At 44.9% G+C, this 282867-nt stretch overlaps 8 protein-coding genes and 1 pseudogene across 10 annotated transcripts; 4 read left to right on the forward strand and 5 right to left on the reverse strand.

The window, feature by feature from the left end:
• Positions 1-966: 966 nt before the first annotated feature.
• LOC311493250 (E3 ubiquitin-protein ligase TRIM35-like) lies at positions 967-15049 on the reverse strand (annotated as a pseudogene). The gene is made up of 2 exons: positions 13658-15049; positions 967-1621 (listed from the first exon to the last, which is right to left on the reverse strand). The product of its transcript is annotated as an E3 ubiquitin-protein ligase TRIM35-like (transcript).
• Positions 15050-16917: 1868 nt separating this feature from the next.
• On the reverse strand, positions 16918-18441 carry LOC311493251 (nuclear factor 7, ovary-like; the record flags this gene model as incomplete). Its single annotated transcript, XM_084551810.1, has 1 exon — positions 16918-18441. The coding sequence occupies one exon, from the start codon at positions 18439-18441 to the stop codon at positions 16918-16920; it is 1524 nt and encodes a 507-aa protein (XP_084407936.1).
• Positions 18442-20379: 1938 nt separating this feature from the next.
• LOC311492388 (nuclear factor 7, brain-like) lies at positions 20380-22396 on the reverse strand. Its single transcript, XM_084550652.1, has one exon. It carries the CDS (start codon positions 22210-22212, stop codon positions 20776-20778), a length of 1437 nt encoding a protein of 478 aa, XP_084406778.1. The 5' UTR covers positions 22213-22396; the 3' UTR covers positions 20380-20775.
• A 572-nt stretch (positions 22397-22968) lies between these two features.
• Positions 22969-25331, reverse strand: LOC311493122 (retinol dehydrogenase 14). Its single transcript, XM_084551674.1, has 4 exons — positions 25194-25331; positions 24771-25013; positions 24044-24346; positions 22969-23541 (listed from the first exon to the last, which is right to left on the reverse strand). Exons 1-4 carry the CDS (start codon positions 25312-25314, stop codon positions 23282-23284), a joined length of 927 nt encoding a protein of 308 aa, XP_084407800.1. The 5' UTR covers positions 25315-25331; the 3' UTR covers positions 22969-23281.
• A 506-nt stretch (positions 25332-25837) lies between these two features.
• On the forward strand, positions 25838-50028 carry susd2 (sushi domain containing 2). Its single transcript, XM_084551673.1, has 14 exons — positions 25838-25951; positions 26087-26285; positions 27012-27160; positions 27846-28167; positions 28556-28757; positions 28939-29024; positions 29105-29373; positions 30663-30806; positions 31900-32052; positions 33097-33348; positions 33889-34167; positions 35095-35271; positions 42445-42541; positions 49255-50028. The coding sequence occupies exons 1-14, from the start codon at positions 25885-25887 to the stop codon at positions 49304-49306; spliced, it is 2448 nt and encodes an 815-aa protein (XP_084407799.1). The 5' UTR covers positions 25838-25884; the 3' UTR covers positions 49307-50028.
• A 17480-nt stretch (positions 50029-67508) lies between these two features.
• kremen1 (kringle containing transmembrane protein 1) lies at positions 67509-131207 on the forward strand. 2 transcript variants are annotated; one of them, XM_084551459.1, is made up of 9 exons: positions 67509-67865; positions 89845-90007; positions 98572-98663; positions 116839-116963; positions 119115-119268; positions 121489-121821; positions 127113-127358; positions 127941-128025; positions 129184-131207. In XM_084551459.1, exons 1-9 carry the CDS (start codon positions 67787-67789, stop codon positions 129341-129343), a joined length of 1437 nt encoding a protein of 478 aa, XP_084407585.1. In that variant the 5' UTR covers positions 67509-67786; the 3' UTR covers positions 129344-131207. The 2 variants fall into 2 exon arrangements, with proteins under 2 accessions (XP_084407585.1, XP_084407586.1); XM_084551460.1 differs by having other exon boundaries at positions 127113-127316.
• A 5403-nt stretch (positions 131208-136610) lies between these two features.
• Positions 136611-141365, forward strand: coq5 (coenzyme Q5, methyltransferase; the record flags this gene model as incomplete). Its single annotated transcript, XM_084552139.1, has 7 exons — positions 136611-136809; positions 138326-138475; positions 138582-138800; positions 139465-139571; positions 140246-140334; positions 140873-140984; positions 141214-141365. The coding sequence occupies 7 exons, from the start codon at positions 136611-136613 to the stop codon at positions 141313-141315; spliced, it is 978 nt and encodes a 325-aa protein (XP_084408265.1). The 3' UTR covers positions 141316-141365.
• An 899-nt stretch (positions 141366-142264) lies between these two features.
• Positions 142265-213865, reverse strand: znrf3 (zinc and ring finger 3). The gene is made up of 8 exons (XM_084551675.1): positions 213430-213865; positions 176433-176555; positions 151767-151841; positions 149263-149394; positions 148481-148591; positions 147360-147527; positions 145945-146047; positions 142265-145827 (listed from the first exon to the last, which is right to left on the reverse strand). The coding sequence occupies exons 1-8, from the start codon at positions 213661-213663 to the stop codon at positions 144083-144085; spliced, it is 2691 nt and encodes an 896-aa protein (XP_084407801.1). The 5' UTR covers positions 213664-213865; the 3' UTR covers positions 142265-144082.
• Positions 213866-231631: 17766 nt separating this feature from the next.
• xbp1 (X-box binding protein 1) lies at positions 231632-234843 on the forward strand. The gene is given in 6 exon segments (XM_084551829.1): positions 231632-231992; positions 232574-232670; positions 233227-233343; positions 233452-233618; positions 233737-233797; positions 233800-234843. Coding segments are annotated over 6 exon segments (1215 nt in total). The 5' UTR covers positions 231632-231747; the 3' UTR covers positions 234328-234843.
• Positions 234844-282867: the final 48024 nt, after the last annotated feature.

Consider the following 282867-nt stretch of genomic DNA (forward strand, 5'->3'; position numbering starts at 1 on the left):
GATTCATGTCTGAGATGGAACTCAGATGGCTCGGGGGTCACTCTGTGGCCGAATACGGCTTTTCTTCCCAAGGTTCTGTCATCGTCGAACCTTAACCGACCTATCCACCTGGCACAGTTTATTCCCCCTGCAGGGGAGGACGGGTTAGGACTGTTGTGCCCTGTGCGGGCTCTGAGAGTCTATGTAACTTTGACCGCAAGCATGAGACGGTCAGAACAGCTGTTCCTTTGTCATGGTGGTCCTAGGAAAGGCTGCGCTCTCTCCAAACAGCGATTGTCGCACTGGGTTGTGGATGTCATTACCCAGGCATATAGACACAGTGGTCGCCCCCCGCCATCTGGGGTGAGGTGCCACTCTACTAGGGCTGTCTCTACATCATGGGCGGCACTGAGAGGCGTGCCCCTGCAGGACATCTGTGATGCAGCATCGTGGGCATCACCAACTACCTTCTCCAGATTCTATCGGGTGAATGTGGCCACTCCCCATCCGCTGGGTGTGGCCCTGTTGCCCACCTCTACTGCCTCCTCTCATTGAGGTATGTATTGGCATTCCTCGTGACTTTGTCGTTATGGGTCATCCAGTGCTGAAGCACCGCCTCTGGCGGTCAGTAAGGATGAAATAGAACGAGAGTTACGTATGTAACTACGGTTCTATGAATCCTGGATGACCGCCAGAGCGTTCTGTCACTCAGAATCCTTGTGGTTTCGCGAGAAGATTCTGCAGGAACAGATCCTCTGATGTCACCGGAAGATATAGGTTAGCCGGTGTCATCGGGGGTCACAGGTGACTCTGTTGGTATAAACACTCGACCTGCGCATGCGCGAGATGGAGACATTCAGTGCTGAAGCACCGCTTCTGGCGGTCATCCAGGATTCATAGAACCGTAGTTACATACGTAACTCTCGTTTGACGTTTTAACTAGGATTTTCGTAAAGCTGATAAAATAACGATTATAATAATAGTCACCTAGGTCTCAGCAGACACTCTGATCTCAGTTTGACAGATTGTGATGTTGGAGGTTTTGGCATCAACAGCAACTCCGATACCAATATATGGGAAGAGTTTCTCAATGAAGGTGTCTCTGTGGGTGTAGATCTCAGTCTTGTCTTCAGAGTTGTAGAAGGACACCTGTCCACTCTCATAGTCCAGCTGGACTCTGATCCTCTGGAGACTCCTCTTCACTGTGACAGACTTGCCATCACCATTAGTGTATTTTCCATCACTATGCACTAAACGGTGGAATCGGCTGATTCTTGTCAACTGTCTCTTTGGTTAAACCTATAATCCATTCAGGATGATCTCCTACCTCCACCTCCCAGCTGTGTTTCCCTGAGCTGAAGCCCTCAGAGCCCAGAACATCAGTATACTTAGTTAATCTTTCTGGATTATCAGGGAGATCCTGCTTTGTGTCTCCACGTCTCACACTGGCCAGATCATCAGACAGATAGAGCCATGGGTTTGCAGTGTTTAGTTCCAGCATGACAGGACTGTAGTGGACCTTCTCCTTCATCTTCTCCCAGACTCTGAAGGAGAGGTTGCCCAGGTGTTTGGCCACATCTGTCAGGACTCCTGAGACCAGCTGTCTATCTGGCAGTGACCACTGGGCTCCGGCTCTGGTCTTCTGGATTTGGAGGCCAGGTCAACACCTTGTGCTGTTCTTCATGTTTTTTTTTAGTTGTTCCTAAAGTGTTTTTGTGTGTGTCCCTGTGTCAGGCTGCATCCTGCTGGGTATGGCTGCTGCCATCAAGGAGTGTCATTGCTATGGGGTGGGGGTGCCTGGTCTGGTCTAGGTGGGTGCTACATGTCTAAATAACATCCACACCAATGAATGCCAGGTCCAAAAGTTTCCCTACAAAAACATTGAATTGTCACAAGATGGTCAATGCTATTCACTTGTCCTGTCAGTGGTCTTAATGTTGTGGCTGATCGGTGTATAAACCACATTGTTTAGTCATTATACAGAAATCTTTCTGAAACTACAGAGACAGAAATATAAAATCATATTAATCTTTACTTCCAAAAACAGATTTTGTCTCTTCTTTTAACAGACTGATAGTTTTTTGGCAGGAAAGATCTGTCTGAGCCTTTTAGAGGAGGTGCTCCACTGTCCGTGTAGTATCTAGTGGTGAATGAAAATAAGTGAAGATTATTGTTTATCATGAGACTGTCCAAAATACTGTTCCTTCACCTTAATTTTCAGGGAATCTAGGTTTCTTTTTGGTGGAGCCGGTTGAAATTAAGCTGACATTTGAGTAAGTCTCCACTAGATGGTGGTGTTTAGTTTGAACAGAATTTGTGGTTGCAGCTCAGAGACGTGTAACGACTTCTGTAACTTTCAACCAGAGACATCTTTTGCCATGTCTCCTAATATTTGAATGTTCAGTATTCAATGTAGACTGATTAAAATACTAGAAACTGTTGAAAACAATGAGTCTAATTTAAAATGTGCTTTTACATATTTGAGTCAACACAGCAGCAAAACAGGGAAATTCCCATAAACATAGAATAACGTATTCTTTCAGGAAATCAGGACACGCTGTAAAGTGTTTTATTTATACATGGGAAAATGATAATCCACAAAAATTATGTTATGTTAATAAATTCAGATATTTTCAAATAAAATTCACGCAAAAGCACAAAAAATAGGAATCTTTAAATTTTCATTTTACACATCCGATGTAAACATGAAGACCAGAGAGTTTACCGTCTCTCTCTCCATCTCTGTGTGTTTACAGACGGGTAAACAATCAACAAGGAAAACCTTTCACTTACATTTACCTGTGTTATGGGTGGAGCTGATTTCATTGTAATAAAACAGTAAAACTTATTTTTGAGAGTGTCCCCACTAGATGGTGCTGTTTCTTTGTTATAAATCTTTAAGGAATTCTCCATAAACCTTTGTCGTGACTGTCAATTTGGGATCTAGTGAATTTGGTGACCAGGTCAACATCTTGTGCTGTTCTTCATGTTTTTTTTGTAGTTGTTCCTAAAGTGTTTTTATGTGTGTGCCTGTGTCAGACTGCATCCTGCTGGGGATGGCTGGTACCATCAAGGAGTGCCATTGGTATGGGGTAGGGGTTCCTGGTCTGGTCTAGATGGGTGCTACATGTCTGAGTAACATCCACATCAATGGAATGAATGAATGAATTAATGAAACCTTTATTGATCCCGCAATGGGGAAATTACAATAAGGGGGGGAAGAAAAAGGGAAGAAAAACAAGAGGATAGGGGAGGAGAAAAAAAAGCAGCTCCCAGACTACACTCCTCCGGGGGAGTATAGTGTGGGACAGAGAAAAAAAACCTCAGCAACATAAGCACATATGAGCACACTTTACCACATAAAAACTCAAAACAACTTGCACCAGGGGACTGGGGAAAGGGGGGTTTAGGTGTTCCAGTGCAGACAGGCATCCCTGGCCACAGCCAACTACGGCGCCGCCTTCGGACCCCGCCTGTCGCACTGGGGGGTGTAAGCGGCGAAGGCGTGGGATTGGGGGTTAAGGAGGTATATTGCATATGTGCATGTGTGTGAGTGTCCGTGGGTGCGTGTGTGTACATAAGCCGGGAGAGTAGCTTCGTCTAGCCTCCCAATCAGTGCCTCAGTTCGCAGGATGTCATCGCGATAACACAGCCGGTTGCCATGGAGACGTCCCAGACGGAGTCAACCATCAACAGGTGTCCGTGAAGGAGGGGAGGGAGGAATAGGACAGAGCGTCTCACTGCAGTGATCTCCTGGTGGGTTGTTCCAGCAGCGGCCTTGGCCAAGGCCGGTGCTGCTGAGGGCTGGAATGCAGATTAGAATATGATTGTTTGGGTTAGGCACGTTCAATAGACACGTCTTACTCTATTTGTCCATTCTGGTCTTCAAATCCATCCATTCACCTTGCAAAGCTGAAAGCTTCTCCAAGATGTTCTCCATGTTGCGGTTAATGACCACAGTCTGAGCACAACGGCTCTGTCCAAGATGTTTTCCATGTTGCGGTTTATACCCACAGTCTGAGCGCTAACAGCTCTGCTCACTCCATCAATCATGTCGGGCAGCTTCATGGGGCTTTGGACTGCTGACACCGTCTTCCTAATTTTCCGATACACCAGGGCAATGCATAATCGAATCAGCAGATAGCCTGTTATCATGGTTCCAAATATGTAAAGAGCCTCGATGTCCTCGACTGAAAGAATCGCCAGGCATACGACCCTCCACTTCTCCCAGGAGTCCATCATGTATCCAGCGGCAAACGTTCCGTCAGGGCAGACAGGTTCCCCCGAACCCGAGCTTCTCCTCGAGAAGATTCTGTCAATTGCGTTGAGAGACCAGTTGATTTTAAATTTGGAGAGCAATGCGGAGAAAGGCTCCTAAAGTTTGAGACAAGACAGGAGGAGACGTGAGAAGCAAAGCAGGGAAGATAAGGGAGAGGGGAGAGACAGAGAGATGCGTCCGCCTTTGCTGAGTGCCAGGGAAGAAAGTGTGGTCAATGTTATTCACATCTCCTATCAGTGGTCTTAATGTTGTGGCTGATCGGTGTGTAATCCACATTGTTTAGTCATTATACAGCTGATGTTTCAGCAGAAATCTTTTTGAAACTACAAAGACAGAAACGTAAACTCATATTTATCTTTCCTTCCAAAAACAGATTATCTCTTCTTTTAACAGCCTGATAGTTTGTGGCAGGAAAGATCTGTCTGAGCCTTTTAGAGGAGGTGCTCCACTGACCGTGTAGTATCTGGTGTTGAATGAAAATAAGTGAAGATTATTGTTCGTTACGAAACTGTCCAAAATACTTTTCCTTCACCTTAATTTTCAGGGATTCCATTTTTTTTCTTTTTGGTGGAGCAGGTTGAAGTTAAGCTGACATTTGAGTAAATCTCCACTAGATGGTGCTGTTTAGTTTGAACAGAATTTGTGGTTGCAGCTCAGAGACATTTAACTACTTCTGTAACTTTCAACCAGAGACATCTTTAGCCATGTCCCCAAATATTTGAATGTTCAGTATTCAATGTAGACTGATTAAAATACTCCAAACTGTTGAAAACAATGAGTCTAATTTAAAATGTGCTTTTACATATTTGAGTCAACACAGCAGCAGTACAGGGAAATTCCCATAAACATAGAATAACGTATTCTTTCAGGAAATCAACACACGCTGTAAAGTGTTTTATTTATACATGGGAAAATGATAATCCACAAAAATTATGTTATGTTAATAAAAGAAAATACTTTCTAATAAAATTCACACAAATGCACAAAAAATAGGAATCTTTAAATTTGCATTTTACACAACAGATGTAAACAAGAAGACCAGAAAGTTTACCGTCTCTCTCTCCATCTCTCTGTGTGTGTTTACAGATGGATAAAACTCCTTAGATTGGCTTTGATTCTTTTTATTGACAGAGATCATCCAAGATACGTATGAAACGCTCGACATCTGACTGTTAGCTAGAGTCAATCCTGAAGTGCTGTTGGACAGGAAGAGTTTAAATAAAGACACGGGAGCAAACAGCAGCTCCAAATGTTGAATAAAGACACACAGCCACTAAAACAGACGTCCACAATTCACAGACATCATTGTTGTCAATCATTGGGGTCATTAATAAAACGAGAATCCTAAACATTTTCTCATGTGTGAGCTGATTCTGTCCCTGACATTTTACTAAAACTAGAAAAGTAAAAATATAACTGAAACATCTCAATCAACACAGTCATCAGGCTGTAATTTGGACTGAACCATGAAGAGAAATATTAATTGTGTCTAACATCATTATAAAAAACTATTAAAGATCAAGTTCGCGTGGATAAAACCGAATGAACGTAAAGAATTGAACTAAAGTCAATGTTAAATCTCAAATTTAAAACAGTGGGACACTGCTCTTCTGTGATTATATGATTTAACATGAAATTCCTTCTTGTTAGAAATCATTCAGTGGTCCTGGTCTCATCAGCCTGTCAAGTCTTCATGGCCTGCAGTTGTCCACTCCCACCTCAATGCATCATGCATCTATGATACGTCTTTTATTCAGTCATGTAACATGCATCAACTATATCTCATATACCTGGCCAGGCCTCAAGCAGATTGGTTCCCTCTATGATGAGCTTGAGGTTCTGCTGAAGGTTTCTTGTTTTTCTTTCTCTTGCCACCGTCGCCTTCGTGCTCACTTTCAGGCCTGGTTCTGAATTTAAACTTGTCGTTTTGTTTTGTGCTTTACTGTCAAGCTACAAAAGAGGTAATCATGTAAGTTTGATGTTTTAACTATGATTTTCTTAAAGCTGGTAAATTACCGATTATAATAATAGTCACCTAGGCCTCAGCAGACACCCTGATCTCAGTTGGACACATTCTGTTGTCAGAGGTTTTGGCATCAACAGAGCATAAAGTGCTTGTGCCAGCGGTGGAGGGTTGAACCAGAACTGAACCGGGATTGAATAAGGACTGAATCGGGACTGAACGGATGGACATCGCAGCACTGAAAACTGATTTGGCGGGAGTTCACTTTGCGATCAGCTGTGCCGCTGTACTTTGCTCGTCCACCATTGGCTGCCTTCACATTTGTCTCGCCCCCCCCGTCGGTCAGACCAAGATGTTAAGAGTGTGACCTTTTGACCTTTGTTAAAGGGGAACTACTGTTTTTTTTACAACCTGAACCTTATTTCTAGCATAAAATATGACCGTCTACTCACCCATATAACTTTTGCGTCATTTGCACTTGTTCAAGAGATTATTTGATTATTTTAATATTCTGCGTCTCGGTGCCCCATTCACTCCCACTATATGGATATACGCTGATCTAATCATCTCCTGAACGAGTGCAAATGACACAAAAGTTATATGGCTGAGTAGACGGTCGTATTTTATGCTAGAAATAAGGTCCAGGTTGTAAAAAAAACAGTAGTTCCCCTTTAACAAAGGTCAAAAGGTCACAAACATGACCCCAGCTCTGCCCCTTACACAAAAAAAGGAGAAATAGCAGCATGTACAGTACAAAGGTGTCGTTCTTATGTTCTTCTTAGTGTGTTAATAGCCTTGAAAATCACTATAATAAGATTCACATATTTAAAACGAGGGAGTACACAGTATTACACACCTGCAACTAACTAGCATCGTAGCTGGCCTTTTTTATTTTATTTTATTTTATTTATTTTGTTTTGCATGACAGTTAACAGGAGACTTGTTCTTTTTTTTTTTGGTGTTTTTATTTGGGTTCTCATTTTCTACTGAATGCTGGTATACTCCACCTTTCTCTATTTTTCTCAGCTTTTTAAGTGCTATAACTATTTTTGTCTCCAGATGATATAATGAAGATGATTATAATGATAAAGTTTATTATATTAATGACTGTGGTACTGAGGACGACTGTGAGGAAGTCGACAGTGATGATGATGATGACAATTATTTCGCATGATTTTCTATGGCGGCTCTGTGTTGTCAGTGCAGGACGGCCGCCTTGCGTGCACAGCTGAGGGGGATGCGCGATGGGGGGGGGATCTGTCCCCGCAGACAGATTAGAGGCGGTTCAAAGAGCGAATGAGCACAAAAGTAAAGCACGCACATGGATGGCAGGCTGATGCTCCTAATGTAGCTGCACGAGCGGGTTGACCTTAGCGTCGCGTCAGCTCATTGTTCTCCAGCTTCCACTAAGATTAACGATCAGGCCTGCAAAAATGACGCCGCTAAATCATCAGATGTACCTGGCGGCGCAGCTCTGCTTCTAAGCTGCATAAAGTGTCCTCCTCTGGTCTCTCGGGGTCAGTGCGAGGTCTGCTGCCTTCCTGCCAAGCTGTTTAGTCAGACGAAGCGTCACTGAGAGAAACCGTAGCCGCCGCGTTCGCTCTGAACTTCTGCCATCTTCTTTCTCCAGCCGCTGAGCTGCACTGAAAACACTGAGCAAGCTTCTATGTGTCGGCTCTCTTTCACTCTTTCCACCACCCCCCACACCCTCTCCCTCTGTTTCCCGGCTTCTTCGATCATTTCTCTGCAGCTGACTCTTTCTAGTTTGTCCCTTTTTGTCAGTTTGGGTTTTACTTCTGTATAATAATATTAATCCTCTAGTTCTCGGATTCTTCTTCGGATTATTGCTCTGTTCTCTCACGTGAACATGTGTTAAGGTGTTAACAATAAAAAAACGTTTAAATAGAAAGTTTACCGTCTCTCCATCTCTCTGTGTGTTTACAGACGGATAAAACTCCTTAGATTGGCTTTGATTCTTTTTATTGACAGAGATCATCCAAGGTACGTATGAAACGCTCGACATCTGACTGTTAGCTAGAGTCAGTTCTGAAGTGCTGTTGGACAGGAAGAGTTTAAATAAAGACACGGGAGCAAACAGCAGCTCCAAATGTTGAATAAAGACACACAGCTACTAAAACAGACGTCCACAATTCACAGACATTCACAAAGATGAATCATTGTGGTCATTAATAAAACGAGAATCCCAAACATTTTCTCATGTGTGAGCTGATTCTGTCTCTGACATTTTACTAAAACTAGAAAACTAAAAATATAACTGAAACATCTCAATCAACACAATTGATCCGCCACTTGAAAGCTTCTTAAGTCGTATTCTTGAGTACTGATCCCTTTTCCACCCGATTAACAATGAAATCCTTTCACTTACATTTAGCTGATTTCATTTTAATGAAACACCAAAAACTTCTTTTTGAGAGTGTTCCCACTAGATGGTGCTGTTTCTTTGTTATAAATCTTGAAGGAATTCTCCATAAACCTTTGTTGCAACTGTCAAACCCTCTCAGCTCCTATGCTTGAGAGACGTACATGCGGGAAAAGTAATGAAACATACGTAGACAACTCATTGAACGACTATTTATATTAGAGTTTGTCACATTGGTAAGCTGTTTCCCTGCTGAAAGTAAGATGTAAAGTATCTGAGCCCATTAAGCTGCAGCACAGAACCAGTCAGAAACTTTAGTGGAGTATACATTGATCAGGCATAACATTATGACCACCTTCCTAATATTGTGTAGGTCTCCCTTGTTAAGTAAAAAATCATTTTGAACTGTTGCAGGTAGTTTGAACAGAATTGGTGGTTGCAGCTCAGAGACATTTAACTACTTCTGTAACTTTCAACCAGAGCCATATTTAGTCATGTCCCCTAATATCTGAATGTTCAGTATTCAATGTAGACTGATTAAAATACTAGAACCTGTTGAAAACAATTAGTCTAATTTAAAATGTGCTTTGACATATTTGAGTCAACACAGCAGCAGTACAGGGAAATTCCCATAAACGTAGAATAACGTATCCTTTCAGGAAATCAGTAGACGCTGTAAAGTGTTTAATTAATACATGGTGAGATGATAATCCACAAAAATTATGTTATGTTAATAAATTCAAATATTTTCACATAAAATTCACACAAAAGCACAAAAAATACAAATCTTTAAATTAACATTTTACACAATCGATGTCAACATGAAGACCAGAAAGTATACCGTCTCTCTCTCCATCTCTCTGTGTGTTTACAGACGGATAAAACTCCTTTGATTGGCTTTGATTCTTTTTATTGACAGAGATCATCCAAGATACGTATGAAACGCTCGACATCTGACTGTTAGCTGGAGTCAATCCTGAAGTGCTGTTAGACAGGAAGAGTTTAAACTAGACAATTCCCCTGCGGGAAATCGCGAGAGTGATGCAGTGGCCGCAGCAGTCTGCGATACCATGCTATATTGCTGTGATAGTACGATGCTACGATGCTATGATGATGCTACTATGCCAAGATGCTACTACAATGCTATGATGCTAAGATACTAAGATGCTATGATACTAAGATGCTACAAAGCTAAGATACTATGTTGCTACGGTGCTAAGATGCTACAATGCAATTATACTAAGATGCTATGATGCTAAGATACTACAATGCATCATAGCAATGTAGCATCATTAAAGCATCATAGCATGGTAGCATCATTAAAGCATCTTAGCATCATAGCATTGTAGCATCTTAGCATCATAGCATTCAAATAGTCATTTAAGGCCTGGTTCCTACTGACTGGATGGGTGTGAGTTTGATGTCATGCAGGGTACAACAAACCAAACAGGATGAGGAGGATGCAGTAGGCCTGGCTGAGAGAGAGAGACACTGAGAAGGGTCGTCCTTTATGCTTCGCCTTCTACAAACTGAAGGGCAGGTACAGGCAGCAGACCCCTCCCAGCTCCACCTGAAAGCCAGCATCAAATAAGGAAGAGAGTGGGAGGGATCGTCACACCCCCACCTTTAAGAGGGCTGTCCTCACTAGGATCCCCAGACAAAGAACGAGCAAATCGTAACAATTGATCGTTAATCATAATAATTTTAACAATAAAACTCATTACTCCTACCTGAGCAATAGTTTAACAGTTTACGGCACAGTCTTACAGTTAGAAAAACATCAATATTAAACTTAACACATCCAGGCTGTAACAAGGAATCAGCGATGAAGTGAAGACCTTCAAATTGTCCTGTGAGTCCAGCTCTTTGTCTCATGTTGGACGTCACTGCAGTCTGTCTGGATCAGCTGGAGGAAAACTATACACAGACAAATAGACATGTCAAATAATGTTATGTAACATACTTAATATAACTCTTATGAGTGTTCAACAGCTCATTATTTATTTAATTAAAAACATCATATTATATTAAATTACTCCAATTATATATATATACTGTCATTAATGTTGTTACAAGCCATAAATGTTTCCTACTTTATGTGGTGGAATAATATATTTTTCAGTTTGACACAGTTTTAGTGGCTAACCCCACTAGCCTCCGCGTTAGCTCGCGGCTAACTCCCGCGGGTCCGCGGTTAAATCCCGGTTAGCTCGCGGTTAAGTCCCGGTTAGCTCGCGGTTAAATCCCGGTTAGCTTGCGGTTAGCTCGAGGCTAGCTCGCGGTTAGCTCGAGGCTAACTCCGCGGTTTAGTCCGCGGCGGTTAGCTAGCTGCTAGCTCCGCTAGCTCGCTAACATACATGAGCTATGTTGGAAGGCTAGCCTAAGGCTAAAACATTGGGCGGCGAGTAGTTAACTTCTATTAACAGTTCAGCTATGTTGGGCACAAACACTTAACATATAAATAATTCTAGAAATTCACTTACCTAATAAAGTGATAGCACCAACAGAGGAGGGAGGGAGAGAGAGAGGAGGAAGGAGAAGGAGAGGAGGGGGGGGGGGGTCATGGAGTGTTCTGTCTCCCCATTGTAACAGTCTGAGAGTCCCTAATGTTTTGTCAGTCTGTGTCTGTAATGCTATAGTGGGAGGGGAGGTGGGGGGGTTGGAGTGGGGGGGGTCATAGTGTCAGGTTCTGGCCCCCTACAGTACTGCCTGTAATGGGTTAAGTGGTCATAATGTTTTGGCAGTCTCTTACTGTAATGGTTAAATGGAGTGGGGGGGGGGGGGGGGGGGGGGGGGGGGGGGGGGTCATAGTGTCGGATTCTGGCTCCCAACTATAGTCCTGTAATGGGTTAAGTGGTCATAATGTTTTGGCAGTCTCTTACTGTAATGGTTAAATGGAGTGGGGGGGGGGGTCATAGTGTCAGATTCTGCCACCCTACTATAGTCCTGTAATGGGTTGAGGGGTCATAATGTTTTGGCAGTCTGTGTCTGTAATGCTATAGTGGGAGGGGGGTGGGGGGGTTGGAGTGGGGGGGTCATAATGTCAGGTTCTGGCCCCCTACAGTACTGCAGTAATGGTTTGAGGGGTTTTAATGTTTTGGCAGATACTGTTATCCACTGAGAACTGTTTTCCCGCCTCGGGTCTGGTTGTCATGGCTACCAGGGTCAACTGCTGCTCCTTCTCCTTCTCCCTCTCACCTCTGCCTGAGTCAGAGGGAAAGTGCAGACAAGGATTTGCCCTCCGAACAAATGCTTGTATCTCAAAAACTACAAGTGCTATCGAGAAAACAAACACATCGTGAGCGTCAGCCAAGGGTTTTCTACAATTTAGTGTTGTTGCCACGCGCGTACTGCCAAAATTGTGGCCGTAGTCGTTTTGGAAAGAAAGTATGCGACACGAAAATCGTCGAGAAATCCCTCTCGATTTCCACATACACACACATGGGGGAAAAATTCGAAAGCTGTCGCCGCACTCCTCGCTCATAGGAGCCTCCAGTCCAAACCGTACGTCCCACACAAATTAAACCAACACCATCTTAAAGCCAACAAAAATCCCTACGTTTTTATGTATTTTTTATCTCTGTACCTCAAAAACTGTGGCCACCACGTGAGATTGAACCTTTTTTTTTCAGAATATCACCGAAACTGTGAAGTTAGAGTGTCGGTCAGAGGGAGCCCATTTTAATTTTTTTCCCCAAATTTCCCCAAAACGTAAACTGCGACCCTGACCAAACCGTAAAAGGTATCGATACGCCGTTTTCAGGAAGAGAAAGCTACACTTCCCGTGCCTCGTACAAACTTCCAAGCAAGTTTCTACTACAAAGCATGGCCGAGTAATCACTCGAAAAAGCCAAGCTGTAAATTTTGGAATGTTGCCGCTTTTTTCGGGCTTCTCCATTCATTTCAATGGGAAATTTATCGCGGTTTTTTCGCGACTATGTCGCGAAAAAATCTTGTTTGAAAAAACTGTATAGAAGCACACCGAGTCCGATCGAGACGCACGTTTTGATGTATTTTGTGTCTGTGTGCGACGAACGGTATTTGAGTTGAAAGGTTTCGAAAATGCGTAGGAAAAAGTTTAATAATAAGAAGAAAAAACGTAGTGAAGAACAATACTTTGCAGTGCGAAGCACTGCAAAGTATTGACTCCCATAGCTTTGCTATGAGGGTCAATAGTTTGCATTGCGTAGCACTGCATCACTAATAAAGACACGGGAGCAAACAGCAGCTCCAAATGTTGAATAAAGACACACAGCCACTAAAACAGACGTCCACAATTCACAGACATTCATGAAGATCAATCATTGCGCTCATTCATAAAATGAGAATCCCAGACATTTTCTCATGTGTGAGCTGATTCTGTCTCTGACATTTTACTAAAACTAGAAAACTAAAAATATAACTGAAACATCTCAATCAACACAGTCATCAGGCTGTAATTTGAACTGAACCGTGAGGAGAAATATTAATAGTGTCTAACATCATTTTAAAAAAAACTATTAAAGATCAAGTTTGCATGGATAAAACTGAATGAACGTAAATAATTGAACTAAAGTCAATGTTAAATGTCAAAATTAAACAGTGGGACACTGCTCTTCTGTGATTATATGATTTAACTTGAAATTCCTTCTTGTTAGAAATCATTCAGTGGTCCTGGTCTCATCAACCTGTCCAGTCTTCATGGCCTGCAGTTGTCCACTCCCACCTCAATGCGTCATGCATCTATGATACGTCTTTTATTCAATCATGTAACATGCATCAGCTATATCTCATGTACCTGGCCGGGCCTCAAGCAGATTGGTTCCCTCTATGATGAGCTTGAGGTTCTGCTTAAGGTTTCTAGTTTTTTTTTCTTCCCACCGTCGCCTTCATGCTCCCTCTGGGGGTTTCAGACCTGGTTCTGCATTTACTCTAAACTTGTCATTTTGTTTTGTGCTTTACTGTCAAGCAACAAAAGAGTGAGTCCCATCATATAAGTTTGCCGTTTTAACTAGGATTTTCATAAAACTGATAAATTAACGATTATAATAATAGTCACCTAGGTCTCAGCAGACACCCTGATCTCATTTGGACAGATTTTGATGTCACAGGTTTTGGCATCAACAGCAACTCCAATAAAAAAATATGGGAAGAGTTTCTCAGTGAAGGTGTCTCTGTAGGTGTAGATCTTAGTCTTGTCTTCAGAGTTGTAGAAGGACATCTGTCCACTCTTATAGTCCAGCTGGACCCTGATCCTCTGGAGACTCTTCATCACTGTGACAGTCTCGTCATCACCATCAGTGTATTTTCCATCACGATACTGTAAACACCAGTATCCGGATTCTGGTGAAGCCATCAGTTGATTCTTGTCAACTGTCTCTTTGGTTAAACCTATAAGCCAGTTAGGATGATCTCCTACCTCCACCTCCCAGCTGTGTTTCCCTGAGCTGAAGCCCTCAGAGCCCAGAACTTCAGTATACTTGGTGGATCTTTCTGGATTGTCAGGGAGATCCTGCTTTGTGTCTCTATTCCTAACACTGGTCAGATCATCAGACAGATAGAGACAGGGGTGTGCAGTGTTTGGATCCAGAATGACAGGACTGTAGTGGACCTTCTCCTTCATCTTCTCCCAGACTCTGAAGGACAGGTTCCCCAGGTGTTTGGCCACATCTATCAGGACTCCTGAGACCAGCTGTGGATCTGGCAGTGACCACTGGGCTCTGGCTCTGGTCTGAGTGGGTTTATAACTGTTGAGGAACGGCACGTTGGCTTTCTTCAGCTCTTGTTCAACAGCAGAGATGCTGACTGACAGAGAGGAGATCTGCTCCTGAATCTTCTTCATCTCTCTGCTGATAATCTCCCCTTTCTGCTCCTCTTCCTTCTTCAGAGCTGCCAGTCTGGACTCCTCTTCTTCTTTCAGGAACTGGTGAAGCTTGTTGAACTCAGCTTTGATCTGCTTCTCTGTGAACAGCTGCTGGTTCTTGGAGTGTTGAATCATCTTATTGTAAGTTTTCTCCACTTGTTCGTATTTGTTCCTCTTGTCCTGCAGAGGCTTTAAGTCAGATTTCAGCTGCTCCTTTAAGTCACTCACTGCTTGTTCTAGAGGAACCACTTTGTGACTCCGATGGGGAAAAAACTCACAGACAGGACAAACAGCTTTCTGCTCATCCTCACAGAACCAGTAAGGCACTTCTCTCTAAGTCTCCTTTACTTTTTCAATCATGGCTGAACTTTGACCTTGCCTCTTGGCAAAGGAGTCAGCCAGTTCCTTCAGGGTAAAATTCACTTCGGGTTTGTCTTTTGAGGATTTTCTTTTACAAATAGGACAGTTTTTGTTTCCAGCTTGTTCCCAGAATTTGTGCAGGCAGCTTGAACAGAAGCTGTGGTTGCAGCTCAGAGACACGGGGTCTCTGAGAGTCTCTGAACACACATGGCAGCTCAGGAAATTTTCAAAAAGTTTCTCAGCCATTTCTGTTGATTGATTCCAGATTTAGAGACTCACCATACTTTAAGCTCTGCCACTTGAAATCCTCTGAAGTCGTGCTCTTGAATACTGATCCCGTCTCCACTCGATCAACAACGAAATGCTTTCACTTTCATTTACCTGTGTTATGGGTGGAGCGTATTTCATTGCAATGCAACCGTAAAACTTCTTTTTGAGTGTGTCCCCACTAGATGTTGCTGTTTCTTTGTTATAAATCTTTAAGAATTCTCCATAAACCTTTGTTGTGACTGTCAAACCCTGTCAGCTCCTATGCTTGAGAGACGTGCATGTGGAAAAGTCCTGAAACACACGTAGACGACTCATTGAACGACTATTTATATTCGTGTTTGTCACATTGGTAAGCTGTTTACCTGCTGAAAGTAAGATGTAAAGTATTTGAGCCCATTAAGGTGCAGCACAGAACCAGTCAGAAACTTTAGTGGAGTATACACTGATCAGGCATAACATTATGACCACCGTCCTAATATTGTGTCGGTCTCCCTTGTTAAGTAAAAAATCATTTTGAACTGTTGCAGGTAGTTTGAACAGAATTTGTGGTTGCAGCTCAGAGACATTTAACTACTTCTGTAACTTTCAACCAGACCCATTTTTAGCCATGTCCCCTAATATTTGAATGTTCCGTATTGAATGTAGACTGATTAAAATACTGGAAACGGTTGTAAACAATGAGTCTAATTTAAAATGTGCTTTTACATATTTGAATCAACACAGCAGCAGTACAGGGAAATTTCCATAAACATAGAATAACGTATTCTTTCAGGAAATCAAGACTCGTAAAGTGTTTTATTTATACATGGGAAAATGATGATCCACAGAAATTATGTCATGATGATAAATCAAAAATATTTTCTCATAATATTCACACAAAAGCACAAAAAATAGGAATCTTTAAATTTGCATTTTACACAACTGATGTAAACATGAAGACCAGAAAATTTACCGTCTCTCTCTCCATCTCTCTGTGTGTTTACAGACGGATAAAACTCCTTTGATTCTTTTTATTGACAGAAATCATCCAAGATACGTATGGAATGCTCGACATCTGACTGTTAGCTAGAGTCAATCCTGCAGTGCTGTTGGACAGGAAGAGTTTAAATAAAGACACGGGAGCAAACAGCAGCTCCAAATGTTGAATAAAGACACACAGCCACTAAAACAGACGTCCACAATTCAGACATTCACAAAGATCAGTCATTGTTGTCATTAATAAAACGAGAATCCCAAACATTTTCTCATGTGTGAGCTGATTCTGTCTCTGACATTTTACTAAAAGTAGAAAACTAAAAATATAACTGAAACATCTCAATCAACACAGTCATCAGGCTGTAATTTGGACTGAACCATGAAGAGAAATATTAATAGTGTCTAACATCATTTAAAAAAACTATTAAAGATCAAGTTTGCGTGAATAAAACTGAATGAACGTAAAGAATTGAACTAAAATCAATCTTAAACGTCAAACTTAAAACAGTGGGACACTCCTCTTCTGTGATTATATGATTTATCATGAAATTTCTTCTTGTTAAAAATCATTCAGTGGTCCTGGTCTCATCAACCTGTCAAATCTTCATGGCCTGCAGTTGTCCACTCCCACCTCAATGTGTCATGCATCTATGATACGTCTTTTGTTCAGTCATGTAACATGCATCAGCTATATCTCATATACCTGGCCGGGCCTCAAGCAGATTGGTTCCCTTTATGATGAGCTTGAGGTTCTGCTGAAAGTTTCTTGTTTTTTTCTCTTGCCACCATTGCCTTCGTACTCGCTCTGGGGGTTTCAGGCCTGGTTCTGAAATTCCTCTAAACTTAAAGTTTTGTTTTGTGCTTTAATGTCAAGCTACAAAAGAGGGTGTCCCATCATGTAAGTTTGCAGTTTTAACTGATTTTCTTGAAACTGATAAAATAACGATTATAATAATAGTCACCTCGGCCTCAGCAGACACCCTGATCTCAGTTGGACAGATTTTGATGTCAGAGGTTTTGGCATCAACAGCATCTCCGATATCAAAATATGGGAAGAGTTTCTCAGTGAAGGTGTCTCTGTAGGTGTAGATCTTAGTCTTGTCTTCAGAGTTGTAGAAGGACACCTGTCCACTCTTATAGTCCAGCTGGACCCTGATCCTCTGGAGACTCTTCTTCATTGTAACAGTCTTGCCATCACCATCAGTGTATTCTCCATCATCATGCTTTAAACACCACTGTCCGTATTTTGGTGAAAACATCGGTTGATTCTTGTCAACGGTCTCTTTGCTTAAACCTATAATCCATTTAGGATGATCTCCCACCTCCACCTCCCAGCTGTGTTTCCCTGAGCTGAAGCCCTCAGAGCCCAGAACTTCAGGATACACAGGGAATCTTTCTGGATTGTCAGGGAGATCCTGCTTTGTGTCTCCACATCTCACACTGGTCAGATCATCAGACAGATAGAGACGGGGGTTTGCAGTGTTTGGGTCCAGAATTACAGGACTGTAGTGGACCTTCTCCTTCATCTTCTCCCAGACTCTGAAGGACAGGTTGCCCAGGTGTTTGGCCACATCTATCAGGACTCCTGAGACCAGCTGTGGATCTGGCAGTGACCACTGGGCTCTGGCTCTGGTCTGAGTGGGTTTATAACTGTTGAGGAACGGCACGTTGGTTTTCTTCAGCTCTTGTTCAACAGCAGAGATGCTGACTGACAGAGAGGAGATCTGCTCCTGAATCTTCTTCATCTCTCTGCTAATAGTCTCCCCTTTCTGCTCCTCTTCCTTCTTCAGAGCTGCCAGTCTGGACTCCTCTTCCTCTTTCAGGAACTGGTGAAGCTTGTTGAACTCAGCTTTGATCTGCTTCTCTGTGAAAAGCTGCTGGTTCTTGGAGTGTTGAATCATCTTATTGTAAGTTTTCTCCACTTGTTCGTATGTGTCCCTCTTGTCCTGCAGAGACGTTAAGTCAGATTTCAGCTGCTCCTTCAAGTCACTCACTGCTTGTTCTAGAGGAACCACTTTGTGACTCTGGTGGAGAGACAACTCACAGACGGGACAAACAGCTTTCTGCTCATCCTCACAGAACCAGTAAGGCACTTCTGAGTGTTCAGCACACACCACTTCCTCCTTCTCTGTCTCCTTTTCTTTTTCAATCATGGCTGAACTTTGACTCTGCCTCTTGGCAAAGGAGTCAGCCAGTTCACTAAATTCAGTATGATATTTTCTTTTGAGGATTTTCTTTTTACAAATAGCACAGTTTTTGTTTTCAGCTTGTTCCCAGAATTTCTGCAGGCAGCTTGAACAGAAGCTGTGGTTGCAGCTCAGAGACACGGGGTCTCTGAAAGTCTCTGAACACACATGGCAGCTCAGGTAATTTTCCAAAAGTTTTTCAGCCATTTCTGTTGATTGATTCCAGATTTAGAGACTCACCAAACTTTAAGCTCTGCCACTTGAAATCCTCTTAAATAGTGTTCTTGAGTACTGAGCCGTCTCCACCCGATCAACAACGAAAACCTTTCACTTACATTTACCTATGTTATGGGTGGAGCTGAATTCATTGTAATAAAACAGTCAAACTTCTTTTTGAGTGTGTCCCCACTAGATGGTGCTGTTTCTTTGTTAAAAATCTTTAACGAATTCTCCATAAACCTTTGTTGTGACTGTCAAACCCTGTCAGCTCCTATGCTTGAGAGACGTGCATGTGGAAAAGTCCTGAAACACACGTAGACGACTCATTGAACGACTATTTATATTCGTGTTTGTCACATTGGTAAGCTGTTTACCTGCTGAAAGTAAGATGTAAAGTATTTGAGCCCATTAAGCTGCAGCACAGAACCAGTCAGAACTTTAGTGGAGTATACACTGATCAGGCATAACATTATGACCACACAGAAGCGTTTTTGTGTGTGTGTCTGTGTCAGGCTGCATCCTGCTGGGGATGGCTGCTGCCATCAAGGAGTGTCATTGCTATGGGGTGGGGGTGCCTGGTCTGGTCTAGGTGGGTGCTACATGTCTAAGTAACATCCACACCAATGAATGCCAGGTCCGAAAGTTTCCCACCAGAGCACCGAATTGTCACAAGATGCTCAATGCTATGTACTTCTCCTGTCAGTGGTTTTAATTTTGTGGCTGATCAATGTATAAACCACGTTTTTTGACCATTATACAACAGCTGATGCTCATTCAGCAGAAATCTTTTTGAAACTACAGCGACAGAAATATAAAATCATGTTAATCATTTCTTCCAAAAACAGATTTTGTCTCTTCTTTTAACAGACTGATAGTTTGTGGCAGGAAAGATCTGTCTGAGCCTTTTAGAGGAGGTGCTCCACTGTCCGTGTATCTGGTTGTGAATGAAAATAAGTGAAGCTTATTGTTCATCATGAGACTGTCCAAACTACTGTTCCTTCACCTTAATTTTCAGGGATTCCAGGTTTCTTCTTGGTGGAGCCGGTTGAAATTAAGCTGACATTTGAGTAAGTCTCCACTAGATGGTGGTGTTTAGTTTGAACAGAATTTGTGGTTGCAGCTCAGAGACATTTATCTTCTTCTGCAACTTTCAAGCAGAGTCATTTTTAGCCATGTCCCCTAATATTTGAATGTTCCGTATTCAGTGTAGACTGATTAAAATAAGAGAAATTGCTGAAAACAATGAGTCTAATTTAAAATGTGCTTTGACATATTTGAGTCAACACAGCAGCAGTACAGGGAAATTCCCATAAACATAGAATAACGTATTCTTTCAGGAAATCAAGACACGCTGTAAAGTGTTTTATTTATCCATGGGAAAATGATAATCCACAAAAATTATGTTATGTTAATGAATGAAAATATTTTCTCTTAATATTCACACAAAAGCACAAAAATTAGAAATCTTTAAATTTGCATTTTACACAACCGATGTAAACATGAAGACCAGAAAGTTTACCGTCTCTCTCTCCATCTCTCTGTGTGTTTACAGACGGATAAAACTCCTTTGATTGGCTTTGATTCTTTTTATTGACAGAGATCATCCAAGGTACGTATGAAACGCTCCACATCGGACTGTTAGCTCGAGTCAATCCTGAAGTGCTGTTCGACAGGAAGAGTTTAAATAAAGACACAGGAGCAAACAGCAGCTCCAAATGTTGAGTAAAGACACACAGCCACTAAAACAGACGTCCACAATTCACAGACATTCACAAAGATCAATCATTGGGGTCATTAATAAAACGAGAATCCCAAACATTTTCTCATGTGTGAGCTGATTCTGTCTCTGACATTGTAGTAAAACTAGAAACGTAAAAATATAACTGAAACATCTCAATCAACACAGTCATAAGGCTGTAATTTGGACTGAACCATGAAGAGAAATATTAATAGTGTCTAACATCATTTAAAAAAAAAAAACTTTACACATACAATTGAACGTAAAGAATTGAACTGAAGTTAATGTTAAATATAAAAAATAAAACAGTGGGACACTGCTCAGCTATATCTCATATACCTGGCCTCAAGCAGATTGGTTCCCTCCATGGTGAGCTTGAGGTTCTGCTTAAGGTCTCTCTTCCCACCGTCACCTTCGTGCTTGCTCTGGCTGTTTCAGGCCTGGTTCTGAATTTACTCTAAACTTATCGTTTTGTTTTGTGCTTTATTGTCAAGCTACAAAAGAGGGTGTCCCATCATGTAAGTTTGACGTTTTAACTAGGATTTTCTTAAAGCTGATAAAATAACGATTATAATAATAGTCATCTAGGCCTCAGCAGACACCCTGATCTCAGTTGGACAGATTTTGATGTCACAGGTTTTTGCGTCAACAGTATCTCCGATTTCAAAATATGGGAAGAGTTTCTCAGTGAAGGTGTCTCTGTGGGTATAGATCTCAGTCTTGTCTTCAGAGTTGTAGAAGGACACCTGTCCTCTCTCATAGTCCAGCTGGACCCTGATCCTCTGGAGACTCTTCTTAACTTCGAAAGTCTCGTCACAACCATTAGTGTATTTTCCATCGCCATTGTTTACACACCAGAATCCATATTCTGGTGAAAACATCGGTTGATTCTTGTCAACTGTCTCTTTGGCTAAACCTATAATCCAGTCAGGATGATCTCCCACCTCCACCTCCCAGCTGTGTTTCCCTGAGCTGAAGCCCTCAGAGCCTAGAACATCTGTATACTCAATTAATCTTTCTGGATTGTCAGGGAGATCCTGCTTTGTGTCTCCCCATCTCACACTGGTCAGATCATCAGACAGATAGAGCCAGGGGTGTGCAGTGTTTGGGTCCAGAATGACAGGACTGTAGTGGACCTTCTCCTTCATCTTCTCCCAGACTCTGAAGGACAGGTTGCCCAGGTGTTTGGCCACATCTGTCAGGACTCCTGAGACCAGCTGTGGATCTGGCAGTGACCACTGGGCTCTGGCTCTGGTCTGAGTGGGTTTATAACTGTTGAGGAACGGCACGTTGGCTTTCTTCAGCTCTTGTTCAACAGCAGAGATGCTGACTGACAGAGAGGAGATCTGCTCCTGAATCTTCTTCAACTCTCTGCTGATGATCTCCCCTTTCTGCTCCTCTTCCTTCTTCAGAGCTGCCAGTCTGGACTCCTCTTCCTCTTTCAGGAACTGGCGAAGCTTGTTGAACTCATCTTTGATCTGCTTCTCTGTGGACAGTCGCTGGTTCTTGGAGTGTTGAATCATCTTATTGTAAGTGTTCTCCACTTGTTCATATTCGTCCCTCTTGTCCTGCAGAGACTTTAAGTCAGATTTCAGCTGCTCCTTCAAGTCATTCACTGCTTGTTCTAGAGGAACCACTTCGTGACTCTGGTGGAGAGAAAACTCACAGACGGGACAAACAGCTTTCTGCTCATCCTCACAGAACCAGTAAGGCACTTCTGAGTGTTCAGCACACACCACTTCCTCCTTCTCTGTCTCCTTTTCTTTTTCAATCATGGCTGAACTTTGACCCTGCCTCTTGGCAAAGGAGTCAGCCAGTTCCTTTAGGGTAAAATTCACCATGAGATTGTCTTTTGAGGATTTTCTTTTACAAATAGGACAGTTTTTGTTTCCAGCTTGTTCCCAGAATTTCTGCAGGCAGCTTGAACAGAAGCTGTGGTTGCAGCTCAGAGACACGGGGTCTCTGAAAGTCTCTGAACACACATGGCAGCTCAGGTAATTTTCAACAAGTTTTTCAGCCATTTCCGTTGATTGATTCAAGATTTAGAGACTCACCAAACTTTAAGCTCTGCCACTTGAAATCCTCTTAAGTCGTGTTCTTGAGTACTGATCCCGTCTCCACACGATCAACAACGAAAAGCTTTCACTTTCATTTACCTGTGTTATGGGTGGAGCTGATTTCATCGAAACAAAAGAGTGAAACTTCTTTTTGAGTGTGTCCCCACTAGATGGTGCTGTTTCTTTGTCATAAATCTTTAAGGAATTCTCCATAAACCTTTGTCATGACTGTCAAACCCTGTCAGCTCCTATGATTGAGAGACGTGCATGTGAAAAAGTCCTGAAACACACGTAGACGACTCATTGAACGACTATTTATATTAGTGTTTGTCACATTGGTAAGCTGTTTACCTGCTGAAAGTAAGATGTAAAGTATCTGAGCCCATTAAGCTGCACCACAGAACCAGTCAGAAACTTTAGTGGAGTATACACTGATCAGGCATAACATTATGACCACCTTCCTAATATTGTGTAGGTCTTCCTTGTTAAGTAAAAAATAATTTTGAACTGTTTCAGCTAAGTTAAACAGAATTTCTGGTTGCAGCTCAGAGACATATAACTACTTCTGTAACTTTCACCCAGAGCCATTTTTAGCCATGTCCCCTAATATCTGAATGTTCAGTATTCAATGTAGACTGATTCAAATACTCCAAACTGTTGAAAACAATGAGTCTAATTTAAAATGTGCTTTTACATATTTGAGTCAACACAGCAGCAGTACAGGGAAATACCCATAAACGTAGAATAACGTATTCTTTCAGGAAATCAAGACACGCTGTAAAGTGTTTTATTTATATATGCGAAAATGATAATCCACAAAAATTATGTTATGTTAATAAATGAAAATATTTTCTCATAAGATTCACACAAAAGCACAAAAAAAGGAATCTTGCATTGAATTTGCATTTTACGCAACCGATGTAAACATGAAGACCAGAACAAAAATATCCATAAATACGAATATTAAAAACCAGAGGAGTCATTGGAACAGATTACCCATGAACCCATTTCCTCAACTACCACCATCCCACCATTAAGCCAGCTTCACCAGTCTCTCACTGGCCTCCCACAGTTTTTTTGCCACACCGGCGTCTCTCGCAAACGGACGCAGAGCGGCAGGCTGGCAGTCTGCGAAGTATCCCCCGCTGTGTTTGGCGGCCTCGTCCGACACAGCGCAGTAGACGAGAGTCTGAGCCCCGACCTCGCTCGACACGTAAAACATCCACATGACCACCTGCATCAGCATCCGGTACAGCAACGAGTAGTGGCTCGTCCAGTTGCTTTGCACAAAACCTGGAGTCGGACAGAGACATCAGGGTCAATATGAAGCTGTAAAAAAATATATATATACAGTATATACTGTACCGCATGTTAGGGCTTGTTAAAATCTCTGAGTTTGATATGGTTATTTTTATAATAACCTAAATTGTGGTATACTGTCAATTTGTAAATTAAACTGGGAAACAATTTACATATGAAATAAAAAGTAGGAAAAGAGCCTGTATTATATTATCCCTAGTATGCCCTCATATGTCCTGGGTGGCTGCTAAAAGCATTTCTTTGAATAACACGGATTGTCATTTGAGGCTTTAGAAGCAAGTGGTGACGTGCACAAACTGTACAAACCCAGGTGGTTACAGGTGCTGCACAAAAGCAGTAGACAGTGATGCTGCCAGTATACTAAAAGTGATTTGTCACACATACCAATTCCTCAGAGGTTAAGACATTACATCATAGATATATACAGCAATTTTAGTCTTTACTTTCGGTGTAACCGATTTCACAAATTCGTTACCAGGGTGCACAGCATAGGTGGTCACTCCTTTCCCTTTAGTGATGCGGGCCAGTTCATGACTGAAGTAGATGTTGGCCAGCTTGCTGCGGCAGTAGGTGAAGAAGGGCAGCAGGTTGTAGTTGAGGTCCTGGAAGTCCAGTTTCTGGTACTGGTAGCTGGAGCACGTGACGGTCACCACCCGGCTGGGCGCGCATTCCTTCAGGCGAGGCAGGAGCAGATTGGTGAGAAGGAAGTGACCCAAGTGGTTGACTCCGAAACACATGCTGAAGCCGTCGTCCGTCCAGTCGAGGACGCTGGGCATGCCTGGAGAAACAAAAAACAAAACAAGTGTGGGCGGAAAGATGTCAGAGGCGATGGGATGGAGAAAGAGGGATCATTATTTTTGATTCTCTACACAAGAACAGTGACAATGATTCACCTTCATGATCAGATGTGGTTTATGTTCAGAGCGTGTGTGCAGATGTTTACCTTGAACTCTCACCGATCACAGGTAAACAGTCTTAACTAATGGCAGAGTTAGACTTCTGACTAATGACCACCTGACTGAGAGCAATCTGATGTCACTCCAGATGTTTCTATGGAGACATTTTAATGAATAATTCTTAATACCATTTCTCAATCTCTACCCTTTAATTCATACACTGAAAAACAAACCTATACATCCCTTCGGTGATATTTGTTTCATGAATCAAGAGGCCTGAATGTGACTCGTCAAGGCCTCCCTCACCTGCGTTGTTGATCAGGATGTCGAGCCTCTTCTCTCTCTGCAGAAAGCTCTTACAGAACTCCCTGACAGAGCGCAGGTTGGCCAGGTCCAGCTTCATGTGAAGCACATTGAGACTGTGACTCTTGAACTTGATCTCCCTCACGGCCTTCTCGGCCTTTTCCGGGTCCCTACACGCGATGATGACACGGGCGCCTCTCGTTGCCAGGGCAACCGCTGCCTCCTTGCCAATGCCAGAATTCCCACCTGGGAAAAAAATAATAATAATAAAAATAAATTATTAGTGCTCGTGTAGGAATTATAGCTTGAGGACAAGATGTTAGGTGCAAATTTCATTAAAACATGCTTCAACCTTCCTATAATAAAACTATGTCAACAGAAAGGGGACGTACAGCTGCTGAAACATATACGTATGTATATATTTACCTGTAATGAGAACAGTTTTGCCATCAAGTCTTTTCACGTCGGTGAAATGCCTCCTCCTTTTCATGTATTTCAAAATGAAGAAAAACAATAAAGATGCGATAGTCGTGTAGAGAAAATACATTTCCCTGTGATACTCCTGGCTATGCTAGCTGTTAGCTTGCTAGCTAGAGGAAGTAACGTTTCCCCCCCTCACCTATTGTTCCGACTATTATTCTGATTCTTGTCGCGATAATCGTGATGGAGCGGAGAGTATCCAGAACGCATTGAATTGTTCTTTTTTTCGTTTGTTTGTTTTCATACAACGACTATTTACAATTCATTTCCAGTCATTCTGCAGAGAGATGCATAGTGATACTACGTGCGCATGCGCCAGATGCTGAGATACCGTAAAGTCTCGCGAGAATGTAAACTAGCGTTAAAGCTTAAAGTACAAAACAAATCCGAGCTCAAATTAGTTGAGAATGAAATTAGAAACAGTGTGCGTAGTTTTAAAAACTACATTTTATTTGCCTCTCCGCACCGAGGAAATAAATAACTATCGAAAGTGACGTCTGTTAATTTCTAACTATTAATTCATAACATGGAGTAGTTAAACGTGTTTTTGTTTAGTTGAACCTTGATCCACCACTCAGGAAGTCACGCAGTCCAACATGAGTGTGAGCGCAGTGTTAGTTTGCACACTGAGGTAAACATGAGAGCAAACCTGAGCGAGACCATTTTTGTCTGTGGAATTCTCATTTTGTTATCTAAAACATCTGGTAAGTCACTTTAAGGTACACTCTGCGCACTGAAGATGGCACTGTGCATGCATCAGACAAGTGGTCATTTATTGTTTTGAGACCACTAAATAGACCTGTCAAGCGTGATTGATTAGTTATTGTTTTTTTTATTAGGTCAAACGTGCAGGGAAGAGTGTGGAGATGCACCAGAAGAATGCTCCTGCTGTGCAACCTGCGTGTCTCTGCAGGGCTGCTGTGCAGACTACAACCGGTCCTGTTTCCAGGTGACACCTCACTCCAGCTCCATGCTGGGTGGCAGAGCTCTGAGGATCCTCGGTTTGGTCCTCCATCCTGGTGAAACACCTCTCTGCAGGTTTGTGTCTGCACATTACAAAAGGAGCACACCATGAAGGGATTACAGTATATTACAATATAGTCCACAGGGCTGAAAGTTGTTAGCACTTTGCCGAGGTGTGTGAAGTTTGCATGTACTCCCTGTGGGTAGTTTGGTACCTCGGCCACTCAGATGGTGTAGGAAAATACACTCCCTGTCCACTCTGTTTGATAGATGCATTCATACTTAATTCCCATCTACCACAAATTCTGCATTTAGCATGATCGTAATGTTCTGTTTCTGTTAACACTCTCAAACAGGTGTTAGTCATTCATAGTCAATGTTTATTATTGCGCTTGCGATCAAATGAAATCTGAAAAGAACTTGAATCCAAAATTATAAGATAACCAAAAAGTAGAAAAAATAAAATTGCAAAATATTTGAAAGCTAAAGTCAAGACAACAGTTTAAATAGCAGAATTGTGCAACGTAACAAGTGAATATGCTCCCTCCTCGAGCACTTCCCCAGGATTGCAGTGTCGATATTGTTTTTAATATAAACAATTGTTAATAGCTTTTCTTCCCAAATCTATTATCTTATGATATGTTAAAAGGATTAACTCCCATAAATCTTATTTCCCTGACGGTGTACTTGTACACGTGTACATGTGAGATAATGTATATTAAGCAGCAGCAGTGTATCAAGAACAAAGTGTTAGTGTGTCTAGATGAACGTCTAATAAAACGATATCTGTCTTTGTCGCAGGTTCAAAGGTGAGCTCGAGCGTGAAGGATTCATTGATGCTGAAGGCCAGGCGTACTGCGTCTCTCCTTTACTGTATGAGACGGGTTGGATACCACTTGATGTTTCAACAGATGGACTTAATTTTAACAGATCTGGCGAGTACTTGTCAGGTGAGTTTTCTATGCTGCTCAAATTGTCACTCCCTCAACCTGTGTTGTCGTTGGTTTGGTTTAGAAACGTGAAAGACCTGAAAGTACTTTACGAGATCCAGAAAATGCAAAATGACGCCACAGTGTAAAGCTTAACAATTAATGCTACGTACATAACAACACATACTTTGCATCTGTTTGATGTCTTCAGTGTGGCCTTTCTTGCTGCAGTTATTTTCTATAATGTCAACTTTTGATTAAGACTATTTTATTGTCATTACACGGTACACTACCTATAATGGTGCTTAAGTACGAAAGAAGAAAGAAAATACACATCTAGCAGACACACGTTGAGATAATATGGCACAGGCAGAATAATAAATAGCTAGTGGTATTGGTGTGTGTATAAAGTGATGGATTTCAGTGTAGAATTCAGTGTTGTGATGGCTTGGGGGTAAAAACTAGCAAACAGTCTTGTGGTCGGTCTCCTAATGGATTCGTGTTTCTTCCCTGAGGGGAGCACTTCAAACAGTTTGTGTGCTGGGAGGTAGTTGTCCTTTAAAATGCTGGATACCTTCCACAGGCATCGGGGCATGAAGAGGTCATCCGGGCTAGGCAGCTGTGTGTCGGTGGTTTTGGTTGCACAAAACTACATTTATTTTCTTTGACCGTGTCGCTTTGATATTTGTTGTTTTCACTTCGTTAGTCCATCCCAGTAAAGCAGACCGTGCTTTGGAAGTCACCCTGGTGAATGCGACCCAGTGGCAGTGGTACGGCACAGCGGACACGACTGGACGCCTCGGGATGACGTGGAACAGCTCTTTGATCGGAGCAGAGGAGGTCAACGTGGAGCTGTGGGGCTACAGAGAGGTCAACAGGAACGCCGAGCTGAGTTACCTGTACTCTCTCGCCAGGGATCTGCCCAACACTGGGGCCTTCAGCTTTATCCCTGAGCCCAAAGAGGAGTTCTCTGACTGGGTGCTGGGGAACATCCGCATCACAGCTGGGGCTAAAGCAGAAGGAGCAAGGTATCCGTGATAAATCTGAGCATCTCATTATGTATGAACAGTAGGGATGCACCGGAAATTTATGCCGAAACAACACGGCCGAAACAGGATGTTGTGATGATGCAAGCAACAACCGCAGCAGTTTTCAGTCAAAAATGGCCCAAAAGTGCATTTTTGGTTTTTCGGCCAAAAAGTTTTGGTGCATCCCTAATGAACAGTGTTTCAGACATGTTTGTGAAACTGCAGATTTGTCGTACTCCTGTTAACAGCGTCTGAAATGTGAGGATTTTCTAGTTTTCTCTACTGTTGGTTGTGTCGAATCAGTCATACTCAGATAAATGATAGTTTCACCCAGTTCAAACTTAAAAAATTCCATTTCAAACTAACAGCGGTAATTGTTAACACGCAGGGATGTACAAGCTCTGTGGAGCAGAGGTCACGTCCTAGCCTGGCACCTGGAGCAGGCTTTCAGAGACAACTCTTCGGCCTGGGCACAGGGCAAGTGTCTGCAGTGGGACACCCTGGAGAAGGACCTTCCCAGCTTCCTCGATGAGCTCATTGATTGTCCTTGCACTCTGGCGCAGGCCCGAGCAGATACAGGCAGGTTTCACGTGAGTACACCCACCACAATGAATCCACCGTTTATTTATAGGGTTTATGTTCTCAGGTCAGATCGGTGTGGTAAAAATTTAATCCAGATATGAGGATTGTTTTGTTTTGACTTGTGGTTAGAGCGTCAAGCTAATGGCTTCATTAATTAGGAACCTTTTTATCTTCATTTGGATTTTTCAGACTGATTATAGTTGTGACATCGAGAGGGGCAGTGTGTGCGCCTATCACCCCGGCTGTGTCCACTGCGTCAGAGCAGTTCAGGCCAGGTAGGAGTGACAAGAGGACACATGTTTTTTTTTTACTGTATCCCTTTTTTATTGATGCGGGTATCCTCTTATCTTTTCAGTCCTCTGCATGGATCGGGGCAGCAGTGCTGCTACGACAGCACGGGTGCTCTGGTGCTGACGGGGGACTCGATGGGTGGCAGCACCCCGGACAGGGCTCACGACTGGGGCTCACCTCCGTACGGGGAGCCCCCGCGTGTGCCCGGGTACTCCCACTGGCTTTACGACGTCATGAGCTTCTACTACTGCTGCCTGTGGTCGGACCTGTGCCAGATCTACTTAAACCGTCGACCTTCAAGCGGATGTCGCAGCTACCAGCCGCCAAGAGCAGGTCAGGACAAATGTATTTACAGATTTCTTTCAACACAACATTAAAAGCTCAATATTGACGTACGGTGATAACTATGTCCTATTTACCCCAGAGGGTCCAATCTGTCATCTGCGTGATAAATTTGCAAGGTGCGAAAATTACATTAATGTTTTGTAGCTGCTTGTCATCGAGATGGTCGTGGGGGAGCTGGAGCCTGTCCCTGGACCAGGACGGCTCTTTTAGCTTTATCTGTCCACTGGAGGGCGCAATGTTTTAGTAAGAGTTGCGGACGCAACACGACGCTGAGACCCAGAGCTAAACTGCGGTGGCCCTGAAGGTCAAAACACAACAATTCAGAAAAAACACAACGACATTTCAGATTACGGGAAATGTAGAGACAACACTTCTTGTTTCTCTGGTCAGCTATGCGGAAGTGTAGACACTGCGATGCTCTTTGAAAACAGACAACATGTACTGTCCGCGTTGTGGAAAGAAGTATGAGTCCTTGCCAAATTTCTGCCTGTCTTGCGGAAAGACATTGGCATTATTTAAAGAGGCATGATGAGGACGTAGTTGCCCCGTCTCCTCAGTCCTAACTCCTTCACCCGTGCTTTCAGAGTTCCGAGGGACATGTTAATGTCATGATGGGTTGAAAGCATATCAAGAATGACGTTATATGTGTGTCCTATTAATGCCATCTCGTCCTCCGTTCTTTCCAACATGATTTAAAACTTGTGCACGGACAGTTACACTGTCGGGTTTTGTCCAATCAGAAACAAGAAGTGTTGTCCCTACACTTTCCGTAATCTGAAATGTCGTTGTGTTTTGACCTTCAGGGCCACCGTACGAAACAGAACATGAGCCGAAATTACACTTATTTTCACACATTTCAGGTTGTTCATAAAATGATTTGTTAAAGGGCAAACTTTATTGCTATTAAGTTATTGGTCCGGCCCCCTTTAGATCAAATTGAGCTGCATGTGGCCCCTGAATGTAAATGAGTTTAGGTATGCATCCAAGGGAGTTAAAGCAAGGCACCTGGGGAGCAGTTTGGTGGTTAGTTGCTTGTTCAAGTGACCTCAGCCATGAACATGCGACCCAAGTAATCCCAGATTAGTTTGAAGGAGAAGTAAATGAATTACAGACTGCACCAGAGAGTTATAGATTTATTAGAGCACGCAACGGACTACAACAAACAAGCTGCATACTTATATCAGAAACCCTGCGAGAGATCAGAAATAATTGTGTTTGTGCCAAAATGCGTATTAGATTTAAAGGTACGAACGCTTTTGTTCCTCAATGCCTCACAGGTGTCGTCCTTGGGGACCCACATTTCATAACGTTTGACGGCCTCAGATACACTTTCAACGGCAAAGGGGAGTATCACCTCGTGTCTGCACCAGACAGAGGGCTGAGTGTTCAGGCCAGAACAGAGCAAGTGAAACTTAAGAACGGTGAGTCCAGATTTGATGTGAATGCCCTGCCTGTTATCCCCTCTTTCATTCCCATGGTAGTACGCTGCCTGTTTTTTTTTTTTTTTTTTAAGCCCAGAGCTTTGTTTGGATGAGGATGAACTTAGACTTTATTCATCCACAAGGGACATTACTTGTTCACAGTAGTTCAGATGCACGTAGAAAACACTCTTGAGGGTCATAAATAAAAAGAAAAATAGGTGAAGATAATTGGTTTAAAAAATATTATAATAAAATAAAATAACTATAAATAAATAAATAAAATAAAATAAATAAAACATTAAAATTAAAAATAATAAAATAACTAGCAAAATAAAATAAATAAAAAATAAAATAATATAACAAAAATAAAATTGAAAAATTAAAATAAAATAAAAAAATAAAATAAATAAAAATAAAATAACTAGCAAAATAAAAAAAATGAAAATAAAATAACTAGCAAAATAAAATAAAAAAACCCAAAATAAATAAAAATAAAATAACTACAAAAATAAAATAAAATAAAAATCTAAGTAAAAATCTGGTAAAATAAAATAGCATAATCAAAAAATGTACAAAATTTGCATATAAACAAAAGTACAAGAAATCGAAACAGAGAGAACAGAGAAAACTTGTTCCAGAAGTTCTTCAGAGGGACTTGTTTCATCATTTGACGTTTTAATTATTTTTTCTCCACTCGATTTTTCTGCTGAACTTTTGTTTAAGAAGCATTTAACGCCCACCTCGTAAGTCTTACACCCCTCTGAGGGAGAGCGTAATGTCAGGCCCTGGTTTGGGTGAAACATGTTCATTCCCTTGTCTTTTTTTTTTTTGCTCGGGGTCAGATGCGGTGAAGAAGAACAGATGTGAACTTAATTGGTTAGAATTTCCTCCAAGCCATTACACAACAGCCGCGGACCGAGTGACTGTAGATGGCCAGATGTCATTAATAATCCCTTTTGTTAGATCAGAGAGGGCAAACATCTGGATTATTTGAAATTGTGCAGACTTGAACGGTGATAAAACAAAACAAAAAAAAAAAAACGTAGTTGACTCCATGAATACATGAATATGATCCATCTTATTTACTTATAAGGTTCCTTGGCCGGAGCCACACGGTTGTCATCAGTGGCTATGAAGCAGAACTCCTCAGATGTCATCGAGGTGCGTCTAGCTGAAGACCATCTTCAGGTGTTGAGGAACAAGAAGATCCTACTTTTCACTGAGCAGAGGTGGATGGACCTAAGTGGTGAGACGCTTTAAACTCTCCTGACTAGACAGATATCTGTTTATAAAAAGGTAATTGAATTAAATCGTCTGTGATAAATATGGCAATGGGGAGGAAGATCACTTTTGATTCACCACTTTGTGTGCTTCGATTTGTCATTAGTGACTTTAACATACATTTTAATTGTGTCACGAGGATAAACTTTTGTTTGCGTATTATTTAGCCGTATATTACCCTGTAAATCCTCCACGCTACAGTCCGAAAGTCTCCAGTTATCATCTGAACGATAAGCGGAGCGCCGTTTTCTTCCTCGTATCTTTTAAAAACAATGATAAGGAGCCAACCCCCCTCCCCAAAAGCCCAGTCAGCTCTAATTTGTCAGCTCCCATGGCCTGAGCATGCACCGCCCATACGAGCTTGAGCTGAGAGCCAAAGGCGACGGTGCTGCTGCCGGTGGAGAGGGGACGCAGAGGGAGGGAAAGCCTTTCACAGGACACAAAATTAGTAAATGCAGGGTGGGCGGGATGAATCATCAACATTTTTAAGTTGTTTTCCGGGAAAAGGGAATTGTCATTTGACGTATACATCAATCAGGCACAACATTATGACCACGTTCCTAATATTGTGTAGGTCTCCGCGTAGGTGACTCTTCAGAGAATGGACATGGGCCTTTGGGAGATCATCCCACAGATACTTGATCAGTTTGGGATCTAGTGAATTTGGAGGCCAGGTCAACACTTTGTGCTGTTCTTCATGTGTTTTTGCTATGGGGTGGGGGTGCCTGGTCTGGTCTAGGTGGGTGCTACATGTCTAAGTAACATCCACGCCAGGTCCAGAAGTTTCCCAGCAGAACAATGAACTGTCACGAGATGGTTTAAATGTTATTTACTTCTCCTGTTAGTGGTCATAATGTTGTGGCAGATCGGTGTAGGCAACATATAGTGCAAGACAGACCACTGAAAAGCAGAACATTGAATGTGATTTCATTAGGACTTTAACTGTCCTGATATATTTATTATGAAACCATGAGGCTTTAGAAACTCAAACCAAATCTTTATTTCGCAGGAGTGTTCGTGTTCGCCCCCGGTCCACACAACGTGACAGTAATATTTAACTCTGGTGTTGGCGTGGAGCTACGTGTGTACGAAGGAGCCATGGCGGCGACTGTCCTGCTTCCGGAAGAGTTTTCCAGCAGCACCCAGGGTCTCCTTGGCCTGATGAACTCTGACCCATCAGACGACCTTAAAACCCGCCTCGGAGAGGTCGTCTCCTCATCTGACGCCACGTTGGAGGAAATCTTTACGTTTGGAGCTGGCTGTGAGTTTAAAGGAACTTGTGAGCTCTCTGCCAAATGTTGCGTTAATATTAAGCCTTATTAGTCATTTTAAATTTCACGAGGATTCATTTCTTGTAAGTTCAGAAAGGCAAACGCTAACTAGGAATTCCATGATTTATAATAATTCCTTCTCATTGTGCCTTTATGAATGTTTTACAAATCTGGCCAGAACTTTGACAACTGTTTTAAGAGAGCACACGAAGAAAAATGGGACACATGTTTAGAGTTTGCACAGATTTAAAATATTATAGAGAGCAGTATCGGGGACTGTGATCACACAGAGCAAGCATAAGCTCGTCTCTCACCACCGATGTCTCAGCTATCATTACAACACATATCCCTCAAAGCCGACAAGCGGCTAACTTAACATGTACGTGATGATGGACGTTCTTGTGTGCATGAGTCAAATTGTGTCGTAACCGTCTCTACATTAATTTCGATTTGTTTTTCTAAGCATAAGTCTGCTATTGTTGTTCTAGTTGACTGGTGTTGTGTGCGCGTGTCTTTCTTTCCGTCCGCAGGGAACATTTCCAACGCATCTTCCCTTTTCACGTACGACTCACAGTACCTGATAGACACGTACTGTTTGCAGCCGAGGCACGACCCCGCTTTCGTTCCTGCCTTTTCTCTGCCTGAGAGACCCGATGACCCTTTGGTGGCAGACGCGTTGACGATGTGCTCTGGGGAGGGGGCGCAGTTCTGTAAATATGACACCCTGACCACTCGGAGCCTCGCGGCGGGGAACGCAACGCTCAGGGCCTTCCACAATCACCAGGCCCTAATGGAAGCCCTGATACCAGGTACCGCAGGAAACAAAACAGAACGTCTTTAGATTTATTAGTCTTTTCTAGTTGGCAGAGTTGTGTCTGTCGGGTTTGTGATTGTTCCTCAGGTAAACTGCATACTTTTAGGGCAGTTTCATCCTCATTGTTATTTATTTTATCCTTGAATAAAGTATGAAAAAATGCATTAAAGTGGAGACATTAGGCTTAGACTTTATTTATCCACAAGGGAAATTGCTTGGTCACAGTAGCACATGAAAAGCACTCTTGAGAACCATAAATAGAAAGAACAGGTGAAGATAGTTAGTTAAAAAATAAAATAAAATAATTATAAAAATAAAATAAAATAATTATAAAAATAAAAAAATAATAAAGAAAATAATTAGAAAAATAAAAATAAAATAATATAATAAAAAAAAAAATAATAATAAAGAAAATGAATAAAATAATTAGAAAAATAAGAATAATGTAATAGAATTAAAAATAATACATAAAAATAAATAAAATAAAATAATAAGAAAAATAAAATAATATAAGTTAAAAAATAAAAAATAATAAAGAAAATAAAGAAAATAATTAGAAAAATAAGAATAATGTAATAGAATTAAAAATAATAATAATAAAAATAAATGAAATAAAATGATTAAAAAATAAATAAAAATAAAATATAAGTAAAAATCTAGTAAAATAAAATAGTATAAGCAAAAAATTTTTACAAAATTTGCCTATGAACAAATGTACAAGAAATAGAGACAGAAGTAAATATATGTTATATACATTACATACATACATACTTATGTCCTTATTAACAAGGTGCATTAAAATAAGCCATTATTAATAAGCCAGCACTACATATCCATCCATCTTCATGTCTTTCAGAAACATTTTATTAGGCTAGACCACACTGTGGTTTTTAATATTAATCTGTGTTATTTTTTTCCTCAGTGGTGTCTTGTGGCTTGCTTCCCGCACCCAGAAATGGGAAAAAGAACGGGACACGTTACCTGGAAGGGGACACTCTGAGCTTCAGCTGCAATGAAGGCTACGTACTGTACGGTTCAACGGAGCGCACTTGTCTGCACGATGGGACCTGGACAGGAGAGCAGCCCTGCTGTATAACAGGTCGGTTGGTAAATGAAACAAAACTGGATTCAGTAAAATGAACTCGACTGCGATGCGTGTAAGAAAATCGCATATGGTCGTGTTTTCTGTAAATATGAACTCAATTCTCTCTCTCAAAAAAAAAATACTAAATAAAAAATCCTGTCTGCATTTACTGATGGATCAAAGACGGCTGCAGCGTAGCACTGTGTTTTGGAAAATCGAACCCAGAGGACAAACAAATCTGTAGCACATATGGCTGCTGTGAAAATGATCATATGCGTTTGATCAAATTTATGTGTCCTCAAACACAAACAGCGCCTGTGGCAACACAATTACCACATGTCAAAAAAATATTTGCGTAAATAACCAGTTTTTCCTCGTGATTCTCTGTCAAATGCTGTGTACAGTAACTCTAAGCCTTGTAGTAAATGGATTATAAACCCGGTGGTTGCATGGAGGGTAAGAAGCCATTGTACGCTGTCAGTGACACAAGAAGAACTAATTCAAATCAGGTTAAAACGTGTAAAACGTTCTTTTTTTTTTTTTTTTTGGTCCTATTTTTGTTGCATGTGTGACACTTTGTCATACTCATTCGTCTGTTTTATATTCACTACAATTGACACCATGCTTCGTTTGAAACTGAGCGACTTTGTGAATCCTTTGTCTCGCATGCAGTCCCTTTGAACGCGAAGATTAAATGGCTCAGTTGGTCATGCAGACCATTAGCAACAAAGCCATAAACTTCTGAACCTGGACCGGCTCAGCTTTGTGTTCGCAAATTGGAGCCACCTGGGTCCCTGTAATGGTTCCTCGCAGCCCCCCAACCATGAACTCACCCTCAGTGTAGTTGTAGTTGCCCGTCGTTGCCAGGGAGCGGCAGCATTTCCCTCCGAATGCCAAGAGGGTGTTTTGGGGGTTTGTGACAGAGCAGGTTATCCCTCCTTTTGGTGAGATATAGGCCAGTTTTTAGACTTCAGTAAAGAAAAGAAATGTATTAAGTCTAACTTCATCCAATCTCTTGAATTTGAGTTTGAAACGAGGAAGCGGAGAAATGAAGCTGTTTGACTTGTAATCTGCTCTCTTTCCTCCGTTCGTGGCTTCACCCCAAACCTCCATCCTCTCCTCGTTAGAGATGCAAACGGAGACTTCCCCTTGATAGTGATCGGAGCAGAACGAACTTCCAATAGATCAGATTTCGACTCCAGTTTTAATAACCGGGCCTCGTCACAGCTGGACGAAAACAAAACAATCCTAAAGCCGACGCTTGGCAAATAAATTAGTTTCATATTAGTATTATATCCATCGTAGAAATGTTTTGCAGAGACGTTATGACCGATGATGTTTTTATTAGTTTTTTCTTTTGTCATTTATCATCTTGCTATCTCTCTGTCTTGCAGAGGCTGTAGCTGAACTATCACTGTAATATGCGATGCATTACTGTAGTGATGTACACCAATCAGCCTTAACATTATGACCACCTTCCTAATATTGTGCAGGTCTCCCTTGTGGGGACTCGTCAGAGAATGGACATGGGCCTTCTGAGGGTGTCCTGTGGTGTCTGGCAACAGAATGTTGCTAGTGGGGGGGGGGGGGGCTTTCAGGGGAGGGGCCTCTGTGGATCATCCCACAGATACTTGATCAGTTTGGGATCTAGTGAATTTGGAGGCCAGGTCAACACCTTGTGCTGTTCTTCATGTTTTTTTTTTAGTTGTTCCTAAAGTGTTTTTGTGTGTGTTCCTGTGTCAGGCTGCATCCTGCTGGGGATGGCTGCTGCCATCAAGGAGTGTCATTGCTATGGGGTGGGGGTGCCTGGTCTGGTCTAGGTGTGTGCTACATGCTACATGCTACACACGAATGAATGCCAGGTGTAAAAGTTTCCCAGCAGAACAATAAATTGTCACAAGATTGTCAGGGTTATTCACTTCTCCTGTCAGTGGTCATAATGTTGTGGCTGATAGGTGCATGTTAAGTCAGTCTGAAAGTTTAGAAAGTATCTTAAAAGGTGACTGGAGAAATACAGTCTCACTGACATATTCAGTGCATGCACGAATAGATGAACACACAGCCGTACGTCTACAAACACACAACGCCGGGCCTTTTTTATCCGTGCCACGGTGATTACACTCGCTCCGACACTCTCATTACACAAATCAGAGCTAACAACCGTCAACGTGGCCCGAGGTGCTCAATGGCAGGTGTTGCATGAGCTGTTACCTCCGCCGTTCAAATGTGACCTCTAGCCAAGTAAACAATACTAAATACAGACCGAGCGGAAGACGCCCCGGCGCTTCCCTCCTCCCCCCCATCGTACGAATCGCTGCGGCGTGATGCATATATACCCTGCACTGCCGCGGAGCTGAAGTCACAGCTGAGATGAAAGGCAGCGCCGCCGCCACATCCAGTCTGACTTCTTCTCTGAGTCACTTTAATGAACCGCCATTGGAATTGGCTGCCTGTCAGCAGAGGTGACAGTAAGTCCCTTCCGTCAAAAGTGCATTTTTCTGTGAATTTCCTCACCGGTAAAAGCCCCACGTATTTGAGACGGGACGCCAAACTTGTCAGTGTGCTTTAGATAGCGCTGCAGCGTGTGGTGATCTCAGCGTTAATATCTTCTATTGGAAAAGATGGAAGTGTTGACGAGGCGAGGGTGGGGTTTGCACAGAAAGAGTGTTTTTCATCTGAGGCCGGTCCACGGGAAAACCTCCAAGGTTACAGAGATCGACTTCTCGGCTGTGCTTTGTCACGGTCTCCTGGAAAACAATATCCCCGGCTGAGTATCGGATGCATACCAAATAACAGGTTCACCCCACCTTAATGGCCTTGTATTATTAATAGAGTTCCTAGCGCAGAGGAGAAGAAAGTGATTAAAGGAAAGGTGACAGCTGCCAGAAAGGGATAGAGAGAGCAATTTACACGGAAGGAAAAAAAAAATCAAAAGTGACGTGGGTTGCAAGACAAAGACTCACTCAATTTTCTGCCTGTGGTTCTCTTCTCAGATTCCCCTGAGATAGAGGCAGTGAGAGGCCTGAGAGGCAGACAGAAGTGCTTGATAAATGCGGGGTGCATGCATGGAAAGATTTTTAAAATGTCAAGCAGGGGCAGCCCGAGACCGTAAGACCAGTCATGTTTCTCACATTTCAGTGTCCGTGGCCGTTTTCTGTCAGTGAACACAGGTCTCTGATCCACTCAAACAGGCTTTTCTGCCTATATTCCCACCTCCTGTTGCTCCTTTACTCTCTTCCTATTCTTTCTTTTCTTCTCTTCTTCAGCTACTTAAAAGCTAATATGTGAGAGTGAGGTGTGAACAGCTGCGTCCAAGTTACAGTTTCTACAAAGGTGAAGAGCCACGTGAATACCTTTCCTCTGAGTTTGTCCCGGACCGCGGTGAGGTCCTCGGTTGCCGCCAAGATCTGCGGCCAGTACTGGGGTAGACGCTGCCCTTTTTGATTCTGGCCTGTTAAGATCTTGAGAAATCCGATCTCGTCTTTAAGTTTAATAAACGAAGGAGCGAGTACAAACTGGAGAACACGATAAAATCACTTCTAACGTAGTTATCTTTTCTGGCATAGTTAAAAAAACAAAAAAACAAAACAAAAGGCATGTAGCAGTATTTCCTTTCTACAAGAAAAAAAAAGTCCACTGGACCGACCTGCCAGACGACGTCCTGTCTGTTCCTAGTTTAGCCGTCGCCTCATTGTCCTCGTGTGTGACTCTTTTCTCCTCCCTGCTCTTATTGTATTATCAGGATACTTTTTAATAACGAACAAAGTGAAGTGCGCAACTTCTAAATTATTTCTGAAGATCGCTGGATTAGGTGGACAGGGTCAAAGCCATTTCAAGCACCGTGGGTGCTAATTTTAGGAGACAGCGCCATCATTGCGTACACCGATCAGGCATAACATTACGATCACCTTCCTCTCCCTTGTGGTGACTCATCAGAGAATGGTCATGGGCCTTCTGAGGGTGTCCTGTGTTGTTAGTGGGGACCTTTGAGGGGAGGGGCCTCTGTGGATCATCCCACAGATACTTGATCAGTTTGGGATCTAATGAATTTGGAGGCCAGGTCAACACCTTGTGCTGTTCTTCATGTTTTTTTTGTTCCTGAAGTGTTTTTGTGTACTGCTGCCATCAAGGAGTGTCATTGCCATGGAGTGGGGGTCGCCTGGTCTGGTCTAGTTGGGTGCTACATGTCTAAGTAACATCCACACCAATGAATGCCAGGTCCAGAAGTTTCCCAGCAGAACATTGAATTGTCACAAGATGGTTGATGTTATTTACGTCTCCTCTGGTCATAATGATGTGGCTGTTTGGTATATGAAAGAACAAACCACTGATAAGCAGCATTGATGTCTAACATTGCATGACCAGACTGAGCTATGTACAGTACGATGGATAGAAAACCCATGCCCTTCGGGTCAGAGACCTCAGGAAAGGTTAAAGTTGATAACTCCTTCCAGATCTTCTACTGCTCCTCCATAATCCAAGACCAGTTGGAAATCTTGGCCCGAGGTGCCAAGGCCAAGTTCAGGTGAAGCGACAAGTAGTGTTTTAACTGGCTGCTACCTGGCTTTGTGCTTGATCGGTGTGTTTACCCAAGCGGGGGCCTTTTAGGTTCGTACGTGGAGCGTTTCATGACTGAAGTCTGGACCCGACAGATGTTTGAGATTCCAGGAATACTTTCACACATCACACGAAGTCAGCCCGGGCGAAGATACACACTTCAGATGGCAACACTAGCTCTGAGCGGAGACGCAGGAATTATTTTAAGATGATATCAGCCCCGTCAAACGAAACCTGATCTCTATCTCAAGAAATGGTTTACGTGATAAGAATGATGCTTGTGGGTGTCTGTGCGTGGTAGCGTTATGAAAACAGTCCTTCTGATTTGTAATTTCTCCGGGAGATAAACACTGGAAGCTGTATTTATATCAGCCTGAACAGGGATCAAGAATGTCTGTAGCGTGGAAATTATTCATCTTTGATTATTTTTTTTTTGTTCTATGTTCACTTGAACCTTATCAGTCCAGCTCCATGATGCTTGTCATGTATTAGTTGACTGTCGCTGGCTCCACAGCGAGTGCTGTTGCTCCGTAGAGCTTTGATCAGCGCTTCAGCGGAGTAATCAGATAGCTTTGGGCTTTGCCAGCAGCGGGGTGAACGTTTACACTGATTGAGTTCCAGTCCTCCTCACGCACACACTGCGCTTACACTCTGGGCCGCTTTGTCACATTGCTGCTGAAGGCTCCAGCTTCCAGCAGTTTGACACCAGCGCTGCCACTTTCAAGGCCTGACCATTTATAGCAAAGATAATTGGTTTAGAAGCTTCTGGGAGTTTGTGCATGTTGGTGTGTATCTCAGTTCCTGTGGGTTTCTTTCTTTTTTTTTTTTTTGGTTTTCTGGAGCTTCATAGGTGTTGACAGACGTTGTATACAACGATCAGGCATAACATTATGACCACCTTCCTGATATTGTGTAGGTCTCCCTTGTGGTGACTCATCAGGGAATGGACATGGTCCTTCTGAGGGTGTCCTGTGTTGTTAGTGGGGAGGGGACCTCTGTGGATCATCCCACAGATACATGTTAGCCACTGACAGATCAGGCATAACATTATGACCACCTTCCTAATATTGCGTAGGTCTCCCTTGTGCCTCCTAAACAGTTGGGACTCATCAGAGAATGGACATGGGCCTTCTGACGGTGTCCTGTGGTGTCTGGCAACAAAATCTTGGTCTTTGAGGGGAGGGGCCTCTGTGGATCATCCCACAGATACTTGATCAGTTTGGGATCTAGTGAATTTGGAGGCCAGGTCAACACCTTGTGCTGTTCTTCATGTTTTTTTTTAGTTGTCCCTGAACTGTTTTTATGGTTGCATCCTGCTGGGGATGGCTGCTGCCATCAAGGAGTGACATCCACACTGCTGTTGTTTAGGCCAGGTTCCTGATGTCTTTATGTTGCTTGGTAGCTATGGTTAGCTGCTGAGCGGGCCATACAAGCCAGCAGCGTTAGGTTAGCTAATATTTCACAATGTTTGAATTATCCTCTGCTGCTCTGTGGGCCTACAAGCCAGCAGCATTTACTTAGTTTATTTAGATTGTAGGTTAAGCTAGCCAGCAGCATTTGGTTAGCTTATATTTCACAAGGTTTGAGTTAGCGTCTGCTGCTGAGCGGGCCATACAAGCCAGCAGCATTTACTTAGTTCATTTAGATTGTAGGTTAAGCGTCATATCACATGACTATAGGTTTGTTAGGGTTTCTCAGTTGAACAGGGCCTGGGATCTTGGCACAAGGGATTGTAACATCTAATCCTGTGTATTAATGAATGCACACCAATGAATGCCAGGTCCAAAAGTTTCCCAGCAGAACACTGAATTATCACAAGATGGTCAATGTCATTCACTTCTCCTGTCAGTGGTCGTAATGTTGTGGCTGATTCGTGTATATAAACCTATTTAACCCTGTATAAATATTTGTACTGCTGCCCGTCTCGGCCAGGACAGTCATGTCAAATGGATTTTCAATCTCAATGTCACTTTTACAGTGAATACTTTGAAGGAATCGAATAAAAAATTATTTTGCAGAACATTATGACCGCTCCGTGAAGTTGACCTTTGATCTTATGAGTATAAAATCTTATGTGCAAAGTTTGAAGAAATTCCCTCAAGGCGTTCACTAGAATGGGACGGACGGGCAACTCGCAAAAACAACAAGGGAGTGGCAGCTCAACATAGTCCTGAGTGATTAAGTGAAATTAAATGAATTTTCAGTCTGTTTATTAGGCTGCTTGAGCACAAGGGACATGATAGAATCTATGACTTTGATGAATTTATATTATAATTGGTCCTCTTATTAAGCTAACAAGCCTACAGGATGATTTAATAAGGATTCACATGAATACAAGTGTTATTAAAGCTAATCTGTGCTTTGTTCAATCATGTTGGTGCACACCGTTTATCCTCCATACACCTACTGGGACCTGAATGGAATATCTCAGCCACTCTGAGATAAAAGCTCAAACTGATATACATCTTTCTTCTTCAATTTCCCATCATGCTTTATTTTTTGTTTTCAGCGCTCCCCTCGTTGCCTTCACATCGATCCGCGTATGAAACGACGCGGAGAGTATGCGAATCGTTCTGACGGATCGTTGGCACGGCGCGGCGAGAGTAACGCTGTGATGTTGTTTCTCCACAGATAACACCGTGGGGTTTGTACTCGGCGCCATCGGTTTCCTCTCATCGCTGGTCACAATGGGAGTAATGATCCGGCTGCACAACAGGAAACAACACAGGTGGGTTTTAACGTGAGTCTCACACCACAGAATAGTCAAATCCTTTGCGCTCGGGCCTCGAAAAGCAATATAGGAAACGAGAAGTGTGAAAGAAGCAAATACAAGATCAGTGTTATTTATTTATTTCCCAGCAATTAATACTTAATGGCTGCTAGGGTCATTATAAATCTTTATTTATTTTTATCCCCTCGCCTCTTTTGGGCTGTAGAGTTCCTGGTAACCTGAGAAGTATATGGTTTAAATCCTGCAAGAAGTTTCAGCAAGTTTTATAAGCACAGAACACTGTCGGATTACATTTGTATTTATATTTTAGAGTTTTTATTTGGAACTTGTTTTGCACGTACAACACAGCCTCTTTTTTTCCAACAAGTTCCTGTTTTTCTATGAAGAAAATAAAGTACCATAACATAAATTAAAGCACAACGAAGTGCAGTAGAATACAAAATAATAAAAATATACGATATTATTTGATTTTAATCATATATTTTGTATAACACCGGACGAAGGATGGAAAATTTATCTCACTGAGAAGTTAGACGTGTACAGCTTCTCATCTAACATATTATTATTCTTATTCTTATTATTAAGAGTATTATGAATTTACATATTGTCCAGTTTTTCCCACAAGATTTTGCGAGACCCTGGCGTTTTTTTGTTTTTTGGGGGTGGGGATACTATCCTAGCTATTAAAAACAATTCATACAGTATATGAAATGTCTGCAGGTAGAATAAGATCTGGAGTTTTCTTTTCAGGCCGTCATTAAATTACCGTAATGACGCTAATGTTGGATTTAGCAGCAGTTAGCAGCAGCCCGTGCATGAATACTAAACATGATGCTTTTGAGACGTGGCTTTCTATGGACAAATGTATGTAAGATTAAATAAAGTCTTATCGAATTTAACTGTACGACTAAGCTCTTATAAAGATAAGCTAGTTCACGTTACGTCTGTAGTCGTTTCCTCCAGGTGGAGGGAGGGAGAGATGCCTTCGGGAGCAATAGGACAAAAACAACGCAAGCACAACATTGTCTGAGACGTGCAGAAATATTTCCGAGTCATTATGAGACCGCGGGCGGAGTAAATTAGACCCTGGCGAGTCTAATTGTATGGCAAACACTGGCTGTCATGTTTTTTTTTTCATGCTTTTTTTGATAAATAAACTCGGTTAGCAGGAACATCGTTTCCTGTCACAGTCCCCTTACAAACCACAATAACAGATTACACACGTATGTGTTATTTCCTGCAACATATTGTCGGTGTTAATGCCATAAATTAAATAAATAAATAAAACCTGCATGGGGAGAGAAAATACTTATGGTGGGAAGCCTTGAACACCTTCAAGTACAAACCTGTGTGAAAACACTGAGGTGGAAAAATAAACTAGTTCACCATCACTTTCCATTGACTGAACTGATGATCCCCAAAGGATTAGAAAAAAAAAAAAAAAAGGACACGGCAACTGAACCGAAGCTTAAATCCATAATTTTGAAGGTAAGACCCGATGCACGGAAGACCTGCTCCGGAGTATGCAGCTGACACCGATGTTAGTGCTGCCACTGGTGTCGAACAAATCCACTGGCTTGTGCAAACATTAAAGGTTAACTAGCATTATGTGGTTTTATCATAGTTAGTGCAGTAACTGACAGTAGAAAAACAAGCGGGCGTGTTTGTCTTGTCAGACACAGACAATTCTCACTGCTAAAGTGTTTGGAACACACCTCTGTGTTGTATGTACACTCCATGAGCAATACACAGAAATATATTGAGCATGAAACAAAAGCATGTTACCGGCTGAACAAAAGCATTTTTTGAAGTTTTAATTAGTTTAATATTGATTTGATTACATCCGGGGTAAATACAAGATGTGCACTGACATTACAGCTTTCATATCTCATCATATCCCTGGTCCATTGCCTTTTCAGTTGCTCCTCAGACGGGAAGCGCTGATAACAGTTTGTCAGATTTCTTATGTTTATACACCGATCAGACGTATAACATTATGACCACCTTCCTAATATTGTGTAGGTCTCCCTTGTGACTCATCAGAGAATGGGGGCCTTTGAGGGGAGGGGCCTCTGTGGATCATCCCACAGATACTTGATCAGTTTGGGATCTAGTGAATTTGGAGGCCAGGTCAACACCTTGTGCTGTTCTTCATGTTTTTTTTTTAGTTGTTCCTGAAGCTATGGAAGATGGTCGATGTTATTCACTTCTCCTGGCAGTGGTCATAATGTTGTGGCTGATCGGTGTATTCTTGCCTACATTATAAATGAATAATATTACAGCAAAACTACTAATAACATGTTGAGTATTCTAGGAAAAGTCAGAACTACTATTAAAACGATTATGACAGTTAACTGAAAACATGCCACAGAGAACCAGAAACACATAAAGATTCTTTTATTACAGGTCTTGGTTTTTATGTTGGGGTTTAAATCTGGTCTAGGTGGGTGCTACATATCTAAGTAACATCCACGCCAATGAATGCCAGGTCCAAACGTTTCCCAGCAGAACACTGAATTGTACGAGATGTTATTCACTTCTCCTGTCAGTGGTTATAATTTTGTGGCTGATGTGTGTGACTTATTGCAAAGTGGAACAACAGGAGTTTCCCACCCTAAGAACAATGGCCGCCAACTCCACCAACAAGGAAACCAATTGCAGTGGCATTTATTCATCTATTATCTCATGTACAGTTTATAACTTCAAGGTGAATCTCAACTAAATCCAGCGCTTTCTGTCTCCATCTCTTTGTCTCTCTCTCTCTGAACATCCCACCAAGTTCCCCACAGGTCAAGCCAGCACTGAAATAAGACACAAATGCCTCCAGCCACAGCCACCCCTTATATCTTTCATGCTTGTTCGCAATCTGAGGTGCTTTATTATCTCGTGAAAACGGGTACGTAGCTGGAGGTCTCCTTCTCCTCCCACCTCCTCCCAAGTCCCCTCAGTGCTGCGCTAGCCGAGACACATAAATGCAATGGATCCCACCTGCTCGTTTGATATCCAGCATACCCCGGCCTCCTAAAAGTTACTCATAAAATTTCCCTTCTGATCCGATCAAACCAGATAGACCCGTACGCCCCGTGGGTTCATATTCACGACTGCAGTCCGGAGAAACGAGGGGCTAATGTTAGCTCTAGCTCCTGGGCATATGCAGACAAATTAAAGGCCTGTTTTATGGGCTCATAGGCTTCATGTGGGCTTTCCCCCAGCACAACTCCAGCGGGAGAGGGGGGAGGAATAAAGAGGGATGTTAGTAAGTCAAGAGCCTCCCATCTCCCATCGCCCGGCAGCACTTGGATCAGGCGCTCCGCGAAGCGCACCTGCCCTCTCCTGAAGCCTTGATCAGAGGGGGTGGGGGACCAGGTGTAAAAAAGAGACGGAGGGTGTCAAAAGGTCCTGCAGATGTGAGGGAGGTGATCTCACACGTGCAGCATTCCCAGGCTAGCATCGGAGACCCGGGATGCACATGCATGCGGTAGCCTAAATATGTAAAGAGACACCTTACGCGTTCGCCGAGTGAGCGGTCACGGCGACACGCATGAACACACGCTCTCCCTCCCGGCAAGTGGAGACACATTGATTCCTCTCCGACATCACAAGCGTAGCAGGATGTTAGTAGCGGGGGTCTTACTGTATTTCAGATCACGTCTGGGTTGCGTGTCTGGAGGAAAGAATCAGTGATACCAAACAACAGATAGATAATGAAGGCCTCCTGTGCCTCTGCTCCGTGTGTCCCAGACGTGCAGGGGTACTTTCCACATCTAGGGTTACTGTGCAGGTTTCAACAGGTCGACTGGCAGCTCACCACAGGAGTAAGAAAGTCATTACAACACGAGATGTGTGTGCGTGCGTGCGTGCGTGTGTGCGTGTGTGTGTGTGTGTACCATCATGTCTCTTCCACTTCTGCCTTATGACACATCAGGAAGGTGGAGGGGGGGGGGGGGGGGGTGCGGGCTTTGTCTGAACGTGAAAAGAGGGTCCAGGATGGATTGAAAGAATTAGGCTGGAAGCACATTTAGAACTGTTTCAGCGCCAAACACTTGGAAATTCAGCCTCTATGTCTCACTCATCTGAACAAATACGCTGTCTGGGAAAACAAAAAAAAAGGTCACACACTCTAATATTTCACCTTTATCTTTGATTACAGCACACATTCTCTGTGGCATTGTTTCAATAATCTTCTCCAACGTCACCAGATTTATTTTCATCCAGTGTTGCATTCATTTTTTTACCAAGATCTTGTATTGATGATGGGAGAGTCTGACCACTGCACAAAGCCTTCTCCAGCACATCCCAAAGATTCTCAATGGGGTTAAGGTCTGGACTCTGTGGTGGCCAATCCATGTGTGAAAATGATGTCTCATGCTCCCTGAACCACTCTTTACCAATCTGAGCCCCATGAATCCTGGCATTGTCATCTTGGAATATGCCCGTGAACATCAGGGAAGAAAAAATCCATTGATGGAATAACCTGGTCATTCAGTATATTCAGGTAGTCAGCTGACCTCATTCTTTGGGCAACATAATGTTGCTGAACCTAGACCTGAGCAACTGCAGCAACCCCAGATCATAGCACTGCCCCCACAGGCTTGTACAGTAGACACTAGGCATTAGGGTTGCAAAATTCCGGGAATTTTCAAAGTTGGAAACTTTCCATGGGAATTAACGGGAATATATGGGAATTAATGGGAATTAACGGGAATTAACGGGAATATATGGGAATAAATAAGAAATTTACAAAATTGAAGGTTGGCCCTTAACAGGGAACTTAAATATAGTTGGGGGGAATATATTGTAGCATAGTCTTGGCTAAAACAACCAGATTTAATGCAAGTACACTCCTCAATCACATGCACACAGCACACTGCTTACTGCAGGGCTATTGAGGCCACGCCCCCTACATGAAGCCTGGAGGCCACACTTTTGAGCTCAAAGCACAAGACTATTGAAGCCACACATTTGAGCCCGCGGACTATATAAAGTCAAGTAAGTTTTGATAATATCATGGGATAAATATATTTGATCTATAACGTTATTAATTTTTAACTTGCAAATATTAAATAAAAATGTATTAATACAGTAGCTAACTATCTGGTAAGTTAGGTGCTAAATGAAAGCTATTTTTGAAATGTCATGTTTTTGTATTATTTTGCATGGATGTCTGCTTATGACAAAAAATATTTACATTTATGTTTGGATATGATACAGTTTGTTTAAATTACCCCCAATTTCCAGTTAATTCCCATAAATTCCCCATAATTCCCATGGAAAGTTTCTAATTTGGAATATTTCCAAAATTCCCCAGTTTAACTTCCCATGGAAAGTTTCTGGAAATTTACCGGAAATTATCCACCCCTTTGCAACCCTACTAGGCATGATGGGTGCATCACTTCATCTGCCTCTCTTCTTACCCTGATGCCCCCATCACTCTGGAACAGGGTAAATCTGGACTCATCAGACCACATGACCTTCTTCCATTGCTCCAGAGTCCAATCTTTATGCTCCCTAGCAAACTGAAGCCTTTTTTCCAGTTAGCCTCGCTGATTAGTGGTTTTCTTAAGGCTACACAGCTGTTCAGTCCCAATCCCTTGAGTTCCCTTCACATTGTGAGTCTTGTCACTATTTTTATTATTTTTATTATTATTATTATTATTTACCTGATAATCATGTTGCTGTAAATGTCTGTATTTCTGAATGTCAGACTCTATTTCTAACATTTGAAACATAATGTAAAATGCTGTCTAACAATGATGGTGTAAAAGATCTCATCTGAATAAGGTGTACACCAATCAGGCATAACATTATGACCACTGACCAACGAGGATAAGTAAATAACATTGACCATCTTGTGACAATTCAGTGTTCTGCTGGGAAACTTTTAGACCTGGTATTCATTGGTGTGGATGTTACTTAGACATGTAGCACCCACCTAGACCAGACCAGGCACCCCCACCCCATAGCAATGACACTCCTTGATGGCAGCAGCCATCCCCAGCAGGATGCAGCCTGACACGGACACACACACAAAAGCACTTTAGGAACAACTAAAAAAAAAAAAAACATGAAGAACAGCACAAGGTGTTGACCTGGCCTCCAAATTCACTAGATCCCAAACTGATCAGGCCCATGTCCATTCTCTGATGAGTCACAACTGTTTTAGAGGCACAAGGGAGACCTACACAATATCAGGAAGGTGGTCGTAATGTTATGCCTGATCTATGTATGTTTTTGAAAGTTGTTCTCATAACTGCTCCTGTTCAAGTCTTTTGTCAGTGCAAGGTTCCTTCTGTGTGGGATGACCTGATCATGTTCACTCCTCCGTCATCTTCACTGTAACGCATAAAAGCCAGCAAACACATCGTCAGTTCAGATAGGGTGGCTCAGTTCGTCATTTTATTTCGCTGCTTTGCAAGTTTTATAGCCGCTGTTAATAAAACACCGTTAGTAAGCGCTGTTTATTAAAAGCCCAGTTGAAAAACAATCCCAGCCTCGCTGCAAGGTCACCAGACGGCTTTGGATTAAACAAATGTTCTCGATTACTTCACTTATTCAGCTCTCATGAAGAATGTCTTTGGGAACTGCAGCGACGACGTGCAACAACAGGAGTCGTGGCTGTAAATACGGCCTTTCTCTTGTTAGTCCTTTTCTTTGTACATTTCACTTCTTGATTTAGGTTTTAGTGTCTCTTCTTTCATTTGTATTTTCAGAAAGAGAAAAGTGAAACCAGACCAGATGGTGACCGAAGAACAGGCTTGCTAAACCATCAAAGTTGTTTTGGACGGTGGATCGACTCTGCGTGGCCCGAGGCCTCAGATATGTTTAGCGCTGAGCATTTGGAACTCATATGCAGTCATGTTGCCCATTAGGACGGTGGTCCTCTCCTGACCTGCTGACCTTATCAGGAAAACCTCAGGCGTAAGTCTTTCAGCGTGTTGTTTGCCCTTGTTTTTTTTACTCCTGTTTAGTTTGGAAAACCTCCAGGTTGTGGTAAATGGCGCATGGGGTGACGATTGAGGGAACTGAAGTAAAGGAAAAATGCCATGCTTGTTTTTATATCCCCGTTTTGCACGACTGAACATCTGATCTTCGCTAGAAAGAGAATTGTATAAATACTACATGGAGATATCATCATTACAATCAACACTCGCTTCTCGCGTCGGGTTTTAAAATAGGACCAGATGTGTTCGCGTTCATGTCGAATGTGAAGCGAACCTGATCATTTTTTTGGTTGAAAAACTCTGAACTCGTACATAGCTTACGTGTGGGCTCGCCGCCTTCAGTCAAACGAAGGGTTGCGCTGAGTGACTGAGCCTGAGAAATCCACAAATGTTACACAGAGGTCAACGTTTTGCACTTTACGAAACTTAGCGCCGCCTTCGAAAACAATGATTGTGTGACGGCGCCTGTGAATGCGCCCTTTTGTGAAAATCAATAAACTATTTTGTGCCTGTGCAGCCGTGTGCTCTTGTTTGTCCACACCGCCGTTTAGAGCTGTGAAATGAAAAGAATCGTAAAAGAATAATCTCCTCTTCGGCCCAGCAGGCTTTCATCGTCTGACGCAGCGGCATGCCGCATCGGGACGGGCCGTCATCTCGTGTTTCCCCCCTCGGTCTTCTCCCCTACTTTGAACCTGACTCGCTCCTCCTTTTCCAAAACAAAGCACAAGGTCGGGAGGGGTAAAGGGAAACAGGGTGACAGGGCCCCGTGTGGCTGATCCCTGGGAGTGATGGGTTGGGGGTCCAGCTGGGGAAAGAAGAAGGGCTCTTGTTGGAGACTAATTGAAATAACCTGGCTAGCTGCACATGGAAGGCTTTGAAGTTTCCCCTGCATGTGCACGCTGTTCCTCAACTTGTGCAACGCTGTATCTAGATCCTGCAGCTCTGTCATGCCTCAAGGATAGTTTTTCACATTAAACCCCGCTGTGTTTTCCCGCAAGCGTAAATAAGTATGCGTGCATTTACCTCCGTTTCGTTGTTACCTGGTAATGAAACGTGTCCCGATCCCCCCCCACAAAAGGCTCGTAAGCCTCCCTCCGCGTCGGTGCCTGAGGTCTTTCTGCAGCATCGGCTCAGATTTGACTCACTTGCTGTTGTAATCTCCCAACTGGGTGCAAATCCCCCCGCCCTCTTTCATGTGTCAGTTAGTGCTTACCAGAGAGGCAATGGAGCAAGCTGCTGCGTCTGTTTGCAGAGTCGGATGCTGATTAATTGCGTATGGATGAAAGTGGAGGGGTTTTCATCTCCGTGGGGGCCTGTTCCAACCCCGAATGTTTACGCTCGCTTAACATCTCAACAGCCCGGCGTAATTAGTTCAATCGCGCTCAGACACAAGTCAATACTAATGCGCTCTGTGGAAACCTGCTGCTTTCACGCGGGACTTTTCCCCTCATTTCTCAGATCTGCTCTACGTCCCTGGATTACGAAGAAAGGCTTCTGAAGTGGCTTTTGGATGAGGCCTTTGTTTTGGGTGTGCTTTTTTTTTTGTTTCATGTCAACTCCGGCGTTGCAGGTGTGCTTTGTCCCTCACCTCCTAATAGCTCATGGGTGAGCAGCTCCTTCTGATGTTGCTAATTTAAAGGCGTAGGTCGAAATGAAGATTGATCGTGAGATTAGGGCGTATGCCCAAACACACAGACAGAGTTTTGTTTCTGGCAACGTGAGCGCTCGTCATTGGGGTGAAGATTTGAGCAAACTCAACTGATCCTAAAGCAGATAAAAACTTTTATTTATTTATTTTTACTAAAACTGTAGTTTTACTTTTATGTGTAAATGGCACAATCCTGAAACAAATATGCAATTAAAAATCATTGTACACAGCCAGCAGTTCTCTCGCTGTAAAGTCAAAAAAATCCTTTCAAAAGACAGACACAAAGCCTCTTGCGTTAATATACACCAATGAGGCATAACATTATGACCACCTTCCCAATATTGTGGAGGTCTCCCTTGTTCCTCCAAAACAGTTGTGACTGAGCCTTCTGAGGGTGTCCTGTGGTGTCTGGCAAGTGGCAACACAATGTTGTCAGTGGGGGGCCTTTGAGGGGAGGGGCCTCTGTGGATCATCCCACAGATACTTGATCAGTTTGGGATCTAGTGAATCTGGAGGCCAGGTCAACACCTTGTGCTGTTCTTCATGTTTTTTTTTTTAGTTGTTCCTAAAGTGTTTTTGTGTGTGTGTACCTGAGTCAGGCTGCATCCTGCTGGGGATGGCTGCTGCCATCAAGGAGTGTCATTACTATGGGGTGGGGGTGCCTGGTCTGGTCTAGGTGGGTGCTACATGTCTAAGTAACATCCACACCAATGAATGCCAGGTCCAGAAGTTTCCCAGCAGAACACTGAATTGTCGCAAGATGTTATTTACTTCTCCTGTCAGTGGTCGTAATGTTGTGGCTGATTGGTGTGTAGTATAGATTTACACATAAATTCACTCATACTGCACCATTACAATAAAGAAACCTGGAAAAACAAGTTACATGTGATGTTTATCTGACGTTTTAAAGATAAAAGAAACCGAATATTTTTATATAATTACTCATTATGGAAAATCCCCATAATTGTATTTTTCAACTAATTTCCAATTTCCTGTAATTTGCTTCCAAAGGTTTTAAATAAATATTCTCAAGCGTAACTGGTTTTTAAGCAGTGTTGTCAGTGTCAAGCAGAATAACAACCCAAAGCTGAACTTCATCCTCCGTCTGGACTCGTGGAAGTGACTCCTCAAACACAAACTGCTCTTGACGTTAACACTCAGTATAAGTTTATCACTCACCGGCCAACTATTATTGTTCCCCCTTCTCAGTCATCGACATCAGAGGCTCAAACTTCAGTCCCCGGGGGCGCTGTAATCCACTCAGCGACCGGCGGCTGTTAGGGCCCACGGTTCACTTTTCATTGCAGTCAGTTCTTTTTATAATGAAGCACGTCATTCTCGGAGGCCACAGAAAAGGCAGATACCTCACTTTACTACACCGCAGATGAGCGTAGCAGAGCAAAACAGACCCGGCGTGCCCGGTCCGCCCTTACAGATGTTCGTCGTAGGCCATGCCCAACACAGGAAGCCATTAAAGAGCAAATCAATCAGCCTGCACTGTGGAAAGTGGGGGGGACAAACCTCCATGGAAAGCTTGTGGAGGGGCACGTTGCCAAGGGAGTGAGATGCATCAAATATAAATTCACTGCAGGCGCTTGGAAACTTGTGTTTTCATAAACACCAGAACTTTGGGGGAAGTGATTTCCTGGTTTGGAGAGATTCAAATGCAAAACAGTGGAGGGCACTGACAAGAGAAGTGAGAAGGAACAAATAAATAAAGAATTCTGGGTCTCAGCCTTTTATTCGCCCGGAGGGGAAATATTTTCATCATTTTTAGCGGTGACAATCCTCAAACAACGTTCCTAACATTTTCACAATAAACCGTTATGCGCGGATCCGCCGTTCTCATGAATAAAGATGTGCCACTCCGGCACTTACGCCGCATTCAAAGTTGTTCTCTGCCTTGGTTTGTTTGCCCCCCCCCCAATCCCTCTTTGAATGAGTTCATGCCTCACAGATATGAACCAGCTCCACTGCTTTCCCTATCTCCATTCAGTAAGGTTGAAAGGCAGCGTGCAGCCCTTGTGATTTGTTTCCATCTGTTTTGATTAGATTCCATTTACACTGTGTGGTCTTATGTTTACCCCGGACTGAACTGGCGCAGGCATTGGGTTCGCTGTCGGGTTTTTAAAAAAAAAATAAATAAATAAATGCGAAAGGATCTTTTCGAATGTAACGGATGTTCTAATTAATCGGTTAGCATCTGTCTGAGGGAAAGAACAGGCGTGTTAATGACAGCTCAGGTCATTTAAGTGCACCATTAAGTCGTGAATGCACAAAAGCCTCACGTTATGTCCTGGATTCTGATGCATACAAGAGATATAGACTTTTTGCATGTCTGGGGTCAGTCTGAAGAATAATTTCAGGTCCATTCTGACTCTGACCTAGCACCAATGTGTGACAGAAAACTGTACATACCAGGCGGTTGTAAAGACTCGTCGGCTTTAATGCTGTACCGTGGCGCTTTAAGCAGGAAGTCGACTAGTCACCGATCACGTGACAACAACAACATGGACGCCTCCGAGAAGGCAGGTGAGGATTCCAGTGAGTTGTTGCAGCAAACAAGTGTGAGGAAACACTTCACTAAAGATGAAGCCTGCTGAGAATGGACGTGGGCCTGCTTCTTGCGCGTTTTATTGCAGTAATCCACATCTGCCGTCTTGTGGGATTTTTGGGAATCCTATAAAATGATTTCCCCTTTGCTCATCCCCGACTATTCTGGTGTCCTGGAGCGCAACAGCTGTCGACCATTTCTGGATGCAACTGGTACAAGGACGAGTTAGTTAGCTGCTCGCAGTTGTCAACCGATTAGTAATCCGAAAAGCACGCTTTCCTGCCAATCAATGTGGCGGTGTTGCGATTGTCGGTGCAGGATGACGTCAGCTAACGGAGCTCTATTGACGGTGCTATGCATATCTGCAGCGCACAGTATTGATAAGCTCATGTGTTTATGTTCAGGTCTATTAGTTGACATAGTTGCTGTGGTTGTAGAGTGTTTTTTTTTTTTTGCCTGTTGAGAGCCTAAGTGTCAGACTGACAGTGCTTATGGTGTTGACGTGGTCTACAGCCGAGAATAGTTTGTGGTCAAGCTTCAGTGAACTTGCAGAAAAGCCTCCGTAGCTTCTTTTGTGTGAGACGCAACGATGTGTATTCAGGTCAAGAACACAGATTTCATTACTTTCTGCTGTGTTTTTATTGGTGACATCTTCAACTAGCCGACGTCGGCTTTCTGAAAATCCGGAGTCATTCAACCCCTTGTACATACCAGAATTATTTTTACTTCCCTTTTCTTTGAGGACTATTTCAAAGTCGTTCTCTTCTTGTCACATGTCACGGCCAGACGTTAAAATACTGGCGTCAGCCCGGGGGAGAACCTTCAGTCTCTAGATATAATCTGTCAAAGGACAACTTTATCCCCGTTTATATACCTTAAACCTCAGTATGTAAAGCTCAGTTTGTAATTCCCTGACTGCAGATTTATGATAGCACCTGTCTGTTAGCGCAGATCAAAATCGTTCAAAGTAAACTGTTCCAGCAGGCATGGGAATTCCCATCAAATCCAGCGCCAGAATCCCCCAGATCATTCAGAACTTTGTTCTTGCCATCAGAGATAAAGCTTCGCAATCCTCACCAGCCATTACACTTAATGATCTGCTTTACTGGGCGCGTTACGCCAAAGCTGCTTCCAAGAAAAAAGACAACTTCAAAAGGCACATGTTCCTCCACGCTTGGTTTCTGCCCCCCCCCCCCCCCCCCCCCAACCACCCACCCACCCTCCTTCTCTTCTCCTTATCGTGCACCATGGAACGTGTACGATGCACAGATATGACAGAGAAAGAATTGAATCTGGCCTCTGTGTACGTGGAGAAGGATTTGTGTGTGTGTGTGTGTGTGTGTGTGTGTAGCAGAGCAGAGGCACCGCACACAAATCCAAATGAAACCACATCAGCTGATACTTGCACAGACTTGCCTCCGTCTCATCCTTGACATTTACCGACATCAGCGCCTTAATTAAGAGCGCATTAATATTCAGTAACAGCTTCTCCGCCGTTATTAAAGCGATTTAACTTGATCAAGCTCTTAGTCTGTAACACAGATACGAGTGAGCGCACGGTGTGTGACGGTGGTTTATGTAGACGCTTGCTCGCTTTCTAGACTCAGCCCACATTCTCTGAGCCAGATATTGTTTACTGGCTAGAGGCGCTCGCTAGCAGCGTCTCAGGGTGTTCCTCTCTGTTTGTGTCTGTGCACATACCTGCTTATGAATGTGTGATTAATATCGCCGGGGCGTTGGAGGTCCTTTATTTCCCCCTCCCTGTCTCGTTATGAATTCGGCGATTTATTGTTTGTTCTCTCCTCCTCGGCGCCTCCGAACCCCCTCAAGGTCAGATATCTCTTAAGTATTCCTGTCCCTGCTGTCCTCACTCGGCCCTGCAATAACGGAGGCACATAAGCAGCCCGAGCATCGCCGGTTTAATTTCTCAGATGTGCAGGAAGGAAAATGTTGTTTGGTTGAACGACTGCACACTTGATATTTCTTGCAACACACGTACTTTACATTTAATATGCAGATTTTATTTGCTCACCCACGGAAAGGTTGTCTTTCATTCATTCATTCATTCATTTTTTGTAACCGCTCCCGCCCCCCCAACCCTACCCCAGCTGGGCGAGAGGCGGGGTACACCCTGGACAGGTCACAGAGAGACAGACAGCCATTCACACTCACACCTACGGCCAATTTAGAATCACCAATGAACCTAACCAGCATGTCTTTGGACGGTGGGTGGAAGCTGGAGAACCTGGAGAGAACCCAGAACCTCCTTGCTGTGAGGCGCTAGTGTCATTCATTCATGTGGATGTTACTTAGATATGTAGCATCCACCGAGACCAGACCATTCACCCCTCACCCCATAGCAATGACACAGACACACACACAAAAACGCTTTAGGAACAACTAAAAAACATGAAGAACAGCACAAGGTGTTGACCTGGCCTCCAAATTCACTCGATCCCAAACTGATCAAGTGTCTGTGGGATGATCCTCCCCTCAACTTGTAGGACCGTAGGACCATAACACCACAGGACACCCTTAGAAGGTCCATGTCCATTCTCTGATGAGTCACCACAAGGGAGACCAACACAACATTAGGACATAATGTTATGCCTGATATGTGTATATGCGCAGGACTGTGGCTCTGTGCGCTGCATCTGGCGACAGATTTAGTTTCTTTTCCTTCAGTTTCACAGTGACTTGCTGGCACGGATTTGTTTTGCTTTATGAATCAAGCGTTTGAAGATCCCGCTGAGGGCACGGCTTCCTCCGACTAGTTTCACTTCAGACTGGGAGATCGGCCAAACATCAGCACGACGTGGCGTATTAGCGTCGGCCTGTGCAGAGGACGGCCTCAATCGCAGCTTGAAACCATAAAACCTGCAAACATCCATTTTTCTTCTGGACCCCGTGGCCTCTGAGTGGGTTTACGGATTGTGTCACTACGGATATATATACGACAGGCCTGTTTTCACTTGTCCGCAAAATGTTTAGCCGCTGAAATACATGTGACGTCAACGCCCTTGCCGTCGTTCTGTTTGTCTCTTGTAAACACACAAGCGGCGCGGCCATATCAAAGTTTGCATCCTCCGAGTATGTTTCCCATCAGCAGTTTACGTTTTACATATGGCCGAGTGCGGTTCCCTCGTTGCTTCGGTGAAATGAAAAAGGGCACCCATCCCGGGATGTTTTCGGTGTCGTCAAGTCTGACATGTGAGGGAAAACAAGTCTGGCCTCGATAGAGCCCACAAACCTAAACCCCCTGAAGTTGTTTGTGCTCAAAAGGTCATTTGAATTGTGGTCGATTCAGTGTGGTGACCACTTTCTGCAATGCACTGAAGACATCTTGACAGCTCTGAAAAGCAAACGCACCACATCCAAATGTGCACGATTGTATTGTTCTATTTCAGAAAAACAACATGTCCTCCTAATATGTCTATGGGGAACACTTGTATTACTGTTGTTTATGGTCTTAATTCTGCGCCTCATGTTATTCTCCAAGCAGATATGAGACATCACGGACGCATAGTCAGCATTAACGCCTGCTCCTGAGTCAGACGTGCAGTCACCGAAAGCCCACAACAAAGATTCATCAAACTCGGTGATGGGAAGACTTATGGCTCTTTTCCTGGTCTGTGATGAGTTAGGAGAATAATTGTGACGGTGACCACGATGCTCCTAGTGTCAGCGCTCACGGAGACAAGCGGATGTGAGTAGATGATGTGTTTTTCGAAGCCGTGATCACCAAGGAAACGCCGTCATGATCCTCAGCCTCAGATCCACGTTGGATAAACTGTCAGTCGGCGATTTCTTCAATTCATTTGGTATTAACTCTGTCCCTGCATAATCCAGTCTCCTGCGATAAACATGCCTAGCTGTTTAGGAATGCTCGCATCTTCACCACTGACAGATCAGGCATAACATTATGACCACCTTCCTAATATTGCTCCCTTGTGCCTCCAAAACAGTTGGGGCTCCTCAGAGAATGGACATGGGCCTTCTTAGGGTGTCCTGTGGTGTCTGGCAGCACAGTGTTGTTAGTGAGGGCTTCTGAGGGGAGGGGCCTCTGTGGATCATCCCACAGATACTAGATCAGTTTGGGATCTAGCGAATTTGGAGGCCAGGTACCTTGTGCTGTTCTTCATGTTTTTTTTTAGTTGTTCCTAAAGCGTTTTTGTGGCTACATCCTGCTGGGGATGGCTGCTGCCATCAAGGAGTGTCATTGCTATGGGGTGGGGGTGCCTGGTCTGGTCTAGGTGGGTGCTACATGTCTAAGTAACATCCACACCAATGAATGCCAGGTCCAAAAGTTTCCCAGGAGAACGTTGAATTGTCACAAGATGGTCAATGTTATTCACTTCTCCTGTCAGTGGTCATAATGTTGTGGCTGATTGGGGTATAGGATTGTACTAAAAATTCTCTGCAGGAGATTTATCCTTCGAGACGACATCCTGCAGGAGTTGGTGTGATTTGCATTGGGTTTGTTTGTTTGGTTTGATTGGAGGAAGCTGAGCTCAGGATGAAGCCATCTCTTCGACCGCAGTGAAAACCAGCCGCTCATGTTTCTTGCACCTTGTCCATCAGTCTCAAAGGGCGAACACGCTGCAGGCCCTTAAAACGTTTCACAACCAAACCAAAAACCAAACCTAAAGCGCTCCAGCCGTCGTAAACCAGAGCCTGGCCCCCGTGCAAGTGATCATTCCATTTTTTTTCTTCTTCTTCTTTTTCAGGAAATCCTATAAAAGTGATGGATTTACAGGGTGATGCAATGTGATTAACTTGGAGAAGGTAGGCCACGGTAGCTGTAGGGCAGGGAAACTGTAAGGAAAAAGGGATTATAAAAACATGAGAAAAGAGCATTATTTATTGTTTGTGATTAATCAGTTAGATTTCATTTTTAAATCTCTAAAGCCCTACGCTGTAATCCTCTACAAAGCCACCAGTCTCTATGCCATGCAGCCTCTTAATCCTCAAAATATAATGGACATGAAAGATATTATCCAACAGAACAATGATCTCTAATGCATGTTAGACACATTTTCTAAATCTTATCCATTTTGGAACGATATCTTCATAGAGGATTTGTTAAATATCTAAGTATCTAAGTTTTGAGCAGCATTCATTGGTTTTAATTTATTTATTTTCTGAAGAAAATCCATATAACAATAAATATTTCCCTGTTTACAACCAGAAAGCAAATGACATTTGTCCAGTATTTGTTCCCTTGTTAGTTTCTTGACTCCTGAAAGAAACATGTAGCTCCTTAGACATTAAACTGTCCAGTACACCTATCAGCCACAACATTATGACCACTGACAGTAGAAGTGAATAATATTGACCATCTTGTGACAATTCAACGTTCTGCTGGGAAACTTTTAGAACTGGCATCCATTGGTGTGGATGTTACTTAGACATGTAGCACCCACCTAGACCAGACCAGGCACCCCCACCCCATAGCAATGACACTGGTACACACACAAAAACGCTTTAGGAACAGTTAAAAAAGAAAAAAAACATGAAGAACAGCACAAGGTCTGTGAAGGTTCTCAGTCATCCAGGTCATGGTATATCCAACAAAGGTTCAAAAAGGGCAACTGGACTTGTAGAGTTTTTTGAGAAGACGTTTCACCACTCATCCGAGTAGCTTCTTCAGTTCTAAGAAGCTACTCTTTGTTGGATAAACAGCACAAGGTGTTGACCTGGCCTCCAAATTCACTAGATCCCAAACTGATCAAGTGTCTGTGGGATGATCCACAGAAGCCCCTCCCCTAAAAGGCCAAGATTGTGTTGCCAGACACCACAGGACACCCACAGAAGGCCCATGTCCATTCTCTGATGAGTCCCAACTGTTTTGGAGGCACAAGGGAGACCTACACAATATTAGGGTTAGGGTTAGGGTTATCTGTGGGATGATCCACAGAGGCCCCCTCATCTCAAAGCCCCCCACTAACAACATCCTGTTGCCAGAAACCACAGGACACCCTCAGAAGGCCCATGTTCATTATCTGATGAGGCACCACAAGGGAGACCTATACAATATTAAAAAGGTCATAATGTTATGCCTGATCGGTGTATGTAATAATGAGATTGTAAAACGAACTGTGACCTGAAAAGAAACACGAGGACGGACAGATTGTACACATCCATCTTGGTTATAGACAGACTTCCTGGTTCAGATTTGACCTGTCAACATGATTGCCATAAAGATAAACTACATTGTTGTTCTCCTTGTGTTTCTTTTCCATCATTGTAGAGATGTCAGCGTGTCCTCAAATCTTACTTCAATTCATATAACCATCAGGACTGTCTAGTTGTATTCGATTAAACTGATTTAATCCTGATGAATATCTCAGCTCGTTCTCCGATTCTGTGTCTGTTTTCCATTATGCCTCCTCCTCCTCTTTTTGTCTTTCTTTTGAAGGAGATAAAGCCGAGTGATGTTACAATAAACATTCCAGAGGGTGTCACCCGCAAGGGGCCTAATTAGAGACCCGGGAGGCCCGAGCTGGATGGATGACTGCTGTGTGTGTGTGTGTCAGCCGAGGCGGAGGAGGGGCTGCAGCGGCCGATGCAGGTGGCTGGATGTGAAACGTTGGCTTTTATCTTGGCTTTGAACACAGGTAAGCTCAGGGTCCTGCACAGGTGTTGGTGTGTGTGTTTGTGTGTGTGTGTGTGCAGGGGATGAGACCTGAGAGGAGGCGGCGGGCCAGAGGCAGCCATTTGTCAAGGGGAGCCCACTTCGCCGTAGCTTTGCCGGGGTCAGAGGGTGACACGGTAATGTGCGCTCTGTTGTGTGCGCCGCCACTAATGACGTGGATCATATAGACACTGATGTGGCCGCGTTTGGGGGGCGGGAGGGGGCTGGGGTGGGGGGGGCTTTTGGCCGGTTCGCACAGGCTTCAAACAACAACCAGATGCTTTGGTTGAGTAATGGGATTGACTCACTGTGTGTATGCCCCCCCCCCCCCCCCCCCCTCCCTCCCACACACACACACACAGGAGCAGACACAAGATGTTGTGCGTCACTGTGTGTGCCAGCGTGTTTTGTCTTTAATTAATGCAATGAGCCAAGTGATGGCGGATGATCCAAACAGTAAAAGTGACTAAGAGTGGAACACACAATCATTCTTCTTATTGTCACAGTGCTGCCCTGAAACTGAAGCAGGATTCACTTCCCTATTCCACTCAACATTTAGAATTCTGCCAGTTATTTTCTTGGTTTATTGAATAAGTATTTAGTCTGTAAAACTGATTATTATTATCAAAGTTTTTATTCTGAACTAGTTTTATACATGCAATTCAGCCTCTTTTTCCAACATGTTCCTATTTTCCAGTTGTGAAGAAGAAACGCAAAGTCCAATAATAGTAATAATTATAATGTTAATAATATTATAAAACTAAATTAAATATCAGGATAATAAGAAAGGAAGGAGCGTATGGTAGCCCACCCTCTCTACCTCAGAATTACATCTTCAGTTCTCATAAATAAATAAACAAATAAATGATAAAAAGATATATACGCACACACTGATCAGGCATAACATTATGACCACCTTCCCAATATTGTGGAGGTCTCCCTTGTGCCTCCAAAACAGTTCATCAGAGAATGGACATGGGCCTTCTGAGGGCGCCCTGTTGTGTCCTGCAACACGATCTTGGCCTTTGAGGGGAGGGGCCTCTGTGGATCATCCCACAGATACTTGATCAGTTTGGGATCTAGTGAATTTGGAGGCCAGGTCAACACCTTGTGCTGTTCTTCATGTTTTTTTTCAGTTGTTCCTAAAGTGTTTTTGTGTCTGTGTCTGTGCCTGTGTCAGGCTGCATCCTGCTGGGGATGGCTGCTGCCATCAAGGAGTGTCATTGCTATGGGGTGGGGGGGGGGGGGGGGGTGTCTGGTCTGGTCTAGGTGGGTGCTACATGTCTAAGTAACATCCACACCAATGAATGGCAAGCTCCAAAAGTTTCCCAGCAGAACACTGAAATGTCACAAGATGATTAATGTTATTTACTTCTCCTGGCAGTGGTCATAATGTTGTGGCTGATAGGTGCACTGGACAGTTTAATGCCTAAGGAGCTACATGTTTCTTTCAGGAGTCAGGAAACTAACAAGGGAATTAATATTGTACTGTCATTCATCGGGTAGGAAGAAAAATGGTTCAATTTAAATTCTAATGTCATTTGCTTTCTGGTGGTAAACAGTGTCAAGAGTGTCATTGCTATGGGGTGGGGGTGCCTGGTCTGGTCTAGGTGGGTGCTACATGTCTAAGTAACATCCACATGAATGAATGCCAGGTCCAAAAGTTTCCCAGCAGAACATTGAATTGTCAAAAGATGGTCAATATTATTTACTTCTCCTGTCTGTGGTCATAATGTTGTGGCTGATCACCTTCATTGTACCAAAGTTTTAGCAGAAATGTCAGTTTCAGAAAAGAGGTGGAATAATTAGCACAAAGCCAACAATTATGACATGATGCCAGTAAAGTAATTGTTTTAGCATTATTTCTAATGATAAGCGGTTTGAGACTATAAGGTATTATATAACACTGTGTTGCCAAGAACAAAAAAGCTTAGGAGGAGAAATAGTTTCAGCTACGGGGGAGAGAAATGTGGCATTAAGATTCAGGGCTCGGCGCTCATGTTTACTCAAGAGAGAACAAGGACATGACACAGTCTTGGCTCCTGAATTTGTGAATTCAAAGCATGTGGGCCAACTTCTAATTCCGCTGCGCATAACTTCCCGTTGACAGGCAGGTCGGGGATGCTGAAGTACCTCCTATAATACGTCTCAGTGGATTATTCTTGCCGCGACCTCCAGCCTTCATCTTGCATAACTCAACCGGCGGGACGCGCTGGCGGGGCGATGGGCTCTGCGGCCGCGGCCACCCATGCTAACGGCGTACGGGAAACTTTTATTGTAGTTAATAATGGGGCTAAAGAAAAACAAACTTTCCAAAAGGCTACATGTAAACAAAAATAAAGAAGAAGAAGAAGAAGAAGTGTGAATGTTATGTGTGGATCTGGAAAGAGGAAAAAAAAAAAAACAACAGCATTACAGTAACTCCAGCAGACCACAAGGAATGTGGCCAGGCGGCGGCGTGTACAGACAGGCCCAGCATGTGATCAGACACACACAACACACACACACACACACACACACATGCAGACACAAAGAAGACAAAGAGAGCCTTGCTACCAAAACTGCTCCGGCATCGCAGGTAGATAGCCGGGGACACGGGAGGTGTGATGACAGGACTCCAGGTTCAGGCTCATTTTCATATCGGCGCACGGGACGTTTCTGTTCTGCTTTGAGGGAGGACGTGCGCACAGTACGCCACGTTCTGATAGCAGAATATGAAATGCGTTTTTTATGTTGTTTTTAAGTACTAGAAAAGAGAAGTGGCGTGGTGGTTAGGTTCTGGGTCCGACTGGGGCCTTTCTGTGTGGAGTTTCCATGTTCTCCCTGTGTCTGCGTGGGTTCTCTCCAGGTACTCCAGCTTCCTCCCACCGTCCAAAGACATGCTCATTAGGTTAATTTGTGATTCTAAATTGGCCGTAGGTGTGCATGTGAGTGTGAATGGTTGTCTGTCTCTCTGTGTTAGCCCTGAGATAGACTGGAGACCTGTCCAGGGTGTACCCCGCCGCCTCTCGCCCAATCACAGCCGGGATAGGCTCCAGCCCCCCCTGCGACCCTTCACAGGACAAGCAGCTACAGAACATGAATGAATGAGTATAGGTGTTGGTTGCTTTGATTGCAGATTCTATCCTGAACGGACTGAATAAAGTTTATTTAACACATTTTTTATAGCTAATAATCAGTTCCATAATTATCCTACCCGAACAGCTTTCGAGCTTCGCCCCCCGCAATCACGTACAGCATCATCACAATTTAGTATAGCATCCAGAGGTTCCAAGATATGGAATTCACTTCCTCCTCACATGACTAAACTTCCTCCAAGGTCATTTAAAAATTCTGTCAAAAACTTACTTCTCTATGAATAATCATCACCATTATTTTATACAATTTTTTTTTTCTCTTTTCTCTTTTCTCATCTTTTTTTTTTCCTCTTTCTGTTAGTTATTGTTTTGTCGCCTGTTCTATGTTTGACTGCTTTTCTTTAATTAAAATTTGAATGTTCTTTTGGGGAACCCTCCTATACAAGCCCCTTGAGGGTTTTTGGGGTTTCCCTGGCATGCCTTTATGCTCTTACCTTCTTCAATTACGTATTGTTAATGTATTTTGTATTGTTGTTGTACTTTTATTGTATTTTATGTGCCAAATAAAATGAAATGAAATGAAAAGCTTCTTAAACGTGATGTTTTTAATGTTTTCCTCGTCTTCTACGGCAGTTAGGGATGTGCGATATTTCATCGTTTACGATATATCGTCAAAAACATTCCCCACGGTAAGAATATGTCACCCCACGATAAAAACGATAAATTCCCATAGATGACGTATATATGTGCGCGACACACTCGCAGCCCAACACGTATGGCATATTGACAAATTGACAATGGCGGAAGACGGAGCAGATACGCCGGGCAGCGAGGAGCTTGTTCCTAAACGAGGCTCCACCTCCATTATCTGGTTCGGTTTTAACGCCCGAATTGATTTTTCAATTATATAAAGAAATGAAATATTTGTATTTTTGCCTACCACTCCGGCCGGTCCTACGAGAAACTCGTGCTTGCAAAAGGTTCCTAGGAATTTTTTGAATGTGCACAAACCGCCATTGGAGTATCACATGCGTTATTTCGGCTGCAGTCTGATCAGAAACTGTGCGTCGCAAATTCGCGACACTAGGCATGAAGGGGTTAAAAAGTCTGATGCGGAGCAGCAAATTACAACATGCAAGGTTTGCAAACATAAAAAGGACAGTAACACCACTAATTTGTTCCACCACCTCAAACACAAGCACAAACCAGAATATGAAGAAAGCCAGAAAATGCGCAAGGATGCAGAAGCAGCGTCGACTTCATCCAAAGAGTCCGGTAAAAAAAAAAAAAAAAAAAACTCAGATAAAACTTGCCGATGGATTATAGTAAAAAAGATTAGGCTGAATTGGTGTTTATTTGTCGTCATTTTTATCGTTACCGTGGTAAATACCAGAAATTATCGGGATAAATTTTTTAGTCCATATCGCCCATCCCTAATGGCAGTAAAATGTTTACAACAAGCATAGACTCTTTATTGCTAAAGAATATGATACTGGCACCCCCCCATCCCTTCCCCAAGTGTTATTCCCAAATGCACTTCAAGTATACTCGTAAAACCATATGCATCGTGCTTTATTACGTATGATGCACAAATGTTTGAGCTGCTGTTTTCACAAGCGCCGAACGCTTGCGCAGAGGAACTGTAAAGAAGACGGTAAAGTCAAGCAAATGTGAGACTGGCAGGATATTTAACAGCAGATAATGTCAGAGAGATTGAAAACACGCTGGGATGAAGCAATTCCATTCAGAAAAGATTAGATCTCCAGAGATCTCGGGCGTAATCACAGCAAACTGCCAGCGTGGTTAAATCCTTCAGCCGTTAATACAAGAGAAGCTTTAACCAGCCACTATCACAAAGCCGCGCAGATACATTTCTCAAAAGGGCACACGTCGTGCTGGATTACTTCCCCAGCGCACCCCCATCTCAACCCCGACGTTTTTGGCAAAATACACGCTGGGGCTTTTTTTTTTTTTTCTTCCTCTTCTTCCAGAGTGGTGAGATCATAGCGCCTTTTTTTATTTTTGGGGGGGCTGAGAGGCTGCTTTTGGCTTGGATACCTTACACACGGTGCTGGAGGTGAAACACGGGAGGGTGCTGTTTCGCACCAAACATCAGGCTGCTGGGGTGAGGTGCACCCAGAGGAGGCCTGCACACTCACTGCACCTGTTTCTGTGCGGCCAATAAGATGAGCTTCAGTGGGGAGTCGAGCAAACAAACAACCAGTTTAAAGACGAATGCCTGAAATTTAGACATAAGCATTCATTTTCTGTAACCGCTTGTCCCGTGAAGGGTCGCGGGGGCCTATCCCAGCTGTCATCGGGGATAGGTCGCCAGTCTGTCGCTAACCTAAATTAGATGCATCTAACGACCAAATGGACAAACCGGCTCGTTCCCGTGCAGTCAAGAAACACGAGTGGACCGCATTTTCACCGCGGCTGCTGGGCGGAGGCGCGAGCCGACGGTTTCACCTCGAGCTCGGCTTCCTCTGATCAAACAAAACAAACAAACCCAATGCAAATGTGCTAATCCAACTCCTGCAGGGTGTCGTCTCTCTCGCGGTGCAATTTCAATACCCCTGTACGTGCAACAATGAAATCACACGCACACATAGCAGCCAAAAAACACAAAGAGATTCAAACCGAAAAAAATAAAAAGAAGAAATGTGACTGGACGAGAAACACAGGGACAGACACGTCGTGCACATCCATCTTGCTCCCAGACAGACTTCCTGGTTTACCTGTGAGCATGCTCACCATAAAGACTGAGAGACAAATGAGCTTAAACTTTCACTTTAACTACCAAGAAATCGTTTGGGGGGGATGGGAAACCACATTGTTGCTTGTGTTTCTTTTCCGTTATTGCCGAGATGCCGCCTCTGTGTTCAGCATTCTAATTGGTGGGTTTTCTGCAGGACGAGCATTTATACAAACACACCACCGGCTCTAAAATTGAATGCATGGAATTTAGAGAGGATCTTCCATTTTCTTTTTGTGACATTTAAACTGATTTCTCTAAATCAGAAACATCTAATGACTAAATCAGCTAAACAGCTTCGATGGGGGACTACAGTACATTTTAAGTGCTGCTCTGCTGGGACCGTGTGCAAATCTCTCTCCCCCCCGCTTTCCCCCCCTTTTCTAGCCTCTGCTGTTATTAAAACCTTTGAGTGCAGTTTAGTACGTTGAGTCACGTGACATGGCCCCGGGGGTTTTCAAACATAATACATCCTTAATTAGATTTAGGCCCCGACATAAAAACCGAAACAATACGCCGTAAGAAAAGACTGGTTATGTGTTTCTGGTTCTCTGAGGCATGTTTTCAGTTCGCTGTTTTCTTAATAGTAGTATTTCCTAGAATACTCAACATGTGATATCCATTCTCGTGTTATGCTGTAATATTATACGCCGGAAATCAGCCACAATATCAGAACCACTGACAGGAGAAGTAAATAACGTCGACCATCTTGTGACAATTCAGTGTTCTGCTGGGAAACTTTTGGACCTGGCACTCATTGGTGTGGATGTTACTTAGACATGGAGCACCCACCTAGACCGGACCAGGCACCCCCACCCCATAGCAATGACACTCCTTGATGGCAGCAGCCATCCCCAGCAGGATGCAGCCTGACACAGACACACACACAAAAACACTTAAGGAACAACTAAAAAAAAAACATGAAGAACAGCACAAGGTGTTGACCTGGCCTCCAAATTCACTAGATCCCAAACTGATCAAGTATCTGTGGGATGATCCACAGAGGCCCCTCCCCTCAAAGGCCCCCATCACTAACAACATTCTGTTACCAGACACCACAGGACACCTTCAGAAGGCCCATGTCCATTCTCTGATGAGTCCCAACTGTTTTGGAGGCAACAAGGGAGACCTACACAATATTAGGAAGGTGGTCATAATGTTATGCCTGATCGGTGTGTGCTTTAAATCTATATTTTCTACTTGACAGACTCTGCAGTTCTTCGGTCCACCTTCCAAACCCCAGCGCCACCCTCCCCTCTTCCTCCTCCTCCTCCTCCTCCTCTGTTTTTTTTTCCCTTGCTTGCTGCTTCCCCAGCGCTGCTGCAGGTTGAATCCATTGCTCCTATTTCCTGTCACATGGTTTTGGAAATCGGATCCCTGCTTTCTACTATCTGGTCTCGTCTCTGTGGTGTCAGTGTGGAAGTGGCTATAGGACCTGCCTTGAAGTTCAGGGACTTTTAACGCCGGCCAAACCTCCGAGTCCTGCACAGACTCAGACAGCCAGTCAACCAGCCAGTTAGTCAGACAGACAGACAGTCACACAGCCAGTCAGTCCACCAGCCCGCCGGTCTGCGCATCCGTCCGTCAGGCTGCGCTTCACCTGAGAAGCCAGTTCGGACTCTTCGGTCACACCATGGATTCCTGGACCGTCACCTCGGCTCTTCTTCTCGCTGGGCTTATTTCCACCGCGGCTTTTGGTCATTTTGACACCGGTAAGTTAAACTTTCCCTCTCGCCTTTTTTTTTTTTTTTTCTCAAGAGGAGATCCAACAAAAGCGTGCTGCCGATTGCGTCTTCAAAGTTCCTCTTTTCTTTTTTTGTTTTGCGCGCAGGAGAAACTCTAATTCTGTTTTATTAGAAAGCGCACAACACACACTAGAAAGTACGTTTATCCTAATGTTATGGTGCTGTTTTCTTATTCGGTTACATCGACCATGCCACTGATTGCAGCCTCAGTAACTTCATTCATAGTCAGTCGTCTTGGTCCGAATCCCACCACCGCTTCTACTACTACTACGGGTGTATTATTACTAAACTGCAGGAGTAAACTATTTATTTGGGAGCTTTTACAAATCACAGGTCGCCTCTCTTATTCAGTTTGCACCGTGAGCGGAGCAACTGGTCCGATCGGACGCGCCGCCGCCTCCTCCACACCTATACGGTTAAAGTCTTGCGGTCCACACCGAGGGCTGTCCAAACGCGTCCCCGAGCCCCCAGCGACCAAAAATCATCCCACCACAGGGTTTGCTCGCGTTAAACGGATCATTACAGATCGTATGGGGATCTCGGTCGTTTCGGTTTTTGTCACGGGGTAGAAGGGAGGGAGAGGTGGGGGGGAAACTCGGTTCTTTTGAGCCAAACCAGCAGCTTTTACGCACTCGAGTCTCCAAACGCACCCCGCGCTTGCTCGCTTGCTCGCTTGCTTCTCATCCCGTGTTTACCTTTCCTGCAGCCGCCTGTGGCTGAACGTTATGGCCTGTTGAGTTTATTGCATTTCAACTCCCATGCCAGAGTCGTGGCGTTTTGTTTTACTTCCATCACTTTGTGTTGCTTTAATCGAACCATTCCGGCATCTATTCCTCCCAACTTTGATTGCACTTGAAACCCTCTGCCCGGTCATCTGATATCATCCATTTGCCATCCTGTTCAGATGAATACGCAAGGGTATGCCTGCGTCTATCTGCAAGAAGTTAAAGCTCTAAAGATCCCCGGTCCAAAAAAAAAAAAAATGCCTCTGCAGGAGAATATTTAGTTTTAATGTGAATATCTAATAATGATGACCACACAGACCAGGCTTCTCCTCGCTGTAATTTGCGCCGCGTTTCATGTCGAAGCAGCAAATCCTCATGCTTTCCTTTTTAATTTTTTTGTCTCTTAATTATACCCTTGGATCTCAAATTAGAGGGTCCACCATCTGGGCTAGTGCGTAAGTGCTCCCATGTGTACCTATGTATTAACAAAGTATTTAAAGCAATGGTATTCCCCCTCATAACACTGTGGAGGAAAAAGAAAAAAAGGAAAAAGGAGGGGGGCCAAGTTTATGTTTAGTATAAATCAGCTAGTACAGTAAAACAATAATTTCAAGTGTCTACAAGTAGTCGGGCTCTTGTTGGAAATGTGGAAATGTGCGGGGTGACTCATGCTGTCTTAGCCGGATCACGGGTAGACACGCTTAATATGTTTGGACTGTACAGTTAAAAGGTCAAACTGGATGTGAAACCCTAGAGAACGCACCGTGGAACCCTTCTCTCATTGTTATTGGGGCTTCTTCTATTACAACACCGCAGCTTGTTGCTGCTAAACGTCTGCCCCAGAGTTTAGTAGCAGAAAACTGCTCGTATATATGTTAAATGCAAGTGGTGGGCTTTCTCAGGACGGTCTATCGAAGCAGATGGCACAGCAGAAACAGGCAGAGGGGGCTATGTACTCGACTGGGCTGATGTGTCCGGTTTTGCGTGAGAAAGAGACAAAGGGGAACATCCGCGATGCTAACGAGCAATACAAATCTGATCCTGTGCAAATATGAGTTCTCCAACTGAGCGGAGTTGTCCCTTAACCGCCGGGACACGCAGCAGCTTTATTAATGTTCCTCCAGAAAGCCAGCTGCCGTTGCCTTTGTGACAGAGCGTCTAAAACAATTACCCCGTGGTGCTCTGACTGTCCTGGTGGGCTGCAGCTTTGCATCAAGTGTGTTTACAGCAGAGGCGTTTTTCATGCAGAGACATCGTTACGCGTGCACACGAGAGAGGAGGGATGTGAGGTTTGGAGACGGCTGTAGGAGGCCGGGGAGCAGTTTAAGTGCCTTTATGCAACCTGTAACACGAGAACTGCACTCCCAGTATGGAGCGGTGGTTCACAGCTGTCTCTTACCTGTAATTCGCGGGTCCTCCCCGGCTTTATAAAGAAACTCGTTCAGACTCCCACATGCTGTTGTGTCTGCCTGCGGCCCGCTGTTGCTCTCTTGGCAGCCGCTCAGGCCCTTCACACAACTGCACACACACAAGCGGAAGCTAAATCCCGTCAGAGCTGTCAAGATGAGGCGTAATTGAGTCGGTTTATAAGCCGGTAATGATGTAGCTCACGGTACTGGTGTCCTGAACAAGCGTGTGAGCTGCTCAATCAGGAGGGAATTATTTTGGATCCGGATGCTTCTGGTGGTCCGTGACCGGTCTCGCTGACGGGTTTATTACAGGGCGGCGGTGAAACTGAGAGTGACCACGCGTGTGTTTTTGAACCGTGCATCAACCCTAGTGTCGATCCCTTGAAACGCTCAGAGGCAGGGTGGGTGAGATGCGTGATCCGTGCAGGTGTGACCCCGTAATCTGTTTCCCCTCTTGGTGTCAAGGACAGATTAAATGAGTAGTTTAACATTCTGGGAAATGCACTTATTTATTTTTTTATTTTGTTGCTGACAGTTACAGTTTAGCCGAGATTGATGCCAGTGTCATATCTGCCTATGAAGCAACAGTCAGCACTTGCCAAGTTGCTGATTCATTTCGTTTTTTAATGGATTAAACAAAGAAAATCTAACAGTTGTTCAGAGTTTATGGCTTTTTGGTGGTTTTGTTTTACCCTCAGACGGAGTCCGGCTACATTTTAGCAGGGAACAAGGGACTTAAAAAAAGCATTTCTTTGATTTAAAGGGTAGTATCAAAAAAAGGTTAACAACAACTCTGCTCCCCGATGCCACATTTTTTTTTTTTTTTGCAGTCAGGCGTAAAAGCAAGGCGTCCAACAAGACCACATAAAGCGAGCGGAGTTACAACCTGCATCTCGCTCTCGGTCTTTTTTTTTTCTCCTTGTACTTTTAAAGGAAAACGGTTCCGGTTGTGTCAAGCTGAGGCTGGAAAAGGGCAGGCTGTGACATTCTGACATTATGGTATGTGTGAATCAGAAAAAAACATCAGGTCAGCATCAGGCTGCGCACGACCAGCTGAATCTTGGACGGATTAGAGAGGTGCAGTTTGGGTTTTTCTGTTTATCTGCAGTCTTTACTGAACTACACTTGTGTGAAATAACGTGCAGGGTGACACTGGGAGGGTTTGCAAAGGCCAATGTTTTTGTACACCGATCAGGCATAACATTATGACCACCTTGTGCCTCCAAAACAGTCGTGACCCATCAGAGAATGGACATGGTCCTTCTGAGGGTGTCCTGTGGTGTCTTGCAACACAATGTTGTTAGTGGGTGGGGGCTTTGAGGGGAGGGGCCTCTGTGGATCATCCCACAGATACTTGATCAGTTTGGGATCTAGTGAATTTGGAGGCCAGGTCAACACCTTGTGCTGTTCTTCATGTTTTTTTTTTTTTAGTTGTTCCTAAAGCGTTTTAGTGTGTGTGTCTGTGTCAGGCTGCATCCTGCTGGGGATGGCTGCTGCCATCAAGGAGTGTCATTGCTATGGGGTGGGGGTGCCTGGTCTGGTCTAGGTGGGTGCTCCATGTCTAAGTAACATCCACATGAATGAATGCCAGGTCCAAAAGTTTCCCAGCAGAACACTGAATTGTCACAAGATGGTCAATGTTATTCACTCCTCTATTCACTATTCATAATGTTGTGGCTGATCGGTGTGTAGATTATCAAACAAACGAGACATTTCCGCTTTTTCCTTTCACTCACTCAACACTGGCACTGAAGCACTGTAGCCGCCGAATCGTTTGACATGTGGATGACTGACATGAGTCGCGTGTTGTGATTTCCTGCTGCAGAAACTGGCAGCGTCCTGTGGCGCCCGTCAACCCGCCTGCTTTCTGACTGACTTCCGATTCCGTCCGTCAGGGCGCGGCGGCGGTGGCCTGGACTCCGCCAAAGGAGCGCGGCGCTCGACCCGAGGTCTGAGCGGCGCTGTCGTCACAGTCGACAACGTGTTTTGAGACGCCGTGTAAACTCCTGAACTCTGGCAGCTCCGTCGAGTTTGTAGCTTTTCAGCGCTGGCAACAGTTTTGCAGCTTCTGTGTTCACTGGGTTGATTGGTGATTGATAGGAGCCTTTAGCACAAGGCTCATTTTCAGAAGCTTGGCTCGACGTCGAGCCAGAGTCCAATGCTTGTGTGTGGAAAAGAGAGCGAGGCTCGTTTCAACATTTCCGTTCAGGCAAGTCCATTCATAGTGTGTTTATATTTGCTCTAATCAATGAAAAAATGACTGAAAACTGCTGAAATGTATCTGTTGCAACGAATGCAAGCACGTAAAACTCCCCAGTCTTTCGGATCTCCTCAAGAACTTCTTTTATCGGGCCTCCTTGGGGCTCCGATCTGATTATCGAGTCTGCGAAATGTAAAACAAGAGCTGTCCGGCGAGCCCGAGGCGACGTCTTCATTCGGTTTACAACGATGTAAATCAGAGCAAAGCGGCAGATCCCCGCAATTAATACGACCTAATCTCTGTATGTGCGAGCGCGTTCAAATGCGAGGCAGCTGCGGCCGTCTGGAGTCTCTATAAATTTCCAGAGTTCCTGCACGAGGTTTTAAAGGGGCCATGTCAAGTGTCAAACCGAGAGGTCTCACATCTGCCTCTCGTATATCCCTCACACACACACACACACACACACACACAGTTAACCACACACATACTGTATAGAGCACACACCACTGTCTGTCTCCCAGTCACCGTAATCCCCTCTCTCTCTCGTCTGAGTCTTCTCTCGGCTTGTAAATGCAGCCCATACACTGAAGTTTATGACTCGGCTCTATCAACCTCTGCAACCCCTGAGTCAGAGGGATCTTTGTGAGAGAGAGGGAGAGAGAGAGAGAGAGAGAGATCATCTGCTCTGGAAAGATAATAACAGACCATCCTCAGACGCTTGAAGGAACACGAGCTTGTGTTGGCAGAGGTGGTCGCGTCAGAGGGCCGGTTTTTGAGGGGAGACGACGGCGGCGGCGGTGGAGGCGGCGGCCGGGCTGCTGAAGACTTTAACATGAGGGCTTCTCGGTGTGCCTCTGTGCCTAGTGTGGGGAGAGTCAGAGGGCATTATGGGAAGTGGGCGCATGGGGTCTGGGTCTCAGATGTGGGCGCTGTGGTCCCACCCCCACCCCCCCCACCCCTCCCACCCCTCACACACACACACACACACACACACACTTTTCCGGTTCAGAGATGGAAACCTCTACTTCCCTGGTGAGCTTCTGTGCAGCAGACAAACCACTTGCGTAGATGTGTGTGTGCTGTGCAGTTCATGTGTGTGTGCTGTGCAGTTCATGTGTAAAAACCAGTGGGAGTTTTAGACTTCATCCAGGACTTTAGTATTTAAGTAAGTGTTAATTCAATGAGAATAATAAGAGGATCTGAGTCAACGGAAAGAGGCGAGTATTATTTAAAACTACAAAGCCTGCGTTAATCTAATCTACACAGACGATTGGATCACATGGAAGGGTTTGTGCGCAGCGACAAGCTGACGGAGAATTATCATCCGGTTCTCTTCTCCCCTTCGCACAGTTTCAGCATCATTTAGCCCATTGTTTTGGTTTCTGCAGCCCTCAACTCCATTGTTTCGGTTCACCCACATTCACATCGGGACATGAATCATCGGACCACCGACACACACTTTTAAAATCAAGTGTAAACGAGTTCCGAGGCTACTGGTTGCATAAATAGGCAAACGTTTCCCAACACGTTTGATGGTCATAATACACCGATCAGGCATAACATTATGACCACCTTCCTTAAAATTGTGTAGATGTCTACCTTGTGCCTCCAAAACAGTTGGGACTCATCAGAGAATGGACATGGGCCTTCTGAGGGTGTCCTGTGGTGTCTGGTAACAGAATGTTGTTGTGGGGGGCTTTGAGAGGAGGGGCCTCTGTGGATCATCCCACAGATACTTTATCAGTTTGGGATCTAGTGAATTTGGAGGCCAGGTCAACACCTTGTGCTGTTCTTCATGTTTTTTTTTTAGTTGTTCCTAAAGTGTTTTTGTGTGTGTGTCTGTGTCAGGCTGCATCCTGCTGGGGATGGCTGCTGCCATCAAGGAGTGTCATTGCTATGGGGTGGGGGTACCTGGTCTGGTCTAGGTGGGTGCTACATGTCTAAGTTTCCCAGCAGAACACTGACTTGTCCCAAGATGGTCAATGTTTTTACTTCTCCTGTCAGTGATCATAATGTTGTGGCTGATTGGCGTCGCTTATCAAACAAACGCTGCACAACCGTATAGAGATGTTTCTGCTTTTTGCTGTCACTCAAAACTGGCACTGAAGCAGTGTAGCCGCCAAATCGATTGATTTTCTCCCCCTAGTGGTGAAAAACTAAACTTAAACTCCTTTAATTGATATATTCGTCCCCAGTGCAATCTGTTTATTATTTTCTGTGTGCTTTGTATGAATTTTGCCAAAATGCTGTTCTTGAAATGACTGATCCTGACTTAAATGCACCAACTGTACTGACCGTAATCCTCCCACTACTCAAATCTAACGGCGTTCATTCCCAGCGTAAAGAACAGCGAAGAGGTGTCGCTTAATTTGAAGATCATCACATGTACCATCATCTAGTTATTTGGAAAAGATGAGCATCTTTTCAGAACAATGTGCCATCTTTTAAAATGTAGGGGTGGGCCCACATCATGTGGCATTTATTATCATTGTGCTAGTTTGGGACCTGGCCAGTGTTTTCATTCTTCAGCATGTCACGCTATCTGTAAAGCTATCTGGATGAGTGGATGAGACTCTCTCTAAGAGGAAACACAAGTTTAGGAGCTGTTGCTCTGGCGTTTGAAGTAAGTCCCCTTCCTTTCACTCAAGGGCATGCAAACGTGTCTGCATCCATCACGGGACGGAACAATCAACCAGGAAGACGTGAGGTTGCTTTTTTCGGAGTGCACTCTCTCATCAGTCATGAGAGAGGAGCGACGCGGCTGACAGATCGACTATCTCCCTAAAACTTTCCTGCGCTTCCTAAAACTTTAAATGTCCTGTAGGTCGCGCACGGGTCCAGTCGGTGACAGTAAACACCGGGCCCTCTGTCCGAGCTTTGTGTTGCGTCCATGCGTAATGAGTCACACACCAGCCCATATGGAGCCCTCATAAATCTTCAGTGGAACGCACCGAGAGGTTTAGCGGGACGACAAAAGACACGAACAAAGCCCCTGCTACACATGCTGACTTGAGCTGCAGCAGCCGTTAAGGGAAATGCTAAAATGCTAGCTTGCACTATGCTCTATACTGAAGTGGGTACTACTCCGTCCCAAAACAGATTTACAAAGATCAAAGCAGTTCCTTTAAATATGATGGTGTATGTATGGTTTTTAACAATAAGGTAGATTAGAAAGCAGTTGTGTCTGATTATTTAAACCTGCGCGTGGTGGTTTAGTGAAGGCCGCAGTGACGGTGGAGATAGATGAGGAAAAAAAAGAGGCATTAATGTTCATTGAGAAGCCAGACAAAGAGAGAGCAGAAAGTTTGAAATGGGAAAAAATGGAGCTCAGTATTACCCTTTTTGCCTATTGCAACAACAATCCTGATACCCAGCGTGTCTTGACATGTGAAGGCAGGCCGTAGATTTGAAGTATTCCCTCATTTGCTTGCCTGAAAGGAAGTTGAATTTGGCTCATATTTTAAGGAACAGAGGAAGAGAGAGGGGAAAAAAATAAATAAATAAAAGAGAGACATGAATGCTTCTGTGTCTGCTGCCCTGTTCACTTCCTGTTGACCTCTGGGTGGTGCCCCGCGTAGGTCAAGCTGTGGGCGACGCCCTCGTTCTCCGATGCCAAGGGACCGGACCGCCCATAAAACCACCAACCGCTAAGACGCAGAAACCGACCTTGTTATTATAAACACAATCATGCTTATTACCGTTCCACTCTGATTCTCGTCCTGTCGTGTTCAAAGGCTTACATTCGTTTGATTGAAGTGCCTCTTTTGCAACTTCCGCTCGCTGCAACCCTTTCATTTTTCCTCACACCTTGTGCAAATCACCACCTGCTCGGGCGGTTAGTCGAGGCGTCCCGGCATGCAAATACGCCCGGGCCGCTTCCAGATCGAGGAGTTACGACTGCGATGGCGGCGGCGGCCCCCCTCGCAGGTGACGAGGTGCGACAGATGTGATGTAAAGCACGTCCCCAAATGAGGCTGGATGTGTCACGCCGGTTCCTGATCCGCGGAGGCGGCCCCCGTTTAGACAACATGGAATTAAGCTGTCAGGCTGTTGCCGGCTGTACACAACTGTCAGCCTCGAAAGAGATAAACAATGTTTAGGTGGGAGAGTGCACTCATGTGGTCTGAAGGGTTGGTTTGTGAGGTTTGCTGGCTCAAAGGTCAGCCGGCGACCGCTCGGACATGTCGGTTTTGGACGGAGGAAAAGTAATAGTCTCGTCATCCCTAACTATCTAGACTCTTCTCCAAGTTTCCCTCCTCCCTCTGCTGCAACTAATTCATGTTTCTCCTCATTTTAATACTATTATGCATGAGCTGTGTTCCCTAGCCTCCCCGCGTACCTTGACATTTGCGTATGCATGAGGAGACCCACTCCAGTCAATGCCGAATGACATTCTTCCTAAGCTTTCGCCGGCGCTCTTTGCAGCAGCCCGAGCCCATCGGCTGGAACACGCTCCAGGGGAGAACAGTAATGAAATACCATAGAGCCTCATGTTCTCCTATGAATCCTATTAACTCTCCAACAAACAATTGTTTTCATTATCAAAACTCAATTTAATTCACAGAGAATGGAATTTTAAAGGAGGCTTTAAGGTCCCAGGGAGGAGGTGGCTGGCTGACGCATGAAAACATTACACAAACTATAACTATTTCTGCCTCAGAGTTGGATTTATATAATGACGTGAAGTGAGCGTTATCAGCTCTGGCTGTGCTGATAAAAGGGTCTGCAGCGGTGCTATTCTCCAGCGGCGTTCCCAGGCTGATGTATTGTTTCTGCATTTCAAGGAGGAACGGGACAAAAAAAATGTAAAAAATAATAACGATTCGACTTTAGCTTGATTTGTTTTGGTACAGAGACAGGAACCGCTCCGGTTTCCAGAGACAGGAACCACTCTCGGTTCCTGTCTCCCTTTTTGAACACACTATTAATAAATCTTTCAACAGGGCACGATTGAGGTAAATTAGCTGTTATTCTTTCTTTGATTCAACATGTTCCAAACATCTCACCAGGGACTGGTTTCCTTTTTGCAAAAAGCGGACTTTCAAAGCAACCATGTATTTTTGTGGTGTCACATTCAATTCAAGAGTTTTGAGAAGCGAAACCAACAACATAACGGGAGGATATTGAATTGCTACTGTGTGAGACATGACCTGTCCGGCGAACTTTAGTTCTTTTTATACTGCAGTTATGCTTGGGCCGGGGCCACTGAGGTCTGAGCTCCACTGCGGTGCAGTGATGGCAACCACTTTAAATAAATGGAGAGTAATTTTGCTGCTGAGCCTCGGGTTCTGGTCTGTGTCCAGCTGCAGCAGTTTGTGGCCGAAGAGGCAAATTGTCGCCTTTCCTCCGTCGCAACGGAAACGCCCACAGGCGGCACTGATTTGACGAGGCCCGAAGCAAGTGGACATGGTTAAGTGGACAGAGCAAACATTTGGACAAGTGAAGGGAGCAGCTAAGTGGACAGCAAGCAAGGGAACAAAGCCAGCAGTGGACAGAGCTAAGAAGCCGTGACAGGGAAATGTGCAGCGGTTCAGAGAGGTTGGGCACCGTGTTTCGGTGTGGTCGTTTAGCGAAAGAATATGGATGTGTACGTCCATTAGCTGGAGCTGTGGTGCTCTGGAAATAGTTGGAGCTTAACTCTACAAGTGCAGAGGAACATCTCAGTCAACCGTTGTCACAAACAGCCATTGTCCCTGAAGCCGTGGAGCCGGTCATATCCCATTGCAATGCGAGGCCCTTTGAAAGAGGCTTGAAGTCAAAAGGGATGTAACCCAAGTCGCCAAGAGGCCCTGATTTAGTTGTCTGTCCTGCGTCGAAGGTGAATACGGCGCTCAGAGGTGAATACAAAACGGGTCGGGTCTCCAGCAGCCTACGTGGCACCAGCCCACGACCCACGCCAACCGAGGGGTGGTCACACTCGGCCGATGCCATGAAACAGAATCCATGGCCCTCAATAGATCCCCCGTAATGGATCCTCTTCTCAGGGAGGCCACTGGGATGCCCCCTGTCTTTTACCAGAGCCATCTGGTTCCCAGTATTACTGCTCTTCCCACAAAAAAAAAAAAGGATCGCTTTCACAGTCAAGATCAGGAACCGGAGACGTGGCTGTTTAAAAGGGGTCTGATGCTGAACGCCGTGGTCCCCTCCGTACTGGCTCATTGTGCTTTTGTTATTGTGTCCTTGAAAGTGCGCTCAGTTGCAGTTCATCTGACAACCTTTTTGTGATTTCATACGGGAGAAATGTGCTCGGTTTGTTCTCCGACCTGGTCAGATCAGATCACCAAAAGAGAGCGACTCAAACACGTTGGGCAAAAACAGGAGTCCAGCTACAAATTTAAAATGAACGTGCACTTTGATAGCGATCACAGATTGTCGTAAAGCCGACAACAGGCAGTAAGGGACTCAGCGGGGCGAAGGATGAAGGTGAAATCTGTTCTCGTAGCTCAGCAGAGGACAGTTCCTCCACGATGGACGACGCATCGAAAGTGTAAAGAAAATCCAAACATGCCACAGAATGCCGAGGGAACAGACCAATGCCTCCATGTGTAGTTTACTAAGACAGACAAAACAAACACGCTGGGGCCTTTTTTCTGATGTATTTACCACTCTCTCCAAACGAGCGCGCCGGAGAGTCATTGGATGCAGATGGGTGCATGTTTGCGCTCCACACATGGAGCCTGTTAATTCACCACTGCAAGCTACAAGTAAAAGTTGCTCAAACCTCAGCCTTCAATATACATTGTTGCCATGTTTGGCAATGTCAGAGGAGCAAACAACCTCCTCGCTGTGATTTAAATTATCCTAAAGCTAGAATGAATTGCTGTGTTTCGCTCGGACGCTTGATGAACTTAAGCCCAATATCCAGTAACCAGGCGCTTCCATTTCTTACGGGAAATACCGAAAAGGGGCCTCAAAGCTGCCAATAAAGCTCAGTATCCTCAGACTGACATGGTACCTGGCCTCAGTTGTCGGATTAGAGAATACCAAGACAGACGGAAAGACGACTCGTTTTGCTTTAGCTAGCTACATCTGTTCAGTACGGTTGCTAATTTTTAAACGGGTGTTCGGGATTTTCTCAGTTTCATATCAGTAGGATACCTTAGACTTGGGGAATGTGTCATGGGCATTTTTCACCACATTCCGACATAGAGACTTGAATAGTCCAATATCTGAGCAATGACCTTTTGCAAGCACTAGTTTCTCGTAGGACCAGTCGGAGTGGGAACTACATCTGGTTAATGGAAGCTAACGAATAGGACGTTCATTTGTAAATTATTTTTTAAAGTTTAGAAGTCCTAAATGAAAAGCTTTAGCTCTGTTTCAAATTGGATTATAATAGTTGGTATTATAGTGTATAGCGTGCAATTTGAATTTGTAATGTATTTGTACATATCTAAAATTGCGTCATACCTAAAACTATATCTATACTATAATTCAGAGCACCTCTTGATCAGTGTTAAAGGGGAACTACTGTTTTTTTTTTTTTTTACAACCTGGACCTTATTTCTGGCATAAAATACGATTGTTTACTCACCCATATAACTTTTGTTATCAGGAGATATTTAGATCTGCGTATATCCATGTAGTGGGAGTGAATGGGGCACCGAAACGCAGCCTCTAAATAACGCATTATCTGCCGCGAAACTCGTTCATTTCACCAATATGTTGTTATCGTATGCTAGTGCTATTCCCCGTTGAGTCTGGAGTTGGCTGTTATCATCATCCGGGGTCTGTATATCAATCTACAGACCCCGGCGTTTCGGTGCCCCAGTCACTCCCACTATATGGATATACGCTGATCTAATTATCTCCTGAAGGAATACAAATTACACAAAAGTTATATGGGTGAGTAAACGATCGTATTTTATGCCAGAAATAAGGTCCAGGTTGTAAAAAACTGCAGTTCCCCTTTAAGTCTAAGACAGAGCTAAAACTGATATCTGATAAAATGTGTGCCTTCTTCAGTTAACGAGACTGTTTGCCATTTGCCTGATCTGATCTCAGGCAGTTAACGGTAGCCTACCAAAACCAGAAGGCTGCCACGAGCCCTGTGGCTACATAACAGGTGGAAGAATACGACATTTGAAGGCGCATCACCCTGACATTTATGCAGCCTCTGATACGGCATGTAATCTAACCATGAAGCTAAATAAGTCTCATCTAAGTACTTGCTTAAGATGGACTTGCTTTTTTGCGCGACATGAAATTATTGCCTTCTGACGTTTTACTGACACGTATTTAAGCAGTGTAGAGTAGAGTGTATAATAGATTGGCATTTAGCAAACTAGAATTGTCCATAAATGTAGTTCCTGAAATGAATCCTTCTTGTGTATAAGTCCCAATACAGGGCACGCACATTATGTGATTTGACCCTCGGCCCGACCCGTAGTTTGGGAAATCAGGAACTTTGGCTGGCAAGCAGAAACAAGCTTTCCCCCGAGCAGAAGCCGATAAACAAATCTCGGCTCCAAAGCCCCGCCAGATGGCTCTCCCGACGACAACAGAGCCACCTGCATTCGCTGTCGACCCGAACCGAGCCGCCGCCAGACCACTCTAATCCCAAACACCACCCGCTGGGACGCAGCTGATGCAGAGACCGCTCACAGGCAGAAAACACCAGTGTAGACGTAGCATCATTTTGGAGCATGCAGTGCCTTTGAGGTTATTCTGGACAGTATTTGTCATTGTGTTGCAATAATAATAACATATATTTGCATTAATAAATATGAATTTCTCCACTGACAAGATGATAAATATTCCTAAACTTAGGTTCAGAAAAGATTTATAAAAAGTGCGTTTGTGTTAATGTATAGAAATCATACAATTAATCGCGATAAAAATGTTAATCGCGATTAATCGCTCTATTATATAAAGCTACTGCAAGCAGGAGGTTAATTATTCTGAACCTGGAGGTGAAGCAGATATGAGTTTACTCACCCCCAGCTGACACTTATTTATTCAATCAGTTCAAGATTAAATGTTGTTTTCTTGTGTCAGTGCTGCCAAGAAAAATCTCCACAACAGGAAATAACTAATCAAAACAGCAGAGAATAAATAAAATAACTACTAAAACTCTCATGCAAGCAGAAGCAAACGTGTGTTCTGTCGGGAGAAAGCAATAAAGGATTCTCAGCAACTTCTGCACCCCGGCAGGCGACTGATTCAAATGCAAGGGGCGTGCAGTTGATAGTTCCCGAAACTGATTTACTTTGAAAATCAGATTTTCAATCTTTCTTCTCTAGAGGGGCTGCAGGCTCTTTTGTCTCTTGTTATGATTCATTCATTCAAAAAGGGATGCATCACTGTTCTGTTTTAATATTAGAGTTTCGATGGGCTATACCCACAGATGCTCCAATTTAAATCCCAACTCTTTTAAATCCCAACTCTTTTAAACCTGAAGAAGTTGCTTATATTTTTATTTTTATTTTTGTTTTTTCAACAATAGTTTTTATTTTATTTTATTTATTTTAATTTAAAATTTAGTTTTTATTATTTTTTTATTTTTCAGCAATATTCTTTTATTTATTTTATTTATTTTATTTTATTTTTTATTTTTCAACACTTTTATTTTTATTTTATTTTATTTTATTTTGATTTTTTAACAATCCTTTATTTTTATTTTACTTATTTTTATTGTTTTTATTTTTATTATCCAACAATTATTTTTTTTTATTTTTATTTTATTTTATTTTTATTTTTACTAGCGGTTTTCAACAGTATTGGTTTTTTTTTATGTGCCACTGAGCAACTGTGACCAAGTAATTTCCCTTGTGGATCAATAAAGTCCAGAAAAAGTCTAAGAAACATCTTTATGAAACTACAAATCCAGTTGCCCTTGTTTACCATCTTGTATATTGGACGTACCCTGACCTGGGTGACTGAGAAACTTCACAGACTTATGTGTGGGTGTTTGTTTTGGTTTGGTTTTTGCATTAGCAGGGCAGGTTACATCAACCTCTCCCCTAAAACGGAGACCTTTATTTATCCCTGTCAGACCTCGTCTTCCCTAGACCCTGTAATCACACAGGATCTCTAACTGTGTGTGTGTGTGTTGAGTGGGGGGTCTCTAATGGCTGCGCACAATCCTCTGCAACAGCACCGACAGAACTTCAGCTCAAACCACATATAATTTACATTCCTCGGATACCAGCTAACCTGAGCACAAACAGGACGATCGAAAACAGGTGTGTTCAGCGGGAACCCTTATGCTTCTCTTTCATGGTTCACCTTCCTTTGAGGTGGCTCTCACTTTGGCTCAAGGTGATTTAACTTGCAGGGCAAAGGGCATAAATGCGAGGTGCATGCACGCCGTGTTTAAATCACAGCGCTGTAACGTAGGAGCCGCACGGAAAACATAAAAAGAACAAAATGCTGAGGGCAGGCGGGCGGGCAGGCAGGCAGGAGATGAGGCGAAGCCGTGGCGGCCGCACAGCTTACATAGCGCCGCCGCAAATTGATTAGGGCCTTCGGAAGATTGGTGTGTTGTCAGGAGAGGAGTTAAGCAATTGACGGACATGCACACTTAAACGCGCAAACATGCTCGCTCCAACACACACATCCTCAGTGGGCGACATCTAGAAGTAAAGTGATGAGTGGGTGAGAATGGCATTACCGAGATGACACTGGCCCCGCCACTGTGGAAACAAAGGAGCCTGTGTGCATGTGTGTGCGAGTGAGTGTTTGCGAGTGTGTGTGTGTGTGTGCGTGCGTGCCCCTCCTTCCCTCCACATCAGATCCATCTTAAAATACTGTGGCTGCTCTTGCTGATGAAAATTGCCCCCTTTCATTCTTACTGTAAGTGCAGCTATGGGCATGAGGGGTGGGAGGAGAGAGAAGAAAAAGAAAACAGATCTGGAATGATGTGGGCTGGAGTGCAGATTAATGCATGTTTTCGCCGCTGCATATGTTTGTCGGGGCCCTTTGACGGCGCGCCGAGAGATCGTTTTACCATCCATTTACAGGCAAAACAAAAGGGGAGAGAGAGAGAGAGCGGCCTTAAAAACACCCCCATGTGAGCCGTGCATGGCCATTAGCAAGAGTGAGCCATCATGACCGCTGTCACAAGCCGTAGATCCTCTTTTTTTATCAAAGGCGGCTTGCGATGAGGAGCCCATATGGGGATGTGTTATTTTCCCCCACAGAAGACACGCATCAGCGGGACATATTTTCTCTCCCTTAAGCCCTGATTCAGTTGTTTGTTTGCTGGTGCTGGGCCCCGGCGCGCAGCTGCGCCACAGAGCTCCTCTGGAATGAGATTTGTTACCTTCGTGCTCGGGACCTCTGGCGTTGGGGGTCTGTGTTTGCTATTAATTTTACGGGCCTGGTGTGCGCCGGGGCCTGTCTGCAACGTGCAACGCCGGGAAATATGAAACAAACCAAGTGCTCACTTCACTGGTGCTGTGCACAAGAAGGAGAAAATCCGGGTTAACAATCTGCGGTGTCATAAAAACGGTCTTTGTCCCACCCTGGCTCGCTCTCTGTTTTCCTGTCCTATTTCCTTCTCTGCCTAATTTTGCTTCCCCGGCCATCACTCTTGTCTTTCACAATCCTTCCTCTGGTCTCAATGCACTGCCCTCATTTGCAGTTCAATTTAAGACGGATCGATCCCAGACACCCTAATTGCGCACCCTGGAAAGATCTGAACTCTCAGTCCGTCTTAGCGTCTCTGTCCTTTCGTTATAATCCTCCCTTTTTCCCAGCTGCACAATTTGCAGTAGCAGGTTTAGCGCAGGTTCAGTGGCGTGTGTTGAATTAACCGGAGATTGTGTGCGGTAAACTACGGGAATCAAGGACAGTGTTAAAGGTAGCAGTAGTAGTAGCTTTTACCATTAGGAAAGATGGCTTCTTCTTCTTTTTTTGGCACATGTCCCGCTTGACATGGAAGAAGGAAATGTTAAGCCACAGGGAGGTGACTGAACAAACCCCCCCCCGATCCGAACATCCTGTCAGGATGGCCGACGGGTCCCTGATGTCCATATTTTGCCAGCGGCTTTTTCCCTGGATGTCCTTTACGTCACTGTCAGACTCTGCAGCTCATCAGTCACTGCCTGAACGTCTGCCAAGCGAAACTAAAAAAAAAGGAAAAAAAAAAGTGTCCCTCCTCGTTCCATCATTGTCCAGCCAAAACTAACCTTGCCCATCTGCGCTGCGGTTTTGTCAGAAGTCCTCTCTGCGGGGCTGCGGGGGGGAAATCCTGCAAAGGTGGACGATGTTTTATCTGCCTCGGTGTGCTTTGCTTTCACAAAATCACCCGAGACCCAACGCTTCGGGGCCAGCAGGCAGCCTGTGGCAACAAAAAAAAATAAAAAATGTTAAAAACTTTTCCATTTTTGCAACAAGCAACTTCAAACAGAGGAGATTTTTGGCAGCGCGTTTAGCCCACCACTGGCTCCGGCAGATTAGACTCTTTCCATGGCGGTGCTAAATAATAGGGGCCGCGCAAAAAAAAAAAAAAAAAAAGAGATGGGGCCATGTTTTATAGGTGCAACCCGGCAACTTTGGCAGGGAGTCCTGTGGGTCTGTGGCTACTGTGGCAGTGAACTCGGGGTAAGGGGGAGGGAAAGTATGGCGGTGATGGAGGCTATTTTGGGACTGAACGAGGCCGGGGGTTTATGGCCTGGTTATCTGGGGCTGCAACCTCCGACAAAAGCCTGAAACGAGAAGCAAGGACTGTAAAACACCATTGAGGAGGCATTGTCTGCAGATTTGTGTAGTTTAAGGCCTCTGTCCTCATCACTTGGGAGGCACTCATCCTTTTTTTTTTTTTTTCTCTTTGCACTTTCATTGACCCTCTTGCTCGAGGGCGCTTTTAAAAACCCTCTTATAGTAGAGGGGGGGAACAGGGAGGTGAGGTGCGGTCCATTAACTGCCGAGCCACTAACTTCTTCTTCTTCTGCGTTAAAAGAGCCGTGTGACTATCTGTGAAACCTGGACAATAAACGCGAAGCAGTCTTGCTGCTGTCCTCTGAAGTCTGATGTGGTTTTGATGTGGAAATGGTTGCTGCTGGGGTGGGGCGGGCCGGGCCGGGCCGGGCCGGGTGGTGGGGAAGGGGAACCAGATTTTGCGTTGCAGCCAGCTGTGCCCCCCCCCGGTCAGAAAAAGAACTCCGTAACCTGCCACATCTGGCCTTGTTTGGCCCGGCCCTGGCCTCTGTTTCTTACTACGCTGACAACGGTAATGGCTACCAGCGCGCTCTGGAGGGGAAGCACATTGTGTATTAATAATCTGCCGTTTCTGTCATCTTTGTTTGTGGACTTTGGAAAGTATGGCTTCGGCGTGCGGCTTCCAGTTCGGTCGTGTTACCGCCTAAACAAAGTAGTTCTTGTGCGTAGTCCTGTACATGCATGCGTCTATCATAAACTAATTTTGTGTAATTTTATTACAGTGGAAATATTGCTCATGCTCTAAGCCTGTTTTGCTGTCCCCAGAACCCAAAGCATATAATAAAGATGGAAGGAAGCTCTTTATGTCAGCCCTCTGCGAGGAAGCAGTTGTCTGTAATTATCGCTGCTTTTCATCCCTCGTGGTAAACACAACAAATAAGTGCTCTTGTGTGACCTGGCAATGTGTTTCAGAAGAAACAGTTTGTAAGCTTGTTTGTTTGTGTTCTTGAGATCACGTGACCGAAGCCCCCCTACTCTTTTCTTTCTCTCTCTCTCGCCCGCCCCTCCTTTCTCAGAGCATTTTGAAGTCGCAATGTGGAAGTCATTAGCCGCAAATCCCAACAAATATAATAACAGGGCGATTAGCTCTCTCTCTCTCTCTCTCTCTCAGCAATCCTCTGCTGTTTCTGTCTTTTTTCTCTCGCTTTCTCATTGCTGGGGTGGTGCTGTATTCTGTGAGCGCAGGGCTTGGTCAAGGGCGAGTCCTCCTCTTCCCCTTCCCGGACTTTTTCTATTTGTGGATCTGCTTGTATTTTATAGGAGGCTTTTTTCCCCCACTTCTCTCTCTCTCTGTCTTTCATGCGGTGGTGGTTCTGTTTCCCATCAGGGCCTATGATGAAACCACAAGAAAGCCCGGGGCCCATGTGACAAGAGCTCAACGGTTTCTTGGTGACAAGGAAAGGGGTGTGAGGAGGGAGGCGTGGACGCGTTTGGAGGGGAGTGGTGACGGTCCAATCAGTGGATGCGCTCTTAATTTCCTCCAGGACAAGGATGTCAGTGTAAAACTGGCCTTTTTTTTTTCCTTCGACTTGATAGATGTGTGGATATCCGCAATGGTCCATTCATCTTTACGATGGCCTCACTTATCTCCGAGTCCTTGCAGATCTGCTACTTCCCATTCCCACCACAAGCAAATGGCGTCTTGAAACCACATGGAACACCCCCCTCAATTCCCTAACGGTGGCAAAACGCTGCCATATTTACCATCTCATCCTGGAAAGCCAACTTGGCCGCAGCAGGGCGGGACGCCTGCCAGCTGCAACCCCGTTCCAAGCGGACCATGTGCAGACAAGCCATGCCTCATCCTGAAACTCTAGTGTAAAGTTTCCCGGAGGAGGGGAAGAGAGAGAGAGAGAGGAGACATTCACAAAGTCATCCGGCTCTTTCTTTTTGATACAGCGCATTGAGCAGCGATGCGTGCAGCCAAGTTCCGTCATTTTAATACCTGCTCTTTTTGGGGAGAAGTTGTTTGAAGGACGTGAGCTCATTTGGGATGCGGTCGGTTGCCCTGCCCCTGCCTGATGTTATCCTCTTTGACTGGGGCAGTAACAGTCGTGATTGCTTTTGGGGAGCAGTGAATCATAATTGTGCCTGTGCTGCTGCCAAACTCTCCATAGTTTCCTTTTTTTTTTCTCTCTCTCTCTCTCTGTTGCCGTGGTTGCCAGGATGCATAAAAATGTAAATACAACAAAAATTCAAGACATCTTCGTGAAATATTACTCTACACGATACATATGCATTCATGCTCATACTGGGGGCTGCGCGAGTTTAGATTTTTAAAGTCGACTATTACGTGATGAAAGTCAAGTCAAGACACGGACTAGTCTCTGATGACGTCTCTACTGAAAACACAGTAGAAAGTAATGAAATCTATATTCTTGACCTGAATACATACTGTATGCTGAGAACAGACAGCTCGTGTGCTACATACTGTGAGCTGCAGATATGTATAGCCTGTATAAAAACAGGCAGCACCTCGGCACCATCAGTAGCATTTAATAGTACTCCACAGGGTGTTGTCAGATGGGATAGTGTAGCAGGTATTTCTCAGAACCACAGGACGTTTGGTGAAGTTGTTAACTGACTGCTGTCCAGAGGATTTGGACCGTTCCTCTGCTAGCGTTAGCGTTAGCCTTTTCAGATGCGTTGCAGTAGTACTTTAGTTGTATTTCAGGACTGACGTCACGGTAGTATGGGCGTCATCTTTAGTGAAGTATTTCCACACACTTGATGAACCGCTGCTAGTTTGGACTGGACTCCTCACCTGTCTTCTAGGAGGCGTCCATGTTGTTATTGTCATGTGATCAGTGACTAGTTGACATGATGCTTAAAGCGCCATGGCACATGTACAAGCTGATAACAAAACAAATCCCTTATGTACGAAGTCTTCTACAGGTTATATACGCTGCTGTCTGAGTATCTGCCTCCTGCTATTGAGACCTGAGAAGGGGAGATTTATTTAACATGCCTTTCTTGTCCTCTGGGTATCAGGCCAATCATAACTGGTTATGTGTCCTCCACCCCTCTCATCACTCCATCATGTTAAGGTGCCGAGAGCATGACCCCTGCCGTAGCACCATTAAGGCTGTTTTTCTAACCTCAACAGTTCTGCCTCAGTTGCTCTCAGGTGGATTTACGACCTGTTGTCTGATGTCCTCGCATGCCAAGGCAGCATTAATTTGCTAAGAGAGAGCGGGAGCCATTCGCAGACAATGGAGTGGCATCATAATTGCAGGAACCTGACACCCTGCAGCTCCTTGCTGCTGCTGAACTCCTGTCAGCCTGACGATGGATGGCGGATAAGCTTGACTGAACAACACAGCCCGAAACAACTTTAATTAAGAGCAACTTTTGGCTGACACGCTGAGAACAGCCGGGGCCTCTGATTTACTCTGAAATTGAGTGTTAGCAGTATTTCTGCGGTGGATGCGAGGGGCTGGAATGCCTGTGTGCGTGCAAGCTAACTGCTGTAAACATCGCGCAGCATGCTCCGAAGTATTGGCAGCTAATTACTCAAATGCATTAAACTTTAAAAAATAAAATAAAAACATTTGTTTGTCGTGTGAGCAATATAATTCTGGATTTGCTTTCATCTTCCAATAGCACACCCATGTTCTGCTCAGCGATCTCTTGCAAAGAAAGGAACTGTCAGAAGTTATAGACTCATGATGTGAAACAGCCACAAAGGACAAGCTAAGAATGAGCTTGGCAAGATACTACAGAAGCTGTGTTACAAGGCTGTGAGGCTAAAGGATCCCCATTTTTTATTTAAATATCAGCTGAAATGAGATGAAAGACAGTTGAGAGGGTGATAAGACGCGAGAGGAAGTTGGGAAACCTTGGCTTCGACGGAGAATAAGAAAGAGCCTTTGGAGCACAGCTGGATCACCAAGGGGTATAATGACTGTCATATTGCAATGCATTAGCTCATACTCAGCCCAGACAGCTTGACTTGATAAAAGGGGCCGGTCATTGGCTAACCACATACATAGCAACAAGACCCCGTGGAGACCAGCCAAACAAGCAACCATTGTTTTTACTCTTCTTTATTAATGTGCGATTGACAGGCATGACGTTAGGTGGTTGTAATAGCGCCGCGTGCTCTTGCTCGACATCGTAAAATGCATCTGACTCGGGGAAAGTGAGAACAAATGCGTTTACGGTTTGCTAAGAACTCCAACACAGGACAGAGGACGACGAGAAGCCCGCGCTGGTTACACCGAACGGGATATCCTTCCATGCTGTCGGTCGCAGCAATTACAAGCACCTGCAGAACGAGTAATGATAGCAGTCGCATGCTAAATGAACATTTTCCACTGTAATTGCAATCAAAATAGGACTTTGGTTGTAGCTGCTAAAGCTCTCTTGACGTGAGCTCCCTCGAGGCGATCGCTAGCAATTGCTCATCATCCTTCCATCAGCCATTGTTTATTTGAAATCCCTGCGTGAGGGAAGAAAAGCCTTCCACCAGCCATTGTTTTGCCTTGGGAACCCGGCTCTCTCTCTTTCTCACTCTCTTTCTCTGACTCGCCCATATGGTTGTTATACACTTCCTGGAAATCCAAGCCATATTTGCTTTTGCTGTATATCTGTGCCCCCTCCCCCGCCTTTGTGCTCGTGTGCGTGCATTAATTGAAACAATGCTGTCATTGATCTTGTTTTGGCCAGAACTTAAAAATGCACGGTGCCTGGGCAAAGAGTACAGTTGTTCCAAGCCCGTCGTCTACAATCACTCCAAACACATTAAAACATTTTAATAGCGCAAGAATCCAGATTCTCAATAAAGAATCACATGTGTGGCTGCCTTTTACGCGCCTGTTTAAAAGCTTTCTCCCAGCTTTTGATTTCCATCTTTATACACAGTGTGTCTAATCCCTCACTGCAAACACTAGGTTGTGATTTATGTATTTCTTTTTTTCCTTTTCACCATTGAATCTCTCTCTTTCCAGAGTGTTACACCGCCAATGGAGAGGACTACAGGGGCTTCCAGAACCAGACCAGCCTGCACGGTGGTAAACCCTGCCTCTTCTGGAATGAGACTTTCCAGCACCCGTACAACACCCTCAAATACCCCAATGGAGAAGGAGGCCTGGGCAGCCACAACTACTGCAGGTGGGTTTCCTTTTTTTTTTTCTAATCTGGAAGTTCACTGAGTGTGATTAAATGATGGTTCAATGAAAAATACCCTCGTCTGTCACAGGACGGTTAACATTGGAAAGCAGGCAAGCTAAATCATGTTCAAATCCTCTGAGAGCTTTTTTGTAACGTGATCCCTTATTGTTAAGTTGCAAAAGTCTTTGAGGCCTCGAGAAAAACACAATTTTCTGTTAAGGCAAAGATAAGAAACAAGTATGCTAGCAATGTCCAAAAACAACAAACTTTACCTACTGGCACTTCTAAAGGTTACTTACTGTAATTTTATCTATTTCACTCTATCAAAACCACACATACACACACAAAAACACTTTAGGAACAACTTGAAAAAACATGAAGAACCGCACAAGGTGTTGACCTGGCCTCTAAATTCACTAGATCCCAAACTGATCAAGTATCTGTGGGATGATCCACAGAGACCCCTCCCCTCAAAGGCCCCCCCACTAACAACATTGTGTTGCCAGACACCACAGGACACCCTCAGAAGGCCCATGTCCATTCTCGGATGAGTCACAACTGTTTTGGAGGCACAAGGGAGACCTACACAATATTAGGAAGGTGGTCATAATGTTATGCCTGATCGGTGTATGTTATAATACCAAGAAGTAGCATCTCAAAACTTGCCTTTCTAAGACAGACTGGGGTTTTGAGCCTTGAACTTTCGAGGCAAAGCATTTGACTGAATGATTTAGAACCAGGTCGAACACGAGGGGACCTGCTCAGACATTTGCCTCTGAATATTTTACCGGTGTACCCAAAGAGAACGTTTAGCTCTGTCATCACAAGGACGCAAACATGTTTGAAGGGTTTGTGTGTTTCCAAATCTCCATCGCTCATCCCCGGAATGTGGAGGGACACGGTGGCTTTTGGGTTTCCTGAAAGCCTTTTCTATCCATCAGTCACACTCCCAAGTACAACTGTCAGCGTTGCATTCACAACTGTCATATTTGTGCATTTCCAGCGAGCCGCACTCTTTCGTGAGCCTGTTCAAATTCACCAAGACGTCCAGAACAGTGGCTTGGCCCAGATCGCCAAGCCATAAGAAACAGAACACCCCTGCGCTTTGGCCCAAAACCTCTGAAGCATTTCTCTAAGTCATGGTTGTAAACTCATAACGCAGCGATGCTTTGAAGTGGCACCGGACAGATTTGTTTTTACTTGAACTGGACGGGAATTCGGAAGATTTATGAGCAGGATACATGCGGCGGATCGAGGAAGGCTTTCCCTGCACATTAGAGGCATATTATGTCCAACAAGTGATTGAAAGTGGACATCTTCATTGTTTAGATGTGGCTGTTTTCTAGGCCTTTGATGCAGTTAGCAGCTTTTCCCCCTCACTGGGGCTTTGCTTCTTTCCAGACCGAGGGGTTTGTGCTACTTAGAGCTGTAGCTTCAGCTATTCTCAGACTTTTCCACCCGTCGCCCATGAACAGCGCTGCAAGAACGTGAAAGCGGCCGCTTCATTGTGAAAAGACGAGGGATGGCATTCATGGCATGTCTGCACAAGGTCAAGTATTTGTGCACGCGTTGTGGACATGAATGTCACCCACAGAAAGATGGATTAATCCCACTGTAAAGGAAGATGTGTAATGTTTGACTAGTTCGATGACAGGACGCTGGCACAAGAGTCCCAGTCTCGTATGTTGTTGCCCAATTTGGATTGCAAATCTCCTTATTTACATGAGGTGCATCTTGCAAGTCAAATCGTTTCCCATATTTCTTTAACCCCCTTTATCAAACCTTGTCTCAAGTTCCTCCCTCTCATCTGATGCTTAGATTTGTGTCTGGTACTGCTGGTAATCCTTAGACAGGGGGATAGCCAGGACGCTTTTGGGAAGTCTGAGCCAGAGACTCAACTGTGGTTTTCAGAAATGAGATCTCGGCACAGGTGGATAATGCAAAGTCGGGAATCTGAGCACACATGTTGAGAAGCTGAAACACTTGACTTTTATTCCCATCCCTGGTGTTTATCTGGTGGCGACTAAGTCGAGAGGGCACCACAGTTGTGCTGAAAGAAAGAGCCCTAACAGCCCCTCACATTTCATCTTTACGGCCTGCTGTAAAATACCCCGGCGAAAAAACAGGGAGAAGCTGGGCAGCGGTGAAATGCCACATTATTCCCCCTGCAAAGAAAGGAGCACAAAAGCCGCAGGAAAAGGACAAGAGCTCTCGTGTTTAAGCAGAGACTTGGCGAGGATAATTTGAATGCAGTGAATATCGCGTTACTGCAAAATGTTCCTATCATGAGGTCGAGGTAACCGATCTACTTCTAGGGCTCAGATGCTGCTTTGCAATCATTCTGCACGTTAGCAAGACGCTCTTATTAGTCCTTAAGTACGTGTTTGACCTTTTCTGAACGCTTCACTGCATTCATAAGAAGAGCGTGACAAAAAAAAAGTTTATTGTTCCTACCAACATAGTGCATGGTCCTCCAGGCTGATATTGGACATTCGCCCTGGTGCATTAGTATGAGGGTGTGATGGTTCAGTGGGTGGTTGAATAGCTTTGATGGCTATTTATATGCAGGTGTGTGTGTGTGTACAGTAGTATTTATGAGTGTTCCCAGTGGCTTCTAATGCTTCCCCCTTCCATAGATGAGATAATGGAAATGCCAGAGCGAATAGTGTTCCTCAAGTCGATTGCAATTGAATCGCCGCGATGTCAGGTGCAAATCTGAGGTCAGGCGAACCGAAGCCAAGTCGTCCACTAGTTGTGTGGCTGTGTTATGATCCCAGGGTGGTGCTTTGTTAAATTGAGAGTTAATTTAAGTGTACCACGGGGGCATGTACAGTAATGCCCGGGTGCGAAAACGTACCCTGGATCAGAAAAGAATGTTCATTTGGAGAAAAGAAACCATTAAAAGTTCACAAATCAGTTGTTTCCACGGCCTTTCGCTCCAGGAGGAGGAAGCACTTTTAATCCGTTGTTTGGTTTCATTGTAAAACATTTGGAATAATGTTTTATTGATATCGTACTTGGAGCGGTTCATGTGAAATTCTGCCAATTGGATTGTTAAGCTGATTATATAATATTCTTTGTCGTCTAAAGTCGGGCCAAACTATAATTTTTTTTATTGTACAAAGTTGCAGTCAGTGTTATCATAAATAAATCTGCTCAGTCTCTTGCGAGGTTCTTTGGTGTGGTTGCAGATTTAGAACAAGTGAAGAATGGTTTCTTAGTTAAAAGAACAATTTACATCAATATTCTTATTCAGTTGATTTAGATAATGGTTTGACAGGTTGTAGGATTTCTGTGTAAGATTTCTCTCACTTTACTGGTCAAAACATATTTATATTTATATGGTAGAGGCCAAACGTGTTCTCATTGAAATGGTCTCTCCAGGTACTCCAGCTTCCTCCCACCGTCCAAAGACATGCTCATTAGGTTAAGTGGTGATTCTAAATTGGCCGTAGGTGTGAGTGTGAATGGTTGTCTGTCTCTCTGTGTTAGCCCTGTGATAGACTGGAGACCTGTCCAGGGTGTACCCCACCTCTCGCCCAATGACAGCTGGGATAGGCTCCAGGACCCTGCGACCTTCCAGAGGACGAGTGGTTACAGAAAATGAATGAATGAGTTACCAAATGGGGTTAAAGATGTTGTTCCAGTAAGTAACTACATAGTGAATAGTGACTTTATCATCTGTTGGTGTGTGGAGAGTTTATGCCATCACCTAGCTCCAGTCTGGTCCACATTCTCTGGTCTATACTTTAGAAGTTATTAGAACCTAATAGTCAACGTTTGATCTGATAATTTCTTTGTGGTTGGAATGAATCCAAACTTTCTGAGCATGTTTCTTGTACATTTCTGAAGCCATGATAGCATTAACCCGGCATAGTCAGTTCTTTTCAGAATAGGATTCCTTTGGATCAACCAATCAAAGCCATTTAGTTGTAAACAAATTCATCTGTCCATCATTTGATTCGCCCTTTTCCCAGGGTATAATCAGTTCCCAACAGAGCGATTCCACACCAACTTTCCGTCACAAACATTTGTTCGCATGGAAGTTGTTTGGCTCCAGTTTGTCCAAAATTCTCATGAGTCACGAGTTACTGGTTGACATTTTTGCTACAACAATCAAGTGGGGGGTCATGTAATGTGCCCCCCGGGGTAATGTAGTTTAAATGTCATTATGAATAGAGGATAATGACCGCCTGTGAGAACTCCCGGTTTGACGGGAAAAGTTGCCACTGTGCTTTGTTGTTGCAGTTGCAGCGGACAAAAAAATATGGTGCCTTCATTGCTCGATGAATCCAAATACTGATCCAGAATCCAAAAGCAAAATGACTGAAGCTACATAAAGTAATGTTTCAAACCATAATAGTTAGCTGTGGCATGCCAACACCACTTCTCATCACAGAATGTTCTGATCTTGTGAGTGTGTGCACCTTGGAAGAAGTTGTACATCCAAGTTTTTATGTACAGTACACAAACTTCTGTGTACTATACATACTGCTGTTTTCCAAAGAAAACACATTTTCTGATGTAAATCTCCGGATGATTTATTAGGATTTCTTTTACCAATCAAAGTTGTAGACGTGCTCCACTCTCAATCACCCTGTCTTTGGGACAAATTAATCCAGTTTATTTTATATAAAAATGAAAATTCCACTCAACTTGTACCGTGGTGGAGGCAGAAATCTCAGAAACAGATAGCTTTAAATATAAATAAACAAAAAAAGATCTTCTGATTTAGCTGAATTGATTCTTTGAAGACATAAATCGAGGAACACGGCGTCTTGTTTACCAGCAACACGTGATGCAAGGACATCATAACCATAATTTAGCACGAGCAGACTGTCTGACAACAACAATAGACAGTAGACTATACATATCAGCCCACAGCCCGACAAGCCCTCTTCTTCAATGCATGCTTTCATTCGGCGCAGCAGCAGGCAGCAGTTTGCATGCTAAATCATCCAAGTCAATTAAAGAGTCTTCTCTCAGGCAGTAAATTGCCAGACTCTGATCTGATGTTGACCTCGAATCCCAACCCAGACAAGCCTCTCACCACCGCTTTGCAATCAGCACTTCTCCTCTCTTCAATTCTGCAAAGTGAGGCAAGTTCAGCTTTAATCTTTTTTTTTTTCATGTCTACCAGTTCAACTAAACAAAAAATCCATCTACAATCTCGCTTTAAGTTTATCTGATTGCGTGTTATTCCCAGAATTTCAGAATTTGCACATACCAGTTAGATGTGCTATACGCTGCCAGGCATTTTAAATAAGAAAACAAATTTCCTGATTATCGTAAAGGAAATCTTTTGAGCAGCAGCAGCAGCCACCTAAGCACAGCTGTGTTCAGATCTGAGCCATTCTTGCCTTCAAATGCGGGACCGCAGTGCCTTTGAGGCAAAATGCAGTGTGGCTATAATTGGCTCTGCACCGGAGTGTGTGGCTCACTCCGAGCGAAATGAGTCAATCAGCGTAATTGTGCCAATTAAGTGTCCAAACATCTTCTGTGATCTACCTCTGGGTATGGGAGTGTTTGAACAAGCTCTTCCTCTCTGAGCCAAGCGGGCCTTCTCTGACGCATATGGAAGTGAATGCAAAGCCTCCAAAAACTCCCTAACACACACACACACACAGTATGTGTACACTATATACATATATATATATATATACACATAAAGATTGGCAGCGACTTTTATCGCCACAAGCACCAAAGAGCTAGTCTGTCCTTCAGAGTTAAGCGAAATGATTCCCATCAGTTGGGGTCTGCTCTTATCTCCACCGTGGCACCTCGGCTAATCCGAGTCTGTCTACTTTCCACCTTCTGTTCCACCCTTCTTCCCCTCTACACACACACACACACACACAAACATGCACATTGGCACCTAGGGGCAGGTTTGATTGCGTTTCTCTGTCATGTGGGCTTGCCTGTTCACTTTAGCCCTGTGGATGAGGTTCCCATGCTTCTGCTAAAAGGGTGTGTGCAGGTGTGTGTGTGAAAGCGAGATGAAACGCTGTTTGGGCATCAAGGTTTGGGAAAAAAGTTCAGACGGGAGGAGGATGTTGTCGGGTCAGGCATGGGATGGGTGGTCTGCTGCGGATGTTTCTTTCTTTTCTTTTTAATGGTTGTAATTCATGTCTACCTCCTTAAGGGGGTGATTAAGAAAGGGCAGTAAATTACATAAGTGGCTATAGCGTCTTATAGGGGTCCTTGGGGGTCTTATTTCAAATAGGGCTATTATGAGTTGACGGGCTTGAAAGAGAAGAGTGAGAAATGCTGCACAGTCCGGTGTTGTGATGGCTGGACCTAGTTTTTCGCCGTTTTCCTACATTTCAGCTGTAGCCTCGGGCTAAACAAACAGGTGTCTGCCTCTGATCTGGGCGCGGCAACAAACCGATATAGGCCAATGATCCAAATTTACGAGGAAACTAACTAGGCGGGACGTGTTCAGGCTGAGAGTTGTTTTGCGATGCTCATGTATAGATGATAGATGATTAAAAAGAGAGCATTGATATTCAGAGTAAAAGCTCTAAGGCTTTCAAACTTGAGTCGCATCCACATCTTTCTCAATACCTCATTCTGAGTGTGAAAAGAGAGGAGGAAGCTCAGGATAGTGTTTTTGATAGGAGAAGAAAAGAAATGGAAACGCCCTTCACAACTTTGCACACAAAAGGTGAAACAGGAGAGCGGAGGGCCGCAGGGGTTTTTCAGGATGCTACAATGAGGTGTGTCAAAAGAGAAGAGAAAAGGTCTCTGGCAATCACAGGAAAAAAAAATAAAACAGCGGTGTCATCTTAGACGGCTTCTTTAGTCCTTTTTATACAGTCCACAGTAAGCCTGAAACAGAGCTTAAAGAGCTGAAGCAGCACCGACCGGGATGAGCTTCCACGAACTGCGCTGGTTTATCAGTTTAGCAGTTTAGAAGTTGCCATGAGGGTCATGATTTACAAAGAAGGATGATTACCCTGGAGATATGGAGCCTGCACAAAGCTTTTAGGTATTTCCATCTTCAGTTCCACTTCTCATCGCTTTTGTAAGTGAAACTGAAAAGGAAAAGCACCGAGGGGCCTGTCAGACTTATTATGACGGGCTAAAAGTGCCTTGAGGAGGTTCAAAAGAGTCCGCGGCCTCAGACAAAAGCGTGGCCCCATCACCCATTCCCTTTTTCTGGTCTGTGTCTGGGCCAGAACAAAGAGACTCCCCCCCCGCCCCGACAACCTCCAACCAGACCAATTGGTCGGGCCTTTGACTGACATGCATGACCAGGCCTCCAGAGTGCAGAGTAAGGGGCTAAACCGACGAGCACCAAGAGATGCTAGAAGACTGACACAGCCGGGATAATCTCCCTCTGAAACATTGTTGAGTATTCAGCACTCTGCTGAGGGGTTTCCACTTGATAGTCTCGTGTTTTTGACCTGATAACCCTGCTATCATCATCTCTTCTTCCCCTGCCTTCATGACCTCTTCTTTCTTTTTAAACTTCATTACCTGCAGCATCTGCACAAGATCTCCTCTTTATTAAACTGTGCATCACAGAAAACTATTGATTTCATGAACATGTTGTTGTCACATATGTTGCATTCATAAGAGCAGTGAAAATACATGTTATTATTAAAGAAATTCTGGTGATGGACATGGTCCTTCTGAGGGTGTCCTGTGGTGTCTGGCAACAGAATGTTGTTAGTGGGGGGCCTTTGAAGAGAGGGGCCTCCGTCCCTCTGTCCTCCCTCTGGCAACAGAATTGTAGATAGATAGATAGATAAATAAATGGATTTAAAGTAGTATCATCAATGACCACACCAGTTGGTTCCTCACAGGGAGGCGTTGTAGAGTCTTTTGTCCTGAGGGACAAACCACCTCCCCAACCTGTCTATGCAGCAGGATAGAGACAGCAGCCTGTCACTGAACGAGCTTCTCTGCCTGACTATGGTGTCATGTAGAGGGTGGTGGACATTGTTCATGATGGACCGGAGTTTGTTCAAGGTCCTTTTATCTGCCACCGATGTCAGGGACTCCCCCACCAGCTCTGCCCCTACCACAGGGCCCTCCTTCTGTATCAGCTTGTCTAGTCTTTGAGTCCTATGGGTTGATGGGGAGGGGCCTCTGTGGATCATCCCACAGATACTTGATCAGTTTGGGATCTAGTGAATTTGAAGGCCAGGTCAACACCTTGTGCTGTTCTTCATGTTTTTTTTAGCTGTTCCTAAAGTGTTTTTGTGGCTGCATCCTGCTGGGGATGGCTGCTGCCATCAAGGAGTGTCATTGCTATGGGGTGGGGGTGCCTGGTCTGGTCTAGGTGGGTGCTACATGTCTAAGTAACATCCACAAGAATGAATGTCAGGTCCAGAAGTGTCCTAGCAGAACATTGGATTGTCACAAGATGGTCAGTGTTACTCACTTCTCCTGTCAGTGGTCATAATGTTGTGGCTGATCGGTTTACTATGACGTATCCAGATATAAGACAAACTTTAAATCCTAAGAATTTAAGAAGAAGCAGCAATTATTTTATATATTTCTTGAACGGCGATCGTTCCACTAACCTCTCCTCAACCTTTATCCCTCTGCATCTGCAGAAACCCTGATGGCGACGTGCAGCCGTGGTGCTACATTGCAGATCACGAAGATGGGATCTACTGGAGATACTGTGACATCCCTACGTGCCAGAGTAAGCCGCTGCCACTTCTTTTCCTATCTCTACCCTGCTCTGCCCTGGGGGCCGTATCATGGAGCCCGCGGGACCAGGCGCTTTCATTGCTTTGCTCATATCCTCGCCTGCTTTGAGGAGCCTTTATGGACTGGATGCCTTGTACACAGCTATTATCATCTGAAAAATGTCTCTAATTGCCTCCCATCACCCCTCCTCCTACCGTGCCTGGGCCTGCCTTTTCTTTAATGCAAGCTGTCAGTCACTGCCTGTATGTGTGTGTGTGTGTTGTATGTGTGTTCCCAAGTTTCCCCTTTGGCTTTGTAGCTTGTTTTGACACGCTTTTTGATGTGAGTGACTATGTGCATCTACTCGTTTGTAGATGTATTTGTGTGCGTTGCTCAAATGTGAGCGTCCCTGTTTAGTCGTTCACGGATGAATCTGTGTGCGATCAGAGTTTGTGCTCCTGTGGTTCCTCTCCACCAGTCTGGCACACACTTACAAAGAGCTGCCAGCCTTTAATCAAATTACTTTCCCTCCACCTTTCTAATCAGGTAGAAAACAGACTTGAGTGGATCAACCTACACAGTTTGTTTTTTTTTCACGCCGAAGATCAGAATTCCTGCAGAGGAGGCTCAGATACGGAGATTTGCTGCAAGCTCGTAGCTGTCACACATGCTGAATTTAAAATATTTCATCTATTCTTCACTTGTGTGTTTGCATAAAAGTGCAAGACAGGTTAGGTCAGAAGGTTTTTTTTTTATCAACTGAAAGAATTCGATAACTAAATGTGCAAGATAAAGAGCACAATTCTATCCAAGCAGAACTATTTTATTTACCTTAAATAAATATTTCGCTTGGCTCTTCGCGTTCTATTTTCTGATGCAGTTAACCTCTAGGTTACAGATTCCTGTCTTTATCTGCATTCAGTTCAATTTCTTTTATCACTGCCTCGTATGCATGCAGCATTCAGTGGTTAGCGTTCTGGATTCAAAGGTTCTGGAAAGCTGCAGGTCTTTTTTTCATTCTGTTTGCAGCCACCGTGCTCTCCCCGTCCTTACGCGAGCCCTCTCCGGGTGCTTTTTGCTTCCTCCCACGAGGCTCCTTGCAGGACAGGTTGATTGGCGACTCTAAATTGCGTGTAATTGTGAATCTGATTGCGAACGGCTGTCTGCTTCCATGTGTCAGCTCGGCGACTGACCCTGCCTCTCACTCCGTATCAGCTGAGATTGCCCTCGGCCTTCCGGCGTCCATCAGAAAAGGATAACCGATGCATGGAGGGATGGATGGGTGGATGGAATTTAGCTCTAATGCTCCTCTTGAAATCGCAACAGATAAAAGTTTGAGACCAGAACTGAGCTAAAGGGGGGAAGAAGAAAAACATGCGGCGTGTGTTTGAACTTGAGGTAGACTGGGTAACAAGACAGTAAAGATGAAACTTGGAGAAGTCTTTTCATTATAGTAGGTACCACCAGGCCTCGAGAACCTCCCAGGCCCTCGAGCTACCCCACTATTATCCCGTCTGAGTAGCATGCTTGACTGAAGCCTGCTGTTTGAATGGCTCTGGACCCATTAGCCCGTCTAATAATGCCTGTTGGCTGCATCGCATGTGTGTACACATGTTTCTATCTATTGCAGTTACTGCATTTTTATATGTATAGGAGTCTTTTTGTGTATCCCATTAAGAGTTTTGACTGACCTGTTTCAGACAACTGTGCATTTAGCTCAGCGTGCCTCGGCGGGTATCTCAAACCTTTGTGGATTTGGAGGAAATAGTGGCGAGCAGCCCGCGCTGTCTCTGTTCAGGGCTGGTCCCTTATCTTTGGTGAAATTAGGCCAGCTTTTGTTCCAGATGGGTTTGCCATGTGCTGGTTCAGCCTTGTTTTTGTCAAGGATCCAGTACTGTCCAGCGTGTAACCCATCCCCGCAAACGTGTGTTCCATTTCTAACGGCTGAGAACTTTGCCCGTATCAAATGCCGCCTTGCACGATTGTTCCTCTTTTACCGCTCGGGTGTTAGAAGTTAGACGGCACGCCGTAACGTAAGAAAAGGGGACGAGGTTTGCCGCGAGCCAGGAATTGAGTGTCAGGAAAACACGCTCGCTCAGTGGAGACGGCTTCTCCCTGTCCCTGCAGGGGTACCGGGAAGCTTTCAGAGATGAACGCTCATCTATCTCATCTATTGTGAAACCGCCGTCGCCACGTGGTGCCGCACCTTCTGGCGCTGCCTGTTCTCAATCTGCTGCGATTGAAAACGCTGGTGCTCGCTCATTGTCACGGCTTTCAGTCTGCGGCTGGCGACAATAGCCTCAAAAACACCGTAGTGTGCCAAAGGAAGGGCAACAGTGGTCTTTGTTTTCATTTTGTCTGACTTTTTGTTTTGTCTGCTGCTTCGTTTTGTCTACCTTTTTCTTTCTTTTTCTTTTTTTTTGCTTATGTTTGATGTTGGTTGGTAATTGGTCACCGCTCACTGAGGCACCTGCTGCCGCCTGCCAACACCTCATCTGTTATCCAGCTGTGCTCCCTGTCATCTAGGGTCATGCCACCCTGGCGACACACCCTGGTAGACCGCACGCTGCCAGGCAGGTCACACAAGGCCAGGAACGCGTAGTCATAGACAGTGTGGATTACAGCGTAGGTCGCTGCATTTGTTGATCCTAGTAATCCCTCATGGCAGCAAGTCATCATGCGGTGCATTTGTCTAAACATTTCAAAAAAAGGCACGCTGTCAGTGCAAATGATCTGCTGCAGCTAAGTGACATTTGAGCGTTGTCCTGCAGCGTCGAAGTCCTTCTCGTTCCCAGACCGCGAAATGCTCGGCTAAGCATGTTCCTTTCATGTCATTGTTTAACGAAGTCCAGCTTTGTTTCGCATAGCATTTCTCAAATCTAATTTGACTAATTGTATTTTAAGTAATGTGACCCATTCATTGATGAAATTCACTTTTCTCCATAGTGTAAGACAGTCACGTTTTAGTCAGGCCTTTGTCTGGAGGGCAGAAAGTACTCACTGTTTGTAATGAGGTGGAAGGACTGTACCAGGTAATCTTCCGGTGGTCAAACCAGTTCGTTCGCCAAACACGCACTAACACGCACAGCTGAAGAATCCATTAGTTAAGTCTGACGATTCCCGGAAGGAAGGTCTTTTTTGGTTACGTGTGTTGATGTGGGTTTTGCACAGTTTGAAAGTACAACGATCAGGCTGGTACTAGTAAGACTTCCAGTCTCCAGCAATCACCTCTCCCAAAACCAGGATCATTTGGAAACTGTAGGCGTCATAAAGCTTGACAAGTCCAACAGGGCGCAAAGTTACAAGTTCTGTGGTGGACTTATCTTCCGGAGCCGATGTCTGCAGAGTTTTCTTCTAGAAAGTTGAAGTTGGATCATCCCACAGATACTTGACCAGTTTGAGATCTAGTGAATTTGGAGGCCAGGTCAACACCTTGTTCTGTTCTTCATGTTTTTTTTAGTTGTTCCTAAAGCGTTTTTGGCTGCTGCCATCAAGGAGTGTCATTGCTATGGGGTGGGGGTGTCTGGTCTGGACTAGGTGGGTGCTACATGTCTAAGTAACATCACAGTAGCTGCTCACATGCACAGAAATAAAGTTTTCTGAATCAGAATCTTGAGTAAAGGATTTCTTTTTGAGATGCTAAAGAGCCCTGCTGTGTCTTTCTGCGTTGTGATGTTCTCTGATCGTTGACAACGCCACGGTTCCCTCCCCAGAGCGTTCCATACTGGAAAGACATTTTGTTTTGGTGTGGCTACTTGAAGCTGACATGCATTTGCTTGATATGCCCTGCCTGAATTTGACTGACAGAGTGAAACTGTCAGGGAGAAGTCCTCGAGCGTCTGCCAAGACTGCGACGCTTTGATCTGCACATTGGATGCTCATCTCTCAACAGCACGCAACCAAGACAAACTTGTTATGCCACTGTGCTCTCCTGCAGAACGGGGACGTGCAGCAGCGATGTCGGTACACTGCAGGGCCGGGTTTTTACAGCGAGCCAGCAGTGGAGGGAACAGACAGCGTAGCAAATATAATATAGGACAGTGAAGTCTCTGCTTTTTACAGTTTTAATGGTGAATATCAAAAGATTACAGCAGGATTAATAAACTTTTACCTGCCCAGTTAAGATTTATGACGTTCCCTTCATTAGTAGTATTATTTAAATAAACATTTACCTTTAATTACATGCATTTTTGTTTAATAGGCTGTCACAGTAATGTTTACAGTCTGTTTTTATTGCAGACATTGTCTCTGTGGCTGACAAAACCTGCTGGGCTGGGTAACGAGTCTCATTATCTGTATTCCATTGAGCTTAGAGATATTTTATGATGTGTCTTTGTCATCTGGCCGTCAAAGTGTTTACGCCTGAACGTTCAGTCAACCTGATGCATGAATAACTCACTCACTGTAGGATAGGCTTTCATCCGTCTGAACAATTGAGTGGGTGTCTGATTAACCCCGTCTGTCATCGTGGAACAATAGTCTCAATACCGGCGTCACCACCTCCACCTGGCAAGCCAACCACACCTTGAAGGCATTAAAACAAAGTAGTTGGGTGTTTTTTTTTTTTTTTATTGCTGAACGTTGAGGAAAATATGCGGTGATGAGATATTGCCTTCATTAAGACTGGTTTATGAAGCCGCTATATGGCACTTTGAAGTTCCACCGCAGTCAGCCTTGACGTGCTCGCGAATGAATGTGACCAGATACCTGCAGCGTGTCCGCATTCACCTGGCTCAACACTTTGGAACTAAAGTGACGTTTTGTTTTTTTTAGCTTAGTCACCTCAGTTGACGTAAATGTCCTTCTCTGTTCAGGTGTTTGTAGTCTTTTGCTGGAGAAGAGGGTGAAACCATACATTTCCTGAATTTTGAAGTTGTTGCCATCTTTGCCAGTTACTTTTAATTAAAAATTGTCCCAAAAGGTGGAGCGTGAGTGGACATGAGGTGGCCAGGTGAAGCCAAGGCAGACCGCTAGCTACCTGAGATTTAACTATCTCTCCAAGGAACCACGACTTTAAATATGCATAACTTTAAACCTTGATATAATTTAAACAATTGAGTTTAAAAGAATAAAACATACTGTTGTCAAGAATAGAATAATTAACTATTAAATGTAAACATGTTTATTTCTGCTGTAAAGTACGACATCTTTTACATTAAAGGTCTACGGGGATTGACTCACTTTAAGAGCCGGCCTCTGGTGGTCATTTGAGGAACTGCAGTTATTTGCCACTTCTGCTTTAACTTCAAATTTTAGCAACGTTTTCCAGTCTGCATTAATGTCAGTGCTTCCTGGTGCAGTGACATTCAGGTCACAGTTTTCACTTACGCAGAGAAATGTCAACATGTACCGAATTGTCTGGAGATGCAAGGCATTCATGGTTGCATGAGGACAGACTGAATTACCAATTAACCTAGCACAGTTAATGAGAAGACGTCTTTCAGGCTACACGGTAGGCCTGAAAAGGGCCAAAATAAACATGCTTGTGCCAAGTTCATGCCCAAAGCCATTTAGCTTGATGTCACTTATTCGTAGGCTGCAGTGATTTATTGTCATTCGTTTTTCCTTTTATTGTCTCAGTTGATTTAGTTTCCGGCGCAGTGGTGTGGTGGTTAGCACTGATGCCTCGCAGCAAGAAGGTTTGAATCCAGGCCGACTGGGGCCTTCCTGTGTGGAGTTTGCATGTTCTTCCTGTGTCTGCGTGGGTCCTCTCCGGGTACTCCGGCTTCCTGCCACTGTCCATGCCCGCTAGGTTCATTGGTGATTCAGGAGACCTGTCCATGGTGTACTCCACCTCTCGCTCTATGCCAGCTATGATAGGCTCCAGCCCCCCGGCGACCCTTCACAGTAAGAGCGGTTACAGAAGATGAATGAATGATTTAATTTCCGTGCTAGAACCATTAGCCAAGTCTAAATAAGGATCAAGCCTATTGGGGTCGTGCACAAGGACCGGTGTACCTGTCTGGCACCAACCAATACCACAAATAGCTACTTAATTTAAGAATCTTTGAAGATTTTAATGAAAAAAAAACAAAATGTCAGAACGAACGAGTGAGACAGGAACAAGTGCTAATCAAAATAAGCAAGAGGTCGAGACAAGTCGGACATGTGGTTTGGAATCCAAGCCCAGACTGAAGTGCCGCAGCCCTGCCTCGTGGCTGTTGTGGTTGCCTGAAACAGGGATGCTTTCAGGTTCTGTTACTGCAGTATTTATCTCTGTCTCTCTGTCATTGTTTTCAAAGGCGAAGTATTTCCCCTAGGTGGTCTTATACAAGCTTTCACCACAACCAACGCTCCCAAACCAGCATACTGAGGCAGGTTCAGGCATCACTGTGTGGAGAAGGATGTTTGTCAGACTCTGTACTTTTGACTGTGCAAAATCTGGTCAGATATTTAGACTCAAGAGTGTAGACATTTATTTATTTATTTATTTTTTGTGAGGTGAGCTAATTCCGGCTGCTTTAGATTAATGTTGTGAGAAGTGTAGCAGGGTGGTGAGGTCAGTCATGTGATGATGGTTAAGCTTTGAGAGCTCACTGGTTGTTTTTTGTTTTGTAGATATTAAAAATGGAAATGATTATCCGCCAGACCTAAAAAAAAAAAAAAAAGGCTGAGAGGCTCATCATGTGGCTCCTCTTCAAAGAATTACATGGAGGCTCCTCTGGTGAGAATTAAAATACTGTAACGTCTGTCTTGCGCACCCACTTGCAACCAGACTGTTTCTCCCCAATGAGCCGGGTATCAAGATTATCTCTCATGCCCTGTTAGGAACAAAAGTCTCCATTGCCAGTTTTTGTTTTTAGTGTGTATTTTGTCACTTCAAACACAAATCCCGTAATAGTCTATCTTTACACCGTGTAACCTAAATTGGGAACAAAAGTGCCATAAAAACGCCTCCACTTTTTTTATTACATATCTTTTAATCAACTAAAAACCAAATGTTTGATTAATTTAATTTGTCCATTTTAACCCTTTATATGCCCGTGTTTGTGATGGCGTTACAATTCATTTTTAATATTTTCGACAGTCTGGATGCAAAGTGCATTTTTCTTTCATTATTGCAGTCTTGGACATGTCAGTGATTAGTGACAACATTGATTTCAATGGAAAAAATCCACTTTGCATTCGGATTATTGAAAATATTTCAAATTGTTCTGTGTTTTTTTAAAGAAAAATGTGTGACGCCATCATAAAAACATTCTCCATGGACATTTTAGATAGTTAAGACATTTATGGCATGGTAACTCGTATATACTTTGTATTTTGTTGTAACTTTGTTTTTTTGCTCCTTAAAGGGGAACTACTGTTTTTTACAACCTGCACCTTATTTCTAGCATAAAATACGATCGTTTACTCACCCATATAACTTTGGTGTCATTTGTTCAGGAGCTATTTAGATTGTCGTATATCCATATAGTGGGAGTGAATGGGGCACCGAAACGCAGCCTCTAAATAACACATTATCTGCCGTGAAACTCGTTCATTTCACCAATATTTTGTTATGATACACTAGTGCTAATCCCCATTGAGTCCAGAGTTACCTGTTATCATCATCCAGGGTCTGTGGATTCACCTACAGACCCCAGATGATGTCTTGATGTCTTGTTTACCTGTAATTTGCTACTGCTATGGTTCGTCCACAACCTCAGAATCTGAAAAATATTCAGCCATGTTGCAAAAAACTAGCAGCAAAGTTATATTTTATGCTAGAAACAAGGTCCAGGTTGTAAAAAACAGTAGTTCCCCTTTAAAATTATGCACATTATGCTGCTCACCTGTGCCTTAAATTGTCCCTTGGGGACAAATGAAGTTTTCTGAATCTGAATATAAAGAGTTAAAACTTTGAAATGAATCAAACATTAGGTATTTATGATGAGGACTGAAGTTCATTAAAAGATGCATGTAATAAAAAAGTAGGAATAAATATTAATGTGCAGTTTTTATGGCGTTTTTGAAGAGGGCACTTTTGTCCCTCAATTTAGAGGTTTTATTTTTACACGGTGTAAAGATTACAGAAGAGTAGTATGGGATTTGTGTTTGAAATATGAAAATTTGTTAAAAAATAGAAAATATCATAGCAAAAACTATACCCACAGCTAAGTTATGGAGAAAAAATAACATTTATCCCTCTATACATCATTTACTGGTAGATAATAATCTTGATATATCCCTTTAATGAATAAGTAACTAATAATAATAAGTAATAAGTAACTCTTTTAAAACATGGTTTGAGGTTAAACTCATACAATCCCCAAATCTGGAGCCAGAGTTGTGTTTCACTCCAGGACAATCAATCAGAAAACAAAAGACAAAAGTTGTTTTTGATGAAGCCCTTTCACCTGCATTAGGCCTGTCCTTACCTGGCGAGGTGGGCGGAGGAGCCTTGAGCATTTTCTTTCTTTTCCTACTACTCTGACCTCTGGCCTCCTCGCGGCTCCGCCCACACCTGCCCTCGGGGCAAATACCTGCCCGCGGTTGCTATGTGGAAACTCTCAGACAGAAACTAGAGAGCAGAGACTTTCACAAAAACAAGCCACGGGGACATCAGGTAGATTTCGCCTCTCTCTCTCTCTTTCCCTGTTCTCCTTCCCCCTGCCGTCGTCCTGGCCGGGGTAAAACCAGGCAGGGCCATTAGGGAATTAAAGGTATTGATTACGAGGCGAGCCGGTTGTGTAGAATGTTTGCTAATGAGAACACGTACATGGCTGTTGTTTAGGGCTCGTCTTGGGGAAAGAAGAGGAGATTAATGGCAGGTCAAACCACTTTAGGGCTCACGAAGGAGGGCTCGTAGCCAAATGTGGATTAGCATTACTCTGCTCAGGTATAATAGATGGAATTTTTCATTGGATTGGCTGCACAGCGAGACTTATGCAATCTCTTGTACATGCACATGCTTTGTTTGCCATTGTGTCCATTTTGGGGTAAATTTGATCAAAAGTAAGAATGATGAAACAAAGTCTGCAGAGTAGCTGCTCTATGAGCCTGTGCTACTGTTCAGTGTATGCGGGCAAGTGACGCAAAAGAGCAGCATCCATATCCCCAAGATATTTGAGATATACACCGATCAGCCACAACATTATGACCACTGACAGGAGAAGTAAATAACATTGAGCATCTTGTGACAATTCAGTGTTCTGCTGGGAAACTTTTGGACCTGGCATTCATTGGTGTGGATGTTACTTAGACATGTAGCACCCACCTAGACCAGACCAGGCACCCCCACCCCATAGCAATGACACTCCTTGATGGCAGCAGCCATCCCCAGCAGGATGCAGCTTGATACAGACACAGACACAGACACAAAAACGCTTTAGGAACAACTAAAAAAAAACACGAAGAACAGCACAAGGTGTTGACCTGGCCTCCAAATTCACTAGATCCCAAACTGATCAAGTATCTGTGGGATGATCAACAGAGGCCCCTCCCCTCAAAGGCCCCCCCACTAAAAACATTCTGTTGCCAGATACCACAGGACACCCTCAGAAGGCCCATGTCCATTCTCTGATGAGTCCCAACTGTTTTTGGCACAAAGGAGACCTGCACAATATTAGGAAGGTGGTCATAATGTTATGCCTGATCGGCGTAGGTGCACTAATGAAAACAAATGCAGCCTTATGTAACAGTCCTGCCCCAAATCCTCCTTCCTAACTGTTCTAATGTTCCGTTTATGTTGAAACGGAGTCAGAAGGGTCTGATCGTTCTGGAGGACGTCGTCTGTGGTTCCGTTGAACTGGATCGAATTAAACTCTAAAGTGTTTCTGTTATTTAGCCGAGCCAGTGTCAGCTCAACACAATCCAGTTTTAATAGTTCTACAAACCACAGCCTCCAGAACGAAAACACAGTTGAATCAACATCTCTCTCGGTTATTTGGAACTAACGCTCGATACCAGAACCTCCGTGAAGATAGGATTTAAAGCAGGACTGTCACATTCAAATGCAGTCATGCACAGACGATACATGGATGTGTATTGATTGGGTTCTCGTTGTCTGTACTGTCGGGGCTTGTGTGTATTGAGTCACCTTTATGCAGAAATGTAGAATGTGCAACTACTTTTAACATATATATATATATATATAAATATATATACAGTTTACGGTGCAGTATTTAATTATCTAATGGAGAATTTTTTTTGGAGCACATTAATACAGCTCCTTTAATCCTTTGATTAACGACTGCATGACTTTCTTTCTTTCTTGCTTCATCCTCAGAAACTTAAAACTTAAACTTTAGTTTCAAGACTCGTTGACCTTTAAGTACATAATTGTTGAAACGATTGCTGCAGCTTCAAGTGGCCATCAATGCGTGGTACCCAGACAAGACGTTTTTCCTCTCTGTGTCTTAAGTGGAGTTTATACCTCTGCGGAAGATAGATGTCGTAACGTACGTACGTAGCCTACGCCGGTGCGAGTCATTTATACTTGTGCACTCGTCAGTCCGGCTCGCTGTGTAACAACACCACCCAAACACTAGGTTTTTGTTAATTTTTGTTTCCACTTCCTGCTTCACTTTCAACAATGGCAACTGAAACTTTGTCCGAAATTTTGCAGAAGACGAGTCGAACAAATGTTTGTATCTCCGAACCTCCCCAGTAAACCTTCCCTCAATGTGTTCCATCTTTATTGATCCATAACAATCAATTCGAAAATTGCGGAGATGGAGAAGCAGCCAGAAATACTAAAGCAGAAACACGCAACAACCAAGTGGACCAATCACAGCTCTTGTGGTCTGCGTCGCTGTGATGCGTAGTTACATTTCTGGGGAGGTGTACGTCAGTTACGGTGCTAGGGTCTGCGTAGGGGCTTACGTTGTCGCCGTAGCCTCTGCAGAAGTATAAACCGCCTACTAGTGTCCTAAGTAAATTTAAAGTTATGTTTCAACAATCCAGTCGACAGTCGCATGGCTTTCAATGAATAAATATGGATTCTAATGGGAATCTAAATCTGAATAACATCAAAATAAGATGATTTCTCTTACGCTGATTAGTGCACATCGTGTCACATGTCCCACGTTTGTGCAGACCTCGCCGCTCGGCGTCCAGAAGTCAAACGAGACAAACGAGAAGCCGATCTCCTTGGAAGGTGACTGGTGATAAACGGCTAATCCACCACCTGAGGTGGTCACAAAGTGTCTGCTGAATCTTTTCATCTCCCGGCCGCTGCGGTGTCAGGTCTCCCTTCGCTCCTCGGGACACGAGCTGTTTGGTTTGTCAGCGGAGCCGGTGTTGCGGCAAGGTGGTTGTATTTCATCTCTACACTGCATTGTTCATTCGAGAGTCTGAGAAGCCACTAATTATTCATTTAAAGCTCCGGCTCTTCCTTCTTCCTTCTAATTAGACGGTTAGTCGCTGTCCCAGGGCCCAGGGCTGGGGCATTGATCTCCTTTATCTCAATCTTGTTGTAACACAGCCTCTACCACACTCACACACACACACACATAGGGATTAAAGACGACATAAACATGTACAACATACAGTGGAGGCTCTGCGTCTGCATCTCTCTCTGTCTCATGTTTTGAACATCCAGTCTGTTAAATACAAACGCTTCTCTCATTCTGTCCAATAATAAGCCCATTATTGTCTAACTGTAATCTGTTCCCAGTTACAGGCCGCTGGATTTATGACCTCCATAGAAAAACAAAGCATAAAACCAACAGAAACACACAACGGCTACTCCCATCTCCTTCCAAACAATACAGAGTTTCCAGAAATGCTTGTCTTGGGGGGGTTTGTGGCGTATTTCTGGGATCCTCTCGCGGGCTGCGGCGCAGTCGACACGACTAATCGCAGTGTGATGAAATGCAGCAGCTGTATTTGTTTGTGCGTTATATATTGTGCTACAGAAAGAGGTTGGGTGCTGGGGAGGGGGGGGTAATAAATGGAGCCGAGACGGAGCGAGGAGTGAAGGCAGGGAGACAGAACGGGATGGAAACTAAAAAAACATAAACACAAAGTGTGATAAGTGCCGTTTCCTTGCTTGGTGCACGCGCTTCAGGAGGCGTGTGCGTTAGAGATTTAACCTGCTGCTGCTGGATTGATGGGAGGCGTCGACATACCTGTGTTTTAAATGACTCGCGTTGAGCCTTTCAGCACTCGAGGAATGCGCCTTTAAAGTCTCACCTCTTTCCTAATGTCTAATGACTTTATTTTTTGGCCTGGTTCTTGTGTGATTAGTTTCTCCTTGAAGGATCCTTTTTCCACGGTTCCTTTTCCTCCAGTGATTCTTTCTTAATAAATACTTCTTTCTCCGTTCTGTAACCAGAGATGCTTATCAGAGATTTTGTTTTGTCTGCACGCAATTCACTTTACTTTTACTATCGAGTGATATCAAAACTCGATCTCTGAGACGTCAAACCTTAACAAACAAAACAACAAATAAAGTGTCGCACAAAAAAAATAAAAGTTTCACTGGTAAAGACTGATAAGACTGATTAAAAAAAAAAAAAGGTTTACGCGTGATGTGCTAGATACTGGAGAAAAATAGAAACAGTGAAAGCAGAGTCTGTTTTTATTCATTCATTCATCTTCTGTAACCGCTTGTCCTCTGGAAGGGGGAGGGCTGGAGCCTATCCCAGCTGTCTTTGGCCGAGAGATGTAGCTCATGTGGTGTAATAGATGCAACTAGTTTATGACTTATGTGCTAATTATATTTACCATTTCGTTTGGTAGCTTTTTTAATTCAACTAACAGCCCAGAAACCCAAAGATACTCAGTTTACTACCATACATGGTGAACAATCCTCTCATTCCAAAATGAGAGGATTGAGATTCCCAAAATATTCTCTTTAAAAATATATTCTTCTGTTAGTCTGTTAGTAGACAGACACAAATCAGCTTATATACTGTACAACGATCAGTCATAACATTATAATCCTTGTTATTGTGTAGATCTCCCTTGTTGCCTCCAAAACAGTTGGGACTCATCAGAGAATGGACATGGGCCTTCTGAGGGTGTCCTGTGGTGTCTTGGGGCCCTTAGAGGGGAGGGGGGCCTCTGTGGATCATCCCACAGATACTTGATCAGTTTGGGATCTAGTGAATTTGGAGGCCAGGTCAACACCTTGTGCTGTTCTTCATGTTTTGTTTTTTTTTGAGTTGTTCCTACAGCGTTTTTGGCTGCTGCCATCAAGGAGTGTCATTGCTATGGGGTGGGGTTGCCTGGTCTGGTCTAGGTGGGAGATACATGTCTAAGTAACATCCACACCAATGAAAGCCAGGTCTAAAAGTTTCCCAGCAGAACATCGAATTGTCACAAGATGGTCATTTCTTCTCCTGTTGGTGGTCATAATGTTGTGGCTGATCGGTGCATCTACATTGAGTATAAAATAATTAAATTGTGTGCCGTTGCATCTTCTGGTTAGTTTGTCGTTATATGGTGGTTATTCCATATTTTTTATCTGAAATGTGTGTTGCATGTTATTCTTAAAATAAAGGTACAAATGCCCTTATATGATTTACAACATAAGAGATATTTATTTCATTAAAGCCTGCAGATTTAAGAGGAGTTTAGACTTTTTATATGCGTCGTAAAACGTAAAAGAACCCGATTCGCGGCGCAACGGAGAGGGTATTCTGGAAATGTGGCATAAATTTCACCACCGCTGCGATCCCTCATTACAGAAACCAGGCCGTCACCCACGCAGTGAAACCGCAGGGCGTTATCAGCCGTGATCGGCGTGGGCGCTCGCTGCGTCCCTGTGAAATGACCTTTCTTCTTGTCCCCCCCACGTTCAGAATTCTTGAGGCAGTAACTCACGGCACGTCCCAGTATTTCCTCACTGCAAATCTGCAAAATAAAAGCAGCGAGTCAGCTGACAGGAATCAGTTAAGCAGCCCCCACAATGACTCTAAATGAATTCTGGATGAATATGGTTTAATTGTGTTATTTCAGACTCTTGGGTCAACGTATTCCTCCTCGTAATCGTGTTTACTTATTCTCTTTCATTATGCACCGTGAGAGTAGCTTTTATACAGAAATCTGCAGATGTTTTAAAGGTTCCTCTTTCTTTAATTTGATGTTCTCTCTTGTTTACGCGAGCATTCATTCATCATCTGTGACCGCTTGTCCTGGGAAGGGTCGCATGGGAGGGGGGAGAGGGGCTGGAGCCTGTCCCAGGCTGTCATCGGGGCGAGAGGCGGGGTACACCCTGGACGGGATGCCAGTCGATCGCAGCAGGGCTAACACAGAGAGACAGACGACCATTCACACTCGCACCTACGGCCAATTTAGAATCACCAATGAACCTAACCAGCACGTCTTTGGACGGTGGGAGGAAGCTGGAGTAGCTGGAGAGTTGACCCTAACCCACGCAGACACAGAGAGAACATGCAAACTTGGCCCGGATTGCGAGCAAACATAGCATTTCCAGATTCCCATTACAAGCAAAGCACGTCCCTCCAACTCTCTCTCTCGCCCTCTTTATAGCTCCGCTTTTTTTCTCTTCCTCTTCTTCTTCTGCTCTTTACCCTCCAGATGTCATCGAAATTTATAACTGTAATTATGTTTCCCTAATAACATGTTTGTCCCCCCAGCTCATCAGCCTACTTGTACGCGCTTCCCTGCCAAGTGCACTTGCCAAAGCCTGCTGTACATGTTTGATGTTGTTAGCTCAACCCCTCTGTGTCGTTCTTTTCTCTTTCTCTCTAATGTGTTGTTGTTGTTGTTGTTGTTGTGTCTGCAGCAGTGACAGAGTTGTCTCCTCTTCCCTGCAAGACAGACACCCCGTGCACTTTGTTGTTCTGCCCCCCCACCCGTTCCCCCCTCCCCGTCTGCAGTGCATTGTGGGAAGGCTGCTCTTTTTCTGAGCGTTGCATGGCAGCGGGCCGCCGGGTTGTGATGAGTGTGGCTGCAGTCAAGCCGCGCTCAGATCTGTTTTTCTCTTCTTTTCTTTCTTTCTTTTTTTCCCCCCTAACTCTGTGGGAGTCGCCCCCCTCCCTGCTGCGACCTCCTAAGGTTTTCAGCGGTCTGGTCTGGGCTGACTGGAGCATTTATGCACCTTGTGTTTCCTCCGTGTTTCTCCCCTCTGGCTCATTAAAGTCTAAATTCCACCAACAGCTTTGAAGTGCTCAATGTGTTTGTGTGTGTTTAGTTTTTTTTTCTTTTTATTCTACGTGGAGATATTTGCACTTGTTGCGCCTGCAAAGCAGATGTTTTTGGGAGACGCTGAGAACAAGAGCAGTCCTACGTCGCTGCGTTGCCCTGAACGCTGCGAAACGCATGAAGGTGCATTTCAATCCTGCCTTCTCTGCACTCGCTTCTGTGCAAACCTCTGACGCTCTGGTGTGATGCAGACCCGCCACCTGCTGCTCCCCAGCCCCAGACTCAGAGCCTCTGGGATGACAAGAGGACAGAGAATGATAAATTGACTGTAGTCTGCAATTTTCTTGTCAAAGCAATGTGAAAAAAGAACGCTGCTGCCTTTAATCTGGCTGCCGAGCCCTGCAGTAGGATTTTTTATTTTTTTTCCTCTGCTTTTCTAAAGCTCCATTGAAGTGTTACCTGCCTGCCTTGCTCAGAGGGAGGTTGCTGGTTTCCAACCAGATGTTGATCTCTATTCTCTTCTGTGCTCAACCTCTTGCAAACCGGTGTGCATTTCTGCATTCAACAGCGTCTCACCGTGAAAATATCAGTCGGTCATGTCGTACCGTCACGTCAGGCCCTTAACTCAGCAAGTGAGCATGGTAGAATCATAGTAAACAGTCATATTAATCCACTTTATAAAGCTTTGGGGTGAATTGAATCACATTGCAAATGATTTATTGCCGGTCTGAGAGTTTGTGTCGTCTGTCAAACACAGTTCCAAACGGCAGCGAGTCACGGCTGCAGCCAAAAGCTCGACGGTCACTTTACGGTCAGCAAACCCAAGGAGCAGCCCCCCCTCCTCTCTCCTTCTCTATCCTCCTCTCTCTATCTCTCTCTCTCTATCTCTGCCACCCTGCCTGACTCATGTCCTTGCCCTCTCTACCCTCCTTCCCTTCCCAGACAATCTTGTGCACAACAATTTTTCGTGGAATCTAAAATATGTCACACTTTTCTTCCCCCCCAACAGCATTCGCTGCTAAACAGAAAGAATCTGCAGAATCCGTTGTGCACGTCTAAGGGGCTTTTTTTTTGTGCCAGCCAGAAACTCAACACTGACAACCGCTGACGTCTCAGCTCGTGCGGCCTTCATTAAGATCACATCATTTTGAGTGATGCCCCTCCGCAGCGATCTTACATAAATACTCAAACTGAGTTGCACGCTAATCCATACCCCGTTCGGTTTTGTTTGGAGAACACAAACATATTCCAAAGCTAAATCAGAACAGGCTTGCAAAGACGCTTGAACTGTTTTTCTTTTTGTTACTGCCAGCAACTGGGTGCCAGTTGGCCTCTGGTGGAACTCGCTGTCATCAGACGAGCTCGGCCTGCCCGTCCGCTGACAGGTAAAGCTCCGGAGGCTCTCGGTTCTAGGACGGAGTCGGTGTGCAGCGCTGTCGTGGGACGGAGCGCTCCGCAGCCTCTCAGCATTGTTGTCAGACTTTTGGGGCGAAGCAAAAACACAAATAGTCGCACGAATAGACAGGACTCGTGTGTAATATCTAACTTCTGAGAGAAAAATAAATAAATAAACTGTCTAGCTTCCTCTAGCTTGCCTGATCTCTCTGCATTTGCATATTGCCGTGTTCCAAAATCAAAATATGTAGTTTCTTTTTGTGTCTGCGCATAACTGGAATATCTGATTTGACCCGTTTCCAGTGGTTTGATTTCAATTTTCCGTTCGATTCCAATCAGAAAACGTCCGTCACTCTTTGAGCTCTGCACCAAAGACGGATCAGAACTTCAAATTGCCGATGCTTGATACTGAGCAAGGATGCTTTGTCACATGCTTTTTATTTTTGCATCCTCGTTGCATCTCAAAGCATCGCTGGCGGCTATTTTGGACACAGTCTTTGCCCTTGTCTCTTCCCGATCAGCTCTTTAGCAGCACTCCAAATTAGACCGTAGAGCTATTTTGCGAAAATTACTCTGAGGTCGTCCGTTTAGATCTGTTTGTCAACTTCATTTCACCTCAGAACGCCGAAATAGACGCGAGGAAAACAAATCACAAGACTGTCCGAGGCGTTATTGGCACTTCCCGAGCCGTTACGCTGAACGGCGCGTTTAATCAGCGCGCCGGATTAGGAAGGGATCGCGTAATGCTTGATTAATAAACCGCGGATTAAGAGAGGCAGGCCGATTCATTTGATGGAATATGATCTGCAAAGGTGTCAACATCCATCTCCCAACATCTTTGTGTCTGCTCAGTGATCCATCTGCACAAAACCTGACCTGCAGACCCAGGAACAAGTTCAGCGAGACGGTTATAACCAATAAATGTCAAATTGAGGCGTATGTGTTGGCGCAACTTTCCGTTTATGAAATCTCAGCCAAAGTATGTCTGTGATTAGAGTCTGGAACCAAAAAAACACTGCACATTCATTTGTAATAATAACATAAATAATGTTCTAATAAAAATTACCTTTCTGCCATTAAGGATTTAAATGAATCTTAGGAAACTAATTTAATCTAGACCGTGTTGTTGGACTTGGCCTCCGTCCAGTTGCTATTTTTCAAGCGCTGTCTGGAAAGACGCATTAGAATTATTATTTTGTTTGTTCTTGGCACGTCAGACTGGGACAATTTGAACCGTCATGTGTGCAGAAACTATTATATCCCTAATCTGATGCAACTTGCTCTCACATCTGACAGGGTACATTTTCTAGATTCCACTTTTCTCTGTTGCTGTGACTCAAACATCCCTGTCCCCTTCACCCCACTTCCCTCCTCCTCGTTCCCTCGTCGCCTCCTCCTCCTCCTCCTCCTCTACTCTTTTCTTCAGAAGCCAAATAGTTGACTTGCCTCTTGGCAATTCACGTCGACTCTATCCGACAGAGGCCTGAATACTTCTCGAGTGTGTCATGGTAGATTGTTCTTTTGGGTGCGTCTGTGAGGTGAAGCGTTAATCGCAAGCATCGTGATTAGAAGTAAAAACCGTGATGGTTCAAAGCGCGTTTCGTCAAATGCAAACCCGGTGTGTATGAGTAAAAGGTTGGCCTGTGCTGTACCTGCTGGCTTGCTCGTGTAAACCTGCACACGCCCTTATTGCTGCACTGTATTCAATCAAGACACGCGCAGAGTCTAAATGTTATCTCCTTCCTGTCTCCTTACAGTGCCTGGGAACCTAGGCTGCTTCAGGGACAGCGGAGACCCCCCGACTCTGTCCGGCACCAGTGAGACCTCCAACAAGCTCACAATCCAGAACTGCATCAGCTTCTGCAGGAAGCAGAGATACAAGGTGAGTTTTGAAACTGAATTAGGAATGTATAAGTTAAAAAAGTTTGATTCAATTTAATCTGACGGAACGTGTAGGAAAGTTAGTCTGGAGTCACTCCGTTGGGAACTGATCGTCGGTTGACGAAGATCTGAAAGGCCAGTCAGATTGTTTGGGGCGGGTAATGGGCTGAAGAGTAAAAGCAATGGAAATCGATTTGTTTGCCAATCGGTTGTAGGACTGTATCAGCTGAAACACGTCCCGTGACGAAATCTAAATGGCTCTGGCTATGCCGGGTTAAATGCTACATACCAGAAAAGTAGGAGGTCGGAAATTTCAGACGTCCTACTAGGAAAAGTGCTCTGGAATGCCACTTGAAGCCGGAGGTCCTACTAGCGAAGTCACGGCAAATCGATCTAACCCGACTTCGCTGAGATGCAGCAGCCTGACGTCACAGAACAATGGCGGCGCCCATGGAGATGCACACCGTGAATGAATGTTAAAACATCATTAACTAGACTTTAAAATGCATTTATCTGTTTTTTTTTGGTCATACTAGATATCATCATATTACACAGCATGACACAGTGTGAGGATGTGTCGCTATAATCTCTCTGCATAAAGTTATTAGATGAAGTGTAGCCAACGAACGAGTCTGACAAAAAGAGAGGAGGTTTGTTGAGCGTCTACCGTTAGCTTTCAGCACAGAGAGAAGTATATTACCTACTGCTGGTGGAAAAACTTTGGGAGACCTCAATGTCGATCATTGTGGAACGCTTTGAAGTGGCATCTAGTACACTCCCAAGTGGGATAAATCCGACATCCCAGCTTTCTGGAATGCAGCATAAATGATATAAATGAGCACGAGCTACAATAGTCAACCCTTTATGTGGATCATGTTCATTTACAGGCAGTTTCCTGACACTTATCACCACAGTGCTGTCTTTATTCAGCCGTCAAACTTCCTGTTCGAGGGATCATCACAGAAATCAGGGCTGACAGCTGGAAATGAACGGTTATTAGCCCAGTGGGCACCTCCCCTTCAGTTGCGTCTATCTCCTCTCCCGTGCCCGGCTTTGCCATTGTCCCAGTTAAACACACTGCCAGGTGTTCATTTTCTGTCTCGGCGGATCCGGTTCAGCTCCGTCTGCACTGACAGATCCTGACAGGTCCCCCCTCCTCTTCTCTCGGTTTGGCAGATGTTGCAGGAAACGGCGACAGATTGGCATCGTCTGCCTACCCTTGGACTGTCGCGGCCCTGGGTGCAGAATCGGAGCGTCGGTGCTCGGAAGTACGGATCCCGCGTGACTTTTTGACAAAGAGCATGCCTGATGAGTGAGACAGCGATGCGTCGCTTGTTTGCTCTGCCAAACGTGTTGGCGTTCGCACGCGCCACTGCTGCATCAGATAGAATAATGCAGCGGGGACGCAGCTCGGCGAGGGCAGAGAATTCTTATTCCATGAGGGGAGACGCAGAGTGGGAAGTGATGCAGTACCTTCAGTTGCACGAACTCATTTAGGGCCTGAGTATTGAACAATGGTGTCCTTTGCAGCGAAGGACAAAAGCCCTTTTGAGAGCGGCGGCCGGTGGCAGCGAGGTCAATATGTGTGAAGGTTTTTTGACGTTCCACATTCCTGCTCCAACACTTTCGGAAAGAGTTTACTCACTGTGAAAGTCAGATAGGTGCATATTCTTTACAGTTTATTCTCTGCACCGTGTGTGCAGCTGTGTGTTTAAAAGGAGTCTTTCTAATCAGCTGGGAGCTCGTGGGCATATAGAATCAGATTGCAGCACCTTTGTAATCATGAGAAAGAGCAATTGGAGTCTTGAGTCAGGTTTTAAAGAGAGAAGGATGCAGATAACTGCACGTTAAACACCAGCACAAGAAACATATAAATCTCCTTGTTTTTGAATGTGTCATGTATTTGCAAAGTGGTTATGTAATCATGCATAATTTTATGGAAAACATTCATGTTGAATATTTTCACAAAACAGCCTAAATCTTTGTGTTTCCTCCTCTAAATGTGTGTTGTCACTCAGCACAGTGGGCCCTTCAGTGTTTTCCCTTTGTGGCGGCCATGTCAAATGGATTTATAATGAATGGCTTTGCCCAAAGTTTGTTTTGAATATGTGACGCAGCGAGTTGCACAACTCCCCCTCTTTGTGTTCCGCAGCTCGCCGGCATGGAGTCAGGATACGCCTGTTTCTGCGGCAACGAAGTGGACCTGCGTGACCACGGCGAGTCGCCCGGCATGGAGTGTAACCATGTTTGCTTCGGCGACCACACGCAGCCTTGCGGCGGAGACGGCTGGGTCATCATCTTTGACAGTGAGTGCTGACTGATGTTCAGAGTCTTTGGTCCTTTCCTGTCTGCGCTGTGTTCCGGGGTCAGCGGTTGGTCCCTACAATTTTTGAAGTGTTTTCATGGTAATAATGTCCATCAATAAGTTAACCATTTAACAACTAAGCCACAAAATGTCCATCTGGACTTTAAACTATAGAAAGGTCAGAAAATATCCCGTGAGTTGGAGCTTTCGCCCCATTTCTCCAGAATACCTTACTTATTTCCGATTTACTGCACGTTTTAAGAGTGTAATAACCTTCCAGGAGAGGCGCAAGAGAAAATAGAGAGAGAAGTTAGCACTGATGCCTCACAGCAAGAAGGTTCGAATCCATGGGTCGACTGGGGCCTGGAGTCTGCATGTTCTCCCTGTGTATGCGTGGGTTCTCTCCAGGTACTCCAGCTTCCTCCCACCATCCAAAGACATGCTGGTTAGGTTCATTGGTGATTCTAAATTGGCCGTAGGTGTGAGTGTGAATAGTTGTCAGTCTCTGTGTTAGCCCTGAGATAGACTGGAGACCGGTCCAGGGTGTACCCCGCCTCTCGCCCCAATGACAGCTGGGGTAGGCTCTAGCCGCCACCCCCCCTTTCTCGCGACCCTTCACAGGACAGGCGGCTACAGAAGATGAATGAATGAATGACATCACATTGGCTGTAAACCACAACAACATCTTGGAACTTTTTCCGATTGCGCGTTTCAAACCGTGACGTAATTGCGGTAATCCAAAGTGCGCTTCGTTCCCCCTGCCGACGCACTCGGGTCAATCGGTTCACCTACGCAAGCATGGATGGGGCACGCAGACCTCCACACTGCTACGCATTAACAGTTAGCTTTAAAGTTTACGGTATCAGATGCGTGTTGGTCTTAGAGCTTCGCCAATATCTGAGTGAAGGTTTGAGAGAACTCTTTTTTTTTTCACTCTTCCGATTGATTTTGAGGGTTTTCTACTTTGGGTTATTTTCTAGCTTGGACCGTACACAAACGTCCTCGCCCACAATGTTTTTGTGGGCGACGTAGTTGGTGATTATGCTCGGGGCAAAGATCTGCCGGGCCAAGTCAAGTCATTTGGGCGGTCTTTATGTGGTGATGGACAGAAGAGTAACAATCATCTGGGCTCCGTGGAGTTGAATTTGTTTACAACAAAATGTCTCTGATTGGTCGGAGGACTATCCAATTGCACGCAGAGGCTTTTTTTTTTTTTTTCGCTGTATACGCTAAAAAAACTGCCGATAATGAAATCCAAATGGAGAATACTAGAATATATATTTTATTAAATTAAATTAAATTTAAAAACTATGTACTTAACTTAACATGAGGTCAGTCATTGTTGTGTCCAGCTGTGACCAAATGAATGGAACTGATAGAGGGAACAGTGAAATAAATGATAATGCTTGTTAAAGGGGAATTACCGTTTTTTACAACCTGGACCTCATTTCGAGCATAAAATACGATCGTTTACTCACCCATATAACTTTGGTGTCATTTGGAGTCGTTCGGACGATATTTAGATCTGCGTATATCCATATAATGGGAGTGAATGGGGCACCGAAACACAGCCTCTAAATAACGCATTATCTGCCACGAAACTTGTTCATTTCACCAATATTTTGTTATGATACGCTAGTGCTATTCCCCGTTGAGTCCAGAGTTACCTGTTATCTATTCGCGGACGTGCAGCGGTTTGTTGTTCTTTGGCCAGCTGTTCCTCTCTCTGCCTCCGCATCCTCCTTTCAACAAGCTCCTCACCTGTATACTCTGACTCAAAAAAATATTCAGCCATGTTGCAAAAAACTAGCAGTAGCAAATTACAGGTAAACAAGGCTCTCAGAGATGACATCATCCAGGTCAGAGGTTAGTAGGTCAATCTACAGACCCTGGATGATGACAACAAGTAACTCCGGACTCAACGGGAAATAGCACTAGCGTATCACAACAAAATATTGGTGAAATAAACGAGTTTCGCGGCAGATAATGTGTTATTTAGAGGCTGCGTTTCGGTGCCCCAGTCACTCCCACTATATGGATATACGCGGATCTAAATATCGCCTGAACGACTCCAAATGACACCAAAGTTATATGGGTGAGTAAATGATCATATTTTATGCCAGAAATAAGGTCCAGGTTGTAAAAAACAGTAATTGCCCTTTAAGAATCTCCATAGCTTCTAACCCAAAGCCAAACATCACACATCTTCTCTGTCTTTCAGCTCGAGTGGGCGCCTGCGGCGGCAACTATTCGTCTCCATCGGGGGTCATCTACTCCCCCGACTTCCCCGACAAGTACGCGCCCGGCCGCGTTTGCTACTGGACGATCCAGGTCCCCGGATCCTCCGCCATCCTCTTCAACTTCACCTTCTTCGACATCTCCGACCAGACGGACATGGTGGAGCTGCTGGACGGCTACACCAACCAAGTGGTGGCCCGCTTCGACTGGCGCAGCCCGCCGAGGGAGCTGGTGAACGTCACGGGCGACTTCGTCATACTGTACTTCTACTCGGACCGCACCAACCAGGCCCAGGGCTTTGCTCTTCTTTACCAAGGTAAGGTTGACCCTGGGTTTCACTGCGACTAGTGTCCACCTGATTTAACTACAGATCCCTCCAAGCCCACCGAGGACAGTATTTGCATGATCAGGTGTGCAGGCTCCCGGGCTCCACGACGCAGCTTTGCATGCTCGGTTCAGGGAACTAGCGCCTGTTGGTTCTGTCGAGGCTGTTGTCACGCCACCGGCAGGGCCTTTTCTCTTTTCATTTGTTAGTCAATGCCTCACAGCCCCAAGTGATGCCGCGTATTTAAATAATGTTTTGTTTTTCTAGGACCTCGCTCTCTTATCAAGCTGTGGCAGACTGCTTCGCTTCTCCAGAGTTCGCTCCACGGCAACGTTTTACGCCGTCTACATACAAAACGCTCTCATTCTACGCATCGCACGTTCAGATTTTTCGATTTCACCGCGTAGTCGAGCCGAGAACCTCACAGCGGACTAGTTTATTTCTTTTTTTTTGGTCCAGCTAATATGAAAAATGTTTAATTTGGAAGTTGTTTTCACATTTCACTCTGTCCTCTCATAAATAGTCTGAACGTGCCAAGAAAAATGATTTAACGGTTTAATTTCTGGGGCAATGAACAAAGCACGCCCCGGCGTAATTCAATGCAGGTGACATTCGAGCTCGCAGGCCGCCACGGCGAGAGGCAATCTGTCCCCGCTCCTCCCTCTCTCTGCCTCCATTTGTAATCCCGTGTCATTTTTCTCGCCTGGTGGTGTTACAGTAAAAACAATATCACAGGGTCGACATCCAGTGACCTCCCGACAACAGGCGCGATCCTTTCTCCTGACATCGCCGATCTTGTTTTGCGGGAGGCACCGTGCCGCCCAGGAATGGAATCTGAGACACGGAATGAGAAAAGGTCACCTCCTCCGAGTAATAGGTTTTTCTTTTTACAGATACACAGAAACGCCTGGGACGGAGAGAAAGAGAAAGACAATAGTATTTATAGTATATTCAATATCTCCTCGGTGGCAGGCTGAGCGGCCGAGGCTGCAATTTCAGGGTAATCGCTCTCAGATGACGATGGCAGCTGGGTTTGGAGTGGCGGTATTTTGTTTGCAAATGGGGAACATGTGGGACGTTCTGGGAACATCACGTCAGGTTGAGCGTTTTTTTTATGAAAAGCAGAGAATGTCCCACGCTGCTTTTCCATGTCCAGCCGCCGCTTACGGGAAAGCGGAACAGGCCTGGATCAAACGGTATCAAGAAGAAGTGTTTCTCCACGGTTGGTTGAGAGCAGCTCGCCAAGCGACCTGGAAGAAGTTTTACCGAAGATCAGAGAGAGCAAGGAACAAGGCCGGGGCTGAGGTTGATGTGAAACAATATATATAAATCAGCCACAACATTATGACCACTGACAGGAGAAGCTGAGGGAGGACAAGGAAAGGAAAAGGCTCAATCCCCCATGGTTCTAACAAAAAAATAAAATAAAATAAATAGTTTAAGCACTTTTGGACCTGGCATTCATTGGTGTGGATGTTACTTAGACATGTAGCACCCACCTAGACCAGACCAGGCACCCCCACCCCATAGCAATGACACTCCTTGATGGCAGCAGACATCCCCTAAACTAAAACTAAAAAAAAAACATGAAGAACAGCACAAGGTGTTGACCTGGCCTCCAAATTCACTAGATCCCAAACTGTTTAAGTATCTGTGGGATGGTCCACAGAGGCCCCTCCCCTCAAAGGGCCCCCTTCTGTTGTCAGACCCCACAGGACACCCTCAGAAGGCCCATGTCCATTCTCTGATGAGTCACAATGGTTTTGGACGCCCAAGGTGGTCATAATGTTATGTTTGATCGGTGTATAATATATGGCATCAAATTCAGACACACAGTGTTCAAGCAGTGTTGAGCTGTGTGACCCTTCAGCTCCTCCGTTATCGATAATTATTGATTTGTTGTTGAGCTGACTGGACCTCCAACAACTCACCCGGCTGTGAGACATGCATTTAAACATTTGCTGTTTTCTTGGAGTTTCTTCTGACTCGCCCAGTTCTAGGTTCTACTTTTAGCCTGAGGATGTTTTGCAAAACTGGGCCCCCAAAGCTCAGAGCTCGTGAGATGTGCTTGTCACAGATTAATGATTGGTTCCTGCCTCCAAACCTTGTTTACGCAAATTAAAATGTATGAAAACAAAACAAAAAAAAAGAAACGAAAGGGCAGAGTGACCGTCACAAACAGCGGCCTGCTTCGTGTCACAGCTCTCAGAAGCCGACGGTTCAGCGGACGGACGAGAAAATTTTTAAACTCACACGCTTGATTTTAAATAAATCACATCTACGCTATGTTTGGGAGAAGTAAATGAAAGGCAGAGGAGATCTCATTTAGGATATTGCCTTCCTCCTCCGGGAACACGTAAATGAGTCGAAATAGTCCGCGCACTCTGCCGCTGTTGTTTTATGAAGCCAACTCTGTCCATCTGGCGCTGTAAGCAGGTTAAAGCAAACGGAATTTATTGCAAACACTTTTTGATTCATGTCTGGAGCGGTAAAAAAAAAAAAGGGGGGGGGAGAGAAGCTCTCCGCACCACATGTTTACAGCACGTTTGAGTGTTTTTGCAGAGTCAATCGGTTTCTTAACAAACGCAGTTAGTATTGAGCGTTCACTCGTGCCCCTGCTGCGTACGTTTTCAACAACATGACCAGCGTGGTGGATCCTATTACGGCGTGCACGCTGCGACGGCCCGGCTCACACACAGGAGTAATTAAAGGGCCGCTAAGTGATCTATGTCCTCGACTTAAAAATACAACCCACCCCCCTCCTGTGTCCCAGCCTCAGGACACTCCACTTTGCTCGTCTCGAGAAAATACAGCCCATTTTGCCCACTGCAGGGATCTGTAGCGCTGTGGCAAAATGTCTGAAAGCAAGTGATATTAGGTAGGTAGGTGGGTAGGTGGGTAGGTCAGTCGGTAGGTAGGCAGGTGGGTAGGTAGGTAGGTAGGTCGGTAGGTATGTAGGTGGGTAGGTGGGTACGTGGGTGGGTAGGTAGGTAGGTAGGTAGGTAGGTAGGTAGGTAGGTAGGTAGGTAGGTGGGTAGGTAGGTATTTCCAGAGGGAAATTCAGCTGTCCAGTAGCTTCATCACACAGGAACACATATGAAAGATATTTAAGTTATATAATACTACAAATATTTTATAGTATCAGCAGTTGTTTCTTCACAGGGAGGCGTTGTAGAGGGACAAACGTCCTCCTCAACCTGTCCGTGGAGCAGGACAGAGACAGCAGACTGTCAGTGAACAAGCTTCTCTGCCTGACTATGGTGTCCTGTAGAGGGTGGTGGACATTGTTCACGATGGACCGGAGTTTCTTCAAGGTCCTTCCGTCTGCCACTGATGTCACCTCCTGAAGAAACAGAGACGGCTCTGACCTTTTTTTGTATACTGAGTCTATGTTGGCCGACCCAGTCCAGTTTGTGATCCAGATGTAGACTCAGGTACTTATAGGCAGTGGTGTCTTTTCATTGTTATCTGTCCCTACACAAAATAAGACAGACTGGTTAGACCTCAGTATTATGTTGGGTCGAATCTTAAACTATTTGTCTCCATTCTTGTACTTTAACTTACTTTAAAATCAACTACCAGCCTAGCTATTATAAACTTAATAGCTAGGCTCAGTCAGTCAGGTGAAGTAACTCGGCTAACGTTATACTTTTAGACCTTTACAATAACAAACAAGCTTCATGGACATTGATAAAATCTCTGGGCATTTATCACAGTTTCATCTAACGTTACAGTCTAGTATGAAATTCTTATGAACTGGGTTGATTATACACTTACTGAAAACCAACAATGAAATTGCCCCCACCCCCCAATAGCTCCAGGCTAACATAACATTTGTCTTTCATAACTGTAGCCTACTTGCATCAAATCTCTTCTCTAAATGTGCAGTCGTTTTGCGAGTAGTTTAAAACAATGACTCATCTGGAACTTCAAAACTTACCTCAAAATTACTTGGAAGACACTGCATTGGAATCGCGCATCTTTCAACGGGACGTGCAGTGACCTGTCAATCAACTGGAGGCACCTGAGGTGTCCAATCAGGTTCCAGAGGCGGTCAGCGCATCCCCCGCCCTACTCTGCCTCTGACTGTCTCATTAGTCCTCGTGCCTAAAGTTAACCAGGTCAATCAGTGAAGTCCCTGGCGGCGAGTACTAGCCGCATCAGGGGGGGATTTAGAAGTGGGTATACGCAAGGCTGACTGAAAAATAAGTACTAGGTACCTGCGTACCCTGGACTACACCAGTGCTTATAGGTCTGAATCACCTCTACACACTCCCCGTTGATGGTTACGGGCTGCAGGCGGCTAAGGAGATGGAAAGACCGACATCATTACCGAGGCCGAGCCATGATTTATGCATTTCAGGACGGACGAAAATAAATAATAGATTTACTTAAATAATGGAAGTGGCAGCTGCTTCGCCCCTTCCATCTTCTCTTAACCTATTTCCAAACTTTTCTCAGTGCTGCTCAAATATATATATATATATATTCAAGGGTAAAGAAGTAGAGTGATGTAGGCAGATGTAATAGTGTTTTGTTGCTTTTTGCATTTCAGCCGTGTGTGTTACATCAGAGAATTACTCAACAAGAATGAGCCATGTTAGCAGCCCGATCATACACCAATCAGCCACAACATTATGACCACTGGCAGGAGAAGTGAATGACATCAACCATCTTGTGACAATTCAGTGTTCTGCTGGGAAATTTTTAGACCTGGCATTCATTGGTGTGGATGTTACTTAGACATGTAGCACCCACCTAGACCAGACCAGGCACCCCCACCCCATACCAATGACACTCCTTGATGGCAGCAGCCATCCCCAGCAGGATGGACTGGTACCTGGCACCTGATAAACTCCTATTTTGCTCCATAACTCCATCAGCTTGTGTATGTAAGTCACTTAGGTTTGTGAAAGTATTGGTTTTAAAAGGGTCAGATGCGGTCTACATCTCCAACTGATAGCTATCTTTGAATCTGTCTATAATAATAACTTTAAAATCTTCAATTTTCTGCAGACAAAGTTAATAAAATAACAATTATAACTCAATTAAAACCAGTAAAGGCTGTCTGATAGAAGTCTGTTTTTAGTAGAGGTTTAAAGGTGATCACAGAGTCAGCTGACCTGACTTCCTCAGGCAGATCATTCCACAGCCGTGGGCCCCTGACCGCGAACGCCCTGTCACCTTTTATTTTCAGCCGGGTCCTTGGCTACACACAGCAGACCTCGAGGTTTGTGCAGGCCTGTAAGTTGCTAAATCATTTGTTATTCTCGTTTCCCCAGCGATCAGAGGCCAAGACACCAGAACGACTGATGCCGACGCAGAGGACGAGGACGGCGGCGAGGATGTGCCCAGCACGGCGGGGCCCCGGCCGGCCGGCGCCGCCGCCGTCACCGAGAGATCCAACAGCACGTCTAACGGACGCTCCTCCCAGATCCTCTATGTGATCACGTCCAGCCCCGGTAAACCGGAGCACAACATGCCAGGTCAGTGGGCTGGACGCGGCGAGACCACCGGCCACAGCGCTAGTATGTCAACACCCACTGCTTCTACTTGCACCTCTCTTCACCTAAATGCTGTGGGACGTTCGTCAGCTAGAACTCCCATTTACCATGACCTGGTTTCTCTGAAAGTATTGCAGTCGTCTCAGTTCGCTGAGATGCTCTGGGAAGCTGCGGCTTCTATGATCAGACGTGGAAGTAATGCTACGTGACGCTTGTTTTTTCCTGTCAGTGACTCAGAAGTTAAAGTAACTTTGGGTCTCCCCGCTGATCGCAATCAGCCGTCGCCTCAAAGGCTACGCAGGCTGGACTGACGCGTCCTGACGATTTTTCCACTTCCGTTAAAAATGTTATTCTTTCCGAACCCCAAAAGCTCTGCCTCAAAAGTTCTGTCTGACGTACTTCTCAGCCGGAGGAGAACAGATGTGCACTGATAATGCATCATCGTTTCTTGACAATTTGCTGGCTGAGCACTGCTAACAGGTGTGCCAGCGGCGCTTGAATAATTGTTTGCTTGCTAATCTTTTCAGTCTGCTTCAGTTTGTTTTCATTACGGCGGTAGGAGATGTGATGTCTTGATGCTGTGTTTCTCCCTGTGTGTGTGCGCAGTGTGGACCATCTACGCGCTGGCTGCTCTCCTCATACTGACCGTCATAGCCATGGTGGCAAAGCTGCTGCTGCACGTCACAGTCAAGTAAGTATGAGGACGTTAGAGGCGTCCGTGACCAAGAATCACATTCATTACAAAGCATTTACTTGTAGTTTGCCTAACCCTAACCCTAACCCGCCTAAAGATGACATTCACACATTTGACGTGTCAGCGTGGAGGATTATTGTGATGCGTCCTTTGTGTTTACCTGCATTGCAATTGGCAGCTATTCCTCACTGCCACAGTTTTTTTTTTATTTATTTATTTATTTTTTAATATGACTAGCTGAAAGCCGGAAGATCTACTCAGGGGAAATTCAGATTCTGCTCATTTCAGCAACACCGGCAGGCAGTGCAGGAGAATAAACTGGTCTATGAATACCAAGTTTCCCTTTTCTTTTTTTTTCTTTTTTTTTCTTTGTTCCCCCTGAAAATGTAAATTAGAAAATAGTTCATGTTAGTTGCGGTGCAAGGCAAGCGCTTTTCTGTCCAAACTTTAAGCACAGCTTCCCCAAATGGGCCACTACGAAATGCTTTTGCACGATTTCAGTGGAATCATTTAAAACGGTGTTAAATTTTTGGTTAAGGCGTTGCTTTGAGTCAATAGTGGTGGATTGAGGGCAATGATAATCGTATTAAAGGGAAAGAAAAGCCTGAAATGAAGCAGATATATGCATTGATGCAAAGTTTAGAAGGTAGTGTCAGCTTCTTTCTTCCACCCCTGCAATTAACAGTGTGCACTGATGCTGTGAGTTGGAGCTTTGACCCCATTTCTCCAGAATACCATACTTATTTACGATTTACTGCATGTTTTAAGAGTGTAATAACCTTCCAGGAGAGGCGCAAGAGAAATTAGAGAGAGAAGTTAGCACTGATGCCTCACAGCAATAAGGTTCTGGGTTCTAATCCGTCGGCCGACTGGGGTCATTCCGTGTGGAGTTTGCATGTTCTCCCTGTGTCTCCATACTCCGTCTTCCTCCCACCGTCCAAAGACATGCTGGTTAGGTTCATTGGTGATTCTAAATTGGCCATACCCTGCCTCTCGCCCAATGACAGCTGGGATAGGCTCCACCCTCCTCACGACCCTCCAGAGGACAAGCGGTTACAGACGATGAATGAATGAATGAATAAACTTTATTCTCTTTCCCCTGTTTCCCTCTCTCTCTCTGTCTATTTTCCTATACTGTTTATTTTTTCCTCTCAGGTCCCCGAACATCCCGACTGTCAGCGGTTCAGACAGCTGCAGCCAGAGCACGGCGTCCTCCGAGCCTTGGATCATCCTGTACCGGCCCTCCACCATCTCCCTCTTCAAGAAGAAGCTAAAGAACCACCACGGGGACCTCAGCCCTCTGGTGGGCAACTAGGGCCCCTGCCGTGCCGCACCGTTAACCGTTAACGCCTACTACCGCCAACCCTCAACCACTCTGCACAAGGGCCCCGTCGGATGCCAGGCCCTCAGACAATGCATGAAACTCTACGAGGCGCTACGCTAACACGCCAACAAGTGAGCGGCTAATGACAACTGACTGAGAGACTGCTGCTGAATGGTCCAAAGTGGCAAAGCCCTCCCGTCCTGCTCAGGAGGGGAAGAAGGGAGGGGGGTGTTCAGGCAGGGCTGGTCAGTGACCGCAGCGTCGGGGGGAGGAGAGGAAAAGATTGGACGGAGGAAGAGCTGCAGCTTTAACAGAGACACTTTTAACACGCGGAAAGCCATTTCCATTAACCACGGATGTCCCCACCAATCAGCATACCTCCAAAAACCCCTCCAGACTGCAGGCTCACCAACACAGCCGTCGGCTAAACAACTGTTCAGTCCAGTGCTAACCAAACCTTCATCGAGGAGACGGTGAAGAAGTCTTTGACACACATCCACAAACGCTTAACAGTAGTCTAACTCTTACTACTAACTGCCTCGTACGGATGACGAACGCAAAAGCCAGAGTCCTCCCATCCAAAGAGTTGTATATGTATTTGTGTTTTCAAAGCTGTATGCAAAGTGCTTACATTTCCTTTCTGTTTTTCTTTTTTCGTTTGGACGTCTTTTACGTGACAACTAGCTTTTCTGAGGAGAGGGAAACAGGACACGGAGGAAGGTAGATATCACAGCAAATTAGGGATGAATCACTCGCCGCAAAACGGAAAGATCACAGAGACCGAGAGCGCCCACTCAGTCTCTCAGCGCTCAGCGGATTCGGGCGGAAAGAAGAAGACTCCTCGTTTACTGGAGGGTTAGAGCGGGTGGGGGTGGGGGAGGGGTGGGGGGAAGCGAGCGGTGCAGTTTTTCTGCAGACAAACTGCCATTTAGAGAGGCCTGGGCAGATCTGAGGGCTTTTTTCTGCTCGGCCGTGGGTGGGAGTCTTTCCGGTTTGATGGTGTTCAAGTGCCTTAAGGATCTCCTCTCCCCTTGTCTCAGATTCCTCACATCTGTTTCTGTCACAAAGCAGACGCGGGGTCCGTCTCAAAAGTCTGCACTTCCTTAGACTCAATGTACATATGAGGAGTTTCATTCCAAAAGAGGATTGTAAATGTAAAAAGAAAATAAATAATAATAATAATAATAAACTCTTCGTTCCAGCTAATCCAGGCGGGATCCTTTATATTTTTGTTACGCGATGAACATTAGATGATCTTATTTTCCAGAATGAACACGTAGTCCCTTTTTGGAATCGAACTCTTCGTGTAATGGCGGACGAGGCTTTAAAAGATACGCTTGTTTCTTACTTGGTGTGCTCTTATGTGTAGTCTTGGACATTTACTGAACATATTGTTCGCATTAAGTTGTCTTTTGATTACAAGGGGTGGGTGAATATTGTTGTATATTATGTAATTCAGTGTGGGACTGATATTTATGACCGCTCTTTGATTTTTGTTTTTTCTCGGCAAAGCATTTGAGAGACTTGTCAGAGACTTTTTTTTAATTTTTGCTCAGCCCAAAGGTGGAATTTGCTCAGCACAGACGAGAGAAAAAATTGTCTAGATTCTACATGGCACTGCAGACTCTTGTCACACAGATTTCAGTTGAGGCCAAAAGGTTGAAAACGAACAGCACGCCCAGGCGATGGATACGGCGCTCAGAAGGTGCCGCCCACAAGCTGACAGCAGGTTTGCAGCTGGAACGGTTTTCTGTGCATTGCTGTGACATTTTTACTGCTTGTGAAAGGTCAGAATCTCCTAGTGCACCATCGGCATGGTAATTGGCCTTTCCTGTTGTGTGTGTGCGTGTGGGGGGGGGGGGGGGGCTTGCAAAGCTCTGCAAAGCGTCATCCCAAATGTTTTTCTCGCTGGCAGGATGAATAAAGAAAGTCCAAACTTCGATGCACTTAATTTTGCTTCTGCTCACAAGATGAACCAGTACTTATTCACTTTTGCTTTCAGTTTTACTGACTCGTGCGGCAACCTGAGCACTTGAAAACAAAGGGTCATATGTTACGCATGACGCAGCTTTGACATCCAAGTCCAAAGATTTTTAATTTTTCAAGACAGAATCAGAGGCCGAGGTTAAAAAACGACAAAGAGCGTTTGTTTCCCCAATCAGAAGTTTGTAAAAATGTGACTCTGTGTTATATTCTGCCTGTCTGCTCAACTGTAACTCATGTTAATTATTGCAAGACAACAGCACATGCCCGTGGGTCTGTGATGTTCAGAGCAGCCCATGCGTGGAGAGAAGAGGGAGGGGAGAGAGAGAGAGAGGCGAGCGTCGACGTGAGAGCGATGGGAAATTAATGCGCGTTCAAATCAAACACAAGCTAACGAAATCTGACAGTTAAAATCTAACAAGGGCATGTTTGTTTGGATAGCCCGGCGAATTATGCAAACTCCCATTTTCTGTCCCGTCCTCCAGTCAATTGGAAAATTCCGCGCTGTCTTCTGAGTGCCGGAAACTGTCTTGTCCCAAACTGTAGTTGTTGTGAATGTCCTGCAGTGAAAACAACACCAGGAGCACCTGCGGGAAATGATCACGAGGGGTTACAACATTGTTTTCTTGAAATTGTACAAAGCAAAATAGTGAAAAATGTTAATTTATACAGTAAATTATTGTTATTTTGTATGTGAATGGGATATAATCTATCTTTTGTATAAGTGAAGTATCTTTGTAGTTTTATTTAATGTGTCCTGGTTGCAAAATAAACACTGTATGCATGTTTCTTAAGTCTGCGTTGTCATTACTCTTTTGTTTTGCTCCAAATACACAAAGAAAAAATGTATTTAAACAGCAAACTCTATTAAACGCCAGGGTTACTGAGAAGCATACGGGCCACACATATGAAATCAATCTAATCCCATTCTCCCTCTTCCCATTTAAAACCCTTTTGTGCATAAAACAAAGAAGATGCAGCGCGATTTTTGTAAAACTGAGTTCCCTTAAGTGCATTCAGGTGGCGTCAGCGTTAGCACGGTGGGACATCTGCACCGTCTCTTGAAGCTAAATGCTTATCAGATATGCGAAATGGCTCCCAGATTGCTCGGAGATGCACAAACACACCGAGGGAGGGGTTTCGGGAGTGCCATGTGTAACCTATTGGCTCCCCTCTGGGGTGAGGTCAAGCATGCAACCTGCACATTTTAGAGGGAACAGCAGGAGGCCCACTTTACTACTGGAACACCATGGAGAAGAAAAAAAAAAAAATCACAAACATGCAGGGGAGTGCGTAACGAGCTGGAACACTTTGGATGTTCGCAGTGATAACTATCAGTATGAAGTGTTGTTGGTTGATTTCTGCTAGATGAGGACTTTGGGACATTAGGAGGACTCACAACCTACATATATATAATATATATATATCCTCACATGGGTCTGTGCCTGACACATATGCACACAGGTGGTATCGTCCTGTGCTACAGCTTTGGGCATTCTTAAAGGGGAACTACTGTTTTTTACAACCTGGACTTTATTTCTGGCATAAAATACGGTTGTTTACTCACCCATATAACTTTTGTGTAATTTGTATTTCTTCGGGAGATATTTAGATGTGCGTATATCCATATAGTGAGAGTGACTGGGGCACCGAAACGCAGCCTCTAAATAGTGCATTATCTGCCACGAAACTCATTAATTTCACCAATATTTGCTACTGCTAGTTTTTTTGCAACATAGCTGAATATTTTTCCAACTCTGAAGTTGTGGATGAACCATAGCAGTAGCAAATTACAGGTAAACAAGCTGACCTGATCATCCAGATCAGAAGACATCATCCAGAGTCTGTAGGTCAATCTACAGACCCCGGATGATGATAACAGGTAACTCTGGACTCAACGGGGAATAGCACTAGCGTATCATAACAAAATATTGGTGAAATTAACGAGTTTCGCGGCAGATAACGCGTAATTTAGAGGCTGCGTTTCGGTGCCCCAGTCACTCCCACTATATGGATATACGCTGATCTAAATATCTCCCGAAGGAATACGAATTACACCAAAGTTATATGGGTGAGTAAACGTTTAGATTTTATGCCAGAAATAAGGTCCAGGTTGTAAAAAACAGTAGTTCCCCTTTAACAGTCAATAGCAATGGATTACATCCCTGAGGGGGACAATTTGATGGAGTTGTGGATTTTATGAGTGTCAGCCTGTTTTCCTGGTCAGGACAGCCATGTACTTTACGTCTCCAATCCTCTACCCCCGTGTGCCATGGAATTTCTTAATTCACTTTGTGTGCTTTTTTTGGGGGGTGGGGGGGGGGTGGGGGGTAATCGATTAAAGTTTCACTATTTGTTGGCTGGGCTAGTGAAACTGGCTAGTAAAACTCCTTGGCCCATTATTCCTAAATAGTCAGAGAATCCTCTCACTTAGCCTAGCTTAAGAGGAGTGATTCCAGAACAGAGAACTCTGAGCAAGGAATGGATAGAAACTCTTTATCGTAGTGAGGAGGCCTAGAATGGACCGTCAAATCAATAGACTTAATCATAGAATCTAATATTTTACAGAAAAAGAAAATCTCTGTTAAATCAATAGTAAGCTATACTTTAAAAATTATCCTACAGGATGTGTGATTAAACTCAGGCCCACTTGCACAGTATTCACATGCTGATAGTTCTATGTATTTGCTTCCATTCATTTACCACGCTGGTCATTTTTCATCCATTTGGTATTAACGAGGGTAAAATGGCTCAGCTTTCATCAATATCTGTGATTGGCGTTCAGATCTTCCGCAAACTGAGCAGCAACCGAGAAGAAAAGAAGTAGGAAACCCAACTGGACAGAGGAACAGTCTTTGCTTCTGGCTCAACTGGTCAATGAGAATAAAAGTGTTTTGAAAGAGGTCGATTTGGCCCCAATGTCACACAACAAGCCAAGAAGCAGGAATGGGAAAATATAGCAGATTAATGCCTCCTTTCTGCTTAAGAAACTCCTAAGGCTCTTAAAAGTCCTCCTCCCTGCTCTTAACAGATCTCACATTAGGAGCTCTCTTAAGATTCTTCAGGAATACCTTTTATCTTTACCAGGATCTACTCTTAACTTTGAGGGGAAATTCTTAGAAAACATCATGATTCTAAGAATTTTCTTAGAATTCAGCCACTAGGACGGCACCTGACTCCCGTGAGGGTGCAACTGCAGTAACACAACCTCTGTGGAACTGTGCTAATCTTCTGAAGACTGGCGCACAAGTGTTTTGTGCACTTGTGCATCAGAAACAAAAACACAAACTGAGGTTATTTAGAGAAGAATAAGTTTATTATTTTTTTTACCACACATTCCAATACATGACAGGCAATCTTTAATTTATCCTCTTCCTCCCTCTACTGGTGATATGATGTTTGACGTGTCCCAGTAATGAACAATTTACCTTTTTATTTTAGCTTGCCAGAGTAATTTAATATTCTTTATTAGCCTCAAACAATCATAAATGTGATTAAAGATGATGTCTCTCTCAATTGTGCAGTTGTAACATTAATCCTTAACTAGACTCTGAGCCTTATCTTCACTCCTCTGGGTCACCATGAATAGCTCCAGCCTGCAGAGTCCCTCCGGTCAACCTTCCCATAGCTCAGGAAAAGAGACTGGCGTAAGCAGATCCCTGTGAACCCGAGTCGACCAGTAATTAAGGCAACAATGGGACAATAGACGGCAGTGTCTGGTTACTGTAAGAACGAGAAAGTGAGAAGAATGGAAGACAATACCTGCCACTTTCTGCACTTGGGATAGTGAAGTCAGGCATATACAGAGAGAGAACTAATGTGAGAGAGAAAAGGAGCTGGTCTCCCCTGACGGATGAGGGAAAAGGTCGCTGTGAGAGAGGTTTACGGGCCGTGAAGGAACTTGCCCGTTTTGATCGACTCGCTCTGAAATATTGACAGTGACCCCGCTGCAGCTGAAGTTGTCTGAGAGCATGCGTCGGCCTGTTTAATGCCTGAGATTTTCCGCCTATTATCGTAGCTTATGCTGCTGAAAGCTGTTTATTTAGAGTAGATTTCAACCCTGCCTTCAGAGCACTAGATAAATAGCCAAGAATCACTTGGATAATTAAGTCATTAATCATGCAAAATATGTGGTGGATTCACTTATTCCAGCAGCCTCGCAAATATGAATGTGAATCTCTTTGAGGTGGTTGTGCGGATGGTGCTTGAAGTCCCCCGCCAAGGTGTCTCTGAGCATGATCTAATCCCCAAATTGCTCCTCAGGAATTTGTGTTTTCGGATAATAATTTTTCTTAAATGAATGTAATACATCTCTCCGGTTAGTCCCATGCTGGTTAGGTTCATTGGTGATTCTAAATTGGCCGTAGGTGTGTGTGTGAATGGTTGTCTGTCTCTCTGTGTTAGCCCTGTGATAGACTGGAGACCTGTCCAGGGTGTACCCCACCTCTCACCCAGTGGCAGCTGGGATAGGCTCCAGACCCCCCGTGACCCTTCACAGGACAAGCGGTTACAGAAGATGAATGAATGAATGAATGTAGTACAGTAACAGATTTTGTGTTAGGAAGTGTGTTTTACAGCTATCTGATGCAGATTCCAGCCATGATCAATTATTTGATCAGACTGCATAGACAGCTGTTGTTGTCTGTTTGTAATCCATTAATACCAAGTCAATGGATATCAACGATTAGCCGCTACTCAGCCTATTATGTTGGCTGGGGTATAACATTTTATCCCTTTTTTTTACTTTGACATTTAACACAATGTCAGATAAGAAATCTTGTATTCTATATTTATTGCTTTATGATACCTATACCTTTATGAATACTTTCATCATTAATATTGCAGTGGTACCAGTGAGGGCAATATATATTAATTAAATAAATAATATTAATCGTATATTAAACAGGGCCCACAGAAATGGCAAATGTCCCAAATATTCCTTTATTGCACAGTTTTATTTTATTTTATTTTTTAACTTAATAATAAATACAATCTGACACAATATTCCTGCCATGAATAGCTAACCCTAACCCAATAATATTTTATATAGTATACATATATAATAAGTACAGCCTATATTATCCTTGGCTCAAAATGATAAATTAATATAATATTTATTAAATTTAAGTGAACCAAAAACCCTCATGCAGTACAACACATCGCTTTTTATTTGGTTTTATTTTATTACTAACTGTGCGACAGAGGAAAAAATAAATAAAAAATCCGTCGCAGGCGAATGACGACATCCTGTCGCGTAATTGTATAATCAGACAAGATGGCCGCGTCCATGAGAGTGCTGGTCCGGAGAGCGGTTCGTCTTTCTCACAGAAATATCACCGTCGCCGCTGGAGTGTCACCGCTGCCGGGCTGCCGCTGGGCGCCGCCGGCCTGTCGGTGTTTCAGCGATGCGGCCGAAGACAGAAGCACACACTTCGGCTTCGAGACGGTGCCCGAGTCAGAGAAGGCGAAGAAAGGTGAGCGCTTTCTGCTCCGTGCGACGAACTCCGTCCGGAAATCTTGCCGTTTAAAATTCCAACACAACTCCTTACGTGTACACACATCGACTGGCTTATTGTGAGCTCATTTTAGAATCGTGCTCGTTTGATAGAATATTCGGCATGCAAATGAGTGACATTTAATACATTTATAAATGTTTTAACTTTAAAAATATAGCAGGACGGATTGGGTTTGTTGCATTCTGGATATGGCGAATTTAAAAGTGCGTTGTGTGTTAGTGTGTTGTTTTAGATTATGTTACATAAACCGACGTACTTGTTTTCATGTTTAAGCTGAGGAACATAATTGACGTTTTTGGCGTTGGGGTTAAAGTACAGACTCTAAATGTCTGGGCGTGGCATGACTGTAATGTACCTGCCACGCCACGAGTGTCTGTGAAGATCCACAGTCATCCAGGTTAAGGTATATCTAAAACAAATCTCAAACACAGGCAACTGGACTTATTTTTATTTCCTGAAGACGTTTTACCACTCTGGGATTTCCTAAGAAAGTCCACTTGTCTCTGTTTTAGCTTTGGTGTTTGGATTTACATGCAGCTCATTGTGTGTTATTGTTGAGCTAATGCTTGTGGAATCCCTGTAAGGTCTCTGTGCTTCATCTGGTATAATTTTGCATTGTCTCAAAATAAGTTGCTCTTTATCTCAGTATCACTGGCGTTACCTCTCACCAGTGGAGGAAGGCTGAGCTGTAGTATAAGACATGATCTGTTATTGTGCAGCACATGGCTCAAGTGAAATCCAGTTCACCCTCAGCTGTGTCTGCGAGGCTCACGTCTGCACCGATGCTCTTAGAAAGAAAACCAGAGGAGCCGATTTGAGGACAGAGCGTAGCTTTGATTGCGGCCGCAGGCTCGGTGATGACAGGGCTGTCGCTGTGATTGTGTTTTGATTGCTGTGGTGATGAATGTTGTATCGCTGCCTGCAGCAGGGTCGCGTCCTGTCACCGCTACTTTTTATTATGTACACAGACAGTTGCAGAACGTCACAGGAGGGCGGCTAACATTAAATTTTCAGATGGCACTGCCCTTCTGACCCTCTGGGTTCTAATACATGGGCCGACTGGGGCCTTTCTGTGTGGAGTTTGGGCTCTGTGGATCATCCCACAGATACTTGATCAGTTTGGGATCTAGTGAATTTGGAGGCCAGGTCAACACCTTGTGCTGTTCTTTTTTTTTTTTTTTTTTTTAGTTGTTCCTAAAGTGTTTTTGTGTGTGTGTCTGTGTCAGGCTGCATCCTGCTGGGGATGGCTGCTGCCATCAAGGAGTGTCATTGCTATGGGGTGGGGGTGCCTGGTCTGGTCTAGGTGGGTGCTACATGTCTAAGTAACATCCACACCAATGAATGCCAGGTCCAGAAGTTTCCCAGCAGAACACTGAATGATCACAAAATGCTCAATGTTATTTACTTCTCCTGTCAGTGGTCATAATGTTGTGGCTGATCGGTGTATGTTCTCTCTTTCTGTTTTCTTTGTCAGTGTACAAGGTGTTTGAGAACGTGGCTCAGAAGTACGACGTTATGAACGATGCCATGAGTCTGGGGGTTCATCGATTGTGGAAGGACATGCTGCTGCACGTCATGCACCCGCAGCCTGGTGCTCAGCTCCTGGATGTGGCCGGTGGAACAGGTAGGCCGATGTTTGTGTGTGTGTGTGTGTACCTCTGCAGAACATCAGACTGAAACCTCTGCTAGCATCACACTTTAATTTCTGCCGCGATGATCGTCCCCTGCAGGCGACATAGCTTTCCGTTTCCTGGACTACGTTCAGTCTCAGCGGGAGCGGCAAAAGCGGCGGGAGGCGCGGTCCAACCAGACGCTCTCGTGGCAGGACATCTCTAACAACTACTCCACCGAGGAAGAGCCTCGGGTGTCTAGAGCCGTCGTCTGCGACATTAACAAGGAGATGCTGAAAGTGGGCAAGCAGAAAGCTGATGGCATGGGCATCAGTGCCGGTGAGCTTTTAACTTCAATTTAGACGCTGGTCGGTTTTAGTGAGCATTTTTACACATGCATCGGGTTTTTTCGGGTGTCCCGCTCATGTTACATTGCACAAATATCCACAGTTTGGCTGAATTGTTTTCAAGGAATCTGGGAAACTGAGGCACTACCCAGATTTCTTATCTCAGTCTGCAGGGCTGGGTATGAAACAGAGAGCCTTAGAGAAATGACAAAAATGCATCCATAACTACACAAGTATCAAAGCTGTCCAGTGCTTGAAGTAATCATTCTGAATGTATTTTATTTGGCCAAAGCTCTTAAGAATAAGATGTTTTATTATCATTGTCTGGTAAAAAAAAAAAAAATCAAGTAAATGCAGTTTAGCAGCTCTCTGGTTCGGAAGCAATCAAAGTAAAAGCTGTTGCAGCGTAAAGATAAAAACTATTGGAGCAATGCACAATAAAATCTGTAATATATACAAGTAAAAGCACACAGTATTGATATTGGTATGGCAGAGCGGCATTTTAAAACAGTAAACAAGCAAAACAACTGCGTCACAGAATGAGAAAACAAAAAAAAATTAGCCAAACTTGTCCAAATTCATCTTGTGCAACTGTTCTTTATTTAGACAAAATAAGAATAATTCCAAGGTTGTGTTTGTGTTTGTGTTCGTGTCAGGTCTGTCGTGGGTGGTGGGGGATGCAGAGGAGCTGCCCTTCGATGATGACCAGTTTGATATCTACACCATCGCCTTTGGCATTCGTAACGTCACTCACATAGACCAGGTATCTGACCGAACCTTTGCTGCAGGTTTGCTGTGAAGCACAGCCTGTTGGTACACTGACAGAACACTGGTCCCTTGCTGTTTGGCACATACACTGAATACACAATGTTGTTAAAATGCTTCGATATTTTAACTTAGAAATTAAGCTTTAGTGTGCACTTTAATGCGAAATGAGGACTCTCTTAAGCTTCTTACTTTAATTAATTTCCAACCAGTTGATGTCCTCATTGGAGCTGATTCCAAAAATGCATTGATCTGTCAGATGATATTCTTTATATATTTGCAGTTTATAAAGACTGGATGTCACAAACTTACTAAGCTACCTCACTAACATAGTGATCTGATGTGATAAAACTGGAGTTATGTTCTAAAGGGGAAATGAAAATGTTTCCAGCAATGTAGTTTAGAAACTAGACAGCAACTCAGCACGATGACAGCGCCTGGCTCTGCACCGCCGTATGCTCAGCTGCAAGCTCTGGTGGAAAAACTGTGTTAGGACACCAATTCTAAATGATCTCAAGCATCTTTGTCTACATTATGTTCTGTAAAAACGGCAACGATGATGTCACATGTGCCAAAACCAGTATATCTACACTAATTAACCACAAAAAAAGCAGCAAACTTGTTTCTACTTGTAAAGATTTGGCTTTTTTCCCTTGTTGAATTACTTTTTAGGCCCTGCAGGAGGCGCTGCGGGTCCTGAAGCCTGGCGGCAGGTTCATGTGTTTGGAGTTCAGCAAAGTGACAAACCCATTACTGGCAAGGTGAGTGTAAATGTGAACCCAGTGAGTCTGAATCAGTTTCACTGCAGGAACAGTGATGATCGTTTGATTCCTTTGTTGCATCTGATAAATAATAATCACGTCTAACAACGTGAAATAATTACAATGTGATGGAAATGTGACAAATGCAACCAGCTCACTTTTTGTAGTTTGGCTGCCCTCTCCTGGTTACGGCTGTGAGAAGCAGTGACAGTACTCTAGTGGAGTGGAGGGAGAACTTCACTTTAAAGCTAGACAAACGGGGCAGGTGGTTCTACATACATCAATCAGCCACAACATTAAAACCACTGACAGTAGAAGTGAATACATGAAGAACAGCACAAGGTGTTGACCTGGCCTCCAAATTCACTAGATCCCAAACTGATCAAGTATCTGTGGGATGAGCCACAGAGGCCCCTCCCCTTAAAGCCCCCCCACTAACAACATCCTGCTGCCAGACACCACAGGACACCCTCAGAAGGCCCATGTCCATTGCTAATATCTCTCATAACTTAACTTTGCACCCTGTTCCACTTTTCAGGCTTTATGACGCCTACAGTTTCCAAATGATCCCAGTTTTGGGGGAGGTGATTGCTGGAGACTGGAAGTCTTACCAGTATCTGGTGGAGAGCATCCGCAAGTTTCCCAACCAGGTAAGACACAATTATTAATTTCTGTCCGTCTCCCGTTGACTGCAAACGATTTAAGTTTTGTGCTCTCCCTCGTCGTATTTTCCTGTATTGAGGTGATAAATTAAGCCTTTTCTTGGACCAAGCAACAGCATGTTCAATTTCTTTAATATTTATTGTTTTTTATTATTTCAAATATCTGATATTTTGCAGTTTGTGGGTTTTAATGTCCTTTGCTGTTTTCTTCCTGCAGGAGGAGTTCAAACACATGATTGAGGAGGCAGGTTTCTACTCCGTGCAGTACTACAACCTCACCGGCGGAGTCGTGGCTCTTCACTCTGGTTTCAAGCTGTGAGATGTTCTCTAAAAGCTTCCCACGGACAATTCAAGATGTAAAAAGAAAAAGACTGGCTTCGTGTTTCAGGCCTTATTGGCTGAATGACAGACTGTTGGCAGACGTTCTCAGACGTGAAGCCTCAGAGCTCCTCTGTCCTCCTCTCTGCACAATTACAGAAGGTCAAAGGTCAGTGGATATTATTTATTAAATCAACAGCTTAGTGATCGTCATGGAAACTATAATAACGGCACACTGAAGTGTTTTACCGCAGAAGACAACTGTCAGTATGAGTTAAACTTGAGTTTTGGATGTTTTGTTTTGTAACGTCAGTGTTTTGGCGATGAATAATAAAACCTGTAAAAGTATCTGAATGAATTATTTAAAAGCTGCGGACGGCTTTACTAATTTTTACTAACATGTAGAACGTAATGAGCATCAATGTAGAGTGTAGATCAGGGGTGTCAAACATATGGTCCGCGGGCCAAAACTGGGCCGCCGGGGGATCCAATCTGGTCCGCAGTATGAATCTGGAAAATGCAAAATGAGGAAATTACATAGAAGATTACTGGTATTTGGGAAGATTCATTAAGTAAATGGAATGTCCTATGTTCAACATGGTTCCTGAACGCACCATAGTCTTAATGATATGGACAGGTGTCAATCTGCTTGATTAGCCAATTAGTGACATTCAGGTTAACCTACCTGTTTCCAGGTGGGTGAGAACATTTTCATGATGTACTTGTACTTCTTTGCGCGAAAACGAAGGGAAACATTTGGAGTTGTCGTTATTTATAGGTTATTGTATTTCTAATATTTCTGATCCGGCCCCCTTTAGGTCACATTGAGCTGTACGTGGCCCCTGATATAAAATGAGTTTGACACCCCTGGTGTAGATAGTGTTAGGTGATGAAAAGGAGAACGCCACAACACGAGTTACTTGAATAAAACTGTATATTTTACAGATCTTTGTACACTTTAATTACAAAACTGTATGGTACTAAAGTTTTAAAATCAGTTTTTTGGTCAGAGAAGATTTAATCGTCTTGTGTGCAATTACCATGTATATACAAAGTCTCATGTTAGTGATTTTTCTCAAAAAAATAAGCAACCAAATAACTCAAACGTTCATACACTCTGAACATAAGACATGGCTTAAAGATAAATATATTAGTAAATAAATATTCAGAGAACATATTTCCATTTATGAAATGTGTTTGCTATACAGGTACAGAAATATACACAGATTGATTTCTAGCCTCTTTTTTTTTTATCCTTTAAAACATCTGTAATGGTAATGACAGAAAATAATTATATTCTTAAAAAATTAAAAAATATTAATTTTTGTACACATTTTTTTATCTTCTTAAGTGCTAGAAACAATAACAAAAAAAAAAAAAAAATTAAATAGTGACTCAAGTACCCCAAAATGTTATATTTGCAGTAGGTACATATCTCTATGCAAAAGGCAAGATTAGATTCTCACTTGATTACAGCACTGGGTTAACTTATAAATATGGTTATTTCAGGTTTTCCTCTGTGTAGAGAATGTGTATATTTCATAGAAACAGTATAAAAAAACAGTCTGCAGGACAAACAGAAAGGCATGAACGACAAGCGTTGATATTGCAAGTATGTATTATGCTCTGCACGATATGATTCAAACGGATACACTGTGGTATGTATAACTGCATCATTTATAAAAAAAAAAAAAAGTCACAGTACAATAAGGAACCCTTATGAAATATGAGTCTTTTCCAGCTACTTTCCTTTGGCCTTTAGATACACGCTAGAACTTTTCATAGATATTTATTAGAGCACGCCTCACGGAGGAAATCGGGTAAGTGACAGCAAAGATGCACTTTTTAACGGGCGTCCGAATGAGCGGCGCTCTACGAATCTACTGACGCTTCCTCGCGGTCTGATGTCTGACCAGCGGCCGTGCAGTGTCTTTAGATATTACCACGGATGGCTCGCCAGCGTGAGCTCATCCGTGTTGCTCATCTCATTCAGCTAGGCCAACGGCTGGACAGAAATGCAATTCATAAAACAAATTCTGTGTTCTGAATAGAGACCAGTGTCAGCCTTGGATTCACATTTCTATGCATTTTTTTTTTTTTTCCTGTAATATAGCTCTTTCTCCTTAGAGAAATCTGTGGGCCACAGACACGTTGAAAGACCCATTTCCCTGCTCTTGAAAAAAAGTTTAAAAAAAAAAACAAAAAACAATCATGTCTTTCTGTTTTGGTATAGCTATGTCCATAGAACCTATTTCAATTGGTGGCTGAAGCTTTCTAGGCAGTCACTGTTCATGTGCGCATATATACAAACTGTATACATGTAGATGTTTGTGAATCAAGAGTGTACGTTTGCGGAGAAAAATCTCCGATTCCTGGGGCTTGGACAAAAGATGGAGTCTAGATTTAGTTTATAAAAATCTGAAAAAGATCTCATAAGAAATGGGCCCAGACTACTAACCGTTGGCGGCAGCAGACAGCCTTCAGACAGATGCCAATACCAACCTCATTCTGCCCCTCCCCCCACGTCCAAATTCGTAGTATTACTTTGTCTCCGAGGCTTGAGACGTTTGTGGCCACAGGAATGAACTTGATACATCCTATATCTAGAAATGACAGGCCATTTCAGTAGAAATCCACACAATCCTAAGATGATAACATTCAGTGCTCAGAGAGCAAGGTTAGAACAAGGCAACTGAGGGTTTAAACCGTTAACTGACTGACATGGTACCACGTTTTGTGATTGAGTCCCGTTCTCTCTGGACTTAAGTTCATGTGCCCAGACCTCCCTCATTAGTTGAAGCACTGCTTCCCAGTGCAGTGGGGCTTACAGTGAGCTGAGGGTGAAACAAGGCCCTGGTCTCCTCCTCCTGAGGGTATGCCTGACCCCTGAACTGTCCCGAGGTGAAGTACCTCTCCTTGGGCTCATGTTGCTCCCCTGTCCGCAACTCCGCCTCCACCGTGACGCTGACCGGTAATAAACTGCTGTGCGTCTCTAACCCCATGCCGCAGTCTGTGTCCTCGGGAATTATGGGTATCCTCTGGTTGAGTTCGCAGCAGCCCGGTCCAGAACAGGCTTCTGAGTCCGCGTGTGCGTACTGCACATTAACAGCATAGTCCTCAGCGTAGCGCCCTGCTGTGGCCCTGTGGACCTTCATCTCTTTGTAGAAGCAGCAAGGAAGCCCTTCATAGCTCACCTGCTCTGAGGAAGGGCACATGTGCTCAGGAGCAAAGAAGTTCTTGGAGGTCGAGCCCTGAAAGTCCACCCCCCTGCGACAGCGTCCCGAGGCCAGATGCCCAGCTTGGTCCAAGTCCTGTCCTTTGCACTCCACAGCGGGAGGAAGCACCTCGAAACAGCAGCTACACGCTGCAGCCCCGTGCTCCCCCGACTCCTCTTGTGCCCCCTTCCCCCTGTCAGCTCCAACAGTCTCTGGAGCCCCGGCTGAGGTAGTGCTAGTGTTGCTGTTCTCCCTGGGTTCCAGTGATGAGCGACTGCTGTAGTTGGGCTCCAAGCTGCAGTTGGAGAGGTGGTCCCCCGAGTTATATCCCGAAGCTCCGGAGGGGAGCTGGAGGCAGTCATGCCCCAAGGGAGCAGGAGATGACGAGTCCTCGGCAGAAACTGTGGTGCAAGCTGCAGCCCCTGCTTCCCCTGTCGAGCCCCTACACGGACTCTTACTCCGGTAGACGTAAGGATCGTAGTCGCTGCTTAGCGAGCTGCGAAAGGTTGAGCAGCTACCGTACACCCCCTGGTTGCTGACCTCAGTACAGTCCAACATGGAGTCGCTGGAGGAACAGTGGCACTGGCCAGAGCTGCTGCTGCTGCTATCGCTACCAGGACAGTCAGCAAGGTAACCGCTGCACACCGAGCGGTGGCCGTGATAGCAGCTCAGACCAGAAGTGCTGCCAGAGTCACCTATCCTCGAAGAAGAGGCAGGTGCCATGTGTACCACTGTGGGGTATAACAGTCCTGGCTGGAAGGCCCTGCTGTGGTGCGCCTTGTGGGCTCCTCCCCCGCCACCAAGCTGCCCCGCCACAGGAGGCCCCTGGCCGCCTTCAGGCTGTTGCGGGAAAGTCAAGCCCTGAAAATAGTAGTGCTGGTACATGGTCTCGTACTGCGAAAAACAGGCAGCGCGGGAAAAGCTGCGACCGTGGAACTTGGGTCGCTTAAAAGCGGCATGGTGCGGCTGTGCAGGGTAGCCCGGGGGCGCGCGGTGCTCTAATCCACAGTGATGGGGGTTGAGCGAGTGCTCCAGATGGAGGGTGGGGTGGTAGCTCCGTAGAAAGGCAGACGTCGATTGGGGTGGGTACAGTCCTTGAGGGTCCGGGTGCTGGTCCACAGTGAGAACGGTGATGGGGTTGCCGTGGGGGTCCATACTGGTTCTGGTTGGGTAGGCCGTCACCTGGCCTGCGCGATGCACCCTGCCGGGATAATGAACCGGTAGCACCACCCTCTGCCTGCTGTGGACCGGGTTGCCGGGGTCCATGCATGCTGGTCCAGGGTTTCCCTTCTTTTGTTCTGCGTAGAGAAGTAAAGAATCATCAGATTTCTCATAGATTGGCAACACTTGGGCACGTCTTTAGAAACCAACCTGGAGCGAAATAGTTTTTATCTCGAGGTTGTGCAAGAACTCACCAATGATGTTGTGTCTACAGTGGGGACAGGTGTGATGCTGGAGCAGCCAGGGGTCGACACATTTCTTGTGAAATCTGTGAGCACAGGGGATAACGCGCAGCTCCTGCAGGAGGAACAAAGACAAGACTTAAGTCTCGGCAAATGCAGAAATACACAATGATGTACCTCATCATTTTCTTATAGATGAGTTCTTGCATCTTGATTTTGATTAGTGTTAGACATGCACATGGTGTCTCCAGGTGGTAAGAACCCAGCAGTTTGTCCAGAAGGTGGCAGCAAAACTACACCCAACTGTGGCGACAACGAGGGCTACAAGTCCCATCAACTTTACCTCATGCCACACTCTACATTCTCAACTCGATGCCACACCAGGGCAGCACAAACACAAGTGTCGCCACTTTCTGGAACAAAACAAACAACGGGATTACACTCGAGGATTGATATGAACAGAAGGCGGCCATTCACGACGGAGGACTCCCAATGACACACGAGCAGGAGCACTGTGAATCCTAATACTCTTTTCCAGCAAGAGCTCTTTCACCGCCATAAATACTTCAACTCTGTGGCTTAACATGACTCATCTTTAGGCTCTCTTCCACCGAAGCTTTTGTTGCTCAAAAACCGCTTTGATGCCATTCAGCCTTTTATATCGCCACTTCCTCTGTGCAATCCTGGCGCCGCGCTTTGTTGTGTTTTCTTCTCCTCCTCACCGAAGAGACACATAACCACAAAAAGGCACACACCAGCTATACCCTGCCCCCGGGCTACCGGCTGGGGTTTGTCCCTCCAGCGTCCGTGAAATGAGGATGAGCAACGGCGTTACAGTAAATCCTCAAGAGTCCGAGATTGGGAGGCATGCTTTGACAATGACTCTTTTAAGGATTAAAAGAAGGGACACGGTGGAGGGAGGGGAAAAACAGGAAGCGTGATCCCAACCCATTGCACTCTGGGTACCCTTATCTCTCCAGGTGCTCTCGGAGGCTGAGCTAAACATCTAAAAAGGCGCCGGAAAGAACGTCACTAAAGATCGCAGGACTGCGGTCCCCGAGCACATCAGGGGAACTTCCATTCCATTGTCCATGTAACTGCATTACGTTTTATGTCTAGAGAATATGAAAAGAAAAGAAAACAAACACGGCGGCTTGATGACCACGACTGCACGGCCAGAGAGCCGGTTCACTGTTGCACGCGTTGAACTGCACTTTGTGTTCAACTTTTCCACGCTGCATAAATGAATAATTAAAAGGATGTTCACTAGACGTCAGATCATTGTGCTTCCTAGTCGCAACCCTTTGTCGTGAATGGAGGTCTAGTTACGGTCAATTAACGCCCGACGTGTTCGGCTCACACCTATCCAGATTTGGGAGGCGCCCAACGCGTCGAGCGGGAGCGGAGGCGGCCGTCCTTTTTCTTACCTCGCCGTCGATGTACTTTTCCAGGCAAATGGCGCAGTCGGAGGTGGAGCTGCTGCTCAGCGAATCGGACGCCCCGCAGCTGCTCTCGCGCTGCGCCTTCCCCTTGGCTTTGAACTTTCTGGTCTCCATCTTCTCCAGCGCCTGGATGGCCATCCTGTTCATGGAGCTCTGCGGCGGAGAGGAAAGCAACGTCAGCATGTATGATAAGAAAGAAAAAAAAAAGCGTTTAACTCTGTAAACTCTGCAACACAAAGGCCGCAAACACAACATAAACTGTCGGGAGGCTAGGCTCGACTCGGCGCTGATCTTTTTAAGCGCCCGTACGTCAGCGCTGGCAAGTGTTTACTTGCTGATGTTGATGTGGGTGGGTCTTTGTTTTTTATTCCTCTGACACGGTACATCATTTTGCAACGCTTGACTGATGCTCTAACAACTCTCTCTGGCGCTAATCCTTCAGCCTCTTTTCATCTCTAATTTGCTCCACGTCGCCTCAAAAAATGTCGCTCGCTAAAAAACGGCAAGGGATCAGTCGACGCGGCCGACGTATTAGGACTTGCGCGCGGCAGGCGTTGTGATTTACAGCGGTTGGTGCATCACTTGTTTACAAGACAGTTATTTATGCTCGGGCTTAACTAAACCACGGCCTCCACAGGGTGTTTCTTCCTTTACGCCGGGACATGTGGATACTCCAATCGCCAAGAGAGCAATGAACTTTGGGATGGAGCTCATGGTTGACAAACATGAGGATCTTTAAAATTTCAGTTTGTAATTAACTGTAGCCTTTTGAGGGCAAACCCCACAGGAATGTCATGGATTTACAGTTACTGTTGGAGCAGTATTTACTCCACAAGCAGTTTGAGTTCTTTTAATTACGAGCGTCGCAGGTTTTCTGCTCCGTCACGTCATCCCTGTACGTTTGGCTCCGGCGGGGCCCGCTAATTAAACGCTAATCCCGATTCATGTCCCCGACACAGGCCTCCACTGAGGGCTTTCTGTCAACGCGCAAGAGGAATCAATCAGGGGCAGAACCGCTACCGTCGCCTCGCTCGACGCGAAGCGGCGCCGGCTGGAAAGGAGAAGGCCCGAGCCGCCGTGCGCTTCGGGTGCGTTCAGAAACTGACCTGGCTTCTCCTCTGCTTGAGCTTGATCTTGATGAGCAGGATGAGGCACACCAGCGACACGACCACGAAGAAGGCCAGGAAGATTCCCATGTCAAAGTATTCCGTGGGCTGCTGTGGGAAAAGGGGGACAACAGAAACAGACCTTTTGTTAAATAATCTCCACGAATATCACATTTATTTTTAATCAGGATATTTGATTAAAGTCTGTAGAGCCCTCGGTGTTGTGACTCATTCATTATGCAAATAATACAAATGTGACCTTCGCGCATAACGCTCTCCAGAATAGATGCGTGCGAATCAATTCATTTCCATACGTGAATCACTTTCTGCACGCTGGGTTAATTTAGAACGCACATTAAAGTGTTGAGGAGCAATTTCCAGTGACTTCACTGCTTGTGACTCAAACGAGTGCGGGAAGCTCGGTGAGAAAGCACAGATTAGTCGTATTCCTCACCAGAGAAATTCTCTCTTATCGGAGCGTCTTTACTCCCGGGCTTTCATTATGTCAAGCTATTTGACCTCAAAGTGTGCTGGTGCTCTTATCAAATATTCCAAGCAAACAAACAGCTCTTTGAATAGCTGATATTAATCTCTCGCAGTGCTGTGAAAAAGCCCTCTGCCTCAGGGCTAACGGGAGAGCGGGAGGAGAAAAGGGTAAAGGGGTCAGATTTCACGGCCGGAATTTCGGTCTTTCGGATCTAAAACTCCTCGGTGCCGTTAAGATTTCCCCCCCTGTCGGGGCGGTTCCGGGGCGGTTCCGGGTTCTGGCCGCGAGCTCTTACCCTCGGCGGTCTGTGTTGTATCCGAGCGCGGGCCACTTTCTGCTTGTTGACGATGTTCATCAGTTTAACGGCGTCGTTGCCCTTCACGTAAACCACGGGCCGTTTCAGGGGATCTTCTGCAACCTGGTTGAGCTGAAGGGAGGACAAGGAATAAGATGTCACCAATACATCACTGACAAAAAAAAAAATTAAAAATCAAATAAAGTTTCAGGTGTTTCTAAAAGCAGGTTATTGTCTTTTTGGCCTGAAAGATATTAAACCCAGACCAGTAAGTTTTACCTTAAGTTTTCGAATGTAACCTTCTAACGGGCAAACTTGTTTATTTGCGCTTTTGTGTCTTTAGAGGATTGATCAACACACAGATAGAGAGAGAGGGGACGACAAGCAGGAAATGGCACAGGGTGGATTCAAACCTGCACCACAGCACTGAGGACTGTGGCTATAAGATAAAAGCCTTCGTTGGAGTGTTGAAGGTTTTGAAATGGATCTGCATCAACCATTCATTGATGGATTTTAATGCCACATGGTTGATGCATTGGACAATTGTTTTTTTCCCTTTTCTTATTTAATTCATTTTCAGTTTTACTTGTACAGCATCAGTAGCAATACAAATGATCACAGGACGCTTTACAAAACCCAGAAAAGACTCCCTTAGACAGGAAGAAACCTCCAAATTCACTAGATCCCAAACTGATCAAGTATCTGTGGAATGATCCACAGGGGATCCTGCCCTCAAAGGCACCCCACTAACAACGTCCTGTTGCCAGACACCACAGGACACCCTCAGAAGGCCCATGTCCAATTATCTGATGAGTCACCACAAGGGAGATCTGCACGATATTAGGAAGGTGGTCCTAAGGTGCCTGATCGGTGTATAAAACTGCTCTATTGCTGCTATAATGATTGAATATAAGAGGTGTCATGGGAAGGTTGCAGAGTGATGCATTCAGGTGGGAGTGGACATATTAATATTCAAGTATGAAAATCTGAAGTCACTGCTCAGATGCAGTTCGTGCGACTTCGCGCACAGAGCTTCATTTTAAGAGCCCATAAGGGTAAACAGTTCGGGAACCACCGTCTGAATGTAAAAGGCACCGGCTCTCCTCCCAGCTGGGAAAAAATGACCCGCGGGGGCCCGGGGCATGGAAAACCGCGGCCACGCTTCCACCAGAGGCGGCGGCGGGAGGAAACCAGTCAATGAATCGAGCTTTTTGAGTCGCTCGACGTCCTCCTTCACTCCTCCTCTCCCTCTCTCTCTCTCTCGTCTGCCGGTCGGAATCTGTAATTTGAAAAGCCCAGGGGGAAACGTCGCGGAGGACGTTCACCGTTGCTATTTCTTCTGCTGTCGTCATGCGTCCCCCCCCCCCCCCCCCCCCGGCGAGACGCTGTACGTTCTGGTTTTAAACGTATAGACGTCTTTTGATCTCTGGCTTGGTTCGGGCCTGGCCGCTTTAAGAAATGTCTCAGGGGGTTTCAGCCTTTGACAGCGAGTACAACTAGAAGTTATTTTTTTTTTATTATCTGTGTGAATCACTTTTTAAACTAATAAACTTTTCCACAAAACAAAATCTCGGGCAGCGCTTTTGCTCGGCCTCGCGTTGCAGCGCAAATTGAGAGGAGGAGAAAAGAAAAAGGCTGTCAAGTGCATTAACTTCATAAAGCTTCTCCTAATTTTGGCCCTGGGACCTTAATTCTCCCCCCTAAGCTCCTCCTCCCTGCCCCTCGGCCTTGCGGCTCCCGTCTCTGCCGATCGGGCCGCTCTGACTGGAAAAGCCTCTCGGGGGAATTTAACACAGCCGCCCAAGCGGTGCCTTTCATGTGGTCGCCGCGCAATCCCTTTTATCTCTCAGCTACGCGCTTTACGACCCAGCAGCAGAGAAGAAGAGGCGAGGAGAGAGGAGGAGGAAAAAAAAAAGAAAAAGAGAAAAACCTGCAAGTCCAGGCCTGGCGTGGCAAGGATGAATACCGCAGGAGAATTCTTGCGACAAAGGCGCTCAGAGGAGCAACTTCGGGTTTTCTGCTCCTCAACGGCGCAGAAACACGAGTCAGGATAGACTGGATAGAAGCATGCGACTCACGAGCACTATACTCCCTTACTGCGGCCTGTGAGCCTCACTCAGCTCTCTTGTTCTCGGGAGGTGAGGTAATGTGCGCTACCTGTGCAATTATGAGCTCAACAGAGTTCGGTCACGGTCTAGCGAAAGCTGAACCTGGATATCCATTTTCAGTGCACTCCTCCAAAGAGACGAGCTCGAGAGCTGAAAGGCCCAGGACGGATGAATGAGCGAGGCTGATCCCGCGTGCTTTTGAGCGCAACTGCAGGCAGAAAGATCATTGTTTGCACAAACGGCGCGCACACATCGGCAGTCGGGAGGGCAGGGCGTGCTGCCGAGCTTCCCTCAGAGGTGAAAAGCGAGAGACGTCTTTTCACAGACGGGCAGATTAGGCAGTTGCCGCGTTGCTAGGAGCGCTGAATGCCTGGGTAATTCTAGGTGTGTACAAACCTGGTCGATGGCATCCGGATTCTCAGACACATCAAAGATGACGGCGGTGGCTCCCCGCTGCACCGCTCTCTTCGCCTGCCAACACACAACAGAGTCACCATTAGATGCGCGCACGGAAGAGCAGCTCAGAGAAACATGCAGGGAATGCGAGATGGCAACGCTCAAGTGCAAGCAAAACATCCCCAGGGGTCACGTTTAACTCGAGGCCACTAGAGGGAGTTCTCTGCCTAGGTGTGACCCCCCCGCCCCCCCCACCGGGCACGGCTCGCTCCTGACGCCGGCGGAACGAGGAAAGGAAGATTACAGGGTGAGCTAAAGAAGCGAGAAGTAAACAAGCCGGTGATAACATTCGCTGGGATGCACATGTGGCCTCAGACATGAAGTCTCCATGATGTCACTCCCCGCGAATCTGCACCGCGTTAAGCTAATGGTGTGACATGAAACTGAAAACACAGCGCAGCGCCGTGCCATGCGGCTCGGCACGACAGGGCCGAATCTGAATTGAATTCTGCTGCGCACGCTCAGGAAAGTTGAATAAAGTTATCAAGGATTTCCAGCTGTTAAAGTGTGAGCTCCTTTCATGCGAATGTGTGTGTGTGTGTGTGTGTGTAGGGGAGGGGTGTGTGTGCGTGTGACAGCGCAGAGGCCTTTTGAAGAGTTTCTGCTAAAGGCAAAAGATAAAGGAAGTGCTTGGATCTGCAGAACCCGGAGTATCTACTCGCAGAATCCAAATTGGCTTCCCCTCCTCGCGAAGGGAGAAAAAAAAATAAATAAGTGCCTTTATCTTAACTCCCGCCTTTCCCCGACAACCCGTCCTCGCCCCGCTTGATTCACGGTGCCCTATTTTGGACGGCGTTTTGATGTCTGCCCTGCACGATCTAAAAGAGCGCAGCCAGGATCATATCCTGGTATTATCAAGTGCCCTTGGGTTCCCGCCAGCGCTCTTCATAACTGGAGGGGAAGGAGGGGAGGGGTGGAGGAGGGGAGGGGAGGGGTGAAGATCAAAGTGACAATGTACAGTGCTGTGACTCTGCGGCCGACTGGCTGGAGAGTGTCACCACTCCAAGTCTGCAGGCGCTCACAGAGGGAGAGGAGATGGGGAGCGGTGGTATGTGCGGGGGAGGCCCAATTGCTCTTTTCACAACACATCGAGTTGATTTCTGAGGTAACGACATTCAGCAGCGGGATGTTGAGCAAGTTTCTGGATTATTGTTTTCAAAGAGCAGCTCTGCAAGCACAGCGGGCCGACGGGATTAAACTGTCTCCAGATGAATGGGGCTTCTCATGCCCCGTGCATCTCTACGCATTATTTGCGTTTTATTTGTTTTGCCATCTGCAGGTCTGTTGGAATAAGCCACAATCAGCGTCTTATTTAGGTTTAGCGACGAGGGCTGCAATTACAGATTACAGGGATGTCCCGATCGGCGTCGGGGGGCCGATCCAGGCGTCTTTCAAAAGTGATCGCATCGGATCGGTGGCCGGGCTTCGGCCAAGCCCGATCTTTTGTAGTTATTTATTTTAGGTCTGCCATAAAAAACAAAACCACGTCGCTGCAGCGTCAAAACTAATTTTCCTCTTCGGTTTTTGAGGTTGTTGGCTAGCGTCAAAGCTGCAGGAGAAAGAGGAGGAGGAGGGGAATGTGAAAGAGAAGAAGAAGACTAAGAAGAAGATCTATGAAGATAATTTTTGCTAATTTAAGATCGGTTTGGATCGGTATCAGATAGGGGGGCAAAAGAACCTGATCGGGACATCCCAAATAGATTATCTCAATTATTAAATAACCTTGAGTCTATACATTTCCAAAAGTCAAAACCAATTCTGAAATTTTTTAATTTACCAACAGTCAAAACCCCAAAACCATCAAGACGAATCAGTAGATTTTGTATTCTACATTGAAAAAGAAACACTAAATTGCTAACAGTCACCTTTCTTTCCGCTTATTAATCATTTCAGCACAACTATTCCTTTTCATCAGAGCAAACCTTACGGACTGGAAGCTCTGTTAGTCATTTCCTGCCGTTTTCAACCTCATATCAAACTCTTTATTTGGCCGACTAATGCCAAAAGGCATCCAGTGCAATATGGACCAGTTTTAGTGAGCGGTTGTGACAGTAGCTTGGAATCTTGCATGCATTACAATATCCCCCTTCCCCAAAAAGCAAAACAACGTGGCTTCTTCAGCTCTAAAAGACTGGTGGAGGAGTTGGGGTTTTGAAAGGAACATCTGTGGATGTGCCCAGGGCCATCTGAGGGTCTATAACACACAAACGTTCACCTATTATTGGAGGTTTTGAGTAGTAGATGATACTCTGACCACCCAATAGGGAACTTTTTGGACGTTAAACCCCAACTCCTCCACCAGTCTCTTATAACTAAAGAAGCTACGTGGATGAAACGTCTTAAAGAAACCCTGCAAGTCCTTTATCGCAGCTTTCTTGTTTTCTTTTGAATATACCACAACCTGGATGACTGAGCAACCTCTCAGCAACGTGCATTATTTGCCCCAACTTCCTTTGTGTTTTACGAGTCTTTACAGCGAGGTTAATATTTAAAAATAGCTGTCCAAGAACTAGCAGGTGAGGCTCAACCAGGTCTGGACGTCCGAAGCAAGAAAGCTTTAGAAGTAGCTGCATTTTCATGAATGAGTATCTAGCAAAAGTCTTTTTTTTTTTTTGCGCTAAGCGACACAGGTGCATGGTCCAGAGTCTCCTTCACCGCGGGAACTTTGGGTGGCACTAACGCTGCACGAGGCAAGTCAGAGCAGGAGGGAAGCAGAACCAAAGCAACAAAAGGCCTTTGATGTAGCACACTCTATTCATTTCACGTTGACTGTAAACCAGTTTGAGGAAAATGTAAATCATGACTCTGGACTTTATAAACTACGTCTCAATTAAGAGTTTCCCATCGGTTTAACGTGCAGACGCGACGTCCGCGAACCAATCATTAAAGACTAATTAACCCAGAAGGCTCGTTCGATCTTTCATCATAACAACAACAGGCCATAAAATCCAAGCTCTTCCAGCTTTCTCTTTCGTCCTGCCCCCCTTTCACCGTGAACCAACATTGCTCTTTTTTTTTTTTTTTTTTTTTTTTTCTTCTTTCTTTCTTTCGTTTTTCACTTTCTGCATTCGGAAAGTTCAAAAGCGAGCGAGAAAGCGAAAATCTCAGCTCGGCTTTTCCCTCTCACCCAGTTTTCTCTCCGCTCCACGCTGCCAGGCTCCAGCCTCCATTTAATTCAGCGCAAGTCTAGCTCCTTTGATGTTAGCTCTCCCAGTTAATAATTAATAGCTCTTGGTAAGACGCTTTGAGAAGAAAGAGATCTCCCTCCTGAAGAATCTCCACTTGGGCAGGCCTGCGCTGCAGTGCAGGGACTTGCCTGACAACAACAAAAATGCACCCAGAGGCAAACTGGCTCTCTTAGAAAACATGACACATCTCCTTTCCAGCCCTATAAAAAAAACAAAAAAAAACATCCTTGGACACCAATTGAAGGATAAATGCTGCTAACAGATTACTAAAAAAGAAAAAAAAAACTTCAGTGAGACAATGCTGTTTACTTCACAGACTCCAACTGGCTATAGAGTTTCGAGTGGCAGCGCTCCTGTGTAAGAGGAGATTGTGCAAGCAATACGAGACAGCGTTCATTCCCTGTTGGCAAACTTCACTGAGAAAAAAAAAGAAAAAAAAAAAGATGAATAACGCGACAGAAACGTAAGCTTTTATTCACACGGGTTTCGCTGGGGTCGAACAGGAGTTTCTAGGAGGCCCAGTCATTAAAGGGGAACTACTGTTTTTTACAACTTGGACCTTATTTCTGGCATAAAATATGATCGTTTACTCACCCATATAACTTTTGTGTCATTTGCACTCGTTCAGAAGATGATTAGATCAGCATATATCCATACAGTGGGAGTGAATGGGGCACCGAGACGCAGCCTCTAAATAACGCATTATCTACCGCGAAACTTGTTCATTTCACCAATATTTTGTTATGATACGCTAGTGCTATTCCCCGTTTGAGTCCAGAGTTATCATCATCCGGGTCTGTAGATTGACCTACAGACCCTGGGTGATGTCTTCTGACCTGGACAATGTCGTCTCTGAGCGCCGTGCACACCCACAGCGGTCGGCTTGTTTACCTGTAATTTGCTACTACTATTTTTTTGCAACATGGCTGAATATTTTTCCGATTCTGAGGTTGTGGACGAACCATAGCGGTAGCAAATTACAGGTAAACAAGCCGACCGTCGCTATATGGATATACACTGATCTAATTATCTCCTGAACGAGTGCAAATGACACCAAAGTTATATGGGTGAGTAAACGATCGTATTTTATGCCAGAAATTAAGGTCCAGGTTGTAAAAAAAACCAGTAGTTCCCCTTTAAATTTACCGATGCACGGCATCGCTTGAATCTCACTGTTTGCGCTGAATGATGAGACCAAGACATGGACAAGAAGTTAACATTATTATATTTCTAAAAAGCTGCAAAAAAGCAGAAATTCTTTAGAAAAAAAAAAGTTACTTTCTCTGCAATTGAAGCATAAAGAAGCTTTTTGGTACACAGTGTAATTATACTAATATATGAATAAAAAGATATTTTAGAAACACAAAAAAGGGAGACTCTGGCACGCCTTTTTTACCCTCAAAATTTAAATTTTCACTGCATTTCAGAGAGGAATGTCGTACTATTAACATTTTCTTGACGTATGTACCGTAAATACTGCTTAGCTTAAAATATTACGATCAAAAATGTAAACTAATGGCTCGTGTAAATGAAGAAATCGACGATGATGACATATTTGTCATTTACAATTAAAAAAATTTTAACTCCAATTTACAGCAGAAGCCCTTTAAAGTAAGTAGGATTATAGGACGAAACAGGACGAAGACATGTATCAGGAACTTGATTTACTACTCCACCACGTTCAAGAAAAGTTCAACAAACCCAAGACGATTTAAACTAAGCTTCTTTTACTAGGCTGCAACACGACATTTTTGCAGCAGGAAGTTTGCCTGGAGTGAGCGCCGTGGAGTTGAATGTGTTTACAACAAAACGGCTTCGATTGGTTGCAGGACTGTCCAGTTTCAATTATCAGTTGAAACAGGCCCCGTAATGAAGTCACAATAGCCAGACTCAACGCTATTCTTTTGCAGCATTTAGAGAACACACAAAGATTGGCAAGTAGCAGCAAAAAAACAACAAAAAAATAAAAGAGACAAATAAAAGCAGCCCGTCTTCCCTTGAAATCCCACAAAAGGTTGATATTTTCCTCAGAGCTGAAACATGATCTCCTGTGAGAGCTTGATCACTCATCCATGAGAAAAAAAAAAGCCCAACTCTCAACTTGAACTGCATGCCAGGAGGGTAGTGGTGGCAGGGGGGGTTACAGGTACGTCACAATACTGCTGGCTAAACAAATTTCCCGCTGGCTCTGAGGCATTTCGAGAATTAGGGTACAATCTTCCCCGAGTGAAGGCAAACCGCAGCAGAAAGCGCTGAGAGAGCTCAGTCTAGACACAGAGGAAAATGAAAGCTATGTTTAGCATCCCTAAGCGAGCCTGCCAGCTTGTAAGATCTGAGGGACAGACATTTTCACTCGTCTGGCGGGACGCTTTTCCCCCGCGCTCACTCCATCATCCCACGCGGACCGAAGATTCTCGACACTGACACGCAATTTACAAAAGGACGCGCTGGTAAATACGCAGGTAAGGGCACGGCTACGCCCCGGGCTCACATACAAACAGACCAACACCTGGATACACCTGCAACATCTGGCTCCCTCTATGACAGGACTCCCTCTTTCTTGTCTACTTTCTTCCCTCCTTTTTTCCCTTCCTCCTCCTCTTCATGCTTTCCTTTCCCTCTCTCTCTCCCTCTCTCTCTCTCTCTTTCTGCACTGCTATAATTAAGGCAATTAAGTCTTCAGAAGACTCTCCACTGCTATTATGCTGTAATTTCATGTTGCCTCCTGGCTTTACGGTTTATTAAAAGATAAAGGCATACTTTTCTCCCATGGATTTTCTTATATGTGGTCACCCCCACTTTTTCCCTCTCCATCCTCACTCCCTTTCAGAGCAAAGGCATTTGAGCCAAGACATTATTTACATTCAACTAAAATTACATTTTTCAACGTGGCCATGCTTCATCTGACTGGAGGCCTTCGCGGCCCGGAGAGGGAAATAAAAACGGCAGCACCTCCTTTCTCGTTTCTACGCTCCTGTACAGACTGTACTCCTGGGAGCGAAGTCATGACGACGCCGGGAACATTAGTCACAGTCTTCCTCGTCTCCTGCTGTTTGATGTTAATCTGTCATAACATGTTGCGCCGTTTTAAAGACAATCGACATAACTGCGTCGGCTGTGTGTCATTTAATTAGCAGGTCAGACGCTCCCGTTGCTCTGGATCTGGCTCACAGTTGTGTCACCGCGACTCTGATATTCATTTTTCTGTTCTCGCTTCTTAAACCACTTATGGGGATGTGATGAGAACTTAAATCACCTCCTTATTTTTTATGACTCCCTTTCCACCCATATGTAAGTTTTGGACTCGAGGCAGTGTATTTTCATTTCCTAAATTACAAATGACACCGATCAGGCATAACATTATGACCGCCTTCCTAATATTGTGGTGACTCATCAGAGAACGGACATGGGCCTTCTGAGGATGTCCTGTGGTGTCTGGCAACACAATGTTGTTAGCGGGGGCCTTTGAGGGGAGGGGTCTCTGTGGATCAGGCTTATTCCAGTGCATCCCACACAGTGTTTCCCACAGGATATTGTGAGAAACTGGGAGGACTTACACTATTGTTAATTCTACTGTCTTGATAAAAGGCCCCAAAATATCTACTATAATTAGTTATCCCAACTATTAAAAACCCATTTATACAGTATATGAAATGTCTACAGTCCATCTTTAAATTACCGTAATAACTTGGATATTGGACTTAGCGACAAACAGAAGCAGCCTGTGGAAAACTAAACGTAACGCTGTTGACACGTGGCATACTATGGATAAATTAATGTAAGATTGAATAAAGTATCAGCTATTGAAACAAATTTATAGCAAACAGCTAACTTTCAATTTAATTTTGCTAGCTAGCTCGTATAAAGATAAGCTTCCTCCGGGTTTTGACCGACTGTCTTAAAATAATTGTAAATCTCCATGGTCAAAATAATAAAGAGCACGAACATTATTGTTAATTGTACTGTTATGATAGAAGCCCCTAATATCTATACGGTAAATGTCTACAGTCCGTTTTTAAAATACCAAAATAACTTGGATATGGGATTTAGCGACAAACAGAAGCAGCCTGTGCAGTATTTATATATATATATAAAAAAAAAAAAAATATATATATATATATATATATATATGTGTGTGTGTGTGTGTGTGTACAGGAAAACTAAACATAACATTGTAGAGACGCAAGATGTAAGCGAATAAAACGTATAGTAAACAGTTAACTTTGCTAGCTGGTTAGTATAAAGTTAAGCTAGCTCATGTTACGTCTGAAGTCGCTTCCTCCAGGTTTTGACTGACTGTCTTAAAATAATTGTAAATCTCCATGGTCAAAATAATAAAGAGCATTATTGTTAATTGTACTGTTTTGATAGAAGCCCCTAATATCTACTATGATTTATCGCAACTATTAAAAACTATTTATACAGTAAATGTCTACAGTCCGTCTTTAAATTACCGTAATAACTTGGATAATGGGATTTAGCGACAAACAGAAGCAGCCTGTGCAGACAAATTAATGTAAGTGAATAAAACGTGTTCATAGTAAACAGTTAACTTTGCTAGCTTGCTAGTATAAAGTTAAGCTAGCTCATGTTACGTCTGAAGTCGCTTCCCCCGGGTTTTGACTGATGTCAACACCTTGTGCTTGTCCTAAAGTGTTTTTGTGTGTGTGTGTGTGTGTGTCAGGCTGCATCCTGCTGGGGATGGCTGCTGCCATCAAGGAGTGTCATTGCTATGGGGTGTTATTTACTTCTCCGGTTGTAATGTTATGGCTGATCAGGTTAAGAAGAGGTAAATGAGTAAAAATCTTTCTCTGGTGACTGTTTCCTTGGGGTTTTAAACAAGGCACTGTTGAGTCTCTACTTCTACTTTCCCAAACTTTTCAACTCTCCCATTTCCCTGTTTAACATTAACGCGAACAGCGTTTTGCAGCAGTCCCAGGAGAAAAAAAAAAAAAAAAGAAATGTTTAGGAAGCACATAAAAATCCACTTGTGTGTCACACCGGTGGGGGACAAGGGGGGTGCGCCGAGCCTCCTCCAGCTCCTCTCCATTCAAGCGCCTTCACATAAACGGATAGTTTACCCAGCGTAAACACACAGGGGAAAGAATCACTTGAAGCACTCAGTGCGCTCAGCGACTGCCATTAATATCAAACATGTAGATAAGAGGTTAGGTCAGGAAGTGACTGTCAAGGATGCTGAGGTCTGCTTATGGTCTAAAATCTGTTAAATCAGATAAGTGTCTCATCTTAAAGTCAAAGGCCTACCGTTTAGATCAGGTAGGCCTTGATTTGTACTATTTAAAACTTTTTTTGTATGCTTTTGTTTTCAAATTAGATTCTGAGGCACAGAAAAAGGGTTTGGTTCCAATGCAGAAACCCAGTTCTTTTTATTGAAGTGTCTTATCAATAAAAGAACCGGGGCTTCCTGGTTGGGTTTTGTCAGTGTCTCATTGTGGATAAACAGAGGGGTTTGTGTGGTCTGACCAGGAAGACACAGAGAGATATTTGGGGCAGATATAACGACCAAACTATCAGACAAAGACAGGGCCCGCCCCAGGTACACTGATCCTTGACCCCTCCCTCTGTGCTGTACATCATGTACAGGACCATCCGACGCACACGTGCGTATATAGCATGTGATGACTATCTCATCCACTGTGTCGCAAACCCTCAGGGAAAACCTGCTCCCGCTGGTAAAAGTGTCTTCTTTCCACCGGTTTAAATCCTCAAGACGTGTGCAACAAACAGAAAATGATGGGAAGCCTCTGGAATTTTTCTACTTTGATAACACGTTTCCCTTTAGAGGGAGATGTGCTTCACCTCGAGGTCGCCTTCTGGACTGGTGTGAAAAGCCTCTTTTGAGGCGGTAATGTCAGCTAGGGAGAAAAACCAGAGATCTCTGGAGGAAATCAACAACACAGGAACCTTCCACCGTCTCTGGATGCATTTCCGACGATTTTCTGTCCCCCTTCTCTTCCCTTCCCTGATTGTTCTTTTCTTCATCTTCCTAACTCGTAACCCCCCACCCCCACCCCTCCCCACATCCCCCACCCCTCTATGTCGGTCTCTGCCTCAGTGCACAATGTGGGGTGGCCATTCACCCACCATTGCATAACCAGAATTATACAAGTGAACTGTGCTATGAAAATGTGTGTTTGTGTGCGCGAGGGGGCACCTCTGAGGAGGTCTGCCAGTGGAATCTGGCAAAAGGCCGAGCCCATTAAAGAGTAGAGAGAGAGAGAGAGTGGGAGAGAGAGTACTGCCCCTCATCATGAGACCCAAACATATTCTCTCTGAACAATAAAGTCCTGACCCTCACCTTGACGGGAAAACCCTCACAATACTGACAGAACTTAAACGGAGGAGTCCTGCCAAAGCCTACCACTTATCAATGTTTGAACGTAAGGCTAATTATCAGGTTTTGAACGTTTATCTGTAACATACACCGATCAGCCACAACATTATGACAGGAGAAGCTAATAACACTGACCATCTTGTGACAATTCAACGTGCTGTTGGGAAACCTTTGGACCTGGCATTCATTGGTGTGAATGTTCCTTAGACATGTAGCACCCACCTAGACCAGACCAGGCACCCCCACCCCATAGCAATGACACTCCTTGATGGCAGCAGCCATCCCCAGCAGGATGCAACCACAAAAAGTCTGTAGGAACAACTCAAAAAAACATGAAGAACAGCACAAGGTGTTGACCTGGCCTCCAAATTCACTAGATCCCAAACTGATCAAGTATCTGTGGGATGATCCACAGAGGCCCCTCCCCTCAAAGGCCCCCGACTTACAACATTGTGTTGCCAGACACCACAGGACACCCTCAGAAGTCCATTCTCCGATGAGTCACAACACAAGGCACAATATCGCACAATATTATGAAGGTGGTCATAATGTTACGCCTGATCGGTGCATGTACAGGGTTGTGCATATTGTCATCCAGTATAGTTCAATGTAAACTTTTCAGAGTTTCAGACTCAAGCGGCACCAAACTCACCTCAGACAATAAGAGATTTAAAACTCATTGAATTCACATGGTTTAGATGCTGCTGCAAACTAGAAGTCTGTTGAGGTATCCATCATATGTTCTGTAGTATTCTTGTGTTGTTTCAGGGCCTGTGTGTGAAGGCTAGACAGATAAAGCTGTAAGGAGTGAACAACGCTCCGGCCTCCGGTAGATAAGAAGTATAAAACAGATCTGTGCTGCGTATTCTCCTCTCAGTGCTTAGTGCTTTGTCTGTGCCGTGAGCCCATCTGCAGATGTTGGATTAAACACAAAGAAAGACCAGAGTGTTCCATTCCCCTCTAATTCTGATTTAGATCATATTTTGTTTTCCTACAGTTTTTTATACTGGGCATCTTACAGAGCTGAAAACACGTTGCACTGTACAACTTGTGTACTGCAATGACAGTGAAGACTACTCTTAAGGCTCGTTTAAGGTACAGCAGGACGTAGACGGCGTAACAGACGTACGTAGCCTACGTTGGTGCGAGCCATTTATACTTGTGTGCTCGCCACCCAAACACCAGTTGGCGCCGTATCTTTTTTTGCCAGTCGGGTTAATTTTTGATTCCACTTCCTGCTTCGCTTTCAACAATGGCGACTGAAACATTCGGCTGAATTCCAGCGAAGATGAGTCATTTGCTCGATGCGTTCCATCTTTATTGATCCAAAACAATCAATTAAAAAATTACGGAGATCTTGCACGTCAAGATCATAGACTGTATAAAGATGGACGGCGGAACTGCTCCTCAGAAGTGAAGCCAAAGCAAGTAGAGCTCCCCCTGGTGGCTGGCTGCAGTATAAGCCATAAGCTCCACCTCCTCCATGTGGGTGGGAGGGACTTGAGCCAAATTAAAACACTAAAATATACGTCAAAAGAAATTTCATGGAGGGTTTCAGTTATTGCATTGCATATTCTAGTGTCCACTTTTCGTTTTAGTTAGTTATTAGACGCTATTGAGAAAGAAAGTGGGGGCGCATTGTCCATATTTATATACAGTTTATGGTCAGGTTATTGTGTTGGGGTCTGTGTAGCTTAGCTTTAGCTTCTTATTCTTCTTACATGTTGGGGAATAACAGACGGGGTCTACTCATACAGTGACAAAGCGACTCACATACATACAAGGTAGATGATGTCCCTCACATACATACAAGGTAGACGATGTCCCTCACATACATACAAGGTAGATGATGTCCCTTACTCTTGGAGGATGACAAACACTGTTAAAAAAAAAAAAAACTAAAGCAAGACGTTTTTTCAGAAAGCCTTCATCTGGGTTATATAAAAAAAAGTTTGAATGCTTGTCATCATGTGGTCAAGAAGAAGGATTTCAGAGGAAACGCTGCGGTTTTCATAAAATAACAGTTTTTTTTCCATCTTTCTTTTTCCAGCGCATGTATTTTGGCGGGAAAACGAAGACGCACAACGTCCGTTTTTCTAATGCGTGTTATGACCATGGGGTAAATACCAAGTGATGGATGAAGCTCAATCAGCAGACTTGATCTTCTCTCTCTCTCTCTCTCTCTCTCTAAATATACATGTCTGTCTTGCTTGTTGTGCGCCACAGGCAGCACTTCCTGTCTCTCTCCAGCGTTTGATGTCCCGTGGCGTCCGACGCACACGCTTCCACAAACATGTACACAGATGCGCTGACTCAGACCGCCGCTAATCAAGGAGCCTTTCAGCCTCCTCTCCTCCCGCCGCCCGCCGCTCCGCTCTGCCCTGCCGAGACCAAACACTCAGGCCGGAGGAACGGACAACCGCTAATTAAATTTCCTCCACTTTTCCTCTCTCCTGTTGTTTTTGTACCGGTTTCGGTCTCAGGCCCTTTGTGATTCTCGGCAACATAAACAAGCTTTCCGGCTAGGGACAAGAATACGACTTCTTAAGGGCCTCTCCTCCACCTAGTGTCTGAACGGGAGCCGCCTGGATAGAAGAGGAATTAGCCGTGGTTAGAATAGCTGAGTGATACAATTAAAGTATCTTTAGGGATTAGACGAATATTAAATCTTTATATTTTATCATTAAACAGCCTAGAGTTAAGGAAGGCTAACGTAATCATGTTTCATTTTCCGATATCCAAGTTACACACAAAAACTATATTAGACATATAACTTCTCATCACAAGATGAAGAAACAACAACTCTGAACTGACATATTTTTCCCATGATGTCAAGACGAAGTGACGGCAAAGAACCAAGTGAGTCTCCTGTAGAATAATAGTTGAAATGTTAAAGTGTTTTTCTTTGATTTCGGACGGGTTTAAATGCAATGGCATTGCAGGAGCCATAATGCAGACATAGTGAATGTATTCCATGAAAGGTCTAGTTGAAGAGAGTGGCTATGAATAGGAACCTATAGTTACTGGGTCAGGAGTCCCACCTGGAAGGGTGTTCGTTTTTTAATCGCTAAAGAGGCATTAAGCCGCAGGAATCATTGAGACAGTTCGTTCACTTTGTGGTGTTCAATTATATCTTAGTTGTGGTGAAGAATAAATGGACTCAGTCATCAAATGCAAAGTTTTGTCTCAATGTTTTATTCATCGGAAGGAGCGGCGAGTCAATTAGAGTTAAAGCGTCGGCTTAGCTTCCATACGCATTATTATTTTTAATTTTCTATTTTCTGATTTGGTACTTGAGGTACGGCATCAGCACGCTGGCTTTTATCTCCAACGCGGGCAAAGCTTTGTACGCCATTGCACGCTTCAATCACAACAAACAGACCCGGAGCATAACGACCTTCATTACTGCAGTTACACATGCGAGGTGTGAATAAAACAAGCCGTTAGACGACCTGTGCAGACAGCTTTATTAATTAAAAAACCGAAGCACATCTGCACCGTCCAACTCACGTGAGACTGAGGACTGGAAAACACAGCCATGAGCTCCTGCTCTGTCAACAGTCCCTTTCAGCCCAAAGACAAAGAATAAAAAAGATAGTTCCACCTTCTGGCCTAACTACTAACCACAAACATACAGGTGCACCTGCCACACACAGCCGACCTGTCTGAGAGATTGAATCAAAACTAAGTGGCATGCATGGTGAATGTAAAAAAAAATAAAAATAATGCCCTGATAGAGGTTTAACCGACATTTATGAGTTTTTGTTTTTTTTTTCAAAACAAAACGTTGCAGCACTCTGAATGTGCACAGTCAGTTCAGTCTAGTCGAGGCATCTCAATAAAACGCCTCCTCTCCTCTTCCCTTAATTCATCTGCAGTCATACGATTTTTCTCTAATCTCTGTCTGCCTTGAAGCTGCCTTAGGAGGCCATGTCCCTGCTTGCTTGAAAGAGAAGTTGCTGTTGTTGCCTCTCTCTCCCTTGTAATACACTATCCTGCTGCTGCTGGTAGAGGGGTGGTGCCAGTGCTTGCCGTCTTCTTTCCCTGGGCAAACATCAGAGCAGGTCAGGACTCGGCCCAGTAACCCTGCACTTTGCCTCATCTTTCTTTTTTTTCTTTTACTGTGCCACCTTCGTAGAAGTTGGGCCATCACCAACGTCTAACAGAAAGCTAACTGGAGCTAACTGCAGCAACGCTGTCAAGCTTGGAAAGGATAAAAATCGCTGCTGCATTTTTCTTATTCCCTTGGCGTCTTAAGTCACCCACAACGCCAAATGACGGTTTGGTGGGAGATTCGGATGTTTTAGCCTCAAGCAGAGATGAGGCTCGGGCCTATAGTAGGCAGGTCTGCAAACTCACTTCACACCCCAGATTTAATTTAATTCACCATTTTCACGCCCCGATCATCAATTGCCTCAAGTGACATCATCAGATTTCACACAACTCCCATGGAGCGTTCACGCAACTGTTTCCACATTTGCAGGAGTCCTCCAAAACAAACTTTGATGTGCAACGTCGGTAGAGCTCCCTTTTAAGTAATCTAGGCCAGCGCTTGCAAACCTCAAGACGCAAATCTAACGACTCAACAGGACGGGTTGACAGCACGGTAAGCAGAAATAAAAATATATTTCTCGTGACTCTACTTTTGCAGTGAATATAAATCATTAGTTTTGGGCATTAAAACGGTAATCTCCCGGCTGAGGTCATCTCGTCACCACAACACAGCAAGCACCGCTTCCTTTGTCCCAGTAAAGAGAGAGAACAGCAAAGCAGGAAATGTCTGTGGCTGCAAAGAGCATTTGGCAGCAGGATGGGGCAATATTCAGCTATGATTCCAAGGTAACACCTCATTATCGTCTATTACAGTATCTCTGGTCATCAGACTGGTCAATAATTATACATCTGCTTCCAGATCCAACCTTATTAAAGTAGGATCCTTTGGTACAGTTTTAAAGTACAACCTACTTTGCCACATTTCAGAAGGGAATGCACTTTTTATTCAACTACATTTTTCGTTTACTACAATCACTTTCTTTTTTATGAGTGTTTTTTTTTTTCTTGACAGCTTGTTGTCAACTTGTCTTTGCCTAAATTGAAAATATTAAATAAAAAGTATATTAAAAAAAATCACTTTCTTTTTGATTGAGTGTGTCATTCATTGTAAGAAGCGGCGATTAACATGCACCGTCTCTTTAAGATTCTTTGCTTTCCTGCTGATGTCATCAACGTGCGCCTTGCCGCGCAGAATGGTCACATTGAAAAGAAACATGTGGCTCCACTCTCGGACCGTACTGATCAGACTCTGGCTCCAAAGTCGCAAGATGGCGCCGCCCGTATCCCCGGGAAAATATCGGCAGTTTGGGCAACGCAAGGAAGTGGGAACGTGTAGTCCATATTTATATACAGTCTATGGTTTTGGACCCTTTACTCCGTTTCGCATCCAATAATTGAAATTGCCTTTACAACATATGTGCTAATGGTAGCATGTGCTAGTTCGCTTGCATGTGCACTGAACAAGATGCATGTTGTTAGCAGTTGCGTTTCCGAAGTGACGCCGGTTTCTCATTGACGTGGATATTAATGCAGCAACGCTATGAAGACTTCTTAAAAGAAGTCTTATATGCAAGTTTTCCAAGTTTTGTAGCTGTACCCTACTTCGATGATCTCATTAAATGGAGGTGAACTAAACCCGCCGGCCCAAACCGAACCACCAGAGGGTCCAATCCAAAGTGGGAAAATGAAATAAAAGACATTAACTGCGATTTTAAACTAAAAGTTTAAACTATCATTCCTAATTTTTCCCCTAGGGGTCGCACTGTTTTAGTCAGAGTTGCAGAAGCTGTTCAAAGAGTTGGTAGACATATTTTCTTAAGAAATTTCAGGTTATTCATAAAATACTTTGCAAAGTGATAGTTTAATAAATATAAACATTGGGAAACATTTGAAGTTGTCGTTATTTATAGGCTATTGTGCCTTTGTGTTCCCAGTCCGGCCCCCTTGAGATAAAATTGGGCTGCATATGGCTTCTAAACTAAAATGAATTTGACACCGATCTGTGTGGTGATTTAGAAGAGGAGTTGTCTGTCTGGTCTGTGCAGGGTGTATACAGAGGTGGCAGAACAATTAACTTAATGAACTTTGGAAAACCCCTTTCTTCTTCTTCTTCCTTCTTCTTTGAGTGTTACGTGATCATGGACAACCACATTCCAAATGTCTCATTTAAATTTTATTGTTATATTGGGCTCCAATAAAGTCGGCTCACATCTCCCTGTTGTTTCTGCCAGGTGCATTCCCATTGTTCATCTTGTCCCTATCTACATGTTTCTGTTCTTCCATTACCTCACCGACTCGGGGCACGGCCAGCTCCGATGTCGCCCTCGTACACCCACACGGTCACACATTCGAAGCGCACACATCACCTCCTCCCCATCTCCTTGTGCTCGGCCTAACCTTGTCTCCTTGGCAGAGCATGAAAGAAAGCTGGAACCACGAGAGCAGGATGCCGTTTTCACCCCCGCTAACCTCCAGTGGGAAGAATCATGCGTAGCAGGGAGAGGCATCAGATTAGCTGTGTGGGACCAGGGAGGGGAGGGGGAGGAGGGGGAGGGGGGGGCTTCAGTTTCCAGCTTCGGTGCCAGGCCGTGGGCTCGGGCCTTCCAGACAACATGGCCCTGACATACATAGCAAGGCGCGGGACGCAAGGATTCTCACACACACACACACACAAGCGCATTCCCGTACAAAGCAGCCGGCTTAGACGGAGATGAAGAGAGAAAAGACGGGGCTTTGGGCTGACGTGGGTGGATGTCTGGTCCTATCTTTTCTAAGATGTTGGAGATTTCTTTTTCCACGCCTCGCCTTTTGATCCGTCCGTTTGGATGCCGTTTGACAGACAGGAGAGCTTTAAGGTGGGGCCGGTGTCTGACTTTCAAATAAACACTTGTGATTAAGATCAAAAATCAATTTAAGGGCGTGGAAGAAATAAAAAAAAATAAAAAATAAACGACTCCTCAGTGGCTCTAAACGCACATTCTTCTCCTTTCCTGTCATTTCCCCACCTCTCTTTTTCTTTTCGCCCTCTTTCTTCCTCCATCTCTCTCTCTCTCTCTCTCATCTTAAGTCCCCGGGGCTCCTTTCTTCTCTATTTAAATAGATGCCTGAGCTGTGAAGTCTAATAATGGTCATTTGGCCTCCCATTGAAAGCTGGGTAATTCGGCCCAGGGACGGCTCACTTTGAGCCACATGACACAAGGAGCTTCCCAGTGACCATGGAAACGAGCGCAGTGGGACCCCGGGTGCCTCCAAGTGCCGTGAAACGTGGCGAAGCAGTGATTTAGGAGAGGGACTTTGTGTGTGTGTGGATGGGGTGGGGTGGTGGGGAGTGATGGGAGTAGGAAGGTGGGTGAGGGTTCCAACGCAGGCTGAGAGAGGGAGAGAGAGGGAGAGAGAGGGGCCCCTGCCTGGTCACAGTGGAAACCTCTCCCGACACCCCGCCAGGAAGAGCGGCCAAGATAATATCAGCAAGTTGAGGCGTACACAAACATGAAAGGAGAGCCCGAGAGGCAGGCCCCTGAGTGCTCCGTGCTTCACAAGTCTTTTCTCCATATTATTTTTTTCACCCCCCACCCCACCCCTGCTGCTCCTCCTCCTCCTCCTCCTCCTCCTCCTCTCTTTTTCAGTTTCTCTTTCTATCCCTCCCTCCAACGCTGCGGTGTTTGTGCAGAGTGTTTGAGGAAAGGGGGCAGGTGGAGAGTAAGCTATGGAGTTATTAACTTTACCCCTACACTGCTAGCACACCAGTCCTAGAACTTTTCATTTATTGATTTGAGTCTAACGACTAATATAGGGTCGTACATGCAAATCTTGTGTATTTTTTTTAGTTTAGTACGTTTTTTTATTAATACTTTATTTTTTTATATTTATACTTTTATTTATGGTATTATTTTTTTATTATTTTTATTTTATTTATTATATTTAAACTTTTATTTATTGTATTGTTATTTTATTTATTATATTTATATTTATATTTATTATATTATTATTTTTATTTTATTTATTATATGTATACTTTTATTTATTGTATTGTAATTTTTTATTTTATTTATTATATTTATACTTATATTTATTGTATAGTTATTTTTAGTTTATTTATTATATTTATAATTTGACTTATTGTATAGTTATTTTTTATTTAATTTATTATATTTATAATTGTATTTATTGTATAGTTATTTTTTATTTTATTTATTATATTTTTATTTATTATTTTATTATTTTTTATTTAATTTATTATATTTATACTTTTATTTCTTGTATTATTTTTAATTTTAAATTATTTTCTTATTTATTTGTGTTTATTTACCTATTTTTCTCTTTTACTACTGTTTTTCAAGAATGTGCAGCTGAGCTACTGTGACCGAGCATTTTCCCTTCTTGTGGATCAATAAAGTCTATCAAAGTCTAAGAAAAAGTTGTGGATGGAATTAATATTCAGCGATTGAGACATAGCACTGACGGGATTTTAAACTATCTGAATGCCTGGGAAAATTAAATAAAATTTTTTGGAACCCTTAAATTTGTCCAGGTCGTGATATTTGCTCTTATTTTTGTCCCTGTCCTCTTTCTAAAATGAATTAAATTTCACATAAAATATATGCTTCACCAAAAGAAGGGCATGTTTCTTGAGATGGAGAACTTCAGTTAAAGTCGAGTTAAAAACTTCCTCAACTTTGCGTATCCGTCTGAGCTTGTGAAGTATCTAAATATCGGCTTCGGCTCTGCTTCATTCTACCGCATCGTTAGCAGCCGCCCCGATTTAAACAAAAAGAAAGCGACTTTCTGTTCGCAGCCCTCGTCTGAAAGGAAGTAAGAGCTATCATTTTTTACTACACGCACACGGGGAGGAAAATTGTCTCATCAATACCCTGCGTCTCCGCGAAAAGATTTCTTTTTGAACGACTCGGAGCAAAAAGAAAAAGGCGCCGTCTGTATGGAACGCAAGCGTCTGTTGTGAATCAATAACTATTGTGGCCTCGCGGCAATTTAACTGAGCCGAGCGTAGAACAACAGCAATTTTCTCTCTTTCTGTTCTTCGCTGCGAGAGAAGGAAAAAGGGAAGAGGAAGAGGGGTGAAAAGAGAGAGAAACGGTGAGCTTCTTCTCACCCAGACTGACAAACGCTGGACGAGAACACGCCGACCGATTGTTCCGTGTCTGAGAACAAGGCCAAACGCAGCCAGCTCCATCCAACGCTGACGCTTTTTACAACAAGCCCTGCGGCATGACACCCTCCTGGCACTGCCGTGGCCCCGGCTCGACCTCTAACACACACCTGAGTGCGTAAGACGGTTAACCTGGCCACGGGCCCCGAGCCAGCCGCCAGCAATATCACACTCATCTGTCTGTTGCCGTTTCTTTTCTGTTTCAGCGCCGGCCTCGCTCTTGTTCACACGCACGTCGTGTCCCGCGCAGCCCTCGGGCACTTTCTACATCTCGGCCATTCCTCTCGCACAAACACGCTGCGCCCTCTCTGCAGCTCTGGCTGAGATGCCAGACGCAGTCAGAGTCCAAAAGCCACTTAGCACTAAGACGCAGCAGCTGTTTGCTCTGGCCCGCTGTCCCACGGTGCCAACCCGAGGGCCGCGGCAGAAAGAGACGCGCTCCTTTGCCCGCTCACATTGTTCCATGGCAACAGCGGCTCTGGGCTCATGTTTGTGTGTGTGTGTCAAAGGCAGCGCTTCCCACACAGGATGCACTTTTTATGGCCGTGCGCTTCTGGAAAAATAACTTGAAAGTTAGCGAGCTTTATTTCTGGGAGGATATGTCAATAAAGATCTCGAGCCTCCTCTCGCTGCCCCAGTTATTTTGAAGTGCTTTGTAGCGGGCCGGTCTTGGGACAGTTGCGCTCCGCTGCGATGGACTGTTGTCTTTGGCTGGTGTTTAAGGTGGAACTGATCACGGTTCAGAGGCACGCTGGTTTAGGGCAGGAGCAGGGCCACACACAACAAGCACATACCAGGGAGTTTTACATGCTCTGCCAGCCAAGAGGCTTGCTTTACACAAACTGAGGGGCCGCGTGGGAGGATGGGTCGCATTTTTCTACTTATTTGGGCAACAAAACCAAAAAAAAAAATATTGCACCACGCAAAATGCAAATACTGCAGACACATTCACCTCTGTCATCTCCTTCTGTCTGTCCTCTAACTCCTCTCCTCCCCCGGTTACAAGAGTTGGGGACTGATGTCATGTCGGGGCAGGATGAAAGAGGAAAAGCCGGCCTCCTAAGGCCCCGTGTGGCCGCTGGACCGACACCGCGGCATTTGAAAGAGGAGCTATCGCCCTGGCACGGCGACAGAGGCTCTGACCGGTCTGCGCCACCAACGAAAGCCGGTGGCATGATTTCATGTTCCAGAGGAGCTGCCAAAAATCGCGGCGTATGTGTGTGAAGAGACAGCGTCGGGAAGGACGGAGGGAGGGACGCCAATTCTGAGAAAGTCGAGCTGCGGGGAGGAAATGACTACTAAGAATATGTTATTGACCGCAATAAATAGTTCAGCTCGAGAGCGGATACATGTGTGCAGAGGTGTGAGCATGATTTACAACATTTACTAACACCTCGGAGAAAGCGAAGACTTGATAAGCTGCGGTGAAAGAGGAGCATAACTCAGGCAAACCCGATACGGAATATCTCAAACGCGGCGGGGACCGATTCGCTCTAGGTTTTCCTACCGCCGGGAGGAGGGGCTACCACCGTGGCACACCGAGGTCAGAGGTTTAACGGTCCTGCAGCTCTCACAGGAACCAGACAGGAAGTGCAGGAAAAAACTGTGTACATATATATGACACGCCAGCACTTTAGTGAGGTCTGCACATGGACTTCAGAGGCCGCTATGACCGACCCCTTTTCCTCTACTCTCTGCCGCTGATATTGCACACGTCGGAGCATCTCTCCGCCACAGCGAGGGCGGACTGAAACCCCTGCCGTCACCTACAAGCGTAAGCAGCTACGAGCTAAAATCACAACAACGTGTAGAGATAATGTCCCGCGCTTAGTCTCTTCAAACCTCAAACCAAAAAGGTGCAAATATCTAAAAAGAAACTACAGAGCATGAGTCTGCATTGGTGGCAGGGAGCTCAGGAAAGCTCCAGAATGATCAATAACACCAGCAGCTGCAAAAATATTTTTCAGTATCGGGTCTGATCGAGGCATTTTCAAAATGATCACATCGGATCTCTATCAGGCTTCAGCCGAGCCTCAGCTTTTGTGGTTTTAATTTATTTTAGGTCTGCCATAAACCAAAGCCACCTCCCGTAGCGTCAAAATGTCTTATTCATCTTCGTTACCTAGCGTCAAAGCTGCTAAAGAAGAAGACGACGACTTGTTCTTCTGTTTTAGTGGCGGTTGGCTAAGGTCAAAGCTGTCAAATTTCAAAGTAGAAGAAGATGAAGTAGGATAAGATGAGCAAAATTACTTGACTAGACATGCCTGCTATGTGGGCAGTGCTTTACTCTAAAAAAATGTCAGACAGACAGAAATTTGTAAATTATGCAATGTGGATGTTTGGCAAGATGGTAGTAGCAAAAAAAGGTTCAAAAAAGGCAACTGGACTTGTAGAGTTTTTTGAGAAGACGTTTCACCACTCATCATCCAAGTAGCTTCTTCAGTTCTAGGGGACTGGTGGGAAGTTTGAGGTTTAAATAGGAACTCCTACTGAAACTTGCCTGTTTGCGTTAACAACCAGAAACCGGTGCAGCTAATTTCCATTAGGTAGGTACCCAACCGTTAATGGAGCCAAGGTATGAGCTACCCTCGGCTCGCTACGTTAGCATCAACGGCCATATTTATTGGATTTAATACAGTCGCAAGGTGCACATGTGATCTAGGAGATCTAGGAATGTAATAAAAGATCAGATCTGGACTTAAATTGGTCATTACTGACTTTTAAAAGATTGGTATCGGATCTTGGGGCAGTAAAACTTGATCGGGACATCCCTAATTATAATACCCTTCCTATTGTGGAGAGTCTAGCTCTTGGGAGATGAGAGGTAATCTGGTTTCGATCATATTTGGCACTGAAAGTTTACTGGGTGACTATACGCATCAGCCAGTAAGCACTCGACACTCAAATTCAGTCTAAATAGAGGAATGCCCATCGCTTGTTGAGCAGCTCTGAAGCACAGTTGGGGGCCCTTGCGTTCCCAGACACTTTATATTTAGACATGGATTCGAGTAAACAGCATTTTTTTTTCTCCTCCAACAATTCTGTTTTGTGTGTTCGCTGGGATTCTGTAATTGAGTGGAATCTAAATTGACCAGACAAGACCCCGACACTGTTGGTGGCAAAGTGGCAGCGAAGTGGAGTGGGCTCTTGGGTTCAGTCAGGGGCCAGTCGGGTAGGGCGGGAGGGGGTTGAGGGGGCGGGAGGGGATGCTGCCGAGCGTGGGTCCGGACCAGGCGGGGTGAGTGTGTGTAAGAGTGGGCACTGCATCCGGAATGGGGATGGGCACGGTGGCCTGGCTGGCTGGGCAGAGTGAGCAGACTGGCAGGGGGTAAACGCGGCACTGTCTGGGCCTGGCAAAGGCGGCAGTGCCAAGGCAAGGCACCCAGCTGTGCTCGGGCCCTGGGCAAGGGTTTGTCAAGACACAACAATGGGCTTGCCCTCCTCTAATTTTAGTCCTGGCCGAACAGTCCTGGAGGCCAAAAGGTCATAGGCCAAGGTTCCTGCCATTTTCACTACAGTGTCCCTCAGCAAATAAAAAAAAAAAAAAAAGGCAAACCCAGAAAGTTGAAAACGGCCAGCTCATTAGCTCTGTGCTTTGACTGGATCCACTGAAGGGTGTCCTCATGGCTCAGTTGCCTAAGGCTCACGAGACAGCAACCTGGATCTGAATCTGAACCCCAGACACACTGGATCACACATCTCCTCATCCATCCACAAGTCAATAACGTCATAACAATACCTGAATACATCTTCTAAGGGTAAGACAGGTGCAAGAGTCTGTCTAGAGGTCGTTACATACTACGCAAAAGCGAGAATTTTGTTCTCGCAGCCCTCGTTTGGGAGTTCTTGCAGCTTGTTCTCGACACATCAACCGGGCAGAACTTTTTGTGTGGTGTCCGCCAACTATTCTGAGATTGGTCGGAAAATGGAGCGGGTGTGGTTAATGTGGTAAAGCGTAAATGCTAGCGGCCACCCTGTGAGCTCCCAGATGCTAATATTCGCGGTGTGGCTGCTAGTCTCTCCTGAGTAGAGATTGGCATACTGAGTTTGGGGTGCACGATGAATGAACGGCGTGATCTGGTACAAAGGACTGGCCGACAACCAAAAATAATTTAAAAAAAAGTGCATCTCATGGTCTGTCTCCCGCATCTCCCACAATGCTTTGGGCGTGTGATGTATGCTACAGGGGGATGGCCCTATGAGGACTTCCCTGGAGTTCGGCACTTGAGTTTCTCATTAAGTATAAATAACCTTGACAGAACAACCTTCGTTCTCGTTGTCGCAGCCCTAGGCGCGAGAGAACAAATTTCTCGCTTCTCGCAGAGTATGTAACAAGCTTTATTGTTTTATGCTAGCAATGACTTATGCAAATAAAATGTCAGTTTTATTGTCCCATTCCTGGAGTAGCACATGTTAAAACAGAAAATTCACTCTGGATTTGGCTAAAACGTGGACACGTCACCTCAACGAAGACCATTTACAAATGATTGAAGCCAATATTACAGCGGTGTTTCTTAGTCAGGATGATGGTTGGGGTGTAGGGTATGAGCGGATGGGGGTTAGGGTTAGCAATTGGTACGTCTAGCAATTGCGGAGATGCTGCAGTGTTCAAGACGCTAGCAAATTTTAAAACTAAATAGTGCAACACAGTCAAACGCAAGTTCCATGTGTGGGCCATATTCCATTATGTGTTCAGAATCAGCTGCAGGCCAATTAAAAGTGGCTGTAGCTGCAATAATAGACTCCTAGTTTGGGTGCTGAACACTAAGTCAGATTCCAGGTCTCAGTATTAAGCATGCATCAGCTAGGTAGCAGCAACTATCACCATATAAAGTGCAACATTAGCATGTCTATATGGCACAAGGGCTCCTTAAATTATGAATGGCTGCTCTCTTTGTGTCACCGGGACCGCAAAGGATAAATGAGACTATAGCCGAGTCCCCCCTCACCACCACCACCACTACCCTCTTCTTCCTTATCCTCCGGAGAATGTTGGTACATTCCATTAAGAGGAACACTTAATTAAAGCACGATAAAATACCACTCGGGAGACTCCAAAGGGGTCTGGGCAGCGGAGGGAAGGACGATGAGGAAAAAGGGAAAGGGAGGGGAGGGGAGGGGAGGGGGGGTTTGTTGAGAGACAAGGGAGGGATTCAGTTCACCCTGGTTCTTCTCGCAGCAACAGGGAAGAAAGAAGCGAGATAAAACGAAATCATCCTTCCGTGCATTGTCCCGCTGTCTAAAGTGGACCAAAGATAAATTGTTAAAAGGGTTTAATTATGTAGAAGGAGGAGGAGGAGAACTTTCCTTAACTTGAGAGAGTCTGCAAACACAAAGCCGTATACGCATTTCACCCACGGAGCCAAAAACTCTCACACCCCAGTGTATATTTTTGAGCTGCACCCTCAAGGTTTTCAAAGGTATGGCGATCCAGTTATTGTAGTCTGTAGGTTAAACCGGGCGTTCTGGGCCCTGACACAGATAGACAATCCTCCAGTACACAAATAATAGCACAGCAAGCATTTAAAATAAACATTAATACCACAATTATGGTGCACGATAATGTCAAAGTGACTCACAGCGAACTGCAGTGTTTTATAACCTGACTAATATCATATGATTCAGTTTTTATTGCATGACTCAACTCACCCGCTGTGAATACTTATGAATGCAAAGTGATAACTGTGGTGATTATTTTTCTCTGGCAGGCCTCTTGTTGTGCGAGTCTAAGCTGTTGCCCTATCTGATGTGTGATTCCCGCTCGCGTAGCCGCTTTCTGAACAATGACCCATCAGTAAATGAAGCAACAGACACACAACGGCCGTGAACCTGCGAGCATTTACCTTTCCCAGCACGGTGAGACAGCTGGGGTCCAGCTCCGGCTGCTCCAGCTTCACCACTCCGACCCAGCCGTACTCGTACAGGTCCTCTTCATCGTTATTATTACATAGTCCCAAAGGGTGCATCTGGAAAGAAGAACACGAGACATGAGTATTTACGTGGAAGGTAATGAACTGCTACTAATCTCAGAAGGTGACCGCGGAACCTCCAGCGAGGCTCAGACAAATATGGATTTTGTGTCTGGAGTTCCTCGCCCCGCACAATGCATTAAAACTTCAGGGTCTTGGCATAGCCGGGTTTATGGATTTAGCTGTGAACTCGTAGCTTGGAACTGCACTAATCTCTCCCGGCAACGCCCCGTCTCCTTTTGAGGGAACATGCCAATATAGAATCCATTTGGCACCCATTTTCCATAATGAAACATAAATGCATAAGGTATGTCTGAACTAGCTGCTGCAGAATCGTGCAGGATCTAAAAATACGGCAGAGCCTTCCACCCGAGCCCCGTTAAAGAACAGCAGCAAAATAAGCAAAAACTGGGATTTATGTGCTCTCACGGATCTGCTGATGAGGCAGACTTACACTTTTAAGTTTACTTCCATACTTGCTGTGGATGCACATGATTAATGTCGCTGCCAGTTCCATTGTGCTTGTGCACGCACGCAAAGCGGCTGGGCGCATCATATGCTTTTTTTTTTTTTTTTTTTTTTTAATTAGAGGCTGATGTTTCACACCAAAACAGTTCATCAGAGCGTCTTCTCATTACACTTAAGCTAAGCACTAAATTGGCCCAGCTCTGTGCCAGAAGGCTCCGCTGAGGAGCCAGCGCCTAAACAACGTCTTAAAAAAAAGGATTAAAAGGTAGAGGACGGCAGACATCACAGACGCGGAGAGTCCAAAAACAAGAAAGAGGTGTCAGGCTCCTTTATTTCAAAGCGACAGTGGCGTATTATGTCGAAACACTTCACTGGAAAAACGGCGAGGAAGGCTGCAGAAGGAGAAAAGTGCAAGACAGGCAGGCACCGAATGAGAACACAAACTTTAATTCGTCAGTGCGACGCCCAGAGACGGCTAAAGACTCATCTCATCGGTGGTTCTTCATCAAAATGAAGAGAAAACGTAGAGAAGAGAAAACCAGAGTTGTCAGCCATTCACTCGGATGAAATAATCTGCTCAAAGAGGAATAAAACTGTAACCAAGTGGAGCCCCGAAATCCCGGATCAAGCCCCCACCAAGCCAACACTGCGGACAAGCTCCTATATTAGCATTAGAACTGGCCAAACTGACCTCCAGGCCACTTATCCTATTAACCCAGTGACCACAGAACCCCAATCAGCGAGCACTGTGGCGCCGGGGCCCGGGGCTTCTCTGGCCCCCGGGGCCGCTGCTGATGACCCGAGATACCCTTCTCTCGCTGGCGACCCCTGACCTTTGAACCCCACTTCATCACGTTGGGAGCAGGTTAGCTGCCAATGGAGGAGACATTCAGAAAGAGCCCAGTCACTTCAGCGCCACGGGACTGGAAGGGTCAAGCCCCTGACCCGAAGGGGTTTTGGGGAGGACTTAGCTAATAGCAAGGGGGTCAAATGCAAATCAGGTGGACGGGTCGCATAGAAGGTATTTGAGGTATCAAAGCAGGAATTGCACTCATCAGCCACAACATTACGACCACAGGCAGGAGAAGTAAACAACATTGATCATCTTGTGACAACTCAGTGTTCTGCTAGGAAACTTTTGGACCTGGCATTCATTGGTGTGGATGTTGCTTAGACATGTAGCACCCACCTAGACCAGACCAGGCACCCCCACCCCATAGCAATGACACTCACACACACAAAAACACTTTAGGAACAACAACAAAAAGAAACAAACATGAAGAACAGGACAAGGTGTTGACCTGGCCTCCAAATTCACTAGATCCCAAACTGATCAAGTATCTGTGGGATGATCCACAGAGGCCCCTCCCCTAAAAGGCCCCCCCACTAACAACATTTTGTTGCCAGACACCACAGGACACCCTCAGAAGGCCCATGTCCATTCTCTGATGAGTCGCAACTGTTTTGGAGGCACAAGGGAGACCTGCACAATATTAGGAAGGTGGTCATAATGTTATGCCTGATCGGCATTCGTTCCCTCTCCCTTCACAGGAAAAAAACAAACATTCACCCTTGAATCCTCCTCCTCCTCCGTCCTCCCACACATGGCAAAACGACAAAACGTGAAGGATGACGTTCCAGCGCTCAGTCGCAGCCCCCCCCCTCGTAACAAGCGGCTCGTTCTCACAACAGAGGAAGCAAAACGAAAAGGGGGCAAGGTTACTCCAACTCGAAAACACCTCTTCACAGATCCGCAGCGTGCGGTGACCTTCGTTCGCCTGCCTGCCTGCGCTTCACAAGAGTCACTGCGTTCTCTCCTGTAAACACAGATGAGCAGGGAGCCGAGGAAGACGGGCGTTAGCCTCGGGCTGGCAGTAGCAGTAGCAGGCAGGCAGCACAGGTATACATTACACGCACAATCGGTATGATCATTTCAGAGCACGCTTTCCCACCCCCCTTGACGGCAAAACAAAAGGGGAAGACGGGGATAAAAGAGCGTAACCTCGTCAGGTTTCCATTCGACCTGCATATCCCGACCCGGGTAGCCAAGGTAACAGTTTGCAAAGAGAGTCTGCACGAGGACCAGGAAGTGGAGGAGCGCTGCACGCTGTGTGATTACGACCTCTCTCTCCCCGCTCGTGGAGCAGCTTGGACGGCAGCGGGGAGCCCCGCCTGCGCCCCCCGAGCCCCGAACACTAGGCCATTGTGCAGGGGGGGCTCTCTCGCACTCCAAATGGGACAGTGTTGTTGTTGTGGGCCGTGTTGTTATTTTAGAGGCTGGCCATTGCGCCATTATCTCCACCACGGGGATTTATCTTTCTTGTCAGATGTTGACGTAGGCGCCGAGAGATGTGGGGACAGGGTATGGGGGGGGAGGGGGGGGGGGGGCTGAAGGGGGAAAAAAATGGATGAGAGATGGCGATGTGGGGAAGTGGGTCACAGCCACCGTCCGTGCACACAAAGCAGCAACGAGCACACACGCAAACGTGCCTCCATGCACACAGCAACACGCCCAAAAACGACACCGTCCCCTCTCTTGTGTCCCTGCGGCGAGCTTTCCCCCCGCAAGGCCCCCGCATCGCACGAGCTCAGCCCACTGGAAACACCGTCCACTACGCTCCACTTAGCTCCCGCTCCTCCGCAACCCGGCGGATTCGGGCAAAGGGCGTCTGGCGCCCCCTAAGTGCCACAAGGAAGGGCGGCTCTTGTTCTGCCACGGCCCCGTCCAGAGCCGAGCCCCCCCACCCCCCACCCCCACCCCCGGGGGAGGCAGCCTTTCACATGAATATCCCGTTACACAGGCGCGCACACTCAATGAAATCTCCTGGCAGGGATTTTAACTCCACCTGTCACTCATGTTAGCCACACCCCCCTCCCGGGCTCCGGCAAATCCCCCCACGCCGCCCCGTCCGCCCCCTTTCTGGAAAACCACCTGTGGAAAATGCACTTGTTCATGTGTGATGCGCCATCTTCTTATTACACTGTGCTACCACTGTTTAATTTAATTAACTATTTTTGTTTTGCTCTAAATCTTTAGTAATTCATTGTAAATGTAAATTAAGAGGAAAAAAATATGTCCTTTCATTCGTTTACGTCCTTCATGCTCCAACAAGTGACCTGGTAATGGGATCAAAAAAGGGGTCTTACTTCTCTAAATTCCACCCTCCCTCTCCAACGCCCCTCACTCCCCACCCCCCCAGCTCTCAAAGGAAATCAAAATGCAAGTCACACCATCCACTGCCATTCTTCTCCGTCTGTCTGTGACACAATTCGCCAAGCCTTTGATCATACAACCACCACTTCTGCTGCTGCCTCCCCGGGTTTCCCCTCCTCCCCCCTCCCCTCCCCTCCCCTCCCCTCTTCCCTCGCCACACCCCCTTTTTCCTCTCTCCTCCTAAATTATTGGCGGCCCCCGGTTGCAGACCCCCGTTGCCCCCTTCGTCCCTCCTACTCGCTCCAAAAACAGCCGCACTGCACTGACCTTCCACCAAAGAGCCATGTTTTATTTTCTATGTCGATACACCGATCAGCCACAACATTATGACCACTGGCAGGAGAAGTGAATGACACTAACCATCTTGTGACCGTTCAGAAGTTCTGCTGGGAAACTTTTGCACCTGGCATTCATTGGTGTGGATGTTACTTAGACATGTAGCACCCACCTAGACCAGACCAGGCACACCCACCCAATAGCAGTGACACTCCTTCATGGCAGCAGCCATCCCCAGCAGGATGCAGCCACAAAAGTGCTTCTGGAACAGCTCAAGAAAACATGAAGAACCTGGCCTCCAAAGACCTGGCCTCCAAATTCACTAGATCCCAAACTGATCAAGTATCTGTGGGATGATCCACAGAGGCCCCTCCCCTCAAAGGCCCCCCCACTGACAACTTAGGATGGTTATGCCTGATCGGTGTATATCGGCGTAAAATCAGTAATCAGCAAAAAAATAAAACTTCTGAAGACTCCCCCATGGCCAACGGGAAGCTTCCTTTGTGACAGAAAAGCTGAAATGTCTAAGATTACGCTCCACTCCAGCAGCCAGGAAAAGCTTTTTTCAAACTTGAGGGAAAATGATGCACAGACGGCGCCCAAATCTAACGTTCCAAGAGAAGCTGCCGAGTTGCGTGTCTATTTAAAGTTATACACTCGCTGAAATACGGTGCACAGTACGCCGTGCATACCGAGCCGTGAGCTACACACCGGGAGCTCGACACATCAAAGGCAAGTAGGTGGATGGGATAGGAGAGCGATCCCTGAGCTAAACCGAGCGGGCGTACCTTCTTAGCGCATAAACTAGAGAAAGGCCTAGAAACACCAGTTTACAACAGGACTTTATGGTGTTCAGGTCACACCGGGGACAGGCTCCTGCGCTCAAAGCCGCTTTGTTGTCTGAAGCGCATTCTTGTCGCAGACGATTTTTACAGGATGTTCCTAGTGAAGGCTAAATGATTAACCACATGGATGTGTTGTTCGCCGGCCTCCCTTACAAATTCAGGAAGAAGAGCTGGCACCTACTTCACACGAGATCTATAAGAAGAAAAACCCGGGCAGGGCGCCAGTCCTCGCGCCCACCTGCTTCCCCGGCGGCATGCGTGTGTTTACGCATCGCCCCGTTCGAGCACGGGCGCGCGCAGAGGTTAGCGTGCAGCCCCAAGCATATCATGGGGTGGGGGTTAAACGAGTGGCATCTCTCACTGACCGTCCGCTCGCTGTGAACTCATTCACCCCAGTGAAGAAGCATCCCGCCCACCTCCCCGGGCCTTTAATTCTTTAATTCGGCCAACATCCTTTGACGCCCCCATCCTCACCACCATCTACACCCAAATTCTCCCCCCCTCTCCCCAAAACTGCGCTTCAACCTCCCTCGCTAACGGGAGGAGGGAGGAGGAGGAGGAGTATTGTCAACTTCCTGGAATAACGCAGCAGCCTTGCCAAGAGAGGTGCGGGTGAGCGGTCGTGTTGAGGTGCCGTGGGGATGGGGTGGCAGGGTGGGTATGTGGCATCTTTCGGAGGCTCATAACACAGTCACGCCTCTCAGAGCTGCTCTTGGAGGAAAAACAAGGCCAAGCCAGAAGTGGTATGCAGCGGGATGTTCAGGGCTAGACGCTAACAAGCACACGGCACAACAGCCCGCAGCTCCACAGGCTCAAACAACCTTGAGCCGTACAGTGCATCTGCAGGCATTCACACAATCTAGCAGCGACTACAGGAAAAAAAAACAACATTTTTTCTATGCAGAATCTATTAAGATATGGCTGAAGCTTAAGCTGTCACCTTTCAAAGCAAGTTGCAGAAGTAACTAAAGCAACTAAAACCTGACATTCATGGAAAATCAAAATTACAAATTACACTCTTTGGATGCATCATCAGAAACTAATGATTTAGCGGAACTACTAATTGATCCATCGGTTGTTTTTAAGTATTTTAAAACTAGAGAAAAACTTCACAATTCCTTTGCTTTTTCCAGGAGAACAACACAAATGAGGAAAACACTAGACTGGTAAGCAGACAGTAACTGCAGAGCAGTCTAAACAAACCAGCTCACCAACATGGACCCTGAATTATGCAACGTCCAGTAAACAAACATAAAACAGCCAAATCACACAATACGCCACAATGTCAACACAGCACCAGCTCCTCCACCAAACTGTTGCACGGTCAGGACTCAAGCAACTTGAGGTTTAAATCCACGTAGGGATACGTAGGCATTATAGCGGCAGGGCATCAGGCATAACATTATGACCGCCTCCCTAATATTGTGTAGGAATGGACATGGACCTTCTGAGGGCGTCCTGTGGTGTCTGGCAACAGATTGTTGTTAATTGGGGCCTTTGAGGGGAGGGGCCTCTGTGGATCATCCCACAGATACTTGATCAGTTTGGGATCTAGTGAATTTGGAGGCCAGGTCAACACCTTGTGCTGTTCTTCGTGTTTTGTTTTTTTTAGTTGTTCCTAAAGCACTTTTGTGGTTGCATCATTGCTATGGGGTGGGGGTGCCTGGTCTGGTCTAGGTGGGTGCTACATGTCTAAGTAACATCCACACCAATGAATGCCAGGTCCAAATGTTTCCCAGCAGAACAATGAATTGTCACAAGATGGTCAATGTTATTAACTTCTCCTGTTGGTGGTCATAATGTTGTGGCTGGTTGATGTATGTTAAAAGGCATAAAAAATATTTACAGACTGTATCAAGTTTTACCACCTACCAGTACTAATACTAATAATAATAATACTGAGGCTATGGAAGCTTCTGTCTGAAGGAGCTACCTAAGGTCCCCCCCCCCAACAGGCCACCGGCTCTTGGCCTTAAGGACACAATGACCTGTCTCTGCCTGCACAGATCTCCAGTAGACATATGGAAGGTGAGACAGATGGGACGAGGGTGTTTGCTATGCGCCAACTGCATGTTCTGAACTCTTTCTCTCTCTCCATGTGTGAAAGTGTATCCTAATCTACGAAAAGGCGAGAAAAGTACTTTCACGCAGAAACGAAAAGTGAGGTCGTCCAGTCGACAGGACGGCCTCGCCAGCTGCTGCGGGCAGTCGCATCTCCTCTGCAGAAGCTCGGTAGCTCACTCTCAGTGATACACTTCTCAACCAATGACTACATATTAAAGTTGGACGACGGGACAGCTCCTATAAAGTGAAGCCAATTCAAGTAGAGCTCCCCCTGGTGGCTGGCTGCAGTATAAGGTCATAAGCTCCGCCCCCTCCATGTTAGTGGACGGAACTTACTTGGGCCAAACTAAACACACATTTTGTTTTTTGGGTGGTTTCTGCCAATTTAGGGAGTTAATACTGATGTATGTTTTCATTACTTATTTGACGCTACAGAAAGCGGATGCGACAATGTGATGACTACCAGTTGCCATGACAACCGAAAAAAAAAATAATTATAATTACAGTGTAAAATCCAACATTTCCTTGTAACTGCAGGAGGTAGAGCAGAGCGAGGTATAATGAAAACGCAAGTCAGTCTGGAGGAGGTGTGGGCGGGGCATCGATGACGGAGACGCATCGTACATATTTTATACAGTCTATGGTCTCCACTGATTGGCAGTCGTAAACCAAAGGTCTAATTACCTGAAAGTTCTGTTAGCATCTTTTTATAAAGAATGCCTTCACATCGCCTCCATTTCATTATCGCACCATCCCCAGCGGCGGCGGCACAGACGAGCTGCCTGAACCCGTAAGAGGTCAAGGGATGACAGAGAAAGAAAATCACAGTCACCAAACCCTTAATCCAAAAGATGACCCCTCGAGTCATTTTAGTTGAGGCTTTTCAAGGTTAAGCTCCCGGTACAGGTCGGTGGGGAGGAGGGGTGTGCGTCTTTAGCAGACAGTCAAACAACACCCAGGAGATTTACAGCGAGCGTCTTTGGCCGTGGTCAAGTTAGAGATACGAAAAGAGATGAGGGTTTTTGTTTTTTTCCTCAACAAAAGTCCGACCACATGTGTTTCAGGCAAGGCCTTAAACTCAAATTCAACCCAATTAGTCAACTGAGATCGAGTGTTTTTTTGGAGGGATGAAATGCGGGACGTGCCATTCCCACCATGGGAATGTTCTATGAACTTGCTCCGCTGCTCAACTTGTTCCCCAATGAGTTTCCTTATCCTGCTGCAGAGGTTCAATGTCAGACTCAAGAGCTGAGCTGCAGCTCGCTGTGTTTATGATGCACAAATAGACCTAAACACATGCACTAATGCACTAAAAACACACACACACACACACACACACACACACACACACCTCTCCTCTCACTCTCTCTCGGCCTCACTCTTTGGCCCTCTCGGTCGCTCTCTGCCCCTCTTTCCCAGCACTGGAAATAACTTCAAAGAGGGCCGGGTAGCCTTGAGGAGAGAGGGAGCCGGATCCGGTTACAGCGGAGCAGCTGGGAGGGCCCTACAGGTGGGGCCCGACACTCCTCCTCCTGTAACACTATCGCCGTAAAGGGATCCCTCCGCTTCTCCTCTCAAATAATGAAGACTTCCTCCCTTTTGTCTTCTCCACTGGGACCCGAGGAACAATTAGCCGAGCTAGTCCGGCGCCCATCTTTTATACCGGCAGTCTAAGCTAACCGAAGGAGGGAGTGCGATGAAAATAAATGAAAAAAAAAGGGAACAATGCGTCATGTAATTTAAATACCAACTTAGCCTCAACTACTTTTCTTTATGTCAAGGGCATGCCCTGTGCGAGCCAGCTTTGTGATGCCTCCATCTGCTCGCCACACTCCTCTAACTCCGCACCCCCCCTCCCCCTGAAAGAAAAATCACCTCCACGCCGTCTTCATAGCAACGGGCAAAGCAAACAAGTGTCAGGGTTTCAGCGTGAGCCGGGGTGGGAGTACTGGGAGGTGGCGGGGTGGGGGGGACGCTGGCAGAGGACACCTTATATCATGTAAATGTCTTGATATGTAGCGCAAGGCACCGGGGCTGACAGCTTTAACGCCGAGCTTGCGACTCTATTAACTCTCGGCGAGTGCATCCCGAAACCGTCAACAGCGCGAGTGCGTGCAGGCGCACCAGTCTCTCCGGCGGTGTCACTTTCGGCTCTTCGGCGTCTAAAAAGCACGAACAAAAGGACGGGTCGGCAAAGTTCAGAGGTCAACGCCGGGCCGGACGCCGCCGTTTTTTGGTGTCGGCAGCGTCAACGGCGAGCGAACGTATTGTCTCCACGCGATGGGAGGCCGATGCGCTTACGAGGCCCGATTATAAAAGTAGGTGAACGTGCGCATAAATTATTTGTCGGCATCAAGGTGCCACTGTGAATTAATTAGCACGAGGAACAATCTAACAAGCAGAGGGACACGGGGGATCATTAATAAGCAATTATACAGAGCACGCAACTGCACAGAGAAGAGAGTACAACAAGATTTTCAACTCTGTTTTATCTGTATTACAAAAAACTCAACTATTAGTCAACCATTAAGTCCGGCTAGTCGATTTTCCAGAGGCCGACATCTTTAAAACTGCTTAGACTTGTGGTTAAAAAATCCCAAATGGACCGTAAACATCAGCGTTGGCGCAGCCACATTAGCTCTGCCGCCACCAGCGCCGCCCCAAATATCAACGGCACCCCCCCCTCCCCCCGCGCTCATCCTCAAACCCTCGCCATAAAACAAAAAGTCAATGTCACTGCTTAATGAGCGATGATTAATGCCGCGGCAGAACTTCTGGTGATCCCGGGAAGGGGGTGGGGGGGGGGGCGGGTGCACATACCTGGCGCTGGCTGCCTGCTCCGCATGTGTGTCGGAAGGGCTGAGAGGTTGAGGTTGCTAAAAGTGGACCGAGGGGAGGATTGCAGTCATCAACACCTAGGCTCTGAGTGGCCTTTGATGTCGCGCGGCGTCTTTGATGGCCCGAGCCGCGGAGGAATGCTGCTCGCCCTCCCTCCCTCCCTCCCTCCCCTCCACACCCCAAAAAGCCCCCGGAGCTGTGGAATGCGGTGCGAGCTGCTTGCCGCTCGGCCCGCTGGAATGGGATTAGAGCGTAGGCCCATATTGCCCCCCCCCCCCAACCCACCACCCCACCACCCCACCAACCTTGCCCTCTGGAGTGGACAATATGGCGGCAACCTTGTCCAGAAAAACCTGAGTATCTCAGACTGACTTCCTCATCAACAAGTTGGTAGGAAATTGTTTTTGGTAAGAATTTCAGTGCCGCAACTAAATAAATACCTTCTATTATTAATTATTTTCAGGTTATTTCCCAAATTAACCATCCCAAAATATATTAACCATTTAAAACGACAGAGGTTCATTTCAGTCCATTCAACGTTCTAGGCGGTTTAGGCTTCTACGTCAATTTGATGCCGTAACTACGACGACAGCCCAGACCCTAGCCTAGCGATGTAGCATGACGTTGTGCACCTCCCCAGAAATGTAACTACGAGTCACGGTGACGCAGACCACAAGAGCTGTGATTGGTCCGCTTGGTAGTAGCGCGTTTCCGCTTTAGCATTTCTGGCGCAATTTTCAAATTGATTGTTTTGGGTCAATAAAGATGGAACACATCGAGGAACGGTTCGCTGAGGAGGTTTGGAGATACAAACATTTGTACGACTCGTCTACGGCGAAATGTTGGACAAATTTCGGCGGAAGTTTCGGTCGCCATTGTTGAAAGTGAAGCAGGAAGTAGAAACAAAAATGAACTCTACTGGCAAAAAAGACAGCACCGACTAGTGTTTGGGTGGTGTTGTTACAGAGCGAGTCAGACTGACGAGTACGTATAAATGTCTATGTCCCGCAGAGGCATAAACTCCGCCTTAGTTTCATTAACAGATCTGTTTTTCAGCTCTACAGAACCTAGTACCGCACACCCTTTCTCACTTGACGAGTCAAGTCTCAAGTGACGCTAACACTTTTCCAGTGTCAATGTGTCTGGAAACAGCAAATTTATGCAAAACATCCATCTAAAATATTCAAATTAGATGCAGAACGCACCGAGCTGAAAACAAAAAAGCTGCATTACGCCCCGACAAAAGTCAATGAATGATAATGCAGGAGACAAAGCTGAATAATCAGTCAGCAGTTTTGGATTTACAGCGTGTGGGCGTGGAAGCAGAGGTGGCCTGCAGAGATCTAACGCGTCCGAGGTGAAGCTGCTGGCACGTAAATCAAAAGCTGCACCTAAACCCCGGCGCTTTGAGACGTTAGATTGAGGCGATGGAAACACTTCAGATGACCGAAAGGCACCTGCCGAATATTTCGCAGCAGCCCTCGGCGAATCAAAGCGGAGGGCCGAACATGAAATCAGAGCGACCGTGTCGACTGTGTGTGTGTGTGTGTGTGTGTGTGTGTGTGTGTGTGTGTCGGCTACAGTAGGAGATGAGTGCTGTAATCCGGCCGTTCTCAGAGGGGAGACAGACGGGGCTTTCTGCAAAAGGTCAGGTTCATTTTGTCCTCGCGCGCACACACTTAATGTATTGAATGACCTTCCGCACGACAACTGCACAAACAAGCCGTTTTGGCCTCGCATACCGGTGTCTGTCAGGGCTCGGCTAGACGGGGGCCAACCTGGACGCTGGCTTCCACCGCGCCGTGTGTGTGTGTGTGTGTGTGTGTGTTTGCTGAGGATTGTTAACTTCCCGCCAGCGAGAGTTGAGAGGAATGTGAACTGGACTTACAGTACATGCACATGTTCACACACCTAAATGAATGTGTGCACAGACGGTCGGACGGTTTCGTACGGTTGGAGCTGCTCCCTCCCTCCCTCCCTCCTTACCTCTGCTACCCCCGCGGCCGCAGGGTTTGGGGAAGAGAGGGGGGGAAAGGGGAGAGGCAAGGTGGAGAGGCAGCGAGCATTAGCGCCGGTTTCAGATTTCGGCCGCCTCCGACTTTTGTTTTCTTTAGGAAACACTTACGGGGGGGCTCCGTGCACGCCAGAGGAAGCGCTCACCTACATCACTTCCGGGTCGGACGGCTGAGGTCACGCTGCACCCAGAAGAGGAGAGGAGGCTCCGTTGAACCACCACATGTGGAAAGCGTTTAGCGCCGCCGCAAATTAACCCCCGTGATTTTGCTTCAAATGACCTTTAAAGAAAACACGGGAGGAATAAGCGGTGGTCGGGTGGCGGCGGCGGGGGGGTTGAGGCCGATTTTCCTTTTCGAAAAACTGGCACGAGAAGCCTCTGACAGTTTCTCCTTTCTCTGCCCGCTCCGCTTCGTTCTTTTTTCTAACCCCTCTCCATTCTTTCCCCGCTCTCTTGTTTCCGTGAATGGCCGCGCGATCACCTTTCACGACAACCCGGGGCTCGACGCCCTCCGAGGAGCTAATGATATTCCGGAGGAAATGAGAACGAGGATAAACAAAGCCAGAGCCGTTTCCAGGAATAAAATATGGAATTAGGAGTGTTAAGATGAGAGAGCTGGGAGTCATCACTGGGCTTCCTGGACGTATTCCTTAAGGGGAGACCTTGATGGCTAGAACAGGAGCGCCGGAAGCTATTTGGATGCTCTCCAAACCACAGATTGCTTTGTCCTTGTTGCAGCTTCAAGGATGAGGCAGGTCATGCAGGTTTTGTTTTTCCCCTCACATGGACATAATGCATTTCCAGTCGGCGCTTTGTTTTTTTTGTGCGTTAAAAATCTATCTCTACTTGCGTATTATACCGATCTAGAAAATATCCAGTGCCCGTTCTATGCAATGCATGCAAATGAGAGGAATGTTCTTCTTCTTTTGCCAGTGTGTCCCTAGCCTATCCCGAGCCTATCCCAGCTGTCATAGGGCGAGAGGCGGGGTACACCCTGGACAGGTCTAGAGAGCAAACTTTTTAGGGTGTTATATTGCCTGCAAATTCATTTTTTTTTAACTGTAGCCACCACAAGCTTTAACCCTTTAAAACCAAATGTGTTTGCAGGATTTGCATTACCGTAACTAATGCTGCGTTCCAGAAAACTGGGAGGTCTGAAATTTCCGACCTCCTACCAAGAAAAGTGATCTGGAACGCCACTTGAAGCCGGAGGGCCTACTAGCGAAGTCGGGGCAAATCGATCTACCCCGACTTCACCGAGATGCAGCAGCCTGACGTCACAGAAGATGCACACATTTACTGGACTATAAAATGCTTTTATCTGTTTTTTTTTGGTCACACTAGATATCATCACATTACAAAACATGACTATCATCTAGGACAGTGATTCCCAATCTGGGGTATGCAAAGTGACATGGGGGTACGCAAAATGCTAATGTAGCTAGCACTATGTCACCTAAATAAGAAAGACGCCGATTCCCTGAAATGTCTGTGATTGGCGGGCAGGTGCAAATATCCTAATGATATAGCTACGTATACTTGCTACAGTTATCCCACCCCTCCCCCCCAGAAACAAGCAAATCTCATTCTTGATTGGGTCTTTAAATTATGTCGTCAACAATTCTGATAACTTTCTGTCATTTGAGATTTCAAGTCATCAGTCTGAGGTAAACTAGATTGCCCAGCTAACCGGCAAAAATTGATAAATGGCTAAAACCGATAGATTGCCCTTCCAGAGAGACCTCAGCTGTGGCTAGCGAAAGCTGCTAGCATAGAAACGGAGAGCAATGAGGAGTCTGAAGTGCGTGAGAGTAGGGGGTACTTGGCTGGTGGTAAAATGTCTGAAGGGTTACAGGCTGTGAAAAGTTTGGGAACCACTGCATTAGTGCGACTCGTCTATGGCAAAATGTTGGCAAAATGTTGGCCAAATTTCGGCGAAAGTTTCAGTCGCCATTGTTGATAGCGAAGCAGGAAGTAGAAACAAAAATTAACCCGACTGGCAAAAAGGACACAGCGCCAACTAGAGTTTGGTTGGTTGTTACAGAGGCATAAACTCCGTCTTAGAGACCTCAGCTGTGGCTAGCGAAAGATGCTAGCATAGCCACGGACAGCAATGAGGAATCTGAAGTGTGTGAGAGTAGGGGGTACTTGGCTGGAGGTAAAATGTCTGAAGGGGTACGGGTTGTGAAAAGTTTGAGAACCACCAAGTTATTGGATGAAGTGTAGCCAACGAACGAGTTTGACTAAAGGAGGGGAGGTTTGTTGAGCGTCTACCGTTAGCTTACAGCACAGAGAGAAGTATATTACCTATTGCTAGTGGAAAAACATTGGGAGACCTCAATTTCGATCGTTGCCGGTAACTTCGGAAACAAAACAAACATTATCGTATCGCGGTCGACCATGTTTGTCGTTTACCTTCAACTTCGTTCTCCTGGAACGCTTTGAGGTCGCGTCTTGTACACTCAAGAAGAAGAATCCCACAACCCAGCTTTCTGGAAAACGCCACGGTTTACGCCACCTGGTTTCTGAAAGCTGAGACGTTGCGCTTTACACCCAATGTGGTTTCAATATGGTAATTTCACTTGTGCCTCTTCCGGAAGGTAATTACACTCTTGTAACGTGCGGTAAATCGTAAATAACTGCCATATATTGAAAGATCCAGGTAGTCTGGGAAAACAATGATGCATTTTCGGGCCATTTTCTGACATTTTTATAGTCGCAAAAAACAAAAAAAGTCTAGGGACAAGGTTAAACAGATACCTCTTATTTTATTTAAAAGCACCTTTTTTTCCAAAAAAGGTTCTTAAAAAATACCGGGAGGTCTGCGGCGAGGCAACGGGACGGACCAGTGGGCCGGTTTATCCCACCTCTGAGCTTGAAAGCGGCAGTCATCTCTGCGTGTGTTTTCTGAGCCTCTCCCTGCGCTCACCCCGACCGGCGATCAGGTTAGACAAGTCCCTCTATTCAGAGCGCCGCAGCAATACCGATATCCCCAAAGAGAGGGAGGAGGAGGAGGAGGTGGAGGAGGTGGAGGAGAAGAAGAAGGGAGAAAAAAAAAATCCTATCTGGGAGATTAACTCGCAGCACCCAACCGAGCCGGTGCTGGGTTCACTGGCTCACTCAGTCCTATCTTACCCGCAAGTCTGTTGTTCTAAACCAAAGCATGTCTTTGATACTCGACTAGAAGGAATCTGGAGGCGTTACAGGTTTCTTTTGTGCTTTTGCACTGCACAGTGTGTGTGTGTGTGCCAAGGCTGGGATTTCTTTTCTTTACCCCCCTTCCCTCCTCCTTTCTTTCTCTCTTTCTCTCTCTCTCTCGTCCCTCTGCCTTCATCTCCTTCTCCCCTTCCCCCATCCCATCCTATCCCATCCCAATCACCAAATCATAAACATGTTCTCTCTTTCTCTCTGCCTTTTATGTTTCAGGCTGCCGTCACAATCTTTTCTGAAAGCGCAGCCTCTTCCTTGGAACGTCTCAAACCTGCACTTTCTGCAGCTCCACTAGCGTCCGTGTTTGACCGAAGGTGGTGACCACTTACTTCGGAGGAGTTTGGAGGGTGGATAAGGGGTCGGGTTTTGGACAGAGATGGAGAGGAAGGGGAGGGGAGGGTAATGGTTGGAGGGGTTTGACTCCCCTTGGAGATTTTCTTAAACCCATTACATCAGCTTTTTTCTGCTTCATGGCCTCCAAGTCCGGGGCTTTTGTGAGGGTAGAAAATGACCTAAATTGACATTCAGAGTGGTTGTGGTTGGTTAATTGTGGCCAGGCATTTTTTTTTTTTTTTTGGCATAAATAAAACAGGATTCCCGAGGCCCTCTTCCCTTTAAGGCTTTTATGGATCCTGCTTCTTTGTGAGCCGTCGGTAAGTGTAAAGCGGTCATACCCCCGAAGCATGTGAGCTCGCTCCAATGTGCCTAAACCTTGCAGATCAAACGGGGCGAGAGGAATGTGTTATCAGAGTGATTCTGAGAGGTGATAAAAAAAAAAATACAATATCAAAGTGAGAAATTGCTCAACACCCACACTGTGATTCTGCTTCTGAAGAAACTTCTGCAGTTCTCACCGACTGTGCAGAGCTCCCCTCTCTCTCTCTCTCTCTGCTTTCTGAGTGGTCTAAATATCAGAGCGCCTCGGCTTTGATCAGCACAGAGAGGCTGTCAGAGGAGCACATCCGCCAGCCGCGGCCGCCTTTCACATAAACATGCCCGGTTTTCCTGCAGATATTTTCGCAGGACTCGGCGTTTTTGAAAAATAAATTCAGCACACGCACAAAAAAAAAAAAAAATAAATCTAGAGAAAAGTGTGAAACAAGAAATGATGCAGCGGTCCTGCTAAGCTCTACCCACACATCCTAATCAAAAGGCTTCACAATGGCTGGCCTAAAAAAAAAAAACATAAAAAAGAAAAAGGAGAAATTCAAAAGAGGCCGCTTGCTGGTGCCGGGCAAACCGATCAGCTTCACACAGACTGTCAAAAGCTAGCGGGAACGTCAAAAGCACCACTGATCGCTCTCTTTCTCCCCTAATGTGATCAAACAGTGGTTCGTTCCCTGGAGGAGGTCAAAGAAAGAGAGGGAGAGAAAGTGAATGGGAGCTTTGGTGCACCGTAGGAAGCCGGCCACCAGCAGCATAACCAAGCAGTGAGCACAAAACAACATGCTGTCTCTCAAGCTTCCTTTCAGTGCCGCAACGAGGGGGAAAAAAGGAGCGGAGTGGGCAGAGGAGGAAAGAGTGGCTGGGCAAACAGTGAGGGGTAAGGGCTCAAAGAGGCCTGGTTGCCTGGGTGAGGGGAACCCACCGGTCCAGCAATGTCCACATCAGCCGTCCGGCTGTGGGCCAGGCCCCGCAGAGGTGCGCTCCCAGTGTGCTTGGAGGTCAGTGGCGTGGACAAAGGGGAATGGAATGGCCTCTACCATTGGCCTGGCAGAGCAGCTGTGCTCGGGGTAAGGAAGCCACAGAGATGTGTGCAAGGGCACTTTCAAATCTTTTAACACGTCCAAAACATCTGTCTGTCCTTCGAATTATCTGTGGATTTTCATAACAGGGCCGTGCTGCCAGGTCTGAAGGGTTTTCCCAGGGTTTGATGCATAGATAGATACTTTCCAAACTGGGACATTTGAATGTTGCAGCAAGTATAGATCTATATGTAAATATATTTACAATGAAATTAATAAATCCACTAATAAAAAATGTGCTAAAAGATGTAGGGATGCACCAAAAATTTTCGGCCGAAAACCGAAAATGCACTTTCGGGTCATTTTCGGCCAAAAATTGCTGCGGTTGCTGCTTGCACGTGTTGTTTCGAGATAAAAGTCCGAAAATTTTCGGCCGAAAACTCAAAACTGCACTCTCTGGCCATTTTCGGCCGAAATTTTATCGCCGAAACAACGCGGCCGAAACAGGATGGGACATTTGAATGTTGCAGCAAGTAGAAATCTATATGCAAAATATTTACAATGAAATTAATAAATCCATTAATAAAAACTGTGCTAAAAGATGTAGGGATGCACCAAAAATTTGCAAAAATGGCCCGAAAGTGCATTTTCGGTTTTCGTCCGAAAATTTATCGCCGAAACAACGCGGCCGAAACAGGATGTTGTGATGATACAAACGACAACTGCAGCAATTTTTCGGCCGAAAATTTTCTGTGCATCCCTAAAAAGATGTTATGAACACTGGTTTCTGATTAGAAAACTGAAAAATCAGCCATGACAGCTCTGGAGACTACGCTACCCATGAGCCTCGGGCACCGTTACCATGGCGAGAAACACCTGCAGCAGAATCAGAACACCTCACTGCCACATCTCGGGGGGCCAACACGCAACACAACAGTTTGCTAAATACGTGCAAAAACGTCTCATGCGTCTGCTGAATGTCTGAACACTTTTCTAAACACCAGTGCACCCTGGGAGTTGTAGTCCACTTTCTTGTTTTTCCTTTTAATATAGAAATAAATGTTAAATAACTGAAAAGCCAGGTATCTTCTAACACGCCCGCTCGTGTTTTGCATTAAATCAAGAGTTTAACGAGTTTGGAAGTGCCCCGGCTGCACCGTCACCCGACACCGTTTTCGCAGGCTTGCTTCCACAATGCTGGATGCTCCACATAGCTCCTCACACCCTAAAGCAGGCATCAGGTTGGTTTACTTCAGTTCAGTTACCATAATGATCCAGACACACCTCCCTCCTGGCTGCTGGAGAAACACCACGAACGGCCTGCACGCTCACTCACTCACCCACCCACCGTCCCTCCACATACACCAATAAAAAGGGGGTGGGGCCGCCGCGGCGATCGGACAAACACTGTTCTTGGACCTCTGCCGAGCGGAGCCATTGTGCAGGCGCGCAGTAAAAGAGACAGAGAGAAAGGTTGGGGAGGGGAGGGGAGGGGAGGTTGCTTCAATGGCTGGCTCCATCGGTGGTGGAGATAAAAAAAAAAAAAAAAGAAAAGCAGATAGGTGCCAAGCTGAGGCCTGGCTGTGGTGCTGGTGGAAACGGCAGCAGCAGGTGTTAGCAGGTGAGTTGGGAGAAAAGACTGCGTGTCCTTTGGGGGCTCTATGTCCCCCAAATCAGTGTAAATCAGAGACTAATCTAACAGTTAAGAAGAAAAAGGTTTTGGTGGATTGTCTTGAGTGCCAGAGACGCCTGATTTTGCAAAGTTGAAACCCTCCATGCATGAAAATGGCATGAACTAGTCCACCGTGCCTTTGTCACTCCACCCCTTGCAGAGCCCCCATCCCAAAAAAAAAAGTGGATGTTTGTGCCCCGGGGCAACAGAACGTTTCCCTTTCTGCAGCAGGAGCAAAATAAACAGTCTGCATGAGGACAAGGGAGAGGGAAAAGTAAATTTTAATTGGTGTGGAAATAATTCCATTACCATAAAGCTCCCTATAAAGGGCGAGTTGTTCTTTTGATCACCCCAGAGAGTGTTTATGAAGTCACTGTGGGATCAGCCCCGGGCCCAGGGGCAAGGCCAGCCACTAGAATTCCTCCGAACATTTGTTTAGCAGCAGGCCGAGTGCAGAGCGGTGCACAAACGCGGTATTGTTCCCCCCCTACCCCGCACCCGTTCCCACTGGTCGCGGTGCCAGAGAGGTAGGAGCCGACGGAGCCGGAGAGACAGAAAAGGGGGGGAAGGAGAGCGGAGGGGTTGAGGGTTGGAAATAACCAGACCCTTGGGACAACCGCCGCTTAAGAGTTAAACATCAAACCTGCTCCGTGCACAAGCGTTTTCTGGGGGGCAACGTTGGCCGCTTTGAAAAGGTAATGGCGAACATCTAAAGATTGGGTCATTTCACAGTTGAGAGGACTGCTCCATTGCTCCGTTGCCCCTCCTCTCCTTCATAAACTATGCCATCAAAGATCCTCCCATATCCATGCTTTTCTGCAGGGATAATTTGGAAAGCATATCCGCCCTGGAGTCACTGAATGTGGTGTTATAAAGCCCCGGGGATCCATGTTATTTGATTTGTTTTTTATTAGAAACAAGGAACCACTTAGCCAGCAGTGACCTCCGGGGCATTTGGCTTCACATCTAAGAGGATTGCAGCAGGTTGCAAGTCCTTTTCTGTAAATGGGCAGCCATGGCAAACACCGTCACTGGAGCCAAAAAAACAAGCTGGAAAAACTATGCAAAGTTGCAGCAGTTCGGGCGGATTGCAGATTTAATATGAGTGAATACGAGTCGTGCAGTCGCTATCTCTCTCTGTGGTAACCAAAGGTGGTTTTGAGGCGTTTGCAGGGCGATTGCACGGTTTATTTTCAAAACCCAGTCCACTGGAGATGTTCATTTGAGCCTTCAGCTCCATGTTTGAAGGAAACCACATGGCATTTTCACTTTGACAGGCAATACAGACCTATCTGAGGCTCATAATCAAGCGTGATAAGAATCAAACACAGACAAAACGAGGAGGAAGCATCAGGGAAGGTCTATCTATCTGCCTCAACAAACATTATCATGTCTAACCACGTCAGAGTGAAGATGAATGCCCGATTGTGAGGATCCAAGGATGACAAATCCTAAAAGAGTGGACGTTCAAACAGCCTGGCAAGTCCGGCCTATTTTTTGCATATGAAATTCCACTGCACTTATGGGTCAGGACCACTGGGTCCTTAGGAAAGAATGTGTGACTTGAAATGGGAGACCAGAAGAGCCGCTTGCATCCCCGGGCCTCCCAGCTGGGAGGACAGCACACAGATCAAAGAGGCTCTGTGAATCTTCAAGAGGGGCGATCGGGATAAACTCGGAGGGCGTGTGAAGGGTCTGGGAGTGAGCTCCTCTGCTCTTCTTTGCGTCGCATGCGCAAGCCCCACCGTTTGCAGCTCCTCCTCGTTCGGTTAATAATTAAAAAAAACATGAAAAGGCCACGGCTAGCATCAGCCGTCAGAGTCCCCAGGGCGTGCTGCTAGCATGTTGGAGCATGAGTTACACAGTCCAGTGAGCGGTGTTTGTCTTGGCCGACTGACGGGTGCAGGACTGGAGAAGAAAGGGGGGATGATGAAACCTCCAGTGATGGCCGTGGCGGCTCCAAAACACCCTCATGCACTTGACTAAGTTTTCTTGGAGCCCAGTTTCAGCTTCGAACTAGTGGGATTTAGTCGGGGAGCAAAGCTTTCCTCTAAAAGTTGTAAAAATAAACCCACTCACACTAAAAGAACACAATGTGTTGTCTATAAAGATACTACTCACTCAAGTATTGCTGTCTTTGGCTGCATGGTCTTACATTTGTGCAGAGGAATTACGCATCCAAGTCTACAACCATGCAAAAACATCCACACACAGGTGAGGGACATAGCTTGTCTTCTCAGCTAAACATGACGGCGACAGAGCGGCTTTTGTAGAGAGGACCAGCATCTCCACCAGGCTTCTGCTCCTATGCGATCGCCGCAGCCTCCAGACCTCCAGCACCTAGCCTGCCAGCCAGCCAGGGCCCAGCCCGGAGAAGCCTGTCATCACTACCACAGAGGCCTCTATTCATCCCCGCAAAGACAAAGCCAAAAGTCTACAGCAGCCATGCGAGGAATCCCAAGCATCCAGATATCCACCAGCGATATCATTTTAGGCTTTTGTGAGCCCGCGCTTTGGTTTTTACCCGTGGTCTGTCCCATCATCCCTGCGATCCTGCCCTCCATGTCGCGGGTTTGCGCAAGGACCTCACTTGCGCCGCCGCCAATACGACATTTGCGATCATTCACATATCTGCACAAATTCACTAAACATTTTGCATTACACCTGGACTCCCTTTCGGATGCACATGAAATTCAATTCAATTTTATTTCCATAGCGTCAATAACAAAACAAGCTGCTTCAAGAAGCTTTACAAAATCCGACCTAAGACCCCTACAAAATTAGTAGGGATGCACCAAAAATTTTTGGCCGAAAAAACGAAAATGCACGTTTGGCCGAAAATTGCTGCAGTTGTTGCTTGCATCATGACAACATCCTGTTTCGGCCGGGTTGTTTCGGCAAATAAATTTTCAGCCGAAAGTGCATTTTCGGTTTTCGGCCGAAAATCTTCGCTGCATCCCTAAAAATTAGATAAGAAATTAGAGAATAGGTGCCCGGTGCGAGAGAGAAGAAAGTAGAGGACAGGTGCTCGGTGCATCATGGGAAGTTCCCCAGTCCCCCACAGGGATGGTTCAGTGCCACCTGAGCCGGTCCTAACTATAAGCTACCTCAAACAGAAAAGTCTTAAGCCTAAATCTTAAAAGTAAAGAGGGCGTCTGCCTCCCAAACCCAATCTGGGCGCTGGTCCCACAGGAGAGGGGGCCTGCTAGCTGAAGGCTAGAAATGATGGTGCATGTCTTGCAACAGAAAGGGAAGCTTCTAGGGAATAACTGGGCTACGTTCAATGTGAAAACATGATGCTCTGCCTTCGGATATTTCTTTTTTCCTAACAGTATCTCACCTGAAGACTTGCACTTGTAGTAGAAACCCAATCATTGTAGGGTTAAATGCAGATTAAGACTTATGACTAATATAGCTGACCCACTTACATTTTGCTTTGAATGTGGCTCAAGGTGAACAGCATTCAAGGGAACGCCAACATGGCTGAACAGGTGGAGGGGAGTGATGTAATACGGGTTCAACTTTGAGATCTGTCAAGAAAATGCTTTCACTCTCTGCAAGGATCGTGCAAAAAGCCACGTGACTAAAAGGCACTTGCTCGGACGTCAGCGGGGTTCACGTCGTTCAAAATCTACATCGCATGCTTCCATGTCAGACCCTTTCCTTCCTGGCCTCCTCTGGCCACACCGGGCCCCTGAACTCTTGTGGTGAAATCTCCACCTGCTGATAGCATCGCCACCCCCCCCCCCCCCCCCCTTGCCTACCTCCCCCCTTCCCCTTTCTAGCGGGCATGTGTGGCGGCCTCTGATAAAAAAGAACTGCAGATAAGAGGAAACACAAGCTGTGATGAGGAACACATTGCCGAGCAGGAGAACAGAACAGACCAGTGGAAAGGAGAGAGGAGAGAGGAGAGAGAAGGGGGTCAGAGAAGAGAATGACAAGGAGGCGAAGGCAGAATCTGACAATGATTAGAGGAGAACACGGAGGAAGAAAATGAAATGGAAGTCTTTGTGTATCCCCAGGCTGAATGCCGAGATAGGAAGAGGCTCTGTCCTACAAAACAGGACAAAATATAAATATGAATGGCCAGTGAGTTAAAGGACAAGCTATTCCTGGAGGGGAATACCGTCAAACTGTTTTAAATCCCTGCAGTGCGTTTTTGAAGCCCAAAATTTGGGATGACTGCGGTTTGTCAAAGGGAAAGAAAAAAAGTAGCTGCAATCAAGTTCACAGACAAGCACCTATAAATACTGAAACACGAGACGCAGTGTAAACACATCGTACACAAGAATACTACTGCGCAGATCCCTGTTGTTGTCTTGGCAGCGGCGTCTGCAGCTCGAGAGGCTTTCTTAGCTGCCGCCGGTTTCAAGAAAGCCTGCGAAGACACAATCCGTCCCTGACCGCAAGCAATCATCCACCGCGGGCTTCCAGATCACACAAACCGACCTCCCGCTGCTTCCACCCCGAAGAGAAAACGGTGAATGTAAATAAATCTGAGCTGTTGACGCGGGGCCGAGACTGGAGGAGACAGGTGCCACGGTGACACCGGCGACCTCCGCGGGGATGTATGCATCCCATAGCGGTGTCCCCTTTCAAAATGGACACCGGAGGGGACGAGCCAGTTGGTCCGTCGCGGGGCGTGCCGCTCGGCTGCAGCCGAGGGGAAACACCCGCTGCTTAGGAGGCGGTTAACGCGCAGTGTTTTAGGGATCTTTACGCGTAAACCCTTTACTGGCGGATGACGTTGAGGGTATGCTTTAAATGTAATCTAACATTTAAATCTATTAAAATGCATTTAAGTGCGCCCAGCTCCTGCAAATAGGCGGCCCCCTATTGGCTCGGAGTCAACGCAAAGTGTCCCGTTAATCCAACAGTTGTCTGGCCACGCTGAAAGTCACCTCTGCGTCCAGCTCTAGCACCCGTGTCAGGAATCCGCAGGCTCTTTGCATACCGAGCGGCCGGATATCCTCTAGTTAAAGAGGGCCCTCTAAGCCAGGGACATGTGTTGGATGACTGGGGAGGGTGACATGGGGTTGGGTTGTGTTCTTTTTTTTTCTTTTAGTTGGTGGCAGGGATGTACAGGCAGCGCTTAAAAGGCCTTTGGGATGACATCAGCGTCACTTTGAGTCGGAACAAACGGGGCGGGGGTGGGGGGGGACTAAGAGGCGCTTCCACAGAAACCAAACTGTTTTCGGGCCGCGCACCGCGCCGGCTAAAAGTGCAGTTGCTCCCGCTCCGAGGACTCGCGGATCCGCGCATCTGTGAATGGCTTTTGTGTTGCCGTCGGGGCAGAACAAAGTGAGTTCAGGTTACTGCACTCCTCCCGTTATTGGCCCACATTGTCTCTAATTATTCCGGCAAACATTGACACAGCATGTGTGGTCTCACATTTATACGCCCTCCCCCTTCTCCTCCCAGGCTGAACAGAGAGAGAGAGAGAGAGAGAGAGAGGCAGAGCAAGTTATGAAAGCGAGGGGAAGGAATGACGAGAAGAAATGTACTTCACCGTTTTGTACGAGTGCTTTCAGACGTTTGTTGTCTTGTCTTTGTGCCCCGTGAGGGGAGCGCAGCATATGCTCGAGGGTATTCCTCACCTTACCTCCCGCGCTGCCTTAGCTCATGAGAACAGAGTCGCCATGCCAACTCAAAAGCTTTCAACGCACGAGCAGCCGAGACCAATCAGCAGCAGGTCGAGCGCAAGATCGACCGAGCTGTCGTGGACGCAGCAACCGAAAAACAGAAAACAACCCTTCTCCGCAACTTTAAAGCTCAATCCCACACTCTAATTTGAATTCTGAAGCTTTCCCGTTGCCAGGGCGATTCAAACTCCGGCTTTTGCAAAACAGTAATTATGACCAACGTATGCATCAGTACCTCACCAGAACCCTCTGTCCGCGAGCTTAGCCTGAGGCGACGCTGCAGGAACGCCGACCCAGACACACGACAACGCGGCCGCCAAGAGGAAGCGGCGCTGCGTTGGGGCGCCAAGACGGGTCTGGTGTAAAATCAACACATGAACATTTAGAAACGGTTAAATCGGACCGGTTATGAGGAGCTGTCACCGGTATCTTGTTATCGTTCGGTAGCGGCGCTTTAGAGAAAGAAAGCCTCAGTGGAGTGAGACGGCGTTATGAAACATTCGCAGAAAAGCCTCGCTGAGAAGATTCGATCCAGATTTTTACTGGAAGCAGCTACAAAAGACGGACTGAGTCATGTGTTTGGAAGTGCAGCAATTTCAGTTTTGTTTGTTTCGGTTTATATTGTGCACCTTTTCATTTGAGGCTCGATAGCCGGGTTTGAAGGCAGCGTTGCGATCAGGGGCAAAGTGTGCGGCGCAAGATCCGTGCGACGGGCCGACCGGAGGTACGACTTCACCGGGCGGCGCGTTTTCCCTTTCACGGCCGACATCGCACGCGGAATCATAAAGTGCCTTCCTCTATTGCAAAGTTTGACATTTTATCTGTGATGCAACTTAAATTGCTTCCACATCAGCGGATGCTATTAGGGTTCAAACATAAAACACATCATGCCCACTGCACCAAGGGAACCATTTTCCAAGAAAGATAGCACGGTCACGATCCAAAATAAATAATTAGGCAATTTATTTGACAGGAGGTTTTCGCAGAAATTCCTTTCACATTTGGGCAAATGTCACATCTTGTTTGTTTAATTGACACAACGAAAAAAGAAAAAAAACTTCATCTGAATAAATAATATATAATAATATAATGACGCTTCCCGGCCGTATGGTGAGGCCGCTATCTAAATCTCAGAACCACATTTCCTGAGATGTGTTTACTCCGAAAATGCCTGTGGGATGCACGTCACCCCGGGGTGACAGTTTGACTCCGTCACATGCCTGTGGGATGCAGTCGGGAGCAGCAAAGGGCTGCTCTGGCCCCGTCTTTTTCTGTCATTCCCGTCTTCTTCTCCCACTCCATCGCTCCGCTCCTCTCAAAACAGCATTCTAAGAAACTGGATGCCTCGACATGTCCGAGGACAGCTTGTCATTAGCGAGCCGAGTGCGTTTGAACAAACTGCCCATAAGCTGTCAGCAGGGACTAGTAAAGATCTCCTCAGACTTTTATTTATTTATTTATTTTTTTAAGAATGCTAAAAATTAAAAGTGCAGCTTTTACAATGACATCTGTCAGAAGGACAGCTCTGGATAAATTACAAGAGACGTAGTGAAACTGAGGAAATAATCTGCACAAGAGCACACAGTCTACACTGATCAGCCATAACATTATGACCAGTGACAGGAGAATTGAACAACATTGACCATCTTGTGACAATTCAGTGTTCTGCTGGGAAACTTCTGCACCTGGCATTCATTGGTGTGGATGTTACTTAGACATGTAGCACCCACCTAGACCAGACCAGGCACCCCCACCCCATAGCAATGACACTCCTTGATGGCAGCAGCCATCCCCAGCAGGATGCAGCCTGACACAGGCACACACAAAACTGATCAAGTATCTGTGGGATGATCCACAGAGGCCCCTCCCCACACGACACCCTCAGAAGTTGGGATGCACAAGGGAGACCTACACAACTTTAGGACGGTGGTCATAATGTTATGCCTGATCCGTGTGTACCGTGCACTGACTTTTTTTTTTTTTTTCCTCTCCTGACAGCAACATGCAAGGGTAATAGGGGTTGAACAGATGGATTTCAAGGGGAAAGAAATGGACACAGCTGGCCAGGAGTAATTGTCCTGACCTTTTCATTTGCACTCAGGTTCACACTGAGCCGGGGGCGGTTTGGGAAGGTGGGAACGGGTGGGGTCGCAGACCTGCAAGGGTGCAGATAGAGGTTGCATGGCAAAAAAAATGTCACGTCCATTAGCCAAACTGACCCCAGTCCTTCAAAAATATTTAAGATGCAAACCAGACATCTGGCTCATTTGAATCTACGATACCAAAGGGAAACGTATCAGCACACGTCTTTTTTACCTGGACTCTAAATTAGGGTTTCAAAACGCATCTTTTTAAATAGCTTACTGCTTTTATTTTTATTGCAGTGGTTTTATTCTTGTGCATTTCTTTATGCATTGCTGTTTATTGTAAGGTGACCTTGAGCGCTTAGAAAGGAGTCCACAAATAAAATGTATTACTATTATTATTATTACATTAGAATTTCACAGTGCAAATTTAGGATTAACGAGGTCCATGTGGAAACGAGTAAAATACACAGCTCTCCTTCAGGGATTTCCGGTGACTTTGTTAAGTGTCTATCAACGTTTCGCACGGCGTTGGTGGCCGCAGGGATTTGGAGAGCACTTCTTTAGCCACGGCGTGAAGCTGAACTGCAGATTTCACTCAACGGCGGCACTTCAGACGCGAGGCACGTCGGCAAACTGAAGCAATGTGACTGAACTTAACTGTGATTAACTGACACACAATATTAGCGTGGACTGATTTGACGGAGCTCTGTGGAGGGAACATTTCCAGAGTTAAGAGTAGTAAGAATTTACGAAGTAACTGAAAGACATAACTTCTTGGGGGAATCAAGTTTGGTATTTCCTATTATTTTGTGGCAGACTGTCAGAAGAATTGCTTTGCACTGAGTTTTTTTCTCCATCCATTCAAGTATAGCGATTAGCTGGATGGTCCTGAGATACAGTAGCGGTCTCCAACCTTTTTTTTTTTTGCACCAGGGTCTGGTTTCAATCGTGCATATAACAAATCATAATGGTGCAAATGGTGCTTTGTCTCTGTGTGGCGAAGCAGTGTTGTTGGAAAGCCGGGCGCCACATCCGTGGTGGGTTTGGAGCATGTGAATCACCTGTAGTCCAAGCAGGACTCGTGGTATTTTCTTTTAAACGCAGCTTTCTTTTTGTTGGCGCTCTCGGAGTCGTCTGCCGTCTCATCATTAGCTCTTCCCCTATTTTCATAGAAGCTCTGCAAAGACGGCTCCGTCATCCGGGCGTAAAAACTGCGACCAAGTCAGGAGCGGAAAACAGGCACAGACTGAAGCGACGGGCAGACGAGCTGATCATCTTAAAATAAATAATAAAAAACCTGCAGACCCGGTCGGTGGTTAGGGCCCAACTGTGCTCGAGTACACGCTGGAAACAAGGAGGGCTCTTCTTTTCAACCGGCAACAAAGCCTTTGTGCCGCGGCCCTGACTTCCGAGTCCGACCCAGGATGCAGGAGTTAAAAGGCCGACCTCAGCGTGAACTTCGCGAAAATAAAAGTGCAGCTGTTTACAGCTAATTTAGCATCAAAAGGGACATGCAATCACACACACACACACACACACACACAAAAACAAGAAAGAAAGGAAGAAAAAAGCAGGAGGAAGAGAGACCTTCAATCAGAGGCATGCAAATAACCTTGGGCAAAGTGAATAAACAACAGTGACTTATTGTTGTGTTCCCCCAACAAGGGAGATACTCTCCTACAGCGCGCGCCTCTCAACTGTCATGGGAGCTGTCAATGAGTTATCGGCCTGATGATCATGGGGGCATTTTTTATTTTTTTTTGAAAGGATCCGCGGTCACGCTTGGTTTAACACACATCACAGGGGAAGTGTATGTACACACGGCGTCTCACGCGCGCGCACATCAACGCGAGCCCTGTATAAACTTTACAAAGAACAGAGTCGACGCCGCTGTGTACTTTAGGAACGCCCTGAGGATTAACCCGTCCGCCGAAATCAGACTGCATCCACTTCCAGTTTCCGAGCCCACCATCCAAAAGAAGTAAATAAATAAATAATTAAAGATGAAATAAAACTCCACCACTCTACCGGGATTCTTTTTATTTTTTTTAAAGCATGCCGGCTTCACACCTCCTATCTCCGGCTTCGAGCGAACACTCAAAGGTGCTTTTGTCGCCGCGCTTGTGCAAGGGAACACCTCCACCTTTATTTGCCTGGTAGTGGATTTAGCTCTAAGGCCTGCCATTACATCATCATTCAGTTTTGCAGTGCTGCATATCAGGGCCGGCATTAGTCAGAGCAGGCCTTTGAAGAGTTTGGCCCGGCCCTCTCTCTCTCTCTTTCTTTCTTTCTCTCTCTCTTCTTCCCTCCCTCCCCCTCCGGCTCTGCCTTTGATGTTAGCACGCGGTGCTGCGCCGAGCGTCGTGGCCTCCCAGGCCTCCCCGCCTCGCCTGATCCTATCTGCTCAGGCGGCACATTCATGTGGTTTACACCCGCAGCATGACTCCCCGCAGCTATTCACCCAGCCCTGCAGGCCCCTCCCTGTTCAGGGTCCAGGGGCCGGAGAGAGAGAGAGAGAGAGAGAGAGAGAGAGAGAGAGAGAGAGAGAGAGAGAGAGAGAGAGAGAGAGAGAGAGAGAGAGAGAGAGCGGCAGCGTGGCCTGGGCTGCCAACACGGATCGAGGGGCAGGGCCGGAAGAAATTGCGGGGGCTTTCTCCGAGCCCCCCCGCCCCAGGGCCGTACTATAGAGATTTTTATTGGCACGGCGTAGTCAGTCGCGTAGTCAGCGTGGTTTATATGCAGATTTATGAAAAGTTCCCTTTGAGATCTGAGGAGCCGATTCAGGAGGCAATGTTTTTACTAGCATGGAAGGTGACTCATCTTATCCTTGGTTGCAACACCGCTTCACAAAATGAGTTATCCCTCATAAAGGAATACTAAACTTTTTTTAAAAAAAAGAAAAAAGTATGGTCTTTTAATGAACAAAAATTAGGAAATGTGTGCCCCAGACTTCTTCAACGTACCCGTGACATGGGGACAACCTGAGAGGAAAGGCAATATTTCATTTAAAGAAAAACTAGGGCGCATCTTTAGCAACAGGAAAAGGTGGAGGAGGAAGAGGAGGGGGTGGAAGATGCAGCTATATATCTTTACTGCAGAGAAAGAAGGAGTCCTGCAGCACGCTGCCAGAAAAAGAAAAAGAGGAAGAAAAAAAACAGCTTGTTCTCGTCTGACCGAGCGAACCTAATCCATCATATCTCTGGCCTCATTGTGTTACAGCCTGGGTCTTCCTCATTACTGGAACAACTACCTGCACACACACACGCACAGCAGGATTCCCTAGAAACCGGTGCGGGATGGATGAGGGCGCCTGAAACCTCATCTGGCACCCCTGTAAAATGACCTTTGCCACAGCTGTGAGGGAATCCATTAGAGGAAACAAAAGAGACGAAGGGGGGAAAAAGACAAATGGTAGAGGTTTCTGACAGAGAAGAATCCCAGCATTAATATTTGGCGCTTTCGGCACGGGCCGATCAAAAAGCCGGTGACGCCTTCCCTCGATCAATAACCCGAGGAAATGAAAGTGAGTGGAAGTGACAAGAGGCCTGGATCTCCCTGCATCAACAACGTTATTGTCTTCAGACAAGGCTGCTCATTATGTAACGATGTACACAAAAGAAAGGACTTTGAATCCCGTGTTCTTGAACTTGGTGGTAAAGATATGCGATCAGACCTCCCCTTTCACCCAAACACATGCAAAAAGAAGGAAAAACACGAGCACGCCGGGAGGAAGGAGGAGAGAGAGAGAGGGTGTAGCGCCAAAAAAACCCCGAAAATAGACTCTCCGCTCGGACACCTTCCTAGTCTATCGGCTAAAAACATTACAACAAAAGGGGAGGCTGGCGTCGTGGCCTTCCGCGGTTAGTCAGCACATTCCAGGCTGACAACAAAGCATGCCTCCGCCGGGATAAGCTACTGGGAGCATTGTCGTTTCACAACCCTCGACCCCTCTGCCTTTTGTTTTGCGGACCCTCTGTGTTAGTGGGTAAAAATGTGGGCTGAGGGGACGGGCCGGGCCTTTCAGCACCGTTTCATCAAACGCGCTCCGGACTCCATCTTTGACGAGGCACAAATTGTGCTTCGGGTAAATGACACCTTGACTCTACACATTCCCCGGCAAAGAAAAGTCACAAACTCACAACAGAGGCGAGAGCTGAGAGGTTTCCTTCATCGCTGAAGCGTAATAGGCGGCTACGTCAAGTTGACGGCAACAAGAAGACGCTACGGAGACCCTAGCCTAGCGCCGTAGCCTGACGTGCACCTCCCTGGAAACGTAACCATGCGTTGCGGCAACGCAGACCGCAAGACCTGTGATTGGTCCGCTTGGTAGCTTGGCGTGTTCCTGCTTTAGTATTTCCGGCTGCTTCTCCATCTCCGCAATTTTCGAATCGATTGTTTTGGACCAATAAAGATGGAACACATCGAGAAAAGGTTGACCTTTTCGGAGACACAAACGTACTTCGACTCGACTTTGCCGAAACTTCCGGCAATAGTTTCAGTCGAAGCAGGAAGTAGAAACAAAACCCGACCCGAAAAAAAGACTCAGCGGCAACTATTGTTTGAGTGGCGTTGTTACTGACGAGCGCACAAGTATAAATGGCTCACACCGGTGTAGGCTATGTACGTAGGTTACTGCGTCTACGTCCCGCAGAGGTATAAAATCCGCTTTACGAACAGGACACACAGTAGACATTCAGACAAACGGGCTCAGGCATATAATCAATAGCAGATCAGGAGGGGAGTGACACCCGTGGCGCAGAGTCCCCCCTCCCGATTGAGAGAGGCCTGGATGCTGGAGAGAAAGCCCCACGCTGACTGCTAATCTCTCTTGGAGGGGAACATCAAAGATCAGCTCAGCCATTCAGCCCAGTGGAAACTAACATAGCTACTGGGGCCACCAGTACCAACATGCACTTGTTCCAGGTGGAGCCGTGCACCGAGTGGGAATGTGAAGCTCAGAAAGAAAGAGAGAGAGACACAGGAGAAGACAGAGCGAAAGAGCCAGAGGCGGGAGATGAAAAAACGGGGGGCTGCTGCTTCTGCTGCTTCTGCCGCTGCTGGTTCAGGAAGCGGTGTCATCCAATTAAAAGAGGTTTACACAAGCGCTAGGAGATCCAACAGGAAGTTTGGCGCTTTAAGATTGACATACACTTGAACGCTGGCTGCGGGCGATCGGCGCTTACGGTGAAGTGCCAAAAAGTGGAAATCACCGGTGCGCATTTGCATTTTCAGGATATTGCAGGATTTGTTGTGGAGGAATTTCCTTGGCTCGTTCCTCCTCCTACGAATTCCTTGAAACGTTTTTAATTTATCAGCATCAGCTGGTTCCCGCTCACAGATGCGCAGCTCTTATTTTTAAATTGTGTTTATCTTTCAGCCTAAATAAGGAATTTGGGGACGTTTGAGGAATTTGGGGTTTGATTGTAGGCTCAAAAAGTACCATTACATCATTAATGGCACCTCGGTAGCGCTGAGCTTTGAGAGGCCATTCTGCAGCGCTGAAGTCATTCACATACGATATAGGATGCGTTACGAATTTTGGCTGCATCAGAGAGGCCAGGATGGAGGTGGGGCGGCGAGTTAGTACGTGGGTGGGTGGGTGCAAAGGGGGGGGGGGGGGGGTGTTAAACGAGAGAAAGAGGAAAAACAGTTTAGTCTGTTCTATTCCAAAAAGGGGAGAAACGCAGCCTCAAATTACTTTGGCCGGGACATGAAAGAGAAGCCGGGTGGCGGTTAAGAGACGATAGCACTTAAAATACAACTGCGACCGCCAAGCCAATAAATGGAAAAAAGTAGGGAGCAGCACTTTTAACCTTTTAAACCAGCGCTTGTGTACTGCTACTGTTGCTTTGGCGCTGGGAGTGGCCCCGGTCCCTGGCACCTACCGTCTGGGACCGGCCCATTATGGCCTCTTGGGGTTTCCAGTCTGTGGTGAGAAAGCGCGCTGGATGCCTCCAACCACTAAAGCTCTCATTATAGTCTAAATGCAGCGCGACACAACTCCTGCCAGATCCAAGGTAGGAGCTCCAGTATTTAAGCTCATCGTTGTCTTAGCTGAAAACCGCCACTTTCCCCCCATCGCGCATCCAGTCACGAAAAAAAACAAAAGAACGCTCTCAGAGGACGGGCCGTCGTCGCTGCTGGCTCTTCACCGAGGATGAAGTTCAGAGGTGAAGCGGCTCGTGGGTGCCGGATGAAACCGTGGCCTCTCCTTCCTGACGCTGGATTCAGGGGATGCTCTCCGTCCCTTCTGAGAGGAAGTAGGCAAAAGCCACATCATATTCCCTCGGATTCTGGCCCGACGACACTATGAGTTCCATCTGGTCCTCTCCGTGCCCCTGCCACGTCCCGGGCCTCGGCTCCTCACTCACATGCTGACAGCACGGGGCCCCGCTGGAAATCAGAGGCAGATGTGAACCGGAGCGGCGCATCGCTGCTCATCTCGCCACAGGAAGGACGACCGCGAGCGCGTGAGAGACAATAGAGAGTGATGAGCAGCAGATGGCGAAGCTTCCTCTAGTGGAAGAGGGAAACGAGAAGTCTGAGCGAGCGAGCGACCCCTGCGCAGCGAGGGTAAAATTAAAACTAGCGGTAGATCTGGAAGCAGTATCCGCTGGCTTTGCCAACGCATCCATGTTCACACCAGAATGAATCAGGAAATGATCCAACTGTGCCATCATTACCCGGCTTGTTGGACTCAACTCAGAGCTGCCGCCTGGATGTGGAAATGTAGAGTTAGCCATCACAGGTTTAAAGCTCAGAAGTTTAAATTAGGGTTTCTATGCTTTCATTTTCAATCAGGGAGTATTTAACCCTCGTATTATCTTTACACCAACCATGCAACATTTGTCCTTAGCCGCCTTCTTCAAGTACTATATACCGATCAGCCACAACATTAAAACCACTGTCAGGAGGAGTGAATAACATTGACCATTTTGTGACAATACAATGTTCTGCTGGGAAACTTCTGGACCTGGCATTCATTGGTGTGGATGTTACTTAGACATGTAGCACCCACCTAGACCAGACCAGCCCCCCCCCCCCCCCCCCACCATTCCCATAGCAATGACACTCCTTGATGACAGCAGCCATCCCCAGCAGCAAAACACACAAAAACGCTTTAGGAACAACTCAAAAAAACATGAAGAAAAACACAAGGTGTTGACCTGGCCTCCAAATTCACTAGATCCCAAACTGATCAAGTATCTGTGGGATGATCCACAGAGGCCCCTCCCCTCAAAGCCCCCCCCCCCACTAACAACATCCTGTTGCCAGACACCACAGGACACCCTCAGAAGGCCCATGTCCATTCTCTGATGAGTCACCACAAGGGAGACCTGCACAATATTAGGAAGGTGGTCATAATGTTATGCCTGATCGGTGTGTATTGTACACTTTTTTTTGCAGAATCCATGAGCAGCAGACCACATTTATATCAAATTATGTGCTATAGAAACATTTGAGACGGGTCAGGTTTGACCCAGAGGACAACAAGAAGGTTAACACAATGAACTACCTGCCATGATGGAGAACCAGCAGTTCTCTGTTTGCCCTGAATCAGAGCTAAGAGCTGCCGCTGCTGCTGCAAAGACACTCACTTTGATACACACACACACACACACACTCAGCCTCACGTCTTGACAGAATAATTTACGGAGACATTGATTACTTCTGCTATTAATGAGTTGAACTGCAGCAATCAGGGAGCTGGCTTGGAAGCTCGGGGGTTTGGCACCGTGTCCAGATCTGCGTTGCGTCACCGCGCTTCCCCTCCCACTTACAGGAGAGAGCAAGAAGCAAATTGACTTAATTTATTATTTTTGGCCCCAGCAGCGTGTGCCACATTTCGCACTCTCGGGGCAGAGCTGAGGGGTTGTTAGCTTTAGGGAATAAGCGGAGGTTGAGCCGGGAGGCGTACGAGCGCCGATCGCGGTCGGGGTCTTTGCTCGGGAACGATGCCAAGGCCTCCCCCCTTTTTTTCCCCCCGCATTTGAACCCGTACCTGCTGAGCTCTGGCCGCGGCTGTACACACAGGGTAAATGCAAACCTCTCAGCGCTCTGATCAAGCAGCAGCAGCAGCAGCAGAGGCGGCCGGGAAACTCAAGTCAAACTCCCGATTCGCCGAAAAGGAAAACCTCGAAAGAAAGAAAGAAAGAAAGCGGAGACAGGGAACGGTGGCGGAGGTCACTGCGGACAACTGAATGCACACGAGGATAAATATTTATGTTCAACCCAATTCCAGTGTTCGCCGACACCACAGCTATTTCCCAACACGTTGCTGAAATGTTATTTCACAAGTATAGAATTTACAAGTAGGGAATTCGACACCGGATTAAAATTATACTCTCCAGGTTGTACGGTTGTCATTTATTGTCAGTCTCAACTTACATAAATCTTCGGTCGGCTATACGCTGCAGGAAACTCAAGACGGCACTCGGCGCTGGACCGAGCGCCCCTCATTACAGCCTGACAAAATATAAGCCGTCTCTAAGTGGTCAGAAGCTATGTTAGTAAAGAAAGCAAACCTAAATAGATGCGGTTTTGCGATGTAAAGCCGAGGTCCGACATTTCTGTGTGGTTACCGCGTGGCGCCAAATGGCCATCGCTGTGTATAAACAGGGCCCGTGTGTTTTTTTTTTTCAGTGTCCCCTCTTTTGATTCCCTTGCATTTCGTCTTTCTTTTAAAGCGGGATGTTTCTGGGAAAACAAAAGGGATGATGCTGCTGCTCTTTTTTTTTTTGTGGGAGCTGATGGCCGCTGCTGGATTTAGCAGATTAAGAAATCAAATCAGCTTTAATTGCCGTGTGTGTATATGCGCATGCATGGAAGGAATTTCTTCTTCTGCGTTTGACCCATTTAGGTGAGCACACTTGGAGCGGTGGGCGGCCGTGCAAGGTGCCTGGGGGGCAGTTCGGGAGGTTTTAGATGCTTGCTGAAGGCAACTCCGCCATGGATGTAGAGGGGATCGAACCGGTGACCTCACTAGGCTGCAGCATTAGAGCTCAGTAGTAGCTACAACTTGATTTTATTTTAACACCTAATGCTAAATCTATGGTTGTACTGTACTGTGCATGTGTTTCTGTGTGAAGCTGAAGGAGAACATCCACATTTGCAGCCTAAGACGTCAACCATCGTTTCCCCGTGTCTTGAGAGGGCTTGTTTGTGCCGTGACACTAATCAACATTTAGCTTTACAGCGACCAGGCATAACATTATGACCACTTTCCTACTATTGTGCTTGTCTCCCTTGTTGCCTCCAAAACAGTTGGGACTCATCAGAGAATGGACACGGGTCTTCTGAGGGGAGGGGCCTCTGCGGATCATCCCACAGATACTTGATCAGTTTGGGAGCTAATGAATTTGGAGGCCAGGTCAACACCTTGTGCTGCATCCTGCTGGGGATGCCTGCTGCCATCAAGGTTGCTATGGGGTGGTGGGGGTGCCTGGTCTGGTCTAGGTGGGTGCTACATGTCTAAGTAACATCCACACCAATGAATGCCAGGTCCAGAAGTTTCCCAGCAGAACAATGAACTGTCACAAGATGGTCAATGTTATGTTATGCCTGATCGGTGCACGTCAGAAAAACCTTTCATGGTCCGGTCACAGAGGAATGGATTTTTTTTCCGGTCCAACTATCAACCACAAACTCCGCTGCACTTCAAAGGGCGGACAGAGATCCTACAAAGACTGCTCCACATTCTAGCGGCGCCCAATCATCCGCAGAGAGAGGCTTCTTGTGCATAGCAGGATCCCACCAGGGTACGTCAGAGGTCAGGAAATATAACATTAAACATTAAAAGCTCTGGCACATGCCCAGAAGCCGAACTCTCCGCAGGCCAAGCAGATTAAACAAGAATTATGAAACTTCAAATAAAACACTTGGCACCGACCAATCCCCAGCTTCACAATTTATTTGAGTGACCCTCCACTCAAGTCAGCGAGTGAGTCAGAGACTCTCGGGGCTCTCGATCCAAGCATAACCAGCCCCGGGCCAGGCGCACTTGTCACGTCTGTGGCCAGGGATAGAAAAGATGGAGCACGGGAGCTTCTCCCCGACTCGATTCTCATTTATGCGTGTATATTTAAAAGCTTTCAAATCGCTACAAGTAAGCCTGCACCGAAAAACGTGCGTCGGGTGCGTTCTGAGTGGGCGCACAAGCGGCGGGACGCGGTCAGTGAATGCACAGGCGCATTCCGCAACTAAAAGCAGCTTTAAAAGTAGGACGGAAACTCACAACTGCAGCGGATACACTGCCCCAGACAACAACAACAACAACAACAACAACATAAAAGCGCTGGATAGTCGCCTCGTATCTCGTTGCTCTTGCGAAATGCGCAAAGCCTGCTCGGTTGAAAAAAAAAAAAAAATAGAAGAAGAAAGAAAAAAAAAAAAAAGTTGACAAACTTTTTCGCGGCGCTGGGGATTTAGTTTCTATTCTGGAAAACTACCCCCCGAACGCGTGCGTTTGCGGCTCAGGGCCATTAACTGTTGCGAGATCTCAAGCGAGCTCCAGACATCAACTAAATAACTTGCAACAGCATGTTTTCCCTGTGAATGAATTCCACAAGATAGGAGCCATCTTGTGACCGCATATGCTTGCAAGCTTAGTACCATCCTCTCTCTCTCTCTCACACACACACACACACACACACACACACACACACACACATACGGACACACACTGCATACACGACTCTAGTTGCCCCTGTGGAAAAGAAAAAGTTTTAAGAGATAGGACATCTCGGTAAGATTACACCCAGGGTCCCGGTAGCGTCGCTGGGGACTCCTGCTCTTGGTCCCCCCCGACAGAAAATTAAAAAAAAAAAAAGCCCCAAAACAAGACACTTTACACGTACTTGAACGATCTCCCCCTCCGCGCTGATAGTGGCTCCAGCCTTGGAGAACCGTCCCTGCAAGCCAGTCGTGTACGTAGTATAATCTCCATTGGGACTGGACTCGAACAGGACCACTTCCACGAAAGCCGTATCCTTGGCGAGCGCGGTACCGAGGAGGGAAGCGGCCACCGCCAAGACCACCAGGACCACCGAGTCGGGCACACGATTTGAGCCTCTCCTTGGCGAAATCATCATCTTGCCGGCTGGATCTGCGCCGATCGGGACATAATTTCACACGGATTAACTGGTCGGGTGAAGGTGACTGAAATCGGGGAGTGTGCGCGCCGCGGCCGATGCGTCGGAAGAGTCCGAATTGTGCGGTAAAATAAAAAAAAACTGAGCCTGGGCTGAAGCGTGTTTATTTCAGCACTGCGAGCCTTGTCAATCCCACTGCCTGCAAACGCTGCCTCTCTCTCTCTCTCTCTCTCTCTCTCTCTCTCTCTCTCTCTCTCTCTCTAGCTTTCTCCCTCCCTCCCTCTCTCCCTCTTTCTTTCTCACCCTCCTCCTCCTCCTCCTCCTCTACAAAGCGGATCTCCTTTGATCTCCAAACACGTGATTTTTTTTTTTTTTTTTTTTTTTTTTTTAGTTTTTTTTTTTTTTCCTCTCTCCCAAAAGGGTTATATCCCCACCCACCACTCTTTTTGACCCTCTCCTTTGCGCTCCCTACTCTGAAGTGCCAGCACTCAGTTAAGGAGGCCCCGCGGACTTCGGTGCGCACCAAAACGGAGACTCGTTCTAGGGAATCTTTTTTTTTTTTTTACGCTCCGTGTTGAATCGTGAGTTAATTCGGTTTCGCTGTGCCGGACGCGAAGCAGATCTCCTCGTGTTCGGTGCCGCGCTGCGGGCCCCGGCGGCTCGGTGGCGGTGTTTCCCCGAGTTTGACACGTTTTCAGCCGTCCGTGCCACCTTAAAACAAACACTACCCTCTTCAGGACGCTCCGTGATTTAACCGGGCTAATTTTTCAATCTTATTCACATTTGCTCACCTGCACTGGCTTCAGTTAATTGTTGTAATTAAAAAAAAAAGAATAAAAATAAATAAATAGTTAAAAAAAAAAAAAAAAAAGTTACTCAGTTTGAGTTCCATATAAAAAGTTTGCTTTTCCAGTTTTGACAAAAGTCAGAAACTAAACAAGATGCTTCTTTCATTGTTTGTTAATCTTCTATTAAAACTAGTTAAGTCTACCTGTCTATCTAACTACCAACTGACCAATCTACCCATTTACTAACTAGACCACACCTCAGTATAGGCAAAAAAGTTTATTTAACCAGGTTAAAGGGAGGGAAAGGTAGAGGATGTGATGAAGGGGTCGAGGGGATGGGATGAAGGAGGATGTAGAGACCGATGGCGGTCCTCTGATGTTCGGATGGAGGACCCCAAGGAGTGAGATTCAGGGTGGGGGCATATCTCTGGAAGTTTCGACTACAGGTGATTGGATGTTTAAGATGTGGACTTGTTCCTGAACCTATCTATCTATCTATCTATCTATCTATCTATCTATCTATCTATCTATCTACCAACTGACCAACCTACCCATTCACTAACAAGACCACACCTCAGTATATTCAAAGAAGTTTATTTAACCAGGTTAAGGGGAGGGAAAGGTTGGGGTTGGGATGAAATGGTTGAGGGGATGGGATGAAGGAGGATGTAGAGACTATCTATCCAACCTACCCAACTAGCCATGGACCTACCTACCAATCAACCTGCGCACACCACGACCAACTGACCGACCCATCGATCAATTGACATATCTACCTATCTATCTATCTATCTATCTATCTATCTCGTTGCTCATGAATTAGTGAGTTCCCTCGTATAACTGCTTGCACCACTCTTAAGACAGACGGATCTCCAATTAACTCTTGCCTCTGATCTTCAATGTAGTTGTTGTCATCAAGACTGGCCTGACAAGCTGATCACGCAACATTTCAGGCATTTTACAGACCTCCGGACATTTCAGTGTAATTTGAAATAAGTCCTTACGTGGAGAGAGTCGAGGCGATTCATCATGCGCTTACTGATAAAGACTGGTTTCATTATTCGCTTTAACAAAAGAAAATATGCATGCAAATCCTACAGTTTGCTTACACTGTCGCTGTTATTTTCTGCACAAGAAGTCTATTGTGGATCCTCCGCGATGACCGAGTAGCTGGAGGACGTCTCCTGCCTGGTGCCTCTTCTTGCGCCGCGTGTGAGGCTTCATTATTCATGTCTTAATGGGAGCTCGTCCTTTAAGTGACACTGAAAGAATAGATTGGACATCTCGTCCCTGCAAGAAACACTGCACAGTCCGACAATACGTGACAAGAACTCACGGTGCCATGCAAGTGATGGTGATACTGTACATGCATTGTTTTGTGTTTGAAAGCTGGATACTGAGCAGTGAAGTCTCTGGTTTTAATTAGAAAGAAAGCGGGTGTTAAATTAAATTAAAGAACAATAATGCATGAAATGGCGCGATTCCACTTGAGAAACCTCTCTGCGGTAATTCCACCTACACCAAAATGAAGGCCGAGCTCCGACGCCGTGATTGACGTCCAAAATGGCCCAGAAAACAAGGCTTCATCTTGCTGTCAGCTGTGTGGCAGTGTGATTATGAAAACCAACTGTGAGGTCAAGAATGCGGCCGCCTCTGGAAAAAAGCCTGATGGTCAACATGTGTTTGGACTCAAAAAAAAGGAGAAGAAGAAGAAGAAGAAGAAGAAGAAAAGAGAGGCGGAAAACAATTCAAAGCCTGAGCCTCTTCAGTTCTCCAGCGCCTCCAGCATGACAATAATTTACAGATCGCATCGGACGTCACTCAGTTTTATGAATCCTGATCCGCACCACATGTCCCGTTAGCTGCCTTGTGACACTCCTCTGTTTCTCTTGCTTTCGCACACAAATGAAATTCAGACACATTACAGTCCTGCATGATTAAATGCACGACTGAAGAGTCTTTGAAGGCACAATGCCTGCAAGCGCAGCAATGAAATTAAATTAGATTTACATTATCAGCTTACTAATGGACCACAGAATGCATTAGGACAACAACTTACAGTGATCCAATTACTCCCTGAAGGACTTGCTCCTCTTTTGCTGCAAGTCTGCCCTCTGCTGGTTGCTGCAAGTTTTCACCCCCACAATAACTTTTTAATGCTGCAAGTTTATTCCACTTAAATGGTTATTTTCCAGAATATTTAAAAGTAACATGCCTAAAATGTTTGGTTAGCTCTCTAAAGTTGCTGAATCCTTTTCATCTCCAAAACTTATCCCCTCGCCTCCTCCGCTGACAAAATTGTCAGATTTTTGATTCGACAAGCAGCTGTGGGTCCTCTCCCGACGCTCCGGGTCGCTCTGCACCGGTGTCTAAACTCAGGCCACCCTGAGAAGAATCAGCTGTCTGCTTGTTTAGGCTGAGGGGAGTGCTGGGGATGAGAAGTGGCTCTGAGGGATGATGGCTGCCTCGGCTCTGTGCATAACTGTGCCATCCCTCCCGATAGGCTTTCTTTTTTGTTGTTTTCTTTTTGGTTGTTTTTCCTCTCCGAACTTTGTTTTGTGTGACATTACTAAGCTGCTGATAGTCGGTTGACCTTCTAAGTCAGAACGCGTCTTGAGGATTTGGCAGACAAAACAGGCTATTGTAATGTTAATGTAAATGGTGACTGCCCGGTCTGACAGAATTATTCTAATCATGGTTATTTGCAAGCCTAATCCTAGTAAGGTTTGCCCAACTGGACATGGACTTGTAAAAGAAATCATGTTAAATGTTACAGCGTGAATAATCATTCATGCACGGTAATCTAAAGTTGTTGTTTTTTATTCTAATAGCATGAAATCCTATCAATACTTTTGTTTATCTGGGTAAATGTTTGCAAAATTTCCAGCTCGAGGTCAAATCCTTCCATCCTCTCCTACCCAGCCTCTGTCCACATGTCACTGTGAGGCCTTAATCGGCTCGGCTGCATAGATAAATGAATAAATATGAAATAAACGCAAGATCACAGGTTACTAATAATACCCGAAGGAGCATTTGAATGTGTCCCTCACTGTGCGCACCAGCCGGGCTCCCGGCCTCTGTGAATTGCCCCTTTGTTGGCCCGCTGCTGACGTTATGTTTTAATGAAGAAAGGAGATGATGAGGAAGAGGCGGGGGGAGCGTTTACATTCATGGCTCCCAGAAGAGCGCATCATCGCAGCATATTATTACATAAAGCAATTAAGGGGCCCTGCAGCAGCCCCCCCCCTCCCTCCAGATTATGGGAGATGCTTTCCCCATGATGACACAGTATGGGGATGATTATTGACTCCAGTCGGCTCAGAGTGTGTTGCATGCTTGAAATGATGTCACCGTACGAACCGCAGTGGGAACCTGTCATGAAATGTCCTGCAGTGAATTAATTATAAGTTGAAGGGACAGATGGGGAAAATGTCAGCAGTGAGGGAGGGGTGATGTAGAGTCCTTTGATAGTAGTAATACAAGCGTTATTTATGGAGGGCTTCACAAACAAATGAAGATGTGACTTTAGAGCAGCCGTAAAATCAAATTGCAGCGTGGAAGCACTGAGACAATGCGAAGGCGGTCTATCGTGGTGAATTAATACATTAATCTGCAGTTCCTCTTTGCTCGATGGGGCTTTAAAGCAAAGGTTGATGATGATGAGCTGGTGAACAGCAGTATTCAAGGAGGTTAAGACATTTTGGAGTCAATGTGTAAGTGCAAAAAAACTGCAGTTCCTTGATTGACCACTTGAGGGTGGCTTCAACAGTGAGGGCCCTCACCAAAGCCCGTGGAAAGAAATGTACGATGATATTTGTATCTCTGAACCTCCTCAGTTAACCTTTCCTCCATGTGTTCCATCTTTATTGATGCAAAACAATCAATTTGAACATTGCCGGAAAACACTAAAGCGGAAACACGCTACTACCAAGCGGACCAATCACAGCTCTTGCGCTCTGCGTCGCCGCGGTGCTTAGTTACATTTCTGGGGAGGAGCTTCAACTTACCGCAGAAGTCTAAACCACCTACTAGACAAGATGGCAACGGCCTGAGCCTCTACACCACAGGTGTCAAACATACGGCCCGGGGGCCAAAAGCAGCCCGCCAGAAGGTCAAATCTGGCCCAAAGAATGAATTTGCAAAGTGAAGTCTGCAATCTTTCAATGAAAATAACTGCTATGCCTAATTTGTCCACTGTTTTAAAAAGAGAAGTGGACAGAACACAACACTGAGACCCAGGACTAAACAGCAGATAGCAATGTGCACAAATTACACTTATTTTTCTTAAGAAATTAAATTTTTTAAGTTTATTAAATGCAAACATTCTCTTAATCCACTTGTTCTTCTTTGCATTAATACAAATGGAAATAAATCTGCAGTCGTCGTTACTCATAGGTTATTAACTTCCTGGTCCGGCCCGCTTGAGATGCAAGCCCTTAATGTGTGGGTTACTCTGATCTGCAAAAACTGAATGCAGCACTCCTGAAAAACAAAACTAGCATCGGAAAGTACTGTAATCACAATAAAAAAGTTAGGAGTAGATTTATGGAAGACAGCTCTCCACCAGACGTGGAGACACGAGGATGTACTGGAGTTTTTCTTCCAGTGCACTTCACAGAGCAGATGTTTTTAACTTCTAATTTCAAGAATTGAATCTACCTACAACAGCTACAAGCAATATGAATTCGCTGCTCACAATTACGTGTCTGTTATACAGCCAAACTAATAGACAAGGTGGTTATTTTGGACACAGTTAAAGATGAGGCACACAAACCTCTGAGATAAAATCATTATACCTGGGCTATATATGCGTCCGTTTGGAGATTATTAACTCTTTAAAGGACCTTTTAAGTTAAGAATTTGATGAAAACCATAAGATGTCCTTTATTTGACAACTTACAATTACGGTATCATCTTTACAGTGGTCAAACTATAGCATCAATCACGGACTTCTCCGATTTTCAAACAGCTCCGAACGAAATGCTACAGACTTTGAAGTCCTAACTATTCAGGGGCTGAGCCTTTCCTGGTCGGACCCCTCTCCTCCTCCCCCTCCTTGGATCTGGCTGGAGGGTGAAAGTCGACTTTGAAGTGCAGGCTAGACCAGCGGAGGTATTTCAATGGGCCCAGTTCAGTCGAGGGGTAAAGTTGCAGCCGTGAGGGGGGGTGGGGAGAAAATGAGAGAGGCGAAGGAGCGAGGGGAGAAAACGAGAGGAGAGCCCGTGGTCTTTTGAAATGAGGCACCTGTACATTCGAGGCTTGCAAGAACAGGTATGTTCCCAGGGGTTAGGGGCTTTGGAGAATTCAAAGTCATTACAGCCGGCTCCAGCGCTCATAATCTGCTCTGAGACATGAGGAGGATAGGGGGGATATGATGTTGATACACTCACACAGGCGTGAACATGTTCTGAAAGGACTGGTTGGATGGATGCATGGAATCTGTACACACTCTCTCTCTCACACACACACTCACACACATAAAAGATAAAAGAAAGCACAGAGTGGTTTTTAACCAGACCTGAAAACTTTTATTCTGCTCACAGGTCTGTGCAAAATGTAGACGCAATATCTGAGCCATCGTTATTTTAAAAAAAGAGTGATGGGTCTAGACTGTTGGTGGGAAAGTGGATGAGAAAACAAGACTGGAAGCACTAGCAGACACTAAATGAGGCCACTTGTGGAAAGTTTATGTGCAGCACCTCGGTTGTCAGAAATCAGAAGTTTCTCCCGTCGCTGGCAACAAATACAGATGCACTTATTAGTTTCAGCCTTGCTTGATTTGGCAACACCAGTATTATATTCTATTGTTAATAAAGATGTCAAGCTGTAATATGTCTGTGATTGGCCGTGATCTGATTTTATTCTGCATACAGAAGGAGCCTGGGGACATCGGGGCATGGTGTTGGTTACGTCGGCCGAGGAGACGGAGGTGTGCAGCTTGTTTCCTGCAGCTCCTCATCTAAGAGCTCACGGTGTATCTTATTCCTTCATTCCCCGCTGTATTTCAGACTGGTCTGCTGCACAACAACGCCTGCTGTCTTGTTTTGTTTGGCTTATTTTTGATTCAAAGCATATCACACCTCATTTCCTGTGACCATTTGTTTTAATGTGAAGCTGCAGCAGGGGAAGTCCCTCTATTTGCATTATCACTGGGAAGCCATCAGATATGGTCATATATGATATTTACATTTATTTACTTAAATGAAAATACTCTTTGCAACTTTAACTATTGTAAGTTTTAAATAATACATTTTAAATAATAATAATAAAAAAAATATTTTAATTAATTGTCCCGCAATGGGGAAATTTTAGTTCTTGCTGTTTGACCCATCCATTTGTTCACACAGTACTGTGTACAGTTGGAGCAGTGGGCAGCAGCCTCGAAGGCAGAGGTGTCAAACATATGGCCCGGGGGCCAAAACTGGCCCGCCTGAGAGAGAAGACGCTAACTGACATTTTTTAAGAAAAGTAACTCGCTCATTTATTTATTTTCTGTAACAACTTGTCCTCGACAATGTCGCGAGGGGGGTTGGAGCCTATCCCAGTTGGTGGGGGTGGGGGGGTCTATCACAGGACAGCGCTCTTGGCTTTCGCTGTAAAAGTATTCGCTGATCCTAAGGATCCTTCAGGTTGTTCATAAAATGTTTTGTAAAATGATTGTTGATTTTCATAGTGTACTTGTTTTTTTTATATATATATTATTCTGCTATTATGCTACTGGTCCGGCCCCCTAGAGATCAGACGGGCTGTATGTGGCCCCTGAACTAAAATGAGTTTGACATCCCTGCTCTAAGGACCGCGCCCTGGAACCAACTTGGGGGTTAGATGCTTGCTCAGGACGCCTCAGCCATGGACACAGCAGGAGAACCAAGCTGCACCTCTAACCGCTACACCACAGCTCCAACCTAAAGTACACTCTTGAAAGAATAAGCAGAATTTTTGTAGTTAGTAGGTGATAAAACTGATAAAATTTCTCATATCTGTGCATTAAAATAACATGATAAAGAAATAAACAAAACACAGTTCACCACATGACCCTCATTTAAAACTAAATTGGGGTTTTAAACAAACACAATAAAAAGTTTAATTGCTTCCTACTACTCAATTGTCTGAATTTGTTCTCTGTTGGTTTTTGGCTTTCTTCTCTTTGCCTTTGTTCTTCCTCCCTCAGGAAATGTAAGGGTCAATAATTAACATGACAAGGAAGGCAGAACTTTAAAGGTGATAAAATGTCAAAGATTTTTAAATAATAAAAGTTTGTGGACGCACACAGCTCCCTCAGTACTCCCTGCCAACAGCTATAACTTGATCTTGTGTTTGCTCATCATTTTACAATTCAATTTATTCATTCAAAACTTTATTTATTTCACAGATTTACACCGATCAGCCACAACATTATGACCACTGACAGGAGAAGGGAATAACATTGACCATCTTGTGACAATTCAATGTTCTGCTGGGAAATTTTTGGACCTGGCATTCATTGGTGTCGATGTTACTTAGACATGTAGCACCCACCTAGACCAGACCAGACCAGGCACCCCCACCCCATAGCAATGACACTCCTTGATGGCAGCAGCCATTCCCAGCAGGATGCAGCCTGACACAGACACACACACAAAAAAAAAACATGAAGAACAGCACAAGGTGTTGACCTGGCCTCCAAATTCACTAGATCCCAAACTGATCAAGTATCTGTGGGATGATCCACAGAGGCCCCTCCTCAAAAAGCCCCCCAAAGACACCACAGGGCACCCTCAGAAGGCCCATGTCCATTCTCTGATGAGTCACAACTGTTTTGGAGGCACAAGGGAGACCTACACAATATTAGGAAGGTGGTCATAATGTTATGCCCCATCGGTGTACATACATACTATGTAGCTGGTGCACAGCACATCTCCTCCTCACTTCTCACCGGTGAGAAAATATGTTTGCTGAAATAAACAAAATTGTTTGGATTTTCTAGGGAAAAGAAATCATCTCTACAAACTCTGTCTCCCGGGGAAGGATCGTGTAATACGTCTAAAAGCTCAAAGGTCTAGGACAAACTATTGATGTCAAAACACACAAGATCAAAAAATAGACTTCAGAGGTTTGACCCACATCTGAGTTGAAAATCTAGTTACGTTCTAACGATTTCAGCGCAGGGAGATAATACAAAGATGTGATTCTGCAGTAAAATTGAATTTGTGTCGACTGGCTACTAGTTTGAACCGAGGCTCCTTTGATGATCCCGGCGCGTTTGTGTGTCAGTCTGCGAGCATGTGTGCGTGTGCCCATTACCACGAAATCAGCAGAAGACAAAATAAGGCCGGCAGACATCAAAGAGGGCCGAGGGGGAAGATGATCTGTTTTCAGTCACGGTGAACCACATTTCTCTCCCCAGCCGGTCCTCCAGTCATCCCTTTGCTCCGACCGCGGTCCTTACATCCCCGCTGCCACCCAACCGCTGGGTGGCACATGTGGCAGAGTGTAGCACTGAGTCAGCAGGTCCTCTCACGCAAGATCCCTTCTTTGAAACCGGCGTGAGTGATGTGCAGAGCGGCTTTTCATTTGGGGATTTAGATGTTTGGGATTGGGCTCTGCGGCGCATTGTTTTCCTCCTCAGAGCCACGATATGTGTCTGCAGACACAGAAGCAACAAGGAAGCAGAGGAACGGGAGGTTTGGAGAGGTGTTGAACCATCAGAGGGCGGGGTGGGGGGTTTAGTACGGAGGAAGCGACTTCACATTTCTTTGCAGAGAGAAAGTAAATTCACTATAGTGATGAGTGTAATTACTTATGTATTTCACAAAATAGAGACAAAATATTTATTTTAAGATACTGAGGTAACATGTACACCAATCTGCCATAACATTATGACCTATATCCTAATATTGTGTAGGTCTCCCTTGTGCCTACAAAACAGTTGTGTGTCATCAGAGAATGGACATGGGCCTTCTGAGGGTGTCCTGTGGTGTCTGGCAACAGAATGTTGCTAGTGGGGGCCCTTTGGGGGGAGGGGCCTCTGTGGATCATCCCACTGATACTTGATCAGTTTGGGATCTAGTGAATTTGGAGGCCAGGTCAACACCTTGTGCTGTTCTTCATGTTTTTTTTTTTTTTTAGTTGTTCCTAAAGTGTTTTTGTGTGTGTGTCTGTGTCAGGCTGCATCCTGCTGGGGATGGCTGCTGCCATCAAGGAGTGTCATTGCTATGGGGTGGGGGTGCCTGGTCTGGTCTAGGTGGGTGCTACATGTCTAAGTAACATCCACACCAATGAATGCCAGGTCCACAAGTTTCCCAGCAGAACACTGAATTGTCACAAGATGGTTGATGTCAGTGGTCATAATGTTGTGCCTGATCGGCTTATAGTTTGTCATCATTGTGTTTTCTTTGAGAGGATGTGCCCGTATGCAAACGGCATCAGAGGCTCTACTTTATTGTCCCGGTGGCCTAACGGATAAGGCAGTGACCTCCTCAGTCAGGGGTTGGCGCAGACCTCTGGGTCGATGGATCGAAACCATCCTCTGCTACACCAGCGGTCGGGGGGAGCTGCGGTGTAGCGGTAAGACGAGCAGCCTTGACCAAAGGGTCACAGCAATTACCCGTGTGGCAGCCCGCTGCTCCGAGTGTACACTACTGTTCCCCGTGTGAACAGTTAGATGGGTCAAATACAGAGAAGGAATTTCCCCATGTGGGATCAATACGGTATAAATTAACTACATTCCTCTCATATTCTCTCTCGTATCACTACTGACTCCAGTTTGAAGCCAAAGCTCCTGACAGAAATTCCCTTTTGATCCATGCTGCTGTCTCGACTGCTGCTTTAAACTGTGTTAAGAACATTCTCAGCGGCACTTTAATCTGAACTGTGTATTTTCTGTCGTGCTGAAGCTGGTTGTTCCAGGCCATAAACGTCAGTTGCACCATAAGCCTCTAATTGTTGCATAAAGTATTGTCTTAGCTCCTGAGGGTTTGCACTTTAAGCAAGACCGGCCTTGCAAGCCTCGGCACCTTTGTCTGCAATTGAAGAGGAAGTAAATAACAGTTGAAGGGAAAGTTACATTAGATCACGTGTAATTTAAATAAATAATTAATTTAAAGCGGAGATGTTTGACATGAAGCAGAAACGAGCTGCGTGGATTTCTCTGTGCCACCCGACTGAACGAGACGTCCGAGAAGTCAAATTATGTGCAGATTACAGAAGAAAGGCATCCTCTCTTTCCGTGAAAGCACAGTCCTTCCATTTACAAAACTGCAAAATTCAAAACGAGTTGTAATGTGATCTTGCAAACACCAGGTGGCAGTAGGACACATGACTTCTGAGTGGCCAGACTTCAACGGGATGGCAGCAAACAAGCACAACAAATACTGTAAAGGTTAATATTAGGGCTTACAACACCCCCGATGTAGGATGTGCATCAGTGGAGGGAGGGAGAAGGGGGTGAAGCAGCCGTCGCAAAAGATGCAGATTATGATAAACAAGAGTTTAAGACGGGGTTTCATCATTTCAGGGGCCTTCCTAATTGCCTGGGTGTTGCATCAGAACAACGCTGCGTTTCATGATAGCAGAGCCAGTCAGTCAGTTGTAACCCAACTCATGCAAGACTGTGGTAAACGCACTCACGGATCAGTTCCCTAAATTGTTGCTGATTTGTAATCTATTGCATCAGGCAGAGCATGTTGTCTCCCGGAGGAGACGTATCACTGTGGTCTGCAAATTAAAATAGGGCCACGTTGTACAAAGGAACGTACAAGTAGTAGAATAGGCCTTTGCTCCAACTTGTTTAGGCAAATAAAATGTCAAACTGTGTCAGACTGTTAGTGCAAAATGGTTTATTGAGAGAGCTGCCATCCGCTCAACAGCACTCTTTAACTCCAGCGATTAAACGATTAGGAACAGATCGTCAAGAAGAGAGAATCTTTCCCTCCTGTATCCGAACGTTGCGATGTTGTTGCTGTCGAATAGTGCTGTTGTTGTTGTTGTTAGACGGCCAAGCCGGTACAGTGAGAGCAGAGAAAATGTGGCTCAATAAACAAAAAGAGCACCATGTCAGCTCTCTGGTCAAACAAAGAGCGGCTTATCTGGGCGGACAGAGACTCCAAGACAATTGTGGAGGTGACGGACAACGAGCTCTGTTCCACCGTTTGCATTTAGGGACATTCATACGAGGACATGGATGGATGGATTGTTATGTCTTCCAGGATGTCTCTTATTCAATGGTGGACGCGTCATTCGCTGCAGGAACTTTAATTCTGCAGCAGGGCCGTCTCTGTTCTTTTCTTTTTTTTTTTTACTCCGACATGCAAAATGGCGTACGCCTTTATCTGTGCACTGGCCGGCGTTTGTGCACGTGCAGTCTACTCGTGCTGAGATACGGAGCCAACTGCAACTAGATATGTCAAAGATTTGAATGAGGCGCTGGTGGAGTTGGCACAGCTTCATGTCGGAAAAAAAAAAAACATTGCAGAAAGTCAGTGGAACTTTCAAACAGCACTAAAAGCAGAAATGATGACAAGAGAGAAAACACAACGCCGAATAAAGGCGTAACAGAAAGTTCAGAGGAAGCACAGAGGCAAAAAACTGAGACGAAGGAGACGAGAGGCGACGGAGAGTTGTGGGAAGCCACCAGGCCAGACAAACACCCCGGTGCACTGTGGGAAGGGGGAGAGGTGCGCAATGGGAAGGAGGTGTACGCAAACACATCGGCCCATCCTCGGCCCCCCCCCCTGCAGCTGGCCGCTGTCCCAGGGTGTGACCCCCCTCACCCCTATTGTCCGGCCCTGCCTTTGCCTCACAACTCCCACCGCTAGTACACCCAGTGCCCGCCCAGATGAGCACACATGGGCGTTGCTGTTTACCCTGCATGCCATGCCTCCACTGTAGAAACCAGGAATCTCCTGTGGACCAACAAAAATAATTAAAAATAAACCGAGCTGACAGCGGCCTCTAATTAAACGCACACGAGTGTTTTGTTCCTAATTGCGGCGTGTCTCCGTTCCAACGCTCCTGAGTTAATTAAGATTATAATTAAGAGAAAATGCCGTGGAGTGCATCGCAGGACATAACCGACACAACGCTAATATGCAAATTTCTTCTGTCTGTCTTCTCAGCCGACGACACAGACTGTTGAGAAGAACTGTTGTAAATGCATTTTCACACATATAAGGGCGATCAGTTCAAAGACATATGGCAGCATACCCTACCCTGCTCAGTATTTCACATAGAGGAAAACTAAAGAACATTAAATTGTAGGTGAAATACGCTTTTATTTAGCTGTGAGAGGAAAAATATTCGGGGCGTAACTAAAATTTTCCCTTTTTGCGATAGATGCTGACTCATTTGGTTCATTCTCGTGCTTAAAATATCATTTATTTTCCAAAGTAGGTCAGAGACAAGCGTCAGAGTCGCAGACAGATAAGAAAATCACAATGCACTTAGACGGTAAAGTGCGTACGCCCACATTCAACAGTCTGGATACCACAGGGTGCGCTTTTTAATCTGGAAGGTCTCATTATATCTTACATCACACACACACACATCACATCACTGCGGCCCCATGTGGGATAAATAAAATGTCTATACGCCCCTGCCTTCGGGACTGGTCCGCTTTAAACGGCGGTTTGGAGGATCCACCCACCTTAATCACAGACTGCAACCCTACACTCCAGGGTGGAACCCCGCTTCTGTATTTGTGAGCGTATGTCTGTTTGCGTTTGTGTGTGTATATGTGTTTAAGTACTGGTCGAGACGAGCCCAGCAGCCAGTCTAGCGGACTATACATAGGTTTAGGCTGTGCACACACTCCGAGGAGGAGGATAATCCAGATTGAGCAACCAATGATTTAAAGCTGCCAATAATTAGCTGCCAAGTTAAAGACAGCCCTGGTGTTTCAACTAATTCCACTTCTGTGCGTATAACTAGACTTATTTTCTAGTCCACAGTCAGAGTTTTATTGTTATTCATATTTATACTCAAATTATTATTCCATTTATTGCCCATACTACCGCTGCAATAACATGCAAATATATAATCTCTGCTCACACTTGCACTTTGGTCACTTTACTCTTACGGTCCTGTTGACATCCTCCATGGACGGTTTGGAAAGTTAAAACATTTATGCCATAGTTATTTGTTTAGACTTTGTATTGTTCCTTAAAAGTGTCTCGTTCTTGCATGTCATGCTGCTCAAGTCCATATGCTACAAGTCTAGTTGCCTTTTTGGATATATCACAACCTGGATGACTGAAAACCTTCACAGACTGAATCCGACTTAGATTTATCTTATATATTCTCTTTTTTTAATACTGAGCATCTTGCAGACCTTTGTTCTGCAATGACACATCCTGAATGAACTCCTGAATGACCTGAGTCGCCTTTAATTTCTCATGAATTCCTCTTTTCATTCGTATGAGGAAGAACGCTTTGTGTTGCCTCACTTTAACCGCCGCGGCCTTCTTATGCTAATATAATGTAAACATTTAATACGCATGATGGGCCTTTAAATAAAGCCTTGGTCTGCTGACTCCAATCGTCCTGGGCCAGGCTGGGCTGGGCTGGGCTGTCGTTCTGTCGTCGTTACTCCAAAAAGAAACGACCAGGCAGAGCTCACTTTGAAGCCAGATGCAAACGCTCAGTTTGTTAGTCACATGAGTGGAGCTTTTGTCAGGCTGATTAGTCTCGATTGAAGCTTTGCAGTCATCAAGAACTTCAAATCCATCCCGATTAAATAAGAATGCCTTGAATAATGGGGAAGGAGTGAGGTAACAGCTTGGTTAAAGAAAGTATGTCAGCACTGTGACGAGTGGGTAGACTTAGGCTAAGGTATAGACTTTATTGGTCCACAAGGGAAATTGGTGTAAGACTGTAAAATAAAATAAAATAATTTAAAATAATATAAAATAAAATAATTTAAAATAATATAAAATAAAATAATTAAAAACAAAATAATTTAAAATAATATAAGATAAAATAATTTAAAACAATATAAAATAAAATAATTAAAAACAAAATAATTTAAAATAATATAAAATAAAATAATTTAAAACAAAATAGTTTAAAATACATTTAAATATTAAACTAAATATTAAATTAAACATTCAATTATAAAAAATATTATATTAAAAGATTTGCATATGTAGAAATATACAAGATTAAAGAAAAAAAAATACAAGAATTTTTGTTAATAATGAACAAAGCCAGACTGCTGTTTGCAGGGACCTAACAAAGATAAAAACAGCAAGTGATTCGACTCTCCATTCAGTTTCCGCTGATTTGGAACAGTTGTTTTCACAGAACAAGATGTTTCAAAAAGGTCCGGGGCTCTCCTCAAGGCAAGCATGCGAAGTTTGAGACCCACTTCAAGTATTCTCCAGATGCACTTTGCATTCTTTTTGTGCCACTCAGGCAGCAAAGACCTTTACTTTACATTTAAAGGGCGTCTCTAATCTACTTGTCTCGCGCCGCATTCAGTGAGCGCTAACAGGCCGTGCCCACTCTGTGTTGTTACACCCATCTAAGCAAATCGTTTGTTAAGAGGATTTTCATTAAGTGCTCACTGCGCCCTGTTCTATAGGCTGAAACGATGCTAGTAGCTCACTGGTGCTTTCTACTATGAGATGTTGGGAAACACTGTGGTCAGAAGACATGATTTGCATTTAACCAGCGCGTTTAACCCACACAGCAGAGAACTCTGACATGTTGTTTGACTGTTAAATGACAAATGGCCACTGGCTATGTTCAGAGGACAGAATGTAGAAAGATATGTGATGGGAACCCCCCCGAGCATATCATTTTCTAAATTCTTTTGAGCTGTTAGAACTAACCATGTCTCTTACACCTCTGTCCTGAACTTGACAGCCGCATAAATATAGCTTTATTAACGCCGAATGTGGCGCTGCTTTTACCCACGATGGGACATCCCCCTCGGTCAAAAAATATCTAAACATGTTTCATCTAACAGCATGAGGGTGGTTTATATTAACCATCAACACCTATTCACTTTCTTGACATAAAGAAACCTGAAAATAGGAAGTCCATATTCATACTTCCCTGTTTGCTTTGACCTTTTATGCAAACAGCCGTAAATAAAGGACATCCTGCACATGAATCCTGTTTTGGTTCGTCAGTACTACACACACCAGCATCATCAACCAACCCCGGCTCACACTTTCTCTGATGTTGATTCTGTAGTGCCCATGAAGCTTTCGCAAACAGGCCGGTGTTTGCTCTCGCCGCGGCGGTTGCTCCTGCTGAGGTGACACACCGCATGGGGGCAAAGGGCTAGGAGCTGTAAACAATGCAGGTGGCCACATACCGTAAAAATGTGAACTCCTGGTTGAGGACAAATAAGAAGAAAGAAGAGCGTGTACTCGTGAACCGGCTCGATGTGTGTGTGTGTTTCCTTTACAGTTTCTGACTTTATTTCACCTGAAGAGACGTTGGCCTGTTTGTTGACGCGGCGCTGAGAGCCGGCTGAGAAGTTTTAGTGCTCTTGGAAACAGCTTGACTCTTGTAGGACACACAGCCTTTTGGTGACAACAGCAGTGTGATCTGCGTCCGTCCTATCTGTTCATATCTTCCACTACAAACTCTTCTTTTCATACATGTGGTGAACTGAGCAATTCAGCAGTTTTGAACTGTGTGGCTGCTGAGCCGTCTCACCACATCCGCTTGTTTTTAGTGTATCGTTGAGAAATACTATCTATTCCTCTTATAATGGCTCAGCAAACCTGCACAATTTTACCTTGAGCTTTTAAACAGCCTCCTTTTCATAGCGCAGGTATTTCATGCAAAAATGACAAAAAGCACAAAAAGCCTCAAAGTTTAAATTCTGCACAAAGCATTGTTTGCATATTGCAAGATAATGGTAATAATGGTGTTTAAATTAATTCCTCAGACAAGAAAGTGAGAGACACTCCAACAATCCATCAGTTCAACAGACTGTTAAGGGAAAAAGGAAATAAGCATTTATGGGAAGGTCATTAGAGCGGTAAAGCTTGTTTGATTAGATTACTACAATGAAAAGTATGAGGAAACTGTACAAGTACAAGACATGCGAGCAGACATACTGCAGAGACACTAACTGTAAGGGGGAAGTAAGCCTGGAAACGCAAGAATATCTATTCAATTCAATTTCATTTGTATAGAATTAGTAACAATACAGAAGCTCGTACAGAGGAACCGATCTGATTGAGGTCGGGCCGGATAGAGACAGAAAAAGAGAGAGGAGAGAGCAGCAGGAGGAACAAGACAAACACATATATATATAGAATCTAATCGTGATGCAAGTATGAGATATGGCTGATGCACGTAACATGAGAGATTGATAATGAATATTAATAAAACTGTTAGTGACAGCTGTAGTTCTATTATAAGAGAGGTAGCTGGTAGAATAACTGCAGGCCATGAAGGCCCGAGCAGGTTGACAAGACCAGGAGTACTAATGTGTTTTCTTTTTGATTTAAATTGAATTAATCGAAATGCCAAAAAGGCAAATTGTTTCCTACATGAAGCAATCAAAACTGAAAGAGAATATAATTCAAATCACTTTGTTTGTCCCTAAGGGGCAAATTTAAAGTCACAATACAGTGAAACATAAAAACATTCTCAATTAAGTTAATAAGTGTTCAAATTATGAGAGATAAGATAGATAAGATAGGTTTTATTTGTCACATGCACAGTTATACAAAGTGCAATGCACAGTGAAAGGTATTTTAGTACCTGCAGCCAGTAGTAAAAAAGTAATACAGTAAAAATAGTAATAATTGCACGTTTTTAAACAATATAAGTATAAATGTATAACTGAGAAAAATAAAATATAGACTGTAAACTTGAAATGTAAACTAAAAGCTCGTACATACATACATTTACAATAACGTGCTTTTTTTTTAAAAACACTTTAAAAGTCTTAAAATATATATATATATAGAAGATGAGACGAGAGAAGAGGGGATGTTATTAACTTGGAGTAGAAATAACCCCCGATGATGTGTTTAGTTTCTCTTGATGGGAAATCACACTCCTCGGGAACTCTGAGAGATTTTACGTCGCAAACAGAGTGAAACTTTAAATGTAAAATTTCATCAGCGCCGCGACCAATCACAGGCCGGCAACGGAGTGCGTCACAACCGCCGTGCAGCCAATCAGCGACGCCCACGACGGTAGAAAAGCTAGCGGTTGCAGCCCCTCCTATCAGGCAGTGAGGAGAAGTCGGGGATCGGGTCAGCAGCGGGAACCTCCAGGTTTCTACTGAATACAAGAAGGATACCCGATAATTTTCTAATTTAAAACAAAACAAAGAGGATATTCCAACATGGTGGTTGTAACAGCGGCAGCAGCGGGGGCCGGAGGAGCCCACAAAGTGCTCCTTATATCCGGGAAGCAGACCGGCTCCTCCGGGGGCTCTCAGGCGGCCTACAGCAGACCCATCTCCGTGGTTTTACCGTCAACGGCTAGTCAGGTGTCTTCGGACTCGGACTCCAACTCGTCCGCGGGGCCGCCGGTGCGAAAAAGACAGAGGCTCACACACTTGAGTCCGGAAGAGAAAGCACTTCGCAGGTTGGTTTCACCCCCACCCCCCTAAAAAAATAAATTACTTATAATCAAAAAAAAAAAAAAAGGGGGCTAGCTGCTTATTCCAAAGCGCCGCCATTGTTCCCGGAATGCCGGCAGAGACACGCCCAAAGATTATAATTATCATCTCCGGAGCACAACAATAGTAATCCCATTTAACGTTTAAATGTAAGCAAAGGGGATTATACGCAACACTACACCGCGTTGTATTTAAATAGGTCGTCTAAGGTGTCTAAAATTGGCATCTGTGTGCGTGTGGGAAGGGGTTGTATTGCTTTAAACGTTATTACTGTATCACCTTTGTACTTCGGACTCGCTTGTCAAACTGATATGAGGTTGATTTGACTGTGGCCCGGCTCCCTGTGAACCACCACGGGACGCTGACACCGACCTGGGTTGCTTGCTTGCGTGGCAGGAACATGGCCGGTGGTTATTGCGCAGTACTCTGTGAACCCAAAGTCATGACAGTGAGAGGAGGGAGGGGAGGCTGGGTAGGAGGGGGGCTTAGTCAGCATCGTGGAAATTTTAAGTGCTAAATTTGTTTTTCTTTATCTGTGTTTTTGCAGGAAACTCAAGAACAGAGTCGCAGCACAGACAGCCAGAGACAGGAAAAAGGCCAAAATGGGAGAGCTGGAACAACAAGTCCTAGAGTTGGAGCTGGAGGTATTAAAAAAAAATCTTCTTGGCACATCTTCAAGCCAGGTTGCATCGAGGAATGCAGTGCACCTCATTCAGCCAGGGTTGCTCCATCAGGCTTTATATTGCGCAATAAAATGCACTGCACATCTTTTATTTAAATAGGTCTCCTTCCTTTTTTTTTTTTTTTACACACACATATATAGTTCCGTGTTTGTATTTTTACACTAAGGTTTACTGGAGAAGGTGTGACTAACCCTGTTTTCCCAGTGGTTCATTAATAAAGTATTTATGATTAATGATCCCCTCCACCTTAACACAGTTAAGTCACAAGTAATGTTCTGAGTCATATGCACTTCCCCCACTGGATTTTTTTTAATACATTACATTTAATTTTGAAGTCGGAGGGAAACGACTTCTCCATTCTTCCGTATGTCCCCGACCGGTAGAAAATGCATTTTTCACGCAGTTTCACTTCTAGCTTTTATTTGATTTTACAGAGAACACTTTTTTTGCAGCTTCCACTTCCTGATAAACGGTCACAAGTTTCACGTTTTGTTTTTTTTTTCTTCCTCACTCACAGAATCAGAAACTTCACATTGAAAACAGGCTGCTTCGGGAAAAAACGAGCGGCCTGCTCACAGAAAACGAGGAACTGAGACAGAGGCTTGGGTTGGACACCCTCGACTCGAAAGAAAAGGTGGGTTTGCGATGCAGAGAGGAGGAGGAGGAGGAGGAGGGAAGTGGACTGGGATGGATTGTAGGAAATGGCTCTGAATTCACTTTGTTTTTGTTGTTTTCGTTAAAGGTTCAGACGCTGTTGTCCACTGGGAACGAAGCAGGTTTGGGGATCGGGTCTTCTGAGTCCGCAGCACTCAGGCTATGTGTGCCTCCGCAGCAGGTGCAGGCCCAGCAGTCCCTAAATCTGAAGACTTCTCAATGGATACAGATGGTTCTGACTCTACAGACAATGAGGTAAGTCTCTGCCAAGATTTGTGCATTGAGGTTTAAAGAGAGCTTCTGTAGTAAGACCAGAGTTGGGTCATGGGTTACTGGGCTAATCCTGTTTCTCCTTTGCGTCCCCCCTCTCTAGTCTGATTTGCTACTGGGCATTCTGGACATCCTTGACCCAGAGCTGTTCCTCAAGTCTTGTGAACAGGAGTGCGAGGAGCCGCAGGTGCTGCTGGTCGGAGGGGGGGACCCAGTACCTGCCGCCACACCTGCACCTCTGGGGGCCCCACCAGTTAAGCTGGAGACCCTTAATGAACTGATTCACTTCGACCACATCTACACCAAGCCCGTGGAGGAGGGGCGCGGCGGGCAATGCAGCGACTTGGAGAGCGGCACGGACGACGACGAGAAGATCGACGAGGCTTCCTACCCGGTCGACGACGAGGTGGTGGTGGTGGTCGAGGAGGAGAGCGTCTGCGTCAAAGACGAGCCGGAGGAAGTGGTCATCCCCGCCTGTAACGGTCACAGCCAGGTGGATGACTTCCTCTCTGGAGCCTCCTCTCCCGCCATCAGCAGACTGGATAAGGAAGCCTGCTTAGCGGAAACATACAGCGACTCCGGATATGAAGGGTCCCCATCCCCTTTCAGCGACATGTCCTCCCCCCTGTGCGCAGAGAGCTCCTGGGAGGACATGTTCGCCAATGAACTCTTCCCCCAGCTTATCAGTGTCTGAATCCAACCCCTCTGCCCAATAAGTCATAATATATAAAGATAGATACTGTATATACACATGTAAGAGCTAATTGTGTAGCTTTAATAACTGCTGATAAGTACCTAAAGCTTCATGGCACCAGAACCCCTCTGAACCAGCCTCGTATAGGCTAAAGTTAAGCACACATGCTCATGTTATTACAGCAGGTCTGTACCACTGGTGGTGCCGCCGCATCGACTGGTGGTAGATGGAGTTCATGAAAGCTTAATTTTAACGTTATACAGAAGAGTTTTAAGATTGCTTGGAAATCTTTTTACGCGCTGTTCAGAATGAAATGTGGGTGGAATCCAGTATTTCTGTAAATTTTCAGAGAGGGGGGAAATGGGGACAGATCATTTAAATATTCGACTTTATTTATTTGTGTATTCTGCTTCGGAGTCCTATGTCCGCTAAGTCGTATGTCTTCTAATTTTTTTTTTTTTTTTTTTTGACCGCTCTCCTTGTAGACCAATTGCATTAAAAAAATTTTGCATTGCATATTGTCTCCTGGTTTAATTGCATTGTAGGTAGAGCAGGAGGAACGGACTGTCAGAAAGGATTTCAAAATGTGATTTTATTTAGATGGATTCATCTCCACTGAATATGAATGTAGAATGTTAATGAAAACAACTGGGAATGAAAGAAGATTAGCAACAAAGGCAGGACATTATACACTGATCTGCCACAACATTATGACCACTGATCTCAGTGTGAAAGAGAGCCAGCGTGGCAGGACACTAACCTAGTTGATAGTTGAGTTACATGTCATGTGTTGCATGCTAACAAATGGAGTTTTAGAAGACATAACACACCAATCAGCCATAACATTATGACCACTGACAGGAGAAGTAAATAACATTGACCATCTTGTGACAATTCAGTGTTCTGCTGGGAAACTTTTGGACCTGGCATTCATTGGTGTGGATGTTAAACTTAGACATGTAGCACCCACCTAGACCAGACCAGGCACCCCCACCCCATAGCAATGACACTCCTTGATGGCAGCAGCCATCCCCAGCAGGATGCAGCTTGACACAGACACACACACAACAACACTTTAGGAACAACTAAAAAAAAAAAAAAAAACATGAAGAACAGCACAAGGTGTTGACCTGGCATCCAAATTCACAAGATCCCGAACTGATCAAGTATCTGTGGGATGATCCACAGAGGCCCCTCCACTCAAAGACCCCCACAGACACCACAGGACACCCTCAGAAGGCCCATGTCCATTCTCTGATGAGTCTCAACTGTTTTGGAGGCACAGGGGAGACCTGCACAATATCAGGAAGGTGGTCATAATGTTATGCCTGACCAGTGTAGAGATTTTATCCATGGAAGGTCTGTTTGTTTGTAAAGTGAAGTCGCTGCCAAAACTTGCTGGCATTCAAGTGTAAATTCATGTTGTAACCAGCATTTTTCACTACACTACATTTCATAAAGCCAGATGTGGGTTTTAAGACCTGTCTGAATAAACCTCAGACATCACAGTAAAAGTATTTTTTAAATGAAACTAACATTTACGATGCCACATATTTTCTATCAAAGAAGGAAAAATCACACAGAGATTGTCAGCATCATGCTACATTTGAAGGGTTAAAAAAGAAACACAAAAAGGTTGGAAATAGCTTCATGAAGCAATAATTTATATGGGCAAATGACAGATTTGTCAATGTAAAAAAATAAATATGAATTGCAGCTCTAATGGAAACATGCTCCATCCACTATGAGCTGTTTCCTGAAGCCTTTGCTGAGAACATATTTGCCTTCTTTTCATGCAAATCGTGGTTAATTAGGGCACTGGATGTTTAAGGCATTTTAACAAACAGGTTTATCACGTTTGTTTAACAATTACTGTCTTAAACCTTCTAATGAGTCCATACCCTGCAACCTCGCATTTGAACCGGGTTCCTTATGTAACAAGAGTGTTTATTTTTTTATTCCTCAAGACTAATTCTTCTGTCCTCCTTTGTGAAATGCATGTGCAGACACAGTGTTTATATTTCTCATCTCTCCAGTGCAGCACAGACTTGCTTTTCTGGGAAGGAGGCCTCCTCGCGTTACATAACACTTCTAATGTAACTGGGAGTTTCCTGGGAGTCTAACCTGAGACCGGCTCGCTTTTTACTTCCCAACAGAAATAGGTCAGCGTGAGTATTGTTGGCGTTTTGGCCCCGGTGTAAAGAGAATACGTCTTTCCCCCCCCAGGCCTTCTTTCTAATCACCACCAGGTCTCATTCAGGAGATAGTTGGCCCTTTTTCTTGAGCTCCTCAGGCTGTGATTGGTGTGACCCCACCCGGCGAACAAAAGCCCCTGGAGTCCGTGTCGTCGTGTGAGCTGATTAGATCAGGTTTTCAGACGCACCACTGATGTAATTGATCCCAACTCTGCAGGACCACTCTGTTAGTCTCATTTAGATTACAGATTAGGAAGCTCTGTGATGTCCTCATGAGTCTGAGCAGCAGATGATCTGGAACACAGAGCTGTTTCTGTGTAATTTTACCTCTATTTTTTGTCGTTGTGGTAGCTCAGAGAAAACCACAGTAGACTTTGACGTCGCTATGGCTCAGCTACCCAGAAAGAGCGCGGTGAGAAATTTACCATTTCCTGCCTCGTAGGTGCAAACCACAGCAAAGACGAGAGCAACCTTACAGCTGCTGATCTGAAACTGAAATGAATCTGCTGGAGCAGCATCTTTCGATTTCGGGCTGTAGATTCGGGGTCTATTTAAGAAAAACTGAGAGATTTCGGTTTCTGCTTGACGTATCTGGTTTTTGTTTTGTTTTTTTCTTGGCAGTTTCAAGCATCTGTGTCTTTGTAAAAATGCAGCATGTGTGAGTTCAGCAGGAGGCAGCTGCAACTTGAGGATTTTCAGCATGAGAGAACAACATCACCAAAATCTTTGATATTAGGATCATTCACAGACAACCGAAGAACACCGTGAGGCCTCACTGAGCGCTGTGATAAGTATTAGGTAGTGTCAATTCCTGTCATTGTCATTCAACCGGAACACAGATGTCCTCTAAGGTCATCGCTCATAGAACATTGAGATTTGCATCTTGCTATTGGCCCCACTTGGTTTGTTTAGCCAACAGTAATTCGCAGCGTGTTAACAACTCTGACACCGCTTCTAGGGTTAAGACATCGAGTGCTGGAAGTGGTGCGGCGTGACTGTATTTGCTGTTGCTGCAGAAAAGTGAAGAGAATAAGGCAACCGGAGCACGGTGCAGAACTGCAACAATGCACGAGTAAATGAAACTAACATGCAACCTACAGCAGAGACGACTGCGGTTGATTGGCTCACGGAACTCTTTTTGTTTTCCTTGAATAATTCAGATTGAGTCTACGATAATTCCAATATTTCCGAGCTCCGTTTTAGTCAAATGGTGCAATATTGGATCGAAAGCAGTGAAGGCAGTACATAAAACCGAAGCCTGGATCTGTGAAACTGTATATAACTGAATCACACACCTGCTGACATCCTGTGTGAGACACTTTCAGCCTCATGAAAACTCTATAATTTTTGTATGTTATGCTGCAACAGTGCTATCTGCCTGTTTGATTACATGCTGCATACCTTGCATGCTGTCCAAATGTGCTGCAGTCAGCTTTACTGTAGGCATGGATATGCCAACATGTTATAAACTAAGTCCTGGGTCTGCCGCGATCTGGATTTAAATAAACGTTTTTACTCCCAACACAGAATAATGATAATAACTATCAATGACAAAACCCCGCCTGAGACCCCCCGGTGGCAGGAAAAGCTCCCTTTTAAAGGGGAACTACTGTTTTTTACAACCTGGACCTTATTTCTGGCGCAAAATACGATTGTTTACTCACCCATATAACTTTTGTGTAATTTGAAGTTGTTCGGGAGATATTTAGATCTGCGTATATATCCATATAGTGGGAGTGACTGGGGCACCGAAACGCAGCCTCTAAATAACAGAAAAAGAGAGAGAAGGAACGAGATAAATATACATCTGTCACAGATACACAGATCTGACTAAAGGGTACATGTAGAATCTAAACATGATATAGCTGATGCACGCTAGATGAGTTAGCTGCTACAATGATTGAATATAAGCGGTATCGTAGGCAGGTTGGAGAATGATTCATGATTCAGGTGGGAGTGGATAACCTCAGGAGGCCATGACGACTGGACAGGTTGATGAATGAGACCAGGGCCAATGAATGAGTAAATCAGAAACACACAGCTCCAGGGCTAGAGACACTCACAAGAAGACGCTGATGCTAATAACCGATAAACAGTAGTAGAGCAGCATACTATCCAGAATACAGAAAGCTTTATTAATCCCCAAGGGGCAATTCAGTTTCTACAGTCCACCATCTAAACATACAACCATTCACACCAACAATAGTGCATAGCAGGAGTAGCATAATATGGCCTGGGTCTGCGTATATCCGTAGAGTGGGAGTGACTGGGGCACCGAAACGCAGCCTCTAAATAACGCATTATCTGCCGCGAAACTCGTTCATTTCACCAAAATTTTGTTATGATACGCTAGTGATATTCCCCATTGAGTCTGGAATTACCTGTTATCATCATCCGGGGTCTGTAGGTCAATCTACCTACAGATGATGTCTTCTGACCTGGATGATTTCATCTCTGAGCGCCGCGTGCACCCGCAACGCTCGGCTTGTTTACCTGTAATTTGCTACTGCTATGGTTTCTTCCACAACCTCTGAATCGGAAAAATATTCAGCCATGTTGAAAAAAAAAAACTAGCAGTAGCAAATGAAAGAGTTTCACGGCAGATAATGTGTTATTTAGAGGCTGCGTTTCGGTGCCCCACTCACTCCCACTATATGGATGTAGGCAGATCTAAATATCTCCCGAACGACTTCAAATTACACAAAAGTTATATGGGTGAGTAAACAACCGTATTTTATGCCAGAAATAAGGTCAATACTGTGTGACTTGGGGTTTATCTGTGTGAAAAGGGCCCGAATCCATACGAGTATGAAACCAGCGTGGCTCTGGATGTCAGAGTTCATGCCTAAATTAGAGCCGGATCACTCATGCTAATACGACACTGTTGTCACCTATGCACGGATTTGGATAAACCTTACAGCGCGTCTCGGGTTACTACACTCAGCAGGATTATAAAGAGGATTGCTAAACCTACACTGGCAGCTGCCCCCTTCAATGTAAATAACACGGCTCCTAGCGTCCAGTCTCTTCATACTGAACTGTGAGAAAAAAAGAGTTTATGGTTAATAAAACAAACGAGAACTGTACCAGCTGATCAAACAGAATTTAAAGGCAAAGGGAGCCATGTGTAAAACAAACAGGAGGTCATGGCGGCTAGAAGAGCACAGCGTGGCTCATGTGACCGTTTTCTCATGTGAGGGGTGATGGTGTGTTGACCCGCAGTCTGTGCTAGGAAAGCTCAGTCACCTGACCCAAACGAGGGATGGAAACGGCTCAAATGCCTCCTTTGGCCTTCTTTATTAAGCGGTTGATCGCCCGGAGGGGACGGGAGGGGAAGGGAGGGGCCTCGGCCTTGGTATTTAGGGCACTTTATGAATGATTCCGCTGGGAAAAAGTGAGTCACCGTCCACGTAATGGCCGGCAAACAACATCTGTCCACGTAGAAAACACGGTTCGCCGGTGCGCTCGAGAGGCACGCTCCTGCTGTACCCAGTCACCTGCTGATAACCAAGAACTCCGGCTTGTTAATCCTGTCTTCCCACTTCAGAAGGTGTGTTTCTGTTCCTATAATGGAGCCGCGACGCAATAACAATTACATCTGGCTCGTTTTTCTGGATTTCCGTGAGGCCACACATTCCAAATGATTATTCAAGATGCTGTAAATAGAAAAAAAAAAACATCAATCACCACTCTTCTGTCTGCGCGGACGTTTAAGATAGAAGAACTAAAAAGAAAAACAATGCTCTACTGTTCCAAAGACCCCTGTCTGTTAGAGGTTCACCGTTGCGTCATAACTTGTATCCGATCAGTGACGCACACATACCAGCATGCTCTCGCACAGGGACACGCACTTCACCCATGTGCTCAGTAAAAGGCGGCCTACTCCCAAGCTGCAAGACATAGAGAGAGAGAGAGAGAGAGAGAGAGATCTCTATCTTCAGTTACCACTGGCAACAAAAGAAGGGTCAGTGGAGTGTGTTAATGCATGTCTGATCCACGGCACTGAGCCAAAAACCCACCGAGGCGAACAGTGGGGCTGCTCATGCAAGTCCTAAAAGTCAAGAATATGAAGGTCTACAAGTTAATTCTGCACGGCTGTGGCTGCATTTAGATGCCATTTAAATCACATCTGGTAAATGCACTGGTCCAAGGATGTCTCCTACTTAAGTGCACGTGACCTGGGCCATGATTAGCTCCATGCTTCGCTTGGCATTCATTTAAAATGGGTGCTAAATGTATGCATAAATGTAAAATGTTTCAAACTGCACAAAACTGCTGTTTTCGAGTGGAAATATTAAATGCAAATATTTGAAACGCCTCCAATTTCCGCTTATTTTATCTTAATTATCATGCCAAAGCAATCGAACAGAAACATGTTCCAAATCATGCAACCACTTTTTGGCTTTAAATATTGACTCAGCCAGCAGAATATTCTCTGGAACAAATTCTAACGTCAGCATTTGCGGAAAAAAAATAAAAAAAATAATGAGATGACGGGAACAATGGTTCACAGCAGGTTGGTCCAGGCTTGCCGGAGTGGTATTTAATGCTGCGGGACTGGCGTCACGCATTACACAAGACTTCATCGCCATGGTTTCACTTCCTGTACATGTGGCAGGTCTGCAAGAGGCAGCCCGTCGGCTGAAAGGAAACATTAATCACTTGGATTCCTCCCACACCGCGTCGCAGATCCTTCCTTTGAAGCTCTTTCAAAGGCAACAAACCAACGCCACGGAGATTCACATCAAGGGGATTTAAAGTGCGCATTGTGAAATGTATTTTAATTTCATCTAAATGACTTTGACACAGCTTCGCATTCATTATGACACGAAGGATAATACAGATCCTGAAATCCTGACGTTAGGAGACGGCTTTGAGAGCACACCTGTGGTATGAACTTTAGGACGAGCCTTTCACAGATTGCTCAAACCAGGCCCCTGAGGTTAAAGGCTCACCAGTCAGCCACTACTTAAACATGATCACAGAGCACAGACAAACATATATGCAAGCTCAGTACGGTAAATCCTGTTTGGAATGATGACATTCATGTGTTTTCATGAGCTCTTTAGCCGTTACAGCTTGTGTCCGGTGTGTTGTAATATTAAATAGTCCCACAGTGACCAGGTTTAAGAGTCATAGATCAACAGTGTTGCTGTCGTGTGTAAACATTGCACTGTAAGCTTTTTGGAAAAGGGAAACAACCATGACTTCGGATTCACACGACCAGCGGAAAAGCAACAAGCAACTTTCGAGACACCTTCAGTGAAGCAAGTGATGTACACCTTGGTAATATTGCGTAGGTCTCCCTTGTGCCTCCAAAACAGTTGTGACTCATCAGAGAATGGACATTGGCCTTCTGAGGGTGTCCTGTGGTGTCTGTGGGGGCCTTTGAGGGGAGGGGCCTCTGAGGATCATCCCACAGATACTTGATCAGTTTGGGATCTAGTGAATTTGGAGGCCAGGTCAACACCTTGTGCTGTTCTTCATGTTTTTTTGAGTTGTTCCTACAGCCTTTTTGTGGCTGCATCCTGCTGGGGATGGCTGCTGCCATCAAGGAGTGTCATTGCTATGGGGTGGGGGTGCCTGGTCTGGTCTAGGTGGGTGCTACATGTCTAAGTAACATCCACACCAATGAATGCCAGGTCCAGAAGTTTCCCAGCAGAACACTGAACTGTCACAAAATGGCCGATGTTATGCACTTCTCCTGTCAGTGGTCATAATGTTATGGCTGACTTTGCTTGTTGACACGCAACACATGTCATGCCACTCAGCAGCGTTGGTGTCCTGCCGTGCTGGCTCTCTTTCAGACATCGATCCGGCTCTGCTGACGTCTTAAAAGCACAACAACCTTTCTTCCTCATTCCGTCTCACACTGAACTGGAAGGTGGATTAACAGTACAACAGTTCAGCTTTGAACGGGCCGTGTGAAAGGGCCCCGCGGTGAGCGTGTTAGCATGCCAGTGTTAGTACTTAGCTCTGTGCCTCATAGGATACACTCTCACAGTATCTCTGGAATGACTGTTGCCTGTTGCATTGTCGCTGAGTCGCTGTTGAAGTGTTGCTCAAGCGCTTGTTGATGTTTTTGTGTCATCATCCATTTAAAAATGAACTGGTGAAACAAGACCCATGATTGGTTGGAGCTTCACCATGCTGGAAACCAGCATTGCCCTTTTACATACACCGATCAGCCACAACATTAAGACCACTGACAGGAGAAGTGAATAACATTGACCATCTTGTGACAATTCAGAGGACCCTCCCCTTTAAACGTCCCCCAATAACAACATCCTGTTTCCAGACACCACAGGACACCCTCAGAAGGCCCATGTCCATTCTCTGATGAGTCACCACAATGGAGACCTACACAATACTAGGAAGGTGGTCATAATGTTATGATCAGTGTATATATTTCAACATTTTTGCTCATTACCAAAATGAATACTTCGTTGTAAACCAAAATCTATAAGGGGATAAGGATTCATTGTCTAGGAACCATAATCCATTCAAGAGACCAGAGTGGTGGACCATCAGACAGACACTGCCATGATAGCTATATCGCTATTATGGCTACAAATCTAAAAATATGTTTGGAGATTTAGTTAGAAAATGTTTCCAGCACAGTGGCGTGGTGGTTAGCGCTGATGCCTCACAGCTCGAAGGTTCTGGGTTAGAATCCACCCCACATCTGGGACCTTTCTGTGCAGAGTTTGCATGCTCTTCCTGTGCCTACGTGGGTTTTCTCTGAGTGCTTCCTCCCACCGTCCAATCCAAAGACACGCTCGTTGGATTCATCTGTGATTCTAAATTGGCCGTAGGCGTGAGTGTGAACGTGAAGGATTGTTTGACTGGCGACCTCTCAACCGGCGAAAGGTTACGGAAATTTAATGAATTAGAGTTTCCAGCTCATACACAGTTACGCACTTGATCGATAAAAGACTGAAGACGGAAATGTTGAGATGTAAAATAATCAGCGGTGACAGTAGAGCAGCGCGCTTTCACACTTGTCCCAACAACAGGTGCTTTCCCTCTTTACTTTACACTAACACTACACCGCTATTTTGGTCAGTGGTGAAGGCAGCCTTTAGTCTGCCCTGTGTGACAGTGTGACAGGGTGACAAGGTGACAAGTCACTATGAACTTAAAAAAATGACATTTGTCACAGTGACTCTGGCGTCCCTTTAATCTCCATCTCATGTCCCCGGCTGATCTGTGGAAAAAGATATCTGAATAAAAAAATTTGTGTATGTGACTTTGAGAGTAGTGTAGGTGCCCTTAGCTGTTTGAGCAGCGATAAGAGAGTGTGTACATGTGCAAAGAGCCAGCTGCTGGGAGTTTATCAGCGGGACAAAGGGCCGACTAAGGGAACATGCAGTAGAAGCGAGATACAATAAAGGCACTACGAGAAGCGTGTTTTCATTACGGCTTGTACGTTTGACGTGCCTGGCGCTCTGCTATCACCTCACGACGAGGGCGACTCAAATACAAGATTAATGTCCTACGCTCAAGACACCGAGACAAACAGAAGCGTCACATATTATTGTTTGTGTCTGAAAATGCAAAAGTTGCGTTTCACAACCCCTAAAGTCTTCAGTTAAAGTTGACTCCACTACAACTTATGTAAGAATTCAAAGTGCCAGCTTTTCCGTTGCACAACTTTCCGCCTCTAAGCAAACACCGCATGCAGCCAAATTCAGCTTCAGAAGAAGTACACGGCCGCGGAGAGGCTGCCACCGCGCGAGAGCAAATATTGAATTTTCCTGGAGGTGGCTCGGACATTGCGCTTTTCGATACGACGTGGTCGGAAAGAAACACGAGGGTTGAAGATCAGCACACCTACATCCCCGTTAGTTATTTACATACGGTACATTTGGGCAGAAACGATTCCTCTGACAGCCTGTGTGATAAGTAGATGCTTTAAATGCTCATAAAATGCAAATGTTCCCTTATTCTCATGCCGTTTTATCTTGTTCTTTTTGTTTCTTCTCCCTACACATTCAGGTGACATTGTATTCTCCGTTGCTTGTGCCTCTTGAATTCGTCACTTCACCGCATCTCTCGAGTACCGTTTCAGATTATTAATAAAACAGGTTTGTTTAAGATCAGAGACACAGATGAACGTGACTTTTTTTGTTCTTTAAACAACAGCGTGTACTTTAAGGTACGAGACCCACACACTGAACAGAGACAGACATCAGAGCTACAAAAATAACGTTAAAAAGAAAAACCAAAAGGCGACAGGTGAGACACGATGAGCTTCTGCACCTGAGAAGTGGTCGTCTCGGGCCTCTTCGGTGACGCCCTTTATTCAAATCAACTCAGGTGTGGCTGGTTAAGGTGATTAAACACAAGGCTGCCAACGCAAGGATAATGGAGGAGGTGCAGAGGGACGTAACGGACGTGCAAGCAAGAAGCATTGGCTCTACACGGTATTAAAATACGCAGCTGTAAAAGTGGGTACGGTGATTACTTACACTCGCTGAGTGATTTTAGCAGCGTGGAAAGTACAGGATTGCATGCAGAGTATTGAATAAAGCCAAAGAAACAAATTCAGCAGTGCAAGAGTGACATGTAATATTAACAGTAATGCAAACAAAGTACTCTGTAGTATTTAGCAGTAGTGCAAATAGTCTGTAAATGGTCACGTGGCAGACTATTTAACCAGTTTAACCAGTGTGCAGAATAGTATGTATTCATTCATTCATTCATTCATCTTCTGCAACCGTGTACAGTAGCAGTGTAATGAGAATCCAAAGTGTCTGTGTCACTGTGTAGAAGAGTACAGCGATCAGGCATAACATTATGACCACCTTCCCAATATTGTGTAGGTCTACCTTGTGGTGACTCATCAGAGAATGGACATGGGCCTTCTGAGGGCGTCCTGTGGTGTCTGTGGATCATCCCACAGATACTTGGTCAGGCTGCATCCTGCTGGGGATGGCTGCTGCCATCAAGGAGTGTTACTGCTATGGGGTGGGGGTGTCTGGTCTGGTCTAGGTGGGTGCTACATATCTTAAATTTGCTTGTTTGATGTACAAGGTGTTACATGGACTTGCCCCAACTCCCATGTCTGACTTTCTTAAAAAAAGGTCTCACAGTGGTCTCAGGACCAGGGCCTCCTCTAGAGGAGACTGTGAGATCCCACACAGAAAAACAGCCTTTGGACAAAATGCTCTTTCTGTAAAGGCCAGTAAGATCTGGAACAATCTTCCTCTCTCCATAAGGGAGTGTCCCACTTTACAAACCTTCAAAACTCACCTCAAGCAGTCGTTGAAATCAAACCAGTCTTGTAACCATTGACTTTTATCTTCTTAGTAATGTCCTGTCATGTGATGTGCTCTTATTGTGATCTATTGTCCTGTCCTATGTCTTACCATGTTTTTGTGTTGCCTGCCTAGGGACTGCGGATGCAAATTAGCATTGTTGCTATAATCCGGCATATTTACGTCTATTTCTGTCTGAATAGATGTTCATTAATGTGCACTGTCCCTATCAAATAAAAAAAAAAAAATAAAAAAAATAAAAATAACATCCACACCAATGAATGCCAGGTCCAGAAGTTTCCCAGCAGAACACTGAGTTGTCACAAGATGGTCAATGTTATTGACGTCTCCTGTCAGTGGTTTTAATGTTGTGGCTGATCGGTGTATAGTGATTCATATTACAACATATTGTGACTATTTTTAAAGGCATTTAGTACATTTTCTGAAATGCATCTCGCTAGCATCTTTTATCAGAGCTATTATGACTTATAAACGCCAAACATGAAGTCTGAAGTAAAAACCATTGATTGTATATAAAGCTGAACAAGCCCTCAAAGACATCACCCTTAGAATTACTGAAGATCAGCTTTTAATCAGTTTTAAAGTGGTGTCTCTGCCTGCCTACATGTTGACAGTGAGAGAAAAATGGACGAGTTGGACCATGAGTGGAGCTGAGGCTAGCTAGCGATGCCTGTGCAGATAGTTAACAAGCTGACAGTCAAAGATGTCACACCATTTAATATGTAAGATGCAATCATGTTTATTTCTGCTGTAAAGTTGTCCATTTTAAAATGGAACTCTATGTGGATTGACTCACTTTCGTAGCCAGCCTCAAGTGGCCGTTAGAGGAACTGCAGTTCATTTTTCTGCCTTCAAAGCTGCTGTTTCATCAGGATTTAGAAAGCCCCTCATTGGGCTTATTTTCTTAAATTTCTTCTTTTTTAACAGGCTGAGTGAGATTAATAAAGAATATAGGTTCATCTCTTCATCCAAAAACCAGCTCAAACTTTACTCTTTTAACCCCAACCTTAAACCATAACCTTTTTGTAACTTGGCACCACATGCTCTCCCTTTTAGCTACAAACCTAAGTTTATATTACACTATTATTTGAACTCCACTCCCTTGCAGCTAAAACTATAATCACTGGCGCTTTTATTTCTCATCTTATCCCTCTTTGTTTGGTCTAGACTTTGCACCCTGAGGCTCCAAAACCAGAGTGAGAAGTTCAAATGAAAGACTTCTTGTTCCCATCTGGGGCCGCCCCGCACCCCACCATCCCTCCTGTCCAGGGCTACATAAATGAAGGGTGTGGGGGCGGGTTGAGCTCAGCTCCCAGACTGTGTGGCATTCTTGAAATGTGTGCTGGCTTGCTGCTGCTGCCTTCATTCCCAATCCCACCCCTCCTCTTCCAGGCAAGAAACTTTCCCCTTCGCTCTGTGCCGCTCCACCACCACCGCCACCGCTACCACCACCACCGCCACATACATAACAACACTCCCCCACACAGACTGAAGTGAGTTTGCTCTCTCCCATCTCACATGGAAAAAATGCAGAACATCTTATCATAAATGGATAAGGAGGCCTGGAAGTCACTTGAAGCCCCTTTTAAAAACAGGATTTAAACGAACACGAGGTGTGTTTGTAATAGTTAGGCATTAAACACGAAAACACCTTTTCTAATCTGTAAGTTGTATCTCAACTACTTGATCAGACACACATCATGACTCTAGAATAGTAAAAAGAGGAACCAGAGTTCATTATTTTTATCTAGCTGACTGACAGTCATGGGTCTGATTAAAGGTCAATACAAGTGTTTGGATGGTGCAGTTCACTGTCAGTAAATTCTATTCGTCTGTGTGCACATTTAAAGCGTGTACTTAGCTGTAACGCTAACGGTAGCTCACGATATTTTCATGCAAAAAAAAAAAGTGTGTGTTTTGCAGCTCTTTGCTTACTTTGTGATTCAATCTTGCCAGATCTGACAGGAAATTGAATGGTCACAACACTGAGTCATGTTGGTCTTTCCAAGAAAACTGTTCGTGCAAACAGGAAGGGTTGGGTTTGCACATTTGGCAACGTCTATAGCGGTTGGCTTGAAGATAAATTTAAAGAAGAACTGGTGACGCTGGTGGCAATGTGATGTCGCCGCTAAATGCAAGGAAACGTGGGCAGTAACAAGTTTGGTGAAATCACAAACACAAAAAGCTGGGACATTAAAATGTGGTGCTGGCACTTTGGAGTTCCTTCTCGAGAAATTCAGCTCAAACACACGTCTTTACGGCGGTTTAGGCCTCTGTGTCAATTTGACGCTGTAGCTACGGCAACAGTGCAGACCCTAGCACCGTAGCCTGACGTGCACCTCCCCAGAAATGTAACTACACAGTGTGGCGACACAGACTTCAAGAGCTGTGATTGATCCGCTTGGTAGTAGCATGTTTCCGCTTTAGTATTTCCGGCTGCTTCTCCATCTCCGCAATTTCCGAATTGACTGTTTTGGTTCAATAAAGATGGAACACATCAAGGAAAGGTTAACTGGCAACTGGCAAAAAAAGAAGACACAACGCCGACTAGCATTTGGGTGGCGTTTTTCCAGAGCAAGCCAGACTGGCGAGCGCCCAAGTATTAATGGCTTGCACTGGCGTAGGCTACGTACGTAGGTTACAGCGTCTTTGTCCCGCAGTACCCTAAATGAGCCTTTAGTCCAATTTTTAACTCCAAAAGTCGGAAGGACCTCACCAACAATGACTTTAAAACCAAAAAACATGTAGTTAGGACTTTGCTGATCTGCTATTTAAGTAATTCCCCCTTAACCCATTCAGACCGGATCACGCATCTGTGCGTGTTTACCTTTAAGACCGGATCACGCATCTATGCGTAGTTACCATTAAGAAATGCGTCTGTGTCATTTTGAGCTGTAAGCTGTCAAATGCTTTTTATCTCATGTTTTTATCTGCTACAGAGCCTGAGAAATTAAGGTTTTAGTAAGCATTGACATATTTTGAAAAACCTCAGGTTTTGAGAGGGGGTTTACAGAAGAGTATTTAGGCCTGAATGGGTTAATCAGCCAAACACAAAGTGCTTCCCAACCTCTACTTCAGTAAGGAGACATTAGGGTTACAGATCGTGAGGGGACAGATCTTCTTTATTGAACTTTCACCTGAGCTTCATTTGTATGTTCAAAATACCACATGCATTGGTATCAGATGGTGTCGCAAACAATGGCTAATGAAACAGCTTGGTGTTCCAACTTCTCTGGAATCAACTCAGGCGTGAAGCCACTTGCATCTCAAACTTCAACTAAGTAATGTCAACTACGCGGTGTCAACTTGTGAGTCCTTACTGGATTTATACAGGGAAATACGCTGCATATATTGAAATTTGTCAGAGGTGTCAGGTATGCACCAGTCTTACTTCCTTCTTCCTCCTCACTGAGTGTAAGTCTCTCGGTTTAACCTTTCCTTCACATGTGGGAACCATGCACCGAGACGTTTACGTCTTTAAGTCTTTGTCCTGATTGTGTTGGGAATTTCATTAAACCTTTTTATTAGCCTTCCTCTTAGGTGTCCTGAGTGTTTAAATCATAGACTGTATATAAATATGGACGACCCGACCACACTTCCTCCAGACTCACTCGTGATTTTGTTTAATTAATACTGCGCTCTGCTCTACCTCCGCCAGTTACAGGGAAATGTCTGATTATGCACTGTACTTGTTTTTAAATTTTTTGTTGACAACTCTCACGGCCTACGGAGCAGTTGGCATAGCAACTGGTAGTTGCCATTATGTCACATCCTGTTTCTATAGTGTCAAATAACTAATTAAACTGAAACTTGACACTTGAACATACATCAGCATTATATTAACTACCTAAAATGACAACCATCCATGAAAAAGTATTATTTTTCCATCCTAACATGGGGGGGGGGGGGGGGGGGGGGGAGCTTATGGCCTATACTGCAGCCAGCTATCAGGGGGAGCTCTACTTGCTTTGGCTTCACTTTTGAGGAGCTGTTCCGCCATCCATCTTTATACAGTCTATCGTTTAATCACTGCCACACATCTTACTCTTCTCTGGACAGTTGGACCACATGCTTTACTGCAATCCGACAAAAAGAGGTGCAGACAGTAAGAGAAAGAAAGATAAATACCAATATACCAACTAAAATCCTAATTTGAATGGTGACCACACAGCCTTTGACATTAGAGATATAGGCTTGGTGGAAAATTGAAATATCCAAGTCAAAGCCACATTATATCTCTCTGACAAAACTATCCCCAAAAGCACCTCTAGCCATCCCCCATCCCAGCCCACCCTGGTGTCACCCTGCTGAGCCATGAAAGGAAATTTAAAACAAGTCATGTGTTTGACTAATTCTGACTCAGTTCTGAGCTTCAGAAAGGGACACGGACACAGACCGTCCTTAGAATTAACACACCCCTTCCCCTCTGACCCCCTAAACCATCAAACCTTCTTTACTGTCCTCTAGTGTCATTTATCAGTTAGTTTCCTGCCATTACACCTTCAGGTATCTACTCTGGAATCTGGGAAGGTGCTATTGCCCCCTCATTCCTGGCCGGTTGGGGCATGTTCAGAGGGTCCAGACGATGCAGGAATGAGGCTCGTCCCTAATTGAGGGTTCGGTGGGAGTGACCGAGAGTTTATTGTGGGGGCTAAAGTTTGGGGGAGTCTTTTAAAAACAACCAGAGCTTGTGAAAACACACATAATGAGTAGCCCCATTGAAGAAGGAGGTGGGCGGTGTGTGTGCTACAAGTGTCGCATGCATTTTGACCTATTTAGGACGTTTGAGGATTAAAGAGGCCCCTGGTCAAAAACATCAATCATGCACCATGGAATTTAAAAGTTTCAGCTTATATTATGATTTGAAACTGCAGAAAAACAACTTGGAAGAAAATTAGTCACCATGCTCATCGTGGGATTTTGACTTTTGTACCTTAGCACCTTTGTACCGCCTGTAGCACCTGTAAATTCTGTCATTTGTGTGCTTAAATTGTAGTGTTATACTGTTGTTTTGTTTTTGCTTTTATTATTTATGGCTGAGCTGACCAGTTCTCTTGTTCACAACGTTGCATTGCACTGCTAACCCTTTGTTAAACCTGCACATGACAAATAAACCTGAATCTGAATCTGAATCGAGCACAGTATAGTTTCTAGTCTAGTTTCATCCTTCTGTTGCACAAATTATGTTCTCTAGACCATACATTTCTAACTGGATTTCAATATAAGTTTGCAACAGAGGCTACAGTTCTTCTTTTAGTTGATCCACGTAGTCTGCAGACCTGCGATACAGTCTTTGTGATCCTTTAAGAGACTTTATTTTGCTTGCAGAACCTTATGTAAAGCGCTCCCACAGCTCCAGTACCCTTTTAAAACCCTCAGGAAGAGCTGTGGGGTTGAACCTTGAGGGTCTGCTGCTCTGCAAATCCACTCTCCAGCAGCCTGCTCACCTCCTCAGGCAAGCTGATCAATATGTTTAAGAGGACAATGGGTCCTCATGGGTGTCAGATCCACCAATAACATCATGCAATCGCAAATAAAAGCATAACACTGATATGTGCACATATGCAAATGTACTGTATGTATTGCACATGTGCATACAGATTCACAGATGCGTGCGTCCATAAATCTGTCCCCACCCGCCCCATTAAACCGCCTCAGCTCCACATTCCACACTAGATAATGTCTTCACCAGGCTGCATACCACACCATACTACTGCTGCCTCTGTCTCCTGGGGGGGTTTCTGCAGGTCACATGACGAGGAGAGTGGTGGGATTCAGTCATGTGACACGGGGGTCGGTACCTCGGGGGACCGTTGTTCAGCTTCTCCCTGGATGGGGGAAGTGAACCGAATGAAAAAAGGAGAAAAAACATTCAACATGCAGTAGATGGTTTATGTTGGCAGTGTGCCAGTGTTTAAGTTGTATTCCAATCTATGTTGAGCACACAAACACGTTGATACGGTTCTTCCACAACCGGCCGGAGAGACGCTGTATGTGGGACGTTGAACCTGGAGTCAATCGCACGAGTGATAAGATAGAAGCTGAGAAAACAGTTATTTGGATCCTAAAAGCTGTTATAAAAGCCTCAAATGGAAACCTATCGCCGCCACATAGCCGTCTCCTCAGCTCTCTCAGCTCCTGCAGCATAGACGCCTTGGTGTTGATTATACGGCTGATAACTGACGGGGCCCTCAGCAGGGAGCTCAGAAACAATAGATGTTTGCTGTTGTACTCACAGACTCACCTCTATGGTCTTGAGCACGTACCCTGTCATCACCATAAAGAAGTAAATTATACGAGATAAGATAATCCTTTATTTATCCCACGGTATGTGTCAATGGTGTTAGGACAGGTGATTCTTTGTGATTCAACTTTTTTTTTAAGTCACGTGTTGTGGCCTTTTACGCCTTTGTTCGATAAGTGGCCTCAGTTCATGGAATGAACTGTCAAGCAATGATCGCTTTTTGTTTTTGTTGGCTTTGTTGTGTTGGCTCTGCACTCCGGAAAAGCTGAGTTAAAACTAAACAACTGATAAGACAAATATAAAAGGAACTGTTGGAATAAAGAAATAAAGTTATGATATTTAGTTCCAGACCTTTTGTGACCTACACACATCAGCCAAGCACTTGGTATCTTCCCTGCTGATGCTCTGGCAGGCCTATAGAGACATGCTTTTAGCTTATTATGTGGGCTTTAGCCGTTAGCCTCGTAAGGCAAATGCATGGTGCAAGGTACTGGATACAGAGGTCGTTTGACAGTCTCGGGAATTCTACAGTTTGACCCTGAAAACTCATTTGTTGCCTGGTCTGTAGCTGCAGGTTAATGCAACACTGGTATAGAAAGGTCTAAACCTGTCCACCCTGTCTATAGAGGTGAGAATACTTTAACATTAGTAAAAGACCACTGTTACCTATATACACAGATCAGCCACAACATTAAAACCACTGACAGGAGAAGTAAATAACATCGACCCTCCCCTCAGACCAGACCTTTGCCAGACACCACAGGACGCCCTCAGAAGGCCCATGTCCATTCTCTGATGAATAAGACTGTTTTGGAGGCACAAGGTGGTCATAATGTTATGCCTTATCTGTGTATGTATTAGAATGATTCCAACCTCGAGGCGTTTTATAGAAATGGGACACAGAGCTTAGCCTGTGTCTATAATAAGGACTTCACCTCTCCCTGTCTCAACAGCCTCTCCCTCCTATTAACTGGTCTTACTTGTTGTAACCGTCCTTTTTTTTTCTTCTCCAGTTTGTCATCACCTGAGTCCAACACACATTCTCAACCCCACAGCACAGGCGACCAAACCTGCTCCAAGGACACAACGACATGTCGGCCTGAAAGGCAACACGGCAACAACAACCATGATTCATGTGTCCTCAAAAAAAATAATTACCCGATAGTAGTACTTACTTTACGTAACAACCAGTGTGACACCTGTTTCTGTTGGGATTTGTTTTACAGTTAAAACAACACACTGGCTTTGTATTCTGTTTATGTTGTTGCTGGGTACAGTACAGACACAATGTTGCTATAACGAAGATGCATACGGTTATATACACACACATATTTCACTAAATAAGCAGAGCCAGACCAGTCTAGGTTTTCCTTGTGCCTCCAGAACAGTTGTGACTCATCAGAGAATGGAAACGGGCCTTCTGAGGGTGTCCTGTGGTGTCTGGCTCTGTAGATCTGTTCTTCATGTTCTTCATGTTTTTTTTAGTTGTTCCTAAAGTGTTTTTGTGTGCGTGTCTGTGTCAGGCTGCATCCTGCTGGGGATGGCTGCTGCCATCAAGGAGTGTCATTGCTATGGGGTGGGGGTGCCTGGTCTGGTCTGGTCTAGGTGGGTGCTACATGTCTAAGGAACATCCACACCAATGAATGCCAGGTCCAGAAGTTTCCCTGCAGGACACTGAATTGTCACAAGATGTTATTTACTCCTTCTCCTGGCAGTGGTCGTAATGTTGTGGCTGATCGGTGTAGAATGTTATTTTATTGTTTAATGCCTAATCGTACTTGTTTCCTGTTTCTTATCTTTTTAAGCATTTGGCTGCGGGCAGAGAGTACAGCCGCTTAGAAATGAAAAACATGTGCAGACGTACAACAGACATGATAAATAAAGTGTTATTATATATTATAGCTCCAAGGCCATTTAAAAACAAGCTCTAAGCTGATTATTAATGTTGTTGGCCCAAACTCCCAATTACCAAAAGCACTACATGCTAAGAAAAGCACATGTTGTCAGTCACTGAGTTGTGGTAGTCACACCTCTGACAGCCAACGCAGATCTCATTTAGCAGAAAGCCTCATAAAGCGTCTATGATAACATTTTACAACATGCCCCCTTTGTCACTTACTGACAGCACCAGCTCCTCTCACGCTTTACAGCAGATTCTTGACATACAGCCTTTCAGATTTAAATCTGCAAATGGGCCAGAGGGAGAACGGAGATGAAGGGAGGCTAAAAATAGAGACACAAATTGAAGGGCTGTCACCGCAGTCTGAGTGAGAAGAGGACGTTTCAGAGCCGCCTGCGCTTTGGCTCCGCTTCCCCAGCTCTTCTTTTCCGTTCACTATCATTTCAGGGTCACAGGAGTCACGGCGACTTGGACCTTTGTCCTCTATACACACAGTGCCACAGTTGATCTAGGAAATAAAAGTCTTTGTTACAGTTACGGTTGTTGTATAAGTGTGGGCACAATAGGAGCCCAGCCCAGAGGATCAGCAGCAGTCGAAGGGAGAATGGAAAGATTTATAGCTGTAGGCTGGTGATGATGGTGGCTTGTAAAGTTTTATATCAGGTTTATCCGTGTTGCTGCTCAGGTTCAGACTGTTGAAATACAGATAGAAGCATAGAAGCAGAGGGCTGCTGAAATGGAAACCTATTAAAGTTCTTGCTTATCTGCTAAGCTGCTGGTTTACAGGCTTTCTGGTAATCTGTGAAGAACTGCCAATAAACGTGCATGTATTGTAAATCCATAAACTACTTCCAATTATTTTTGATTAGAAATGGAAAGGGTTTGCAAAAGCAACTTACAACTTTACATCTTTATACTGTACACCGATCAGCCACAACATTAAAACCACTGACAGGAGAAGTAAATGACATTTAAACCATCTTGTGACAATTCATGCGAATACAAGCGGCCGAAATGAGTTTCCTTCGCAGGGTGGCCGGGCTCAGCCTTAGAGACAAGGTAAGGAGCTCGGACATACGGGAGGAGCTCAGAGTAGAACCGCTGCTCCTCTACGTCGAGAGGACTCAGTTGAGGTGGCTAGGGCATCTGGTAAGGATGCCTCCCGGACGCCTCCCTGGAGAGGTGTTTCGGGCATGTCCCACCCGAAGGAGACCTCGGGGCCGACCCAGGACACGATGGAGGGATTGTATCTCTCGTCTGGCCTGTGTACGCCTGGGGGTTCCTCCAGAGGAGCTGGCTGAAGTGGCTGAGGTGAGGGCTGTCTGGGCTTCCCTGCTGAAGCCACTGCCCCCACGACCCGGACCCGGATAAGCGGGAGAGGACGACGACAACGACTTCTAGACCTGGCATTCATTGGTGTGGATGTTACTTAGACATGTAGCACCCACCTAGACCAGACCAGGCACCCCCACCCCATAGCAATGTCACTCCTTGATGGCAGCAGCCATCCCCAGCAGGATGCAGCCTGACACAGACACACACACAAAAACACTTTAGGGACAACTCAAGGTGTTGACCTGGCGTCCAAATTCACTAGATCCCAAACTGTACAAGTATCTGTGGGATGATCCACATAGGCTCCCTTCCCTCAAAGGCCAAGATTGTGTTGCCAGACACCACAGGACACCCTCAGAAGGCCCATGTCCACTCTCTGATGAGTTTTGGAGGCACAAGGGACACCTACAGGTGGTCATAATGCTATGCCTGATAGGTGTACATGCCCACTTAGGCTGCAGACTTTCTCCAAAGAGTGCAGCTCAAATGCTTTCCCAGAATCGTAAGCCTGTAACTTCCTGTGTATCATCCTGCCTTAAATATGATGTAATTTGCATGTTTTTCTGCTCCTTCATCAAACCCACTTTTCTCTCCCTAGAGTGATACGAATCCAGAAATAAAAATAGAACATGTAAGAGGCTGCAGAAATGCATGTGATGGGAATATAAGAAAGCCTGATTGTGCAAAAAAAAAAAAAAAAAAAAAAAACAGCTTGCACGTCTCACAACCAGTTTACAACATGAAGTCGTTTTTACACATAGACTCATAGCTCCACCTAGTGTTCATATGTGGGCACTACATCCTGAAATCTCCAGAAAAGTTCACCCTAATCCCTCTGAATCTCCTACTTTGTACATAAATGTCACACGCCGCGACGCCACAATACATCTTGCAGGGAGCATAAAGCACTCATTAAAATGTTAAATACCAGCCTAAACGATTCAAACTTCTCCACGAGCTGTGACAAAATTAATCTCGGTGTGGAAAATCAGGGATATGAGGCGCTTATTAAAATGTACCGCACAATTTCCCATGAGGAATGGCTGTAAAAACCTGCAGCCAAAACTGTAATACCCAATAACTTTTTGCAAATTGGCTGGCTTTAGATTGAATAAATAGAGTTCTTATTTTAATTACCCCCAAATGAATGTGGCGGATTAAACTATCTGTGCTGGAGAAAAGAAAAAAAGAAGAAGAAGAAGCATTGAAATGCAAAGATAAACCTCTTAATTATTCAGAAGTTTCACAATTCCCCTTTTCATCAAAGAGTTTGAAAAACTACTCTCGCTTTCTCTCAAAGTAAAAGAATGGCTCTTTCAACTTCATTTACCAGGCAAAACAATGCAGTGTGGGCAGAGCTGCACATCTCCAGAGGCCAATTTCTGGATTTAAGACATAACTCTGGGGATTAGCCGGAACAGCAGTTAATTGCTTGAAACCAATGACGCTGAATTAATCCTTTGATTTCTGGACTCCTTTTATGATTTGAGTGAGAGAACGGGCGGCAGAGAGAGAGAGAGGGAGGAGGAAGGAGGGAGGAGAGAGGAAAAAATCCGAGAAAGAAAGCGAGAAAGAGAGAGTAATGGAGAAGGAGCGGAAGAAACAACACCCTGACAATGACTCAGGCAGCGACGGCGAGCTGAGCAGTCTTTCATCAGGAGGTAATGACATGAAACCTGTAATCTGCGAGGGGAAGGGGTGGCGGCGGCGGTGGGGAGATCAGATGATGATTATACTCTGCTGCGAGGCCTGAAGGAGTGCACTCTGGAAGAGGAACACAGGGCAACGCGAGGGCCACGGCATGGCAGAAAGGCCCCTGAGCACCCAGTTAAATGCTATAATATCAAACAGACCCAACTATTATTATTGTTGGCCTCTATTTCAGGCTCAGCGGGTGGCGGCGGTAGACGGGGAATGTAGCTGGGTTTTATTATCCGTGAACCCGTCTCTCTTCCTGTTTGTCGGTCATGCAAGAAATCCTCCGGTACGGTCACATGTCGTTGTGTAATGAGAAAGTTTGTTTTGTCAAGTTAAAGAAAAGGCCAGCATGAGCCACGTTTGATAGCTTTTGTTAGCTTTGGTGTCCAGTAGCATCATTACACAACAACAGGAGGAATTACAGCCACCAAAAAGGGTTCAAACTAAAAGAATAAGAGTATAGTGAGGTAAAATGTATAAAGGTTTATATATACTACCAGTCAAAAGGTGGACACGCCATCTCAATTAACCCCTTGTGTACCGTTGGGGATGAAAACAGCCACTTGGAGTAAATTTTTGCTCTTAATTTGACCATAACTTTCACTCTGTTGCAGCAAATGGACTGATTTTTGGTGAGGAACCTTAATTTTACATCAATTATGAAAATATTATCTCAAAATTTTCAATAGGCCAATACACTGTGGGCAAATTTACTTTTATTGAAAATCAGACGTCAATGATGTTACTAACCTTTGACATATCCAAGACTGTCATAACAGGTAAAAAATCTCCTGTCTCCGATAATTTTTTATATTGAAAATATGTAATTTTGTGTTTTTCCCCACCCAAAATCAGTGACTTTATTTTTTAAATTGGCATTTAAAGGGTTAAAATCCTGATGATTTTTTAAAAATTTTGCAGTTTTGATGAGGACTGAGGTTGATTAACAGATTTATGCAAAAAAAGTTGAAAAAAATATTTATCTGATATATTTTTACAGCAGTTAAAAGTTAGTGGCTGAAAACAGCCACTAACGGGTAGTGTTTTCTAACAGTACACAAGGGTTAATGTTTTTTCTCTATTTTCATGACTATTTACATTGTAGATTCTCACTTGACAGGATCAAAACTACAAATGAACACGTGGAATTATGTAGTAAACAAAACAAGTGTGAAATAACTCCATATATGAGTCAGATTTTTGAGTCCTTTGTTGACAGCGCTGTAAACCCTTGGACTTCTCTCAATGAGCTTCATGTTGTAGTCACCTGAAACGGTTTTCACTTCACAGCTGTGCCTTGTCGGGGTTCATTTGTGGAAATGCACAGCTGTTCAGTCCCAATCCCTTGAGTTCCCTTCACATTGTACGTGTGGAAATGTTCTTACTTTCACTATTAAACATAGCCCTGAGTTCTACTGTTGTTTTTCTTCCATTTGATTTCACCAAACGTTTAAGAGATCACAGATCACCATCAATCAGGATTTTATTTCAACCACATTTCTTCCTGGAAGACGATGGTTCCTCACTATCCTTCCAGTTTTTAATAATGCGTTGGACAGTTCTTAACCCAGTTTTAGTAGTTTCTACAATCTCCTTAGATGTTTTCTCTGCTTGATGCATGCCAATGATTTGACCCTTCTCAAACAGACTAACATCTTTTCCACGACCACAGGATGTGTCTTTAGACATGGTTGTTGAAGAAATGAGAAGCTACTCATTGCATCAGTTCGGGTTAAATAAGTTGTTACAAGCTGAAAGATAATCACCCATGCAGTAATTAGCCAATAGGAGGCTCCTACCTATTTGCTTAGTTAAATCCAGGTGGCGACTTTTTTTTTTTTGGCAGTGTATATACACACTCAAAAGTATATATAAAAATATCCAAAAGTGTATGTTATGCATTTGACCCCTTGCAATACATTACATAAAGGATATATATATACTGATTTGCATTTAATCCAGTGAAATAAGTATTTGAAGAAGTATCTGAAAGAACTCCTTCAGAGCCGGTGGAATAAAAGAGCACGGCATATCATCAGAGACTCTTCACACCCTCTCAGTATACTCTTTGAACTGCCGCCATCAGGCAAATGGTAACGTAGCATCGAGAGCAGGACTAACACACTGCTCAACAGTTTTCTCCTGCAAGCTGTTAGACTGGTGAACTGCTGATCTGACCCGGGAAGGGCGCCGTGCACCTTGCACTTTGCTTATTTTATTTAAACTTGAGACTGAAAAAGTCTTAACCCTCGAACAGCCTCGTAAAGAAGAGAGCACAGGCCAAAATGTCCTCACTGTGCTGGTGTAAAACTCAAACTGGTCCTCAGAAATATGAGAGTGTGTGCTCTATTACAGCTGTCTTTCTATCTTTGTGAGGACAATCCATTGATTCCAGACACATCATTCCTTCCCTCACCCAAACAAGTCCTAACAGGTTTCAACCTCCATACAGCTGTGGGGACCGTGAAGAAATGTCCCCACAAGGACAACGCAGTTCCACAATAACCGTATTCAGCAAGAGTTTGGTCCTCACACAAACTAGTGGCACATTGTCTGCAACACACTTTCAACCCGTAGAGGTCAGTACAACAAAGCTTCTCCAAAAAATAAAAAATAAAAACAAAACAGTGGTGGAGTTTTACTTCCTTAATCTGAACCTGATCTTAATTTCAACCTCCAAATTGAGACCAACAAAAATGTATTACTCCCATTATGTTATGCAATTTTAGCTTTTATGTGGACGGAGATGCATTCGTTAATTTACTTAAAAGTCCCCAAAATACCCACAAAAGTGTAATTTATTAAGCTCTGTTTAGTTTCTTTTTAAGCTTTTTCCTGATTACCCTTTTTAATCCAGACCCTGAGTTGTTCCTAAACCACTCGTTCAACACCATACATATATTAAAACGGCTATCGACAATTAAATAAATCTCCAAGGGGTATTCTCAGTGCGGGTGCAGAAGGCTCTCGGTTTTTAGATCGGCCAAAAACCTGGCATTCAGCAGTGGTACTTTAGAGTTTCTTTTTTTTTTTGCACAAAGCTCCGTCTTTGCCACGCTAGGAATATCTCAGTGTGACGTCTGGCCATCTGTGTTTGGACAGTTTTTCATAAGAGCGACAAACAGCACGGAGCCCAGAAATATATTTTAAATAATCTGTTTTCTTTAAAGCTTAAATCAAAATCTTACATTTTCATCAGCTCCTATGGGAATGTTTGAGAATCTGAAGCGTGGAAATGTGCAGACACACACACACACACACACACACACTCGCACATGAATGACGTATTAGCCTGGCACGCCCTCCGTTAACTGAAGATGACATATGAGCAACAGAAAGGTGCCAGACATGTCTCTCCCTCCCCTCCCTCCCTTCCTCCCTCCCCTATGTCCTTCCCTCTCTCCTGCCTGTCTGTCAGAGGAGACCCGGGCCTTAAGTGTGTGTGACACTCCCATCAGCCTAATTATCAGGGTGGAAGGAGGCACAACACTTCAGCGAACAGCAGCAGCAACAGCTCTCCAAATGTCCTTTACTGCCACGTACTGCCATCCTCCAAGGAGTAAGAGTTTGTCAGTATGTGTGTGTGAAGATGCCTTTGTGCTTCTTCTTTTTTGTTTTTGATCAGTGGCTCTACGAATGCATTATGTTTTCATGTGTGCTTATGCCAGTGGTTCCCAAAGTTTTAATGCAAGGACCCCTCTTTTGTGGATAAGGATATTATATTATACAATCATCAGGCTTATCCTTATGCTCTGGATGTGCTGTCTCCAAGTGGCATCTTATCTTGTTCCATTTCAGACTGTCAGAAGCTAATATATTTTAGCTGTCATCTGTCGTCATTACCCACCGTTGTACTGAAGCAAACCGAGGGCAACAAATGCCTCGTCATAAGTTCTTTTCTTTGCTTTGAAAGTTGTGTTTTGAGTTGAGGAAGACTCGGCCACCATGTAGAGATTTGCAAGTCTCATTCTGCCTTCACACACACAATAATACCCCCTTGCAATAGCTCCTTACGCCCAAAAGAGGGCACACCCCTACTTTGGGGGCCTATGCATTATGATTTAAAGGGGAACTACTGTTTTTTACAACCTTATTTCTGGCATAAAATACAATTATTTACTCACCCATATAACATTGGTGTAATTTTTTTGTCATTCGGACGATATTTAGATCTGCATATATCCATATAGTGGGAGTGAATGGGGCACGGAAACGCAGCCTCTAAATAACACATTATCTGCCACGAAACTCGTTCATTTCACCAATATTTTGCTATGATACGCTGGATGATGTCGTCTCTGAGCTTGTTTACCTGTAATTTGCTACTGCTAGTTTTTTGCGATTCTGAGGTTGTGGACGATGATGGACGTCCTTGCCGTTTTGAGCCAGAGTATACGGATGAGGAGCTCGGTGAAAGGAGGATGTGAAGGCAGAGAGAGGAACAGCTGGCCACAGAACAACAAACCGCTAACACCGGACTCAACGGGGAATAGCACTAGCGTATCATAACAAAATACTGGTGAAATGAACGAGTTTCGCAGCAGATAATACGTTATTTAGAAGCTGCGTTTCGGTGCCCCATTCACTCCCACTATATCGATATACGTGGATCTAAATATCGTCCGAATGACAAAAAATGACACAAAAGTTATATGGGTGAGTAAACGATCGTATTTTATGCCAGAAATAAAGTCCAGGTTGTAGAAAACGGTAATTCCCCTTTAAGCTTTAGATGCTTAAATACACTCAGCGTTTCCTCTTTTTTTATATGCATTTGTGTCTCTTTCTTGTGCACCTGTCACAGTGGAGTATTTTTGTCTTTTTGTGGAGCGTGGCAGGTTCGAGGGGCTTTCGTCGATAAATTCTGGGCAAACTCTGACCTCCTGCTGAGATCAGAGTGAGTCCTCAAACTCAGAGGACTCGGCTGGAGAAAATGAAATCCCTTTGTGGACACGTAAACCCTGCAGCCATATGTGACTGTGGTAGATCTTTCACAATCAGTAATGCCACCGTGCCGGTTTGCACTTATTATATTGAATGTGACCTTAATCGGAAATGACTGGTTTCCATGGAGGACACTATTAAACTGTAAATTTCTGATAATGGACATCTGCTTAGGCATTTTCGTCCACTCCTCCGCTAACTATCGACATCGGAAGATTTTTTTTAGTCCATTTAGGTTTTAGAACTCGCCAAAAAGCGCATTTAGCATTAATGCTAACAAAATTAAATGCATTGGCTACTGGTAAATATAACCACAGTATGATAGGTATGATAGATGATATATGTTATTTTCTGCAACACAGATTAAGTTTAGAGGGGCAGTGAAGCATATTTCCTTCAGATGAGGCATTGAAGGACCATACTTAAGTGTTGGAAAAGAGATATTCAGATCTTTTTCTTACTCCTTGTGCTGTTTCTCTCTTCTTTCTTTAACATATCAGAGATAAAGGTCGGCACATTCTCCAAAGAACTGAAGACATCGCTGATTTATAACCCTATCCAGATGGCTACTTCCTAATGTGTTGTAATAAATTGTCAACAGAGGCGTCCCTGGTGCTTTTGTTTTGTGCTTTAAACAGGAGGCTGAGCCGGTGCATTAGTTTAGAGCAGTGAACAGGCAGTGTGTTGCGAAAGCTACAGTGAATAGATTCCTATGTCAGGAATTAATAGACACCCTGCAGCCAATCAGAATAAAGTATTCACCCAGACCATGGTATAAGCTAGGAAAAGATTGTGGAATCTGGTTTCAGGGATTTTACTTTGAATGCAGCTTGAAAGAGTCTCAGTGAGGTCCAACAAAATGTGGGTAATCAGATCCAATGAATGATGGAAATGGCTTCGATACTAAACTGTGAAAATTTTTTTTTAAAAAAGCAGAACCCGTGTGGAGACACTAACTCGCCTCACCTGAACACGTTGTCAGAAATGTGGAGAAGAGCATTTGTTTAAAATATGCTAAGAATGCTGCAGTGTTAGAGCTGACTGAACTTTATATATATATATATATATATATTTTATAGTGAACAAATCCCATGACAACAGTAAACACAACAGTGCATTCGTTAATTCCCCTTTTTAATCAATCTTTATTTGAGTGGGAGTTAACAGGGCTACTGGGAACTATTTTTAGCTGATTAATACACACTCTGTGCTCCAGTGATTGTTTAGAGGTAGAGAATGGTCTGGATGGGACTGACTAAAAATAGACTCCTCTCCCTGTGTACAGTTAAATTCCACTCTACAGTGGTGTTGCTGACTAATAATTAAGATATACACGGATCAGCCATAACATTATGACAGAAGAAGTAAATAACACTGACCATCTTGTGACTATTCCGTGTTCTGCTGGGAAACTTTTGGACCTGGCATTCATTGGTGTGGATGTTACTTAGACACGTAGCACCCACCTAGACCAGACCAGGCACCCCCACCCCATAGCAATGACACTCCTTGATGGCAGCAGCCATCCCCAGCAGGATGCAGCCTGACACAGACACACACACAAAAACACTTTAGGAACAACTAAAAAAAAACATGAAGAACAGCACAAGGTGTTGACCTGGCCTCCAGATTCACTAGGTCCCAAACTGATCAAGTATCTGTGGGATGATCCACAGAGGCCCCTCCCCTCAAAGTCCCCCCACTAACAACACCACAGGACACCCTCAGAAGGTCCATGTCCATTCTCTGATGAGTCACCACAAGGGAGACCTGCACAATATTAGGAAAGTGATCATAATGTTATGCCTGATTGATTTATCAGCTTTGGTTACACAAATAATAAGTTTGTTTACTGATTTGATAATGTTATAGAATTGATTGGTAATAAGAACCATATCAAATATTGCTAGATTAATGCTTTACTTGCAAGTTAAAGGTAACTACCATGAACTATGGAACCCAACTCCAGACCAACAACCTGCACAAACCTATGCAGGTTTATGTAATATAAATATATAAAATGTATACGCAGAATATGTGCATGCATAATAATATAAGATGCACAGCAAGAGTGCATAATAATACAGTGAAAGGATATACAGAATTTAAGTGTTCCCAGGTTGAAATAAACGTCTTTCATTCGTTTCTCAGCGCCTTGCTCTTTCCTCACCCTCTTAATCGCCGTCCTGCCACGGCCAGGGTCCCTGTGAACAGAAAATAATAGCCCCCGCCGCGATACATTCATCACTCCGCTGACCTTCTGCCGCCTCACCAACTAGTCGAACCCGGCCTTCGAGGCAGAGACAGCTTGAGAGCCGCCGCGGCCATTATCAAAATCATAATTCATTTTATCGTTAAAACCGTGCACTTTTTCCAGATTGATGCCCAACGCCGGAGCCGCTCGCCCTGGCGGACGGCCCGGCGGTGTCGTAACCTTGTGATAATGTTTCATTTCATCCTCTCCTTGTCTTCCTGTACAGTAATACCTCAGCTGGATCATTTGGCCCATAAAACTTAAGACCTTCTGGGAAATTGGATTTGAAGCTGAGCGAAGGCCCCGAGGGATGCAACATGATGATGTTTGGGCACGAGCGTATTTTCCCCCTTTTTCTCCAATTTTTTTTTTCTTTCTGCTTTTTTTTTTTTTTTCAAGTTTCTATCAATTATTCAAGGCTCACTGAAGTGTGCAATAATATTCCTGTTCTACATTCTACAAGGAGCCATTGTCACGGAGCGAGGTGCAGTCACCTTTAAACTTTATGAATTCATCCGTTTCTCCCAGCCCGGGCCTCCTGACACCTGGAGAAGCTGCAGCATTAAAATCATTAGACAGCCCGTCTCTCCTATTACCATCTAAAGCAGCGGAAATAAAAAGAACACAATGGAATGGGTGTCAGAGAGAGAGATCGTAATCACGACAAGGAAAATAATATTAAAAGTGATGTAACGAGGCAGAAAGAGCCTTTGAGGAAGTAAAGTAACTGCATCTGCGAAATATACAGATATATAAGTTTAAGCACCACACAGTTCTTTCAATTTTCTCACTTTCGGCCGCCCGCGGTGGGCCAATATCACGGGAGCTGGAACCTGAGGGGGGGAGGCAAAGATGGAAGAATGCAATCTCCTCGCTAAGCCTGGACCCCCTCTGGAGCACTGGACTCCATATTTCATCCAGCACTGTCAGCTGGCGCCTGCAGCACCCGATCACTGCCACCACCCCTCATCGTGGGGATGCTACACCACCAAAGTGACGCCTCTTCAGGTGGCTCGCCTTAAAACAGCACGGACTGAGCAGAAGTCACTCATCGGTCAGCGTGCAGGGGGTGAGCGCCGTAATCAATCAGTCCCTGATGGAGATGTCACTCCCTACGCCGCGTTTTAGCCTTTTGGACGGGAGCTCCGAGCGGTGGAATCACTCTTCAGTGGCGTTCATGTTTTATGTATGGGCCTGTTTGAGGATATTAAGACAGCGGCTGTCATAATCCTAATGCTCTCTGAGCTTTTGTGTCTCATTGCTCACTGGGAATTAACCATTATCCTGTCAAACGGGAACACTGTCTAAAATGAGTGAAGGATTATTAATTCACGAACGCATAAGTCGCACCGGTCAGGATTTAGAACGAATACAATATTTGAATAACAATCGGGACAAATGAACTTTTGGCTTCGTAAAGGAAAAGAAGAGGAAAAAAGGATCAACAGCTCATATCAGGTGCAGCGAGACCATTTTCTACAAGCGTCTGCACAAAACGTTTAACTTCACAGTTACAGAAAATCAGTTTGAGACTTGGTTGGAGGGTGGGCTGATTGGACGTACTTTTAGATTAAAAAACGTTACCTCAGGCAGCTTTAACAGCCTGCTTCTTATCCACGTTGCTGCTCTGATAACTGGTCAGTTTTGCGCGTGGGTGGCAGCAACCTTCGACCCCCCCCTCCTGAATAACTCACATGTGGTCCCTGCAGGCCGTGAGGGGGCTGACGCTGCCCAAGCAAACCAAGACCAAGTGCCTCCAGCAGTCGGTTCACGCAGCAGAGCTGGGCGGTAGATGAACTCCCCTCAACGGGCACACAAATACTCCTACGCATATTTCCGCACTAAAAGCAGATTTTAACTTCACTTATATGTATGCATTCATCATTTCCCCTCTTTTCTTTCAGAATACAAATTTAAATACATTTGAAAAGAATCATTTTGATTCATTCTTTTAGCATTTGAAACTTAGTCCTTTATAGAGCGAGGAACCATATTTAGTAACTTCCAGATACATTTTAAATTGCATCCTTGTGCCTCTCAGTGAGGTTTAGAAGCATGTGGTTTTCATCCAGTCAATCAGAGAAGATCAAGACAATGTTCTCAGGTCAAATGTGGTCTGCAAGGTCCACCTCTGCATGAACGCTGAACATAACTGCTTGACTATTACGTACCACGAAGAAGAAGAAAAGAAGAAGAGGCCTAATGTTGTGTCTGAATCAGCACTTATGTGCTAATGGGCAAGGAACCCGTTATCCTTGCTGCTGCTGTTAAGCTCCACAACGAGCACTCCTAATATGTGCAGTATTATTACACCTTATGGTGTAATAACACCAGTCTGTGCAATATATCAATCATCTATCCTATCTCTGCCATTTCTGCATGCTGTTGCAAACTGCAATTTCCCCATTGTGGGACAAATAAAGCTTTTCTTATTCTTATTCACTGACCTTGATTTTCTACATGAAAATGAAAATTGTGAAAAATTTCATAAAAGTAATAAATGTTTTCTTATGCCCTACAATAACACTCTAGGGTTGAAATTTAGAATTTCCAAGTATTTCAGTGAGTGCCCTATAAAGCACATGTGTCAAACATACGGCCAAACAAAAGCGGCCCGCCAGAGGGTCCAATCTGGCCCGCAGCTTGAATTTGCAAAATGCAAAAATTACATAGAAGACTGCAGTTTTTGACTGAAAATAACTGCTGTCCCTAATTTGTCCACTGTTTTAGTCAGAGAAGTGGACAGAAGACAACACTGAGACCCAGGACTAAACGGCAGACACCAATGTGCCCAAACTGCATTTATTTTTCTGCATTGAAAGAATAGTTTATTAAACGTAAACATTCTCCTAATTTACTTGTTCTCCTTTGCACTAAAACAAATTTAAAAAGTCTGGAGTTGTTGTTATTTATAGGTTATTATTGTGTGATGTTACTGGTCTGGCCCTGCTTGAGATCAAATTGTATGTGGCCCCCTGAACTAAAATGAGTTTGACACCCCTGATTTAAAGTGTTAAAGTTTCCATTAAACGGAAAGCAGGGCTGAAGCTCAAGGTGCTACTGGTGAGGCAGAGGACCAGGAGGAGGAAGGGATGAGAAAATTAATGCTTTCCTTGAACGCAAAATGAGTCCACACCCCCTAGTGCAGGATGAGTCATCAGAATTTTTCCAGAAAATGACAAACGTATCAGATACTGTCATCTAGTGCAGATATACTGTCTGAATTTCCTCCCGTACTCTCAGATCCTTGGAACCCTAACATTCAAAACACAGGCTCTCTGACATGCTTCAAATCCAGACTCAATACTCATCTTTTTTAAAACAGCCTCCTCCATTTAACCCACTTTCCCTTTTATCTCATTTCTATACACTTTTCAAGTTTGTTTTATTCTCATGACATTTTATGTTAGGTGACCTTGAGTGCTCTGAAAGGAGCCTGCAGATAAAGCGCATTCTTCTTCTCCTTCTTCCTATTATTATACTGTACCATAAAAACACTGAATTTGATTTTCTTGGGTATTTTGGGATGGATTAGAAACACGCAAGTACAGACACCGAGGAACACCATTACCAACATTTGAATAATTACTTTAATTTAATCCCTTTTCTTCATTTTAGCAGACTGAGTTGCAACCATTCACTTATTTTCTGCAACCGCTTGTCGTCTGGGGGCTGGAGCTGGGTTTCAGAGGGAATATTTCAGGGCTGTACGTGCCTTAAAATGAAATGAAAGCAACAGTCAGTAGGGATTTCAGTATCGTAGTGACACTAAGTCGAGCAGACTTCATATCAGAAAGACAGAAAGACATATGTACAGGTCTTCGCCTGTAAGTGCTTGTCCTGTGAAAGGTCGCGGGGGGCTGGAGGCAGAGTACACCCTGGACAGGTCTCCAGTCTATCACAGGGCTAACACAGAGAGACAGACAACCATTCACACACCTACGGCCAATCTAGAATCACCTAACCAGCATGACTTTGGACGGTGGGAGGAAGCTGGAGAACCTGGAGAGAACCCACGCAGACACAGGGAGAACATGAAAACTCCACACAGAAAGGCTCCAGTCGGCCCATGGATTAGAACCCAGAACCTTCTTGCTGTGAGGCATCAGTGCTGGGACTTCTTGCAAACTCACTTTAAGTCAGAGTGGCAACAGTTTCTCCCAAAAAAAACTATGGAAATGGTTTGAAAAGTAACTTAAACTCGTTTGCATTCAGCTTGTTTGTCTCCCCAGTTTCAGTCTAACAGAGATAGGTTGCTTTTGTCTGCAACTTTCCACACATGCTCTCTGACTTGGGTGCAATGCAACACTATTGCATGACTTTGCGGCGCTGCCACAACCACACGTTTGTGTAAGCACCATTTGGTAAAACTTGCAGGCTAATTGTCTACACTGGATTCTGAAAAGAGTTTGAAAAGAATAAGAATAAGCTCACTGATGAGAATAATGTAAGAGTTTTTTTTACTTTTTTTTATTTCTTTATAATATATCCCTGCTGTAAACCATGGTCGCTATGGAGACATCACCAGTTCCTGTTAGTATTTCTGCAGACAACGACGAACTGTGTGTTGGCAAAGGAGAATTTTATGGCAATATACTTCAATATAAAAACTAATATTTTAATTTTTTTTAGCAGGAAGACTGGCACAATGTTTAATTTATAGACATCACAGACTCTTGATTCTTCTTTTCTTTGCTCGTGTACAGACAAGATGAGACGTTTGGTGTGTGAGTTAATGTTTGTTTGACTGCAGCTGTAGTTGGTTTAGCCGTACAATAGCTTCTTTGTTCTTGGGTTTCTCTTCAAAAAGAGACTATAGTCGTCAATAAGACTCCCGACTGCACTGAATCTCCGTCGTGTTTTATGAGTTGCCTACATTTAAACAATACAACATCAAGCAATGGTGTAGAGCCCCCTCCAATGGTTAAAAGCAGCCACTGCAAAACCAATTGCCCTTGGTTTCCAGTCAAGCCTGTGCTTGTGGGCATTGTGGGTAAAGTGAGTGGATAAAAACACTGACACGAGAGGCCTGCTATAGAGGCGACGAATGCAAAACACGCCGTTTCTCTAAAAACTCGGTTACAGTGTCACCTGCAGCCAAGCTGCGCCGTCCATCACCCTGACATTTTCATGCTTCCAGGCTTTATGACCACATCCATTCCCGTAATCTCCTCAGGACGCATCAAACACAATATGAATTCTGCCTCCTTTTCTGCTTCGCTCAACCAAAACCCTCCCCCACCACCGCACCCCACCCCAAGCGCTGAAATGTCGCCGCCCCCGGTCACTCCAAGCTCATTTCACTATCAACGAGGCCGTTTGTCTGCAGGGCGGATCGTCGTCTGCTAGATTAGGATCTGTCAGATGTCAGGTAACAGCGTTCGAACTCGGTTGTTATTTTCCACGTGTCCCGCCAGAAAGACGCAAGACGCTATTCTGCTCGGAACAACACGAGTCAGAGGAAATGTTGAGTTGGAGGTGATGTAGTGTAAACACGACATTTGTCTCCGTGGAGCGGTATGTGTAAAAATGTAAACCGTGGAGGCTTCCTGTGGTCCAGGAAGAGGCCGGAAAGAACAACTTAACTATTCAGCTCCACGAACCATGAACAAATGGTTTGCAATAAACAACAGCACTGGAAAAATAAACTGTAGTTGTGGAAGGTGAGCGAGCAAGTCCTTGCTTTTCTGCAAAATTTTTGATGAAGTGAATCAGCACCCGTACACCACACGGCCTGCTTTTAAATCAGTTGTTAACAATAAAAAAGAAAAGAGATCCATATTGCCATGGCAACGAGACAAACTCCATGTGCGAAGGATCATTTGAAACTAAATTAACTTTTGTGCTGATTTTCTCAACTACTCTTTTCAGATGATCTCTAAACCTTTTTATTTATCCTCTAACCATTTATACACGTGTCATTGACGGGAGGGATTCACTTTGGTTCCACGTTAAAAAGCCTGTGTCTGTCCTCAGAAGCAGCTGTGTGACCAAGTGTACCATACACCGATGAGGCATAACATTATGACCACCTTCCTAATATTGTGTAGGTCTCCCTTGTGCCTCCAAAACAGTTGTGACTCATCAGAGAATGGACATGGGCCTTCTGAGGGTGTCCTGTGGTGTCTGGTAACAGAATGTTGTTTGTGGGAGGCCCTTTGAGGGGAGGGGCCTCTGTGGATCATCCCACAGATACCTGATCAGTTTGGGATCTAGTGAATTTGGAGGCCAGGTCAACACCTTGTGCTGTTCTTCATGTTTTTTTTTTAGTTGTTCCTAAAGTGTTTTTGTGTGTTTGTCTGTGTCAGGCTGCATCCTGCTGGGGATGGCTGCTGCCATCAAGGAGTGTCATTGCTATGGGGTGGGGGTGTCTGGTCTGGTCTAGGTGGGTGCTACATGTCTAAGTAACATCCACACCAATGAATGCCAGGTCCAGAAGTTTCCCAGAAGAACACTGAATTCTCACAAGATGGTCAATGTTATTTACTTCTCCTGTCAGTGGTCATACTTTTGTGGCTGATCAGTGTAAATGATAAATATGAGGTAAACTTCTGGTGCATGGTTGAAAACAGAGGCAAGGGAGATAGAGAAAAAAATTTCTTTGGGCTAGCCAAAGGACTATAAATTCTTCACACCACCACCAACCTTTAGTTTCCCTCCTCCAGACTAAAGCAGAGTTTATACTTCTGCGGGACTTGACACCATAACCTACGTACGTAGCCTACGCCGGTGTGAGCCATTTATACTTGTGCATTCGTCAGTCTGACTCGCTCTGTAACAACACCTCCCAAACACTAGTCGGCGCTGTTTCTTTTTTGCCAGTCGGGTTAATTATTGTTTCTACTTCCTGCTTCACTTTCAACAATAGCGACTGAAACTTCTGGCGAAATTTCACCGTGGACGAGTCGTACAAATGTTTGTATCTCTGAACCTCCTCAGTTAACCTTTCCTCCATGTGTTCCATCTTTATTGATCCAAAACAATCAATTTGAAAATTGCAGAGATGGAGAAGCAGCCGGAAATGCTAAAGCGGAAACACGCTACTACCAAGTGGACCAATCACAGCTCTTGTGGTCACATATCTGGGGAGGTGCATGTCAGGCTTCAGCGTTAGGGTCTACGTAGGGTCTGAACTGACACCGTAGCTATGGCTCCAAATTGACGCTGAGGCCTAAACTGCCTATAAACCTCCGCACCGTGTCCAGCACTACAGATCACAGAAGTGTGAAGTCCTCGTAGGACGGCCCCAACCCCAATCCACCTCTTATTTCACAGGACAGACAAAGACACAGGAAAACTTTTAGTTTGAAAGAATAACTTGTTCTTGTTTTGCTTTTTAATTGTTGTCAACCACATCACACTTGTCACAATATAATATGTGATGCGCACTTTAGGCATTTTGTTCAAAACCATATGTTGCCTTCAAATCTATGTAAAATCAAAGGAATGCAAAGAGCTAAAACCACTACACGTTAGTGTGTTTAGTCTCAGACAACTCTTGGGTTTCTAACAAGGTAGATTCGTCAAAAAAAAAAATAAAACAAGGTGTCTTTCCACAAAGGTTATCTCCGGTTCACGCAGCATCAAAAGAGTCTGCCGCGTGAAAGGAAAACAAAATGTAGGCATCGGGAGTAGCTGTCACTGTCTGAGGTTTTGCATTAAATATTCAGCAATCTGCCTGTTTGTTTTACTGCGTCTGATGTTTGCTGAGGTGTAGTAACACATCTGTCTGACACAAATCAAATGAACAAACACAGGACGATGGAAGAGGAAGAGGAAGAGGGTGGAAGGAGCGTATTGATACCTCACAACAAAATACTTCACTTTTAACATCTCATACCTTTTCCTTTGCTGTGATACAGGATCTGGTCGCTCTTAGCTTTAATGTTTAAAGGTGTATTTTATGCTCTGATGTCAGAGATTTCATCTTTGAAGAGTTGATCTTGGAATAACAAAGAGCCAGCCTTATAACACCTGACCACACAGACTCGCTCAAAGGCCAACATTTTGAATTAATGTTAAAATAATACGCTACGCAGTGTGTTGGAACCTGACCTAGGTGCTCTCCTCAGCAGACTGGAGGTCATAGAAGGCTGGATAAGGGTGAAAGGTCATGCTGACTGGCTCTTGTTCCTGCAGGACCCACATTGGTTCCTGCTGCTAAAGGTCATCTGAAGGTACTTATAAGAATAAGGATGATGCAAATGATGTGAAAGCAGGCATGCATTTAGGCCGCCATGTGACTCTACCAGTCTACACAGAACTGGATACAATGCTAGTTTGATTCTATTATCCCGTCTCATTTCAGCTGTGTTTTAGTTTCCACTGACTCCTGGATTGGGAATTATCTGGCTCCTTGGTTGTTAAACGTTGTAATCTGTTAACCAGGTGGTCAATAGCTCTGTTTGTCTGCTGTTTGGTGGACAGCAGATCATGTATTCTCATGGTGCAGCAGATGGTTTGTTACACAGACCTGGCAGAGAAGTTGTCAAACTGTTTAAAAAGGCCATGCACTTCAAAAATACACCGACCAGGCATAACATTATGACCACTGACAGGAGAAATGAATAACATTGACCATCTTGTGACAATTCAGTGTTCTCCTGGGAAACTTTTGGACCTGGCATTCATTGGTGTGGATGTTACTTAGACATGTAACATCCACCCAGACAAGACCAGGCACCCCCACCCCATAGCAATGACACTCCTTGATGGCAGCAGCCATCCCCGGCAGGGTGCAGCCACAAAAACGCTTTAGGAACAACTCAAAAAAACATGAAGAGCAGCACAAGGTGTTGACCTGGCCTCTAAATTCACTAGATCCTCAAGTATTTGTGGGATGATCCACAGAGGCCCCTCCCCTCAAAGGCCCCCCCACTAACAACATTGTGTTTCCAGACACCACAGGACACCCTCAGAAGACACATGCATATGTTTGTGCATATGCATGTGTATATGCATGTTTTTATATCGTACCTTGTTCCCTATTATTGGGTTCATTTTGAACTTTTTGCTAATTGCACTTAGGTGCATTTCATTGTACCTGTACTCTATGCAATAAAGAATAAACTCCATGCAATCTAATCTAATCTAAAAGCTTTTGATCTTTAATCTAGCCCTAGTTTGACTTTAGAGCAAAATAAGAGCTACAAAATAAAATCCGTACTCCTTGTATCCAAGCTGATATAGAGGAAGACAACTGAAGAAGAAATTAAACTGAGCTGAGTTGTTGCCTCACCCTCCTGAATCGCCGTCTGAGTCAGAGGAGAAGCAGGGAGGTCACGGCTCTGTTTTCAGCCTCCTCTCCTCCTCCTCATCCTCCTTCACCTCCTCCTCCTCCTCCTCCTCCTCCTCTTTCTGTAGGAGACAGGAGTAGCTCTGGCCCTGCCTAATTGCTGACAAACGCCTGCAAAGACAGCAGAGACACACAAGCAAGAGTCATAAATGCAGGGCTTCACCGGCGGGCTTTAATGATGATATATGCCGACAGAAATGAAACAAAAAAAAGAAAATGAACATAAAGCACAAATGTCAGGCCGACACATTCATCTCCCGTCTTTGTCAGAGACATAAAAATACCATCAAAGGCGACGATCGAAAAAAGTCCCTGTGTGTCATTAGTATAATCCCTCACAGCCATACGTGCACATGTGCTCAAAATCACACTGTAAATCAGCCATATCAGACACGGTGAGGCAGCAGGCGGGCACAAATGACACCTTACCGGTGCATTGTGGGAAAAACGTGTTACGTCTGGCCAGATTAATGACTTAATTATGGAGGTTTAGCTTCCAACCATAACCTTTCCTCAGATATTGTTTGCTTGTTTTCCTCACACTGCACGCGTAATTACCTCTGCATTAATGCCGCGGCGGAAAATCAGAAGAAGGCAGCGGCGGTGCAACTGTTCGGGATGACTTTGCCGGGAGACCGGGCCGAGGCGGCGCAGCTTTGTGCTCCGTAATCATTTCACATGAGTAGTTTACCTTCTTGTGAGTGAAGGAGGCTCAGAAGAGCGGGTCAGAGGGCAGGCTGCAACGAAGCCTGTTATACCCGAGCTGGAGTGGAGAGTCAAGGTGGCGCCGGCCGTGTTCTCCTTTGTTGTTGCAATCAGCTGGGTTTCAGGGGGAATATTTCAGGGCTGTACGTGCCTTAAAATGAAATGAAAGCTGTGAACATCAACAGTCAGTAGGGATTTCAGTATCGTAGTGACTCTAAGACGAGCAGACTTCATATCAGAAAGACAGGGAAACATATGTACAGGTTTGAACAATAATTCAGTATCATTGTTTATATTTTTAACTGTCAAGATGATATGAAGATGAGACATTGCGTTGCTGCACTGGCCTCCATTAGGTTATATACACATATACACAGTTATCGCTTAAAAGTATTTGAATCAATCAGAATTTTCTACATTTCTGCAGAAAAAAATTACTCAAAATGACATTTTCTAACGAGTCCTGAAAGTAGATAAAGAGAACCAGATCAAAGAAATGAAACAGAAATATTATGCTTTTGTGTTAGTTTATGCAAAAGTGGGTGAACCCTTGTTTCCAGTGTCTGCTGTGACCTCCTTGTGCAGCAGTTACCAGCAACTAAGCGTGTCCGGTAACTGCTGATCAGTGGTCTACAGCAGCTTGGAGGAATTTTACCCCATTCCTCAGAACAGAACCACTTCAGTTCTGAGATGTTGATGGGTTTCCTCACGTGAACTGCTTGCTTCAGGTCCTTCTACAACATTTCTATTAGATTAAGGTCAGGACTTTGACTTGGACGTTCCTAAACATTCATCTTGTTCTTCTTTAACCCTCCTTTTGTAGAACCACTTGTGTTCTTGGGCTCGTTGTCTTGATGCATGACCCAGTTTCTCTTCAGATTCAGCTCATGGACAGATGTCCTGACATTTTTTTTTAGAGTTCACTGGTATAAATCAGAATTCATTGGTCCATCATTGATGTTCAAGCCGTCCTGGTCCAGATGCAGCAAAACAGGCCCAAACAAGGACATTACCAGCCCCGTGTTTCATGGAGGGATGAGGTTCTGATGCTGGAATGCAGTGTTGTTTCATCTCAAAACACGACACCTCTTCATTTAAACCAAACTATTCTACTTTGGTCTCATCTGTCCAATAAACATTGTCCCAATAGTCTTCTGGCTCGTCCACATGAAGTAGAATTGTTCTTTTTGGAGAGCAGTGTCTTTGTCCATCACACCATGGTTGTTCAGTGTTCTCCTGATGGTGGATTCATCAACATTAACATTAGCCGATGTGAGAGAGGCCTTTCGCTGCTTAGAAAGGAACCAAAGGAATCCAGGGGAGTTCATTTTGGAGTGATCTTTGCTAGTGGACCACTCCTGTGGAGGGTAACAGTCGTCTCTTAAATCTCCTTTATTTGTTCTCAATCTGTCTGACTGTTGATTTGTTGATTCCAAAGTCTTTAGAGATGGTTGTGTAACCTTCTCCAGCCTGATGAGCAACAGCTCCTCAGAAAGCTCCTTTGTTGTGAAGATCGGACTGTGACAAATCCCTAAAAATGAGGCACTGAACAACACCTGAGTCTCATTACACTGATTGGAAACGCTTTCCTAACAGATGGACTTAACTTGTAATCCAGGACCTAACAGATACGTATGTAATATTGGTTCATTTTCATGAACAAACATCGCATAATATTTCTGTTTGCTGCTGATGTCTGCTGTCCGGAGCAACTTGTAGTAAATATTCCTGATAAACATAAAAGAAAACCAGCACACGATAACCGAGGCACACATCCTTACAACATTCATGTGACCTTTCCTTTCCAGGTGAATTAAATTTTTTCGCCAGGGTGAAAGCAGGCGAGGAAAGGCACAAACACCTGCATATGTTCCAAACCCCTACTGCTCCATTTCATATTTGTTATCTAGCGAGCAGCTGCTTGGTAATATTTCGCCCACAAGTGGAGCCAAGCACTTCAACCCAGGAGGGGGTGCACCGAGCACTTGTGTTCCAGCATGCTAATTTGGCTCCGTTTGGTGATAAACCAAGTGCACTAGTTTAGCTAGGAGGCATGTCTGCTCTGTTTGCATACCGCCACACCCCTTGTATTACTTATTAATCTTCAGACGTGACATCTAAGTCTAAAAAGCAGCAGCCTTAATTAAAGTGTGTTTCCATCAGCATCGCTAATGACTCGTAGCTTCAAATGTGCAAAAAGTTTTTCCCTGGAGTGGCTGCCGGCTGGCAGGAGTGTGGGAGGTGGCTCAGTGACCTTGCCTCAGACATGACTAATTTTGTTAGCTCTTTGTACTAAACTGACTCTTTCACTTTAGTTCAGCTAATGTTTTTCTTTTTAATTGCTTAATATCTTCTAAGTGGCAGGCAAAGCGGGTGTCTCACTGCTTGCATTTGAAGCATGGCACGCACAACAGCACAGGCTGTGCTCGAGTCTAACATGAAAGATGAACAATAATATGCTCAAAGGGAAAAGCTGGGGGTGGCGGCGGAGTTAATGACGGGCTGCAGCATTCGGAGTGACAAGAAAATAAACGCCGTTGAGGGCAAGCGAACGCGTCGTCGATATGTAAACACGACGATGAAACTTGCGTTTGAAAGCCGTGAAGTATTAAGCCGTTTCTCACCCCCACGAGTCTGCTTTACCAGTCAGTAACAAGTTATTCTCCTTTGTGAGAGTGAACCATGACTACAAATCAGTGGCAGGCTTGAATAGATTACTATAGGTGACAATGCATGGAAGGAGGACTCGTAGTGCGGTTATAAATCGACTGCAATGTATAGAAATTTGTGCATAGTGGCAGGATGCTTGTGTTGGTGTTGGTGGTGGTGGGGGACAGTTTTTAACACATCAGATCATGGAAGAAGCTCTTCTTCAGTTGCAGCTTGTTGCCAGGCAACAAAAAAAGATAGGGTTTGTGGTAGGTGAGGAATCTTTACTGTGATTAGACCGACTAAGATGCTCTGGCTCCATTCTGAATCTACTCAGGGTCTTCACTCTCACGTATTAATACATTCCTAAGAGAGTGAATTTTTGATGCTCAAGTTTGTGATGAAAGGGACCAGCGTGGAGAATTCTGTTTGCACGACACCAAACGAGTTTAAAGGTAATTAATTCCTAATTATAAATCTATCAGAAGAATGTGATGTCGTACAGTGTGATGAAACAAAAAAATAATAGCAGCGAGTAGCAGTTGTGCTGACGAGACGGCGCGGGATGCTTCATGTCAGCATCGCCGGAGACAAATGGTCAGGCCGCGACAGCACAAGCTGCTGCAGTCATAAATGACAGAAGTGGCGCGGGGTAGGGTGAGAGCCAGAGACGCTCTCATTAGGCTCCGTAGCGACTGCTGAGACAAAACAGAGAGCAGGAAACAGCAGGAAGCTGTAGTAGTAACTCTCACGAGACGATTTCCACACACCGTCAGAATTATCCTCCAAATTGTCCTGAAAATGAGCGAATATGTGTGCATATTTGAGTTATAATTTCTTCTTTAAATGCTATAAAAAGAGACAATTATTGCAGCTGTGTCTGTGCTTTTGGGGGTTAACTAAATTATGTGACACAATCCAATCCCACAGAGGAGGATTAGTGGCATTTGAAATGCATAATTTGACATTATGTAATATTATTATCCGTTTTCGTGCTTTTATCTCAAAATCGTGTATATTTACTATGGTGTTACAGAGTTAAATATACCTTGGGATATTTGGGCTGTCCTTAAATAACTTAACATCATATTCCACGCTTGCTGAACATGCCGGAGCTGGAGGATAGACTGTATAAAGATGGATAGCTCCTCAAAAATGAAGCCAAAGCAAGTAGAGCTCCCCCTGGTGGCTGGCTGCAGTATATGTCATAAGCTCCGCCCCCTCCATGTTAGTGGATGGGGCTCTGGCCTAACTAAAACACTAAAACACATGTCAAATAATTTTGTGTCAAAGGATGGTTTCTGTCATTTTAGGAAGTTAATATGATGTTGATGCATCTTCACGTGTCCATTTTTCTGAGAACTTTCATTTTAGTTAGTTATTTGATGCTATGGAAACAGGATGTGACATCATAACCAGTATAAGTTTCCATGCCAACTGCTCCTTGAAGTAGTACCGCAGGACCGTTACAGTTGAAAAAAGTTAATTAAATAAATAAGTACAGTGTATGAGCCAACATTTTATTGTAACTGGTGGAGGTTGAGCAGAGCGTAGTATTAGTTTAACGAAAATGTGAGCGAGTCTGGAGGAAGAGTGGGCGGGGCATCAATATCGCGGCTCCGAGTGGGTCCACTTCCGGACCGTACTGATCAGACTCTGGCTCCAAAGTCACAAGATGGCGCCGCCCGTATCCCAGGGACAATAGCGTCAGTTTGGTCAATGCAAGGAAGTGGTGACGTAGTGTCCATATTTACATACAGTCTATGCGCTGGCCCAGCAACATAATAGCATAATAGTGCAAAGAAGTACAAATTCATTATGAAAATGTTTACTTTTAATGAACAACCTCAAATTTCTGAAGAAAAATAAGTGTAATTTCGGTGCATTGCTGCCATCTACTGTCTGCAACTAAAGCAGTGTGAACCCTATGGTCCCTGTCGAAAAATTGCCATAAATGTCTTCACTGTCAAATTCATCTCGGCCCAGATTGGACTCTCTGGCAGGCCGGTTTTCGTCCCCGGGCTGTATGTTTGACACCCTTGCATTAGCGTGACATCAGTCTTCACATCAATAAATAAATGTTAATCCATCCTAAGGCTCTAATCAAAACCGCGCAACTAACACCCAGAATTCAATGACAAACTGACACTGAGACAAGCTGTCGTCCACACCACGCAGCTGCCTCGAATAGCAACAGACAGCGGCTTTTAAACAGCACTCCCGATGAGGACAGCAGTCTGAGCCGGTGCCAAATGGATGGAGATGGAGACCGGAACCAGGAAGTCGGGAAGCGGCCTTGAAGTTCGTGAAGTTGTCCAGGCCCGATAACGTAAACAAACAGATTCCACGTACACAGAGATGCTCCGGACCGTAACACATCCCTTTATAGACGATGAGTTATCTGGAGAGTATCTTCACTAATAGGGCTGCCGTCGCATCGCTGCTGTTTGGTAATGGAGCGGCTACGGAAATGTCAGCAGGAACATCAACATGACTAGATAACACTAGAGATGAGTGACAAAATATATTATGATTTGGGTGAACCGACCCTTTAATGTTTGCGCCTTTACCTCCGTGAAAGGAGATTGTAGTGGTCAACTAGTGTGCCATCACATCCCGCAAATCATTACTACTGTATTCACATGCAGGGATAAACAGGCACAATTCATCTGGGAGAGTGGGAGTGAGAGGGGGGTTGGTTTCTCCTGTGAAAATGGCAACCTTTCCCCACAACACCTGTATGAATAATTCAGCACTCTGGGCTCTATCAGAGGCTGTCAGAAACGTCAGCCGGTTGGAAGTACCCTTGGCTGCCCCCAGAGGATGTTGTCTCTACACCCCCGCAGCGGGGTTACGGGGGCTACGCACACACTCGCAACATAACACACATCGGACCAAATGCCACAGCTCAGAGCCAGGACTCGGCTGCCTGCCTGCAGGATACAGACGTGCTGAAAAGCTGAGCGTACCTGCAGAGAGCGAACTGTTGCAGCTTCACGTTTTTTTTCGTGACCTATGTCATTGTTAAATACGACGCTTTCAACACATAGGTGCTACTGCAGCCCTCGTCTATTTCAGCAGCTTGACACCGCAGACTGACAGTATAACAGCACAGTCTCCTGCGAACATATTTGCTAAACATGTGCACAAGTAGACCTCGGTGCTTCCTCTGGGAAACGATATCTGCCCTTTTCCCCGCCTGGCCACGGCACACTGGCAACCTCTGAAAATAAAGCGCATAAATACAAAAGGACAAGCAGCCGTTATCCTTTTGTTTTGTGTGTTGCTCTGGAGCTCAGAGCACTTCTTCACCCATGAAAGGCTCCGCTGCATCCCCATGTGACCTCTGCAGAGGCAAAACGGGCAGCAGGCCAAAAGCAAAAATAAATAAATAAAATAAATTGTGTCTCTAATATGACATAGCTTTTGGAAATGACAGATAATCAGGCCATTTATCTCTACATAATTAACTGCAAAGAGGACAAAAGGCTCCTTATGGAAGATAAATCAATGTTTTCTACGGTAAGAATTAGATAACAGGCTGTGAGAGGAGTTTAAATGCGGGGTCAGTGATTAACAGTCACACCTTACTTCCTCCTGTGGAATCTGGAGGTTTGCTGTTAATGGAATGGTTGCCTATCCTTGGTGGGTCATCTGGTAGTCACCTATGAATAGATTATCAGAGAGGAGGCAAAAAGGGGCACGGTCCTGGACAAGGTATTCATTAAAATCATGATGTATTTAAAAAACAATAAAACACAGTAAACCCCTAGGGATAACATAAATACTCTGATGTTTAACTCTTCAAACTGCATCAAATTAAATGATGAAAATGTTAAAAACAGCTTTATATACATTTCCAATTTCCTCTGTTCAGACCTGACCGAGTGATCCAGTCACAAGTGGACAGCTACACGATCAGCCATAACATTAAAACCACTATCATTGACCATCTCCTGACAATTCAATGTTCTGCTGGGAAACTTCTGGACCTGGCATTCATTGGTGTGGATGTTACTTAGACATGTAACATCCACCCAGACAAGACCAGGCACCCCCACCCCATAGCAATGACACTCCTTGATGGCAGCAGCCATCCCCAGCAGGATGCAGCCACAAAAACGCTTTAGGAACAACACACCTCCAAAAAACATCACTAGATCCCAAACTGATCAAGTATCTGTGCGATGATCCACAGAGGCCCCTCCCTCAAAGGCCCTCAAGACACCACAGGGCACCCTCAGAAGGCCTATGTCCGTTCTCTGATGGTCTGATCGGTGTAATTCTAGAGCTAGCAACTGGTCAACCTAGCTTATGCTAAAGATTGCTAGCAAAATCTGTCACCCAGTAAAGCTCACCAATTGGTTATATATATATATATATCCCCTTCAATATGTCTCGTGTTCCCACCTTTGAAATCTGTGGGATGATCCACAGAGGACCCTCCCCTCAAAGACCCCCCACTAACAACATTCTGTTGCCAGACACCACAGGACACCCTAAGAAAGGCCCATGTCCATTCTCTGATGTGTCACAACTGTTTTGGAGGCACAAGGGAGACCTACACAATATTAGGAAGGTGGTCATAATGTTATGCCTGATCAGTGTACATGGCTTTGAACACATTCTGACATGTCTATCAGAAAGTCAGTTTAAGGCATAAATTTTGCACGAACTGCGAATGAAAATGAAATGAAATGGAGGGGCCGATTACTCAGCAACCAACCGTGGTGACTGGAACTTAAAAGGTGACTGTGTGGAGGCTTGAAGAAATGAAGTGGACTGATGACTGATCTGGAACAATAGAGGATCCTTGGCCTGAATTCTAACCACTGATGTGTATTCAGAGTTTGAGCCATGCCTCAATTAAAAGTTGAGCGAGTTCTTATAGTGAGAGAAGAGACACCGCCCTGGGGAGATAGGACAATTCTGATAGTGAAACATTTTTTGTGTTAAAAAGGTTCACAGGACAGTGGTGAGACCAGCAATGTTGTATGGTTTAGAGACAGTGGCTTTGAGGAGAACAGGATAAGGAATAGGTAGATCAGAGGGACAGGTCTTTTGAGTTGTTTCGGAGTTAAAAATAGGGAGGCCAGGTTGAGATGGTTTGGACATGTTCAGAAGAGGGATAGCAAATATATTGGTGGAAGGATGCTGAGATTAGAGCTGCCAGGCTGGAGGTCTGGAGGAGGACCACAGAGGAGGTTTATGGATGCAGTGAAGGAGGACATGAAGGTAGTTGGAGTGAGAGAAGACAATACAGAGGACAGGGTGAGATGGAAGCAGATGATTCCCCTGAAGGGAAAAGCCGAAAGGAAAAGAAGAAAAAGAGATTGATTGGAGCTAATGCAAGCAAACTGGAGACAAAGAACAAAACAAGATTCAAAAAAGTCAAGCAGCAGGAAGGAACTTGAAAAATCCAACAAAGCTGAAAGGCACTGCAGAGTAATGACTGGAGCTGGGCTCAGAGACCGGGGCTTTTATGGAGGCTTGATGAGTAGATGGGATGCAGGTGTGATCAATAGACAAAGGGAGAGGGGTGGAGAGAGAGAGAGAGAGAGAGAGAGAGAGAGAGCAGAATACAGAACCATGACAGTTCACACCTGCACTTAATGCACTGATCAGGTGTACACTTCTAATCTATCTATTTACTTTCCTCCTCCATGCACCTTGGTACCAGGTCAAACTTCTGTTGTGTCTTGTAAACACATTGTAGATACCGATCAGGCATAACATTATGACCACCTTCCTAATATTGGGGGTGTCTGGTCTGGTCTAGGTGGGTGCTACATGTCTAAGTAACATCCACACCAATGAATGCCAGGTCCAAAAGTTTCCCAGCAGAACATTGAATTGTCACAAGATGGTCAATGTTATTTACTTCTCCTGTCAGTGGTCGTACTGTTGTGGCTGATCAGTGTCCATATTCTTGTATATAGTGGTTAATATAGTTAAACATGCCCCTAAATGTCACGGCTTTTCAGATTAATGATAAACCTGAAGATGAACTGGACAAGGAGCCTCAACCTCCAACGTCCAA

The sequence above is a fragment of the Chelon labrosus genome, assembly GCF_963514085.1.
Source record: "Chelon labrosus genome assembly, chromosome: 9".
Taxonomy (NCBI): domain Eukaryota; kingdom Metazoa; phylum Chordata; class Actinopteri; order Mugiliformes; family Mugilidae; genus Chelon; species Chelon labrosus.

Excerpts from the sequence above, each read along its gene's own strand:
- znrf3 (XM_084551675.1), bottom strand. The coding sequence starts at position 213,663 with ATGATGATTTCGCCAAGGAGAGGCTCAAATCGTGTGCCCGACTCGGTG. Across the intron at positions 149,395-151,766 it reads ATCCGGATGCCATCGACCAG|CTCAACCAGGTTGCAGAAGA; the intron begins GTTTGTACACAC and ends TCCTCCCTTCAG. Across the intron at positions 147,528-148,480 it reads TCAAGCAGAGGAGAAGCCAG|AGCTCCATGAACAGGATGGC; the intron begins GTCAGTTTCTGA and ends TCTCCGCCGCAG.
- susd2 (XM_084551673.1), top strand. The coding sequence starts at position 25,885 with ATGAGAGCAAACCTGAGCGAGACCATTTTTGTCTGTGGAATTCTCATT. Across the intron at positions 25,952-26,086 it reads TTTGTTATCTAAAACATCTG|GTCAAACGTGCAGGGAAGAG; the intron begins GTAAGTCACTTT and ends TTTTTTTATTAG. Across the intron at positions 34,168-35,094 it reads AATGGAAGCCCTGATACCAG|TGGTGTCTTGTGGCTTGCTT; the intron begins GTACCGCAGGAA and ends TTTTTTCCTCAG.
- LOC311492388 (XM_084550652.1), bottom strand. The coding sequence starts at position 22,212 with ATGGCTGAAAAACTTGTTGAAAATTACCTGAGCTGCCATGTGTGTTCA.
- kremen1 (XM_084551459.1), top strand. The coding sequence starts at position 67,787 with ATGGATTCCTGGACCGTCACCTCGGCTCTTCTTCTCGCTGGGCTTATT. Across the intron at positions 98,664-116,838 it reads TGACATCCCTACGTGCCAGA|TGCCTGGGAACCTAGGCTGC; the intron begins GTAAGCCGCTGC and ends GTCTCCTTACAG. Across the intron at positions 116,964-119,114 it reads GCAGGAAGCAGAGATACAAG|CTCGCCGGCATGGAGTCAGG; the intron begins GTGAGTTTTGAA and ends TGTGTTCCGCAG.
- LOC311493122 (XM_084551674.1), bottom strand. The coding sequence starts at position 25,314 with ATGTATTTTCTCTACACGACTATCGCATCTTTATTGTTTTTCTTCATT. Across the intron at positions 25,014-25,193 it reads CAAAACTGTTCTCATTACAG|GTGGGAATTCTGGCATTGGC; the intron begins GTAAATATATAC and ends TTTTTTTCCCAG. Across the intron at positions 24,347-24,770 it reads CATCCTGATCAACAACGCAG|GCATGCCCAGCGTCCTCGAC; the intron begins GTGAGGGAGGCC and ends TTGTTTCTCCAG.